We start from the raw sequence: 243,793 nt of genomic DNA on the forward strand, positions 1-243,793 counted from the left end.
CCGTGTGAACATGCCCTGAAGGGATCGCCCAGTTACAGATTGACTTTTTTTAAATTTACAGCCAAAGGGGTTCAGACAGCATGAACCCGATGACAGGTTTCCTTTAAAGCAACCCTCCAGTCCTGGACTAAAGGATGGCTGAACCTCTTCTCTGACTACCTGATGCACATTGATAATAATAATCTTTATTTGTATAGTGCCAACTTATTCCACAGTGTATTTGATGCATTGGGGGCTCAGTCAGGACAGGGAGGGGAGGTATAGGAGGTATGGGGGCAGGGAGTGTACATTTTGGGCGTAATTTGAGGGTGGCGGACTGAAATCAGGGGAGTTGGTATGCTTCTTTGAAGAGGTGGGTCTTTAGGGCACGTCTGAAATTCCATGCATCAGGGATTGTCGGGATGTCTTGGTGTAGAGCATTCCATAGAGTCGGTGCTGCTCTGGTGAAGTCCTGGAGGTGAGCATATTAATGATGTGCATTAGTATGCATCGGTAGTCTAAAGGCCTATTTAGACGGGACGAATGTCGGGCACATGATGCCCAACTCTCGTTCCCGTGGTTCAACACAAACCCACATTGAACAGATCCCTCCAAGATGGTTGGTGCACAGAAAGTCATAGTGTAGTACGCTGTGCAGGGTAGGAAGATAGTGGGCCCATTCTTCATCGAGGGTAATCTAAATATTGCCAAGTATCTACAATTGTTACATGACAGGTGTTCCCATCACCGTGCAACAAAGATGGCACGTACCCAGTGCTCTTTAAGCAGAACACCACCCTGGTCCCCTCCATAAATGTCATACATGTATTGCCTCATATGGATGCAGTGTGCAAAGCTGTCACGGCATTGTCTGTATGTGTGTTGCACAGCTGTGGCATATGACGGGTTAACTATAATAAAAGCATTGCCTGTCTGCTCCGTCTACTGAATGTATCTGTTCTCTTATGTCATGTGGTACAAGTGAAGGGTTAAATGTGAGTGCCTGAAAGCGGGAAAAGAAGTTAAGAGTCAATCTTCAGGAGGAGTCCGTCTTCAGGAGGGGAGAGTGCTAACACAGAGCTGCATGGAATCACCTTTTCCTTCCATGTAGGTGTAGATAGAGGAGGAAGAGCGGCTAACCGTAGTGTCTGGCGAGTAGATATGAGAGGAGTAAATCCCTTCCAGAGAGAGAGCACACTATCCCAGTTTACTAAAACAGGTACCTATTTACAGCATAGGCATTTTTCCTGCGTGGCCATCCATGATTAGGATCACTGCACAGAGGTACTTAATTGTGACACCCATGCGGATGCTGTGCGGGGTGTATCTAGGCTAAGCCGCCTTCTTGAGTAATTTGTCTGCCAGAGTGTTTGTGGAGTTACCCCTACCCCCTTTTCCTTCTCAATCCAAGGCCGGTGACGTACAGATAATGTGGACTATACTATCCTGTGTATCCTCCCTTCCTCTGAGTTATAGCTTGTAACTGCTACAAGTGAATTATACCTGTAATTCTTGTTATACAAGTTTCCTTCAAATAAATGTTATACAGGGCTCTAAGGCCTTAGTCAGACGGGCGTTTTTTCGCGCGATTTGCGGATCGCATGACGGATGCGCATCCGCAAATCGCGTGACCGGTGCGCGCAAATCGCCCGAAAATCTGTTCCTAGCCGCGTTTCATTAGAAACGGGCCGGAGCTGTCCAGCGCATTGCATTCAATGGAGACGGCAATACAGCCGTCTCCATTGAAAGCAATGCGCTGCGGGCGAGCCCGGGATGAATTGTCGGTAAGGGCTTAAATATATAAGCCCTTCCCTGCAAATCATCCTAAAATGTGTAAAAATAAAAAATATCTATGTACTCACCTTCTCCCGGCAGCCGGAGCGGCCGTCCTGCAGTTGGTGTGAAGGGGGTGTGAGTCAGACCTGCCCCCTGATTGGCTCAGCGCTGAGCCAATCAGAGGCATGCCTCACTCACACCCATTCATGAATTCATGAATGGATGTGAGTCAGACCTGCCCCCTGATTGGCTCAGCGCTGAGAGGCAGCAGTCACTAACCCATTCATGAATTCATGAATGGGTGTGTGAGTGTTTTCAGCCTCTGATTGGTCAGGGCTGTGACCAATCAGAGGCAGATCATTCAGCAGGCGGGGATTTTAAAGCCCCGCCGGCTGAATAGTGCCGAGAAGCAGTTCAGGAGAACTGACAGCGGCCGCGGCTGGACTCCGGCTGCAGCGGAAAGGTGAGTATACAAATTTTTTTTATTTTAACACATTTTAGGATGAATTGCAGGGAAGGGTTTATATATTTAACCCCTTCCCGACAATTCACCCCGCGCACGCCGGCAGCCCATTGCTTTCAATGGAGCGGCTGTATTGCCGCTCCATTGAATTCAATGGGCAAACATCGTTCTTCTCTGCCACAGCTGTTACAGCTGTGGCAGAGAAGAAGGATTTGTCTTCTATATGTTCTCAATGGGGTTGGCGCTGCTGCCGCCGGCCCCATTGAGCGCATATAGAGAAGAGAACAGGAATCGCAGATCGCAGATAGGTGCAATCTGAGATTTTTTGTTCTATAATTTATCGGACGAGCGCATAAAAAGCGCTCATGTGTCCGATACCATTGCAAAGCAATGGTTTTTAAAAATCGCGGGACGCATGCGCATGCGCAAATCGCGGCTAAAAACGCCCGTCTGACTAAGGCCTTAACTGTTCCTAGGGACCCGAGGTACTACACACAAGCCTCCGTGTTATTTACTCCGCCGCATTGATTAATGGTGTGTGGGACCGGTGGCGTCACGAGTGATATCGACTACAACCCCTCTCATCCCCTTTACTGGCACTCCCTGACAAAGGAGTGTCGAAGCTTGGCTTCCAATCTATACTGGCCTTGGTTGCGTGTCACCCCTATGGGACCAGAGCTTGGTAAGTGCCACCGTGACCCGTTAGCACTTCACCCTCCCAGCTCTTCAGGTTCGCCAATTCCCCAGGGTCACCCCTCTGGGGTGTTGCAGATGCATAACATTGAAGCACATCCCATTCTCTATCAGATACATACGTCACAGGCACCACTCTCCATTTGAAAATATCGACTTGGTTCCAAGATGACAGCTTTCAAAATGGGCGCCGTGTTAGACACCGCCCCTCTCAGATTTGCCCTCTTCACCTTAGCAACTTAGGAACACACAAGATGATGCTCCAACCACCATTTTCTATTTATTCAGATGTCTGGGGCCGACTTCACACGCGCAAAAGTGTAGTTGTGCAACTTTTTTGCGCTATGAATGAGACTTTTTTGTATTGGCGTATTTTACTGCACTCCTTCAGCCTCTAGGTCTGAAATGGCCAATGAGTCCCAGATGTGTTCTTTTTTCAGTGGAATTACGCAGTGTTTCACGCATCTCCTTGCATATGCATCTGCGCATCCCCGATTGACTTCTATGGGGACCTTTGGAGCATGTTCTAGCTTTTTTTTTTGCGCAACCAAAAATACGCATGCAAGATACGCGCATGTGAACGAACCGATTGAACTCAACGGGTTCTATCCACTGCATATCGTCTATATGAAGACGGCCTTAGGATGCCTTTACATGGCAGGGATGATTTCACAGGACGCTGCAGAATAGTCCACTGCCAAAATTCGCAGGTCTGCATGTGGATTTTGATGCAGAACTGCGGCAGAATTCGACCATTTTATATTCCGCATCAAAATCCGCAGATTTTGGAGCGGATTTTTCTGCACGGAGGAATATTGGCCTTGGTGACACCAACCTAACACAGCCGAGTACATGAGCTGTAACGCCTCTACCAAGGATATGGTGGGGCTTCTGGTTTGCACGAAAGTGAAAGTTGTAGGTTTGGAACTGATAACTTTGGTGCAGCTTTCCTAGTTTCTGGCTGGTGCACCGATACACCGAGATCTTCTGCAAACACTATTGCATGTCTAAATTAAATGTGACACATTTTCCGACACTCGACATTTATTACAACTATTAAGGCTACGCGGCGACCTTGGCCGTGCAACTAAGTATCGGTGCGTATTGCACTACCGTCGAACTCAGTGGAGTCTCGGTGTGAGTCGCAGGTTGCTGGGATGTTGTGGTCACAAAACGCTGGTAGACTTTTTGTGGCCGTGGTCACTGCGGCTCACACTGCATCTCCACTTAATGCGATGTCACAGTGCTTCACAGCAATCTTCGGTTGCACATTGTGGCCAAAGTCATGCAACAGTCCTAACCTAATTCTCCCCCACAAAGTCTAAATCCAGGTGATCTATAAGGAGTAAAATACTGCACCCTCATGTGCAAAGGTCAACATCCCATCTAGCACTTGAGTGTCATGCACTGTAGATGTCAGCGGCTGTAGGTCTGCATTGTGCTGCACCTCATCCCCTCCACCAGCAAAGGACAATATAAGATCTCCTCATTCCATTAAACAGTTCCGCCTGTCCCAGCCAAACACAAAAGTCTGAGGGTCACTGGCATTTTGTAGCATTCCTTTAAGACTGCCACGCTACCTTGACAACTTCTCCTATTGTTACAAGACCTCTCTGGCCTGGATGATGCCGGCTCATTACCACACTAGAGACCGCTTGCTGGAAAGACCTACCGTACCCCCCTCAGAGTGGAATGTGTGTACCAAGATTCACGCATGTAGTAAAGTCTCATTCAGAAGAGCGACCACATAAAGGATCTCCCGCAGTCTTTTGCAACAGATCGATAGCAAAATCTACATGTGGATTTGGGGCAGATTGGTGTGGATTTCATTTGAATGAATGAAATCTGCATTAAAAATCCGCAGTATATATCGGCATGTTGTGGATTTAAAATCTGCCCGCAAGTCAGTATACACTGCGGACTATTTCTGCAGCGTGTGGCTGAGAGTTCTTGTAATTTCCTTGCGTTGTTTGTACTGTAGGATGCTGCAGATTTTCTGCAAACAATTCTTCTGAGGAGAATCTGCAGTTTATGCTACATGTGAGCATACCATAGTATGGAAGGTTGTTAGCACACATTTTGATCAAAACATGTAGGTCCACCCGATACTCCATTCATCCATCTTTCTCAGGTCCTTCAGTGAGAGTATATATCCAGGTATCCAATTTTCACATTCATTTGCAGGCTTTTTGCCCAAAAGAGAGGTGTCTTTAGAGTTAGGAACCCATCCAATAAGAGTCACCTGGCCGTGGCGGATGGGCCCACGGGTTTTGATCAAAGTATGTGCTAAGAACCTTTTATGCGGTTAGTATAAACAACAGTTGTGCACTTTTATTCAGGCATTAAATGTGTATGAGTGTTGAAGCACAGGTTTCTGTTTTGTCCCCTAATAGAGCATGAATGGCCCATAGAAAGTCCCGGTAGATGAGCACCGATCTTGTTGATCATCGCTCGTCTACTGGACCAAATCGCTTCATGTAAAAGGATCCTTACTGAGCGTTCTTGAAAACCAAGAAATTGCATCCAACCCCAATACAATTTAGTCGATTTAGCGCACGTCTGATAGATTTTACATCGTGACAAAATGCTGTTGTCACAAAGACACTATTTCTACATGTTCCCCATTGTGCTCCGAATACACATCCTGAATGGTATTTAATTTGGCTCCCCTAGTCTATTTGTTTAAAGATGTACTGGATCAACATCACAGATCTTTTACCTGGTTTACATAGGCATTAGCACCCTTGTTCACATCAGAGAAAATATAGGAGCAGAAGAAAGTTAAAAACAACCTTAAGTTTCACGAAGCTGAATGGTATTTATACATAATACAGATCTATTGGGATACTGGAGACCAAGAGTTATATTCATGACCCTCCTAGTCAGGGGCATAACTAAAGGCTCAGGGGCCCTGTGAGCTGGGGCCCCCCCTCTATCTGTATCTGTACCCGTACCCATACCTAAACCATGCTGCACAGAGGCATAACTTAAAGCTTCTGGGCCCCAATGCAAAACCTGTAACAGGGCCCCCAACTATAAAGGAAAGGGCCGGAACGTGCCGCGAGGGGCATATACGTGTAGGCCCTGCATGACAGGGTTTGCCGGGAACAAGAAAGTTAGGAAAGGGTTAACTGTAAAGGTGAGGGGAGTGACTGTTAGGAAGGAGTTTAAAGGGATTGGGTAGTGAGTAAAGAGGGGGGGGGAGTTGCAGGGGGGGGGTTAGTTATAAAAAGGGGGCATTTGGGCGGGAGCGCCATCTTTTGAAAGTTTCAGAGCCCACCCACCCTCCCGATTTGGGTTGGATAGGTTGATAAATATATAAAAAAAAAAAAAAAAAAACATTTCTGTTGAATAAGTGAATATATTAACTGGTTTAGGCGGGTAGTATATTTATGAAAAGATATGAGTAAAGCTGTTGATTATATAATTTATAGGTATTTACCACGTCATGGCAGCTGGCTGTGGCAGTCGGGGGGGGGGGGTCCTTGGAGGCAGTTTATATTGGGTGGAAGGAGTTACGGTGGGGACGGCCTCACCTGGAGTGATTATCACCCTAATGGTTTTGGTTGGGTCTGGCGCGGTGGTAGCAGGCCAGGGAAGGGGTCCCGGGTGGCCTACAATTTTATATGTTGATTGCCTCCCAGAGGGGGTTTTTTGGGCATCCGAGCCGGGTGACGGTTGGAGGCCAGGTACAGTTTTGTTTCATGGATTATTATACGCCAGACCCTTATTATTATTATTATTATTATTATTATTATTATTATTATTATTATATTGGATGGGACTCCAAGGGCCTCCTTTCCCGTATAGTTTAATGGATACGGTGTTTAATTTTGTGTATGTTTAATAAAGGCTGCTGTGGCCAAAATATTCCAATTAAGAAGTGGTTCGGAGATTTATTAACAAAAAAGAGGTATGGATTTATTTAATAATGGGTGAGTCGGCCATACCCTGGTCATGCTTTACTCATAGTACTGGGCTCCCTATATGGAGAAGAGAGGCCTTATGGGCCCCCTAAGGCTCCTGGGCCCGGGTGCAACCGCATCCCCTGCACCCTCTATAGTTACGCCCCTGCTCCTAGTCTATAAACTCCCCAATATGCTGCACCATTAAACATATCAACTCCGCTAACCGACTGACTCTCATACCCCCTTACTACATCTCATCGCTCCTATCTGCAGAACTTCTGTGCTTTGCCCATTTCATGGACCTCACCGCCCCAGACCATTAGACCTCATTCACTTGAGGAATCTGTGCGCAAATCTGCAGCAATATTGGCACCATTTCTGCATCCTAAAATCCTTGCCATAGTACATATGCCGTGGATTTTGTAAATCCACATTGCAGAAAAGAGGAACTTAAAGGGGTTGTCCGGACGTAATAAATTCATAGAACACTTCTGTTTGCCCATTACAATGCACTTTGTAATATACATTGTGCACTGTAAATTGGCCAAACAGAAGTTGTATACTTACCTACAGGGGTGCCCCCCACCCCCTTGTGTCGATCCTCCGGTCGTCCTTGGATACGACAAATCTATCTTCTTTTCTTGTCAGGCCGGCTGGCTTGCAGGGGACGCACTGGCGGGCATATTAACTTTTTCTTCCCCACTTCTGCCCTAATCAGCAATTCCAGCAACCTGATTGGTTGTTTGGTGAATCAGTCAACCCAAACAACCAATCAGGTTGCTGGAATTGCTGATTAGGGCAGAAGTAGGGAAGAAAAAGTTACTGCTACTGCTCTGGCGGGAAAGTGTAAGCATGTCAGTTTCACAGAGAGAAAACAAGGAAGATAAAAAGTAGAGATGAGCGAACCTACTCGGCCACGCCCCTTTTTCGCCCGAGCGCCGTGATTTTCGAGTACTTCCGTACTCGGGTGAAAAGATTCGGGGGGCACCGTGGGTGAGTGGGGGGTTGCAGTGGGGAGTGGAGGGGAGAGGGAGAGAGAGAGGGCTCCCCCCTGTTCCCCACTGCTACCCCCCACTCCGCCACGCCTCCCCCCGCCCCCCTGCGCCCCCCGAATCTTTTCACCCAAGTACGGAAGTACTCAAAAATCGCGGTGCTCGATTGAGTAATTACTCGAAACGAGTAGGTTCGCTCATCTCTAATAAAAAGAAAGCTGAATAATGTTTTTATTTCATAATGATGTATGTTCTACCCTGTTTCCCTGAAAATAAGACATACCCTGAAAATAAGACATAGCATGATTTTCCAGAATTTTCGAGGATGCAAAATGATTTTTCAGGCTATTTGAGGATGTTTGAAATATAAGCCCTACTCCAAAATTAAGCCCTGCTAACAGTTAATTAAAAAAGTCAATTTAAATAGTGTCCAGGCAGCTATACGTGTAAAAAAGTTAAGCCTATTTGAACAAAAATTAATATAAGACACTGTCTTATTTTCGGGGAAACACGGTAAGCGCTGCGGAATAAGTTGGCGCTATACAAATAAAGATTATTATTATTATTATTATAATACATTTACTTTACAGGTCATTAGTGGGGAAAAGAAATTAACAATGGGCGGCCGGACAACCCCTTTAACATGTCCATTCTTGGCACATGAATTCCGTGAGCAAAGCACATTGGATGGCCACATGCTGATTTGCCCAAGTGACTGAAACTAAATGCGCATGAAAATCCACGGCAAAACCCCAAGGCTCAGCTTCTGCCACGGGGTAAACTGTCAGATCCACATTGGAAAAAGTGTCAGGTTCCCTACAGATTACAGTTGATTGCTGGAGGTTGCAGCAGGGAGACACTTTGTGATCAACTTACTGTGTCAAATATACTTCTCAACATAGAAATTGCAACACAAAGAAGGAAAAGTTGCAGAATTATAGAAATTGCAGGATTGATAGACATTAGAGATGAGCGAGCATACTCGTCCGAGCTTGATGCTCGTTCGAGTATTAGGATGCTCGAGATGCTCGTTACTCGAGACAAGCACCACGCGGTACTCGTCTCGATTAAACGAGCACTGACCATTGAATTCAATGGAGCCGGCAATACAGCCGGCTCCATTGAATTCAATGGGCTAACATCAGTCTGCCAGGACAAGGTGAGTATATTTTTTTTTTAACTTTTTACACATTTTAGGATGATTTTCAGGTAAGGGCTTATATTTTTAAGCCCTTCCCGAAAATTCATCCCGCGCTCGCCGGCAGCCCATTGCTTTCAATGGAGCCGGCTGTATTGCCGGCTCCATTGAATTCAATGGGCTAACATCGTTCTTCTCTGCCACAGCTGTCACAGCTGTGGCAGAGGAGAACGGTCGTTATGCTGACAGTGCGGGGGGGGGGGGGCTCACTCTTGCCACTATTGTGGCTCAATAGTGAGACCTTGGAGCCTGAAATGCAGCCCTGCATGTTGCTCCTCCATTTCTGTGTTTTTTACATGACTTTGGTGATTTGCCAAGATTTTCACAAATGAAAACCTTAGCGGAGCACCAGTCATATACAAAAATGCTCGAGTCACCCATTGACTTCAATGGGGTTCGTTACTCGAAACGAACTCTCGAGCATCACTGAAAGTTCGACTCGAGTAACGAGCACTCGAGCATTTTGGTGCTCGCTCATCTCTAATAGACATGCTAATAATGGAATCACGAAAAATGGAAACAAAATATTCCAAAATACCTCGATTCGTTCAGTATCAAGTATGGGCGCCACTCATATAAATACACGCACTTACACACCTTGGCATGCTATTAATGAGGTTATTAATGGTCATCTTGGGCATGTTCTGCCATGCTGAACGCACTTGTGCACGCAGATCTTCAAAATGCGCCGCTGACCAATGACGTATCAGATGTGCTGAATGGGAGACAAGTCCGGAGACGCTGCAGGTCATGGTAGCATGTTTAGGCCATACTGGCTGCTCACAGTTGCCTAAGCAACATGCGACCTGGCGTTGCTGCATTGAAAAACTGCTCCTGGGACGCTTCAGAGAAATGTCCGTACCGCTGGTTCCACAACCAAATCAACATCACGTGGAGCTGTTAGTGTACCTGGAATGCATACTAGAGGGGTCCGGCTACCATACATTATACCACCCTACACCAAAACCTTGGGAGTAGGACTGGTGTGATGCTTCCTTGTGAAGGCCTTCTCATGGCATCGCCTTCTGATGGTTTGTGTAGACACTTTCTGATGCCCTAGGCTTGGGATGTAACTTCCGATTTCATTCACAGTACAGAATGGATCTGACGATCCATCCATGAAGAGGTTCCCCAACGCGCTCTCAACCCCTGGGACACACAACGTTGAACAGTGCCGACATCTCGGCCTACATGCGTAGAGATCTACTGGAGTGATAAACCAAGGTCTCTCAGTTCACGAAATCTGTCCCTTTCAGTTTGCAACAAGTGGCGATAACTGGTATGTTGACGAACAGGAGGCATTGAACAGGCATACCACAAAAATGATAAGCTTTTTGAGGTTTTATGTGACTGAAGAAACAACAACTTTCTTTCGATCTTGCTTTGATACAGCTGGAGCCCCTCCCACATGCCATGGGGTTGGAGCCAAGTGCTTAAAAAGTTGCCTATCTCAGCCACACCTTTGCAATTCCATTGTTGAGGAGTTTATTAGGTTCCACCCAATGGAGTAGATTTCGGAATCAGTACCGTTGATCTAATGATTACTTGGGGGGGTCGCCACCAAAATGTATTTGTGCAAAAATATGGTAAATGAAATAGGTTTGATTATGAAACCAAGTGGAGAAGGTGGCAGAGTTGGCCGTGGCAGAACCAACCTTTCTCCTTGGAGTTAGCTTAGGAAATTTTACACTTTCGAGTTTGAATAACCGATTTTTTTTTTAAGTTTGTGCTTTTTTTAAAATAGAAGTTGTAGTTTATTACAAAGCATCAGGAAATGAGAATGGAAGCTGCTGGTGAGTGTTGGACATACAATGATAATAGAACCAGGATGTAGGAAGTTGAATGCAGAGGAAGACTTGAGGAGTCCGGTCTACCAGAAGCAGATTATCTGCAACCATCAATTTCCATTTATTTTTGAGATTTCAATCAGAGAACATGAATTGCACCAAGTCCTCAGCACAGTTAATGGATCTCCGTTCGGGGAAGTGTTGACTAATATCTTCCTTGTGCGGTTCTGTAAATTATCCTTCAAAGATAAAAACTACACAAACAATAAGACACTGGTGAAAGCTAAACAAGGGGTTCCAGCCATTTGGAAACGTTCAAAGGCAAGAACTTCACAGATTCGAGGCTCTCCTATCGTGGCCTTTTGCTTTTGAAGCTTTTGGTTAACACATTTCCGCTGCAAACTTGGAAGCCGGACAATGGTTTATGGAACGGAGGAAAATCGGATGCAAGTTCTGCTTTTATCCCACACAAGCTGTAGAGAAGGAACATTTAAAACAAACATGTAAACGTCTCCGAGCGCCCGAGATCATAGAAGTTGTTTCATGTCTCTGGTTTCTGGTGGAGTAATGTGTAACAATATTTCAATTTTGTGGTTCCGGTTGGACTTGAGGAATATTTGGGGGGAAAAGGAAAACCACATGCAAAAAAAAAAGATTAGACTAAGTCCTGCTTACGGCAGGTTTTGTTATTTTTAACAAGAATCTTATGTACTTTGTAGCCATTTTTTAATTGGCAACATGCAATGAACTCATCAGTCAACACAATTCATTTAATAACAGATAGAATTATTGATGAGCAGTAATTCTGACATTGTAAGTTAATAGGTTCCCCATTTTTCTGGTGAAGTATAGAACTTCTGTAGAGGTATTGGGCACATTCAAGTTCATAAAACCTTAAATGGGTTATCCCACTCTTTGCTTCTTTATTGCAGGAAGCAGACAGCTACGTACATTGCGCAGTGGCCCACGTTGGTATTGCAGGCTGAAGCGCATGTGACAGCAAAACAGCTAAAAGTTGGACAACCTCTTAAAAGAATAACTGCACTTTCTAAAAACTTTTGTCATGTCATAGCGACATGTCAAACGTTTTGACCAATAGGACGTCTGGCGAGGAGATCCTCGCTGATCAATAAAATGAAGGGGATGGAATGCTCACCCAAGTTCTGTGCCCGTTCAGATGTCTCCGCTGCCTGTAGGCTCTTGGTGGTAGCTGAAGATAGACGCACAGACTTCTATTGGCATCTGTGTGTTTGTCTTCAGTTGCCAAGAGGCAAAACAGGCAGCCGACACAGCAGAAGGGGCGCAGTGCTTGGTTGAGCCCTGTAGCCCCTTCCTTTAAGCCACCAGGAGGGTCTCAGCACCCGGACGCAACTGATCAGAATTTTTTACGCCGTTTTGAAATGTTATCAATGGTTTTTAAAAAGTGCAGTTACTCTTTAAGCTTAAAGGGGTTTCTGAGCTATGAAAGGGCATCCTAAGGTGTCCCTAAGGGCTCAGTCAGACGAGCCTTTTATTTTGCACGCGCCTATGTGCGCGCGTCTATTAGAACCATTGGTTTCCTATGTAGTGTTCACATGTTTGTTCCTTCAAAAGATAGGACATGCGTGTGCTGGAAAGGTCCGTGCTGCGCGTAAAGAATCTCTGCGGGGAGTCCCCTCATCACTGAGCATTGTTACAGCTGCTGGCATCAGCCCCATTGAAAGCAATGGGCACGGGGCTACGGTCAGTCGCATTTTGCACATCTGTGCAGAGCATTTTTTGGCGCACATAGGAGCGCAAAAAAAATTTTGTTTGACTTTGCCCTAATGGTTGTAGTCAGCCTGAGTTGTCCCCAAAGAAGCTGCTGCAGCCAATAATGTCACTCTGAATATTGCTGAACGATGTCACTGGCCGCAGCAGCAGGTTTACATGACATCACAGGCGGATTGCAGTCTGCAAACAACACAGCGGAGACCAGAACCAATAGCGGGGTACAAGTGGGGAGAGGTGTGTATCGGATGCTTTGTTATTATTGCACCATGGGGGACCCCTTAGACTGCCCTTTCATAACTTGGACAACCCCTTTAACCGCTTAAGGATCAAGCACAATAAATTTACGGCGCTTGGTTCTGGGTTTTAATCCCGGTCAATAGTAAAAGTACGGCGTGGAATCAAAGCTTCAGCGGAGGACCCAGAGGAGAAGGCAGAAGTGGTTTTTGACCACTTCTGTCTTTTCCTTTACAGGCTGCATAGCGCTAAGGGTGGATTCATTCGAGCGTGTTCATGTGCGCACAAAACCACGCGCCTATTAGAACCATTGGTTCCCTATGGTGTGTTCACATGTCCATGTTTTACAGGCGTGTAAACGCACATACCTGTAAGGGTGCATTCACACGAGTGTGTGCCGTACATAGGTGCACACAAAACCGCGCACCCACGTATGTGCACAAACACGCATGAATGCAGGTCCGTGCAGCATTGCTTTTATTGGGGCCATGGCTGCTGCTGGCGGCCCCATTGAATGCAATAGGATGCCAGCAACCCCTGCAGTGATTTTCAGGGAAGGGCTTGAAATATAAGCCCTTTCCTGAGGATCACCAGTGGTTTGTGCAAAAAAAAAAATTTATATATATATATATATATATATACACAGTATATACATACATACATACACACACACACATATTATATATATATACACACATACATACACACACACATATATATATATATACATACATATTCACATATATACATACATATACACACACAACTCTCCGCCACTGCCATGTAAATATTCCCCGTGGGAAGTCCCCTTGTCACTTAACACTGTCACAGTGTTCAGTGGTTAGTAGGCTCCCCGTGGGGAGTAAAGAATCCCCTGCCACAGTTGTGGCAGAGGATCGTGATGTTCTCCCATTGCTTTCAATGGGACCGACCCTTCTGCAGTCCCATTGAAAGCAATGGGCTGCTGGCAAGCCCTGCAGGGATTTTTGGGGAATGACTTTAAATATAATCTACTCACCTCTCCTCAGCTGCCGGGGCTCAGGCGAGTCCAGCCTGTCTTCTCCCTGCTCTGTTATCCACGAAAATCGCTGTGCAACGCAGCGGTGAACCTACGTGCATAAAATAATTAGTCAGCAGTCAGAATAATAATAATGAAACAAAAATGGGGGAAAACATCTAGAAAAAAATACTTTGTAGTTTATTTTGCACCAAATGCCTCTTCATTTACACCAACTTTTGCAATGTTTTATGGGCGCCAGTTTTTACCGACACTTTCTTGTAGTAACGCTTCCTAAACGTGTTGGAGAAATAGACAGTCGTTTGCCCCGCCCACTTTCAGGGATGTTATAAAATCGGCGATCTTGTTGGATCTTTTTCTTCTTGTTAGCACAAACTATTTGTAAATTAGTCTTTAACTTCGTGCGCCAAAATTCTGGCTCAGTTTTAGACACAAATGGGTTTGAATCACTGCGGGCCATTGTGTGTCTAGCCTCACGGGTTATAATGGCGCCGTGCGCGGTCGATGGAACTACACGCAGCCCCAGCATAAGCTAGTGCGCACCTTGCCTCGGGGTGCGGTCACCTGGCAGAATTCACCACAGACTCTACCATAATCAATTTTACCTCTGAAAACCCTGCGCCCTTTGCTGGGGATGCGCGCGTGGATTCATCCTCGGCACTTCGTGACACGGAAACGCATCCAAATTCCGCTTGCGGCTATTGCCAAATGACAGTGCAACATATGTGTGCGGATCCGCGGCAAAAAATGCAGCGGGAAGACGTGGATTTTGCAGCAGTTTTTAGAGGCGGAATTCATGCAGAAAATTTCCCTGCTAATTTCGCCATGTGACCGGACCGCAGGGCGCTTTCACACGGCGCAATTATTCCACCAGAATGTTGCAAGATTTTTTTGTTTTTGCAGAATATTCAGCTCCAAAATCTGCATTGCTAACGGACCGATTTTGATGCAGAATAAAAATTGCTGAATTCTGGCGCCAATCCTGCACCGCGTATAGACATGTGGATGTTGGTGCGGAATTCTACAGTTCCGTGTGAATGCGCCCCTAGGGTTCCCACAGCTCCAGTCCTGAGATCTTGTCTGACAGTCCCACAGCCCCCGCCTCCTGGACCTCCCTAAAGTCTATTGCCGCCTGCCGCTGCGAGAGCTCATAATGCTGCGCATGCAGCAGTCGGCACGTTTTGTGGTCACATGACTGTATGATGGACACGGTTTTGCGCCCGTATTATGGATTAGTATCCCGGCCTCGGCTTACGGATCCAAACCCACCGCGTCATAGGGATCTGCGAAGCTCCGATTATCACTGTGTAAGAAGTCGTTTTTTTTAATTTTCGTAACAGAAAGTAATTGATTTGTTTCTGTAAAATTGCTGATTCCACTGAATACTAGCGGCACGCCTCGTGGTCAAGTTATTTAACCCCTTAGTGACCAAGCTTTCGAGTTTGTTTTTTTTTAAGATCGTGATTCGTAACTCCTTTATTTATCCATCGCCGTCGCTGTATGAGGGCTTGTTTTTTGCGGGACGAGTTGTAGTTTTCAATGGTGCTATTTAATGTACCTTATAATGTACTGAAAAACTTTTAAAAAGTTATAAGTGGAGTAAAATGAAAAAAAAAAAAGAATTTTTCAGTGCGTCTTGTTTCTACGGCCCACAAACTGCAGCAAACATAACATGATAACTTTATTCTGTGGGTCAGTGCGATTACTGCGATGAGAAACTTCTGTAATGTTTTTTTCGCTGCACTACTTTTATTTTTTTTTCAAAGACATTACATTTTGTAAAAAAAAGTTCTGCTGCCATCTTCTGCGCGCACTTTTTTATTTTTCCATCCACAGTTGTGCGAGGGCTCATTTCTTGCGGGATGTCCTGTAGTTTGCTTTAGTACCATTTTGGAATACATATGACTTTTTGATCACTTTTTATTGCATTTTTTCTTGGAAACGGGGTGACTAAAAAAGCGCATTTCTGGCATTCTTATTTTTTTTTTCGGACGACGTTCACTGTGCGGGGTAAATAATGTGTTACTTTGATAGATCGGACTTTTACGGACGCAGCGATACTAAACATGTATTTTGGTTTTATGATTTTGGTTTTCTTATTCAGTCTAACCAAAGACCTGTGAAAACACAATTCATTAATTACAACTTACTGGTGGATGATCTGCAGTGTTTCTGCCACGTGGAGACATTCCCTATATGTTACATAAACCTACCCTTATAGTGTTCAGTCAGCATGTGGAGACATACCCTGTATCCATGATGGCTGACACGCGGCCGCTGTCGGCCCTTCACCCCGTTGGTGAATACCAGCAGGGGCCGCCGCGGCTCCCCTGCTGGTATTCACTAACCAGCACTGATCCCGGCGCACACTGTGATGTCAGTGTGCAGCCAGGATCCTCCTCCCCCCGTCCCCTGACGTCTCCTACCTGTTGGTTCCGCGGGAGCGTCCGGGGGAGAAGGCGTCCTGCAACACACTGACGTCACAGTGTGCACAGGAGATCGTCGCTGCTGGAGGGCGTGGAGGCCAGCGGAGGAGCGGAGCTTTCAGGACGTGGATGGGGTGAGTACGCGGGTCTCGGGGCCACTGTCACTGCTGGGGGGGTCCGCTGTCGCTGCTGGGGGGGCCGCTATCGCTGCTGGGGGGGGGGGATCTGCTGTCGGGGTCCACTGTGGGGGCAACTATCGCTGCTGGGGGGTCCGCTGATGGGGTCCGCTGTGGGGGCCACTGTCGTTCCTGGGGGGTCCCGCTGTGGGGGCCACTGTTGCTGCTGGGGGGGTCCTCTGTGGGGGCTGCTGTCGCTGCTGGGGGGGGGTCTGCTGTCGCTGCTGGAGGGACCGCTGTGTGGGTCCACTGTCGCTGCTGGGGGGTCCTCTGTGGGGGCTGCTGTCGCTGCTGGGGGGGTCCGCTGTCGCTGCTGGGGGGGCCGCTGTGGGGGTCCACTGTCGCTGCTGGGGGGCCGCTGCTGGGGGGCGCTGTCACCGCTGGGGGCTGCTGTGGGAAGGCACTGTCACTGCTGGGGGTCATCATTACTAAGATGAGTGAGGGGGAGGCTAGGAGAGGCGAGGGCCTGTGCTATGGGTTTTTTAGGTTTACTAAATAGTTATGTATTACAATTATACTTTTTTTGTTATTTAAACTATAAATATCGCGAATTTATGGATTTTTTCACGAAGTGACACACCACCCGAGTCATACTCGGTTTTTTGGTGAAATTTGGCACACCGAGCTCAAAAGGTTGCCCATCACTGCCCTATATGTTACATAAACCTACCCTTATAGTGTTCAGTCAGCGCACGGTGTGTAACAGTGATTGCCAAATCACTTTTGTTATTCTTTTTATTAAGCAGGTTAATGGCGAGTCGACTGGATTAATTGTATCGGCAGATTTCCAAAAAATACAATACAGCGGCAATTGGATTACATTATTCCCCATAACTGGAAAACCTGACGTGGCAGAAAAAACGGATATCATATTTGAATTCAGCGCACTAAAGTTACTGTGAGCCACCTATCTGCTTCTCGGTTACAAAAATTGTGTTGCAGTGTTATGGGTCAGTAAAACCTGCTATCGACCGGGACACCCGTCTGCATTAGGCTAAATTGACAGAGGCGGGCATGATATCAGAAGTCAATCTCGCCCGCATATTGCGCTACCCCATATGAAAGGCCAAAATAGTCTTGCATCACTTCGAAGGATAGCGGAATTGCTCCCATAGTTTTCAATGGGAGACCTCGCAACGCATCGTGTGTACCTAGAATTGTTTCCCATTGGAAACAATAGGCAATGCGGTGCATGAGCACACACAAAGATAGGCCAGCTGCACAGGACCTGGTTGGATTCCGGATGCGGGATCCTGCACTAGAATCCAACCCTGGTCTTTTCTTTTCACGTGCTGCGTATGGTCCGGCCGGCAAGCCGTCGGACATGCGCAGTACGGGGTTTTTTTCTTTAGACCCCTGCTCTTCCCGCGTCAATGCCTATCCACGACCTTTCGGCAATGTTAATTGTGGAAGGGCCATGGGTCGGACGGAAGCCATCCAAGCAGAATGCGCTCAAAAATAGAGCATTTGATTTCTGCTCATGTGCCGGATGAAGCGCTTTTATGCTATGGGCGGTATTTGCTGCGGAACCCGGGGGCGGACGCGCGCTCCAGATTCCACAATGCGAATATGCCTGTGTGCAGACGGCGATTTGTTTCCTGCATCACATTGCGGTGCCACACAGGAAGACATCGCTCATGTGTACGACCCACTCAAAAGAATGGGGTTTATATTTGTCCGTCTCGCTACGCACTAATTACGTGCGTTATTTTCACTCGTGTGCAGCCGGTCTTATAGACATAGAAAAAAGGGATCCCTCACACGGGGCGGAGTTGTCCGTAGAATGCAGCGGAGATGTGGATCCTGTCAATTAATGGGGATTTTGTTGCGTTTTTCACGTGCGTTTTTTTCCGTAGACCTTAAATTACGGAATTGCATCTTCTGTACGTTAGAAATCCGCCACAGCAAATTCCACAAGACGTCATTATTCTGCAGCAGAAAACCCTTCCGCTGCGAAATGTAATCTTACGAAATAAAGACGGCGGATTTTAACAGGTGCGGAACTCAAGCCCCATAGGGATAACATTGTGACGGAGAGATGTCCGCGTGGACTGACTCCACCGGGCGTGGACTGACTGCACCCGGCGTGGACTGACTGCACCCGGCGTGGACTGACTGCACCCGGCGTGGACTGACTCCACCCGGCGTGGACTGACTGCACCCGGCGTGGACTGACTGCATCCGGCGTGGACTGACTCCACCTGGCGTGGACTGACTCCACCTGGCGTGGACTGACTGCATCCGGCGTGGACTGACTGCATCCGGCGTGGACTGACTCCACCTGGCGTGGACTGACTGCATCCGGCGTGGACTGACTGCACCCGGCGTGGACTGACTGCACCCGGCGTGGACTGACTGCACCCGGCGTGGACTGACTGCACCCGGCGTGGACTGACTGCACCCGGCATGGACTGACTCCGCCGGGCAGGGAAGGTCCCCAACAGTCGACCGCCGCACATATACTTAGCCTCCTGGTACCGAAGCCTGTTTTCACCTTAATGATCAACAACATTTTTCCGTTTTTTCCATTCTCGTATTCCAGGATCCGTAGCGCTGTAATTTCTCCGTTGGCCTCGCCGTAGGAGGGCTTGTTTTTTTTTCGGGACAAGATGTATTTTCCAATATCATTTTTGGGTGCGTATAATATACGGAATAACTTGGTGGGATTTTTTTTCCCAAATCAAAATAAAAGTTTACCAATTTGTATTTTTATTTCATTTTTACGGTTTTCAGTACATTTTTTATGTTTTGCTTTTTTATACACAAAAATAATTCACATTTTTTCTTATTTAAGTTTGTGCTTTTGTATTTTCGTTTTCCATCAATGAAGCTCTAAAAGGGTTGTTTTTTGTGGGATGAACTCCAGTCATCATTCATCCCATTTTTTCTATAAGTAAGTTCACCACAGATGAGCGAGCATTGCCCTTAGTGAGTACCTGCCTGCTCGGAAGAAAAGATTTGGCTGCCGGCAGGGGGCGGGGAGCAGCGGGGGAGAGCGGGGGGGAACGGAGGGGAGATATCTCTCTCCCCCCGCTCCCCCCTGCTCACTCCCGCAACTCACTGCTCCCCCGCGCTGGCAGCCGAACCTTCTCTTCCGAGCGGGCAGGTACTCGCTAAGGACAATGCTCGATCGAGTAATTGGCTCGATTATGCCATTTGCAGTACACGCTGACGACTGCATCGATTATATAAAAAGGAAAAAGTTATGGCTGCTGGAATGCAGCGACAGAAAAACTTTTCTTTCCATAAAACGTGCTACTATTGTGGGAAAAGAGTTGAACAAAAAGAAAAAACCTCTGGCCATATTCACCGCCGGGTGTGACACATTGTAAGGGGGCCACATAGACTTGGAGCCAACCCTGATCAGGAGGGACCCCGAGTGCCGGACCTCCACCAATCAAATACTGATGACCTGTCCAAGGATACATTAACCCCAGAAAACCCCGTTAATAATAAAGCAGTAAGTATAAGCTCCCCCTAGTGGTGGTGCAGGCAGACAGAATTTTATTATTTAAAGGGGTTGTCCAGGATTAAAAAACCACACCTGTCCGTGGATGGTTTCTGAGATGGCAGCAAAGTGTCATTGATGTGAACTGAGCTGCAATTCACAACCTATAGGCCGGTGTGGTAATGTTTTTGGTAAAAATAAGTCCGCTACGAACACTTTTTTTTTTCAACACTTCATAAATGTAGGGACTAGAGATGAGCGAACGTGTTCTTAACGAACACTTACGCACCCGGACACCGGCTTTTCCGAGGACTTCCGTGTTCGCGCGTAAGTATTCGGGGGGCGCCGGGGGGCGGGGAGAGGCGCGGCGGCGCGGGCGGCAGCAGCGGGGAACAGGGGGGAGCCCTCTCTCTCTCCCTCTCCCCCCCACTCCCCGCCGCAACCCCCCGCGCTGCCACGGCGACCCCCGAACTTTTTTCGCCCGAACACGGAATTCCTCGCGAAGTTCGGTGTCCGGGCGAAAAGGGGCGGAGCCGAACACGTTCGCTCATCTCTAGTAGGGACCCTTCCCAGGTGATGGAATTATTCTATGTGCACATTTTTGCGTCACGATGTGATACCTGTGGGGCTTGAATTCTACACCTACAATCTGTACATCTTTACTTCAAAACCACAAGATTAAATTCCGCAGCGGTAAAGCTTTCTGCTGCAGAATTAAGGAGATGTTGCGGAATTGTTGTCGCGAATTTCTAACATCCAGCAGATGTAATTCTGTAATTAAAGTCTGTGGGGGGTGGAGGGGGATTAAAAAAAAATTTAAAAAAAATAAAAAAAAAAATAAAAAAAAATAAAAATCACAATATATTCCGCAGAACGCATTTCGCACTTAAAAAGCCATGAAATCCGCACTAATTGACAATTCGGTCCCGTGTGAAAGATCCCTTATAGGTAGAGCTTTATTTTTGTGGGCTCTTTGGTTCTTTCGGACTGCTACTGCGTCCCAGTTAATTGATGGAAGCCTTCTGGGTCTTGTAGTTCCACGTTCCCCGCAGCGGCATGTGGCGCCCAGGTGTTCTCAAGTCTGTATTATTCACGTAATATGAACAAATTTTTAATTGCTTCCTTCAATTGGATTTTGCCCTCCTGGCTTCCTCTCCTCTACCCCTTCCAGTGTGTGATGGGATGCAGAGCTGGCTCGTCTGACCTGGCAGAGCACGCTCCACGATGCAGCCCTGTGATGTCTCATTGGACATCTGGTAAATGGAGATTCTGCTTCCCAGTTTCCAGGGAAATGAAATAATATTTATTCTCAATAAAGGATGAGAAGAACCAAAAACTTCAACCACATCCAGCTCCGATACAATGGAAGGACCACCACCCAGACGGGTTCATTGGTGAAGACAGAGAGGGAACGTGAAGCTCCTTGACCTCAATACAGGATCTGGGCCCCCAACCACCATGTGCCATGTAGAATAATGGGGTCCTCTTATGAGCCTATGCAGCCCCTGAGCCATCAGGGACCTGGTGCTACAATTAGCTCTGCACCCCCTAATCATGATCTCAGTCTCTGGAGTGGAAGCCCATATGGATGCTATTACGATATGATCACACCGGGCGTAAATGCTGCCGAATCTCTGCAGCTGAATTTGCCATGGAAAAGCATTTAGAAGCTATGTGGACGCAGTTTAAAAAAATCTCATCAACGGGGTGCGGAAAAAGTTTTTGGGGAATCCGCGGTGTAATTAAGATAACGTTCAGGCACAATTCTCAGTTATTGTTTCAAGGCTTGTTAAAACGTGTATCATTGACTTGCAGGAATGCTGCCTTCCAATAGGTGGCGCTGTAGATGCATTGTTCCATCCTGCTATTTGCATATTTCCCAGAGGAGCATGGATGGTGTTGTAAGTCACCTTACACCTTCTCGGTGCTCTCTCTAAGCATAAACGATACCCTTCTGACCCATGTCTATAGGCCTCCATGAAGCCAAGCCAGAAACCTACCCCGAAATAGCTGTCTGTGTATAGTCATCTATTCCTTCTGGTTTTGGCTTAGAATTCACAGTTATTGTTACGAACCTTGTTGAAAAGTCTGATATTGACTTGCAGGAATATTGCCTTCCAATAGGTGGTGCTGCAGAGGTATTGTTCTATGCTCCATTTACATATTTCCCAGAGGAGCATGGATGGCCTTGTAAATCTCCTCACCCCTTCTAGATGCTCTCCCTAAGGGGAAACGATACCCTTCCTGCACCAGATTTTAAATCTGCCTGTTGATTTATAGTGCAGATTTTGACAGCAAAGGTTTAAACCCGCCACAAAATCTGCACCATTAGGCCGGTTTCACATGGTTGAGAAAATCGTGAGATTTGTGCATTGTGAGACTCACAGATCTCACATGAATATGAACACAATTTTGAATGGGGTCATACACACAAACGATTGTTTTCCCGCATCGCGACGCGGGAAACATCCTGTCTTTGGGCATGCCATTGCATCACCCATTGTTTTCAATTGGGGCCAGCAGCATGTAGATAGGCTTAGCATCAGGGGTCGCTGGGGTCGCCGTGGCGACCCGGCCCTTCTGCTCAGGGGGCCCGAGGCCAATTATGTACAATTACGACCCAAAATAATATTTTTTTTATGTTTTTCCACTTTTGCACAATAAAAACCTTTTTGAGAAAATGTTTTTTTTCTTGCATCGGTGTAGTCAACGTCCCATAAAACTTTTTCATTTTCACTGGTGGAGCTCGGTGGTGGCTTGTTTTTTGCGTGACGAGCTGTGGTTTTCATTGGTACCATTTTGGGGTAAACACAGCTTTTTTGATCACTTTAACCCCTTAGTGACTCTCCATTGCCTTTTTACATCCTGGCTAAGTGGGCTTGAATCCTCAGCGCCGTAAAAACACACTCCTCTGAGGGTTAAAGCCGCGGGGCCCGTGGACATGACAGCTCCAGGCTGTCAGCTGCCGGAGGTAGCCGAGAGCCTGGAGCTGTCATGGGGGGGCCGGGATATCCGACCCCCGGTCACGCGTTCACCGTTATTCAATGGATACCGATGATCGCATAAAAGTATAAAAAAAGTTAAATAAAGTTAAAGATTCAGCTCCCCTCACGGATTAGATCCATGAGGGGAGCTGGAAGTACTCACCTCCCTTCTCCGTGATGTCTCGTGACGTTCTGGTCCTCCTCCCAGGACCTTACATCACCTTCTGCGCATGCGCGCCAGATGTAAAGGTCTCGCGGCCCAGGAGATTTAAAATCTCTCTGCTCCCGGCTAGCATGTGCAGCCGAGAGCAGAGAGATATCACCGGGGACTGTTGTATGTGGTTCCCAGTCACATGATCGCTGTTATCCAATGGATAACAGCGATCATGTAAAAGTAAAAGAAAAAAACTAAAAAAAGAAAAAAGTTTAAGTTTCATCTACCCTCGCGAATTATATGTGAGTGGAAATGAAATTAGGTACCTAAGGCCCCCGAATTTGTCCACGGATCTTACCCCAGCTTATGCGCACGCACGGTCGCTTTGGGCCCCGTTGTGGATACAGACATACTATTAGGGCCACAATGGGTATTTTTCTGAACACAGGACAAACAGGAGTATCCATTTTGGGGTACAAATCCTCATTTTCACGTGCATTATAGAAAGAAAAAAAAACACTACTGTCTTTAAAATAAAAAATATTTACAAAAATATGAAATTTTACTTTTTCTCCTCTAAATTGCATTAAATCCTGAAGAGAAACCGTCAGGTCAAAATACTCATGACACCCCTCAGTGAATACATTAAGGGGTGTAGTTTTTAAAACGGGGTCATTTGTTGGAGTGTTTATCATTCTGACACCTATGAGCCTTTGCAATCTTGGCTTGGTGCAGGAAAACAAAGTGTTCCCCCGAAATGTTAAATTTGTACTAGAGATGAGCGAACGCGTTCGTCCGAGCTTGATATTCGTGCGAATATTAGGGTGTTCGGGATGTTCGTTATTCGTAACGAACACCATGCGGTGTTCTGGTTACTTTCACTTCCTTCCCTGAGACGTTAGCGCGCTTTTCTGGCCAATTGAAAGACAGGGAAGGCATTACAACTTCCCCCTGCAACGTTTAAGCCCTATACCACCCCCCTGCTGTGAGTGGCTGGCGAGATCAGGTGTTCGCCTAATATAAAAGTCGGCCCCTCCCGCGGCTCGCCTCAGATGCGGTGTGAGTTAGATGAGGGACAGTGCTGTTTATACCGGAGCTGCTGTAGGGAAAGAATTGGTAGTTAGTGTAGGCTTCAAGACCCCCCAAAGGTCCTTATTAGGGCCACTGATAGCTGTGTGTTGGCTGCTGTTAGCAGTGGCATTTTTTTTTTCTCAAAATCGGCTCTGCAGAGCGTTGCACCTGGCATTAGGGACAGAAGTGCTGCATAGGCAGGGAGAGTGTTAGGAGTGAGTGTAGCCTTCAAGAACCTCAACGGTCCTTTCTAGGGCCATATTTATCAGTGTGCAGTACTGTTCAGGCTGCTGTTAGCTGTGCTGCATTTTTTTTGGGCTTCTCAAAATCGCCTCTGCAGAGCATTCCACCCTCCATTGATACTGCAGGGAAAGAATTGTATAGGCAGGGCCACAACACAGTTATTATTCATAGAATATACGCAGTGCTGCCTTTTGGTGGAAAAACAAGTGGAAACAAATCTATTTGTCCAGCCTGTGTCCGTCCTTACGGGCGGTGGACACGTGTGAGCTGCGTGAAAAACATTGCTAAATCATACGCACCCAGCTACGCTTTACTGCTGGCTTCGCCATTTGCTTTCCTTAATTGGGAAAAAAAATACCTGCTCTGCCAGAGTTATAATAACTCTGCTACCCTCACGTTCTGTGACACATAAGCAGGGACACAGCACAGTTATTAAACTTCTCATGTTCATTGAATATACGCAGTGCTGCCTTTTGGTGGGAAAAAACTGAAAACAAATCTATTTGTCCAGCCTCTGTCCGTCCTTACGGGCGGTGGAGACGTGTGAGCTGCGTGAAAAACATTGCTAAATCATACGCACCCAGCTACGCTTTACTGCTGGCTTCGCCATTTGCTTTCCTTAATTGGGAAAAAAAATACCTGCTCTGCCAGAGTTATAATAACTCTGCTACCCTCACGTTCTGTGACACATTAGCAGGGACACAGCACAGTTATTAAACTTAGATTATTCATTCACTAGAGGCAGTGGGGCCTTTCGTTTTCCAAAAAGGGCAAAAATTATATTTGGCCTGCAGTCTTGCGCCAATTTATTTCCTGCCTGTGAAATCAAATCACTGGTAATACAGCATGCTGAGGGGTAGGGGTAGGCCTAGAGGACGTGGACGCGGCCGAGGACGCGGAGGGCCAAGTCAGGGTGTGGGCACAGGCCGAGCTCCTGATCCCGGTGTGTCGCAGCCGACTGCTGCGCGATTAGGAGAGAGGCACGTTTCTGGCGTCCCCACATTCATCGCCCAATTAATGGGTCCACGCGGGAGACGGTTATTAGAAAATGAGCAGTGTGAGCAGGTCCTGTCCTGGATGGCAGAAAGTGCTTCGAGCAACCTATCGTCAACACGCAGTTCTGCGCCGTCCACTGCTGCAAATCCGAATCCTCTGTCTGCTGCTCCTCCTTCCTCCCAGCCTCCTCACTCCACTACAATGACACCTGCTCAGGAGCGGGAACACTCCCAGGAACTGTTCTCGGGCCCCTGCTCAGATTGGGCAGCAGCGGTTCCTCTCCCACCAGAGGAGTTTATAGTCACTGATGCCCAACCATTCGAAAGTTCCCGGGGTCCGGGGGATGAGGCTGGGGACTTCCGCCAACTGTCTCAACAACTTTCTGTGGGTGAGGAGGACGATGACGATCATACACAGTTGTCTTGCAGTGAGGTAGTAGTAAGGGCAGTAAGTCCGAGGGAGCAGCGCACAGAGGATTCGGAGGAAGAGCAGCAGGACGATGAGGTGACTGACCCCACCTGGTGTGCAACGCTTACTCAGGAGGACAGGTCTTCAGAGGGGGAGTCAAGGGCATCAGCAGGGCAGGTTGCAAGAGGCAGTGCGGTGGCCAGGGCCAGGGGTAGAGGCAGGGCCAGACCGAATAATCCACCAAGTGTTTCCCAAAGCGCCCCCTCGCGCCATGCCACCCTGCAGAGGCCGAGGTGCTCTAAGGTCTGGCAGTTTTTCACAGAGACGCCTGACGACCGACGAACAGTGGTGTGCAACCTTTGTTGCGCAAAGCTCAGCCGGGGAGCCAACACCAACAGCCTCACCACCACCACCATGCGCAGGCATATGATGGCCAAGCACCCCACAAGGTGGGACGAAGGCCGTTCACCGCCTCCGGTTTGCACCCCTGCCTCTCCCCCTGTGCCCCAACCTGCCACTGAGATGCAACCCCCCTCTCAGGACACAGGCACGACCGTCTCATGGCCTGCACCCACACCCTCACCTCCGCTGTCCTCGGCCCCATCCACCAATGTCTCGCACCGCACAGTCCAGCCGTCGCTAGCGCAACTGTTGGAGCGCAAGCGCAAGTACGCCGCCACGCACCCGCACGCTCAAACGTTAACCGTCCGCATCGCAAAATTCATCAGCCTTGAGATGCTGCCGTATAGGGTTGTGGAAACGGAGTCCTTCAAAAGTATCATGGAGGCGGCGGCCCCGCGCTACTCAGTTCCCAGTCGCCACTACTTTTCCCGATGTGCCGTCCCAGCCCTGCACGACCACGTCTCCCGCAACATTGTACGCGCCCTCACCAACGCGGTTACTGCCACGGTCCACTTAACTACGGACACGTGGACAAGCACAGGCGGGCAGGGCCACTACATCTCCCTGACGGCACATTGGGTGAATTTAGTGGAGGCTGGGACAGAGTCAGAGCCTGGGACCGCTCACGTCCTACCCACCCCCAGAATTGCGGGCCCCAGCTCGGTGCTGGTATCTGCGGAGGTGTATGCTTCCTCCACTAAAGCACCCTCCTCCTCCTCCTCCTCCTCTGTCTCGCAATCAAGATGTGTTAGCAGCAGCATGTCGCCAGCAGTCGGTGTCGCGCGGTGTGGCAGCACAGCGGTGGGCAAGCGTCAGCAGGCCGTGCTGAAACTACTCAGCTTAGGCGATAAGAGGCACACGGCCCACGAACTGCTGCAGGGTCTGACACAGCAGACCGACCGCTGGCTTGCGCCGCTGAGCCTCCAACCGGGCATGGTCGTGTGTGACAACGGCCGTAACCTGGTGGCGGCTCTGCAGCTCGGCAGCCTCACGCACGTGCCATGCCTGGCCCACGTCTTTAATTTGGTGGTTCAGCGCTTTCTGAAAAGCTACCCACGCTTGTCAGACCTGCTCGTAAAGGCGCGCCGGCTCTGCGCACATTTCCGCAAGTCCCACACGGACGCTGCCACCCTGCGCACCCTGCAACATCACTTTAAGCTGCCAGTGCACCGACTGCTGTGCGACGTGCCCACACGGTGGAACTCTACGCTCCACATGTTGGCCAGGCTCTATGAACAACGGAGAGCTATAGTGGAATACCAACTCCAACATGGGCGGCGCAGTGGGAGTCAGCCTCCTCAATTCCTTTCAGAAGAGTGGGCCTGGTTGGCAGACATCTGCCATGTCCTTGGTAATTTTGAGGAGTCTACCCAGGTGGTGAGCGGCGATGCTACAATCATTAGCGTCACCATTCCTCTGCTATGCATCTTGAGAAGTTCCCTGCAAACCATAAAGGCAGCTGCTTTGCGCTCGGAAACGGGGGCGGGGGAAGACAGTATGCCGCTGGATAGTCAGGGCACCCTCCTGTCTATTTCTCAGCGCGTACAGGAGGAGGAGGAGGAGCATGAGGAGGATGAGGAGGAGGGGGAAGAGACAGCTTGGGCCGCTGCTGACGGTACACCGGCTGATTGCCTGTCATCCTTTCAGCGTGTATGGCCTGAGGAGGAGGAGGAGGAGGAGGAGGAGGAGGATCCTGAAAGTGATCTTCCTAGTGAAGACAGCCATGTGTTGCGTACAGGTACCCTGGCACACATGGCTGACTTCATGTTAGGATGCCTTTCTCGTGACCCTCGCGTTGCACGCATTCTGGCCACGACGGATTACTGGGTGTACACACTGCTCGATCCACGGTATAAGGAGAACCTGCCCACTCTGATTCCCGAAGAGGAAAGGGGTTCGAGAGTGTTGCTATACCACAGGACCCTTGCGGACAAGCTGATGGTAAAATTCCCAGCCGACAGCGCTAGTGGCAGAAGGCGCAGTACCGAGGGCAAGGTAGCAGGGGAGGTGCGGAGATCGAGCAGCATGTACATCCCAGGCAGTGCAACAGTCTTTAAGGGCCTGGCCAGCTTTATGGCTCCCCACCAAGACTATGTCACCGCTCCCCAGTCACGGCTGAGTCGGCGGGAGCACTGTAAAAGGATGGTGAGGGAGTACGTAGCGGATCGCACGACCATCCTTGGTGACGCCTCTGCCCCCTACAACTACTGGGTGTCGAAGCTGGACACGTGGCCTGAACTAGCGCTGTATGCCCTTGAGGTGCTTGCTTGTCCTGCGGCTAGCGTCTTGTCGGAAAGGGTGTTTAGTGCGGCTGGGGGAATCATCACAGATAAGCGTAGCCGCTTGTCAACCGACAGTGCCGACAGGCTAACACTCATCAAGATGAACAAAGGCTGGATTTCCCCAGACTTCTGTTCTCCACCAGCGGACAGCAGCGATACGTAAGCAATACGTAGGCTGCACCCGCGGATGGAAGCTACGTTCTCTCTCACCATCCAAAACGGGGACATTTCTGCTTCATTAATCTGTGTCTAATATTCCTCCTCCTCCTCCTGCTCCTCCTCCTGAAACCTCACGTAATCACGCTGAACGGGCAATTTTTCTTAGGGCCACAAGGCTCACTCAAATAATTTTTCTGAACAATTTTTATAAGTTTCAATGCGCTTAAAAGCATTGGAACTTTAACTTGAACCAATTTTTCCTTACACTGGGCTGCCTCCAGGCCTAGTTAGTTACCACTTAAGCCACATTAACCAAAGCGATTAATGGGTTTCACCTGCCCTCTTGGCTGGCCATGGCCAATTTTTGGGATGTACATTAGTACTGTTGATACAGCAATTTTTGTGGGCCCTCGCCTACAGTGTAATCAAATTAATTTTTAGCCCACCTGCATTACAGCTGACGTTACATCCGCTGTGTTGGGCAATGCAATGGGATATTTTTGTGTACCGCCGGTGGGTTCCAGGGAGCCACCCATGCTGTAGGTGCACAGGGAGTGTAACCTACATGTGTCCACTTGTAAAGAACCCCAGTCAGACTGGGGCATGCAGTGTGGGCCGAAGCCCACCTGTATTACGCACGACATTACTACCTCAGCTGTGTTGGGCAATGCAATGGGATATTCCTATGTACCGCCGGTGGGTTCCAGGGAGCCACCCATGCTGTAGGTGCACACGGAGTTTTTAATACATCTGTACACTTCTAAAGAACCCCAGTCTGACTGGGGCATGCAGTGTGGGCCGAAGCCCACCTGTATTACGCACGACATTACTACCTCAGCTGTGTTGGGCAATGCAATGGGATATTTTTATGTACCGCCGGTGGGTTCCAGGGAGCCACCCATGCTGTCGGTCCACAGGGACTTCACAATAGGGAGTTGTACCTGCCTGTGTCTATGAATTAAAAAACGCGGTCTGACTGGGGCATGCAGACACCTTGACAGAATGAATAGTGTGTGGCACATAGGTTCCCCATTGCTATGCCTACGTGTGCAGCTCCTGATGGCGGTGGCACAGGATTCTATTTCTCATTGCTTCTGTACAGCATTGTGGGCTATCGCCCCGCCCCTTTTAAAGAGGGTCGCTGCCTAGCCGTGCCAACCCTCTGCAGTGTGTGCCTGCGGTTCCTCCTCATGGCAGACGCACTTCTAAATAGACATGAGTGTGGCGTGGCATGAGGGCAGCTGAAGGCTGCGCAGGGACACTTTGGTGTGCGCTGTGGGGGGGGGGAGGGGGGGCGGTTGGTCAGCATGTAACCCAGGAGAAGTGGCAGCGGAGTGTCAGGCAGGCAGTGATTGTGCTTTGTTGTAGCTAGTGTGGTGCTTAGCAAAGGTATGCCATGCTAATGAGGGCTTTTCAGAAGTAAAAGTTGTTGGGAGGGGGGGGGGCCCACTCTTGCCGGTATTGTGGCTTAATAGTGGGACCTGTGAACTTGAGATGCAGCCCAACATGTAGCCCCTCGCCTGCCCTATCCGTTTCTGTGTCATTCCCATCACTTTCTTGAATTGCCCAGATTTTCACACATGAAAACCTTAGCGAGCATCGGCGAAATACAAAAATGCTCTGGTCGCCCATTGACTTCAATGGGGTTCGTTGTTCGAAACGAACCCTCGAACATCGCGGGAAGTTCGTTCCGAATAACGAACACCCGAACATTTTGGTGTTCGCTCATCTCTAATTTGTACGTCTCCTAAATGGTTAAAAAAAAAAACTGAAGTTTTTCCAATGTGCTTCCAGAATAAAGTAAACAGATGGAAAAATATATAGCTTATCAAAAAATTGGTACAGTATATTTGCACATTTGACATATTGCAGTTGAAAGTGAAAAAAAAAATAGCACTTTTTTAAAATTTTCCTAATTTTGGCGCGTTTAATAAATATACACAAGATCTATTGGTCCATTTTTACTAGCTAAATGAAGTACAACACGTGGCAAAAAACAATGTCAAAATCACTTGGATATGCAAAACCTTTACGGAGTTATTCTATGTTAAAGTGACACGTCAGATTTCCAAAATTTGGTTTTGTCACTAAGATGCAAACAGGCCTGGTCACTAATTGTGTTTTATGGGAGATTAAATGAATAAAATAAGCATTTCAGCTCTGTTTTGTATGGTTTGTGCCATGTACGATAGTGTGTTCCATTTATCATAAGGATTGTCATGGATGAGATGATACCAAACAAGGGTTTTGTTTTTACAAACAAAGAGAAACGTTTGCAAAAAAAAGTTGTATTGTGATTTTTTTTGCAATTTTTTTAGTTAGAACTTGAACGTGTGAAGCTATGAAGTACTGCAGAAGTACTGCAATGTATTAACGCTGTTGTTAGCGATCAGAGTCTATGGCAGATCCAGAAGCCATGGTATGGCGTCCGGTTGCTAGCAACCGATAGACTCTCCACGATTACCTTGTGTCGGGCCGATAATGTCACAAAGGGAGCGCCCTCACTGTGTGAACCCTTTACAACATGTATTGTGGCATGTAAGGGCCTAACAGCGGGGATCAGTGTTCTCCCCAATCTCTCCTGTTGTAGCGGGAGATCAACTGTCAGTCACAGCCGGCTTCCAGTGTGGATGGTAAGGGCTTAACTCTTGAGGCTCCACCATCCATAGGACGTAAGTTTATGTCCATTTGCGGAACACCTTCCCAGCAAGGACGTAAACTTACGTTCTGTAGCTGGAAGGGGTTAAGGATAAATAATATTCACACAGGATTAAACAGGTACCATGGTTTTCTATTACAGGGAAAAAAACAATATCCATGTGTATATGGATATATATATATTATACATGGCAGTCTCTTACAAAACCAATACCATACAATAACGACAAGTACTTGTACTGTGCACCCTGGCCAGATGTATCCATATACTCTCAGGCTCCGGTACGCAATGTGTCACTCAGGTTCTTGTCCAGATTCTTCATTGGTCGATTTCCACAGCCGTTGTCAAACTTCAATCAGCTTTGAATGTCAGTCTCTGTATCTCTGGTGATGGGGCGTACTGCCAGAAGATGTGATCTAGACCCACCCAGAGAGCACTAGGTGGCGGTGAAGCCTGTTCCCACCAGCTCTTGTTTACCCTGTGCAGTTCAGAGATGCCGAGTTGATGATCCAAAGGTCTCCAGCTCAAGTCTATAGAAGCTCTGCTGCAGCTCTCACTAGCTTAGCATCTCGCTTTTTCCTGCTTTCTCTGAGGCTGCCGAGTCACCCCATAGCGTGGGAACTGAACCAATCATTATGCAGCTAAGGTGCTATCAGTCCATAGCAACAAAAATCAGAGTGAACAAAGTCAGGTGACCTCCCTCTGAAGGTCCTATCAGAGATAAAAATAAAATACAGCAATAATATTCATTTACATACATATACATGGCCATTTAACCCTTTACATGAACAAACGGCCATCTGTTTAATGCAAGCACAGTTCGGTTCCATCATGAGAAGGACTTTCCCTTTTGCCTCAGTGCAGTCCCACCTTGTTTCTATGATATCCCCAATACATTAGGATGACAATGACGGCCATTTGAAATTCTGGCCTAAGCACAAACATTAGTTTTATATGGGAACTTCTAGTTCTACTATGGTTAGACAGCCATGCACTACATGAGAGTAGAGTCCAGTACGAGGAACAGGATGCAAGAAGGTGACTGAATCCTTATAAGTCAATGATGAAAGGGTCAAAACTTTTGACGTAATTGATATCCTAACCAAATGCAATACATAGTTGACTGAACCTTCATCCACCTTCATGCCAATAGCCTCCGCCAACATTCAAGGTCTAAAAGGCAATTACCCCCCCTCACCCACCCCACTACACACACACATTGTCGGAAGGGAATGAGGTCAGACCTTGACCCCCCAGGTCAGCCTACTTCCTACTAAACAGAAGGGAGCTATTACCTTAGAGACTTGCAGAGTCCTGGGGTCTGGAGATTGCCTATGTCAGACGGACCCCGCCAGCACCTGAACCAGCCATATAAATAAACACGTACGTGCTCTGATACGAGTTACTCAGCAGAGTCGCCCTTACACCTGTCGGGCAGCACATGTATTAATGACAGCAATACAGTCTAAAAAAATGGCTGAAAGATTGGTCCAAAGCTGTTAGAGTTTTCTGGGTTACCAAAGTCCTAACAGGTGAGGGGGGGGATTTATTGCTGTCATCAACCTGCCTCTCTTTAGCGGTTGTGAAACTTCAACACTTCAATTTCTATCAGGTCCTGCCAGCCGGTGACTCTACCAATCTAGAGTTACAGCCTCTGTAGTCCAAAGCTGCATTAACAATTCTGCAAGCTTCAGAGCTGAAATCTCCAAGCAATTGTTGCTTGTTTAGTGTCTATACAGTGCTCTCGCTGGTAATTTACATGCCGTTATGGGGAATTAGGATAGTTTCATTTAACTTTTTGAAGAAAAAAAAATGCCCGGCCCCATGGCTGATCTGTATGTTTCTCATTTAGGCTTCCAGTGCCAATGCCTAGAGTTGCATGCATCATGTTTATGCCAGGGCAAAATACATCAGTTATTAAAAAGAAAAAAAAAAAAAAAAAAAAAAAAAAAAAGGAGAAGGTGGGGGCGGGGGTAATCTGTTTGATTCAAAATGGATGGAAATATATAGTCCTCAGTTTCACTCTGAGCTTTTACAGTAAAACAGAGGGAACTGACTTCAATAAAGAGGAATAGACTGAGCTATAGGCGATTCGGCACGTGTCCATCAACAAGCTTGCTGAGAGTTTCCATTACCAGCTAACAGAATTATGAATGTAGCTCTGGAGTAGAAAAGATAGTACAGACTGTGACTCGGGATCAAACACGGTAGGTAATGTATTTACAGAGTAATTCATACAGACTGATCTATTTACAGGACATTTCCAGATCATTAGTATTTCACTGGATAGCTACTTTCTCCCATTCATCCCCAGTCTACTATCAAGGCTGGAGATGCTTTTTGTTATTTTGCATCCTTTATGGGGAAGGAAGGGGGGAGGGTTATAGGTTAGGGGTTATTTTTTCTTGTACCTTATGCTTTGGTGTACCGAGCCATGGTGGTTGTACCTTCCCCATACACTATTTGAATATCTCGAATGGTTTTCTGGGAGGAATTCAGAATATTCCTTGAAGTTTTCAACCTTTAGGGTCAGTGGTTCATGAGGAGGTTGTGAGATTATAACCGAAACGCGTTGAACCATTACCGTTAGACCCATCAATCGATAATCCTTATAGTCGATGGAAAATTATCTTTGATTTCAAATTGAGAATATTAATGGGATTTTTTTATTCTCTGTTCATCAATCTAATATCCTTTGTTGCATCATTTTAGGGCAGGGGATGGTTATTTAACCTACGATTGATGATATCCTACGTATAAATCCCGACTAAGCCGGTGGGCATCTTTTTGTTGTGTGTATGTGTGTGTGTGTGTGTGTGTGTTTATTTTAGCCTAGGGCTAGTTTAATATACACATTAAAAGTTATATTTTAGGGAGAAAGTAGCTATCCGGTGAAGTACTTTCAGAGTTAGTTTTTCCTGCGGGCATATACTATGACACGCGTGTCAGCAGCGACACGCGGCCGCTGTCGGACGTTCACCCCGTTAGTGGTGAATACCAGCAGGGACCGCGGCTCCCCTGCCGGTATTCACTAAGCAACATTCACTAGCAGCGCTGATCCCGGTGCACACCGTGATGTCAGTGTGCGGCTGGGATCCTCCTCCCCCCGACGTCTCCTACCACGTGGTTCAGCGAGAGCGTCCAGGGAAGGAGGCGTCCGGCAGCACATTGATGTCACAGTGTGTGCCTGAGATCATCGCTGCTGGCGGCGCGCCGGGCAGAGAAGGAGCGGAGCTTCCACTAGGTGGAGGGGGTAAGTATATGGGTTTCAGGGGGCACTCTCACTGCAAAGGGCTGCTGTCATTGCTGGGGGCCACTGTCACTGCTAAGGGCTGCTGTCATTGCTGGGGGGCACTGTCAATGCTGGGGGCTCATCATTACTGAGATTAATGAGGGGGAGGCTGGGAGAGGTGAGGCCTGTGCTATGGGTGTTTTGGGTTTATTAAATACAGTTATATATTACGATTATACATTTTTGTTATTTAAACTATAAATATTGCAAATGTATGGTATTTTTCTCGAAGTGGCACACCACCCGAGTTAGGTTTGTTTTTTTGGCACATTTTGACACACCAAGCTCATAAGGTTGCCCATCACTGGTATATGCCATGGCTTTGTAGTTGGTAGGGTCTGACTTCTAGGACCCTCATCAATCCTGAGCTTGAAGGGGCCACAGTGATGGTTAAGCGGCTAATCCATCTCACTTCAGCTTGACTGGCGCACCACTGTGCAAGAAAAAACAGCGAAAGGGGTGCAGTGCTAAATCAGCGTACATCCCCTTCATTCTCAGGAGCCCAGTAGGGGGCGATGTCCTAGAGTTCAGCCTCCCACCCATCATTGGCCTCCCACAGAGTGTAAAAGGAAGGCATAGCCCAGCGATAGGTCGTGACATGGGGAACAACCGTTTAACATTCTCCAACTGCCAACATGTTTTCAGTTACTCAGTCTGACCTGCGGGAGGAGCTGCTCAGATACCAACAAGTTGCTGAGTGTCCACCTGATCAGCAAGATTAGATACGACTGAAGGCTTTCACAATGTCAGGTTGGAGCATAAAGCTAGTGATATAAAGTAAAGTCTAGTAAAATCTAAAGTCTCAGGGCTCACCTCCACGGGTGTAGTGCATTACAGTTGTGTAAAACAGAATATATGCAACCAAAATATACCTATCCCCGGCGGATTTTGTTTTCTTTGTGCACAAATACGAAGTGATCTCTGATATATTATACATAGTTATTAGGTTGCACCTCGGCCATTTATTCTCTAAGCCTAATTTTGATGAGCTCTCTGGGTATTGTAGTCCGCCCATTCCAATTATTACTTTAGTTGCCCCCTTTGTACCCGCTCCGGCTCTGATGTGTCCTTCTTGAGTACCGGTGCCCAAAACGGTTCACAATATTCCATGTGTGGTCTGACCAGTGACTTGTAAAGAGGTAGAACAATGTTCTCGTCATGCGCCCCTAGACCTCTTCTGATGCACCCATGATCCTATTTGCCTTGGCAGCAGCTGCCTGACACTGGTTGCTCCAGTTAAGTTTAATTAAAATCCCCAAAGGCTGTTTCAGGGCCACATCCTTTTTATATACAGCCAGGCCAATGTAAAAGGTGCTAAAGTAGGTTGGATTTGTACTGTACCTTCTTATCCCTCAAGACTAATGAAGTCAATAATGCCATGCAATTGCCAGAGCAAAAGGGATTCTGCAAATCAGAATTTCCAACATGGCCCCATTTCTTTTGAAGGTACCTTCCTGGACATGCCTGACAATGCCCTCCGGAACAAATCAATGACACAGCCAAAAAGTTGGTTGTAGAAAATCTCCAATGAGCAACAGTGTTTAGGGTTAGGGCTGACCCCCAACAGGTTCATCTTCTGGTATCTCTCATGAACTGTCAGAAGAAAACAAAAAAATGGAACTCCCCTTTTAATCTCCTTGTGGTGTAGCAAACTTACATTTTTGTGGCACTGCGGTTACGTCAGTCTAGATAATTCATATCTCGATGACTTGTGAACTTGTCAGACTCGGATACTCAGGTATTATAATCTATATCCTGCAGGCTTCATACCTAATGTCAATGCAGCCAACATACCAAACCCGAGGCTTATAATGGTACCTATTCGCCATCGTTATAGAGGCCGTCAGCTCAGTGTTGTCCTACAGAGACTGAGGGAAGCTATGCTGGCCCATCCCCACCGACGCCTCGGGGCCTAAACAGTAAGTACAAAAAAAAACACGCTTGGCCCTGGGCTTTAAACCCGGCCGATAGTAAAATTAAAGCTCCTGAAATCTAGCAGGAGCAGGTCAGGTCCTCTGTTGTTAGCCAGCCGAGGACCAGGAGGAGAAGGGATACGCAGTTTTTTTAACTACAAATTTGCAGACTACATAGCACTGGATGAATGCTATGTAGTGAATAGAGAAAGCGGAAGTGATCACACGACCGCCGGGTGTCCCCTTAGCAGACCCAGATCAGCTCTGTTAGTGGCTAGTGTCACTATAAGGGGAAGTTTCCCCTGTAACCGGGCTCCTACGGATGCCCCAACTACAGTGGGCATGTGAAGTTACAATTAAAAAGAAAAAAAAAAAAAATACATAAGAAAATGACCCAGAGCCGACGTCAACCGAAACAGTCGCCATATGCACCCTGTAGTCTGACTACACAAATTATATATCAAATGTCCGAAACAAAATGAGGAATTCATTCCCATACTCCATTTTATTATAAACTAGCGTACCAGTCGCGCGTTGCTGCGAAGACAGACATACATACATACATTTTTATATATCTAGATAACACTAATCACAGCGCAGCTTTCAAGTTACCTCAGCAGTATAATATATAACAACCAATCACAGCACAGCAGCTTTCATGTTACCTCAGCGGTATAATATATAACAACCAATCACAGCACAGCAGCTTTCATGTTACCTCAGCGGTATAATAGATAACAACCAATCACAGCACAGCTTTCAAGTTACCTCAGCAGTATAATATATAACAACCAATCACAGCACAGCAGCTTTCATGTTACCTCAGCGGTATAATATATAACAACCAATCACAGCACAGCAGCTTTCATGTTACCTCAGCGGTATAATAGATAACAACCAATCACAGCACAGCTTTCAAGTTACCTCAGCAGTATAATATATAACAACCAATCACAGCACAGCTTTCATGTTACCTCAGCAGTATAATATAGAACAACCAATCACAGCACAGCTTTCAAGTTACCTCAGCAGTATAATATATAACAACCAATCACAGCGCAGCTTTCATGTTACCTCAGCGGTATAATATATAACAACCAATCACAGCACAGCTTTCATGTTGCCTCAGCAGTATAATATATAACAACCAATCACAGCACAGCTTTCAAGTTACCTCAGCAGTATAATATATAACAACCAATCACAGCGCAGCTTTCATGTTACCTCAGTGGTATAATATATAACAACCAATCACAGCGCAGCTTTCATGTTACCTCAGTGGTATAATATATAACAACCAATCACAGCGCAGCTTTCATGTTACCTCAGCAGTATAATATATAACAACTAGAGATGAGCGAACGTGTTCTTAACGAACACTTACGCACCCGGACACCGGCTTTACCGAGGACTTCAGTGTCCGCGCGTAAAGATTCGGGGGGCGCCGGGGGGCGGGGAGAGGCACGGTGGCGAGGGCGGCAGCAGCGGGGAACAGGGGGGAGCCCTCTCTCTCTCCCTCTCCCCCCCACTCCCCGCCGCACCCCCCCGCGCTGCCACGGCGACCCCCGAACTTTTTTCGCCCGAGCACTGAATTGCTCGCAAAGTTCGGTGTTCGGGCAAAAAGGGGCGGAGCCGAACACGTTCGCTCATCTTTAATAACAACCAATCACAGCACAGCTTTCATTTTACCTCAGCAGTATAATATATAACACCCAATCACAGCACAGCTTTTATTTTACCTCAGCATTCTCAATATCCAGCAATTGTCTTGCGAAACGTTCGGCGGATGCATCATTTTGTAGTTGAACACTCATCCCGTTGCTCGTAATGCCTTTTGCTTTTGTGCTTGAGATGGAAATCAAACGATCTTTGTCTGGGGGGCATATGGTGTAGTAGCGCAAAAAGGACAGACAGACAGACATTCAATTTTATATATATATAGATATGGTAATTTTAAAAACAAACAACTGGAAATTAAAAAAAAAAAAAAAAACTTATTTTTATCCTCCAAAAAACTGAAGACAAATTCAGTGAAAAAAAAGAAATTAAACAAACAAACAAACAAACATCCTATATGTCACAGGGGGAAAATTGAAGATAAAACAATTATGGTAGTTGAAGAAAATAAAATGGGGCCATGAAACCACCACATGGGTAAAATTCCTTTTTAAAAAAAATGTCTGGTCCTTTAAAACCAAAAGCGGGCATGCCACTGAAACCCCCCCCCCCCCCAAAAAAAACAAAACAAAAACAAAACAAAAAAAAAAACGCACTTTGCTGCGGTCATAATTTGCACGTAAAGCGCACTGTCCACTATTTTCCGCTGCAGCTGTGACAGCTGCAGCAGGGGATTCCTTGAATGTGAAACTCCTAGATGCTGTCACATCCAGAGGTTTCACCTTGTGGTCAATGGGACCGGCGGCGGCCCCATTGACATACAGAGAAGATCGCAATCCTCTACCACAGCTGTGGCCAAGGATTTCTTTATCTCCGCGGGGAGTCCCCTCATCACCGAACAGTGTGACAGCACTAACAGTGTTCAGTGACAAGGGGACTCCCCGCGGGGATAAAGAAATCCTCTGTCACAACTGTGGCAGAGGACCGCAATGCTATCCTATTGAATTCAATGGAGCCGGCGCTGCAGCCGGCTCCATTGAAAGCAGCGAGATGCTGGCAGCCCTCGCAGTGATTTTCGTGGAAGGGCTTTAAATATAAGCCCTTCCCTGAAAATCATCTCTAGAATGTGTAAAAAATAAAAACTGTATACTTACCTTTCTTCAGCGCTTCTAGCCGTCTCTTCTCCCTGCACTGCTCTGAAGTGCTTTCAGCAGACGGGGATTTAAAATCCCCAGCTCCTGAAAAGGCTGTATCTGATTGGCTGAGGGCTCAGCCAATCACAGGCATCGCTCAGCTATTCAATGGAATAGCACTGCGATCCTCTGCAACAGCTGTGACAGGATTTCTTCATCTCCGTGGGGAGTCCCCTTGTCACTGGACACTGACAATGCCTGTCAGACTGTTCGGTGATGAGGGGACTCCCCACGGAGATGAAGAAATCCTCGGCCACAGCTGTGGTGGAGGATCGTGACCTTCTCTGTATGTCAATGGGGCCGCCGCTGCTGATGTCGACCCCATTGACCACAAGGTGAAGCCCCTGGATATCACAGCATCCAGGGGTTGCACATCCAAAAAAAACCTGAATGCCGCAGTTAGTTGCGTTTTAAAATCCTATTTTTTTAAAATCCTATGCGGATCGCAAACGCAAAAAACATCCGCAGCAAAAAACGCCCGTCTGACTGACCCCTAAAAGGGTTTTCAAAGATCAAAAGGGGAAAAAAAAAAAAAAAAACAGCCTTCTTCTCCAGAAACAGCGATCTGTCAGTCCGTGGACCGTGTCCAGTATAGCATCTAATCTGCAGTCAAGTGAATGGAGCTGAACTGTAATACCGGACACAGCCACTGGAAAAGAGTGGCACCATTTCTTATAAACAGCGTTTGCTGTGGACGTCGGCACGGTCTACAAGCACCTTTTATGTCATGTGTAATTAATAATGTTTTCGTATATTGATTAACCTATTTCTTATTATTATAGGTCCCTGACGATAGACCTTCTTGGAATCAGTCTTGGACAATCATAATCTCTGGCGCCGTGTATACCATCGTTATGGAAGCCCCGACACCATCCGCCATCTTAGCTGTTCTTTTAACCCATTGTCAATAAAGGACGTCATCAATTACTGCTTTTATTAATTAACTACTTGTATGGAGAGCGCTCGCTACTAACATTCTTTTACTCCACAGCCCAATAGTCCAGCACGAAACCTGCTATTCTTGCACATTGGCACTGGATACAGTACACAGCTCCCATTAAAAGGGTTGTACTAAGATGCACAGCTTGGGCTGAGGCTTGGGCTCATCAGCCGATCACCCCGAGTACCGGACTTGGCACCCTTGGCAAATAGTTGCTTTAGCCAGGTGAAGCCGCAGCCAGCCTGACCCGGAGATCTAGTATTACACAACAGCCATTCATGAATAGCCATCCTGTGATACCAGGATGGCAGGAGGACTGCAGGGCCCGAGCGGTGGACTCCGGTCTATTACGTTCATAGGTCCAAACAGGGCATAGGAACCGGGGATGCCATCTTGGCACAACCCCTTTAAGTTCAGTATCAGCTGTATAAAGCAGTGAGCTCCCCCTAATGGTGGCTGGAAACAACCAGAAATGTATTCTTTATGGTTATGGATGTGTAAAGGGAAGCAGGAGATTTGGATGGATGTACACTTGGCGTAGCTCTTAAGAGATGTGGGACATATTGTGCTGTGGGGGACTAGGATTTCTTTGTACACTTCTAATGTAGGAAGTGTCCCAGTACATTATAAAAGCTCAGATAAGCAGAATTGTGAGTGCAGCTCTGGAGTATAATACAAGATGTAACTCAGGATCAGCACAGGATAAGTAATGTATGTATACAGTGACTCCACCAGCAGAATAGTGAGTGCAGCTCTGGAGTATAATACAGAATGTAACTCAGGATCAGCACAGGATAAGTAATGTATGTATACAGTGACTCCACCAGCAGAATAGTGAGTGCAGCTCTGGAGTATAATACAGGATGTAACTCAGGATCAGTACAGGATAAGTAATGTATGTACACAGTGACTCCACTAGCAGAACAGTGAGTGCAGCTCTGGAGTATAATACAGGATATAACTCAGGAGCAGTACAGGGTAAGTAATGTATGTATACAGTGACTCCACCAGCAGAATAGTGAGTGCAGCTCTGGAGTATAATACAGGAGGTAACTCAGGGTCAGTACAAGATAAGTAATGTATGTACACAGCGACTCCACCAGCAGAATAGCGAGTGCAGCTCTGGAGTATAATACAGGATGTAACTTGGGATCAGTACAGGATAAGTACTGTATGTACACAGTGACTCCACCAGCAGAAGAGTGAGTGCAGCTCTGGAGTATAATACAGGATGTAACTCAGGAGCAGTACAGGATAAGTAATGTATGTACCCAGTGATTCCACCAGCAGAATAGTGAGTGCAGCTCTGGAGTATAATACAGGATGTAATTCAGGATCAGTACAGGATAAGTAATGTATGTACACAGTGACTCCACCAGCAGAATAGTGAGTGCAGCTCTGGAGTATAATACAGGATGTAACTCAGGATCAGTACAGGATAAGTAATGTATGTACACAGTGACTCCACCCGCAGAATAGTGAGTGCAGCTCTGGAGTATAATACAGGATGTAACTCAGGATCAGTCCAGGATAAGTAATGAATGTACACAGCGACTCCACCAGCAGAATAGTGATGGCAGCTCTGGGGTATAATACAGGATGTAACTCAGGAACAGTACAGGGTAAGTAATGTATGTATACAGTGACTCCACCAGCAAAATAGTGAGTGCAGCTCTGGAGTATAATACAGGAGGTAACTCAGGGTCAGTACAAGATAAGTAATGTATGTACACAGCGACTCCACCAGCAGAATAGCGAGTGCAGCTCTGGAGTATAATACAGGATGTAACTTGGGATCAGTACAGGATAAGTAATGTATGTACACAGTGACTCCACCAGCAGAAGAGTGAGTGCAGCTCTGGAGTATAATACAGGATGTAACTCAGGAGCAGTACAGGATAAGTAATGTATGTACCCAGTGATTCCACCAGCAGAATAGTGAGTGCAGCTCTGGAGTATAATACAGGATGTAATTCAGGATCAGTACAGGATTAGTAATGTATGTACACAGTGACTCCACCAGCAGAATAGTGAGTGCTGCTCTGGAGTATAATACAGGAGGTAACTCAGGGTCAGTACAAGATAAGTAATGTATGTACACAGTGACTCCATCAGCAGAATAGTGAGTGCAGCTCTGGAGTATAATACTGGATGTAACTCAGGATCAGTGCAGGATAAGTAATGTATGTACACAGTGACTCCACCAGCAGTATAGTGAGTGCAGCTCTGGAGTATAATACAGCGTGTAACTAAGGATTAGTACAGGACAAGTAATGTATTCTCAACATGCTCAGGTTCAAGCATTCTGTTGTACTGTGGTGATGTGCCATCATTTTCTGCACTTTCTGTACTCATACAGCACAATGCTAGTGAACTTGTAAGACCCCCATCTTTAATATATTCACCTGGCACGATGACCTGCTAGAACTTTTGCTCTTTATCTATAGGATGTGGGAATAGATGTGAAAACATTTTTTACCCCACAGGCATGGCGGGATTTGCTGCCATAAGGATGCATTGCTTTACCAGGATTCAGATTGGCTATTGGAGAATTTATGAGAACAAGCAGCCCAGCGGACCCCGCTATATTCTCTGCAGCTGAGGCCGGTGAATGCATTTGCTCACTACTATATATGAGGATTTAATAAAGTTTGTATTAACAATACTTTTGCTGGTCTTCTGGTTAATTTGTGAAGTTTCTGAACGCATGTTCCAGTGCAGTGTATAGGAAAGATATATAGGCAAACATCATTACAGCAAAATACAAGTCACGGTTCAGTCTACAAATGTAGCAGAGCTCAGTATGTTGTATGTCAAAACTATGTAATGATATTGGGATATGTCTTATCCAAACCTTTACATAGGACTAGAGGGAAACAAGGATAGTTGCCATTTCCCCCAGGTATATAAGAATCCTAATACATCTCACATCTGTACATACACAGATAGCAGATGGTGGGCGGCTCATACACCTTTATGTATACTACCATATTTATATAAATAATGGCCGGACCATTGGACAGAACAAGCACTGCTACCTCTTATGCCCCCCTATTTCCTCATAGACTGTAATCTCTTGTGTCCCCCTATTTCCTCATAGGCTGTAAGCTCTTGTGTCCCCCTATTACCTCATAGACTGTAAGCTCTTGTGTCCCCCCTATTTCCTCATAGACTGTAAGCTCTTGTGTCCCCCTATTTCCTCATAGACTGTAAGCTCTTGTGCCCCCCTATTTCCTCATAGACTGTAATCTCTTGTGTCCCCCTATTTCCTCATAGGCTGTAAGCTCTTGTGTCCCCCTATTTCCTCATAGACTGTAAGCTCTTGTGTCCCCCTATTACCTCATAGACTGTAAGCTCTTGTGTCCCCCTATTTCCTCATAGACTGTAAGCTCTTGTGTCCCCCTATTCCCTCATAGACTGTAAGCTCTTGTGTCCCCCCTATTTCCTCATAGGCTGTAAGCTCTTGTGTCCCCCTATTTCCTCATAGACTGTAAGCTCTTGTGTCCCCCTATTCCTCATAGACTGTAAGCTCTTGTGTCCCTCTATTTCCTCATAGACTGTAAGCTCTTGTGTCCCTCTATTTCCTCATAGACTGTAAGCTCTTGTGTCCCTCTATTTCCTCATAGACTGTAAGCTCGTGTCCCCCTATTTCCTCATAGACTGTAAGCTCTTGTGTCCCCCTATTTCCTCATAGACTGTAAGCTCTTGTGTCCCCCTATTTCCTCATAGACTGTAAGCTCTTGTGTCCCTCCTATTTCCTCATAGACTGTAAGCTCTTGTGTCCCCCTATTTCCTCATAGACTGTAAGCTCTTGTGTCCCCCTATTTCCTATAGACTGTAAGCTCTTGTGTCCCCCTATTTCCTCATAGACTGTAAGCTTGTGTCCCCCTATTTCCTCATAGACTGTTACCTCTTGTGTTCCCCTATTCCGCATATCCTGTAAGCTCTTGCGCCCCCATTATTTCCTCATAGACTGTAAGCAGGACCCTCACTCCTATTGTCTATTGATTTACTACCGCCATGTCTTATTTTGTCTACAGTAGGTTCCCTCTGATTTGTAACGTGCTGCGGAATAGGTTGGCGTTATAGGAGATTATTAACTGTATTTCCCCTTCTAGTGATACATTCTACCTGTGCGGCACAACCTCCTGTAGTTACAGTGTAGCCTGCGGCATTCTCTCTTCTATATCTCTATGTATAATTCTGCATCCATATTCACCCCATACACTTGTGGGATCCAGCGGGGGACGAGTCTTCTCAATGCTGGGATGCATGTGTATCACCCAGGAGGAGAGAACCCGTTATGTAACCAGATACAGTAAGTGATTCAGCTCTGTGGACCGTCGGCGCAGGATACAGAGTGTTTATTACATTATTGTGTAATACAAATCAATACAAAATATACATGAAACTATATAAAGGAAATGCTGCTCCCACAGCGGCGTTAGGGTCAGTTCAGGGTTTCCATCTCTGCTCTGTTTTTGGAGGAGAAAAACTGAAATCAAACCCCCAAAAATGGATCCATTTTTTTCCCCAGTGGATTTCAATGGCTTTCATTCAGTCAAGTTTTAATTTTTTTTGGATGGAGTGTTTAACAGAAAGATTAAAAAAAACAAAAAACTATAAACCTGAAAGAATGTAAACAGGGGAAGGGGTTTCCATTTTTTTTTGAAATTTGAAAAAAATAAAAAAAAATAAAAAAATAAAAGAGAATCCTTTTTTCAGTTTAATTTCAGATTCCCCCCTCCAAAAAACGGAGCAGAGAGAGACAGGGCCCGTAAACCGACCCGAACACAGGTGTGAGAGCAGCCTGACGCACATTGCCATACGGTGAGAGTCTTACCCATTCCATGGACTCCGCACTCCCAGTTTCTGCTCAGTATGTACATTCTTGGCTGTTAGGATTCCATCATGTTCCAGAAGACCCTGACATGTAACGACCATACAGCTCCTGGGACAGAACCCCTGGGATTCAGTAACATTGTATCCAAGTGTATCCAACCCATCTAATACTGCAGAGACTATTTAATGTATTTTCTGAAATTGTAAAGGAAAACCTCCAAGGGCGATGACCGACATATTATGGGGAAAAAATATATAAAATCTTATAAAGTTACAATAAAAAAAAAAAAAATTATATATTAAATAGTTTGATATGTATTGATATAACTACATATTACACTACTACTGTAACACTTTCATAAAACAAACAATTCTGCATTTATTTTAACATTAAATTTAAAAAAAGTAGAAAAAAAATTTACAAAATATGTGTTTCCAAAAAAAAATAAAATCACATTAAAGCAAAAAAACATTTAGTTAATGTCGTAAACTCCTGAGGTTGTCCTGGGTTGCCACATTTCGGGCAGTGCTTAGCTCCATAGATTCCTACTCAGTAGTGTGACACTTCACCCCCTCTAATCCTCTGTGCCCTCCCAGTTATTGCCCGCGCCCCAGACCCTCTCCTAATAACCGGTGTTTACTCGGTGTGCTCCGCTTGTGCCGGCCCGGACTTATCTCCCAGAGTCATAATTTACTAATTCACATTTATTTCATTAAAATATCAAGTTTCAATGGAGGCAGATAGGGCAGAGCCAGTGCCAGGGGATGAAGGGGACCTGTCAATGGAGCCTGCAGAGTATAAGGAAGGGCAAAGTATAGGGATTGCGCCTGTTTTGGGGGTAGATCTGTCAATATGTTGCTTTCAGGTTATTAGGAGATTATACATATTACGGCTCGGTGAATGATCATTGATTTAACTAAAATCTCTATATTATATACACTGGGGGCAACAAGGAGCTGGCAATGCATGGGCCAGGATGCCCACTCAGCAGAGGGCATTCTTCTTATTCAGCCTGTTCTTTAACAATCAGCACTGATGGCTACTTGTAGCATATATTACATACAATGTAACATAGTCTTACTATTAAATATGTACAATTGTAACCCACGGAAGGCCAATACAAGACATTGGGCAGTCAGCTATGGGACAGCTGATACAGTGTGTACTGCTAGGTATGGCAGGTTAGTTACATGTCATGCAGGGGGTTTATCTGCAGTCCTATGTAAAAGAAAAAGAAAAAACAAAACATAAGAAGATATGCTTAGCAACATCTGCCACACATGCGGGACCTGGCAATACCTAGTAGGTTTAAGGCTGTGTGCACACGGGTGGGGGTTTTTCGGTTCTGGAAAAAAAAAAAAAAGGCTTGATTTTTGGTGCTTTTCATGAGTGATTCACATGGGTCTTGAATCCGTTTTTCACACATCAGCAGCCAGTGCAGGCTCTGCAATTCTTGGTTCCCGTTGTTTTTTTATGCTCCTGATGGTTACAAGCGTTAAAACGGATCCCAGTTGCATTATGGGATTTCAATCTAATTTTTCCAAGCTATCCAATGGGGATTTGTGTGAGGAAAAAAAAAAAAAAAAAATCATGCAAAAAATAGGAGATGCTAAATATATATCACACATACACTAACTGCTTGTCTAATAAAAGGGGTGTGTGTGTATATATTATATATATATATATATATATACATACACACACATACATACACTAACTGTTCGTCTAATAAAAGCTGTGTATAATATATATATACACACATACATACATACACACACACATCCTCTTCTGTAGTGTAGATATTTCTAAGAGAAAAAAAAAAAAAAGAAGAAAGTGGCGAATAGAAGTCGCAAAACACAGCAGATATATAAAACCACGTGTGGTTCTCGCCACAGAACGTTGATATACGTACACCGGTCATGGGGCAGTTTAAGGAAGATGAACGTGACTCTTAGGACTAGTGAGGTGCAGCAGAATTGTCAACACATCAGGCGCCATTTTAGTAAACGTTCTTGTCGTGTACATGGGGTGTGCAGTACTGATCAGCTCAGCTCTGCTACATGCTCACATAGCAGAGAGGAGTCTGTTACAGTGTGGGGTTTCTGCGCAGTGGTTTTCTGTTGCACTTTTGGGGTATGATCGGACGCGCAGTTTTTGTGGCGGCTTCTAATGTTTTTGAGCCAAAAGCCACAAGTGGATTCCTAAGGAAAGGGAAATCAATCTACGGTGCGTTCACTTCGGGATCTGGCTCAGATCTGCATGTGTGTTAGCAGCGTTAGAGCGCTCTCACGCAAGCGTACTGCAACACATCTGTCATACGGAGAGGAGGTCATCTGTATCTCATCGGTGTTTGCAGGCATTGCTTTTATTTTCTACTGGGCGAATACGGATGCGTAATACAGATGATAACCGTATCTGCATATCTGCCACCATATTTACAGATGACATGTGGAGGCCGCACTGATACATCCATATTATAAACCACTCGCATTAAGCTAGAATATTTTCCGTGCGAGCTGAACATAAAGTATCGCACGCAGCAATCTTAAAGCGCGACCTTGAAAAATACAGCCAAGTATATAGATACGGGGATTTACATTAGTTCTGCAAAATACAGATCAGATATGGACTAAATGTGCACGTCTCATAGAGGCTGTATTTATGTAAGCGACCTTCTTGTGAGACGCAGAAAGGTAGAACCAATGACGACTATTTACACGGGCGCTACAAGATAGAAAAAGCGCGTCCTACTTTTCTGCAATTCCGCATGCACGTGCGTTTTAAGGGAGTGCGATGAGATTTTTACATCGAAGCAGCATACGATTTTCACGTGCGTACAAATTGCGTGCACAGAGATACGTTTTTCCTCACAGAATGCATCACACTTGCAGGCCCAAAAAAAAAAATTTCATTTTAAAGAGTGCGATATTAGTCCAAATTTCTAAGACCAATATATCGCACTCGCCCGTGTAAATATGGCCTCAGATTGGTTATTATGTAAATTTTAAGAAAAACATTGTGTTTCTCGCAGCGCTTCTCCTGGCATTTTTTCCCCATTGCTTTGTGGTGCAAAAATACAGCAGCCAAACGTGAATAAGAAGGTCTACTACCATGTTTCCCCGAAAATAAGACAGTGTCTTATATTAATTTTTGTTCAAAAAGGTTTAACTTTTTTACATGTATAGCTGCCTGGACACTATTTAAATGGACTTTTTTAATTAACTGTTAGCAGTGCTTAATTTTGGAGTAGGGCTTATATTTCAGGCATCCTCAAAAATTCTGGAAAATCATGCTATGTCTTATTTTCAGGGTAGGTCTTCTTTTCAGGGAAACAGTGTTCAGGTTTTTATGTGGCATATTCCACACTTTGATGCATTTTTTGAGGATCCATGGTCATTTTTTAAAGACACGGAAGGCGCCAGGCTGGAGTTTTTGTCCAGGCATTTTTCTATAGACTTTTTTTATGCAATAGATTTTATTTTTTTTTTAATGTGCGCGTTAAAAATAAGCTAAAATAATACACAAAATTCAGGGTCTTTTTTACCTGCCATTAAACCTTTGTGAAGGAAGCCGGATGGATTTACAGGCAGGTCTGACTGTGCGGTTAAAGATCTATAAAAAAACTGTCTCAGGATCCGCACACGGATTTAACGCGATTGCCGCCGTTCTTCTGTTGTGGAATCGATATGTTTTATTTATTCACCGATCTCACCTGTTAAAAACTCTACAAGAAACAATCACATCGCAAAATCGTGGCGATCCCCATAAAACCACCGCCGTTCTGGACGCGGCTCCGATACATTTTTCGTTGCACGAAAACTTTGTGTAAATGTCCCAGTTGTAGTATTTACACCAAAATACTTCCTGCCCTTCACCAGCATGTAAGTCAATAGAAAATGCATCTAAAAGGCATCCGTGCGGCGGCGACACCGCGGCGACACAAAGTCGCTCAACAGCTGGTGGCAAAATGGTTTCCTATGCGAAGCCCTGGAGCAACCATCACGAAAATCTGCAGCATTGCAGGAATCTTACATTAAGGAACAAGTGACGTCACATCGTAACCTCCAGCCGCACGTGACGTGGCGTCACCACGGAGGACCAGATGGAAAGACATTCGTTTTTACATTTTCTTCATTCATCTTTTCCTTCGGAGAAGCTTGTGGTAGAAATACGAGGAAGGACACCTAGTCAGCGCACATCGCGTTTACGAAAAAAAAAGAGCTGCTGACCCCAAAAATGCCACAAAAACACCAAGAAACGAAACGCTGTGGATATTTTCAATGTTTTACTGTAGACGGTAAAGTAACATTGTGGCCGCAGCTTTATAAGTGAGAAAGAACAAAATGAAAGACGTGAATGAAGACGCCAAACTGAATGAAACTGTATGAATGCAGCCTAAAATGCAGCAGGACGCAGGGGTTTCCTCAAAATAATGTCAGCTGGTGAAAAAAAAACCCAGTAAGCAGCGGTCAGCAAAAAGAATATTCTGCGCAATTTTTGCCATTTTTTTCTCTTTTTAGAAAAAGAAGGGATAGTAAAAATTTTTTACTGTAGTTAAAAAGAAATGCTGAAAAATCTTTGAAGAGTCACATCAAAAATAGTGAGAATCCAGTCTGTGTTATTACATGGGACTGCGAGCCGCGGCATTGTGCGCAAAAGACAGACATGAACCTAAGGGCTTATTCACATGGCCCATAGTCACACAGACAGACTCAGATCCATATTTCACATGTGTGGACTATTTCTGCCAGACGCCCGCGGGGATATATTCGCACAAACAAATTTATTTTGCTTACCAAATTACAGACCAGAAAAAAAAAAAAAAATCAGTCTGAAATCGGCGCATTCACTTGAACGGGGGTTTAACACGTCTTATTTTGGTGAGGATTTCAGACACAAATCGCCCATGTAAGTCTATGGCAGCATTTAAAACATTGGACTGCACTCACACGATGCTAGTGCGATCCAACTATAACACAGTAAGGGCGCCTTCGCGATTGCGATATCGCTGCGTTTTTCAACACGGATGTCAATAGGACTTCCTAATGAATAAACACGCATCACACAAACAACGCACATTTGTGCTTTTTGTGTGATGCGTTTTTTTTAACATTAGAAAGTCCTATTGACATTTAAGTAAAAAAAATAAATAAACGCAGCGATATCGCGATCGCAAGTGTGAGGGCCCCTCGATCACGTTTACCATACCTAAAAACAAAGAACTAAGAGGTCATTTTTATTTTTTGTTTTTATACATGCGTGAAAAATACACCGAATAAAAAAAAAATTTTTTTTAAATCATGTGGGGAAAAGTCGCTACTAGTGCGCACAAGAATCGCAGGAAAGTCATTGCAGAAATATTCCATCAGGGGGTTTAAATTGGTCCAATTTTGCAAGTCGCACCTGAAAGCGCAGCTAGAGATGCAGCTTAATCTGCTGCTGCGATTCTTGCTCTACGTGTGGATTTGGGGGCAGAAATTTCTGCATCTTTTAGGTGAATAATATGGTGAAAATATTCCGCGGACCGTAAAAAAATTCACAGCATGTCCTAATCAGGTCCGACCTCTCCGATGACAGGCACCCATCATGCCAATAAGAGCGCCGGAAAAAAAAATAATGAAGGCGAGTGCACGGGGGAGATTTGTGTGCGCTGATTTAGTTGCGGATCATTGCTAAAAACAAAAAATAATCCTTGCGCCTCCTTCCGTTTTTTTGCACAGGAGAAAAATTAAAAAAAAAATAAAAATAAAAAAAAAAAAATCAGATGACAAAAAGGAAGTAAAAGCGACTATTCACACGTGCGCCAGTTCATTCACAGGCATAGTTATGCAGCGTAATATGCAGTGCTGAACCCCGTTGATTTGCGTTGGGTCATTCAGACCTGCATACTTACGCATGAATGTCCCATTTTGGTCCGTATTACAGGCTGAAATAGCCCATTGATGTCAATGAGACTGCATGACTGCGCAGTGAATACAGGATACATACATATTGAAACAGGAAGGAGAAATCTACTGGACCAACACGCATTTTTTTTTCTGTGCGGAATCACTGCGTATTTATGCACACACAAAAAAAATTATTAAAAATATAATTCAAGAATGTCGCAATCCGCATTATTTTGATCCGTAAACATGCAGCGCATTCACTGACAGAAGCAGGATCCGTCCATGTGAATGAGCCCTTAGGGCAGCAGAGTCGTGCAGGTTTTGTGCGCTGCGAAATGTACAAAATGCGCACGAAAATATAAACCATTATTTGCAATGGATGCATTTACATAGAGCATGCTGCGAGACAAAAAACACCTATTTTTCTGCGAGTCCGCAGAAATCTCACCTGTAATGCCAATGGGGGTGGGGGAGGGGGGGGGGGGGGGAAGACTTTTTACACCCCCCTCATTTGTACGTGTGAGAATTTTAATTTCTCCTTTTGAAAAGACATAAGATGCGATTTTCTTACAAATCCCATCGCACTCAGAACAATTTACAAGCGCGATTTCGGTCCGATTTTCTCGTACCTATATTGTGATTCTCTATGTAAATATGGCCTCAGTCTACTGCAGTAGATTTCTGCGTCTTGAAATGCGTCTTGTAGAAATATTCCACACGTGTGAAAGGTCCCACAAAGCAGACACAAACAATGCATGCGGATGAAACATGGGTTCAAATCAGCCCATTTGTCACAGACCAAAATCGGATACACTTGTCTGAATAAGCCCTTAGGGACCAGTGACCAATGGAAGACCAAGGTCCTAAGCTAAACAATGGAATACACAGAGATCTCAATGACAAGGTCAGCTCTGCTACATCTAGAAATGCACATAAATACTGTCCAAATGCCAAACCTCATGTCCTCCTCCGGAGCTGAACTCCTATGTCTTGAAAAATGCAGCTATCTCCTAGGATAAAGACAAGTTATGAGAAGTAATGATCCCCCAAGATTCAGGAAGAAGAAGAAGTTGATGATGAGGGTGACTCTTCAGCCTCAGCTCTCCTTGCAGACAGTTCTCAGCTCTGCAGCTCAGTGATTTGGGTTTTGTGTCAGGCTGGATGTAATTAGCAGCACTCTGCTTGGGGTAGGCTTGATTTTTGCTAGTTCTTCACATATGATTTGGGGTCACTCACATGTTGTGCTTTATCCTAATGAGAAAGATTTCATCATAAGGACCTGGAGAAGTGGCAGAGGGAGAGAAGAGCCCGGAGAGGTGGCTGCTGGGGGTCTCTGGAGGGTTTCAGCAAGCAGATGGGGGGGAGATGGCATCAGCCTTGGTGGAGCAGGAGCTGAGCAGTTTGGTCAGTTCTGGGTTGTATAGGGAGGCTACTGATCTCAGCATTCTGGAGAGGGGAGGACTTGTAGTTCTGGACTAGTCTGTGCTAAGTATCAGGTGGACTACAAGTTGCAGCATGCTCTATTCCTCATGAAACGAAATGTTTTTGCTCAGCTGGGTGATGGTTGGGGAACTACAGATCCCAACAAGTCAGATTAGAGAATACAAGGATGCGTAGAGCTCTTTCTGCCTAATTGCATACTGCGACTTGTAGTTCCCGATCAGTCTGATGGACGACTAAATATCTTTGGACTGGTTTAGAACTTGTAGATTCTTGTTCTCCATCATACTGAAGACTGTAAATGTCTACCTGGCTCTGTAGGGCTCCTGAATGGTGAACTACAAGTCGCAGCTATCTTAGGCGTATCTAGATGCCTGTGGTTTACCCCCAGGTGTTGGTGAGTACAGGAGGTACTACAAGTCGCAGCTTGCTTTTTAAGATTATACAGGGACTTGCAGTTCAGGACCAGACTGATTGAGCATGCTTTGACCTGTAGCTCTCCAACAAAAACTAGTTCTCTACCATATGTCGGAGTACAGGAGGAACTAGAAGTCGCAGCTTGCTTTTTAAGATTCCATAGGGACTTGTAGTTCAGCACCAGACTGATGGAGAACTACTAGTCAAAGCCTGCTCTAAGAATAACTAGGTCTCTACCAGGTGTTGGTGAGGGTCTACAGGTGATGGTAGATTGAGGCTCCTCTATGAATAGTGGAGTGGGAACTACAACTCCTAACATGTTCAAGAGGTAAACTGGGCCATAGAGAGATCCCAATGGAGCTTTGTAGAGAACTGCAAAACTGAGTAAAAGAACTACAGGTTCCAGCATGTCGGGTTTTTTAATGTATATAAGGGGCTGGAATTCTCTGAATGGTGGAGAACTAGAAGTGACAGCATGTTCTAAATATACTGAGACTTGTAGTTCTTTACCAGTCTAATAAAATAATGCTTTGTGCTGTTTCTCTTCAGCCCTGGTGACACTGGTGTCCTGGTGAAGACCCCCAGCAGCAAGATGGGAGGGGGCTCAAGCTCTGGAGGTGCGGCCATGCAGCTGTCGAAACGTTGTGTTGTGCTCTCTGGTTCCTCCCACTTGCAAACAAAAACTTTTCATCTGGGAGGGCAGCAGCAGTGGCAGCGGCTGTCAGGGAGAGAGGTGCTGGGGGGCGACTGAGGACCCCTGGATCTGCCTCTGGAGCTGTGGACCCTGTGCAGTTGGAATGTAAGACCCCGGCCTGGCAGTGCCATGTATTGGAAGAGTGAGCAGATGTTCCTATGTAAGTTGGAAGACAAGGATATCCCTGCGGTGCCAGCTGATAAGGTGAGGGCAGTGCCAGCCGACACCGAGCAGGGCTGTAGGTGCTGTCAGACTGATGGGCATACTGTTTGTGTATGATATCTACTTATATTACATACTGTGTTTAATTATTGCACACCATCGGTATACCTGGCGAGAATGTTGTGCGGGGTTCAATGATTTCAGATTTGCAATATAATTATAGTAATGTACTGTATATATTGTACATAATCTATATATTAATATGCACTATATAGTCTACGTATGTGTTGTGTGCATAACGTATATATACTGTACATAAATGGACCATATCCTTATCGCATGCAGTACTGTGTAAAAATGCGGCAAAGGTAAGAATTCCTTCAAAAATGGTTTTAATAGTTTATTTTTTTCCAATTAACAAAACACAAAGTGACTGAACAAGAGAGGAATGTAAATCCCATCAGTATTCGGTGTGACGCCCTTTACCTTCACACCAGCATCAGATCTTCCAGGGACACTTGCACGCAGTTTTTGAAGGAACTCGTCAGGGAGGTTGTTCCAGACATCTTGGAGAACTAAGCACAGATCTTTTGTGGATGTCGGCTCGCTTCAGTCTTTCTGTCTCCATGTAATCTCAGACATACTGGATGATGCGAGATCAGGGCTCTGTGGGGCCAAATCATCACTTCCAGGACTCCCTGTTCTTCTTACACTGCAGACTGTTCTAATGACGTTGGCTGGATGTTGGGGGTTGTTGTCCTGCTGCAGAATAAATCTAAAGTCAATCAGGCAGCTTTTGTTTTTAATAAGTCTACTTTGCAGCATGTTTTCCAGACCTGCCTAAAATAATATTTTTAAAAAATTATATATATTTTTTCTAGATTTCTATTGTATAGTTTTATGTATTCATCTTTGTATTTTGCACATGGCATGGAAACTATGCTGTATTGTAATACTTATGTTCTCTTCGAAAGCTCTCATGCTAACAATTGGACTTATATAATGCCTTGAATTAACCTGCAGTCTTTTTACTAAAAACTATCAATTTGTCTCTGCAAGACTTCTGTTACTTATCCCATATCTATCTTGTTTGTATCTACCGTTATATACTACATGGCACTTCACAATATCTGGAACCAAAACTAGAGTAGCCCTTCACAGAAAATGTTGTGTTTTTTTTTCTGTGACGGGTATAAATATATATAGTTTCCCCCAAAATAAGACAGTGTCTTATATTAATTTTTTTGTTCAAAAAAGGTATAACTTTTTTACATGTATAGCTGCCTGGACACTATTTAAATTATCTGTTAGCAGGGCTTAATTTTGGAGTAGGGCTTATATTTCAAGCATCCTCAAAATGCCTGAAAAATCATCTTGCATCCTCAAATTCTGGAAAATCATGCTATATCTTATTTTCAGGGAAACTGGGTATATATAAATTAGACTTTTTCTCCCACTTTCCAAAACTAGAGTAGAAGCTACAGAGAAAGCAGAGCGGAGAGATCTGCACCTCCTGGTTTGGGAGCAGAATATTCCATAATGTCCTGATGCCGCAGATCTTCCTGTAAACTTTTCCCAGAAAGGGACAAGCCTAGAAATGTCATAAATTGTATAAAGATGCAGATATAAACCTGCATATTATTCCATACTGATGGGTAAGCAAGAAGTCGTTTCCTCATAAATATCCGCTGCAAAGCTTAGAATATCGGAGGATAAAATGTGTAACAGAACAGCAAACAATTCCGTAAACTCCGTATCTGCACGGGCCGGGAGGGTGACAAGCCTAGCCTGATATATAATATAATTATATCATATCTATGTTTGCATCGCTATAGAGGAGGTTTATATGTATACACAGAACTGTGTATGCATGTATTTACAGTTGCCATATCCCCTCAGCACCGGGATTATTGCCCCTGTTCTCCGGGTGTGTAAATCTGCAGGACAATAACGATTGTTGGGGTGTAAAGTAATCGTGTGCAGGAGGTGATTGCACGGTGTGAAGGTTCTGCTTCGTGGGCAGATGTAGCAGAGCCGAATTATCACTAATTGGTGTATACACTTCCTGCAGTCCTATGCAAGAACAGTAGTGTTCAATGATAAACTCATCACTGCTACAACTCTAGTGGCATCGCTGGTCTTGCACAGGACTGCAGAGGTTACACATCGGTGCGATGTGTCGGCTGTCTTGCTGCATCCCCTAGTTTATATACTGTGTATATATTACACCCTGTTTATATTGTACTTTCTCTGATATCTCCCGTTAATAGCCGTATATACGGTGGTGAGGGGTCACCGATGACAAATACTACAGGATGTTCTTGGCCCTTGTTTATAGCCCCACATAGGCAGTGAATGGTTCCTCCCCAGGTGCATTGCGCGGCGCAATAAGCGGCAGGTGGAGCGGCGCGTTTTATCACGAGGGGGGAGAGATTCGGGTTAATTTGCTCCATTTTCATTCAAATCGTGCACCGGCGACTCCTCAGACCCGACAATTATCCTCAAGTGTCCGATTATAACCCCCTCCACCCTCCGGGGTCTCCCATAGCGCTGTGCTGGGCAGCTGCACCGGCCGCCGCAGGGTGTGATGCAGCGCACATGGGGTTAAATAGCGTGTAAGAGCGCGCGCGGGGCGCAGTGACACCCACGTGCGGGCGGCGGGCGCTGGAGATGCGCGGCCGGGATCTCACTGTCGGCACTTTCCTTGCAGTTCGCGTCCCTTATGTCGGAGGAGGGCGGCGGGGGAGCGCGGAGCGGTGGCGGCAGCCTGGTGAGTGCCGGTGCAGCGGGGGGAATACTAGACATCGGCGGAGAACTGTCTGCTTTACGAAACTTTACTGTGAAGCTTCTTGGTGAGGAGTCTGCAGGCTGCACTGGGAGTGATAGAACATGGATATATATACTGTATATAATAACCGCTGTATCGCTCCTGGTGAGGATCCTGCTAGCTGCACTGAGTAATAGAGGGGTTATATAATGTAGATATATACTGTATATAATCTCTATCACACCTGGTGAGGATCCTGCTGGCTGCACTGGGAGTAATATAACATAGATATTTGTGCTGGATGTAGATATATACTGTATATAATAACCTCTGTATCGCACCTGGTAAGGAGCCTGCTAGCTGCACAGAGTAATAGAGGGGTTATATAACATAGATATATACTGTATATAATAACCTCTATCACACCTGGTGAGGATACTGCTAGCTGCACTGAGGGTAATATAGGGGTTATATAATGTAGATATATACTGTATATAATAACCTCTATCAAACCTGGTGAGGATCCTGCTGCCTGCACTGGGAGTAATATAACATAGATATCTGTGCTGGATGTGGATACATACTGTATATAACAACCTCTGTATCGCACCAGGTGAGGATCCTGCTAGCTGCACTGGGAGTAATAGAAGGGTTATATAACATTGATATCTGTGCTGAATGTAGATATATACTGTATATAATAACCTTTATATCACACCTGGTGAGGATCCTGCAGGCTGCACCAAGAAGCTCGGAGGACAGAATTGCACTTTACAAAAGACAAAGTGCAATGAGGATTCATTCCCCTCCGCTACGTCTGTATTGTGTGATATTATATAGTGTGCATACTATAAATATGTATGATACACAGATATCATTTTATCATCACTCATATACACAGGACAAGGTTATTATAAATGGTCTTCTTGATGTGAGACCCTCACAACTCATTTTAATGACACTCAGGAATTTGATATAAATGGAAACCAACTCAAATCTATCGTCAGTAAGAAGACATCTTTGTTGCCCCCAGCAGCCAATCACAGCGCAACTATCGTTTCTCAAGCTGCTGAGGTAGAATGAATGCTGCGCTGTGATTGGTTGCTATGGGCAACAAGGATGTCTTGCTATCAGAGGGCTTTGCTAAATGAGGCCCAAAAAGTTTTATTCTGCTGTAGTTGTTGCTTAGGGGGATATGAGACAAATGGTTGCCTCTGTAAGCGAAAAGCGCAGAAACAGCGGAGCGTCCGTACAAGCTTCACACTAAGTTCTTAGAAGTCCACCATTAGAGTGAACAGAGAATTGGACGTCATGCCGACTGAGAGATTCTGCGCAAATGCTTATCTCCCTACTGATTACAATTGTTACCGGCCCTGAAACCGGACGACAAAGCGAAGCAACGTTCTTTCTGCGAGAGAACTAATGAGGCGATGGTTTCATGGAGTCTCTAGTGATGAAGCCGCCGTCCACCTGTCTACGCCACGTAGATGGCGACTCCCCCGCGGTGAATGTGTTTTGCACTATAACATGTAGGAAAGGCCTCATGGAGTAAGAAGGGGCCGGACAAACAATCCCGGGGATTTCGTACCTGGACGCTACAGTTATGGCTTCTGCTGGAACAGGAAATCCCAGGTTCACTGGCGTAACTATAGGGGCTGCGGTTGCACCCGGGCCCAGGAGCCTTAGGGGGTCCATAAGGCCTCTCTTCTCCATATAGGGAGCCCAGTACTATGAAGAATGCATTATAGTTGGGGGCCCTGTTACAGGTTTTGCATCGGGGCCCGGGAGCTACAAGTTATGCCTCTGCCCAGGTTCCATCTTCTAATGAAGTCAGAAGTCGGGCCGTGCAGGTGGTGACTACAGTGAGTGTCTTCCTTGGCCTCCATGTTCCTTGGACCTCACGTCTTGTGATTTCCTTCCCTGTGGAGTGTTACCACCCACCATCAGTCAGTCATGATCCGCTACAACACGGATGGCAGGAACTTGACTCCAGGCTCTGTGTGTCCAGTGACAAAGGGGGCCACACCGACACCTCTGAGGGGGAAATATTCTTGATGTTGTGTGACAACACTTTGAGTTTGTTTCTATTGATATTAAATTTATGTATCTGAGTGTCACTAACAGGAGTTCTGAGGGTTCCACTTTAGGAAGATCATTTCTAATAACCCTGTAGTGTATGTTATATACTGTTTATATAATATGTATCATACATAGATACACAAAATATAATATCATACAATACAGATGTAGCAGAGGGGAATGAACCGTGATTGAACCTTCTTTTGTAAAGTGTGGTCCTGTTCTCTGAGGATCCTGCAGGCTATAATATACATTGCATGCCCCCCCCCCCCCCCCCCATATCTGACACACATGTAAAATGTGACACTAGTATAAATACATATGATGCTAGCAGCACACTCCAGAACACTTTATAGAAGTTGGGCAACTGTTGTATAGTCACCTGGAGCCAGAATCCACAGATTTAGTCTAGCGTAATAGAAGGAAGATGTGACGGCATTCATAGTGCAAAGTTTATGTATTTATCGCTCTGACATAACAGCAGCAACATTTTGACCAAAATGTCTGTCAAGGCAGAATATTTGGTTGACACATTGCTGGAGTTTTACATTTTTGTAAGCATGTAAAATGTGAGTCGTAGGGGGAAAGTGACAATGTCGCAGTTGGTTTTTTTTTTTTTTTTTTTTTTACTTTTAACCCTGTCAAATCCAGCATTTGAACATGCCTGTACTCCGAAGGTTCTTGGTGGGGGTTCTACTGGCTGCAGTAGGAATAAAATAGACATTATATAAACTGTATATAGATCTAGTAATTGTATCATTGTAACTCCTAGTGCAGCCAGCCAAAGCCTCAGAGCATATCTACTTCACAAAAGACAAATGTTAAGACTTTCGTCCTTATTCTACTGTGTAATATATTCACAACTACAAATATGTAGAATACACAACTAAGAACGTTATACATTTGTATCATACATATTATATGAGCAATATATATCAAGCAATACAAAAGGCACTCTCCCCTTCTGTATCTGTAAAGTGTAATTCTTTTCTCCCAGCCTCTTGCTGGTGATTCTGCTGGTAGGAGTAATATGGAAGTTATGAACTGCATATTATGTGCTAGATATACAGTACTGTATAAGCTCTATATTACCCCTTACTACTGTCAACAGAATACTTGCCAAGAACCCTTAAAGCGAAGTTACACTTCACAAAAGACCAAGTTCAATGATTTCCTCTGCTGACTCTATACCTTATGAGATATTATATAATGGCATGTTATATATAAATGTGTGATACACACGACAAAATATTTTTAAAAGCGTTATATTGTGTACCCTGTATTGTGAGTGATAGATATATATAATTCTATATACACTGTAACTGACATGTCAAGATATTTTACTATTATGTATATAATACACACTTCTGTAGTGTATAGAATATTGTCAGTTATATACATAATATATCTCATGCAAAATGGATGCAGGAGAGGTGAATTATTAAACTTTCTTTTGTAAACTAATTCTGTTTCCCAAGGCTCTTGGTGAGGATTCAGATGCACTAAAAGTAATGGAGGTTATATATGGTGTACTGCCTGTATAGAGCACATACTGTATCCAAGTGCAGGCAGATATACAGTTTATACAACCTCTCTTACTTCTAGTGCAGCCAGCAGAATCCTCACCGAGAAGCTTGAAAGCAGAGTTATTGTACTTGTTAGAGTAAACAGCGCAGTGATGGTTTCTCCACCCCCCCCCCCCCCCCCCGACACCATTGTATCTGTAGAACAGATATTAGACATGCAATTTTTACTATATAAAAAAATATATATAATTTTTATAACTGCAGTCAAAGCTAAAGCCCCGGTCACTCTTGCTCAATGACAATTTCATGGATGGACATTTTGTCTATTTTCAGCCTTGCATACTATGTTCTCTCTGCTGTGTCTAGTGAGTGGAGATATCTGGGTGGGAAGGTCTGCAGTCCTATGTAAAAACCACATTAAGCCAGGGGACAGTTGTGTGCTTCATCTGTTTGTTGTGCAGATGTGGAGTGAGAGCTAGCTGGAAATATTATAGTGTAGTGCTATTACAGGGGCTCATGGGTTAAAAAAAAACCAAAACCCTGCAATCCTTCAAGTTGAACCCCTTTGTTCCGTTACACATCGTTATCTGTTAGATTAATTATAACCCTGAATGCCGTTAGTTATTATATAGGCCTCTCGCACGGCTGGCCTCGTCCTCGCTATCTCCGATGAGATTCCTTCCAACTATATGGGGGAATATTGAGCAGTCAGTTATATCATTGGCGTTCACTATGAGGCGCTGCCTGCTCTCTAGAGGGGCGATCAGATATATTGCCGACTCAGCACTGACTGTGAGCTGTATCCGTGTCAGACACGTTATACCGACTTTTCCACCTTACACTTTTACCTTCTGTAAAAATTCTACAGACTTTCTCCCCTGCAGGAGGCGCCAAGACCAGACAGGACTTATTTAATTTTTTTTAACCCTTTAATGAGTATATTGAGCAGTGCTGTGGTCAGTAATGTGTTAATAGACTCCTCAGTTGGACTGTCCTAAAAGGAACCGTGGCCAGGCAAGCTCCAACTTTGCATTTGTTAGGCCTCATTCACATGGGGGTATCTTTGGTTTCTAATATATGTATGTAATACGGACTGCATAACCCCCATTGATCAGCATTGATTTATACAGATAGGAGTCTTGCACGTGTTTATTGTATCAAGTATTGTGAAAATTGCAGAGTAGATAATCCAGAGATGATCAAGAAGGACCCATCTGGGGGGATTATGTTTATTTTAATATCTGAGTGGTTTGCATCTTGTGATTCTGCAATGTGCAAGACTACAACTCCCAGTATGTCAGGAATTGTGGTCTCGCAACAATATCCAGTGTCCTCGCCGCAGCCTCTAGTCCTGAAGGTTTGGCCTCCAGTACTTGATGCTCCCAGGAGGGTCTGAGCGGATCATCACTAGGTCTTTAGGACCCTTCCGGCCCCTCCCCCATGTAATATTACTCGTATACTTGGTCAAATCTCTTCCTGAAAACTTTGGCCCATATTCCCAGAGAATTGTAACAGTCGTATCATATAAAACTGTTGAGCAGTCACTTTGTAGAAGGTGTGTGTGTGTGTGTGTGTGTGTGTGTGTGTGTGTGTGTGATAAATATACATATGTAACTTAGTCATGTATACTTATCTTCACATACTGTATGTAGCGGGATATAATAAACGGCAAAATGTAACTTAAACCATTTAATGTCTGACTTGTCGCTCCTCTCAGCTTCAGGGAAGCCCTGGGGCGGCTCTGGACGAGGATTCTTGTTCGTCGGCTCCTCTGTCTCCAGTGTCGTCGTCTTCTCCTCGTTCCATGCCTTCTTCAGGCCTCACACAAGGGAAGAGTATCTGCAGCAGCTGCGGGATGGAGATCGTAGATAAATACCTGCTGAAGGTAAGGCCGGCTCCACGGGAAGGCTTTTCTTGCATCTTCCTGATTTAATGCTTCCATACTTGAGTTCTGGGACTTTGAAGAGTTTTGCTTCATTATCAGATTGACAGCAGTATATGTAACATTAATGGTGGGGTGGGGGGGGGGCTAGAAAAACATGGCTGCTTTCTTCCATACTCGGCGCCACCCTTGTCCGTGGGGGTGGGGTTCAGACTAATTTGCAATCCAACGTAAATTATGGTATGCCTTTACTAAAAGGTGTTATCGGTGTGCATTGAAAAGGGGTATTTAAAAACCCAATATCCTCTATATGCCGCTCTAACAGATATCGGCCATATTCTAGATTTCCTAAATGTGTATACAAAGGAGATATCCCATCTACTGTATACTAGCAGCAATTGCCAAAATTACTGCAATTAAACAGCAATAACCCCCCCCCCCCCCCAACATGTTTCACCACTTCAGGGGTCTGGGGCTAAATGGCTGTAGTATTACAGCTCAGCTCCATTGATGTGAACAGGGGTTAAGTTGCAATACCAGACACCACCCATGGATAAGGGTGCTGTTGTGCTTTGAAGAAAGCGACCATGTTTTTCTAACCCTGGACAACCCCTTTAATGCCACTAGATTGTCCATCTTGGTATAAGGAGTTCCAGCCCTTCTGTTCCATCCTTGCATGTTATGGTGCTCTATACAAATCTAAGCGCTGCGGAATATGTTGGCGCTATACAAATAAAGATTATTATTATTATTATTACTCACCCAATGGGACCTAGAACTGCTCTCTAGTACATATTTGCACCCTTGGGTGGTGGAATATACCTGCGTCCCTCCGGCTGTTGGAAAACTACAACTCCTATCATGTCCTGATGGCGCACACCTCCTTGAGTTCTGATTGGTTCCTGTCGGCAGCATTTCGTAGCTGAGGCCCAGTTATGGTGCTGATTATCTTTTGGCTGTAACCTGTTATTTTAGTGATCCTGCATTAGGCAGGAAGGGGGGGGGGGGTGGACCCGATGTCCCTGGATGTCCCTTCCAACTCTACCATTCTATATATTGCTGGCGGTGATAAGGGGAGGTTCATACATTCATTTGGTGGTCTCCAGCTTGTGGTTTTTGCCTGGGACACTGGTTGGTGCAATAACCTTTATGATGGCCTTGGCATCTGGAAACCGAAGAGCCTATAAAGGCAAAACCTGCAGAATTCGGACTGAGCACCGAAGACAGCAGCGACTGCCAGGAGGCTTCTGTCAGCCCATAATTAATGTATCTGTTGGACAGTTAACCTATTGCACTCTGGGATCAGCCAGGCATTGACATAAAAGAACATTAGTCTGCTTCTCCCCTGCCTGAAACGGCTGATACCAGAGAGTAATGGGTTAAATGACAACTTTAAGGGATGCATTCACACGGGCTAGTGCAATGTGGGTCTGAGGAAGCTGTACCTGATTCGCACTATTTAATGACCACTCCTCCGATTGCAATTACATAAAAAAAAAAAAAAACAACCCACATTTGCTTCAAATAGTCAAACTTTATTTTTTTGTTTCCATAGAAAAATCACAGCATGCTCTATTTTTGGGTGATTCTTTCCTCTTCATGCGGTGTCGCTACAAGAGAACGGTCACCCATGTAAATGGACTTATTGCAAATAATGAGTTCTACTCATGCATCTCGTAAAACACCACTCGTCCGCGTGACTGCGCCCGTAGGCGGGATCTACTGCACCATTTCTGCTAGAAAAATTTACTGTAGAAAATCCCCAACCTTTACCGTTCGAGCCGCATGGAGGAAACGTGAGAAATCGCCGTCGGGTCGTGCGGAGGCTTTCTGGGACGAGCCTGGTGTGTTTGACCATAGCAATTCTGCCATGTGAGAAAGCAGAGGAAGCATTAGTAGGTAGACTCATATCTGCAGAGGGGCTTCTCCGCCTTAAAACAGCAACTGCGCGCAGCCGCCATCCGTTATCCGTAACCTGGCTTTCATTTAAGGAAGATAAAAAGGTCTAAAGAGAAAATTGCATTGTGGGAAATCTCTTCAGTCCGCAGTTTAGACTGGTCTGCTGACGTTCTGAACCTGTGTGTGAATGTTAGGGTAACTGTAGGCCTCCTGCACACGGGCGGATGTTTGCGCGGAATCCACGGTCGGTTCCTATGGAAATCCGCTGCTTCCTAAACCTGTTGGGATTTCCACTCGCGGAGGAAAAAAATCACAGCATGCTCCATTTTCACGCGGGATCAGAACAGACGGCTTCTATTGAAGTCAATGGAAGCTATGCAGCCTGTCTGATTTAACGTTGTGGGTAGGTTCCAGATTCCGTGTTGTCGCGTAGCGACTTCTCATTGGGGGGGGGGGGGACGGACACATTTTGGGAAAATCTGTAATTTGCATGAGTGACAGCGAGCCACCGGGTCTATCTGCAGTACAAAAAACACAGCGACTGAACAGGTAAGCGCGGACAGTGCTACCACTGAATTCCGCTTGTGGAATCCAGCTGTGCCGCGGGCCTTCCAAGCTTGAAAAAGACTCCGTTGAAGTTGAAACGTTGCCGCCCCATTTTATATGGATTAAATAAAACCGCATATTTTGGAGTACTGGTGGTGCCGCTCCTTGTCTCTACGTTTGTCAGAATGGAGGCAAAGCGCGCCAAAGATCTACTCCAGCCGCCCGTCCCCACAGGCAATCGCTTAAAGATTGGATGAGAAGTCACTCGGTAGTTGTTGCACGTCGGTGAGCTGAGACCGAACGACTTGCGACTTCTCACCCGGTTCCATGTAGACACGGGCAAACAGTTGCCCATCACTGCTCGTTTGATCGATTATTCGGGTGACTGTAAAGGTACTTCTAGCAGAATCCTCTTCCATTACGGTCAACAGATTTTTTTTTTTTTTTTCTTTTTTATTTTTTTTTGCGCTACAGGTATTGGTTATTGAATATTGGGCTTTCAAAGTTATTTCCTTCTACATAATAACTGATGTTGCGCCATTTGGCAGCGGTTAAACATTTTAGGCGCTGTCATTGGCACATCAACCTCAGGCGCCATGATCTTCAGTAATATTTCTTTTAGCTGAAATGTTCGTTAATGTCACTAGTTGCTACATAAGTGCCACCAGCGGACATTGCTGTGCGAGACTTTGTGACTAGCGATCCTGGAATATACAAAGCGGACACAAAAATGAGGCGAGCGCCGCACTGTCATGGAAGCTGTCCGAAAGATCTGTGGTCCCATGGCAACCAATCACGGTGCAGCTTTCATTTTACCTCAGCAGGTTAAGAAATGAAAGCTGATCGCTCAGATCCGTCATTCAGCGCCAGTCTGAAGATTATTGCTCAGTGTAAATACAAGTACCGCCTGACGGATGATAATTCATCTGCTTCTCATTCATTGCCCGTGTGAGGAGGCAGTTATCACTTATGAACTGCCTGTTCACTGTGGACAGAGGCGGGATGGAATGACCCCCGGCCGCTCCCCCTCCATTCATTAGCGCTTGTTCCCATGTGGAAGCACAGGAACTATTATCGCTGGCACAACTAGTTGCACGGTTTCCACCCGACAGATCGTCCCGTGTAAAAGGGCCCTTCATTCAGGGCGATCTGCGACCAGTCTGTTAACTTTGTATGAATTGGCATGGTCTTGACTTGTCTGTCATTTCTCCGTTTGTTTTGGGGTTTGTTCACACTTGGTGGATCTTGTGTCACTGAGTGCCTCACCATTTTGGTGCCGTGACGTCGCCCCCTTCAGGTGACAATTTACTGAAAATCCATATGAAAATCTACCACACAAACGCGCCTTACACTCCAAGGCCTGGATGCTCGGGGCAGGTATATCCTGTATCGCACCTGCGCAACCGCTGCCATGTCAGACGTGCATGCTGCACCGACACCCCAACCAGCCGCTCCCGACCGCACGGCCTTCCACCTTGTACATCTGCCATGTTGTTTTCTCTATACTTTGAAAATACCAGTGTACCATAGACAGCAAATAGGAGATTATAGCATTTGACATTTTAAGTGGCCCTCGGCAAAGATACACTACCGATGCGTACTATACATCAGGTAGTCCAAGACCCTACATGGTGCTCTGACTGGTCGGCACCGCTCATGTGGACAGCACTGGCCAATCATGGCCGGTGGAGAGTCTTATAGTAGGGTACAAAGAAGCGGATGCGGCCATCTTTAAGGTACTGAGTGCCTCTATGTAAAATCCCAGATGATGCACGTCCTCAATATATCTGAGCTCGCACCACTTCACCTGCTGTCTATAGAATTCCCACAATTCTCTAGTTTAGATTACCCATTTTCAAGTACCCCTAGACTTTAGGCGGAGGGACTCTCCATTTGGAACCTGTAATACAAAGTGTGTCTCTGGAGGACCTGGAGTGTCTTGTTACAAAGGCACCCATTGATTATAATGGGAACTGTGTAATACTTCACTTCTCCTGTGGTGGCGCTGCAGAGGAAAAGAACAGTAAGGCCCCCTCTCCACGGCTGAGGTGGAATATCGCTAGCGATATGCTGCTGCAGGGGAGGAGGGGGTAGCACGGCAATTGCAGCATACCGCGATTTAAATCCTGCGAGCGGAAAATCTCTGATTCTCCACTCGTGGATGCCAGCGCTGCCCTTTCCATAGCAACCCTATGGAAAGCGTGATCCACGGGCGCTTTTATCACCAGTGGATCATCGCCCGTGGACATGCAGCCTAAGGCCTCCTGCGCACTGCAGAGCTGGATTCAGCATGCGTGGAGGAAGAATCTATTTCCCAATGCATGCTATGGGCACTACTTGCCGCTCATCGTGTTGTGGACGCCCGGCACCGATTCTGCGGTATATATCTGCCCGTGGGCTGGAGGCCTTAGTGTCTGTCCCCCTCACAGCTGATTGCTGGGTGCCCCCCTGCTGGGAACTCCAATCAACTTGGTTTTTAGTAGACCTCTATCAAAAAGCAATTGTGCGCAGATGTTGGCCCTCAGCAGATGTTGGCCCTCAGCAGATGTTGGCCCTCAGCAGATGTTGGCCCTCAGCAGATGTTGGCCCTCAGCAGATGTTGGCCCTCAGCAGATGTTGGCCCTCAGCAGATGTTGGCCCTCAGCAGATGTTGGCCCTCAGCAGATGTTGGCCCTCAGCAGATGTTGGCCCTCAGCAGATGTTGGCCCTCAGCAGATGTTGGCCCTCAGCAGATGTTGGCCCTCAGCAGATGTTGGCCCTCAGCAGATGTTGGCCCTCAGCAGATGTTGGCCCTCAGCAGATGTTGGCCCTCAGCAGATGTTGGCCCTCGGCCTTCATGCATCACCACTCCTCCTCATCCGCTAATAACTACATTGAACGTAATTCCAAATCTGTACCTTCTGGCGTCTTAACGGCCGCATACGGTCACACGTGTAGTAATAATGTGAAAGGAATAAAAGTAGAAAAAAGCTCCGCTCTGGGGCTAGGAGTAATACTAGGACCTATTGGTCTAAGGGTTAAATAACCGTCTTATTATAGTTACATATGCCACGCGTTTCGGCGCACCTCTGCGCCTTTCTCAAGCATAAAAAAGACTGCATCATGTACATTTATACAGGTACGTTCTCTGTGGGAACTTGCAATCATAGTTCCTGCTCCGGACGCCGAGATGGTCATCGTGACGTCACCTCAATGGGTTGGATTTTCGTCGTGCGTGTGTTGAGTCACATGATCAACTTGCGTGGAACACTACATGCGTTCCATTCTGCATTTTCATTCACCAATAGTATATTTCATTGTGCCTGTAATCTAGGTCACATGGCTAGTTTACCAAGAACGCTGTGAGTGTTCTATTCTCCGTTCTCGTGTTTGTGTGTGTCATTCATAGTTTCCTAATAAGAATTTTTTTTGCTTGCCTCTTCTCTGACCATATCGGGTCCGTAGGGGATTGGTAACACTATTTAACATAGCATTTTTAGCGTGTCCACAGTGAGAAAAGAGCGGATTCTTGCACACTGTTGCCCTCATCTGTTCTCTGATTACTGCAACTCGTTGCTGATCAGCCTCCCCCGCACCAGACTCTACCCTCTCCAATCCATCCTGAATGCGGCAGCAGGGCTCATCTTCCTGTCCAGCCGCTACTCGGACGCCTCTGCCCTGTGCCGGTCACTGCACTGGCTGCCCGTTAAATACAGAATTCAATTTAAACTCGCTACCTTCATCCACAAAGCCCTCCACAGCGCAGCGCCCCCCTATATTGCCTCCCTCATCTCAATCCATCACCCAGCCCGGGCGCTCCGCTCTGCTAACGAAACCAGACTGAGCGCCCCTTTAATTCGAACTTCTCATTCCCGCCTCCAAGACTTCTCCAGAGCAGCACCGGTCCTCTGGAACGCACTACCAAAGGCTACCCGAGCAATCCAGGACTCGCAGAACTTCAGGCGTGCTCTAAAAACGCACCTCTTCAGGGAGGCATACCGAATTCCCTAAACAAACCCCTCTGTACTCCGCCTGATAACATGCTCCCTGACCTACTGACTGCAATCCCTGCTAGCCATCATAAATCGCTCCTGCAGTCATACCGATTCTGCTGTCACACAGCTAAATGTCTGACCATTGTCTATGTGTATAGCATCCCTCACTCTCCACCTCACCATACCGGGCACATCTCCAGCCCCTTTACCTTCTGTATCACCCCACTATTTGTAGTATGTAAGCTCCTTGGAGCAGGACCCTCACCCCTATTGTTTCCATCAACTGATTACTATGTAACCGTGGTTCTGTAATGTTTGTATTTTGTCTTTCTGTATCCCCCCTGTCTATGTAAGCGCTGCGGAATATGTTGGCGGTATACAAATAAAGTTTATTATATTTAATATTGGTATTCTATCATAAAAACATAGATGTGTTAATTAAAAAAGATAACTTGATTTTGTACATATAAATACAAGAATCAATTATAAAACTTATTTTAGAAACCTTCTATAAAACCAGTCCATATCTCATAGGATATAAACCTCAATATATTAAATAGATCTATGTGAGGAAGAAGAGAAGGGGGAAAATACTTGCTTATAAAAGGAATAAATGATATAAACGGATTTCCCTTTATAATGATGTATACCTTACTATCTCTGTTAGTAAGGTATACGTTGTATAGGGAAAGCCGTTTATCATTTATTCCTTTAAATTTTTTGGTTTTTTTTTGTTTTTTAACATGGCAGCCAATGGGGGGGGGGGGAGAAAGTGCCGCCATGTTACCATACGACGCTTTTTGTGATTGGGGGTGGGGAATGTGTTTGGGCTACAAAACGCTAGCAAAAAAAAAAGTTTACAATTGAGGGGGGAGGGGGTGAAATAAAAACATATCACACATCCGATTTTTAAAAATGTGAACATATGCTTTAAAAAAAAAAGTTGTATAAATGACCCCTCCACGGCCGCCCTCGGACCCCGGGCTATACACAGTACAGCATTGCCAGTTGGCACGACTCGTGATGTTGCAACGGGTTCGACGTGTATTTGTGAACAGCTGGCTTGTTCAGCAGGATGGCCGTCTCCAGCCCAGTTCACACGTCAGAATGGCTGTCCGGGGACTTGTTGGCGAACGTCTGAACTCGTAAACTTTAAAGTGTTGTGGAAAACTGTCCAAGATCTGAGTTTCTCTGCTGCTGAGTGATCTCTGGATGCTCTGGACAGAAGAGGGCAAAAATGTCTGACTATTACATGAGCTCATTGGGGGGGGGGCTTGGTGTTCTGGAGAAGAGAAACTCCTCACACTTTCTGCAATTTTTATGTATGGGTCTAGATTTGGGGTGCAACAGTATGTGAACATACGGTTACGTGTGATGGAGGTTGCTGCAACCTCCTGTTCACACCCCAATATAGTGTGCTGTTGTACAATGTGCTGATGCAATATGGTGCCCAAATACCCGTACCATGCTTTGGCCAAGTGGTTGTCCTAATAAGAGTGCTGTGTCGCTACTGCCACCCTATGCTGCAAAATAGACCTCACATCAGGCCACCATTACAGGGATGATAATAAAATGGTGACAGCTCTATACATAAAGTAACCATGCTAAACAAGATCTAGATTCATGATGATCACAAGCCTCGGGTGCCAGGACCTCAGTGGTGCCTCCCTCTGCTACAACAACTAGTAAGTTCCCTGTGGATATTGCACATCCATAAGGCTAGCGTTAAAGGGATTATCCAATTGTAAACTGGTAATGGCCTATGTTCACGATGGGTCCTCAGTAGTAGATTGGTAGGGGTCTATGACTAAAAAATGCTCGGTGAACAGCTGAGCGGTAGGGGTCCTGGGCGGTGAACCCTGATACTCCTACCGACTGGCTGCTCCTGAGGATGGACATCACTCTACAACTGGACAAATCCATATAAGATGGTTCTGTTGGATGTCTTGTATTCATATACATAAGTCTTGGCTAACGAAGGACTTTTGTCTTCCTGCAGGTAAACGATCTGTGCTGGCACGTCCGCTGTCTGTCTTGTAGCGTGTGCCGGACGTCCCTGGGGAGGCACACCAGCTGCTACATCAAAGATAAAGACATATTCTGCAAACTTGATTATTTTAGGTACTATTCATGTATGTATTCATTACACCCGTGTGACTGTCCGTTATTCACTGTTCGTACTTCTGCAATCGCTGCTTGTTCACATTCTGATGCCATAATATGGAGATTTATCAAATCTGGTGCAGAATTGTCGCCCAACCGTCTTAGTTGCTGCCGGCAGCTTCTACAATATGTACTCGTTTTGATAAATCTCCAGTGGATTTTGCAATGTTAGAGAATATCCTACCAACTTGTAGGATCCCAACATGCCTCTTGGTTCTAGCTTGTCTGTTTGTGGTAGAAAGTGGGGCAATGCTGCAGCTGATAAAGGATTCTGTATTGTTTGTTTTTTATATTTGAAAGGCCCCATCATATTTGGCTAGCTTTATGAGGTCCACTGTGATTTTGCTACACCCTACTCTGCCAGGGAACCCAATTAGCAAGTCTTCATTTTCTCTACAGTGCCCCCAAAGGGGAGGTGATGCATTACAGTGCTGGGTCCTCCAAAATGACTTATTGCTCTACTTGGAGTAATTCCCCACCCCATATTCATCTGAATGCCCTAATATTTGAGGATGTCTTGGTGACCTAACATGTATCAACATAAGAAAATTTCATACGAATTATCTTGGTTTGTTCTTAACATGCACATATGGCTTCTTTCTGCTACCTTTCCATCTAGGCGATATGGAACGCGGTGTTCACGCTGTGGCAGACACATCCACTCCACAGACTGGGTGAGACGAGCGAAGGGTAACGTCTACCACTTGGCCTGCTTTGCCTGCTACTCCTGCAAGAGACAACTTTCCACGGGGGAAGAGTTTGCTCTGGTGGAAGAGAAGGTGCTCTGCCGCGTCCATTACGACTGCATGCTGGATAACCTGAAGCGAGCGGTGGAAAACGGTGCGTGCCTCCGCCGCTGCAGGACTGGATATTGTGTAACAAAACACAACTGTAAATTAGATTCTTCTTCTTCCCAGGGAGTCGGGTCAGCGTGGAAGGGGCTTTGTTGACAGAGCAGGATATTAATCAACCGAAACCAGCTAAGAGGGCTCGGACAAGTTTCACTGCAGACCAACTCCAAGTAAGTTACTTGTGAGCCTCGAGTATGTGAAGGCAGGTGAATACTGTAACTCAGATGTGGGAAAACCAGACTTGCCAGGAAGTGTTGTCATGGTAGCAACTGCATATATACATTGACTTTTGTATAGCACCATACAGCTCACTGATCAAATCTAAGGTGTGTGTGTCTGCATTCAAACAGGTGAGGGCGGTATCGCACTTTAAACCTGTGTCTTGTGTTTTGTTTTGTTTTTTTCTACACTAATCGTGAGATACGATTTATGAGAATCACCTCTTGATAGTAAAACTTTTTAAAGTTTGAACTCACAAGGCGGAGGGTAACCGTGGACACGTCCAAGGGGTGTAAGCAGCCTGTATCAAATAGGGAAACCCACTGGTGGATTACCTTAGTCGTTTTTGTCACGGGTGACGCCACCGTTCCTTCCTCCGCAGTGATCTTTCCAGGAAGCAAATAAGAGTACGCACATACGGGGTAGAATTTCAAAGCCCAAACCGGTAACTGTCTGAGAAGCCGTTTACTGTAAACCAGCTTGTAACAGTTCCAACAATTACAGTCCACTTTACATCCACCGGCAGGACAGTAGTGCAGAGGAACAGGTGATGCGGCAGGGAGAACAGTGACTTCCACAGTCCTAGTTATCTGTGGTTCTCTGGTCCCTGACTGTCTCCTGAACAACTCCACCAACACTCTGCGGGTCCACTCACAGGATTTTGTAGTATTGCACGTCACACTGCCCGGAGGAACACTCGCACTTATTGCGGCACTCTTCATATACTCCTCTACACATGGGGAAAGAAGGGGCTCACGGCATTAGCAGTCTATCTGCTCAGCCTCTTCCATCTCTTCTTGTAATCAGACTGAAGATGTCGGTGTACCGGCCCACCATAGTCCTGACTCGCTCTCCAACTCTCACTAACTACTCGCTCCTCTCCTCAAACTAAACTCAACAAATGCACCTTACATCCACATATATAAAACAAGATCACATGACCAAGAGATACATTTCCAGACATCTCCCAGACAGTAACCCATTCTATGCTGCAAAGGTGCAACACATCATATTCATATAATCTTCAGAAACTTCCAGAACATATGCACAACAACTTCTGTACATCGGGATGCACTTTGTCTGCATAGAGAATTGTTTATTTATATATATGCAGCCAGTGCTTATTTTAGGGACAAACAGTAGAACTTCATACTGCAAGGCCTCATGTCCATGGGGAAATTAAAGGGGTTGTCTCGCGGCAGCAAGTGGGGTTATACACTTCTGTATGGCCATATTAATGCACTTTGTAATATACATCGTGCATTAAATATGAGCCATACAGAAGTTATTCACTTACCTGCTCCGTTGCTAGTGTCCCCGTCGCCATGGATCCGTCTAATTCTGATGTCTTCTGGCATTTTTAGACGTGCTTGCGCTGTGCGGTCTTCTGCCTGGTGAATGGGGCCGCTCGTGCCGGAGAGCTGGTCACCGCGTCATCGTAGCTCCGCCCCATCACATGTGCGGATTCCAGCCAATCAGGAGGCTGGAATCGGCAATGGACCGCACAGAGCCCATGGTGCACCATGGGAGAAGACCCGCGGTGCACCATGGGAGAAAACCGCAGTGCATCCCTGGGAAAGGACCGGCGGCCATCTTTGGGAGAAGATTTTTATAACATATTTCGTCAGATCGATGAGTAGCAAGCGGTTTAAAAACGGCTTTAAATTGCTATTTTATGCCAGGGGGGGTGACGGGGAATGGGGTAAGGTAAAATTTTGATATTTGCCGCGAGGCAACCCCTTTAAGAATTAAAATCTGGAGTGTTTTTCCCGCACGCGGATCCGCACCCAATAGGGATGCATTAGATACCCGCAGGTAGTTAAATACCTGCGGATGTCATTTTTTTTTTCCTGCAGGCGCTGGTCCCACGTGCAGGAAAAAATCCGGACATGCTCCATTTTAGTGCGGATCTCCAGCGGGCTTCTATGGAAGCCGTCCGGATCCGCGGGAGACCCGCGCCTGAATTAACTCCTTCCCGCTCCTGGACGTACCTGGTACGTCATGGCAGCCTGGTACTTCCCGCAACATGACGTACCTGGTACGTCCTGGAGATGGCACGGGATCACATGTGATCCCGCGCTATCCCGCAGCGGGAGCCGGCTGTCAGTCACAGCCGGCGTCCCGCTCCAACAGCGGGGGGACATCGGAGATGCGCCCGCCGCTGTTAAGTAGATCGCGGCAGGGAAAGAGTTCACAGAGGGATCGCGATCCCTGTGTCTCCGGCCGGAACTCGCGATGTTATCGCGAGAGCCCGGCCTGTCACCATGGCAACAGGACGCCAGACACTGGCGTCCTGTATTGCCTGTGCCTATAATCGCTGTACAAGCGATAAGGCATGGCAGAGCAGTAGCTCTGCCATGCCTTATGACAGCGATCATAGGCACAGTGATGTAAGTCCCTCAGAGGGACTCAAATAGTATTAAAAAAAAAGAAAATAAGTGTAAAAAAAAGAAAAATGTAAAAAACCCCTTTTTTATGCTTTTTCTAATATTAGCATAAAAAAAGGGAAAAAAAACTAAAACCCCACATATTGGGTATTGACGCGTCCGTAACGACGTGTACAAAAAGTTGAACACGCTTTTTATTTTGTACGACAAAAAGCGTAAAAAAAAAAACAGAGGCAAAATGCTAATTTTTAGCATTTTGCCTCACAAAAAATGCAATAAAAGTGATCAAAAAAGCCGTACATTTCCCAAAATGGTACCAATAAAAACTACAGCTCGTCTCGCAAAAAATAAGCCCTCAAAGAGCTCCGTACATAGAAAAATAAAAAAGTTACAGGACTTTGAATGCAGCTATAGAGAAAAAAAAAAAGATTTCCAAAAAAAGGGGGTTTTATTGCAAAAAAGTGTAAAAACCTAAAAAAAACAATTTTGGTATCGTTGTTACCGTACCGACCCGCAGAAAAATTTTAGTGTGTCATTTATGCTGCATGATTAACGCTGTAAAAGAAAAAAAAAAAAATCTGGCAGAATTGATGCGTTTTCTCTCCCTGTTATCATTAAAAAAAAAAAAAAAAAAAAAAAATTTACGATATTGTCTATATACCCAAAAGTGGCACCGATAAAAACTACAGATCGCCACGCAAAAAACAAGCCCTTACACGGCCGCGTCCACGGAAAAATAAAAAAGTTATGGCTTTTGAAAAATGGAGATGGAAAAATACCAAAAAATCGCTTGGTCCTCAACGTCAAAATAGGCCATGTCATTAAGGGGTTAAACTCACCTGCTCTGGACAGCACAGGTCTTCTTCTTCGCGGCCTGATCTATCTTCGGCCCGGTGGATGTGCTCAGCGCGCAGCTGGCAGGCCGAGCATATCTGCCGGGCCAAAGAAAGAAGATCCGGCCGCGAAGAAGGGGAAGACCCGCACCGTCCGCAGCAGGTGAGTAATTCTTTTCAGCCCTCATGTCCGCAGGGCAGGAGGGACCCGCTATGGATTCTCCATGGAGAATCCGTAGCGGGCCTGATTTTTTTTTTTTTTTTTTTTTTTTTTTTTCCCCGTGGACATGAGGCCTTAAAGTCGCATCGCACGAAAACCGCGTTTTTGTTTGCAACGCAAAGTGGGTTACAAAACCTAGCAAATGGCAGCTGTATAGAGCATGCTGTGTGTTTTTGTTTTTTTTTGTTTTTTTTGTTCCCCCCCCCCCCCCCCCCCCCCCCCCTCGCAATGTAGCAGGCAAAAACATCACTAATGTGCAGGAAGGCGTGGGCTGCACATACATGCGTTTTTGTAGTGCTGTTTATGAGTGATAACATGAACTCTTTTTCTTAACAGGTTATGCAAGCGCAATTTGCTCAAGATAACAATCCTGATGCACAAACGCTACAAAAGTTGTCGGAAAGGACGGGACTTAGCAGGCGCGTAATACAGGTAATAAGCGGTTTGTACTCGCTGACGCGGGCGTATTGGGCTTTATGACTACCACTAATTTCAATGAGTTCACATTTGCCTCTTGTCTTTCATATGATGTTCGATCACCTGAGACAATAATTGCAATATACGTACATAACTTCATTCGCGTGTCCAATTTTGGTGCATATTAAGCACCGCAACAAGCCGCTGAAGTGAGTGCGCCAGTGCAGATAGGTGACGTCCCTTCTGCTTGCTGCCTCTGGGTGCACAAACATGCGGTGCAGTTACACAAAAGCCCACAGCGACGTCTGATATACGCGGCAAATGGGGCTTTTAGTCGCATAAATGCTCCGCCTATTTATGTAACCAAAACCTGTGTGAGCGAGCCCTGAAGGTGCGCGGAGCATAATGCCCCACATTGTGGCGATTTGTCGTGCCGCTGCGGTCTGCAGGGGTTTACTAGATCAGTAATGGTGTGAGGTATAATCTACAACAGACGTCTCGGTCGCACCTTGTAGCAGGTAAGTCAGCTGGACACCGTGACCTACAGACCGGACTGCAGTCGTTGATAAAGGGCCTTGAGATTACATGTTGCGCACATGCTATGAACACGTGGGACGGATTTGCTGCAGAATGTCAACAGTGGCCGGTCTGCAGCTTACAGTCAGCATCAATAGCCGCACAATTTGATGTGGAATTTGCCTTTCATTTAGACACAATGACTAGTGCTCAAAATTCGTTAAAAGCCGTCTTTTGAGCTATTCTTGTGTCTAACTGCACTGACATGGTGCAGTTTTTCGTTAAGCCGTTGCTCATCATTGTCCTTCAGCGTGCTGAAAAATGACGATAAGCCTTATCAGGAGTTCACAGCGGGATACAGCTGATACTATTTCAGCTGTATCCCGCTCTCTGAACACAGGTGGGGTATGAAGAACAGAGCGGTCCAGCTGTGTTCTGCATACCCCACTCGGAGCGCTCGGCTGTATAACAGCCGGGCGCTCCGTGCAGAGAACAGCTGGATGCAGCTGCATCCCCCGCTCAGAGCGCAAGGGAATTGCTCAACATTTGAGTGATCACCTTGCGTTGTAAAGGCACACAATGATTATCAAAAGAGGTCCTTTAAGCGATAATCGGCCTGTCTAAATGGGCCTTTAGGCTACCTGCACATGGGTGGCTCTGTTTCCGCATGCGAAATCCAACCCTGCGTCTGGCGAATGACAGTAGATTATGCAAAATGATAGTTCAAAACTAAATGGCTACTTAGTAAATTATTTGCTTCATTTGCCTGCAAATGAGCCTCCCTTTGCTTTAAGCAGATAACAGCTGGAGGTCTGTTATCTGCTTACAGCTCTTTTGTTCTACAGTGGAACAGTAGGTGAAACAATATCCACGCTACCCAGGAAGACCACAGCGTGGGGTCCCTTCTATCGAGGACAACAGATGTTTTTGCTGGCTTGAAGTCAGTGATTAACGAAGGGCGCAGATTTACATGCAAAGATCGCTCAAAAGTCGTTGTGACGAATTTTGAGCAATAATCGTTGCGTGTAAATCGGCATTTACATCCAGTATTATACTCCAGAGCTGCACTCACTATTCTGCTGATGGGGTCACTGTGTACATACATTACTTATCTTGTATCGACTTTAATACAGTAAAGTAAAATATGTACACAGTGACACCACCAGTAGAATGAGTGCAGCTCTGGAGTATAATATAGCATGTAACTCAGGATCAGTACAGAGTAAGTAATATATGTACATGGTGACTCCACCAGCAGAATAGTGAGTGCAGCTCTGGGGTATAATACAGCATGTAACTCAGGATCAGACCAGGATAAGTAATGTATGTACACAGTGACTCCACCAGCAGAATAGTGAGTGCAGCTCTGGAGTATAATACAGGATGTAACTCAGGAGCAGTACAGGATAAGTAATGTATGTACACAGTGACTCCACCAGCAGAATAGTGAGTGCAGCTCTGGGGTATAATACAGCATGTAACTCAGGAACAGTACAGGATAAGTAATGTATGTGCACAGTGACTCCACCAGCAGAATAGTGAGTGCAGCTCTGGAGTATAATACAGGATGTAACTCAGGAGCAGTACAGGATAAGTAATGTATGTACACAGTGACTCCACCAGCAGAATAGTGAGTGCAGCTCTGGGGTATAATACAGCATGTAACTCAGGAACAGTACAGGATAAGTAATGTATGTGCACAGTGACTCCACCAGCAGAATAGTGAGTGCAGCTCTGGAGTATAATACAGGATGTAACTCAGGAGCAGTACAGGATAAGTAATGTATGTACACAGTGACTCCACCAGCAGAATAGTGAGTGAAGTCCTGGTTTCTGTATTTTTTTATTTTTTTTTGCAACGTTTGTTAAGCTTTCAGTGGAAAAACCTACATATACACTAAATGGCGTATACAGCAGTAAGAAGGAAAGTGTTACAAAGAATACGCTACCCACTCAGTCTATTCTAGACCCCTATGCTGCCCCATATAAATCCACACGACTCTTGGCTGGTACATCAAGCTGTATCTTCCCATTCAGGCAGGATGCACAAGATGTCGGTGATTGGTAGATGATGCCCTACAATCTGCAGTGGAGACTCGTACTAAATGAGCGGACCTGAAGCTTCATTGAATACATCCTGATGGGTTGCTAAAACGCTCTAGTGGTTCCGCTGGTGTATGCTTGGCCATTGTAGAAATTCAGAAAAGTCAACACTTGCGTGGTCGCTACTTTACCTCCTGTATGTGCATTCGTGTTCTTCATACCTTGTACTGTCCTCCGCTACATCTCCATTTACCATAATGTTCTGTCTCCCAGGTCTGGTTTCAAAACTGTAGAGCTCGTCACAAGAAGCACGTCAGTCCTACTCATTCCTCAACTGCACCAGTTACAGCCATTCAGTCCTCAAGGCTTTCTCCACCAATGATGGATGAAATGACCTACTCTGCATACGTACCTCAAGACGGGTCCATGCTAACTGCCCTGCACAGTTACATGGATGGTGAGTTGTCTAGAATTTGCTGTATAAAATGTCACCATGCAAAACCTGTAGCTTCTAATCACTTTAAAGGCCTGCAGAGACTGGTGTACGTGTCCTCAAAGAGTAGGACCTTATGTGCACCAATCTTGGTTATAGAGCAACAATGTCACCTGAAATGCTCCTCTTCTGGAGAGCTGCATGACCAACTTCATGTCTAGCAGTTTGGGGTTGTGTAATATTACAACCCAATGCAATGGCAGGTTGGCTCTTCTGTTTGGCATGTCTTAAGATGCTGATTGTTGCGTGAGGAACATGGAGTCGTATCTTGCATCTGCCCATAGATTGCTTTACAGGATCTGATGCGGGGCCAGCCTTAGATTAGGTGTTAGCCTGTCCATCTGAAGAACAAAGTTCCCCTCTGACCAACCTTTAAGATGTTGCTCTTTATGTATATGTAGGGAATTCTTTATATGGAAAGCATACCTACTAAGATTATAAATTATTCCCTATCTGGAGAACCCTAATGGGTTCTTGTCACTGAGACTCCTGACTATCTTGAATGGGACTCCCGTATCCCGCTCTGCCTCTCCCTGCGGCGGCTGCTCTTCCTCCTCGCAGTGACATCAGAATGAATGGAGTGTTGATGTGCTTTCACAACCAGCGCACCATTCAATCTCAATGCAATGGGTGCAATAACCTTGCAGCGAGGAAAGATTGGTGGGCTTGGCAATGGGACTCAATTTACTTGCTGTAGGTGGGTTATAACTCAGTTGATGCCAAAACTCAACTAGGCTTGAAGTTCTATTGGCATAATGTGTAGCTAGCTGGTGGTCATGGATCGGAAAGTAAGTGAAGTACCCAATAATTCCCCAAAACAATCATGTGAAACTCTAAGTTTGAAAATTTATGTATTCCAGTTGCTAAAATGATTAGCATGGCCAATATTGGGCTCTGTTCCTACTGGCCTCATGGGCCTATTTTTACAGATCATCGATGGATCGATTTTGGAAAAGATCCCACCGGGCCTTTCAGGTCAAAGGAAACCTGATAGAGCAGTATTGGGTCATTCCAGCAGAGGCTTGAAGATTATTTAAAAGGGAGACCTAGTCAAACAATGTTCTCAGAGGTCCTAGATGCTGGTGAGATGGTCCCATTGGTGAATTCTGACTTGGCAAGAATTGTAGACTTCTACCAGCTACATCACTAGTGATCTAAGATATAATGCTTCTGGAATATCTAAAGTGGTTTAACCAGCTTTTAAAAATTGATGGCCTAACCTCCATAGAGGCCATCAGTATCTGCATGGCTGGATGCACAGACTTTCACAGCTGGCACCTGATATTTGACTTTTTGTATAACTAAGCAGTCCTTGCCACAGCTAGACATATCCCAGCATTACCGAGGGAGATTTAATCACCTAATAATACCTTAGCTTTTTTAATTTATTTTTTTGGAAGTTTGCGCCATGTACCGGCCACCACTTGCCTTTTAAATGTCCTAGCGCCATTATACTTTGTTATTCAGCCTGTTTAAAAAATTTTAAAAAAGTCTCTAGCCTTGTTATAGACCCAAATTAATGGTGGCCTGCCCATTGAAGTGTAAGGATGGGTGCCCACCAATAAAATCTTTAAGGTCCATCTTGAGGGTGAGTCATCAATTCTTAAAGCCTGAATAACCCCTTAACTTTTTTGAAGGGGGGGGAGGGGGGCTGTTTAAAGGGGTTGGGGTTACTTAATTTTATTTTGACAGGCCTTCAATATCTGGTGACTGTCAGTTCTAAGCACACTGCAGCCATATCCCCTTCACTCTAATGGGTAGACCACCACTGATTTTTAGATATTGATGGCCCATAATAAGACTAGGTGAGATTCCCCCCCCCCCCCCCTTCCCCCCCAATCATAGTCTTGGTATGGGCCATCAATATCTAATCAGTGGTGGTCTCCTGGTCTACCCATACAAGTCTGACCTTGTCAATGGAAACTTCTGTATCTATGATCTATTTTGAGGGTAAATCCGTACAAAGTAGATAGATATTATAATATTTCTTTCACACTAGGTGGTTTTGTAGTCCAGAGTCTCCCGTAGTATTTACAGTATAGCAGCAAAGGGAGTAAGAGTTACTGCAGGAAAAAAAATCTGCACACGATCTGTGCAGAGATCACCCGGCGGAGCAATCTGCTTATGGCATCGGATTTATGATGCAGATACCACCTCCAAGTCCGGGTGAATTCAGCAGAATGTAGTGAAGAATTTGTGCCATGGAATAGCTGTGGACATCTCCCAGCCGTGTGAATAATCTAACCCCCGTCCTTTCTGTCTCCTCAGCTCACTCTCCAACTCCTATCGGTCTTCAGTCACTCCTGCCTCACTCCATGGCACAGCTACCTATAAGTCACGCATAAACGTCACATCTGTTTTTGTTTTGTTTGGGTTTTTTTCCCCTCCAAGAATGTAAGTGTTTCGGTAAAAAATACGGAGTCCTCTATTGTGTATAAAATAGTTACTTTTTAGCACTCCTCTCTACGCCGGAGTCTACGGCCCGCAGCTCGTGTTCCTCCATACCGGAGCTGCCACCACATGCACACGTCGGAGCAATGACCATGTCACTGCCCTCTCCGTTCTATGAGTATTATTGCACCACTACGTTCCTGACTTTTTTTTTTTTGTTTTTGGGTTTTTGTACTGTCTGGAATTAGTCCAAACTTAGTTGTATTTGTTTATTTATTTGTCATCGAAAGAGCACTTTGCCAAAAAAAGGGGATAAAGGACTGACAAGTGTGCAAAATAAAGTTTACAATTTTTTGTGAAATTGTATTTTTCATTCGTATGTATCTGTAAATTATTACAAAAGTGCATATATGTATTTTTTTGATTTGCTTTAACAGTTTTGAATATATTTTATTTCCATCTGTGAACTGAGAAATTCAGGTGGAATTTTTTTTTTTGTGTATATTTTTTTTTTTTTTAATTTCTTTTCAAGCAAGCTGAATAAAGCTTTGATTTACATCCTGCCAAAGTCTGTTTTGTGCAATTTGGGATTGTTGCATTAAATTTGGTTGCACTCTTTGCGAAAAACCAGGCCCCAAAAAAGCTTCTGATTACCTAGTCCCAGGATGGGCCATCCATAGTTGGGCGCCTGCTGACAGCGCTGCAAAGACATGTAGGTCGGAAACTGAGCTGCCGCTCCGATCCCAGTGAAGTGGCCGGTGCTTTGATTCCAAGGGAACGGCCTCTCCACAGGTTAGAGCCATGGCTACCACTTCGACCCCCGTGTGTATTTCCAACACTGTTAATGCGCAGTGGCTCCAGTTGATCAACTACTGACGACCTAATCTTCGGATGCAGCATCAATGTGTTTGGTAATAAAAATGGGTTTTCCAGGAATATAAAAAAAGTCTGCAAGTAATGTAAAAAAGTAACCCTTTTTGCTGTTGGGATTTCCCAGCAGTCTGCTGTCAACTGAAAGTAAGTGTTTAATTTTCCTGCAGTGCCTGGTTTCCCCTGTGGGGGCACAACAGTTGGTGTACCACTCTCACTGGGTCCTCCAGCAGGATTATGACGTGGGTTTTCGGCTATGTTGGTGCTCGTGGTTACATGCCCTCGCATCACAGAGCTGTTGTGGAAATTTCAGACCCTTCAGAATCCTGGGTCACTTTATTTAGTATTTATTGTAAATCTATTCATGTGATGTCTACAAAATCAGAGGGAACGCTGACAAGTCGAGTGCAAAGCAACAACATATCTTACAGCAAAGTTTTATTCAAGGAGTTGTAGCAACAACTGTTCATATGCCTCTTTATAAGGCTGTATGAACCTACAGTGGGGGGCATCTGGGCACCCACCCCTGACCCTGAACAGGGCCGCTATACATGAGCAGCTCTCGTTCTCACAGAATTTGTGCAGTCCTGGTATTGCAGGATGGCATTCCCATCATGTAATATTATATTTGCACCCGCTGCAGGGCAAACGTGTAGCTAGATGTTTTTTTTTTCCCTTACAGCAAAATTGCCTGACATGTAAGCCGATCACTCTGGGTCCTGTTCTCGGCTGTCTGCCTCACCCCCTAAATTCTGGGAGGAGTTGTTCATCTTGGAACCACCCCTGTAATGCAAGACATGTTAAGGGCCGATTCGTAAGCGTCTGTCTATATGGTAAGGAGGTGTCGTATCTCCTTAAGAAGAGCACCCAAAAAGTGTGTGGAGACACCTAGGGGGTGAGTGGTTCAGGGGATGGTATAGTCTCTCCCCAAGGAGAGCACCCAGAAGGGGTGTGGGGGACACCTAGAAGGTGAGCGAGGTAAATAACCTAGTTTGAAGTTCACACTGCTGCCTGCAAACGTTTGTGTAGCCATCTGCATTGTTAGAAAGACCTTCATATAATATACATTAAGGTTTTGTAAAGTGTGATATAATGCCATAAACATAAGTGCGTATATATAGTGTCTTATATGTAAACCCATAGCAGAACATCTTGTCTTTAATAGGTTTTTTTAAATTGGGTAAGCAAAATGCAAAGGCACAGTGTGAAAAACGAAGTATATCCTTATTGCTTTAATGGAAGTTAACCCTTTCCAAACCAATTTGTATCCTGGTTTTCCTAGGGGGCTTACTCTTTCTCTGCCACTATACAATGGCGCTATCTGCTGGCTAAAGCCAGTGATGCATGAGGTGACGCGTTAGATAGGCTCCGACAGCAGAGGCTGGTAATATACAGTAAGAGAACCCCGACGGATGCCTTCCAACATCGGAGCTTTACAGCCTTAAATCATAATGTCTTTAACCGTCAGACAGTGGATTAGAAAGGGTTAAGCTAGTAAGAAGCAGCTAAGTGTTGCATTTGAATGCCCTTAACTGATACTTGGGGGATGTTACCTCCTATTTTATGGAGACCTTTTAGCATTTTGCTGTTCTGGAGCATTCAGGCATGTTTTACCACAATGCTAAGGAGGAAAGACATCAGCAAGCGGTGTTCAATCTCCCTAGATTGAACGGGAAAACCATTTTGAGTCCATCATTCTACAGTAGGAAAGATTATTCACAAGTAGAAAACGTTCAAGAAAGCTGCCAGTCTACCTAGGAGTGAATGTCTCATAGAATCGTAGTGTTAGAAAGGGACCTCCAGAGTCGTCATGTTCAACACCCTGTTTAATGAAGGATTCATGACTTTATCCTGACCAGGCTGAATAGACATCAATGTTTGAAGACTTGCATTGGAGAATTCACCACCTCCTATGTTCCACTCATTGATCACCCTCACTGTCAAACTTTTTTCTTGTTTGTTAAAGGAGCATGGCAGCACGGCTAAAAATTGAAAAGTTGTATCTGCACAAACAAACCAAAATTTCTGGAACAACGTCCTTTGGCCAGATGAGATCGAAGTGGAGATGTTTAGTTATAATGCTGGAACACCTCATACTAACTGCCAAACATGGAGAGGGATGGGGGTGGGGTGTATTTGGGCTTGTTTTGCAGCCCCAAGAGCTGGACACCTTGCAGTCATTAAGTTGACCATGAACCCCTTTGTACAGCAATCTATCCAAAAGCTAAAGCTTGACTGAAATTGGGTTATATAACAGGACAACAATACCAAGTACAAAGGAAATCTACAGCAGCATGGTGGAAAAAGACAAGACTCAAGGTGCTGTGGTGGGACCTTAAGAGAACCAGGTGTAAACAAATACCAAGAAACCGCAATGAACTGAAGCAACATGGCGAAGGGATGGGGTAAAGTTCCTCCAGAGTGATGTGAAGAGACTGATAGTCATACGGAAAACCATTACTTCAAGTTTTTACTGCTAAAGGTGGTTCTACGTACTATCATTAAGTATGTCTACTGACATACTCCATTTTTCTTATGACTGTGTGTATATGTACTTCATGTAAAAAAAAACAAAAAACCCTAGGAGGAAGGCTTTTGCTGCAAAACTTGTCCTCCGGTTCCATCACAGGCAGATCTGTAAATGATGAGAGTTGTGGTGATTAGATGAACAGTTGTCACCGGAGGCCCTAAATGTGGTTCCCCTTGGCCTTTAAAAGGCTCCCGGAGGCTCCTTGTATGTAGTGACCGCTTCTTTCGCTTGTGTAGAGCTTGTTGACCACTAGACGCCTCTACGATGCAGAGAAGAGATTTCACCCCGTTACCAGTCTGAGAGGGGCGCATTATTGGGATGTAAGAAGCTGGACGGTTGTATTGACGAATTGTCCCCCACCAGGCCGATCTAACCAGACTGTTGGGTGTCCTGAGCCCAGTCACCTTGTGTGCCCTCATCAACTGGTCCCGACAGATCCCCAGTAAAGAAGAGCAGCTGACCAGACTGTTAGGAGGTGTTGGGACCAGTGGATGGGGGGCACACAAGGTGACCGGGCTCAGGACACCCCCTACAGACCACCAGTAGAGAGGAGCATCTGACCAGACTGTTAGGGGGTGTTGGGGCCAGTGGATGTGTGAGGGCACACAAGGCGACCTGGCTCAGGACACCCCCTACAGATCACCAGTAGAGAGGAGCGTCAGACCAGTGGATGGGGGCACACAAGGTGACTGGGTTCAGGACGCCCCATACAGACCACCAGTAGAGAGGAGCATTCGACAAACACGAGCAGCTACAAGAGTTTAGTTGTGCCACCTGTATTTGGATGGGGACATTTGTTCTAGGCCTCCGTCTCTGTCGGAACCAGTTCTAAGCCCTTGGCTGAAGGACATTTGGTCTTATGGCGCCCATTGCGTCTATGGCCTTTGACACCCATCGACTGCCGCCTCTGTTTGCAGTGATGTCGAGATCAACTGAACTAGACTTCTACGGAGTGGAACAAGTTCGTCTGCAGAATTCCAGTAATTTCCTACCAAGAATAGCACAGTAGACTACAAGTCGTGAGTCTGACCAAAAGTTTGCTGCTTCAGTGTTTTCAGCTTCTTTAAGGGCTCCCACACACTTGCGATTTTAATGTGATTGTCAATGGGACTTTCTAATGTTTAAGACACATTGCGATTTTCGTGCGATGTGTTTTTTAACATTAGAAAGTCTCATTGACATTCGCGTAAAAAAAAACAAAACAAGTGTGTGGGAGCCCTTAGTCAGATGATTCTATGGTCACTGAACTACAATTATAAGCATTTCATACCTTTTCAGCCTTTTATTGACAGATACATAAAGTTTAGGCAATTCTACAATTTGCCCTAGCTTCTGGGCCAAATCCTGACTGATGACAACCCCTTCTTGTCTAATCAGTGCTTGGTAGAGATGAGCGAGCACCAAAATGCTCGGGTGCTCGTTACTCGGGACGAACTTTTCGCGATGCTCGAGGGTTCGTTTCGAGTAACGAACCCCATTGAAGTCCATGGGCGACCCGAGCATTTTTGTATTTCGCCGATGCTCGCTAAGGTTTCCTTGTGTGAAAATCTGGGCAATTCAAGAAAGTGATGGGAACGACACAGAAACGGATAGGGCAGGCGAGGGGCTACATGTTGGGCTGCATCTCAAGTTCACAGGTCCCACTATTAAGCCACAATAGCGGCAAGAGTGGGCCCCCCCCTCCCAACAACTTTTACTTCTGAAAAGCCCTCATTAGCATGGCATACCTTAGCTAAGCACCACACTACCTCCAACAAAGCACAATCACTGCCTGCATGACACTCCACTGCCACTTCTCCTGGGTTACATGCTGCCCAACCGCCCCCCCTCCCCCCCACAGCGCACACCAAAGTGTCCCTGCGCAGCCTTCAGCTGCCCTAATGCCTCACCACCCTCATGTCTATTTAGAAGTGCGTCTGCCATGAGGAGGAACCGCAGGCACACACTGCAGAGGTTGGCACGGCTAGGCAGCGACCCTCTTTAAAAGTGGCGGAGCGATAGCCCACAATGCTGTACAGAAGCAATGAGAAATAGAATCCTGTGCCACCACCATCAGGAGCTGCACACGTGGGCATAGCAATGGGGAACCTATGTGTCACACACTATTCATTCTGTCAAGGTGTCTGCATGCCCCAGTCAGACTGGTAATATGCACCTTAACAGTAACCGCGTTGGTGGTAATGTGGTGGTGACTGCGAACCTAGTAGCACGGTTGTATTTTGTTGGTTTTCGGAATGTGGCCAGGATTAAGTGGGCCATGGCGGGGGGATGGTGTGGGGGCTCTCTTGTTGTGTCGGTAAAGGTGAAATTCTTGGACTGCCACCAGACGAACCAATGCAAAGGCATTTGCCAAGAATGTTTTCCCTGTTGGAGGAGGAGGGGGATGTTTTTGAGGCACTACGTGTCCTCTCCACGTGTCCGTGGTTATATGCACCTTTACAGTAACCGCGTTGGTGGGAAATGGCCTCGCCGCCATCATGTCTTTGGGAAGCCTCTGTTTCCACACCCCAGAGACATACCATTAGCAGCGGTATAGGCAGAGCCCAGAATTCGTAACATTTCAGCCGTAGCATTAGGACAGGCCCCACTAACATATCACTAGCAGCATTATAGCGGGAGCGCAGTCTTCGTTCCATGTCAGCAATAGTAGCACTCAAGACAGGCCCCAGTAACAATTCCGAAGCAGCAGTATAGTGGGAGCGCAGTCTTCGTTCCATTTCAGCAATAGTAGCACTCAAGACAGGCCCCAGTAACAATTCCGAAGCAGCAGTATAGTGGGAGCGCAGTCTTCGTTCCATTTCAGTAGCTGCAGTATAGCCAAGGCCCAAGTTACATTTATGTAGCTAAAGTGTAGGCCAACCCCACACACACTTCTGTACCATGAGTGCAGGTGAAGAACATACAAATTGCTATGATTACACTGTAGGTGAGGGCCCCAAAAAATTGGTGTACCAACAGTACTAATGTACCTCAGTAAAAATTGGCCATGCCCAACCAAGATGGCAGGTGAAACCCATTAATCGCTTTGGTTAATGTGGCTTAAGTGGTAACTAGGCCTGGAGGCAGCCCAGTTTAACGAAAAATTGGTTCAAGTTAAAGTTTCAACGCTTTCAAGAGCATTGAAACATATAAAAATTGTTTCTAAAAATTAGATGAGTGAGCCTTGTGGCCCTAAGAAAAATTGCCCGTTCAGCGTGATTACGTGAGGTTTCATGAGGAGGAGCAGGAGGAGGAGGAGGAGGAATATTATACACAGATTGATGAAGCAGAAATGTCCCCGTTTTGGATGGTGAGAGAGAACGTAGCTTCCATCCGCGGGTGCAGCCTACGTATTGCTTAGGTATCGCTGCTGTCCTCTGGTGGAGAAGAGAAGTCTGGGTAAATCCAGGCTTTGTTCATCTTGATGAGTGTTAGCCTGTCGGCACTGTCGGTTGACAGGCGGGTACGCTTATCTGTGATGATTCCCCCAGCCGCACTAAACACCCTCTCCGACAAGACGCTAGCCGCAGGACAAGCAAGCACCTCCAGGGCATACAGCGCTAGTTCAGGCCACGTGTCCAGCTTCGACACCCAGTAGTTGTAGGGGGCAGAGGCGTCACCGAGGATGGTCGTGCGATCGGCTACGTACTCCCTCACCATCCTTTTACAGTGCTCCCGCCGACTCAGCCTTGACTGGGGAGCGGTGACACAGTCTTGCTGGGGAGCCATAAAGCTGGCCAGGCCCTTAAAGACTGTTGCACTGTCTGCGCTGTACATGCTGCCTGATCTCCGCACCTCCCCTGCTACATGGCCCTCGGAACTGCGCCTTCTGCCACTAGCGCTGTCGGATGGGAATTTTACCATCAGCTTGTCCGCCAGGGTCCTGTGGTATAGCAACACTCTCGAACCCCTTTCCTCTTCGGGAATGAGACTGGGAAGGTTCTCCTTATAGCGTGGGTCGAGCAGTGTGTACACCCAGTAATCCGTAGTGGCCAGAATGCGTTGAATGCGAGGGTCACGAGAAAGGCATCCTAACATGAAGTCAGCCATGTGTGCCAGGGTACCTGTACGCAACACATGGCTGTCCGCACTAGGAAGATCACTTTCAGGATCCTCCTCCTCCTCCTCCTCCTCAGGCCATACACGCTGAAATGATGACAGGCAAGCAGCATGGGTACCGTCAGCAGTGGGCCAAGCTGTCTCTTCCCCCTCCTCCTAATCCTCCTCATCCTCCTCCTCCTCCTCCTGAACGCGCTGAGATATAGACAGGAGGGTGCTCTGACTATCCAGCGACATACTGTCTTCCCCCGCCCCCGTTTCCGAGCGCAAAGCAGCTGCCTTTATGGTTTGCAGGGAACTTCTCAAGATGCATAGCAGAGGAATGGTGACGCTAATGATTGCAGCATCGTCGCTCACCACCTGGGTAGACTGATCAAAGTTTCGAAGGACCTGGCAGATGTCTGCCAACCAGGCCCACTCTTCTGAAAAGAATTGAGGAGGCTGACTCCCACTGCGCCGCCCATGTTGGAGTTGGTATTCCACTATAGCTCTACGCTGCTCATAGAGCCTAGCCAACATGTGGAGCGTAGAGTTCCACCGTGTGGGCACGTCGCACAGCAGTCGGTGCACTGGCAGATTAAAGCGATGTTGCAGGGTGCGCAGGGTGGCAGCGTCCGTGTGGGACTTGCGGAAATGTGCGCAGAGCCGGCGCACCTTTACGAGCAGGTCTGACAAGCGTGGGTAGCTTTTCAAAAAGCGCTGAACCACCAAATTAAAGACGTGGGCCAGGCATGGCACGTGCGTGAGGCTGCCGAGCTGCAGAGCCGCCACCAGGTTACGGCCGTTGTCACACACGACCATGCCCGGTTGGAGGCTCAGCGGCGCAAGCCAACGGTCCGTCTGCTCTGTCAGACCCTGCAGCAATTCGTGGGCCGTGTGCCTCCTATCTCCTAAGCTGAGTAGTTTCAGCACGGCCTGCTGACGCTTGCCCACCGCTGTGCTGCCACGCCGCGCGACACCGACTGCTGGCGACGTCCTGCTGCTGCTGACACATCTAGATTGCGAGACAGAGGTTGAGGAGGAGGAGGAGGAGGAGGGTGCTTTAGTGGAAGAAGCATACACCGCCGCAGATACCACCACCGAGCTGTGGCCCGCAATTCTGGGGGTGGGTAGGACGTGAGCGGTCCTAGGCTTTGACTCTGTCCCAGCCACCACTAAATTCACCCAATGTGCCGTCAGGGAGATGTAGTGGCCCTGCCCGCCTGTGCTTGTCCACGTGTCCGTAGTTAAGTGGACCTTGCCACTAACCGCATTGGTGAGGGCGCGTACAATGTTGCGGGAGACGTGGTCGTGCAGGGCTGGGACGGCACATCGGGAAAAGTAGTGGCGACTGGGAACTGAGTAGCGCGGGGCCGCCGCCGCCATCATAGCTTTGAAGGACTCCGTTTCCACAACCCTATACGGCAGCATCTCAAGGCTGATAAATTTGGCTATGTGGACGGTTAACGATTGAGCGTGCGGGTGCATGGTGGCGTACTTGCGCTTGCGCTCCAACACTTGCGCTAGCGACGGCTGGACTGTGCGGTGCGAGACATTGCTGGATGGGGCCGAGGACAGCGGAGGTGAGGGTGTGGGTGCAGGCCATGAGACGGTTGTGCCTGTGTCCTGAGAGGGAGGTTGGATCTCAGTGGCAGGTTGGGGCACAGGGGGAGAGGCAGCGGTGCAAACCGGAGGCGGTGAACGGCCTTCGTCCCACCTTGTGGGGTGCTTGGCCATCATATGTCTGCGCATGCTGGTGGTGGTGAGGCTGTTGGTGGTGGCTCCCCGGCTGATCTTGGCGCGACAAAGGTTGCACACCACTGTTCGTCGGTCGTCTCTGTGAAAAACTGCCAGACCTTAGAGCACCTCGGCCTCTGCAGGGTGGCATGGCGCGAGGGTGTGCTTTGGGAAACACTTGGTGGATTATTCGGTCTGGCCCTGCCTCTACCCCTGGCCACCGCACTGCCTCTTGCAACCTGCCCTGCTGATGCCCTTGCCTCCCCCTCTGAAGACCTGTCCTGAGTAGGCGTTGCACACCAGGTGGGGTCAGTCACCTCATCGTCCTGCTGCTCTTCCTCCGAATCCTCTGTGCGCTGCTCCCTTGGACTTACTGCCCTTACTACTACCTCACTGCAAGACAACTGTGTCTCATCGTCATCGTCCTCCTCACCCACAGAAAGTTCTTGAGACAGTTGGCGGAAGTCCCCAGCCTCATCCCCCAGACCCCGGGAACTTTCGAATGGTTGGGCATCAGTGACGATAAACTCCTCTGGTGGGAGAGGAACCACTCCTGCCCAATCTAAGCAGGGGCCCGAGAACAGTTCCTGGGAGTGTTCCCGCTCCTGAGCATGTGTCATTGTAGTGGAGTGAGGAGGCTGGGAGGAAGGAGGAGCAGCAGCCAGAGGATTCGGATTTGCAGCAGTGGACGGCGCAGAACTGTGGCTGGACGATAGGTTGCTCGAAGCACTTTCTGCCATCCAGGACAGGACCTGCTCACACTGCTCATTTTCTAATAAAGGTCTCCCGCGTGGACCCATTAATTGGGCGATGAATGTGGGGACGCCAGAAACGTGCCTATCTCCTAATCGCGCAGCAGTCGGCTGCGACACACCTGGATCAGGAGCTCGGCCTGTGCCCACACCCTCACTTGGGCCTACGCGTCCTCGGCCACGTCCACGTCCACGTCCTCTAGGCTTACCCCTACCCCTCAGCATGCTGTATTACCAGTGATTTGATTTCCCAGGCAGGAAATAAATTGGCGCAAGCCTGCAGGCCAAATATAATTTCTTTTCCTTTTTAGCAAAGGGAAGACCCCACTGCGTATATTCAATGAACAAGAAGTTTAATATCTGTGGTGTGACCCTCAAAAAGTGTCACACAACTATAGTGTAGCAGAGTTATTAACTCTAGCAGAGCAGGTATTTGCCAGTCAGGAAAGACAATGGCGCTAGGCTGCAGTAAAGCGTAGCTGGTTGCGTCTGATTTTTGTACGTTGTACACGCAGCACACACGTACACGGAGACCTTAGGACTGACACAGGCAGGCCAAATATAATTTCTTTTCCTTTTTTGCAAAGGGAAGCACCCACTGCGTATATTCAATGAACAAGAAGTTTAATATCTGTGGTGTGGCCCTCAAAAAGTGTCACACAACTATAGTGTAGCAGAGTTATTAACTCTAGCAGAGCAGGTATTTGCCAGTCAGGAAAGACAATGGCGCTAGGCTGCAGTAAACCGTAGCTGGTTGCGTCTGATTTTTGTACGTTCTCCACGCAGCACACACGTACACGGAGACCTTAGGACTGACACAGGCTGGCCAAATATAATTTTTTGTCCTTTTTAGCAAAGGGAAGGACCCACTGCGTATATTCAATGAACAATAACTGTGTTGTGGCCCTGCCTACACAATTCTGTCCCTGTAGTATCAATGGAGGGTGCAATGCTCTGCACAGACGATTTTTAGAAGAAAAAAAAAATGCAGCACAGCTAACAGCAGCCAGCACAGTACTGCACACGGTTAAATTTGGCCCTAGAAAGGACTGTTGAGGTTCTTGAAGGCTACACTCACTCCTAACACTCTCCCTGCCTATACACCACTTCTGTCCCTAATGCCGGGTGCAATGCTCTGCACTGCCGATTTTGAGAAAAAAAAAAAAAAAACACTGCTAGCAGCAGCCTGCACACAGGTAGATGTGGCCCTGAGAAGGACCGTTGGGGTTCTTGAAGCCTACACTGACTCCTAACGCTCTCCCTACAGCAGCACCAGCACGATACCACTGTCCCTCAGCTAACTCACAAGGCATGTGTGGCGAGCCGCGGGAGGGGCCGATTTTTATACTCGGGTGACATCTGATCGCCCCAGCCACTCACAGCAGGGGGGTGGTATAGGGCTTGAACGTCACAGGGGGAAGTTGTAATGCCTTCCCTGTCTTTCAATTGGCCAGAAAAGCGCGCTAACGTCTCAGAGAGGAAACTGAAAGTAACCGGAACACCGCGTGGTGCTCGTTACGAGTAACGAGCATCCCGAACACCCTAATATTCGCACGAATATCAAGCTCGGACGAGTACGTTCGCTCATCTCTAGTGCTTGGCATTTATCACAATTTCTGCATTTTTGTTTGTCCACCTTCTTTTTGAGGATTGACCGCAGGTTCTCGATGGGATTGAGATCTGGGGAATTTCCAAAAATTTCAATGTTTTTTTTTCCACCAACCCACCTCATTATCACTTTTGCCTTGTGACATGGAGCTCCATCACACCAGGAAAAGCATTGTTCATCACCAAATTTCTCCTAGATGGTTGGGAAAAGTTGCTCTTGGAAGAAGTTTAGATACCCTCACATAAATGGTCTCAGAATGTGTTACCGCACTGTAAAGTCTGCCTGCTGACGTTTGTTGTACCGTGTTTCAAAAGTCACTAGTAAAGTTTTAATGGGCCTCAACCGTTGCTGAGGACCCGAGGTACTATACACTTGTCCAGTGTTATTTATCCGCCATGTGTGGAACTGTGGTGTCACGAACTGTCAACTACTACCCTCCTCATCCTGAGGACTACTGGTCCTATCCTCTGCTGCAGTAACTTCTAATGGGACTAGGAGTTGGTAAGTGTCACCGTGACAGGTCCATGCACTACACCCTCCCAACTCCAAACGTATGCTCGGATAGAGAGCCATATCCTTTCCTTCGGGAACGCAACAATCCTTGGGAGTCACTCACAGTAATATATACTTGTGTCTGCCCGTTACAGCACCCGCTCAGGTATTTCAGACAGCCCCATTGAAATGAATGGAGCAGCGACCGCACATGTGCAGCCAGCGCTACATTTCGAGTGACGTCACAGGGACAGGAGAGTGGAACACGGGAGTCCTATTCTCAAGATCGTCAGTGGTCTCACGGTGAGATCCCCGCTGATCAAGTTATTCCCTATCCTGTGGATAGGGAAGAACTTGAAAGTCTGATACAACCCCTTTTAATACCTGAATAAAATTGCACAACTGTTTAAATTAACTGCATAACAATGCAAGACCCTTAGCATGGCATTTTGATCAAAGCATGTGGGCCCATCTGCCACGTCCAGGCGAACCTTATTGAATGGCTACCTAACTGTAAAAGACATCTTTTTGGCCCTAAGGCCTCCAATGGACTCAGAGGTTTATATTTAGAGATAGGTACCTGCCTGGATGTGGCAGATGAGCCCACATGCTTTGATCAAAATATGTGCTACGAACCTTGCATGTTTTTAATGTGATTAGAATAAACCCTTGTACAATTTTATTCAGATATTTAAATGTGTATGAGAGGGGAGGCATGTGTCTCTGTTACTGTCTAACAAGGGGTGTCTCTTAAGAGTTAGAAAAAAGGGCATCCTACACCCCGTCGAGAAGCGGCACGGCTACTCTTGTCTATTCACTTGCATTAGATGAGCTGTAATAGCAGGCATAGACCATATTGCAATTTTTAGAAACAAAGACACTTTTCAAATTGTAGGCCAACCCCTGAGGAACTTTAGGTAAGGCAAAGAAATAAATATAATTACCAGAATCGGTGGGTAGATTTATTGTAGATTCAATCATATTGACATATAAAACCTGCAGGTTATCGGCTACTGCTGCGAAGGCACTTGAATTCCTGGATGACCCCTATAATACAAACAAAAAGGCCACCGTCGGTGCAGTCTGTGTCTTAGGGCGGACACCCACTGGCGTTTTTTTCTCCACTGCGCTGCAAGAGTAAGTGAAAACTCTCGCAGCGCAGTGCGAGAAAAAAAACAGGATCACGCCGGGAATGAATGAATAGCTAAGCGCTATTCGTAATTGGCTAAGCGCTCAGCCAATAGCTAAGCACTGTCGGGGACCCAGCCGGAGGATGCGTCTGAGCGGCGGAGAGGTGAGTAATTTTTTTTTTTACCACTTACTCATGCTTTTCAGGGAAGGGCTTATATTTCAAGCCCTTCCCCGAAAAATCATACTGCAGGGTTTGCTACAAACCACTGCTTTCAATGGGACCGGCGGCAGCACCGATCCCATTGAAAGAAATGGGATAGCATGCTGCACTTTTGCCACAGCTGGGGCAGCTGTGACAGAAGTCCGCAGCATTCGCCATATCTTTTCAATGGGGCTAGTGCTGCTGCCGCTGGCCCCATTGAAAAGACTTGCGATATCCCGGCGTGATCCCCTTTTTTTTCCTCGCACTGTGCTGCGAGATTTTTCACTTATTCTCGCAGCGCACTGGAGAAAAAAACGCCAGTGGGTGTCCGCCCTTAGAATGGGTTGAATGCATCTCTAGATGGGAGGAGGCGCGAGGGGAGCAGAAAAGTGGTTGTCTGGTGAAATTCACTTTAAATTTAGAGCAAATCACTTTAAACAATAAAGCAAATGGTTCTCCCCCCCCCCACAGTGACCCAGAGCTGCAGCCCCGCGATTCACCTGGTTTCTGCTACCAGCAGAAATCAGGTGAACGCTACCTGCCAATCAGAGGTTGTAGCGTCACCGCCCGTTCTCCTGGCATCAGCGCTCACAGACTGGGCGCCATGATGCCAGTAGTTCAGAATGGTGAAACTGCTGCCTCTGATTGGCAGGCAGCAGCCACCTACAGAGACTGGTGAATTGGGGGATGCACCGCCGTGGCTGAGGAGGGTCAGCACCTCTCTGTTTTAAGGGATTTAGCTCTAAATTTCAAAAGCAAGTTTCTGACCGGACAAACCCCTTTTATGCATCACACTGCTTGTTCCGGTCAGGATTGCCATTCAGTCTAACAGATCAAACAGTGCGTTTTTAGGCTCCGCCCTTGCCCGTGGACACACCCCCTTCCCTCTCTAGAGATGCATTCCTAGGGTGGGCTTCCACGGACTGGACAGATGAAAGCCATTTCAAAAGGGCTTGCATTGGATCACAAAAATACCACACCAGTCCACAGTTGGTGCATAGTACGGTAACTCCGCACAATTCACCTTAATAGAGCTGAGATGCAATACCAAGGACAACCCATGGACAGGCGTGGCACTGTTTCTGGAAGAAAGCAGCCATGTTTTTCTAACCTTATACAAAACAATGAGCCTACTTGACCCTTTGCAAGAAAAATGATTCTGTACATGAACTTAAAGCATAACCCTGTAACAGCACTTTATATACAGAATTTATTTACAACAATCAAGGTAAAATAGATTATTTTTTGACCTCCACGATTAAATAAGACTAGGTTATGGTGGTAGATTATCATAGTCACCAAACCTTATACTAGATTAACCCCTTCAGTGGCAGGTTTCTTATTATTATGGCAGGGAAATCTCTGGGGCTTGCTGCACTGAGTATGCAGTAAAAACCCTGGAAGATTTCAGATGACAGCTCAGTGCTCTGCACATTTCAGCACTAGAGCTGTCCATGGAAATCTTCCAGGGTTTAACTGCATAGTCAGTGCAGCAAGCCCTGGAGATTTTCCAGGCGTGCCACTAAAGCAGTTAAAGGGCTTTTCCCTCTAATGATATTTATCCCCCTTTCCACAGAAGAGAGGTTAAATGCTTGATTGTGGCAGGTCCATCATCTCTGCACCTTAATACCCCACGTGAATGGAGTGTCGTTTGATCACTGCTCCATTCACCCCTATGGCACAGTGGAAGATGGCCAAGCTCATCGATCTTCCTCCATGCCATAGATGTAAATAGAGCGGTGTTCAATCCTGTTCAACTCCACTCCATTCACAGCAGGGCGAATGGAGTGGAGTTGCACAGTGCAGTTGAAGTCCCAACCACCCCATGTGAATACAGTAGTGGTGTGCATGCTTGACTGTGGGACGGAGGTAGGTAGCTGAACACATCGATCCCTGCCTGTTCCATAAAAGTAAATGGAGCAGTAGTTGAGCATGCACACTGCGACTCCATCAATGGCATTCAGGTCTACCGGTCTTAAGATCACTGGTGGTCACAGCAATTGAGCTCTGAGCAGACTATAGGGAATAAATATCTATAGTAGGAAACCCTTTAAATCTAGCCTCAGTGCTCATAGCAACTAATCAGAACTCAGCTTTCATTTCTTAAACTGCTGTGGAAAAATGAAAGTTGCATTGCGATTGGGTGCCATGGGCTACAAGGCCACCGTTTGAACAATAAGGCCCATTGCATCGGTTTCGTCCAGAGCGTCCTCTTAACACTTGATATTTTACATCTTCCAGCACCATTTATTGTATAAAAGCCTTTGGTATATAATATGGATACAGACTGGGGGTCATCACTGCGGTTTGGCCGGTACATTGTGTTTGTTCAAGATCTTCATCAAGGATTTACTCATAAAGAAGGGCTTTTCAGCGGAGCCGTCGTGTCGCTCTATATCTTCCACTAGGAGTAAAGATTAATAAACAATAAGATTTGATGACACAAGAAATATAATCGAGATGGATACCTCAAATTCTAAGATTTATGGGCGGTGGGGACAGGCAGACCTTTTCTTTTGCCCTTGGAGTGAACATTCACCTTTGGACCCTGTTTTGTATTATGTGATCTAGAGGCTTTTTCACATTGGCATTAATTAGTTCCATTGTTTAGCTCTATACTTAAAGCCAAACAATGGTAAAACTGAAAGAGGTGTTAGATTTGGCGCATGCCAAACCAGAGCTGTACTGGATAAGCCTCCATTGTCTAAAATGGGGTCTGTCAAGATTCCGTTGTGCCCTTCAGAATTTTCTAGAACAAAATACCATTCCTGGATTTTAACGGAAACTCTGACACAGATGGGAACAAGCCTTTCATTCTGTAACGATTAGCAATATTTCTTTACTGTGGTTGGAGCTCCATATCCCCTATATGAGCTTAGAGCTCTGGTGAGATGCAGAATAAAGGACGATGTGTTACTTTACCAACTATTGTGCTGTTTGCCTTTTAGCACGGACATTTCAGTACCTTAAAGGGGTACTTCCATCTTGGCAAGGTATTGCCTTTCCACAGGATAGAGGATAACTAACCAACTGGTGGGGTCTGACCTCTTGGACCCCCACTGATCCAGAGAGCTCACCCCAGCAGTTTTACAGCAGTGGTCACACATGTCCACCACCCACTTCAATGGGAACTGCCAGACAAACCCAAGTTCAAGTGTTTGTCAACCTCTGACGAACCCATTCACTTTAATGGGCCTGCCGGAGATTGCCAAACACTTGAACTCTGCTATTTCCGGCAGTCCCATTGAATTAAATGGCACGGTGGTACACATGTGCAACCACCACTGTCAAAATTTCAGGACACACCACAGCCAATATCTCTGGATCAGTTGGAGTCGTCAACAGTCGGACGCCACTGCTTGGCTAGTTATTTGCTATACTGTGCAGAGGGGATAATTTGCCGAGGCGGGCATACCGCATTAATAGATGTTGAATTGACTTTAATGGGATTTTCTAAGAAAAAAGGTTCTGTTCTACAGCGCCATTCCTGCCCTGGTGCTGTGTCTGGTACTGCACCTCATTCTTAGTCACTTAATGAAGTTATTGGTGCGTCCATGAAATCAATGTAGAATGGCATTACCGTCACAAATACCAAAGATTAATTTATTTCAAAAACTTCGATCCGACCTCTAACCTTTAAAAACTAAAGACATACAATAAACAGACATATGGCAAGACATGTAATGCTATAAAAATGGTTGTATTTATTCTATTTTTACTGTATAAAACCTTTAAATCAACAGGGCCGAGAAATTCCTGGCCTAAATTTTTGAATACATTTCAATCCAACCTGCCGCCAAGTTACACAGGATTTGGCGCAGCAAAAAGGTTCGTCTTAAATATCATAGATTACAAATACATTCTCGACATTGATAGGCTTCTATTCTAAACAGTTCATACAATGGAATTAAATTTCAGAAAATTTGAAACATTAAATCAATCCGGTATTTTATTCAATAATTATTTACATTGTAACGTAGAAAATAGCCAATAATTTAATTTTTTTTCTTTTTTTTTAAACCACAAGTTATAAAAATTTACTCATTATTATGAAAATGTGAGACTTGAAGCTTGCATAAAAATTGGTTTGGCAGAACTGCATTCCTACAAACGACCACCATATATATTTTTTTCTTCCATAGAACTTTACATTTTTGTTACTTGAAACATCTTACAATTTCTGAATAATACTTTTTTCCCCCGTTTCCTAAGTGCACTTATCATGTCAGAATAGAGTTGCTAAAAGAGAATCATGTTTCGATACATAGAATGGTCAAGCTTGCATAAAAAAAATATATATATTGGAAACCTCTGGCCCTTAAGATTGGTCAACATTGGCAAATTTAGAAATTTTAACCATAAAATGACAAAACAAAAAAATGCAGCTTTCGGAATTTTTTCTTTATGCTACAAAATTTATTGCATTTTTTTCATTTTGCTATTGAAAAATTGGAAAATAAATACCGTATATGGCTAGATCTTCCTTTTTAAAGAGTTTCTTTAAAAAGGAAAAAATAAAAAAAGTTGTATTTAAATTTTCTTTAAAAAAAAATGTAAAAAGTTAGAAGGTTTTTATTAAATCTATCAATGGGCCAGTAATATCATATTGCCAATTATCAGCTCCTGTGGAGCCATAAACAGCAGATATGTCATACTGTATGTTTTTGAAACCAAAAATTCACAAAAAAAAAGCGTTTCAGGTTCCAGAAGAAAGAAAGATTAACATCCCAACAAGAGTAAAAAGTGTCACTGCATCTAGAGGGCAGAGCGTGCGAGCCCCTTGTATCACACCGCATCAGCAATGAAGTAGGAGAATTCTATAAACGCGGCAGAAAAATAAAAAGATGACGTTAATAAAGTTTTTCACCAAAATCTTTCTGTGTAGCTATCGGAATCTTGTTTGTGTCAGAATGAACGTCATGAAGATTGTTCATTGTGCAAAATGAGCTTTTCAAGAATAAAATATTTATTATATAGTGTAAAATGAAATATTTTTGAACTTGGCAATCATTTTGAGTTAAAAGGGCCTTTAAAAAAAATATATATATATATATATCTATTAAAGGGATTGTTCAGGATTTAAACAAAATGGCCGCAGTTTGTGATACCCGTAAGAAACCTGTCCTAGGACAGGTGAATGCATCTCTAAACCAGAGCGGGAAGGGGCAAGGCCATGGGTGGAGTCTGGCACCACACCAGTCCTGAAAAAAGAACCAGCTGATAGGGTCACGTCTCCCCGAATATGGACAGATATAATGCCAGACTCGCACCGAATGCAAGTTTTACTTTTATCAACAAAACAGAAGGGACATAAAACTATGCGGCTCAACCCAGGAACAGGGTCTTCCTCTGGCAGTGCCCATATCAGCTGGTTGTTTTCTGGAACACTACACCCAGTTTTGAGCTGTGAGAAAGGTTTATGTCGCTCTCCATGTTAGACCCATCGGGTCGGCTACATCCTATTTTTAAGCACTTCTGTGTAGTTGTGTGAACTCTTGCCCAATTGTTAAATTGACTTTAACAGCCGTTCCTCTCATCGGACAGCTAAAAAGTGTGACATTGGACTCCTCGCTCCCACAGTCCCACCCCTGCCCCTCCTAGCTAGAGATGCATTCTCCTGTCCAAGGATGGGTTGCTCACAGGCTACATGAATGGCGGCCATTTTGAACAATTCTTGGAAGCCCCTTTAAAGGCGCCTTTATAAAATATGTAGAGGAATTGCCTCTTCAAGACTACCCCCATTCTATATATTTCTTCTATTTCTACATACCCCCAGTCTATATACCTATTTAAGTAATATGGATATTATAGAACGGGCTCTTCTCCTTAGGACCTCTCTATATACTGGGTGGACATTTTTTTTTGGAAATATAATTTTGCACAATTGTAATGTCATGACTCCAATAAATGAACTGTGTTATAAATCACTCTACACGGACAGACCCTTCCTCTAGTGTAAGACCTAAAAGAAAAATAAATATGTGATTGCAACTTTTTGGATTTGTACCTGTCTGTCATGTACAGCAGCGGCAGCCATTTTGAAAGTTGGTGCATTATGCTTAATTCTATCAATCAATCTTCAACATCGCAGACTTGCAGTATAAAAAAAATGTTGAGGAGACGGCGCTTACCCAGAAGGTTTGGTTGAAAATTGCAAATATACAGCCAATGTGTTTCCTCCAATAGTAGTAGACCAAATATAAAAAAGGGGGAAAGTGTTGAGTCCATTAATGTACCTATAAGCATTGTCTGCATGAGATCACGGCTAGAGATGGCCCATAGCCACCTGGTCAGTTGGAGCACTCAAAGGGTAAGATCAGAGTTTCCAAAAAGTACATTTTCTTAACCCAAATCCAGTGTACTGTGGCTATTGTTGTTGGCAATGGGGTCCAAGATCTTTAATTACCCAAAGGCCAAGATCACTCTCGATTTGCCCCTTACCCCCCATAATATTGCTGATTTGAGTTAAAGCTGGTGTTAAAGTTGAGTCTATCTGGTATTAAACTGGGGTAGAAAGCATTCATTTAAACACAATCCCTATTTGTTACAAAGGTCCCTTGACAATATACTGATCACAAAGTCTCCTGCTAGGACCGACAGCTGTAATCTGTAGGGAAAACTGGCAGTAAGTGCTCAATTTTCCTGCAGCGCCACCACAGGGGAAATTAAAGGGTTGTCCAATTATTGATGGCCTATCCTCAAGATAAGTCATCAATAGCAGATTGGTGGGGGTCTGCTGCTTGGGACTCTCACCGATCAGGTCTTTGCCAGGCTGGCGTACTTATGAACTGAGCTGGTTTCTGCAGGAAGCAGACAGCTCTGCTCCCACTGCAGTGGCCAAGCTTTGTATTGCAAACAAAGTTCTCATTCATTTCAATGGGAACTTGGACTGCAATACCAAGCCTGGCCAGAACAGTAAGAACGGAGCTGTCTGCTTCCTGCAGAAATCAGTTCAGTGCACAAGTGCATCGGGCCAGAAAACAGCTGATCAGCGCAGGGCCTGGGCAGTTGACCGCTGCCAATCTACTAGTAAAGGGGTTGTCCAGTTGTATACTATCTTCAGGATAAATCATTGAGTACTACACAGTGCCAACTCACATCAATAGGCTGTCTGTGTAATGCAGGACAAAACAGGAGACACTCGTTGTAACCACTTTCTAAACTAGCCAAGAGATTGGGATCTTTTAGATCGCCTCTATTAATTCCCTAACAGAGATATGAAAATGGGTTTTCTAAACTGGACAACACCCCCACCCCCTCTTCAATAGTAAAACCCAGAAACCTCAATGGGAAGTGATAGACTCATCGATGATCAAGTTCTTAGAAAATTTATAGGCTGCAACGTCATTGGTTGAACATGCAAAATGGCTGCCTTAACTGTCCAGACACAACAAGAACAGTTCAGAGAAGCCCTCGGTTAATGTAGCACATGTCGTACAGTTACCCACACGGCAGATTCTCTTACTTCTCATTCCCAAGCGGAGAACATGAAATCACAGTTTACATGGTTGTTCTGTGAAGTGCAAATATTACTTAGCACCAAATGTTCGGAGAAAAGTCAAGTTTGCGTAGCCAAATCTTTCATTCGAAAAAAAGCAAGAAATCGAAACAACGAAAATACGAAGGAAAACCAGATATGGCTAATTCTATCAATGTACCATTTATATCAAGTATTTTTGCCTCCCTCTATGAAAAGTGAAAGGTTATATTTATAAAAAGTGCCGGCCTTTTATACAGACGCCGGTTCTATAAAAATATTAAAACCCTAAAAGCAATTTTAGGAAAAGCTATAATATTGACATTTTTCCTGTTCATAGGCACTAAAATGTAATACTGTTCCTCATGATTTACATCAAGGACCCTCTTAGTATGTCTCAATTGGTGGAGATGGACTTCTTCCACCAGAAGGGTCGTACTCTTGGAAGGTCCTGGATCAAGACCTTCCAAACCAGGAGGTCTCTAAGTCAAGGTCACCCTAAAAAGAAAGTCCTTAACACCAGATTCACTTCCCGAAGTGTTCCTCATCCAAGGTCACCCTTGATGGAAGGTCCTTCCTGAATCAATCTCCCAAAATGATTCCAGCTAAACTGCCTCAACAGAAGATCCTCACTCATCGAATCTCCCTCACCAGTTGCTGCAAACTCAAAAAACTTGGCCACCAGATGGGTATTCCTTGCTTCCCTCACCAGTAGGTCCTCATCTCTTTTCCCCCAAGCAAACCATCACCTCTAAGATCTCACAGACTTCTCTGGACCTCACATGGAAAAGTATCTTCTTTCTTCCGTAAGGTACCTCTTCAATGCTTAGTTATTGTGTTAGAAGGAGCATTTTTGTTAGCGAAAGCAACTGCAATAAGTTAACGCTTTGCCTTCTTAGAGCCAAGTTCCTTTTTTCGCAGAATCCTATGGAGCTCCGGAGACATGTAGTAAGGTTTGGATGCAGACCCATTATTCCTCTCAAGATCTTCACCTGAAGGTCGCCAGAAGCAAAGTGACAGGGCAGAGAAGGGGGGAAAAGAAAGGAAGAAAATGAGTAGCAGATTTCCAGACAATCTGCAGATGGAATCACAATGTAGCATAGAAGACTTGGCGAATTGTCAGCCATCACGTTCTTAGATATAAGAATTTGAACTATAGGCTGCGAAATGCGTCAGTTTCTATGACAGTTTACTTTTAAGAGCTCATGTAGTAGCAGAGGAAACAGATGCAGAAACAGTACACTGATTGACAACACGCAATTAGATACCTTCCCTCTCTGCCTTGAACTAGACAGATAAAAGCTAATTGGTTATTCTGATTTCTTAAAAGGGTTGTCTGAACTTTTACTTTGATGACCTATCCTCAGGATAAAGCCCCATTTACACGCAACGATTATCACTCAAAAACCGTCGCTTGTGCGATAATCATTGTGCGTAAATGCTCCCATCTTTCACTCTTCGGCTGAACAATGATTTTTAGGTTAGCATAAAATCCATCGTTTGGACGGAGAGCTGATAGCAGAGACTGCATGCTATGTTCTCCACGGAGCACTGATTACATTGTATTCAGCATTCTGCACTATGGACTGCATTATCTGCTTCTAGTGCTGTCCACACTGACAGCGGCGCTGGGAATCAACTGAATGCGGGAATCCCGAGTGGCGTTATTGATAACATATTCAAAAGTCAGGATGCTTGTTTAAGTGCAAGTTTTGTGTTTAAAGGGGTTGTCCAGGGAGGCAGGATCCTTACCTGGACCTGTGTTGGAACCATGGCCAAAGTGCAGTTTCCAACACTGGGTCACGGTGTATGGGCTCTCTCTGTGCCAGTCATGTCATTGAGGGGGCTGCTCATTTTAATAACTAAGCCAGCCACCTCCTTTCTTATAGCCAAGGCAGAGAAGAGAGATGGCTTAGTTAGAAAGATGAGCGGAACAGCTAGCCTCCTGCAATGATGTGACGGACAGCGAGAGGGTCCATATTGCATGACCCGGTGTCAGAACTGGACTGGAAGCAGAGGTTCTGCCATCGCAGGTCCGGATGAGGCTTCTGCCGCCCTGGACAGCCCCTTTAACCATTACCATAGACCGGTGTCTCATTGACTGATTGATGAAGCATCTGCCCTTTCTAGCAGTCCATCCGTGGACCTGGCAAAGCTGTGGGCATGGACCTCGTCTGTAGGCACAGGTTTCTGCATTACAGACTGAAAGAGAATTCACGTGCCGCCATATGGTGCCACTGCAATCTCCCTTAACGGCAATGCTTCCAGGGAAGACTCCCTCTGCGATACGATGGAATAGGTCATGATTTCTGCCTACCTATAAAATCGAAGGTACAGTATAGCCCCAGTATGGGCCTCTGATCCAGATTACATATGCATTGGGCCCTAACACCAACCCAGGTCCAATTACCGTATCAGGCCAGCTCTAGCGTTGTGTTAGTAAATCAGCCACAGTGTCTGCAGACAATTTCATTTAATGAGAATGAAGCCAAGTAAGCAGATCGCTGCCCGCGCCAAAGGAAAGCTGAGCGCAGCAGTGGAAAATTAGCAAAATGCGACAGTCCGATGCAGCAAACTCCAGAGTAGGTCATGTGATGCATTTTCTTTCATGTCTTATATAATAAAAAACCTTTATTTTTCAACAATAACATTTTACCTTTCTTATATACCATTTTCAAAATCTCTGCTTGCTGTCAGTGAGTAGGGATATTTACCGTTTACATTCAGATGCCTAAAACCTGTCTTAAAGGGCAGCTCTGTGAGGCCATCTTCAGCCGCCGGAAGGAGCCAAAAACCAGTGACGATGGCTGAAAGGGTACAGCCCTCGAGTGAGTGCTGCGGCCCCCTCGTTTTAGCGATCAGCAGGGGTCTCCGCAGCAGCACCCCCGCTGAACAAAACTTTTGACATTTCTGTCTGACATGTCAAAAGTTTCATAAAAGTGCAGTTACTCTCTAAATCCGCACAGAGTGTCAATCACTGCACAGATTGGTTACGGTTTCCTTCCCTCTGATGCTACCGCAATACGCTGCGCATTTTCTGTCCCATGCGTTTAGATCTTGCAGGAGCATTTTACATTATCAGATATTTATCCGCTGTTCTGTAAGGTATAAATGTCTTTAGTGATGCGACTACTCTGCCGATACTAATATCAGTTCTGGCAATAACTGCTCCTTACATGATTTCGGCGTCCGTCTCACAAGATGGCGACATTTACAGCGAACACATCCAGTTTGTGATCAGGAAGAATATCCGGGACATAAAATACTGCAGCGTTAACACACTTGCCATAGACCCCCATATGTAATACTTACAGAAACACAGGAAGAGGGTATCAACACACATTGCGTAGACACTGAAGAATCCATGTGCGATGAGATAAGAGCCGATGATGACCGTCTGTGGGGAACAAGAAGAAAGTCATTAAAGTAATCATTAAACACGACAAAAAAGTTACTTTCTATCTAAATAATTCCAAACTGTGCGCTCTACCTCCCAGTCACACGGCACCAAATCTCCACAGAGTCAAAGGCTGCGCACACTATGGGGGGCAATTTTTTCTTTTATTTCAATGCATGTATTTTGGGTTGTCAATCATTCTTGCAATAGGATTTAACTAAAAATTGAGCACTGTTTGTCTTCTGCAGCTTCTACATATCACTGTATATAGAAACTGCAGTCTTAGGGCCCTTTTACAAGGAATGATTATAGATTCCTGCTGGATCGTGCCAATCTGAAGTACAATGGTTCTGTGTAAATGCTGCCAGCGACTGAACACTTATTGTGCGGCATTCAGTTTGCGCAGGCCTAAAAGTCAAAGGATGATCGCCTCTGTAAACAGGCAGTTGCTCATCTATGAATGACTGCCTGTTTACTGTGAATAGAGGTGGGCCAGCCGGAATAATCTGTGAATAGACGTGGGCCGGACGGAATGATCTGTAAATACAGGTGGGCCGGCCGGAATGATCTGTGAATAGTGGTGGGCCGGCCGGAATGATCTGTGAATACAGGTGGGCCGGACGGAATGATCTGTAAATACAGGTGGGCCGGCCGGAATGATCTGTGAATACAGGTGGGCCGGCCGGAATGATCTGTGAATACAGGTGGGCCGGCCGGAATGATCTGTGAATACAGCTGGGCCGGACGGAATGATCTGTGAATACAGCTGGGCCGGCCGGAATGATCTGTGAATACAGGTGGGCCGGCCGGAATGATCTGTGAATACAGGTGGGCCGGCCGGAATGATCTGTGAATACAGGTGGGCCGGCCGGAATGATCTGTGAATACAGGTGGGCCGGCCGGAATGATCTGTGAATACAGGTGGGCCAGCCGGAATGATCTGTGAATACAGGTGGGCCGGCCGGAATGATCTGTGAATACAGCTGGACCGAACGGAATGATCTGTGAATACAGTTGGGCCGGACAGAATGATCTGTGAATACAGGTGGGCCGGCCGGAATGATCTGTGAATACAGGTGGGCCGGACGGAATGATCTGTGAATACAGGTGGGCCGGACGGAATGATCTGTGAATACAGGTGGGCCGGCCGGAATAATCTGAGAATAGAGGTGGGCCGAACGGAATGATCTGAGAATAGAGGTGGGCCGAACGGAATGATCTGTGAATACAGGTGGGCCAGCCGGAATGATCTGAGAATAGAGGTGGGCTGAACGGAATGATCTGTGAATACAGGTGGGCCGGCCGGAATGATCTGTGAATAGTGGTGGGCCGGCCGGAATGATCTGTGAATACAGGTGGGCCGGCCGGAATGATCTGAGAATAGAGGTGGGCCGAACGGAATGATCTGTAAATACAGGTGGGCCAGCCGGAATGATCTGTGAATACAGGTGGGCCAGCCGGAATGATCTGTGAATACAGGTAGGCCGAACGGAATGATCTGAGAATAGAGATGGGCCGAACGGAATGATCTGTGAATACAGGTGGGCCGGCCGGAATGATCTGAGAATAGAGGTGGGCCGAGCGCAATGATCTGTGAATACAGGTGGGCCGGCCGGAATGATCTGTGAATAGTGGTGGGCCGGCCGGAATGATCTGTGAATACAGGTGGGCCGGCCGGAATGATCTGAGAATAGAGGTGGGCCGAACAGAATGATCTGTAAATACAGGTGGGCCGGCCGGAATGATCTGTGAATAGTGGTGGGCCGGTCAGAATGATCTGTGAATAGAGGTGGGCCGGCCGGAATGATCTGTAAATACAGGTGGGCCGGCCGGAATGATCTGTGAATAGTGGTGGGCCGGTCGGAATGATCTGTGAATAGAGGTGGGCCGGCCGGAATGATCTGTGAATACAGGTGGGCCGGCCGGAATGATCTGTGAATAGTGGTGGGCCGGTCGGAATGATCTGTGAATAGAGGTGGGCCGGCCGGAATGATCTGTAAATACAGGTGGGCCGGCCGGAATGATCTGTGAATAGTGGTGGGCCGGTCGGAATGATCTGTGAATAGAGGTGGGCCGGTCGGAATGATCTGTGAATACAGGTGGGCCGGCCGGAATGATCTGTGAATACAGGTGGGCCGGACGGAATTATCTGTGAATAGTGGTGGGCCGGCTGGAATAATCTGTCAATACAGGTGGGCCGGACAGAATGGTCTGTGAATACAGGTGGGCCGGACGGAATGATCTGTGAATACAGGTGGGCCTGCCAGAATGATCTGTGAATACAGCTGGGCCGGCCGGAATGATCTGGGAATAGAGGTGGGCCGGACAGAATGGTCTGTCAATACAGGTGGGCCGGACAGAATGGTCTGTCAATACAGGTGGGCCGGACGGAATGATCTGTGAATACAGGTGGGCCGGACGGAATGATCTGTGAATACAGGTGGGCCGGACGGAATGATCTGTGAATACAGCTGGGCCGGACGGAATGATCTGTGAATAGTGGTGGGCCGGACGGAATAATCTGTGAATAGTGGTGGGCTGGTCCTCTCCGCCTCCGTTCACTGAGCGATTCACTCCTGTGTGGAAGCTCCGGAGCGATCATCACGTGGACGACTCTCAGGCACTAATGCACCTGACAGCTGTACTGTCTAAAAAGAACCCTAATACAGGGCTCTTATTGCCCAAATAATCGCAGAAAACAGCGAGCTCAGGCGATGGTCGCCCCACGTACATGCAGCTTCCAACAGGACACGGAGTGAGAAATCTGTCGGAGTTAAAAACCAAGCAGCTATCGGTCTATGTAAACAGGCCGTTCATCCATGAGCGACTTCCCGTTGCAGTGAATGGAGGTCGGTGGCCAGAGATCTCCAGCCCAATCCACCTCCACTCTCTGAAAAACTATCATTTCTGTGCGAGAGCACAAGAGAAATAGTCTGCGGGACGACTGTCCTGCACTTATGCTTATGTGCCCAACAGTCATCCCATGTAAAAGGAACCTCAAGTCTTACTAGGATATCTATCAGTGAGGCTGGACTGATGCTTAGTTCCCCTCCGCTCTCTCCTCTCCTGCACCTTCCCATCAGCTAATTTATGAGCACAATATAGTTTACCTTTGCTGTGCTCATAAATTTGCTGATAAGATGATGCAGGAGAGAAGAGATATTGACTGAAAACCAAACCATCAGTCCAGACTCACTGATGGATCTCCTACTGAGACTTAGACTGCAGCTTCCATGTACAGTGATATGTAGAAGCTGCAGAAGACAAAGGGTGCAACATTTTTAATCAAACCCTATAGCAAAAATGATTGTCAGCCCAAAATGCATGCATTTAACCCTTTCCAATCCACTGTCTGACGTCTAAAGACATCCTGATTAAAGCCTGTACAGCTCCGATGTCGGAAGACGTATTCTTACTGTAGATTACTGGCCGCTGTGTTGTCAGGGGCCTCTCGTGCATATCACATACTGCAGTACTGGCTCTAGCCAGCAGATGGCGCCATTGTATAATGGCAGAAAGAGAAAGCCCCCTAGGAAACCCTGAATTCAAAATTGGATTGCAAAGGGTTAAAGGGAACTTGACATCAACTATAAGCACCATCTAAGTTCTGTTGCTTATAGTTCAGGTGATGGTGAATCCAGGGAGCCTCTTTTCATACCCACCCGGTTTCCTGCGATTTGCCTTGTCAAAGTCAGCATGCACACAGCAAGTTTCACTCTTTTCAGAAGGCTGTGCACATGCATTACAAGTCATCTCTGTAGAAGAGCAGGTACAGCCTTCTGAAAAGAGTGAAGCTGGCTCTAAACGCATACTGACTTCGCCAACAGACACCACATGAATAGGTATAAGGACACAGCTCCCCAAACTTCCTGTCACCAAAGCTATAGGCACCATAGCTTAGTTCATAGCGCTTATAGTTGCTGACAAGTTCCCTTTAAGTGAAGAAAAAAGAAATGGTCCTTAAAAGTGTCCGTAGCGTTTAAAGTGGGTTTTCTGAGCAAAAACTATTGAGGACTTATTCTCTATAGTTAACCACCAGGAACCCGCAGCTTAGGATCTCCAGAGATGAGCTGATTGCCCGGCCCGCCGTCTGTGCAGCAAAGCCGGACATTGTCATAGGGGATGTCAGCGGAAGTGCCATCACTGGCTCCAGTCCTATAGAAATCAATGGGAGCTGAAGCTGGCTATTACACTTCCGCCTCCAACACTAGGGTTTGATGTGAAAGTGTAATAGCTGCTTCAGCTCCTGAGGATAGGTCATCCATAGTTTTTGCTTGGAAAACTCCTTTAAATAGTAAATTCAGCCTGCATGCAGGGAGCTTAGGTGCTTACTGTTTACTGTATACAGTGAGCTCCCCCTAGTGGAGGCTGCAGGAAGCCAGAATATTATCATGTAACAATATCTATAGAGGGATTTTGGAGCTTTGTATCAAAAAAGCCAGTTCTGCCAGAGTAAAGGAATTTTATATCTATATAACATCATGTCATTTTAGAATAGAAATGTAATTTACCAGGAGCGGCACCCAGTAGTAGTTCAGCGAGGGAGCTTCATCAGTAATGATAGGGATTTTTCTTGTGAAGAAGAAGAAAGCCAGGACACCTGAACAGGATACATACAGAACACAGTGAGGTGGAGCGAGTTTGTCCAATTATAGTAAGATACTCCAAAAGGTTCACATACCCCATAAAACATGCACACTGTGTGTAGGAAAAGGGTTTGGAGCGATGGATGACTTACCAACAGAACCCGCAACAAGAATCTTCCCAAGAAAAAGCAGGAAATCTGTAACTTTGTCCAGAACAGCAACCCTGTGGAAGCAGAAGTGACACGAGTGGTCAGGACAGCCACTATCAGACATATTGAATGCAACTCCGCAATTATCGGCTTTGAGGGTGGAGAATCTGCCCTGGGCGACTGGGGCTCCGGCTGAACTCAGAAACCAAGCGGGGCCTGCTACAGGTCTATGATGACACCCCAGCTGGATATGGATGCTCAGGCAGGTGGATCATCAGATCACCCAGTCGGACTATATTCTGGCAAGTTTTAACTTGTGGTGCTGAAGATGGCAGCAGTTAAACCCAGAGTGTGTCCTGATTCCTTGGTTACACGGCAACAAAACTGGCACAGAGGAAACAAGATGGTCAGAGTTGGATTGTAAGATGGGTAAGTAAGCCCTCTGGGCTTCCTCCACTCAATAGCCACCATGTGATCATCAAGGGATCAAGATGAGAGCGGACGAGGATATGCCTTACTCCGCGGTGTGGCAACCTTGGTTTACGTTCAGGGCATCCCCTAGATTAGGGAATTGGTTGTCCTTGGGGACGGTCACAGATTAGGGACCACTCCTTACTCTTTCCAGCCCATTTGATTGTTAGATATTCTATTTTCTGTTCTTTCCCTTTTCTTTTTTTTACTTATCCACCAAGGGCGGCTCATTCTCTCTACAACCCCGCGACCCAGCCTCTTCCCCTGCCTTACCTCCCCTCACGCTCCACCCGAGGTTTTAGTTTCCATCCTGTTTATAAGTATTCTATATTTAGTGGAAAACTGCTGATAGAGGTGTCCTTCAAAATGATCACAGTAAGGCTACCTGTCCACAGGCGTTGGGGTATCTTGCAGCGGATCTCAGCCGTGGGAGCAGATAGGCTGACCATGGAGAATCGCGGCAATTTGCAGCATGCTGCGTTTTGCCGGTTGTGAGTGGAGAATCGCTATGATTCTCCACTCGTCGACAGGGGAAGGCTGCGCTCTCCATAGCAATGCTATGGAAAGTGTAAATTGCGTTCCCCGCGGCCGGATTATCGCTACGGGGAACGCAATCCAGAACAGGCAACCTAAGTTCCCCCAGCAGAAGTCCTATTCTGCTGATACATTTTCTGGTTTATAACCGCCATGTTGTATGATAGTCTATTGATGTCATTTACACATTTTTCAAGAAAGTGGTAATAAGCGATTTTCTTCTGTAGGTAAAGAGAAAAAAAAAGGTGCCCCCCCCCACCCCCCCTTCCTTCACCTACTTAGACCCGCAGAGCTATAAGTTTGTTGGTTCTTTGGTGAACACTTTTTTCACCTTCACTTCTAAGGTTTGGTTCACACCGGTGTTTTGGGTTCCATTTTCCATTTATTGGAGCCCTCTGGTCCAATGGATCCGTCTCATGAAGAAACTGAAAGACCCCGTTGACTATAGTGGGGTCGGTCCATATTGCCATCCTGGATGTTACAGGACAAAACAGCGTGGCATACAGTGGCAGAAGCAGTAATATGGGGTGTCAGAGTTCTGCATACAGCAGCACAGATCTCAGCTTACTGGATTCCATTGATATTTTGGGGAGGGGGGCTGCATTTAATAGCAATAATACAATAATTAGGCTCAGATTGGAAGGCCACGTACCGCACAACATTCCGCATTAATAGGAAGAACGCATCCTTCGCTGATGTACAGAAGTTTTTTCCATAGATGGCGATCTGCAATACAAAGTCATTGTCAGTTCCGTGTAATCAGGACTGCAGAACAGGAGGGGATTTCATATTTTTGTATATTTGAAGGGGTAATGGCACCGTGTTTTTGCAGCCCTCATTGAGAGCACCATAAGATAGTGCCGGTCACACTGATTGCAGAGATATGTCTGCTGTATGTATCTGTGCAGTAGTTTGGGAGAAACTTAGATTTTATTAGTAGCAGACAAACACAGAACTAATCCTGCATATTCATGAGCTGCAGCTAGCCACACCCACCCTGCCCTCCAGCCAATGACTGGCAGCTCCCTCTGTACCGTAATAAGCAGAGAGCTGTCAATCAATGACTGGAGGGTGGCGTGGGTGTGGCTAGCTGCATTTCATGAATATCCAGGACTACTTTAGGTAGTCCTCTATGCATGTGCTACTACTGGTAAAATGTAAGTTTCTCCAAAACTCCTGCACAGATCCACACAGCAGACATATCACTGCAATCAGCGTGACGGGCGCTACCTCCTGCTGCCCTCAGAGAGAGGTGCTAAAAGATGGTGGCAGAGTCTCCATAAATCAGATCAGCGCTGAATAGGCAATGGGGGAGATTTCTGAAACTGTCTAAAAGAAAAGCTGTCTTACACCGCACCCCGCCACTTTTCCAAAAAGTGGGTGGAGTCTGGATGAATTCAGCCCATCACATTTATTAGAAGCTATGCCAGAAGCGGGCATAGATTATAACAAAAATGTACAACCATCTCCTAGCTGGCATAGGTTTTCATCCGATGCACAAAGGTGCCGCCAGATGAAACAACTGAAACACATTTATTGCTTGCAGCCGGGTACAGGGTTTTCAGAGACGGTCTTGTGTCTGAAGTCACCATTAGTCACCAACCAGTGCTAAGTAAGCTCAGGAACTCCCCCTAGTGGCGACAATGGGCAGCCTGGATTTTCATAATTTTCCGCTGTGTCCATGCAGGGGACTTGGAGCAGAGAATTATGGACCCAAACACATGATGATAAACAGTGGAAATTCATTGTAAATCTGGGGCTGCACAGTAACAGGTGGACACAGGAGTCTTACAGCAACAGGACCTTCACTATGGAAAAACCGTTGTAACCATTGTAGAGCACAGGGGGATATTCGGTGTTAGTCGAAGGTTGCCTACACGGTCACGGCAGTCAGAGGTAATGGGGAGGAATCTGAATGGCCCCCGACTTGTAACAAGTAATTCCAGTATTGGGGAAGGGCATATAAATGAGTGATTGTATACAGTCCCACCCACAGACTCACCATGATATAAGCATTCCGGTTTATAAACTTTATGAACTTTTCCAGGCACCAAAAGCAGCATTTCAGGCAGCACAATAAGAACTTAGCGAAGGAATTCTGGGACGCTGCAGGGAAGAGATAAAAGGACATCACAATCAGACATGACGCATTTCAGTGTCTGCACTGCACGGTTATACCACTAATGTTTCATCACTCTGGACCACCAGGGATATAACCATTAACCCCTTTACAACCCTGGATCCAGGGGGCGACGGAGTAGGTGTGAACAGATTCTTTAGGGGTGGGATTCCAGCTGCTAGTAAGCTAAAGGAGGTTGAAAAAACATTAGCCAAGAAAAAAAAAACATCGATCAACTTATCTCTCTCCACAAAATTGGCGCAGACATTCCAGTGTTCCCCACTGATCTTTGCTGATTTTCCTGCAGCAGTGACCAGCCTCACACCCAAGTGACCACTGAAGCCAGTCTATGGGAATCAGAGGTCTAATGCTGTACATAGAATCATAGAATGGTAGCAATGGAAAGGACCTCCAGGGTCATCTGGTCTGACTCCCTACTCAGTGCAGGATTCACTAAATCATCCCAGTCAGATATTTGTCCAACCTTTTTTTGAATACTTCCATTGAAGGAAAACTCACCACCTCCTGTGGCAACCTGTTCCACTCATTGATCACCCTCAGTGTCTAATACCTAATCTGTGTCTCCTCCCTTTCAGTTTCATCTCATTGGTTCTAGTCTTTTCCTGGTACAAATGAGAATAGGGCAGATCCCTCTGCACTGTGACAGCCCTTCAGATATTTGTAGACAGCTATTAAGTCTCCTCTCAGCCTAAACATTCCCAGATCCTTTAACCGTTCCTCATAGGACATGATTTGCAGACCGCTCACCATCTTGGTAACTTTTCTCTGAACTTGCTCCAGTTTGTCTATGTATTTTGTAAATTGGGTGCCCAGAACTGGACCCAGTATTCTAGATGAGGTCTGACTAAAGAAGAGTAGAGGGGAATAATGACCTCACGTGATCTAGACTCTGTGCTTCTCTTAATACATCCCAGAATTGTGTTTGCCTTTTTGGCTGCTGCATCACATTGTTGACTCATGTTCAGCCTATGATCTACTAGTATACTCAAGTCTTTTTCACATGTGCTGCCTCTTAGCTCAATTCCTCCCCTTCTGTATGTGCTTTCTTCGTTTTTTTTCCCCAGATGTAGGGCTTTGCATTTCTCCTTATTAAATACCATTTTGTTAGTCGCCGCCCACTGTGCAAGCTTCTCTAGATCTTTTTGAATCCTTTCTCTGTCTTCTATACTGTCAGCTATCCCTCCTAGCTTTGTGTCGTTGGAAAATTTGATCAGCATCATTGCTGAGGGTGTAAGGCTGGTTGGTCACTGCTGCAGGAAAATCTGCAAAGTGAAGACCAATGAGAACTGCCAGCAGGAGATTCATTGGGTGAGTAATGTTTTCCAAGCACACAGTACAAGCCATGGACAGGATTGGAAGACTCGTGCATCAAGCTGATGGATAGGGTGTCAGTGGAGGGGCAGGAAATGAAAGAGACCCTGGTCACATGACGGTTGGTGGGCGACACTTATTAGTGCAGAAAGGGTACTGAAAATAGTGAGAAAAGTTAGAATGCTGCCTGCTGAATGAATGGGGTTAAAAAGTGCCAGACTTGTCCTTTAAGGCTAACTTCACACGGGTGAGTGCGATATTGAGTGAATCATGGACCGATATCGCACTCGCCAACATGCGATTTTCCTGTGGCTGCGAGGAGTTTTTATGCCCAAACCACCTCGCATTACTTCGGGGAAGTAGCGATCCTCCATTGCGGCTGTCAGCAGCGACGGCGGATCACAGAGTTTCTCCCATTATTTTCAATGGGTAAACCTCGCATCGCACCGCGTGCCCCTAAACTGGGGTCCGCTGCTGCCACCAGCCCCACTGAAGACAATGGGCGATGAGAGGGCACGCCCAGAGATAGGAGAATGGGGTTCATATTCATGAGAGATTTGTAAGTCATGCAACGCACAAATCTCACGCAATTTTCTCATCCATGTGAAGCTGGCCTAAGGGTTTGTTCACGCATAGCGGATTTTGATGCAGATCAGCGCGAAAATCCATCTCAAAATCTGTGATGTTTGGTGCTGATTTTGGCAGACTTTTCATGAGGATCTGCAGTAAATTTCACTCTTTCAATTTAAGGGATGAAGTCTGCGCGCCAATGGTGCAGATTTAGGGGTCTTTTTAATGCAGAATTTGACACGGATTTTGGTGCAGATTTTCCCACTGAGGAAAGTCCACACCGATTCCGTTTGGAGTGAACATACCCTAAAGGGGCATCCCAAAACAGACTTTTATAGAGTAACAGACTCTCCATAGAAGAGGTCATGAGAGTCTCACCGCTGGGACTCCCCACAATCCTAAGAACGGGGGTCCTGTGTCCTCCACATCACTGCATCCCTGTAGTGAGGAGGAGATTGAATCGGGCGGTGGTCACATATGCGCAGCGCTGTTCCGTTCATTTTAGTAGGTCTGATGAAAATAGCTAACAATCAGCGCTCTTCTATCTCCACCAGTCCTAGTGACAATGAGTGGAGTTGCTCCATTGAATCTCCTCCTGACTACAGGGGGTGCAGTGAGCTCGCAATGAGGAGGATGGGGGACACGGGACCCCTGTCCTCAGGATCTTACAGATGAGACCCCTTCCAGTTAGACTTATCACCGATCCCACGGATCAGTGATAAAAGTTAATTTGGGGATGTTTTTGTTGTTATTAGCCGTTTAGTCGTTCACGACCCTCGGCGACCCTAAAGGCTCTCTACCTCCATGTTTTTCGGTTTTGCTTCTTTCAGTTGTGTGATATCCATGCCAGTCTCAGCTTTGACAGTATGAAGCTTGGGGATAAGCGCTTTAATTCTTCGCTAAGCACAACCTACACTATCATGTTCTGGTTCAAGTAAATATGGCAGGCGTGGCGCAGTGCGACAGAGAAGAGCTATTGGGAAGGGACAGAACAGCTAGGTGTCATGTACGGTATGCAATGAGATGCCATTGTGTGTGGCACTGCAGCAGTCACTATTTTCTACCAATATACAATGGATAATATAGCTACATACTGTATACAACATAGGCCAACAGTGAATTCATAAACCGAACACGTACCTTTAAGTTTATGGTCTAAATATTCTAATATAACTCGGATGAACTGTACAAGAGCCAAGATGAGGGAGCCGAACGCCAGCGATCCAGTGTGATACCTGAGAGGAAGAAGGCAGTGACACATAATTGTCATTTCCCTAAAGGGCAATCAATATCTACATTATCATTTGTATGTATAAAGTATACACATTTATATACACTGAACCATCACTGCATGAGGAGCACCTACCTACTCAATGTTGGGTTGGTCCACCTTTTTGGGGGATCACGGCTTTCAAACGTCAGCGAACAGATTCCACAATCTGGCGAACATCCTCCATACCCATCTCGCCCCGTGCCCGCTGCAGCAGTTCCATCGGTGCACATTTTGTGGATAAGTGGAACAGATCTCACAGGCCTTCCCAGCAGATCCCAGACATGTTCCATGGGGTTACAGTCCGGTAAGTTTGCGGCAGTGCGGAGAATTCATTGTTGTGTTCCTCCAACGCCTCTCCGAGCTCGATGGCACGAAACCCTGCCTGTTGAAAGATGGCACTGTGGTCGGGGAAGACTTCCTGAAGATACGGGTGCAGATAGTTAGCTAACAGGTCCCTGTAGTGTTCACCATGTAAGGATTGTTGAAGGATCACCAACGATCATAGGCCGTGCTAGGAATGCTTCCCAGACCATGACACTGCCACCACCGATCTGTTGAACCCCAACGGTGCACCCAAGGGATACGACCATGTTTCAGCAGGAATAGGACTCCTCACTCCAGGTGACCCTCCGCCGTGTGTCCAAGATCCATTGACGTCCTTCCTGGGCCCATGCGAGGTGTTGTTGGCGATGATGCAGGGTCACCCTTATTGATCTTAGGCTATTGAACCCCAGTCCACACATGGTATGCCACATGGTCATTGTAGAATTTTATCTAACCTCCTCACTGTTGCCCAGTGTGGCACGTCATCGCTGAGATTCCAGATGTACCACCCAATACTTGCCTCTAGGATCAACCACACGTGGCCCGCTGCTGTGTGATCTTCTGTTGGACATTTGGTCATGGTTCAACCAATCTTGGTACATACTTGATATCTTGGTTCAGGAACAGCCAACAAGTGCGACTATTTCAGAAATACTAGTATCTCGCGTAATGGCCCCAACAATCTGCCAGCGGTCAAAGTCACACATGTCACAACGTTTACCCAGGACAGTGAAATGTTCTCAGCCCATTAGCTGAGAGCAGATCGTGACAAGCCCATCACGAGGTTCTGCGTTACTGATCACATGATGTCCCATGTCAGCTGTTGCTAATGCAGTGATCGTTCAGTGTATAGTAGTTACATATCATCAAGAGATTTGAAAGGCTTTTAAAAAAATAATTACTCATATATTGTTACATTCAGACGATGCAAGAAAAATGTGCAGTAGCTCTATCCGCCACTTGCTGGTATAAATGCACTGACATAGCTAAATTGGACAGGACCCCAGCACTGCAGGGCAAGAGAGCTAAGTACTGAGCCACCGTGCTGCCCGATTATATAGAAAGGTAATTCCGTTAAAAAATACATTACATTCCTTATGTTATACCAATCCTGTAGATCTTTTATTATAAAAGTATGAAACATAACAATAAAAGCAAACTGTAACAATACTAAATAATAATAATACAACCGTATACAGAGATAAGGCCCTTCACCCAGAGTCCATGGTCCACAAACAAAAGAAACCCCATGTCTGGACTCCCCTCCCCCCTGCCGCACACTCGCACACACACTCAAAACAAAACACAATATACCTAAAAGAAGAGCATCCAGCTATCCAGAAGATAAAACTAAAACTAAAGCTACAGGTCCAGCCGTACCGCACTGAAACCCCATCATAAACAAAATTAGGCAATAACGTAAACATAACATATATATATATACCAATAATTAACTAAATATGAAAATAAAGACCAAGCCAACCGGCATACAAAAATAACTAAAGAAATAGTTTTTCAAAAATTTTTTTTTTTTTTTTTTTTTTTTGGGTCCCCAGTGCAGCTCGGGGGCCATGCCTGCTCCATCAGTCCGTGCCCAGAGTTCTAAAGTTCAGGACGTGCCAAGCCACACCAGGGTTTTTTTGTTTTTTTTTAATATATATAAACTGTACAACACTCTGCCTGCCGCAGCCTGGGGGCCATGCCCGCTCCACCAGTCCGTGCCCAGAGTTCAATGTTCGGGACGTGCCAGGCTACGGCTCAAGGCGTGAAACCACTCCCCCCCAACCCCCCACCCAACCTAACTACCACCCAGAACGTGAATATATACATATAAAACATACAATAACCAATATACATGACATACACAATATATTAACATAACCCGAAAGCCTAAGGTCGGCTCACCTGCAGCCCTACTTCACTCCATTTTGCCCAAATCAAAACAAAAAGCTTTATGATGCACTCACAGCCCGCCACCGGGATTGGAGGTGATAAGCCGGGCACAGACATCACAATGTACTATCCCTTGCATTTTCTCCCTATTCTTTCCCTAATTTGCCCTAGACTGTCCTTAGTCTGCCCCTCAGTCTGACCCTTCATGGAAACCTGTCCCTGCCCTATCCCTCCTCTCTCCCTATCCTGTCCCTATTCTCTCCCTACTCTGCCCCTAGAAAATTAAGAAAAACAAACTGTCCCTAACGAAATACAAGCCCTCTCCATAGGAGAGAAGCTTTAGATGTGCCCAGCCTCTCATACTCCAAAGAACGTACCTTCACCGGGTAACCCAGGATGTTCCTACAGACCGTATCCATGGGGAGGACTTTCAGCTCCGTCGAGATTAAACACCGTGCACTCCAGATGTGGAACCTGACCACTAGGCTAACTAGAAATAAAGTGCAGCGGTCCCTGCCACCAAGGCCTCTGAATGCTCCATAAGCCCACTCCGCATAGGAGAGGTGTGCCAGCTGAGGCCAGCCTATGGAGACCCCTACCCGTTGGTATACCTCTGTATTAAAGGGGCACTGAAGCAGGAAATGCTCCATGCTTTCCAGCACGTCGCTGCACTCCTGACGGGGGCAACCCCTGTCAATCAGAGGCCTGCTCTTCAAGTTACCCCTTACATACAGTCTCCCGTGAAAGCAGCGCCAAGCCAAGTCCCAAAACTTCAAGGGGACCCGGGTTGAATTCAGTAAAAGTAACCCTCCCTCCAGGTCCCGACTTGGGCAGTCCTTGAGCGCCAGGGGCTTCTGGAAATGGGTCAACAGGACTCTTTCGTCGAGGAGCCTCCTCGTCAGAGTCCTGATCTCCCACATCCCCAGACCCCACCGGCGTATCACCTTCAGAACCAAGGTAGCGTAAGCCGGGAGATGTCCGTGCTGCGTGCGAAGGTCCTTCACTCGCCCTCCTGTCTCCCATTCCTGGAAGAAGGGCCGAAACCATCCCCTGCAGGAGTAGACCCACGGAGGAGCCCTCTCTTGCCAGAGGTTGCCTATGTTGATCTTAAAAAAAGTGTTTACAAGAAACACCACGGGGTTGACCATAGACAACCCCCCTAGTCTCCTCGTGCGGTATGTAACATCTCTCCTGATCAGGTTCAACCTATTCCCCCACAACATTAGGAAGAACAGGTTGTAGACCCGAGTCCAGAGAGGTTCTGGCAAAATGCATACGCTGCCCAGGTAGATGAATAACGGGAGCAGGTATGGTTTGATCAGGCTAATTCTTTCCCGAAGGGTCAAAGACCAACCCTTCCACTGATTTACCTTGTGAGTTGCACCATCCAGCCTGTCCACCCAATTTTGCATGGGGTAATCCCCCTGGCCGAATTTGATGCCAAGTACTTTTGCTGAAGTTTGGGGCACCGGAAGGGTGTCCGGGAGATCAAACGTAGGATCCCCCCTTCCTAACCAGAGACTTTCACACTTATCCCAGTTGACCATAGACCCGGAAGCTTCCGAGTAGCGGTCCACCTCCGACACCACAAACTCCGCCTCCTCTCTCGAGGACACGAAGAGCGTGACATCATCGGCGTATGCCACTGCCCTCAGGGTAGCCTCCGGCACCGCCCGGTCCATCCCGACCCCTGCTATAGGTCCACAATCAACCCTCCTAAGGAAGGGATCTATTGCAAACGCATACAACAGGGGGCTTAGAGGACAGCCCTGACGGACGCCGGACCCCACCTCAAAAGGGCGGCCGGGCCAACCGTTCACCAGCGGGAAAGTCTCAGCCCCTGCATACAATGTTCGCAGCCAATCAACAAACCCCACTGGCAGGCCGTATCTCAGAAGGACGGACCAGAGGTACTCGTGATTAACCCGATCAAACGCTTTGGCCTGATCCAAGGACAGCAGGTACCCCTCCCAGTGACCAGCCCTACCCTGCTCCACTGCCTCCCGGACACCGAGAACAGCGCTAAAGGTGCTACGGCCTGGAACAGAGCAATGCTGCGCCCCCGAGAGGAGCCGGGGTGCAAACTTGACCAGCCGATTAAACAGCACTTTTGCCAGAACCTTCCTGTCCGTATTGAGAAGCGCTATGGGACGCCAGTTCTCAATACGGCTCGAGTCTTTACCTTTTGACAGAATGATCAAGGCCGACCTCCTCATTGACTTTGGCAGAGTGCCCAAGGAAAGACACTCATTTAATACCTCCGTCAAGAGGGGACTCAAGAGGTCCCTGAAGGTCTTATAATACTCGGATGTTAATCCATCCGGACCTGGCGACTTTTTGGGCCGGAGCCCATCAATCGCCAGTCTAACTTCCTCTTCTCTGATCTCTTCTGTCAAAACGCCAAGAGAGGTGTCTACCCCTGGCCCAGGGACAGCTTCAGCCAGGAAAGCCGACATCACTTCCGAATCTAGATCCCTCTTTCCCAAGAGTTGCGAGTAGTAGGATCTGACGACCTCCAGAATCCCTGATCTGGATCGATTCAGGGACCCCGTACTGTCAATCAGTCCAGTGACCACTTTACTATTCACTGACATCCTACAGTTTCTGTAAGGGTCGGGCGAGCGGTACTTCCCGAAATCCCTCTCAAAAACCAAGGATGCGTGTCTGTCATACTGGCACGTCTTGAGTAAAGATTTCACTCTGGAGATCTCCTCGCGGCTACCTCCAGTCGAAACGAGATGTTCGAGTTTCCTCCTCAGGCCGTTGTACAGGCGGTACCTGTCCAGGCATCTGAGGTTGGAGAGCTCACGGAAGAACCTCGCCGCCCTCCTCTTGAACATCTCCCACCACTCTGACTTACTGCTACAGAGATCCAGTAATGGTACCTGGCTCTGCAGAAAATCCTCAAAGGACTGTCTTATCTCTGCTTCCTCCAGGAGTGATGAATTCAGTCTCCACAAACCTCTACCCATCCGGGGGGTCTCTGCAACATTCAGAGAAAACAATATTAGACAGTGATCGGAGAATTCCACCTCAACAACGGACACTGGTGAAGAGATGGCTTCCTCCTTCAAATAAAACCTGTCTATTCTAGACCTGCTCTGACCCCTATAAAAGGTGAATCCCTCGTGGCCTGGGGTGTGCCGGATGTGGACATCCACCAGGCGAGCCTCGCTAGCTATGCTATTAAGTGCGACGCTGTCAAAAGTCAACCGCCTGTCTCCAGAGCCTCCCCTATCGCGGGCTCTTGTGACTGCATTAAAGTCACCTCCAAAGACAACTTGGCGGCTGGTAAAAAGGTAGGGCTTGATCCTCATAAAGAGACTCTTCCTGTCCTTTTTTGACTGGGGACCGTAGATGTTTACAAGTCTCAATTCTTGTCCCTTCATGAGGACATCTAAGATCAGGCACCTTCCCATTTCTAATTCAATAACTCGTCGGCATTCGACCGCTGCGGTAAAAAGGACCGCCACTCCGCTATACGGCTCGGCCGCAAGAGACCAGTAGGAAGGGCCTGACCTCCACTCCCTTTTTGCCTTATGTATGGCTGCCAAATCGGACAGCCTGGTCTCCTGCAAGAATAAAATGTCGGCTTCAACGCGGCCGAGAAAATCAAAGGCCGCAAATCTAGCCGTATCCGACTTAATGCTGGCAACGTTAATTGATGCCAGAGTCAGCGGAGTGGGTGCCGCCATCATGAGTGATTAAATTAGATGGCTTTCTTCCTCACACCCGCTTCTTCGGGGTCAGAGGAAAGCCCCTTGCTTCTTTTTTTGGACACAGATGTGTCCATAGCAGGGGATCCCCCGACCCCATCATCCTTGTTTCCAGGCTCCAGAGTAGCCCCCTCCCCGGAAGGAACTATGCCTCCACGAGTAGGAGACTCAGCGCCCCCTGTTGACCCTTTCTTTGCCCCAGGCACCTTGCCCTTCGCTTCCCCCTCAGAGGAGGAAGAGATGTCTTGAAGGGCCCGGTACCTGTTGGAGAGTCCAACTGGAGGCGAGCTGGCTTCTCCTTCCAGTACTTTGCCAGGGGTGGGAGAAGATCTTGAATCCCCCCTTTGCTTTCTCCTAGTGGCACCTAGCTTACGCCGTTTCTCTAACCACCTCTTTCCTTCCTCATCCACACTCTCATAGTGGGAGGAATCTGAAGAGTTGGTATTTCTCTCCTCCCTCTGGATCCTCCTGTCCTCTTCATCCACTTCGCTGTCCCTCAAGGCCTCAGTCGCACAATTTGCTTCAGGAACAGGGGCCACCATTGACCCACCTGCTGTGGGCGCTCCTGTCAGCTCCCTGCTCCGTCTGCGTTTGTCCTGACGCCTCTGCTCAGCAGGCGTCTTTTGCCGGTTCTTCCCTGGCTCCTGAGCTCCTCCACCTCTGCTAGTCCCCTCACCCCCGGAGGCCGCACCATGGCCCCCATCCGTAGGGGCTGACACCGCATTGGCAAAGGAGCGTGGACAGCGACTGAATGGGTGACCGAGATCACCACACAGGTTACACCTAATCTCCGCACAGGAGGCGGCTAGATGACCCAGACCCCCACACAGAGCGCACTTCAAGGTCTTACAAGCGGCGCTCAAGTGTGAGGGGTCGCCGCACCTGTGGCAGAGCTTCGGCTGCCCCTGGTAAAAGGCCAGGATACGATCCCTGCCGAGGAAGGCTGCAGATGGAATGTGTGCCACTGAGTTACCTGAACGCTTCAGCTTGACCATAAACGTCCAGGCCCCGGACCAGATGCCGTGCTCATCCCTGTTCTTTCTGGGCATGTCTGTCACCTCTCCGTATCGACCGAGCCACGTCATTATATCAAAACAAGAAAGTGACTCGTTACGAGTCAAAACGGTCACCTTCTTGACTTCGTTCTGGCGAGACACCACCTGGATGGCAAAGTCTCGCCAGCCGGGCTCGCTTTTCATCAGCTCGTAATTCCCCCAGAAGAGTTCTAGACCCTCTGGGCGAACGAAGCTGATGTCAAACTCAGACGTGCCGAAGGGATGGATTAGGGCAAAGATGTCAACCGCCCTAAAGCCCATCTTCAGTAGAAGCTCCACTACCCTCGCCCTCGGGGGGCATGTATCATTGCCCCTCCAACGAAGACGGACCACATTCCTACGACCTGCGTCCTGCCCGGGTGTTGGTAGGGACCATACGGTCTCCCCCCTTTGCTCTCGGAAGGCTCCTAAGCCGTGTCTCTCTGTCCAAAGAGATAGGTTCACCTCTCTTCCTCCAACTGTGATTGAACTCTCCCCCTTCCGTAGAGCCCCCAGGAGGCGCTGTTGCAATACGCCCTCTCTAGAGCCTGGAGACAAGGAGGACCCTTCCCCTCCAGCGGCGACACTGGCATAACTCCTACCAGCTGTCGTCGCCGCCGGAGGGGCGACTGGAACCTGTGATGTACCCTGACTATCCCCAGAACCTGTGCCTATATTTACAGTAGGTTCCCCTGTGCTGAGAACAGTAGCTTCAGCCCGTACCTCCGAGTGCGTCGGAGCATCAGACTCGCGGGCTGCACCAGACACATCCACACCTTTCATACCAAGACCTTTCATTCCAAGACCCTCTGGACCGGACTTGGGGTTAGAAGCAGCTTTTTTATTTTGGGCCTTGGTAGACCTGGGGGGTGGCACTGCTGCCCCATCTTGCGCAGCTGCAACCACCGTAATGACCCCCCCATGGTCAGCACTCTGCATTCCGGCAGTATTAACATTTTTATTTTTGCTTTTTCCTTTACATTTGCCAGCAGCCTCCACATCACTGGGTGCCTGGGACCTAGGCTGGGACCTAGACTGAGGGACCCCTGTAGACCGACCTGTCGCACGGGGGACCCCCGATCCCGCAGCACCCTCCGCATCACTGGCCTTACTGGCGCTGGCAGTTCCGCCACTGCCAAACTCTTTTGCCACCTTGCCTTGTCCTGTGCTGGCCGCCCTGCTGGCTGTTTCTGTCACTGCACTAACTGAAACAGGGACAGGGGACCTGGCCAGTTTAACTCCTTTATCCCTGTTCCCATGTTCAAAACCCACTGCAGAGTCAGAAACCGGGGTTCTCAGGGTGGGGGTGCCCTGATCCGACTTTGCAGCCAAACCAGCGCCCCCCGTCACAAACACAAATTTCTCCTGCACCAAATTCTTTTTTTTTCCTTTTTTCGCCTTGATTTTCACTTCCTCCTCTGGTAAATCATCACCAAACTTAAGGCTGCTCATATTAGGGGGGATTCCAACAGCCTTATCTGCTGCATTATTAAAGCGCCCCCATCGCTTTTATCTTTCTCTGGATCTGAATCCCCGGAGGTTAGAGGCAGCGCAACCTGCTCCGGCCGGAGGCTGCTGGTGGTTGTAGTGCCACTCTGGGTCTGCTCTCCTGAGCAGACAGGCTGCTCCCTCAGACTGTCCTGGTAGGTGTCCTCCTCAGAACAGTCACCACTGCTGTCTCCATCGCTGGAGTGATCAGCCTCCTTGTGACCGCTGTGTCCTGACGCCATCTTGGAGAACCTATCACTGTTTATTAATTTTTCCCTAAAGGGACCACTTTGCTCAAGAATCCTGTCCCTCTCTTCCTTGCACCTTTGTATGCAGTCTTTACAGTCCTGTATGGACTTGCTGATTGCATCTCTTTTTCCTTTAGCGGCGGTCTGGTCCTTCAATGACCTGGCCGACCGCAGCTTCTCCTTCTGCAGGAGGATTTCTCTCCCCGCTCGCTCATAATCCGCCATGCTGGTGGCCAGACGGGAGGCAAGCTCTACCACAGACTCCCCTTTCCGACGATCACTCCACTGTGGCTTACCTTCTTTGCTGAGCGTTTGGCTGCGAGTCTGACTGCGGGTCATCATCTCGCTTCCGGCGCTGTCAGATGCGGCTGCACCAACCTGCTGGGCCATGTCACTGCGCCTGCGACCCGGACCCTCTCTCTTCGCAGCTTTACTAGCTGCTCCGGCTTTCCTGGTTGTTGCTGCTGAAACCACGTATGCCGCCAGCGCCGCTGATGGTGTTGTCGCTGCCTTCTCAGCACTCCCCCCCCTCCGGCCGAAGCCGGGTGGGGGGGAATTGCGTGACTCCATAGAACAAGAAGCCCAGCTACGTGCTCTGATCCTGGGCTCCAAAACAGGCTTACAGCTGGGACTGCAACCACACCCTGGTTCTCTGAGGAGCTCCAACAAACCACACCTTACTCCAGAGCTGCACTCACTATTCTGCTGGTGGAGTCACTGTGTACATACATTACTTATCCTGTACTGATCCCGAGTTACATCCTGTATTATCCTCCAGAGCTGCACTCACTATTCTGCTGGTGGAGTCACTGTGTACATACATTACTTATCCTGTACTGTTCCTGAGTTACATCCTGTATTATACTGCAGAGCTGGACTCACTATTCTGCTGGTGGAGTCACTGTGTACATACATTACTTATCCTGTACTGATCCCGAGTTACATCCTTATACTGCAGAGCTGTACTCACTATTCTGCTGGTAGAGTCACTGTGTACATACATTACTTATCCTGTACTGATCCTGAGTTACATTCTGTATTATACTGCAGAGCTGGACTCACTATTCTGCTGGTGGAGTCACTGTGTACATACATTACTTATCCTGTACTGCTCCTGAGTTACATCCTGTATTATACTCCAGTGCTGCACTCACTATTCTGCTGGTGGAGTCACTGTGTATATACATTACTTATCCTGTACTGAACCTGAGTTATATCCTGTATTATACTCAGGAGCTGCACTCACTATTCTGCTGGTAGAGTCACTGTGTACATACATTACTTATCCTGTGCTGATCCCGAGTTACATCCTGGATTGTACTCCACAGCTGTACACAGTGACTCCACCAGCAGACTAGTGATTGCAGCTCTGGAGTAATGTATGTACACAGTGACTATATGAACAGAATAGTGAGTGCAGCTCTGGAGTATTATACAGGATGTAACTAGGATCAGTACAGGATAGGTAATGTATGTTCACAGTGACTCCACCAGCAGAATAGCGAGTGCAGCTCTGGAGGATAATACAGGATGTAATTCAGGACTACTTCTAAGCTGTAAAATAATGTATTATACCCAATACTAAATCCTCTTGGTTGGACTTGCGCGAGTAAAGACAGATAAAGAACAATTCTTGCTACACGGCATCCCTGTCCTGTACCTTACCGTATTGCTCGCCCAAAGGATGAAAAGAGTGGACACGTTGGGATATCAGCAGGTTTCTTAAAAGCCCAGTAGTAGGAGGCGAAGGCCCCGGCCAGCGTGCATTGCCCCAGCGCAATGGAGAAGTTCACCAACCACAGGAACACAAAGATGTTGGCGAGCTGAAAGATCAGGATGTACTGATAGTAGAAGCTCTCCCCCCCATAGAAGGCGAACGTGCACTGAGACCCCGGACACAGCTTGGTCACATTGGTTGTATTGAAGGTCTAGAAAATAATGGAGACAAATAGAGATGAGGAACAAGAATGTGGTGCAGTGAGCGCCATGAGAGAGAGGGGGCGCATGCCTGCAAACCAGATGGGGAAATGCTGCTGTATTTCTGGACATATGCCCCACATCTTAATATACAGACTAAAGGCTTGTGGTATGCCCAAACACGCTGGAATGTCAATATTGTACATTAACTGCCACATAACCCAAGATAAAAGGCTGACCCAAGACTTCAGCAGCGCCTGCCGTCACCCAGACAGCCAGACCGCATCGTCCGCCCGCACCCCGACAGCCAGACCGTATCGTCCGCCCGCACCCCGACAGCCAGACCGCATCGTCCGCCCGCACCCCGACAGCCAGACCGCATCGTCCGCCCGCACCCCGACAGCCAGACCGTATCGTCCGCCCGCACCCCGATAGCCAGACCGCATCGTCCGCCCGTACCCTGACACCCAGACCGCATCGTCCGCCCGCACCCCGACAGCCAGACTGCATCGTCCGCCCGCACCCCGACAGCCAGACCGGATCGTCCGCCCGCACCCCGACAGCCAGACCGCATCATCCGCCCGCACCCTGACAGCCAAACTAAATCGTCCACCAGCATACCCATAGTCAGCCCGCATCGTCCGCCCGCACCCTGACAGCCAAACTAAATCGTCCACCAGCATACCCACAGCCAGACCGCATTGTCCGCCCGCACCCCGACAGCAAGACCGCATCGTCCGCCCACACCCCGACAGCAAGACCGCATCGTCCGCCTGCACCCCGACAGCCAAACTAAATCGTCCACCCGCACACCCACAGTCAGACCGCATCATCCGCCCGCAACCCGACAGCCAGACCGCATCGTCCGCCCGCACCCCGACAGCCAGACTGCATCGTCCACCCGCACCCCGATAGCCAAACTAAATCGTCCACCAGCACACCCACATTCAGACCGCATCATCCGCCCGCAACCCGACAGCGAGACTGTATCATCCACCCGCACCCCGACAGCCAGACCGCATCGTCCGCCCGCACCCCGACAGCCGGACCGCATCGTCCGCCCACACCCTGACAGCCAGACCGTATCGTCCGCCCGCACCCCGACAGCCAGACCGCATCGTCTGCCCGCACCCCGACAGGCAGACCGCATCGTCCGCCCGCACCCCGACAGGCAGACCGCATCGTCCGCCCGCACCCCGACAGCCAGACCGCATCATTCGCCCGCACCCCAACAGCCAGACCGTATAGTCCACCCGCACCACGACAGCCAGACCGCATCGTCCGCCCGCACCCCGACAGCCAGACCGTATCGTCCGCCCACACCCCGACAGCCAGACCGCATCGTCCGCCCACACCCCGAAAACCAGACCGCATCGTCCGCCCGCACCCTGACAGCCAGACTGCATCGTACGCCCGCACCCCGACAGCCAGAACGCATCGTCCGCCCGCCCCCCGACAGCCAGGCCGCATCGTCCGCCTGCACCCCGACAGCCAAACTAAATCGTCCACCAGCATACCCACAGTCAAACCGCATCGTCCGCCCGCACCCCGACAGCCAGACCGTATCGTCCGCCTGCACCCCGACAGCCAGACCGCATCGTCCGCCCGCACCCCGACAACCAGACCGCATCGTCCGCCCGCACCCCGACAGCCAGACCGCATCGTACGCCCGCACCCCGACAGCCAAACTAAATCGTCCACCAGCATACCCACAGTCAAACCGCATCGTCCGCCCGCACCCCGACAGCCAGACTGCATTGTCCGCCCGCACCCCGACAGCCAGACCGCATCGTCCGCCCGCACCCCGACAGCCAGACCGCATCGTCCGCCCGCACCCCGACAGCCAGACCGCATCGTCCGCCCGCACCCCGACAGCCAGACCGCATCGTCCGCCCGCACCCCGACAGCCAGAACGCATCGTCCGCCTGCACCCCGACAGCCAGACCGCATCGTCCGCCCGCACCCCGACAGCCAAACTAAATCGTCCACCAGCATACCCACAGTCAGACCGCATCGTCCGCCTGCACCCCGACAGCCAGGCCACATCCTTTGCCCGCACCCCGACAGCCAGACCGTATCGTCCGCCCGCACCCCGACAGCCAGGCCGCAGCGTCCGCCCGCACCCCGACAGCCAGGCCGCATCCTTTGCCCGCACCCCGACAGCCAGGCCGCAGCGTCCGCCCGCACCCCGACAGCCAGGCCGCATCCTTTGCCCGCACCCCGACAGCCAGACTGCATCGTCTGCCCGCACCCCGACAGCCAGACTGCATCGTCTGCCCGCACCCCGACAGCCAAACTAAATCGTCCACCCACATACCCACAGTCAGACTGCATCGTCTGCCCGCACCCCGACAGCCAGAACATATTATTCAGACCCCAACACTCAGTCCATAGAATTCATATCTTAACACGCACACAACATTATCCACACCTTAGAACAAATTTATGAGAACTGAGATCTCAGCCACTAAACTGCAGCACCGAGACCCCAACACCAAGACGTCACCCAGACCCCAACATCGGACCACATTGTCCACATCCCAGACCACAACACACAAGCCGGTTAACATCAGAAGCGCCTCCACTGACTGCTCACACTACAGCCTTGCCCCATACAGAAGATCCCATCTAGGGGTTTGTTCACATGTGGGGGATTCGCCAAAGACTTTCTACAGTGGAAAAATTTTGCAGCAAAAATTCACATAAAATCTGCACTAAATGGTGCGAGTCCTGATCCGCTCCAAAATATCAGCAGCCAGCCCACCACATGTGAACGCGCCCTCAGAGGGATGATCCCCTATCCTCAGGATAGATCATCCGTATCCGACTCTAGGGATCTCCATTGATCATTTGATTGAAGTGACCGTGGTGCAGTTCCAATCGCAGTTCCACAGATTTTGTAGCCAAAGGTAAAACCGGAAGAGCTGGGAAAATGGCGCAACTCTACGAGCAAATCAAGGCTCTAGAGACCTCCGGCATTCAGCTATACTCTGCATCCACCAAGCCATTCTGAGGAAGGGGCTGCTATATAGGTCTTCAATGCTTTTGTCCTGGGTGTATGAGACCCTCACTTCATTAGCGGGAAGCTGAGATATGACGCGCTGTTGAACAATGACTTACTTCAGGTGCGCAGACTGTGCCGGCATACTGGCAGTAGGTTTTATTGGCCATCACTTTATATACGGCCTCTCCGGACGTGGCCAGGAACCTTGTCCCCAGAGTTAAGGACAAACACTTCATCAGACCCGGTGAGAAGTGCCGCATGTTTTACCACCGACTACCAGGCCTGGATTGTGAAAGGTACGGTATACCGAGGCAATAAAAAGGATACACAGCGGTGACGGCCCAGTACGAGATGCAGATGGCGATCAGGATGAAAGTGATGATTGGATAAAACAGGGTTGACATGATGTAGCCGATAGCCCTGTAGAATAAAGCGTTACAAGTTACGTATCCGCCGAGGCGACTCTACCATACAAACATCACCGGGCAGAGTTACCATTGAAAATTGGGTAGCCTTCTGGTGCATATTGCGCCAGAAAACAGTCAAACGAAAAAATGTTGGCACCGCGTCGCCAGTAGAGCAAAGTGTGATTGTTCCCAGCAAGAGAAACCAAGTGATCTTGTAGATATGATAGCTTTTACTGGCTAACAAAAATACATGATGTTATAGCGAGCTTTCCAACCTCTCAGGTCCTTCCTCAGGCCGTCCTCAGCTCTGCATATGCCTGAGGAAGAGCCCTGCGTAGGTTGGAAAGCTCGCTGTAACATCATGTATTTTTGTTCTCCGTTAAATAGTATCATATCTACAAGAAAATCATCAAACATGCTTTGTACCACATTTACTGCGTGTTTCATTAAAAAAAAGGGGTTGTGACTAGAGATGAGCAACATACTCGTTAAGGACAAATACTTGAGTGAGTATCGTCCTTTTCAAGTATCTGCCTGCTCGTGCGCAAGAATTCGGGTGCTGGCGGGGGGTGGCGGGGGAAGAGTCCGCCTGCTCACTCCCGCAACCCACTGCTCACCCCAGCCGACACCCAAATCTTTGCGGATGAGCAGGCAGATACTCGAAAAGGACGATACTCGCTCGAGTATTTGTCCTTAACGAGTATGCTCTCTCATCTCTAGTTGTGACCTAAATTGTGTCAAAAATTGAGGCAAGCTTCGCCACAATTTTGGCACAATTTCTGGCATAAAAGGTGATCCAAACTTGAACTAGACAGTCTTACAATTCAACATATTTATCATTCAGCAGAGCCACTATCTAACTTTTAGACGATATTAGTAATTAAGCCTCAATATTGCAAAATTTACCTTTCTATGACCCATCTAATAATCCAAAATCAGATAATGCCACCCCTATCCTGTCGCACTATATCTATCTGGTCATTTTCAAATAAGCAGAAAATCCTGTACATAACTAAACGGCGCCCTCATCTGGTGACAGTTGGTCTAATGCTATAGACCAAATGCGTCAAACTCAAGGCCTGCGGGCTGAATCCGGTCCGCCACATAACTCTGTGGTCCGCAACGAGGTCTGGACGCAGAATGACGGACTCTAGACTTTTCCCGGAAGACGCAGCCAGCGCTTGGCAGAGGGGGCAGTGCCAGCACATGGAGTGGGTGCCATCTTAGATTCTGAGCTCCAGCACACCTCTCTGTTGAGCAGCTCACAGGTGGCAGCACAGTTCCGACCCCCAACCCAGCGCCCCGGCCACCCGCCATGGTAGGAAGCTTCGTGCTAGAGAGGTGGAAGGGAGGAACCCATCATAGTGCAGAGAGCACCAGAGCCATGTAAGGAGTAGTTACATTTAGGGTCATTCACACGGGCAGATGCAGATTCTGTTCATAAAATGCGCAGCGTCCTCGCAGACCCAAATTGTGAATCTTCATGCGTAAATAAGCAGCGAATACTCACGTATAATGCGTATTTACCGCATATTTACGTGATCCCGTTGGCTTTAATGGGCAATAGGACACGCTGAGGATTTTTTCCCACTTGTAAAATACACGCGTGAAAAACTCATCTCCGAATACCCAAAATCAATGGTGTTTAAGCGGTCGGTATTACACGTAACACGGGGCGCAAAATACGCCCGTGTGAATGAGCCCTTATAAACGGCCCTTGGAAGTCAATGATAAGGCTGATGTGGCCCTCGGTGAAAAGGCGTTTGACCCCCCTGCTGTAAACTATAAATGCAGCGACTACTTTATAGCCTGACTTTTGAGAAAAGGAAGAGAAGGGAGGTAGAGTGACCTCTAGTGGCCGCTGGCAGTCTTCACTCCGGCTCACTATCTCCTACACATGCAGCTCCCCAGATTTTTCTCCCCTCTGGCATTGTAGTATACAAATAAATGCTGGAGGGACACTAATCCTATAGGTACCTAAGGGACACGTTGGGACATCCGGTACAGCGGTGTCATTGTCAGATGTCTCCCTGCATTGGACAGATAAAAGTTGCAAGCTGCATTTTCCTGTCTTACTGTGGATGCTGGACTAGTAAATAGCATCAGTTGTATCGGGGTAAGAGATAAAATCACAGGCAGAACATATACATCATCCTACCAAAAGTAACTGGACATCTGAGCAAGAATTAAAAATAGTATTTCCCTATATTTATACTTTGAGGCCTCCTAAAACCAACGTAAATCAGTGTTGAACGTGTGACACGGCGCATTGTCGGGCTGGAAGTATGGCCGACCATTCCCTCAGAGTGTTGCCACACTGTCAAGAACACATTATTGTGTTCATGGTTCTTGTCATTACAACCAACGGAGCGAGACCATGCCACGTAAAGCACCCCACAGACCATAACGGGACATTGGCCATACTTACCTGTTGGCACCACACACTCGGGCAAAAGGCGTTCCCCAAGAGCCTCCGCAACCAGGTACTGCCATCTGATGTGAAGATGGGGTAGCGTGATTCGTCACTCCATAGAACGTTCTTCCATTGCTCAACTGTCCAATGACGACGCTCCTTGTAGCATTGTAGACGTGTTCATGGACGGTTTCTGTGCAGCGGCGCAACCCGTATATTCAAAAGTGTGAAGTTCCCATCACAAACTATGGCTGACACCCCCAAGGGTCTTATGTAGCATGGCTTAGGGTATATGGCATACTAATAAGACACAATCCATTCTACTGATAGGGGGGTCCTAATACTTTTGGTAGGATAGTGTATAAGGGCACCAGCCTCAGACCCAAGTTATACAAATCCTAGCACCCGTAGGACCCTATAGGCCCATACTGGACCTTCATGTGCTTCCAAAACTGTGGCACATTGAAACTGATGGAGTGATGCAAAGGTATGTTTCTAGGGAGCGATATGGCACTTCCAAGACACCATAAGGCGGCACTCCATGTGCCTACAGCTCTGTAATCCATATGCCTTATGCACCAGACTGCGTGTATACTGATCCATACGGTGCACAATATGGAGCCACATGTGGGACGCGGCACTGATTAGTCCCCTATAGCATCCAATGATATAAGCTGCCATTGTTTCTGCCCACTAACACATCTCTGTCCTCCGCTGTACTGTTAACCAGTGTCTTACCACCATGAAGGGAATATATCCCACACGGTTCCCCGGTAAGGATTGGCGCACTTGGCCTTATCGGACGGCGCAGCATTATGTTGGATGGCGGTAGCGGTTATATTACCTGCTTCCCTCCTGTAAGAGCGCGATGGCGATTCTGATTCGGTTTCTTAAGAAGATCAGCATGAGGATGATGATAACTTCTACAATGCAGAGGATAATCACTGGGGAGGAAGAGCGACAAGCAGTTGGTGACGGAACATCGCTACATTCTTACAAGAAATTAACAATTTAAAGACGTCTTTAGCTTTTTTGTATTGCTGGCCTGTCCTCAGGCTCAGGGCTCATTTACACGGATGGATGCGGTTTCGGTCCGTGAAATACACAACTTTGTGACGGATTGAAACTCTGCATATTCGCTGGTGTGGCGTTTATTTGTGCGCATATTTATTCTGTTTTGCATAGAAGTAAAGAAAATCCCATTGATTTTAATACGGACCAAATTAGGACAAATATGTGCATGAAAAACACATGTCTGAATATCACAATGCAAATCAATGGGGTTTCAGTCCTGCCTACTAATACATCCGTGTGAATAAGACCTTAGTCCTCAATAAAATAAATTGGCATGGGTCTGACACCCGGCACCCTCTCTGATCCACTGTCCCCTGGAGCTATGGGAGTAATACCAGCAATACCATTCTGTGACTCAGCATAGCAGATTGACTTGTGCTAGTCCAGAGCCGCACTCACTATTCTGCTGGTGGAGTCACTGTGTGCATACTTTACTTATCCTGTACTGCTCCTGAGTTACATCATGTATTATACTCCAGAGCTGCACTCACTATTCTGCTGGTGGAGTCACTGTGTGCATACTTTACTTATCCTGTACTGCTCCTGAGTTACATCATGTATTATACTCCAGAGCTGCACTCACTATTCTGCTGGTGGAGTCACTGTATACATATATTACTTATCCTGTACTGATCCTCAGTTACATCCAGTATTATACTCCAGAGCTGCACTCACTATTCTGCTGGTGGAGTCACTGTGTACATACATTACTTATCCTGTACTGATCCTGCGTTACATCCCGTATTATACTCCAGAGCTGCACTCACTATTCTGCTGGTGGAGTCACTGTATACATACATTACTTATCCTGTACTCATCCTGAGATACATCCTGTATTATACTCCAGAGCTGTACTTACTATCCAGCTGGTGGAGTCACTGTGTACATACATTACTTATCCTGTACTGATCCTGCGTTACATCTTGTATTATACTCCAGAGCTGCACTCACTATTCTGCTGGTGGAGTCACTGTATACATACATTACTTATCCTGTACTGATCCTCAGTTACATCCAGTATTATACTCCAGAGCTGCACTCACTATTCTGCTGGTGGAGTCACTGTATACATACATTACTTATCCTGTACTGATCCTCAGTTACATCCAGTATTATACTCCAGAGCTGCACTCACTATTCTGCTGGTGGAGTCACTGTATACATACATTACTTATCCTGTACTGATCCTGAGATACACCCTGTATTATACTCCAGAGCTGTACTTACTATCCAGCTGGTGGAGTCACTGTGTACATACATTACTTATCGTGTACTGATCCTGCGTTACATCTTGTATTATACTCCAGAGCTGCACTCACTATTCTGCTGGTGGAGTCACTGTGTTCATACATTACTTATCCTGTACTGATCCTGCGTTACATCCCGTATTATACTCCAGAGCTGCACTCACTATTCTGCTGGTGGAGTCACTGTATACATACATTACTTATCCTGTACTGATCCTGAGATACATCCTGTATTATACTCCAGAGCTGTACTTACTATCCAGCTGGTGGAGTCACTGTGTACATACATTACTTATCCTGTACTGATCCTCAGTTACATCCAGTATTATACTCCAGAGCTGCACTCACTATTCTGCTGGTGGAGTCACTGTGTACATACATTACTTATCCTGTACTGATCCTCAGTTACATCCAGTATTATACTCCAGAGCTGCACTCACTATTCTGCTGGTGGAGTCACTGTATACATACATTACTTATCCTGTACTGATCCTGAGATACATCCTGTATTATACTCCAGAGCTGCACTCACTATTCTGCTGGTGGAGTCACTGTATACATACATTACTTATCCTGTACTGATCCTGAGATACATCCTGTATTATACTCCAGAGCTGCACTCACTATTCTGCTGGTGGAGTCACTGTGTACATACATTACTTATCCTGTACTGATCCTGCGTTACATCCCGTATTATACTCCAGAGCTGCACTCACTATTCTGCTGGTGGAGTCACTGTGTACATACATTACTTATCCTGTACTGATGCTGAGTTACTCTAGAGCTGCACTCACTATTCACCTGTGGACCAGTCAATAGGCTGTTCCATGCAGTTAGTTCTATCTCCTTCACACTGATGTATGGCGGATGGTAACAAGATAAAGCTTCCTAGAATATAAATCACACTGAACAAACCAAGACTGCAGGTACATTTAACCTCTGAAGCATAAGAAGTGCAGCTCTGGAATATAATCAGGCTGTAAATCAGGGACATGCTGTGATACATTCCCATCTGCCCTCACAATGTACGGAGATACTTACTAAACGCCAGCCACGTGTCCCTCAGCTGTAAGTAGACCCTGAAGTCCGTCTGCAGCCCGATGTCATAGATGGTCAGGTCGGATCCGGGGACGCCCTTCAAGTTGTTATATTCCCAAAAACAATGCCATATGCCTGCAGAAGAGAGAGGGACGGTCCAATCACCTTACAGACCTCAGCGCTCCCCCCATAGGGGGTATCAGTAGAGAGACAGACTGCCCGTCTACAGAGGGGAGACCTCTCGCTTGGCCTGGAGATGGGATCTAGACACCATTAATGCCCATCCCGTTTCCATGACCCTGTGCCCAAACCGGAGGCGACTATAATACAGCAAATCCAGCCTGAACGTTTCATGGAGTGTTTTTTAAAGGGTAACAGACCTGTTTTCAGTGCTACTCTCTATAATGTGGAGGGTCTGAAAAGCGTTGGAGGCGCAAAGGAGAAGATGGCCAGCAGTCCCCAGCAACGAGGACGAAGCCTAAAGTCAATATTTTACCCTCTTGCTGAAGTGCCCAGAACTACGTGACCCATATATGTTACTGCCGCCCAATCATGTACTGAGGTATCGCTCATAGGTTATTGAAACAACAGCAAACGTGTTAACGGGCGGGAGCAAAACCCAGAATCCCTTGTAAAGTACCGCAACGCGCTGCATGCCGCCCTCCGCAGAACCTCATGCCGCTTCCCACGTGGTGAACTCGCTTCGTACATTCTGCAGCCGACTAGCCGCAGCAATTACATTGTAAACCCGCCGCTACCCAAATTACCACCATATAGGTGAGGATTCGGCCGTGTTTTTAATTGCAGGTCTGCTGCGGTTTAACCCTTGTATTTCCGGGGTTGAATTCCACAGTAGAATTCCGCAGCATAAAAAAAACATGCGGCCGATTTATCTGCGGAGCTTTAAAAAAATGTGCAGATTGGTTAACAGTATTTTAGGCTGAAAAATGTAAGATGTCCATCCAGTTCAGCCTATTTCCTCTCCCCTCCCCCCCCCCAATGTTGATCCAGAGGAAGGCAAAAAACCCCAATGAGGCAGAGGCCAATTTTCCCCATTTAAGGGCTCCTGCACACTAGCGGGGGCAATATCGCCCTCGCAGTCCTTCTGAAACCCCCTGGATGGGAGGCCTTTTTGTGCAAGAAAACAGCCTTGCATCCCCGTCGATCCCATTGAAAGTATGTGGAACAGGACTGAAGGAATCCCCTGCCGCAGCTGTCACAGCTGCAGCAGAAAATCGCACAGTTCTCCACTGTTTTTAATAGGGCCCGTGGCAGCAGCACCGGCCCATAGAAATCAATGGGAGATCGCTGAAGGAATCCCCTGCCGCAGCTGTCACAGCCGCAGCAGGGGAAAGTGATGTTCTCATTGCTTTCAACAATATTGGCCGATATCGCCAAAAGATAGAACATACTGCGATTTGTTTTCTGCATCGCAACGCGGTTCTATGCAGGAAAACATCGCAGAATGGGTTTCATATTTGTCCGTCTCGCAGCGCGCAAATCTCGCACGATTTTATCGCCAGGGTGAAGGTACCCTAAGGGAAGAAGATACCTTCCTGACTCCAATCTGGCAATCGGAATAATCCCCGAAAAAAACGCGCTAGAAAATCGCAAGCAGCAGCCATGTTTTTGCAAGAAAAAAAGCAGCGTTGACACTCAAAAATCGTGTGAACAAAGACGCGATTTTACCGTGATTTTCTCGTGGCGATATCGCAATAGTCCGCGAGAAACTACCCTAACAGCCGATAAAATCATGCAAGATTTCCTTCGTATCGCCCATTGTCTTCAATGGGGCCGGCGGCTAGGTTCAATGCGATGCGATGCAGGATCTCCTATTGAGGAACACTCTGCGATCCTCCGCCGCAGCTTTCTGCCACTCTAGAGGATCTCTACTTCCCCGAAGTGATGAGACATTTTTGCTACAAAAACATCTCGTATCCGCGGGGAAATCGCACGTTGGAGGGAGAGCGAGGCGCTCAGCAATCTGTCTCCATCCCATTGAAGTACATGAAGCTGTGGTCACGCCTGCACATGTGGGTGCGCAGATGTTGGCATCATTGGCGGTCCTATTGGTCGGACCCCAATCAGACATGTATCCTCATTCCTACATTATGGGATAAAGGTCACTGATGGGGAAACCCTTTAACCCTTTCCAATCCACTGTCTGACATCTTTCTACACTCGGAATGAAGCTTGTACAGCTCCAATGTCATAAGACGTCCGACAGGGTATTCTTACCGTCTATTGCCAGCCACTCCGCTGTCGGAGCCTCTCTGGCACGCAAACACTGATGGCACTGTTGTATAACAGCAAAAAGGGAGAGCCTTTTAGGAAACCCTGAATCCAAAATTGGATTGGAAAGGGTTAAAAGCTGTTTTTGTTTTTTTTGTAAATAAATGACCCCCATAATTTCGGCATGAGTGAAACCCGTCAGACTTACCGTACCCCACGACTCCGATGACACCGAATATAAAAATCCAGAAAAATACCCCGGCAGTGAATCTTAGAAGAATGAGGAAGAGGAGGCTGATGACCATCGCAATAAAGAGGGCTCTACGAGGGAAGCACATGGAACAGATAAAAAAAGGTTAGATTTTATTTCTTTTTTTTGCATCGCCAATTCAGAAAATGGTATGTTTGTTTAGAATTAGGACCCTCGGAGGGAGCGAGACCCCCGGCACCTGAGAGATTCCTTATCACTTGTCAGTAAATTAGATTATTTGCTCTTTGCCAAGTTGACATAATAAAAGCTGCAGATAGGAGATCAAAAACAGCATCCAGGAACCTTCCAGATGGAAGTCATTAAGAGGGTCCCATCTATTAACTCTTCAAGAACTCATTCACAGAGGGGGGGATCCAGTCATAGATACAAGGTGGAGGCCGATCTGGGACTAAACGCTGATCATCAGTGGAGACGGCTGTACAGAGAGAAATCCCTGATGGCAGGATGGTTGCCCGACCCGACCTGACCGTATACCGGACCTGACCATATACCGGACCTGACCATATACTGGACCTGACCGTATACCGGACCTAACCGTATACCGGACCTGACCATATACCGGACCCGACCATATACCGGACCCGACCATATACCGGACCCGACCATATACCGGACCTGACCATATACCGGACCTGACCATATACCGGACCTGACCATATACCGGACCCTACCCGACTGTATACCGGACCCAATCCAACCATATACTGGACCCAACCGTATACCGGGCCCAACCATATACCGGACCTGACCATATACCGGACCCTACCCGACTGTATACCGGACCCAACCATATACTGGACCCAACCGTATACCGGGCCCAACCATATACCAGACCCAACCCAACCACATACCAGACCCGACCCGATTGTATACCGAACCCAACCGTATAAAGTTCGACCAACTTTCTTCTTATCTATACGGCCAGCTTTAAAGGGCTGTTCCGTTAGCATCTAATGAAAGTTGTTACAATTGTCCAGCATACTTTCTGTAACAGCTCCTTGCAGTTATCAAGATCTCTGCTTGCTGTCATTCAGTAGTAACCTTGTACGGTTTGCTCCTAAACAGAAATAACCAATCTGTCCAGGTCATGTGATGGGCATCGGTTGGCCAACTCGTTACAGTAGAGTTAGCAGAGTTGTATCCTATAAGGGTATATTCAAACGGCAGTAATGTGTCGCGGAATGCACGCCAATTCTGCATTAAATCCGTATCAGCAAAGTGTCCTCTTGCTGTCAATGGGAATCGGCGCTAAACTTTATACAGGGAGGTTTTTTTCTGCACACAAATTTGAAAGCTGTGTACAGAAGAAAAAAGTAGCGGCAAGTAACTTCTCGATGGCGATTGCAGGCCGAGCAGAAGAGGGCCAAACCCATGTGCAGCTCCATGTCCAAACATAGGGAAGAAATCTTGAATCCTGAATGGATGACTTTTCTGCGCTGAAGTCCCGAGCTGTATCAGTGTTGAAACAATGCTGATGAGCAACAGAAAAAAATGTGCTGCTGTTCGGGAGTTTGGGGGCGAGAGAGAGAGAGAGATCGCAGTAGCAGCCCGAAGTCCATCCGAATGGCACTTTTTAAATGTCCCGCCGGGGGTTCCCTTCATCGCAGGGATGAGGGGACTCCCGGGGCTTCCCTTTGTCTCAGCGCTGCCGGAGTTCCCTTGCAGGGGAGAAGAAGGAATTCCCCTGTAGCTGGGCTGCCGCAGTTCCCCTGCAGGGGAGATTGAGGCATTCCCTAGCAGTGAGGGAATCCATCAATCTGCCCTGCAGGGGAATCCCAGCTGTCCCACTATGGAGAATTCCTCCTTCTCTCCTGCTGGGGAACCCTGGCAGTCCAGCTACGGGGAGCCCTCGGTGATGGAGGGGGTTACCCTTCATCGCTCTCTCTCTGCAGTGAAGGGAAGCTCCACGGAAAAGAAGAGGATTTCCCCGGGGTCCCTTCATCCCTCTCTCTCTCTCCCCACTGCAGGGAAATCCCTTCAACTCTCTTTGCCAGCTGCCTCGCATAGTCTATGGAGGCTTCTGCACCAAATATAGCTCAGGACCTATCCTTTTGCACAGCATGAAATTTCAGTTGCTGAATTTCCGTCGCTCATGTCCTCTTTTTAGGTGTGACTTTTCATTTTGCGCGCGACTAAAATTGCTTTGTCTGAATGCTTCCCTAGGAAACCATTAGTTCTAATAGTCACAGTTTTTTTGCGCATGCAAGTTAGCTGCGCAAATTCCCTTGTTCGAATGAGTCCTGATACAAAAAGTTTGTGCAGGGGCGAGCGTATTGTGAAACACGCTCATCTGTCCAAGCCCTCATCTGCAGATATCTACCACGGCTTTGGAAACGGAAGTCTCTTGGAAAAATCAGCCTGTGTGAACGTGAGCATACCCCGAGATCTTGGTCACACGGAGTGACTTTCCCACGAATTTACGGTACGGAAAAATCTGCACTACATCAGTGACCTGCGGTGCACAATTTACATCATCAGCCTGTCAGTTACAGCAGTGGATTTGCTGCAGAAATTGTACAATTTCTGTGAAAGACTTTAACCCTTTCCCATACAATTTGTATTCTGGTTTTCCTAGGGGGCTTACTCTTTTTCTGCTGTTATACAACGGCGCTATCTGCTGGCTAAAGCCAGTACTGCATGAGGTGACACGTTGGATAGGCTCCGACAGCAGAGAGGCTGGCAATATGCAGTAAGAGAACGCCAACGGACGCCTTCTACTATCCGAGCTGTACAGCCTTAAATCATAATGTCTTTAGACGTCAGACAGTGGATTGGAAAGGGTTAATAGAGAAGCTGAAAGCTGCACCAAATTGGCAACAGTAGCTGCGGATTTGGAGAGCAGATTTCCGCAGCAAAATCCGCAAAAAAAAATCCACAACCGCCGTGGCAGATTTTTTTTTACCCATGAAAACATTGCAGATATTCCGTGTGAAAAATATGCAGTGTTTTTGTGGGTAAGGAAAAGCTGCGGCAAATTGGTCCATTTTGTGAATACGGCCGAAGGGTTAACATATCCGCACCAAATCATGTGGATTTGCTGTTCCGGAGCTTTTATCAAATTATGCATAAAACAAAAAAAATGCTTTTGGAATCCACATTTGCGGATTTCACGGCCAATCTGAGGCGGATTCACAGCAAAGGAGGATTGTTTTGCAGATGTTCTGCTCCTTCACACTGCATGCCCCATGACATGGTGCTCCGTCATGTTGGTGGAGACATGGAACTGCACCAAAGTATTACCGCTGGGTAGGTGATGCCACATTGTCCGGGAGGTGTCTGTACCCATTGGCTTGAGGTTGGACTTCACTAGAACCGACAGTCCTCGTCCTTCCCAGCAGAAACGCAACTCACTTCCCCCCACCATAACCACACTTCCTCCAAACCTCACTGTTGGGATGATGCAGTCATGTAGAAACCGCTCACCAGGCAACCCCCACACCCAAGTGCCGCCATCCGATCGGAAGATGATTACTGTGATTCATCTGCCCACAACACTTGCTTCTGCTCACTTACAGTCCGACACTGCGAGCCCCATCGAAGGCGCCATTGTGCATTCACTGCTGTGATGTTGTATGCAGCCGCTCGTCCATGGTAACCCTTCACATGCCATTCCCTATGGATGCTTTTGGTACTAATGGATGCTCCAATGGTCTAAGAGACCCCCCCTGAGCGAGAGCAGACTATTTGTGTGATGTCTTCACAGCTCATACAAGGCTTTGTTGTCCACGTTCTGTCAGTTTACGAGGTATCTCTGAGCATGGCTGCACCGCACACACCGGATGGCCTCCATGCCCCAATAACGTGGCCAACAGTGGACTCTGGAAGCTCCAGAAGCTGCAATGTCCGTACTGATTGCTTGGTGACATCCCACCACCAAATCCCGGTGTCAGCTCTACACCTGGTGACATCCCCCCACCAGACCCGGTTGTCAGCTCTACACCCGGTGACATCTCCCTAACAGACCCTGTTGTCAGCTCTACACCCGGTGACATCTCCCTACCAGACCCCATTGTCAGCTCTACACCTGGTGACATCCCACCACCAGACCCTGTTGTCAGCTCTACACCCGGTGACATCTCCCTACCAGACCCCATTGTCAGCTCTACACCTGGTGACATCCCACCACCGGACCCTGTTGTCAGCTCTACACCCGGTGACATCTCCCTACCAGACCCCATTGTCAGCTCTACACCTGGTGACATCCCCCCCCCCCCACCAGACCCTGTTGTCAGCTCTACACCCGGTGACATCTCCCTACCAGACCCCGTTGTCAGCTCTATACCTGGTGACATCCCACTACCACACCCCGTTGTCAGCTCTACACCTGGTGACATCCCCCTACCAGACCCTGTTGTCAGCTCTACACCTGGTGACATCTCCCCACCAGACCCCGCTGTCAGCTCTACACCTGGTGACATCCCCCCACCAGACCCTGTTGTCAGCTCTACACCTGGTGACATCTCCCCACCAGACCCCGCTGTCAGCTCTACACCTCGTGACATCCCCCCACCAGACCCTGTTGTCAGCTCTACACCTGGTGACATCCCCCCACCAGACCCTGTTGTCAGCTCTACACCTGGTGACATCTGATGGTTTCTCTACTGGGATATGATGTGTGATCTTCTCCTTTATACCTAATGCTCACATATCACCTGACAGGATGATGGGGGGATAATACTTTTGCCACCATAGTATATAAGTACACATTACACTTACATTAAGATCCAGTACCAGGAGCTCGCATAGTCTTCAAAGATCCTCATCCCAACAGATCGGGCATCAAGAACGGCATTTATCCCGCTGGTGAGTAAAAGGAAATAAAGAAAAAAATATTACCACAAAATGTATTATATCACAAAAATAAGCAGACTTCTGCGCAGAGACCGGGTTATATTGTAAATTAGTATGTTCTAGAACAGCCATGTTATATCTGTGCAAGACGTGTTACATGGAGAACGATATGAGGGTTATTGGAGGCAAATGTTAGGAATATGAAGAAGACGAATTCTGAGGGCCATAATCAATCCAGAGCTCAGTAATATGATGGGTCGGATATCTCATATACGCTATATACTGTGAAGTATTAGAGCAAGACTCCTGCTTTTGCTTTTGTCTTATATATCTTTATACTGGATCCTTATCCTGTCCTCTACTCAAGCTTCCGGCTGGGAGGGACTTCTAGCAAGTCTGTACAGCCTGGAGGCAGTCTATTATATAGCGGAGCTTCCTGTGACCACTTTAATCCCTTAAGGGCTCAGTCACACGGGCGCCGATCCGCCTGTGTTTCTGCACGATAAAACGGCCGCACAGCGTGCGGACAACTCTCTGCATGACCGGCTCCATTGCCAGCCATGTGTTCTTTCTTCCGGCGGTGCGGAGAGTCGTCCGCACCTGCAGTGCAGCGGTCTTATTGTGCAGAAACACAAGAGGATCGGCACCCGCGTGACTGAGCCCTAAGGATGCGGCCTCCCCCCCCCCCCCTATTTTCAGTTTTTCCTCCCCACTTTCAAAAAATCATGAGTGTTTTATCTATCCATCACCGTCGCTGTATGAGGGCTTGTTTTTTATGGAAGTTGTATTTTTCAATGGTGCTATTTAATGTACCATATAATGGACTGAAAAAATCTTTAAAAAAATTCTAAGTGGAATGAAATGGAAAAAAAAATGGAATTCTACCACCTTTGGGGGTGGGGGTGGGTTCTTGTTTATACGGTGTACATACTGCCTCAAAAAGGACATAAGTTTATTCTGTGGGCCGATGCAATTACTACAATACCACATTTATATAGTTTTTTTTGCTGAACTACTGTTAAAATATCTTTGGAAAAAAATTTAATTATTTCCTGCCATAGATTTTTTTATTTTTCCGTCAACATAGTTGTGCGCAGGCTCGTTCTTTGTGGGACATCATGTGGTTTCTATTGGGACTATTTTGGAGCCCATATGCCTTTTTGATCGCTTTTTATTACATATTTTCTTGAAGATGGGGTAAAAAAAAGCGCAATTCTGACGTTTATTTATTTTTCTTCTGATAACGTTCACCGTGCGCGGTAAATAATGTGTGGTTTTGATAGATCAGACTTTTACGGACGCCGCGATACCAAATATGATACCAAAATAATTACTAAAACTTTTTTAAACTGATTTTTATATATATTTTTTAGTTGCTATAGGAGACAAGAGCTTCGGGACCCCTGAACATCAAAACAGCTGCCACCCACATTGTATGGAGCGGGATTGACCCCCGATCGCCCTCCATACAAACCTCGAACCTCCATGAAGAGGTTAAGGCTGGATTCACATGGGCGAGTGTGATGTTGGTTCCGAGAAACACGGACGGATATCGCACTCTCAAACCTGTGATTTTTCAGTGAATGTAATGCTTTTTTTTTTTAAGAAAAATCATATCGCATTACTGTACATTTTTAACAAGAGTTAAAAAAAAAATAGCTCATGTTATTCCTACAGCTAAAATAGAAAAAAGTGCATCGCCCGCAAGACAAGATATGGATGCAATAGGCAGATGTTGGAAAGGACTTAAGGTTCCTTAAACGGGACGACTGTCAGGCACAGCCATCCCACAGACTATCCTGCGCTCTCACACAGGAGCGATAGTCGTTGAGAGACGAGAGGCGAAGTTTTCTGGGAACACACCAGCCATCCACCTCCATTCAATGCAAACAGGCATAGATGAATGACTGCCCGTTCAAACAGGCTAACAGACACAATCACTCTTTTAAGCAATTACTCGGGCGGCTATCAGCCTGTGTAATGCCAACCTTAGGCTGGCCGCGCACATTGTAGAAAGGCTGAACCCGCCAATTTCAGCAGTTTCATCCAATATACAGTATATGGGGGCTCCCAACTGTTCCCCAGTGGCAGATATTGGTGGAGATAAGTTTCAGACAGTTGAATTTTGACAGCCCAATCCTTTTCCTCTAGGGAGATAAGCTGCCACCAGAGGTGTCCGTCAGCGGATTTCTACACTCAGAACACATGCTCGCTTATTCAAACCCTGTGTACTTCTGTATAAGAGAGTCATTCAGCAGCCAGCTATCTCATGTGTAAGACCACCCTTAGAATTAATGCACTAGACTACCATACAATTAGTCTTTTATACTTAGGCTAGGATTACCCCCATTGGCATCCATTGTTTTAGACTGCCCATTGCTATGGAATCATGCCAGCAATGTAAACCCCTGGTGTCAATGAGACAACTGCCCGCTTATAGCTGGTAGGAAAGTAGCCTGTGCTCTCATGTAGACATTTGCCCCACTACTAATAGTGGTACAGCCATGGGGTCTGCGAACACCCCTGGTGCCTAAGGATGTCTAAACCCCACCACCACCTAATGAAATAGGAGTATAACTTGAAGCCCCTTGGCCCCAGTGCAAAATCTGTAACAGGGACCCTCACCTACCATGTGCCATTTACAAGACTGGTGTCTCTTTTGTGGCGGAGGGGTCTTTCAGCCTAGGGTATGACAGCTATCTCAGTGCCGCATTAACTTCAATCTTCAGCTTCGGTCTACACTACAAACTAAAGGGCTTTATACATTATTAAAAAGTCCATCATTGATTAGGGCCCTTGGCATGGCATATATCCATCACACGCTTAGAAAGGAGATATTTTATAGGCTATGACGGTAGTCAGCCTATAAAATGTTTGGTCATGACAGCTGCACCCCAACATGCCCAACACTATCAAATGCTCGCCTGAAAAATAATGGGATTAAACCATGTCATGCGTAAAAGCAGCAGCAGAGATGCCCGGTGTTACCCCCAGCAACATTACATGTGACTCCTTGGGGGTGGTCACCACAGCATAGTCTTTATTAATGGGTTAATATCAGATGACATGTCATAATAATGTGTTCAGTGCTGGCTTCCATGCGCCATCCATGTATTCAGCTTTAGAACATAGCAATATCTGTTCAAGGCCAGATTTATAATGAGAAACCACTGGCCTGTACCTATGAGGCAAAGCTTGAGAGGCGGCTTCTTCCCTATATATGCCATAATGATACTATAATCATAGTCCTATAGCCTGCTCTAGATACTTCAATCCTGCATACGGCAATCCAGAAAGTTTTCAAGAGATGGGGTAGGGCTTCGTAATCTCAAAGGTGGAGTGCTGATAGGCTCTAGCAGTGTCCGCCTGGCCCTGCTTCCTCTATTCGAGAGCCAGTCATCCCTTATGTAAAGTTAACATTGAGTAGATGCTCAATAATTACTTCCTGTACCTTGCAAAAGGGCACAATTTGGACCAAAAAAAACTTTACAAAGTGGGCCTACCCCATTTCTAGCTTCTGGGGCATCATTCCATTATAGTGATGGACCGCTTTAATAGTAGGTGTCCCATTTCTAGCAGATTATTGGCAGTCTCACTGCTGAGACCCCCGCTGATCTCAAGAACAGGACTCCAGTGTCCCCGTCCTCCTCACTGTGGGGTTACTGCAACTCCCGAAGTGAGGAGGAGACTAAATGGAACGTTAGCTGTGCAAGTGCGTTGATGCTCCATTAACTTTAAATGGGACTGCAGAGATACCCATGAATGGAGCGTCGACCGTGCGTGCTCGACCAGCGCTCCACTCATTCAGATGTCACTGCATGTGAGAAGCGACTCCCACAGTGACAGGCAGATAGGGGCACGAGACCCCTGTTCTTGAGATCGGTGGGGGTCTCAGCAGTGAGATCCCCCCAATCAGCAAATTATCTCCTCTCCTGTGGATAGGGGTAACTTGTAATCTCGATACAACCCTTTAAGTCCAGGACACAATAGCATAGCATTGAGAACTATTTCATCTGTGAAAATGCCGGAGGGCATAACGGAACTCGGACAGACTCCATTAAAGTCAATGGGATCTGCTCAGCACCATTCAGTTCCGTGATGGCAGATCCGTTCCAGCCAAGGACTCCATTTTTCTGCTTTCATGACGAAACAGGAAAACCGAATCCATAAATGCCAATCTGCATGAGCCCCTAGGCTTACTATGTAAATTGTAGAGACCCCTACCAGTTGTGACCATCGGTTTAGACAATAAGACTACGCTCCCACAATCCCAAGGATTACTCCATACATTCCTAGCAATGATTAACCATCTTAATGAAGTATTCCCATCTCTGGAGTCCTATGTCAATGTGTTCAAAATCGTAAAACAATGCGCTCACTCATACGATGTCTATTTCCAAAATGCTCCGTTCTCCAGACATTGCAGATATTGATTCCTCCGGTTGTTTGCTGCTCAAATCACCTGTTCTACAGAAAGAAATAGCAGAGCACATGGTAGCTGGCGGCCGGGTGAAAGCTAGTATGCATGCACTACTGAGATCCTGGCCACCACATTTAGATGGCAGATGTGTTCAAGCACCGGCCTCCTCCCTGTGTGTCTGGAGAACGGAGCAATTCGGAAAAAGACACCTTATAGGTGAGCACATTGATTTACAATTTCAAACACATTGAAATAGGATTCCCAAGATGGTAATATCCCTTTAATATCCCAACTTGACTTTTTTGGGCTTATACTGAGTATGACTTGGTGGCGTATGAATCGTAAGTGTCAATATTGCTTTGTTCTAGCTGAGCATGTACAAGCCATACACAACATGTTAGGAAATGTAATTGGTAACCTTGGATTTCCATGTTGAATGGTAGTTACATGGCTATAAAACAAAATAAAAGTTGTTATGAGGATGAAATAAATTGTAATTAGACGTCTGACAGATCCTGCAATTACACAACATTGAGGATGATGAGCCATGGTGTGGTTAATACCATGCAGGACCCCACTATAGGTTACCAGTAGACCATAAAATACTACAATGCTCAAAAAAATGTTTAGGAAGATGTAGACATTCCAGTATAACATCAAGTCACTTCCACTTCAGAGATGTCCATCTGTCAAGTCAGGAAGCAGAAGTGATTGTGAATCCATTTTACCTGCTTTGGTGCAAATGAAAGTGTCAACAGGAGCACCGGAGAGGTGACAGCAAGACCCCCCAAAAAGGGACAGGGGACAATCCCTCTCTCCTTCCTGACTGATTCTTCTCCAGTTCGGTGTTTTGCTGGGGTCCTTGTCACTACTAGTACATGAGGGCTATCTGCAGCCCAACCAGGCTGTACCGATAGTCCTGCTCCTCCAGGATGGCACATCCATATGTGCCGGAGCAAGAAGGTTTGCTGTGTCTCCCGACACAGTCTCAAGGGTATGGAGCAGATAGCAGGACACAAGCCGTTATATGAGGAGAGCCAGACAGAAGGGCATCAACCTGGCATCAAGACCGGAGGTACAGGAGAAGCCAGAGCCCTACAAAATGACCCCCAGTGGACTATTGACCAAACTGTCATACACAGACTCCATGAGGGTAGCATGAGGGCACGATGTCCTATATTGAGACCTATGCTTACAGCCCAGCACTGGGCAGCTCAATTGGAATTCGACAGACAACACTAGAATTGGCAGATCCTTCATTGGTACCCCGTTCTCTTCATAGATGAGAGCAGGTTCATACTTAGCACATATGACAGATGTGAAAGAGTCTGGAAATGATGGAGATCTTTGAGATCTGATGTCCAATTTAAGTGTTCCCTTTATATTTTGAGACGTGTATTACAGTGACCAGTCACTTGGACAGGTCTGGAGTCTGGAGTTTTATCATGGAGACCCTTGTAGTGTCCTGTATCCTCCACAACCAACATGTCTATTGTGGGGACCCATACAATGTGCGTTGGACTCTGATATGGGGACTTGGCATAGTTGACTGTTCGAGCTGTGCAAGGTATATTCATTATTGGCTCTAATTATACTTTGTGCTGAACTCCAATCTTGGGACTTCTAAACCATGGACAGCTCTATTATAGAGACTAATACTGGGTGCGGGCCTCCTAAACCGTGAAGAGATCCATCATGGAGATGACAACACTTTTCAGAGTTTTGTTCTGGACTTCTAAACTGTGCTCAACTCAGCCCTGGAGATTTGTATGGAGCATGGGTGCACAAGGTATGGCGCCCATCCATCTGGTCACAGACATGATAAGTAGTATTAATGCACTGTGTGGCCATATTTGGTACCCCTGTATCAGCAGAATGAGGGGCTCGCGATGCCTCTGTGGCACTCCAGAAATAAGTAAATGAAGTGAAGAGGCGGCTCTCTATGTGTCCGGCTATCTTTGTTGTAGTTTTATGGAAACAGTGAAACACTTGTCTATTTCAGCAACCCATGTAAACTGTGATGGAGAGAGACGGATGCATGGATGGTCATTTTCTTTCTGGAGTGCGAGTGGAGAAGAAGGGGAACCCATTCTCCAAATAGGTGCCTGCTCCACTTCAAGGACTTCCATCTATGACACATTTATGGGATATACTGTTTTACATGCAACTTCTCAGACGGTAAAACCCCTTTAAGTTTTACTTAAGCCCTTGCTATTGGTTCAGTCTGACAATGTGGCCTCCGGGCCAGAAAAGGTTGTGCACTCCTGATCTAGAGCCTTCAGAACTGCATTATGGAGCCTTCCACATTGTAAGAGCCTCCGAGGAAAGTAAATAAACCTTCCACAGCTCCATTCTGGCGGCTACTGGGGACTCCATGAGACATCTGCAAATGTTCTGAGCTGCGGGATCCAGTAGTATCAATGTTACTGAAATGTCAGTATCTCATTGTTCTAGAACCCCAATTATCAGTCTTCTAAGCGACACATTATTCCAACAGGTAGAATGAAGCCACACTACCAAATACGTACTATACACTAAATATGGGGCTGCTTCTCCGGACAACTTTGCATTGCAAATGTATGACAATTCCTTGACTCCAAAAGTTGGAGAGTCTAAAAGAATATTCGGCATACCTAACATTCAAGATCAAGGAGCCCCGTACAGAACATTCAACCCAAAGACTGCAAGAGACCCAAGAATATGTGAGAACGCACTCTAGAGGAATGAATTATGGTCCTTACTTAGCCGCTTCTCTCAGATCAGTTACGTTCCTCACATGGCCACTTCCGTCTTTAAATATCGTCTTATTAGCAACAGTCAGAATGCCGTTCCTGGTGGAGAAGTCTGGGAAGCATCTCTGCAGGACTACAGAGGAATAAATGTTGTTATTTGTACAGTGCCAACTTATTCCGCAGCGATTTCAAGAAATTCATTACCCCCCACCAAGCTCATTTAACCAACCTCGGAAGGATGCAAAGCTGAGACAACCTTAAGCCAGCTAACTGAACCGAGTGGGGATTGAACTCACAACCTTCAGGTCATGAGTGAGAGCTTAGGACTGCATTTCTGCTGCCTTAGCACTCTGCACCACAAGGATAATATACATTTGACCTTTGCAACCAATTTTTTTAATGTTCCAATCAATCTAAGATTAAAAATAAAGAAACTAAGCCATACGTCAATTTCTATCGTTGTGTTTCTACAGCTCCTCTGCAGACTATGTATCTCCATGGTAACAGACAGCAAACAAATCCTGCACTCTCCTCCTTCCCTGCATTTGTCCCCTACTTTGTGCGAATGTACATTTGTTAAGATAGCCGGAAAGAGAAGCCTGATGTGAATATGACTGCAGGATCAGACTACACAGGGTTTGTTTGTTGTCTGTTACCATGGAGATGCATAAACTGTATAAGAGCTGTATGCACAAAACTATAGGAAATTTCTAAACACCTATTGCAAAAGTTATTGATTTTTTGATTTTTACACATTGAGACTAAACATTGTTTGCAAAGGCATACATAACCTTTTACTGTACCAACACGAAATACCGTGATACTGCGGTCTAGCAGCAAGACTACGGACCTGAAGATGCAGCCAATTTCTTACTCCAGTGACTTTTAAAAATTAATTTATAGTTATTTTCAAATAAATGACATTCTTTATTCTAAAGTACAGATGTGATGTAACTTGGGAAAGCTGGGTAAATATAAAGCTGGCCTTACATTTTAGATAGCTGTCAGATGGACACTCCTTCCGTCAACTGATACACCTTCGGGCCGCCCTCTATATACATGCACAACCTGATGTATGTGCATGTGTTTTCAATAGGGAGAGTATGCTATAGGCCTCTCACTAGCCAAGCCAGAAACCTACTGCACACCGATGAGGGGCAAACACCCCGAAACAGCTGTCTGTACATGGTTAGCTTTTCCTTCTTCAGAAGACTCTGGCTTTAGCTTATACTCCCAGTCATTGTTACAAGGCTTGTTAAAAGGTCTGAAATGGACTTGCAGGAATGCTGCCTTCCAATAGGTGGCGCTGTAGAAGCATTTTTCTATCTCTCATTTGCATATTTCCCAGATGAGCACCAAGTGCTCTCCCTAAGGAGAAATGATACTCTTTCTGACCCAATAGGGAGAAGGGAACAGGCTACTGCCATGGTGGCTCATCACCCTTTGACATCCTTCTTTCTTCCAACTTCTACCATCAGAGGAGAGTCAGGACACCCCTTATAAACATTAGATGGTCAACAGGTCCCACTGAAAATTGGTGGATTTGTATGACATTTGTCTAAAGTGTATGGCCACCTGAAGACACATACAGATGAACAGATGATAAGCAAGGTATAGTAAACTAATATATTGGCGCCTGGGATATCACTTACACGGCCTGCTGGGAGTGATCATAGCGGGGCAGTCTTCATCCCGTAGAACTTCTGTAATAGACTGAGATAATCACAGATCAGGTAAAACATCTTCATGCGTGGACCTTACATATGACCAGGAAACTTCTCTTGGTTACAGCGTAGGCCTCACCTCCCCACCCCGCCAAGGGTAACACTCCCGGGGGCTTTGGTAGTTCCAAAAACTCTGGTTACGACAACAGTGATAGTGACTTTCTTACTAAAGGATGAAGCAGTGCTAGCCAGGGCAACGGACCGGTCCTGACCAACAGTGATGCAAAGCTCAGAAGTTACACATGGTCCTGGAGTAGCAACAAAGAATATAGTGAAATGAATGAGATACTCTGAGTGAAGTGGAGATCTGTGGAAAGCTGATCTGGCATGTTAGATTTACTGTTCTAACTTATGGCACTGGGACGGGCTGTCCATCTGAAATTACTAATGTACATCCAGATCTAGAGTGTGCGGTACAGGACCATTATATAGTAGGGTGCAGTGTAGGGCTATTAATGAGTACAGGTCAGTGTAGCATTACTATAGTAAAGATAATTATTGAGTAGAGTGCAATGCAGTATAAGGCCATTAGGAAGTGCAGTGTATGACCAGGAGTGAGTAAAGTGCAGTGCAGTGCAAGTCCATGACAGACTGGAATGCAGTGCAAGGCCATGAGAGACTGCAGTGCAGTGCAGTGCAAGGCCATGAGAGACTGGAATGCAGTGCAAGGCCGTGAGAGACTAGAATGCAGTGCAAGGCCGTGAGAGACTGGAATGCAGTGCTGGCCAGGGCCACGAGAGACTAGAATGCAGTGTAAGGCCATGAGAGACTGGAATGCAGTGCAGTGCAAGGCCATGAGAGACTGGAATGCAGTGCAGTGCAAGGCCATGAGAGACTGGAATGCAGTGCAGTGCACAGCCATGAGAGACTGGAATGCAGTGCAGTGCACAGCCATGAGAGACTAGAATGCAGTGCAGTGCACAGCCATGAGAGACTGGAATGCAGTGCAGTGCAAGGCCATGAGAGACTGGAATGCAGTGCAGTGCAAGGCCACGAGAGACTGGAATGCAGTGCAGTGCAAGGCCACGAGAGACTAGAATGTAGTGCAGTGCAAGGCCGTGAGAGACTGGAGTGCAGTGCAGTGCAAGGCCATGAGAGACTAGAATGCAGTGCAGTGCAAGGCCGTGAGAGACTAGAATGCAGTGCAGTGCAAGGCCGTGAGAGACTAGAGTGCAGTGCAGTGCAAGGCAGTGAGAGACTAGAGTGCAGTGCAATGCAAGGCCGTGAAAGACTAGAGTGCAGTGTAGTGCATGGCCGTGAGAGACTAGAGTGCAGTACAAGTCTATGAGTGACTAGAGTGCAGTGAATGGCTATGAGTGAGTAGAGTGCAGTGCAATGGATAGCCTTGAGTGAGTAGAGTGCAGTGCAGTGCAGTGTAAGGTCACAATTGAATATGTAAAGTGCAGTGCAGTGTATAGCCATGAGTGAGTAGAAAGTATTGCAGTGTAGGGCCTTCAGCGAGTAGAGTGCAATGCAGCCCAAGGCCATGAGTGAGGAGAGTGCAGTGCAGAGTGCAGTATATAGCTATTAGAGAGTGCAGTGTAAGGCCATGAGTGAGTACAGTGCAGTGTAAAGCTACAAATGAGTAATTGAATGTGCAGTGTATGGCCAAGAGTGAGTGTAGTGCAGTGCAGCGTACCTATGACTAATTGGAGTGTGGTGCAGTGTAGCGTACCTATGACTAATTGGAGTGCAGTGTAGCACATGCTGATTAGATAGTGCAGTGTAAGATCATTAGTGATTAGAGTGCAGTGTATGACCATTATAAAGTGTGTGATCAGAAGGCTACACACATAGCAACTGCTGTGCTACAAGAAGTGCCATATGCAACATTAACAGTCCACTGGGAGACATCGATCGGCTGTCGGGAGATTCGTATGCGTTTGTCGAATAGTAAAATATCGATACCAGCAACAGGGAGTAACATGTAAATCTGCACGCAGTCTGCATAGAAGTAAATGTCCGTGTGCAGCGTTCTAGAGCGGAGATCAGGGCAGGACGGTTACAGGTGCATTATGGGACAGCAGTACAATGGTGACCGGGGCTGGACACATTACTATTGGAACATGTGAGATATCTCCCGTGTGTCACTGCATGATACGTAGCATTCTAGTACTGTGATCAATATGAGGCGGTGCACAGGTCACAGCCGAGCCTTCTGCATTGTGCAGGTCTCATCCTATACAGTATTCTGCTCCCTCCCACGGGCGTAAGCGCTTTTGTATGTTGTTCAGTGCAACGTATTTGCACAACGGATGAATCTTTTTTGGCGCACGTGTCTGCTACATTTTTTTTCCGTACTCATGAAATGCGCACATAAAATACGGAAATGTGTACAACTCCATTGAAATCAATGGGTTGTATTCTCTACGTCTTGCGCATGCACATACACCCGTGTGAAGGACCCTAAATCTGATGTCCCCCATAACATTATTTCTATCCACTCACCTTTCTGGGGTTATTAAACCCCGGTTTACAGAACTGTTTGTAATATTCCCAGTAGCTGCTGTTCCCCCAGTTGCCCTGCATGTCCAGGTACGTGGCAAATCTATCCGGGCATTTGGAAACACAAAGCTGGAAACAAAAGAAATATATTAGAATAGGAACATAAAGCACACATGACACATTAAAGAGGACCGCTTCCTGACATAGAAAATAAGAATTCTGAAGCATCTTTGTGCTGTCCCTCTATTATTCCTCCTGGAAATGTATGAATAAATTGACAACTAGGATGACAATCCTGCTGGCCAATGGGATGTCCCCCGTAAACAATTGGTCATTGTTCAATTAGTGTTGGCAATGTCCAGTTATGAATGGGTAATGTCCTGTCTTCAATGTATGCATACATTTCCAAGAGTAATAACAGAGGAACAAGACATGTTTTAAGTAAACTGTCATTTTTTAACTGGTTCAAAGAAAATGCCAGTATATATAGTTCAGAGCTCACCTGGGTCGTAGGGCACTGCAGGTTTATAAGCACCACCGGACTTGCACATTTCAGAATATTAAAATACATTAAGACGGTCTTGTTCCTAGAAGTAATAAGAAAGCCAAAGGGTTAAAAGGCCGGGGGCCATAAACATTCCCCTAATTATGTGTACCATGGGGGACGGTGCATACAACAAATGCTTATATATAAACCGTACAGCATTATATATCCCCCTCTTCAGAGAAGCTCCACCTTATTTGCTATAACATACTCTCTAAATCCCTCTCTAATCCCATATTGTCTACACAACCTCCCCTAAGCCGCGCCTGCAGTATAGCATTGTCAGGTTTTCTGTTTATTTTACCAGTTTTTTATAGCATGTGGTCTGCTGGAGGCCAAATTAGTGGCAGTATTTTCAAACTGTGTATAAAGCAGCTCTCTCTCCCCCTCTCACAGCAGCAAGTCACAGCACAATCTCTAGGTAGCTGAGTTACATCCAGTTAATCGCTTTCATGTAACAGAATCTTTGTCTATTTCTATCTCTGATTGCAGATAATGCTAGGCATGAGCTCCCACAAACTACAGTATGCTAATAATGAACAGGGATGACGCAGGAATGGAAGGAACCATGAAATACAACAAAGCAGGCAGCACTTACTCATTTGCAGTCCCCTTCTGTCCACAGAACTGCCCGTAGCTGTCCGTTGCATACACAATCTTCCGGGGGTCACCATGAATCCAGGCTGAAAGGAGAAATAAAAGAAGACACATTGAGGGATGCTTGCTGCATAGTAAGTGTAGTACAATATGCCGGTGCGCACTCAAAAAAGGGTTGTTCTTTCCGCAAAAACGCAGCGCTGGGGCGCGAACAAATGTGCATCCGCTCGTGTGAAGCAGCCCTAATACTCCTAAAGACGTACTCAGATCAAGATGAGAATTCTCTGTAGAGTAAATTACCAGCGGCCCCGAATAATCGTCCCCCGCCACATTCATCGTTCTGGAGAAGTTCACTCCAGACAGAAGACTATGTAAATATCTCGGAGAAGTGACAGATGCCGAACGCGGAGACATTTACTGCGCTCCAAGTAATGAAATAACATCTATCTGTTCTCCGTGAATCACGGTTATGTGACAACCTGTAAGGCTTTGCTAGATGGATGTGTCATATCTGCTGCTTTGTACGAGGGGGCTCGGCTGGTGGGTTCGGTTACTAAACGGCACCGTGGATCCTCGCTCTGAGACTATGGGAAATCTGTACATCAGGGGATACCGGATAGTCGTGGAAATGTATTTAGGCGTTCTGGGGAATCTATCTGGGGACGGTACTAACTGGTGGGTCTCAGGTATAAAACTGCCCAGCAGTAAGACTGACCATAGCAACCAATCAGAGCTCAGCTTTCATTTTACAAGAACAGGGTAGGAAATAAAGCTGTGCTATGACTGGTTGCTATGGGCAACAAGGATACATTATGATGCCAAAAGTATTGCCTCCCCCCCATCGATCCTGTGCGGTCAGGTGATGCGTGAGCAATAGGTATAAAGGAAAGTATCACACAGGAGATCCCAGTACAGAAAACATCAGATGCCCCTGGGTGTAGAGCTGACAACGGGGTCCTGTGGGGGGATGTTACCAGGTGTAGAGCTGACAATGGGGTCTGGTGGGGGGATGTCACCGGGTGTAGAGCTGACAACGGGGTCTGGTGGTGGGATGACACCGGGTGTAGAGCTGACAATGGGGTCTGGTAGGTAGATGTCACCAGATGTAGAGATGACAACGGGGTCCTGTGGGGGGATGTTACCAGGTGTAGACCTGATAACAGGGTCTGGTGGGAGAATGTCACCAGGTGTAGAGCTGACAATGGGGTCTTGTGGGGGGATGTTACGAGGTGTAGAGCTGACAATGGGGTCTGGTGGTGGGATGTCACCTGGTGTGGAGCTGACAATGGGGTCTGGTGGGGGATGTCACCAGGTGTAGGGATGACAACTGGGTCTGGTGGTGGGATGTCACCTGGTGTAGAGCTGACAATGGGGTCTGGTGGGAGGATTTCCCCAGGTGTAGAGCTTGACAACGGGGTCTGGTAGGGGGATGTCACCAGGTGTAGAGCTGACAACGGGGTCTGGTGGTGGGATGTCACCAGGTGTAGAGCTGACAACGGGGTCTGGTGGTGGGATGTCACCAGGTGTAGAGCTGACAACGGGGTCTGGTGGGGGAAGGTTACCAGGTGTAGAGCTGACAACGGGGTCTGGTGTTGGGATGTCATGAGGTGTAGAGCTGACAATGGGGTCTGGTGGTGGGATGTCACCAGGTGTAGAGCTGACAATGAGGTCTGGTGGTGGGATGTCACCAAGTGTAGAGCTGACAATGAGGTCTGGTGGTGGGATGTCACGAGGTGTAGAGCTGACAATGGGGTCTGGTGGTGGGATCTCACCAGGTGTAGAGCTGACAACTGGGTCTGGTGGTGAGATGTCACCAGGTGTAAAGCTGACAATGGGGTCTGGTGGTGGGATGTCACCAGGTGTAGAGCTGACAACTGGGTCTGGTGGTGAGATGTCACCAGGTGTAGAGCTGACAATGGGGTCTGGCGGTGGAATGTCACCAGGTGTAGAGCTGACAACAGGGTCTGGTGAAGGGACATCGCTAGGTGTAGAGCTCACAATGGGGTCTGGTAGGTGGATTTCACCAGGTGTAGAGCTTACAACGGGGTCTGGTAGAGGGATTTTACCAGGTTTAGAGCTGACAACCGGGTCTGGCGGTGGGATGTCATAGAGCTGACAACGGGGTCTGGCAGGGGGGTGTCACCAGGTGTAGAGCTGACAATGGGGTCTGGTGTTGGGATGTCACCAGGCGTAGAGCTGACAACGGGGTCTGGTGTTGGGATGTCACCAGGCGTAGAGCTGACAACGGGGTCTGGCGGGGGGATGTCACCAGGTGTAAAGCTGACAATGGGGGCTGGTGGTGGGATGTCTTCAGGTGTAGAGCTAACAACGGGGTCTGGTAGGAAGATGTCATGAGGTGTAGAGCTGACAATGGGGTCTGGTGGGGGGATGTCCCCTGTTGTAGAGCTGACAATAGGGTCTGGCAGGGAGATGTCACCAGGTATAGAGCTGACAATGGGGTCTGGTGGTGGGAGGTCACCAGGTGTAGAGCTGACAACTGGGTCTTGTGGTGGGATGTCACCAGGTGTAAAGTTGACAACGGGGTCTGGTTGGGGGATGTCACCAACCAATCAGTACGGGACATCGTAGCTTATGGACCTTCCAGACTCCACTGTTGTATCTGGCAACATCTCAGTACGCCAGGTGAGAACTGACGCTAAATGTGACAGAACCCAGGCAGCCCTGCCTCTTGATGCTAGGCCACACCCACTTAAAAATTGCAGGGCTCGACTAAAACAGCAAAATGTCACAATTTTGGAGTGTGTGCTAAAACCGCACCTTTTTTATGTCAGAAAACTGAAAAAAAATTTAATCAAAACACAATAAAGGAATGATGACACTGGGAGTATTATAATAGTGAAAGAATGATGAGGGTGGGAGTATTACAATACTCCCACCCTCATCATTCTCTCACTATTATAATACTCACACTATAATACTTCTCTTACTAATATAATACTCCCGCCTTCATCATTCTTTTACTATTATAATACTCCCACCCTCATCATTCTCTCACTATTATAATACTTCCACCCATATCATTCCCTGATTGTGTTATTGAAGTGGCCTAAAGTGCATATAGCTGGCCCCTCCATAATTGTTTATAACTGCTGTAAATGTCATGCCTCACTGTGGATGCATTGTGCAAATTGTCTTGTCACTAGTTATGCGTATTGCACAGCTGCAGCGTGTAAGAGGTTAATGTTTGTCAATGTCTGGGATATGTCTGGAAAATGTAACAATTTGTGTTGTCACGTTAGCATGCAAGATATATGTGAGTGCAAGGTGCAAGTAAAGAGAGTTCCATTCTAGTCAGTCAGAGAGTGAGTGCCAGCCACATGGGGGTACCTTCAACCCTCATGTGGTTAAGAATGGAAGCAGAGGAGAGGTACCCCGGAGGTTCATGCCCAGGACCCCTACCCTGAAAAGAGAGAGTGTGTGTGTCGAGAAGAGAAGAAGATTGAGTCCGCCATGCATTGTTTAGAAGCTTCCCAAAAGTGAGTGTCAGTGGAGTGTTCTTGTCCTCTTCCAGTGTGTGTGTCCAGGAGTGGAGTCATACAGATAACTAGGACTGTAGACCCAGTGTCATCCTGTTTCCTGGAGTGTGTGTGTCCTAGAGAGGACTCATACAGATAACTAGGACTATAGGCCCGGTGTCATCCTGTGTCCTTGAGTGTGTGTGTCCAGGAGCGGAGTCATACAGATAACCTAGACTGTAGGCTCATTGTCATCCTGTGTCCTGGAGTGTGCGTGTCCAGGAGAAGAGTCATACAGATAACTAGGCTGTAGGCCCGGTGCCATCCGTGTCCCAGAGTGTGTGTGTCCAGGATGGGAGTCATACAGATAACTTTGACTGTAGGCCCAGTGTCATCCTGTGTCTCGGAGTGTGTATGTCCAGGAGCAGAGTCATACAGATAACTTGGACTGTAGGCCCGGTGTCATCCTATGTCCCAGAGTGTGTGTGTCCAGGAGCGGAGTCATGCAGATAACTTAGACTGTAGGCCCAGTGTCATCCTGTGTCCAGGAGCGGAGTCATACAGATAACCTAGACTGTAGGCTCATTGTCATCCTGTGTCCTAGAGTGTGTGTCTAGGAACTGAGTCATACAGATAACTAGGACTGTAGGCCCGGTATCATCCTGTGTTTCCTCCCTGACCTCCGTCCTTATCTTTCCTGCACTGGTGTGTGTAACTTCCCACAGAAAATTGTGAGCCTGTATCAAGCTATTCATCTTCAAGTAAAGTTCCGGTTTCTGCCCGTTCCCAGCAACTGAGTTTATCAAGTTAACTGTGTGTTACCTTTCCTATTTCCCGCTGGATATCCCGCGGAGCAAGGAACGGTGGTGTCACCCATGACAGAATACTTCAGGTCTACTAAACCACCTATTCAGGTAACCGCTGCACCAGCGTTGCCTGGAGAAGCCTGTCAGGGCCTTGGCCAAGGATCGCACGTGTCCCTCAGGGAAGGAGTTGGCAGTACCACCATGACATCCCTGACAACTACTCCACCATGTCCCCAGTGGTGCGCCTTGTGCCTCGGTCGCTGCATTATAATACTCTCACCCTCATCATTTCTTCATTGTGTTATAACATTCCCACTCTTATCATTCTCTTACTATAACAGAATGAGGAGGGTGGAAGTATTATAATAGTGATAGAATGCTGAGCGTATTGTAACACGGTGGAGGATGATGAGAGTAGGAGTACTATGATAACCGTGAAGGAGATGCTGGGAGTATTGTACGTAGTTCTAGGAAGCCAGCAATGTTATAAATGGTGCATGGTAGGGGGGCGGTTACAGAATTTGCATTGGGGCCCAGTGACGCCTCTGCAGTGACGATGCTAGGAGAGAATGACGAGTACTGAGAGTAATATAATCGGGAATGCTGAAATGCTGTTGTATAATATAGTAAGGGGATCATGCCTGGTGCAGCGGGGGTTAATGGCGACTACAGAAGGCTCATCATCATTGTCTTTCTTATCTTAACAGGGACATCTTGGCGGTCCGTCCAGACTGCAGCCCTCCGCTGCCAAACCACGGCCTGTCTGCAAATTAATAAAGCACATTAGCGGGAGCGCAGCAGCTGGCCACCGGCCCCGTAATGACGGCGCTCAGCCTGGAGAGCGCCACCTGCTCCACATTACATTATTAGCGTTAAATATGATCGCTTTATAAAGCATTATGTTATAATTAACCACTCGTGGCAAAGCTTCAAGGCTACTACATGTCCGGGATGTGGCCCAACTGCAGAGGGCGCTAGTGCTACCAGAATGTTACCTATGTCAACACTTTACAGCAGCGTATTATATAGCATCACACATACATTATATTACAGGCAGGACATTATATGCAACCTTACTGAACGGCCACTTTATTAGAGACCCCTCATCTACTAGCACATCGGCCTTCAGAACCGCAGCAATTCATTGTGGTGTAGATCCCACTCGCTGATGGCATCGCTCTGCAGGAATATTCGGCCCCTGCGGACAGGAAGCTTCCTGTAGTTGCTGCAGATTAGATCGCGGTGCTGACATTTCTGACGAGCTGACAGGAAGGGGTCATCGATTCATGCTGCTTGCGCCAAATTCTGACCTCCCATCAGCACGGGGCAACAGAAACCTGGATCCATCTGACTAGGAGATGTTTTTCCTGTGATACAATTTTTGCGCTCTTTTGCCCGCTGGAGTCTCGTCTTTCTGTTTCTCTTAGACACAATGGCGCTGGAACGGGTCGTCTTCTGTTATAGCCCGTCTGTGGTAAGAAGCGGCGAGTTGTGCGTTCAGACACATCAGTTGTAGCACCAGCGTTGTATATGGCTGCAATTTCTTTGACTGAGCAGCGTCTGTTCATTAGAATGATTCCTGACATCCTCCTCTGACCCCTTTGAGTTTTTCTCTTTCACATGACCCTATTTTGCTGGATGTTCTTCCTTGATCGCGCCATTCTCTCCACACCATTACACAAGAAAACCCCACACAGTTGGCAGTAAAATCCCGTCCCCGGCTAGTCTAGCCCCGATGACCGGCCTCATTGGAAGTCACTCCGATCGCTGGATTTTCCCATCTAATGTGAATTCGCACTGAAACTGATCCACAGAAAACTTGTCATGTGATTTTATGCTGCACTCCGGGGTCACGGGGAGACTTTCCATACAAGGTAGCGCCAATCATGAGAGGGGCGGGGTCTAATAAAGGGGTCATTCAGTGTATATTTATTCATATCAGCCACTTACCAACAATGCCTAGCGCAATGTAACCTAGAATGACCACCACAAAAATGATGCAGCAAAGGACGTCCGTACACTGTCTGAAAGAGAAGGTAAAGTGAAGATTAGTATTAGAGGAAGGCATTTAAAGGGAACAATATTGTGAATTTTAAGCAATTTTTTGCACTTTTAAAGATTTCTCAAAATGAAAAAGGTAAACTGTTCAGTAGCTTTGGCTTTTGAGACCTGCAGAGGGAGCTCTACTCAAGTTATTCTGAATTAGGTGTTACATACAGTATTGTGGGGAGGCGCTATTGCATTGAAGTCTATGGAGAGTATAATGGTAAAAAAAGGTACTGCAAGCAGAAGTCATCATTTATACAATTTAAAGGAACTGTACTGTATGTGAGAAATGGCAGGCCCATCATGTTAGATAGTAGTCCATGGAGGCTATAACGATTCAAAGTAAATAAATAATCATCCTGTCAAATAATTCTGTCTTGCATGACCAATGATACTCACTTCATAAAGTTTCAGCAGTCACCCTGCTGCTCCCCAAAAGTCACTCAGAATCTACCCCTGCGTTAGTCATAGGTTAGCACTGAGTCTTACAACCACAGATAGGAACCGCTAATTTTAAGATTTTGACAAAAGAGTAAGACTTTGGAACATACACAGCTACAAGAAAAAGTAAGTGAACCCTTTGGCATCACCTGGATTTCTGCATTGATACTAATAAAATGTAACCTGATTGTTATCTAAATCACAATTATAGGCAAACTCTATGTAATTAATAGAATCACTTGTAGGGCAGTTGTACCTTTCATGTTTTTTATTGAGCTCATTGACTAATCATGCACAGTGCAGGGAGAAAAAAGTAAGTGAACCTCAGTTTTAAAGGGGTTGTACCAAAATTTCAGGTTATCCCCTGTTCACAGGATATCCAGAGGATAGGGAATACGTTGCTGATCGGTTGAGATCCCCACAGATCTCATGAACAGGGGTCCCATGTTCTCCTGACCTCCTCACTGTGGGTTTACTGCACCCCCCGCAGTGAGGAAGAGATTGAATGAAGCGCTCATCATGCAATCGCACCAGCACTCCAATCACTTTCAATGGGAACGCCGGGACACCTGAGCGGGTGCTCAGGTATTTCCGTCAGCCCCAGTTGAAATGAATTGACTTCTGATCGTGCATGTGCAGCCAGCGCTCCATAAAGAATAACATCACTGCGGAGGGAAAAGCAACCCATGCAACTACAGGAAAGCGGGACTTGGGAGTTACGTCCTCAACATTGGCAGGGGTCTCCGTAGCGAATACCCACCTATTAGTACGTTATCTTTTATCCTGTTGACAGGGAATAACTTGAAATTCTAGTACAACCCCTTTAATGACTTCTCCAAGAGCTAACTAGTAAAAGGTGTTTCAGTTAAGGAGATGGAATTGGAAAAGACGCTTTTACAGGTGCTTTGCCACTTAAATACAGGCACGCAAAGCCTGGTTACTGACAAATCTGTTAAAGGAAGATTGGTTAGTGAGAACCACATTTGAATGCAAACAACTCTCAAGAGACCTGAGAAGAAATGTTATAGAGATGCATGAAGCTGTAAAAGGCTACAAAAGCTCCACTAAAGACCAGGGTGCGCATCAATCAACGGTGAGACAAAAGTAGCAGGACCTACTTGCTTACAGGGCCCCTGCATATATAGTATATCTGCTTTGTATTAAAGGGTAACTAAACCTTTTAAAACTTCTGACATGAAATAGTGACATGTCAGACAGTTTGATCAGTGGGGGTCTGGCTGCTGAGACCCTCACCGATCACTATAATGGATGGGTAGAACCGCTCATCTGAACGCTTGTGCCCTTTCGGGCGTTTCCATCATTGCCTAGAGTTGTTTACAGGCCCAAGTCTATGGAGTCCGTAGACGGCTTACAATGACCGCCGATGGGCAAACCACTTACCATTCCCTCGCTGTCCATCCGGAAACCCAACGTTCAGTCCATTGAGCGGGCACCTCCTCTATACTGCATGCACACTCTGTTCTCACATTATGGACAGCAAGGGAAACTGAAGGCAAAGGAGCATGTAAGTCACATCCCGGACTCCATGGCCTCTGCCCTAACCACCCATAACCTCAAAGGGGTTGTGCCAAGGGGATAACTTTATAATTAGTGGGGGTTTGACTACTGGAAACCCCACCAATCCTGAACATGGCGGTCCGGTCAGTCCCCAAGCGAATGGACTAGATGTCGTGCAACAGCGCCATTCGCTTCAACGACAGCGCCGAAGATTAATGAAGTGTTTCAACTCTGTAATCTCCAATGTGGCCAGTAAACTGAATGTGCCTGTGTGACTGGCACTCCATTCATTCGCCACCAACCGTGCCCCGTGGGGGTTGGACCTATCCTGTGGCTAACTTTATAACTTGGCGCAAACCCTTTATTGGACGGTGTTGCCAGGTTCCCTTTAAGGGTGCGTTGCACCGCCGTACCGCTTCAACCTGACACGTACACTTTACCGACTGCCAAAGCGAAGGTTGTCAAAAAAAATTAAAATTTGTAATGTCAAACGCGCTAGCTTCAAGAAAAGACGAGACGCTTAACATTTCTGCTGCCGCCGTTTTCCGTGATATTCAAGGCTGTGTCACAGCAGAGATTTTAATAAAACCTCCGCCTTCCTCCGCTCGCTCCTTGACAACTCGTCTCCGCGGCCTTCGCTGTGCATATTCCCCAACTTTAATTCCCAGCTTCCCCTTAATTAGCCTCCGGCATAGAAATACAGTGTCACAAGAAACGCAGCAGTCCCGAATATTGAAATTGCGCTTGGCACCCGCAGTGAAAACAAGTGTGAAATGCGGAACTGTCAGGCGGAGCTCTGATTGCGTCTGGAGCCCGCCGGAACACGGAGTGAGGTGATTAGATTTTATCACAAGGTGAAAGCGCCGTTTGCCAATCCTAAATTATTCCTGACATTTCACTTTAGACATAAAGCTCGGCTTCCCCTTGAAAAGCTTTTGCCTGATAAGCAGATTTAAGTCAACACAACAGGAAAAAAGAAACAAGACGCGTTCATCGCTTTACTGACTTTCAGATAAAGTGAACCCGTCCGCAGAAAAGGAGAAAAAAAATGACTCCTTAAAGGGGTTATACCAAAATGATAAGTTATCCCCCATCCACAGGATGGGGGGTAACTTTCTGATCGGTGGGGGTCTCACTACTGAGACCACCACTGATCTCAAGAACGAGACTCCTGCGTCCTGCTCTCCTGTCTCTGCGGGGGTCGCTTTTTCCGCCGCAGTAATGATACTGTGAATGGACCGCTGCCCGAGCATGCGCAGATGGCGCTCCATTCATCTCAATGTGGCTGGCGGAAATACCTGAGCAGGTGCCGCTCGGCTATCTCCCCCACCACATTAAAAGGGAATGGAGCTCTGGTGTGACCAGCACTCCATTCAGTCTTCTCTTCATTGTGGGCGGAGCAGAAACCCAACAGTGAGGAGCAGGGTCGTAACTAAAGGCTCAGGGGCCCTGATGCAAAACGTGAGCTGGGGCCCCCCCCCTCTATCTGTATCTGTACCCGTACCCATACCTAAACCATGCTGCACAGAGACATAACTTGAAGCTTCTGGGCCCCAATGCAAAACCTGTAACAGATCCCCCAACTATAATGCTTTATTCATAGTACTGGGCTCCCTATATGGAGAAGAGAGGCCTTATGGGCCCCCTAAGGCTCCTGGGCCCAGGTGCAACCGCATCCCCTGCACCCTCTATAGTTACGCCCCTGGTGAGGAGGACGGAGACAAGGGACCCCCTTTATTGAAAGCTTGCCCACATGAACGGCCTCATAGGTTATAATGGGTCTGTGTGCTGTCTGTGAATTATATGTATAGCACGCAGATAGGAAATATGACCATCTGAACAAGGTCCTTTTACACGGGACGATCGTTGGGCACTTAAGAGTCCAATGGTCGTCCCATCAATAATTGCTTCAGTGCTTTCACACAAGAGCGATGATCTCGCTCAGTGAATGGAGGTGGAGCGGCATGGACATCACTTCCGGCTGCCCATCTCCATTCTCAGTAAACAGGCAGTCGTTCATGGGTGATCAACTGCCTGTTCACTCCTGCCGATTGTCATTTGATTTTTATGCCTGCTGAAACTGAGTGACGAACAATAAGAAAGAGGGCTCCAGGGTGGTGTCAGGGCCCTCAGGTTCCAGGATAAGGGTCTTACCTCGGCCGTGTCTTTCCTGGAGACGGGTGACGTGTCATATATGCGCTATTATGCTGCTGAACACTTTATTTAAATGAAACTAATAAACAGCTTCCGAGTTTCAATTCTCTGAACTTTACAAAGTCCTATTATATTCAGAATTATCTCACTAACCCTTGTTGACAAGAAGGGTAAAGTCCCGGTTTCTTCTGGAGACACAAAGGCCACATTTGAATCTCGTCAGAGTCCTTAGTATACTTATTATAACCTCTTAGTGATGGCCAATACACCTTTTTACTGACCTCACTAATGGGCTTTGAACCTGCACATACATCTTTTTAAGGCGGTGGCTTGGCTGACTACTGACGGCCAGGCTCCTGCTCTAACCACCAGTAGTGGAGAAACCTCAGATGCTGGCAGTTACCCGCTTACATGCCACAATCAATAGCAACTGCAGCATGTAAGCAGATGACAGGGGTAGGAGGCTCTTTCTGTCATCCACTGGAACCCCACAGTGTGATTGCAAGATACCAATGTGTTCCCAGGCAGTCAGATGACTGACAAAGACCTTGTTATGGGAATAAATCATATTCCAGAAGATTTCACTGGCTTGCTCCAGATTGGTTATAATGAGAAGCTTCATGCATGAATATATGTAGTTGAACTCACGGATGCTCTCCGTCAGCCCCCATACCCTTCTGGTTTATTGAAAAGAAGTACAATACAGGTATACTGAATATGACGCACCAATTACATGAATGCCCCTCCCAACATCATAACAACTCATGAGTGGCCTGGTATGTAATGACGCTAATGATTAACATATGTGGTAACTTAGGTGTATGTCGCTACGTGAACATGTAATTCCTATATACCAAAGTAGCATAGACTTCATTAAATTCCAATCTGGACCAAGGGAGGAGATAAGCAGCAGCGCCCCTAACCTGCTCATGGTTGGCGGATTAGTGAGTAGGCGGGTTAGGGGGCGTGGGAGAGAGAAGACGAGATGTAGTTTGGAAGAGAGGACGTGTGTAGGAGGCTCAGGCTCCGACGCCATCATGGTCCGGAGAGAGCCAAAAGAAAATCCATCCTCTGCCTATCCACAGAAGCGTGCGATGGGTACGGCTGCATGTCTGCTGATCATAGTAGAAGTCGAGAGTGAGTGTATTGAGTACTCGTTAGATTCGAGATGAGAGAAACTAAAAACAGAGAGACTGTCCGTCTATTTTCCCTGCCGTGCTGGCAACACTCGTTCAGGCAATCCACCATCAGATAACTGAGACTGATGGCAAGTGCTTCTTTGGCCCGGAGTGTTAGAAAATGGTTGGCAACTGTCATGAAGATGGTTCAGAGCTGTTGTTACTTAAGACTGTTACCATATGCACTGAAGAGACCCATGTTACAAATGTTAAGTAAACCGTGTGCCGCCGGTTTAATCAACAATTGGATTATTGACTTTTTACTTAATTCGTCAGTTTCATTACTTTAAAAGGGGCACTGGCGTCACGTGAACATTTTTAACCTAGACTGTTATCATCCTGCTATCATTTTTTTTACAACTGTGCGCTGCCGGACTGCGCCATGTCAGAGTGCTCTAGGGAGGAACAGTAGAGCTGCCGTTGACAACATTTTTATCCCTGCTGTCTCTTCCCAAACGCCTGCACTCAGCTGCCACACATGTATGGGGCTAAGCTCCGTCTCCAGGCCCAGACTATCAGGAGACCTTTTGGCATGCAGCCAGGCGTCCTATATCAGGTTTAAGAGCTGCATCACAGAGGTGAGATGACAAGGCTACAAGGGAGAGAGCAGCCAACCAGCGGCACAGGAGGGATATCACAGCCCTGACCTGTAAGAGCCAGAACTCAAGACAACGGGTGTTGAGAAAGACCCGGTCAGCACTGTCCTAAAGCTGGAGAACAGTGGAGGCAACTACAAAATGACCCTCATGACCAGGGAGGCCAAAGCTGAAGGACTGAGAGGGCCTCATAACAAGCGCCAAATACAGAGACGGCAAAAGGGCCCTGATGACTGGGGGTCGAATAGATTGCAAAAGCGCCATGATAAGCTGGGGTGGAGGGCAAATGTACACGGCGAAAGGGCCCTGACGACTGGGGGCCAAAGTTGTAAGGAACTGCACTGTAGAGGGACTAATTCCTTAGCTGCAAGTATATATGTATTTTACATCAGTTTTCAATGCGTTTTTGTGTTTTTAATATGCGAGTGTCATGCAAGAAAAATATATTTTTTCACACGCATAAAAAAAAAAAAACACAGAAGGTGCCTATTTGATGTCATTTAAAATGCCCGTGAAAAAAACAGAGTACATATGCATGCCATGCGAGTGCACTATGTTTTTTCTCAGTTAACCATTGACTCTGAAGTGTGATTTTGAGCGAAAATACAACAAAACCAAAATAGGATTTTTTAACATGGACCACTGGTCTGTGAAAAAAAAAAATAGCCCCCTTGTAAATGTTGCATTTGCTTTAACGGGTCCGAGGTTTGTCCGTTACAAACTGGGAAGGAGTGCAGACGTTAAGCTCACCCGTGTGAACAGACCCTTAGATATATGCATTACGGAGGAGATGGAGTCTGAATGTAGACCTTGTTTGGGAGTATTTAGTTCCTCTCTAAATACTCAGCATGGACATCGAGCAGATCATTGCTTCTCTGCGGTAAATGTAATGGCCACCATTTGGCCGCCCGCGCCGCTCTGAAGTGCATTGGCAAAACAGAAGATGAGGCTACTCTGTATTCATGAGGCCGGCGAGTCTACGGCGCAGCGCATGGAGATGGCACTTTCCCCGTACGGAATGAATCGATGTTGTTGTCAGGCTTGTGGGGGCATCCGTGGTGATGCTCAGAGATACATTTCTGGAATTCTTCCGGATTCTTTTCAGCGATGGCATCTGTCGGATCCGCACAATCCTCACACGTTGGCAAAGACAAGTCAGACAGCTTGATAGCTGTTTATGATGAGAGCGCGGTGTGCGAGGTGGTCAGGGCGGATGCGTTAGTCACAAAGGCTGCTTCTGCTGCCAAATAACAGGCTTTTTCAGTGCCCGGTACTAAGTGACGAGAAGTGGTTTCTATTAATTAGCTCGATTTTGATATTCTGTAAAACGCAAAAGACCAAATGGTCAAAAGCAGAGTGACAAGACGATGTGCTTCATGTCTCTGAGACGTCTCCGCTGGCACCGACACAACTCAAGACTGGCTGATCCCAGGGACAATTATATGCAAGGGACTGGACCATAATTGCCAACTCTCCTGGGGTGTCCAGTAGACCCTCAGAAAAAGGGGAGACCCCCCCTAAAGGTAAAATGACCCAGATGTCCCATGTCCTCTTTATATACTCGTCTCTCCTCATTCTTGCAGTCGTCTTCACTCCCGCTGGATAATTAGTGGCAGGAAAGAGAAGAAGTGAGGATCTGTAGAGTCTGGTCTGGGATCTGTATTAGGGGATCTAACCTAGATCTGGGTTTATTTAGGGGGTTTTGTTGTTCAGGTCAGTATTGAGAAGGGTCTAGCCTGGGGTCTGTATTAGGGGGAGGATTTATTTAAGGGGTCTGCATTTATTTAGGGGCTTTATTGTTAAGGCCAGTACTGAGGGGTCTGGCCTGGGGTCTGTATTAGGGGGACCAACATAGATCTGGGTTTATTTAAGGGGTCTGCATTTATTTAGGGGCTTTGTTGCTAAGGTCAGTATTGAGAAGGGTCTAGCCTGGGGTCTGTATTAGGGGGAGGGTTTATTTAAGGGGTCTGCATTTATTTAGGGGCTTTATTGTTAAGGCCAGTATTGAGGGGGTCTGGCCTGGGGTCTGTATTAGGGGGACCAACCTAGATCTGGGTTTATTTAAGGGGTCTGCATTTATTTAGGGGCTTTGTTGCTAAGGTCAGTATTGATGGGGTCTGCATTTAATTTGGGCCCTCTTTCAGTTAAGGTGGTTTGCGGTCTTTGTTTCAGGGGTCTGTATTTGAGGTTTGGTCTGGGGCCTTTATACGTTTAGTGGGCTGGTCTGAGGTCTATACTGTATTTGCTTAGGGGATTTGGTTTGAGATCTGTATTCATTAAAGGGGGTTGTACCAAATTCAACTTTTATCACCTATTCTTAGGATAGGTGATAAAGGCGTGATCAGTGGGGTGGTCTCACTGCTGTGGCACCCACCGATTCCGAGAATGTAGGTCCTTTGTCCTCCTCTTCTCAGTACTGTTGGTTTGCAGCACCCACCTGCACTGATGTGGAGAGTGAACGGAATGGCGGTCGTGCATTCACAGTACAGCTCCATTCATTTCAATGGGGCGCATGGAAATAGCTGAGTAGAAGCGCTCTGCTATCTCTGGCAATTGCATTGAAAATTAATGGAGCAGCACTGCGCAATGCACACATACACTCTCCTTCTCACTGTGAGCTCGTTGCACCCCTGCAAGGTGCAAGAAGGGGGACATGGGACCAGATGATATGGATTTTGACACTGATCTCCACCAAAACCTTATAAATTTTATTTATTTCTAGATAGACGAAACAATTAACCCTACACTACAGTATCACCTATACTAACTAAATATAAATATATTAACCCTTTCCAACCCACTGTCTGACATATGAAGACATTCTGATTGAAGGCTGTACAGCTCCAATGTCGGAAGACGTCCGGCAGGGTAATCTTACTGTAGATTACTGGTCGCTCTGTTGTTGGGGGCCTCTCCAGCATGTCCCATACCGCAGTACTGGCTCTAGCCAGCAGATGGCGCCATTGTATAATGGCAGAAAGAGAAAGCCCCCTAGGAATCCCTGAATCCAAAATTGGATTGCAAAGGGTTAATAGGAGAAAGGTAATGTGGGGGTAATGCGCGATTCACAATACTTTAAGCTTATTTCTGCTCCAATCTCACGCTGAGATGAGAGTTCAGGATTGGGGGGCTTTTACAGAGATTAAATGCCGGGAAAGTTTGTTACTATAGCAAACTTTCCTTGCAGGCAATTTGAGGAGCTGTCAGTTCTATCACATCATTGGGACCTGAACCACGGGCCGTTAATAACAGCCTGTTTTGGGTGTTTCAGGGGAACATGATCACCGACGCAGTGCAGAATGTAAATTTACATTGCTGCTGCACAAAACTCGGCAAGCAATGCCGCAAATTTACCATTGGTGGTGGCAGAGTGGTTAATGGTGCGCCGGTTATTCCGAATCCTCAAATGGACGAATCATAATGTAAAAACAAAAATGGCAAATATCGCTTCTCACAATCTTGCTGATGTTCATGCTCAGTTGACAACTATACGTTCCTGATTACAGCGCCAAATCCAAACGGGTTTAACAGAACATGAAAAAAAAGTTTTACAAACTGTAAAAGAAGAAAAAGTTTATACTCCCCTGTCCTGGCGGCTCTTCATCTAGCGCTGCAACCCAGAACCTGGAAAAGTGTCAGGCGCAGGGGCATAACTATAGAGGATGCAGGGGATGCGGTTGCACCCGGGCCCAGGAGCCTTAAGGGGCCCATAAGGCCTCTCTTCTCCATATAGGGAACCCAGTACTATAAGTAAAGCATTATAGTTGGGGGCCCTGTTACAAGTTTTGCATAGGGGCCGGGAGCTTCAAGTTACGCCTCTGGTCAGGCGGTCACATGCCGTATATTGTGCACATGACCGCTTAGCCACTCACAGGCTTCAGTGGGAAATCTATGGCCGCTGAAGCCTGGCTGAGTGGTCACGTGCACAATGAACAGTATGTGACCACCACGTCTTCTTCCAGGTAGCGGGTCCTGGGGCTGCAGCATTGGATGGGGAGCCACTGGGATAGGGGAGTATTCAATTTTCTTTGTTTTAAGCCTGTAAACCTTTTTTTCATGTCCTGAAAAACCCTTTTAAAGAGTAACTGCACTTTTAAAAAAGTTTGACTTGTTGGAGTGACATGTCAAAAGCTGTGATCAGTGGGAGTCTGGGTACTGAGACCCCGCTGATTGCTGTAATGAATGGAGCTGCAGCGCTCAGCTGTGCCCCTTGAGTGGGCACTGTAGCTTGTCAGCTATGCATCCGTCTTCTCAGCACCCACTGAGCAAAACCTTTGACATGTCGCTCTGATAGGTCATTGTTTTTTAAAGTGCACTTATTTTTTAATACATTAGAGAACCACAACTAAAATCCATTGAGTCCATCATCTAATGGTCCAGATATTCTGCAGGCAACAAAAATATACAGTACTCATACAAAATTGGTGGGCAGTGACTTGGCAACACAAGGGGCAGCACTGGTGGGTCTGCTGTGTAGACTTAAGAGTTTGCCGACAAATCAAAAACAATTGGAAAAGTTATTATATCTGCTGTAACATGACAATCTATATAAAAACCTCAGCCACAGAGCAAAAGTAATGACACGATACAACTGGGACGCCAGATGCTAAATAGAAAGTTATATAGCATTTTTAGCGGGGACAGACATACCTGTTTCCAATGGGCCCTTTAAACTTTGGATCAAACTTCCTTGGTTCACCTACAACAGAGGAAAAAAAAGTTGTTATAATGGCCGACCATTATCCACAGTTGTAGAAAATACTTATATTGCACAGAAAACAGCAATTCTGGAGCATCGCTTCCACCTTGTGCCATCCCTCTGTTACTCCTCTTGGCTCATGCTCAATTTTTCCAACAAATTAGAATCTGCTTAGATTTTGGCCATATCATACTGCAGTGTGCAACCTCAGCCTCACACACATACATACATGCCAAGATGGAGCACATTATTTAGCCTAATCTGTGTAGAATAACCATTTAGCTGCATTCCTTTAATCTGGCAAACGTGTTGAAGAAAGAAGTTGAAAATTGAGCAAATCTGTCATAAATATTTAAGTGTCTCCCTTTTGGGTCAAAATTCTGTGGCTGGACCGGAGGGGCATATCTTACCTGCAGCTGCTCTCTGCTGTCCTTCTGATCCACCAGTTCCAAGTCCTGTTTTTGGTTTGACCTTCCAAACATTGGTAGTATTAGACACCATACCCACTCTCTGATTGGTCCATGCTGATCACATGATCAGCACTGCCCAATCGGAGAAAAGTGCACAGTGTGTAGTTAAGGAGTTAGACAATTGCATAAGACATTAAGAATGGCCGAAAACAGAGCCTGAAAACTGCGGAGTAGAGGTGCAGCAGAGAAGAACAATAGCAGGAACAGTATTTTACCACCTCCTCCTGTAAAGGAACAGAATTTTGTCTGGACACTGGATGGTTGCTTTAAGTTAATCTTCTGGTGCATTGTGCCCCAATGTCTTTCTAACATAATCCATATCAGGTACACTATGTTGACATAAGTATTGGAACGCACATACAAGGTGATGAAATTCAATTTTATTCACATTTTTCAGCCCACTGTTGGACCATCTTTGACCTTAATGACTGCTTTAACCCTCCTCGGCCACTTTCCCCCAAATTCCCATAGATGTGTGGAGGGATTTGCCTCCATTCCTGGATGAGAGCGTTAGTGAAATGAATATGACTCCATTTTTCCTTGACTGCCTTATAGTATGCTCCTTCCATTTTGTATGATATAGTCTGTGTCAATGTTTTGTACTTTTCCTTTAACAAGATTTGCTCAAAGGTATTGAGGAATAAAAAGGGACCCCGATGATTAGAATATTCCAAGGCTCTAGATTGAAAGTCTCGGGTCATTGCGTCCTGTTCTCCAATTACTCTCTAAACAGTTTACAGTTTATACTTACTGTACTTTTGTATTCTAAGAAGGTAATCACATATGATTGTTTCGGTGCCTGTGTTGCATTTGCCTGGCATCTTAGATGTTAAATTCCTTATCTTGCATATTCACATCATGCTTATGTTTCTTTGACCAATGGTAATAAATGAATTATAGTAGCTTTGAAATATTGTAATTGAAGCATGTGCCCCTATAAAAACTGCTGCCTGTCAATCAATAAGCAGATAACTTTGATCACATTTCTAACAGTGTGGTTTGATGTTAATCTCCTGAGCTCAGCTTATCCTCTAAGAATTTGGACTAAAGCATATCATATAGCAAATATTATTGCTTGCACTAACAAGAGCTTCAGATAGTGATGTGGGGAATGATGGGCGTGTTGGGCGTGCACAGATACGGCGTTCTAGTTTGTTCCAAAGATGCTTGATGGGATTGATGTCCGGACTTTGGCCAGTGAAGTTTGTAGAAATTCTGCTCCTCAAACCAAGCCTCAACACTGTGTGTTGTATGACATGGGGCTCGGTCATGTTGGTAGAGACACAGAGCTGTACCAAAGTATTAAAACAGGGTAGGTGATGCCACATTGATACAGGCGGGCATGGAGGCACTAGTACCCTGTTAGGCCACCTCTAGCTTGCATACAAGATGTGATACAGGGGGCATGGAGGCTCTAGTACCCTGTTGTACCACCTCTAGCTTGGATACAAGATGTGATATAGCTGGGCATGGGGGCTCTAGTATCCTGTTTTACCTCCTCTAACTTGGATATAAGATATGATTCGGGCATGGAGGCTCTAGTACACTGTTGTACCACCTCTTGCTTGGATACAAGATGTAATACAGGCAGCCATGGAGGCTCTAGTTCCCCATTGGGCTGCGGCTAGCTTGGATACAAGATGTGGTATGGGTGGGCATGTAGACTCTAGTACCCTGTTGTACCACCTATAGCTTGGATACAAGGTATGATACGGGTGGGTATGGAGGCGTACAGGGTTTGTATGGTTTCCTGCGGCATATTGCTCCACATTTGCCGTAACTGATCATATAGATCATGCAAACTTGTAGGCTGTTGAAGTTGGCGTCCCAGATGGTCCCATACATGTCCTATTGGTGATGAATCTGGTGACCGGGCAGCCACAGAAGTGTGACAATGTTGTGGGGACATTCCTGTGACCCCCCCTTGTGTGTGTGGCCGAGCATTATCCTGCTGGGAGCTTCTTGGAAGCCGCCATGAGAGGAACACATGGGGCTGCAGGATGTCCTGAACATATCGCTGAGCTGTTATGGTTCCTCGTACCACTACTAGGGGTGACCGACTGTCGTATACGATGGCCCCCATCACCAAAAGGGGGTAGTGTGCTGCTCCACAGCAAAGGCAGGATTAAAGCGCTCACCCCGAGGTCTCCAGACACAAACACGTTCATCGTCAGCCCCCAAATGAAACCTGAATTCATCAATGAAGACAACCTGGTTCCACTCCATAGCGTTAACGTTCGTCGTTCACAAAACCACTGCAAACGGAGGCAATGGTCGGTGGGTGTCAAAGGCTGTACATGTAATGGGTGCCATGAGACTAAATGACCTTCAACTGAGCGTCTGGAAATGATTCTGATACACACAGGGGTGTAACACTGTCTCTGGATGGCAGACAAGGAAACAGTTAAAGCTGGTCATGCTTGTCGGACGTTAAAACCATCCTCTCTACTGGTGGTCTGTAGGGTGGCGTCCTGAGCCCAGTTACCTTGTGTGCCCTCACACATCCACTGGTCCCAACACCTCCTAACAGTCTGGTCAGACGCTCCTCTCTACTGGTGGTCTCTTGGGGGTCCTGAGCCCGGTCACCTTGTGTGCCCCCATCCACTGGCCCCAACACCTCCTAACAGTCTGGTCAGACGCTCCTCTCTACTGGTGGTCTGTCGGGGGTCCTGAGTCCAGTCACCTTGTGTGCCCTCACACATCCACTGGTCCCAACACCTCCTAACAGTCTAGTCAGAACAGCCTGTTGGGGGACAATTCATGGATACAACCATCAAGCTTCTCATATCCCAATAAAGCGCCCCTCTCAGACTCTGGTAACGGGGTGAAATCACCTCTCTGCGTCGTAGAGGCGTCTAGTGGTCAACAAGCTCTACACAAGCGGAGGAAGTGGTCACTACACACAAGGAGCCTTTGAGAGCCTTTTATAGGCCATGGGGGGGAACCACTTTTAAGGCCTCAGGTGACAAGACTGTTCATCTAATCACCACAACTCTCATAATTTACATATCTGCTGAGATGGAACCGTATGTTGTGTTTTGCAACAACACGGTAACTCCTTTGGGGCTTGGTGGCCTTGGCAGTGAAGGGGTCATGATAAAATCTCTAGTGGTCCAGTGAACCAAGTTTATATATAGGATTATACTCTTGGGTTGCTCCTGGAAGTCAAGTCTTTGGGTCCCCCTTGGAAACCGATGCCGTGAGTAAAACAGGCCATCAATAGGATTAATATTGTTCCCTATGGGCAGCTCAGATGTGATCTCCACTATTGTTGTATCAATCACAACCTATATTCGCACTTCAGCCGGTTTAGGAACATTGCATTGAATCTGTTATCACAAGGGTAGGTGTTGTCACGAAATTCTTACCTCCCGTGTTGAGTGCCATTCTATAAATATACATTTGCAAAGAAAGTGATATATTTCATATGTGCACCTTCTTCCATGTACAAGACAATCAGCCCGGCCTTAAGCTTTAACATCTACCATATATTCACCAGATTGGATATCTCTATACAGCAAACTATGGCGCATGAATAGAATGTAAAGTTGTTAAATAGCATTATGGTCTTCTCTCAGTGCGATCGTATTGTGATATTGTGGGGTACAACGTGTAGACTCACACTTAGGACACATGGCACTCATTAGCATATGAGCACACATGAAACATGGACACTGGGGTTCAACTAGTCGGGGCTAAGAACTCTAAAAGAGGGGTGTATACTATACCTGGCATAGAGCTGCATCATATGTCCAAAAGCACTGGGCTGCAATACCTGCAATACCAGACTCCGTCCACAGATTTGAGTGGCGCTGTGTCTGGTAAAGGTCCTTTATTAAAGGTCTCAGTGGTGTGACCATCACTGATTGCACATTAATATCACATATTTGTGCTTTAATTGGACACAACTTCTGCTCATCTAACAGAGTATGTCTGTATCATCAGTCTTATAATATACTTGCATTAAAATATTTTGGGTTTTACCACTGAAAATCGAGTTTGAAGTGACCACCACTAGGGGTCTCCCTTCCTGCATCTTTGCAATCCACTGCCTGTCATTAGACATTTTGCTTCTCTAGTATGGTTGTATTCGCTTAGGTGATTGTACTATGCGAGTTTTGTGAAATTTTGTCAGATGGACAGAACTGACACAAGAAAAGTACCCATTCGAATGGGTTAATTCACAGAAGCGATTTTTCTCAGGGACTGATGGTTTGAGAAATCGAGAATGCAAGAAAGTGGATCACAAATCGTATGCCTTGTGATTTGCATGGGAGTGTGATGCGTTTTTAACATGTTACTATAGTGATATGAAAAAAACTAAGAGTGCAGAGTGGTGAGTAATGCGCGTCAAAAATGGATGTAAAATAAATGCAAATTGTGCGGGGCAGAGGGGCAGGTATTCAGTTGGTGCTTGCATCTGACTGGAGCAGGGCTACACAAAGCAGCATGGGAAGTGTGGGAGATTAGGTCCCAGCCAGTAGAGTACATTGCTGAGACTCACCGATCCCAAGAACTGTGTCCTCTGCTGGTTCGCTGCACCACTTGCAGTGCCATGGGAATTGAATGAAGGGGCGGTTGCGCATGTGCGGCTCATCTCCATTCAGTTTAATGGGACTGACGGAAATAGCCGAATACAAACTCTCGGCAATTTCTGGCAGTTGCATTGGCACATGCATTCAATCTCCTCCTCACTCTGAGCTTGTTACATCCCCTGCAGTGAAGAGTAGGACCTATACTATGGATAGGTGATAAAAGTCAGTTTTGGTAAACGCGTTTAAAAAAAGGGTCAGCTAAAACACATTTTTCCATCCCTGCTCCCTCACCTGATTGTCTCTCACACTCTGGAGGTCCCCTCTGTGTATTGCAGTCACTTCCCTGCAGTGCACACCCCTGTCTAATGCTTATCAGGCACCATATTGATGCTGAGATTTTTAACCTTCAGTTTCACATCAATCCCATGATACATCAGTACAGCAATAGCTGAGGCTATACTATTCTGTCTGCTGGGGGAATGGTTTAATTATTATTATCTTCTATATTCAACTAAATAAGCTGCAGACCATAAGTATACAGGCAGGCGGATGAGCTGTGATCTCCTCTATTATACCGGTGAGACAAGAGCTGTGTGATCATTACCAGTAAGTGTAATAGAAGTGTCTGTGTCCCCCTTTAGGCAGTTTCTGTGGTAGATCCATGTAACAGCATCACACAGACTGAGAAGCTGACTAGCAGATGAACACATAACCCCAAGTAGATCTGAGATGACATGACCATCAGAGGAGGAAGAGGCCGGGAGTCTCAGCTAAAAAGAAATAACTACCCAAGGTAACACTAGCCCACTTATATATACTGGTGGTTAGCTACAAAATGAATGAATTAAAAAAAAATTGCCGGAGTGGCCCTTTAATAGCAGCTATGGAGGTATCACTTGGTCACGGAGTCCCCCAGGTTTCTTAGAAATGTGTTTGCTATCTCCTGCTACGTGTTGCAGCCTGACCTATGGCAGCCTGAGGGTGGAAAGGTATAGCAATCAGGTAAAACAGGTGTTTTTACAATTTAGTACCATATGTCGTCCTGTGCCAATAACTGGAGATCTAGCTTATCCATAAGGGCCACGTTCAATATATATATGTGGCAGGTATATTCTCTATCTGCTGGGTAATGCACAGGTTTGAAATGTCTAACTAATTAACCGCAGGACTTTGCACCTCATTGTTGTATTAGAGATCCCTTATCAGTCGCGCTGGAAGCCTGCAGGGGGCATTTCTAAATCGGCAGTGGATAAAGGAAATATGTGTTTCCGTCGGCTCGCTCACACAGGCGCACGCAATTTAAGGGCTTATTCAGACGACTGTATATCGGCCGGGTTTTCACGCCCAGCCGATATACGCTGTCCCTCTCTGACCCGTCCCGCCCCTCCGATTGCAAACAGTGGCGAGGGGCAGAGAGTGGGCGGAGCTCAGTGCACTGCTCCCGGCCCGCCTCCTCCCCCTGCAGAAAGGGGCACCGTATATCGTCCGGGCGTTATAACCCGGCCGATATACGGACATGTGAGTAAGCCCTCAGTCTGTGAAAAACAGACCCGTGTCACTTTCGGCATAAGTGCATGTTGCATACATGTTTGCTGCCTACGCCCTTTTCCTAACATCCGTGTGCCATCTGTTTTTTTACACATGCAAACAAAAGAATACTCAAGAAGCCCCAACTGATGTCCCTTTTTTCCCTGTCTTCTGGCAACACATGGGCAGAAAATGTGCCCGTGTGAAGGGGCCCTCAGGCTCTGCTCGCACCTCCATTAAACTTTCCGTTTCGTCATGGAAACAGAAAATCAAAGTGAATGTGGCGCCGTGTGTCATACAACGGGCAGCAGCGCCCAATGGCCGAAAAAAGATGCAATGATAAAAAAAATTACCTTTTGTATAAATCAGATTTTCACATTTTTCTTAACAGTTTTTGGTGATTTCATTCGTTTTTATATCATGAATGACACTTCTGCTCTCGTAGAGGCAAATTCTTAGTGGTCATCTAATTATTATCACAGGCAGGATTACACTGAATGATAATATCTACGGTATATATGGATAATATACGATCCAGAATTCACAACAGGTGATGTCACAGCTCCCCTCCTCCCCTTCCCTGCACAGATAACAGAGCATGCCCACAACACTCTCCCATAGAAGTCGATGGGTCCCTCCCTAGCCATTGTGCCTAAGGCTATGAGGCTGCTGTAAAGCATATCTAAATACTGTTAACTCCTTCCTGTTGCGGCTCTTTTCCGTTGTCTCATTTTCTTTTTCTCCCTCCATATATTAAAAACCTCATAACTTTTTATTTTTTGCACTCCCCCCCCCCCCCCCCCCAAGTGGGGCGAAAAAATCAGGGTGCCTTATAAAGCAAACGTGCCGAAATTCGGACCTAGACAGCAGCTGTGTCCTTATCACACAGCTGCCAGCCGGTCCCCTCCATGGCAGCGGAAGAGAGCAGTTCTCTTTCTTCTCTTCACTGCCTCCCGTAAGTACTGCTGATTGGTGGTGAGCACCGGCGGGAACTGCTGCGCCTCCCCCCCCCCCCCACCAATCAGCTGACTCCCTTCCTCCTACCATACCACGAGCGTCGCTATTACAGAGAGTGCCACTGTTACAGAGCTCCGCTAGTGGCCGTCGCCCTGTACTATCCCCCGCACTGTCACTTAAAGTCCCTGGGGGAGTTCAAAATACTTTTCATCTTCTAAAACCTAGATGGGTCTTATAGAGCGAAAAATACATTAACTTTAAAAAAAAATTTGCTGCCGCTGTCTTTTGACGCCCTTAACATTTTTAATTTTTGCTTCGATCGGGTGGAATGAGGGCTTGTTTTTTGTTGTTTTTTTTGCGTGGTGACCAGTAGTTTTTATTAATACCATATGACTTTTGCATCACTTTTTATTCAATTTTTTCTTGACTACGGTCAATAAAAAAAGCACAGTTCTGGCATTGCGTATATTTTTATTCTGATGGTGTTCACTGTGCGGGATTAATAATGGGATATTTTAATAATCTGGACTTTTGTGGATGCAGTGATACCAATTTTTTTTATTTTGTGATATACATAGTAACATAGTATGTTAGGCTGAATGAAGACAATGTCCATGTAGTTCAGCCTGTTTCAACCCCTAGTTGATCCAGGGGAAGGCAAAAACCCCAAGAGGCCAAATAGCCCATTGGGGGAAAATTCCTTCTCGACTCCATAATGGCAATCAGAATAATCCCTGGATCAACCTTGTTAGTTCCTACCTGAATATAAGACCTGGAACAACAACCCGCTGGTCACATATTGTCTATATCCTGTAATATGATATAGCTCGAGAAAGACATCTAGTCCCCTTTTAAACTCCTCTATGGATTTTGCCATCACTACCTCCTCAGGCAGAGAGTTCCACAGTCTCACTGCTCTTACAGTAAAGAACCCCCTTCTGTGTTGGTGTTGAAACCTGCTTTCTTCTAGACGTAGTGAATGCCCTCTTGTTACCAACGCAGTCCTGGGTGACGAGATGATTGGGAAGAGATATATATATTTTTTTACTTTTACTGCCTTTTATTTTCTTCTAATACTTAATAAACCATTTTTACACTCTTTTTTTTAGTCCCCGTAGAGGACTTGAATTTGCGTTCACTTGATTGCTCATACAGTATAATGCAATACCATAGTATTGCATCATACTGCGTACTGACAGGCAGTCAATTAAGGCACGCCTCAATAGGCAATCATTCATGACAGCCGTGCGGGTCTTCACAAGGCCTTAGGCTACCATGATAATTGAATGGCAACCCTGATCGCACTGCAGAGGACCGTTCAGGACCCCTGAATGCTGATCGGGGCATTTAAATGCACCTGTATGATTTGAAAGCAGCACTTAAAGTGTTCACAGCCACGAGCAGTGTGAATGCTGATTGTGGCTGTTGCCAGCGGGTGTCTGCTGTCAAACATGGTGGACACCCTCTGTGTATGTAGTGCGTTTGGGTACCAGGCTCGCTATACACACACACACAGTGTGTACCTTACATGTACAGCACACACCGGGAAGGGGTTAAAGGGATTGTGCCAAATTACAACGTTTTCTATCCACTCGTTAAAACCAAATAGTGGAACATTTTCCATTTTTATCTGTTTTTATTATCTGTTCGTAGATTTTTCCTAAATTCAGTTTTCTGTATATAATTATGGGGGTGACCATCTTGCCCGAACTGCAGTTGAAGGTGTTGTGCCAAGTTACAAAGTTATTCCCCATCCTGTGGACATGTCACATCCAATCAGGACGCGCTGGAACCAAAAACCTGAAAGACTCTGTGAACAAACAGACCATAAGTGCACACAAAATAGTGGTGAACAATAAAGAAAACCATAAACCAGGGAAACAATGTCCCTATAAACCCTTTACCCAGGATAGGAACCTGCCTATAAGAAGATAACCCGCCCTAACAAGGGCAAACCTAACAACACGTAACTAGGCCACTAGCAGACCCTACGGGGGAGAAGAGAAAACCACAGAGAACAAGATATCAACAAAAGTAACCTCAGTACCTAGCTTTGTGAAGAATTAGGAAAACAGGAGATCCAGAACCAAACTGACTTCAACCACAGTCAGAGGGAGACTGAAGTAAACAGCAAAGAGCTAAGTACAAGGCCAGGCTAAATAGTCCTCCCAAATTACTCCCAGGAGAGACTAAGCAAGTTTCACTTAAAACCGCTCCCACCAGATCAGAAGATGAAGAGAACCAAATACAAGACTTACCACATTACTAGAAAGGAACAAATCCCAGAACTGCCACAACAGGACAACTTTATGACTGATAGGATTCCGAGCACTGGGACCCCCACTGTTCCTGAGAATAGGAGGCACGAATTTCCCCACATGCACGCTCACCACCCCTATTCTGAGCATCCACATTTGCTGAGTAAAAATGCTCGTCAAATGCTCCCATTTAAATAAATAGGTGGGGACCTTTGGAACACTTGCTCTTCTGATCAGTGGGGGTCCCAGTGGTTCATATCCCACCAATCATAAAGTTATCCCCTTTAACAACAGTTCAGGCAAGATGGCCGTCCCCTCAGTCACATTCAGAAAATTTAATTTTAAAAAATCTACAATCAGATAATAAAAAGCGATAAAGTGTTCCAAACTTCTGGTTTTAATTAGTAAAAAAAAAAAAGTACATTCCCTTTAAGGTCTGTTTACATGAAGCATCTGCAGAACAGCGATGTTCGTTAAGACGACTAATAACTAACAAGCAAAACAATGAATGTCAGCGTGTGAATGAGGGATTGTGCTAATCTCAGGAACAATCAATTTGAGGAACAACGTTTCTATAGTTTATTGTTTTCATTTCATTTACACTGAGTAATTATCGCTAACGAATGTTCTTAATTGTTCAGATCTGAATGGTAATGACTTTGTGTAAACAGATCCTTAAAGGGGCTCTTTGGATGGGACAATCTAAACGTTTTGTTAGAGTAATGCACAGCTGCTGGGACCCTCAACAATCAGCAAAACTAAGCTGTCGGGAAACCTGGCAGCAAGTGCTAGCTTTCCCTGCAGCACCTCCACAGGGGAAATAAAGTATTACACAATTTTCATTAAAATGAATGGCCTGTCCATGTAATACATGGAGGTGCCGAGTCCCTAACAGCGAGTGGCTCTCAATGTGGGTTAAAGAGGTTTTCCAGACAATTGTTATTGATAAGCTATCCTCTGGATAGGGCTTCACACGATGGAAGAGGCTGAGCGATGGCCTGATGTGTGCCCTGGGCCCTACTCACTCAGGTCTTGCTGCTGTTAACCTGGAGGACTAAGAGAGGGAAAGTGCAACAACCAAGACATAAGGCACACCACTGAGGAGATGGCGGGGGTAGTTGTTAGGGATGTCACAGTGGCACTACCAACTCCTCTCCCCTGAGGGACGCATGCAGCCTTGGCCAAGGCGCCGCCAAGCCTCTTCCAGGCAACGCTGAGGCAGCGGTTACCTGAATAGGTGGTGTAGTGGACTTGAAGAAATATGTCACAAGTGAAGTCACCGTTCCTTACTCCATAGGATGTCCGACGGGAAAAGTAAGAGAGTCCACACAGGAGTAACTTGACAACTTCAGTCATTGGAAATGGTCAGTGACTGGACTTTACTTGCAGGATAAACAAATGCTCACACCAGTGCAGGAAGGACAAATTATCGAGGTCAGGGAGGAACAACACAGGATGACACCAGGCCTACAGTCCAAGTTATCTGTATGACTCCGCTCCTGGATACACACACCGGAGGAGGATGAATCACTCCACTGACATTCAATTTTGGACGGCTTTCTGAACACTGCTCTTTCTCTCTCTCCAAGGATAGGGGTCCTGGAACTAGGGCATCAGGGTACCTCTCTTCGTCTTCCATTCTTCACCACATGTGGGTTGAAGGTACCCCCATATGGCTAGCACTCTCCCTCCGCACTCGACCGTTGAAGCAAAATGGAGCCTCTTTCTTACCTGTCATTCACATATATATCTTGCATACTCACGTGACAACATAACTCGTTACAATTTCCAGACATATCCCAGACATTCAAAGACATTAATCTCTTACATGCTGCAGCTGTGCAATTCACATAACTAGTGACCAGACAGTTTGCACAGAGCATCTACACTGAAGACATGTCATCTATGACTATTATGGAGGGGTCAGATATATGTGCTTCGGGCCACTACAAAAGGAACCGCAATGCAGTGCTGAGTGCCCTTCTTTAAACGTGACTGCTGACTGGTAGAGAGCTGAAGAGAGAGAGAGAGAGAAGGAAAGTAGCCGGGAACAGAACCCCACAGATAACTAGGACTGTGGACTCGTCTGTTATCCTGTGAATCCTCCCTGTCACACCACTTTTGTGGCCTGCACCACTTTTTCTGCTGGCTTGTGTAAATTTGAACTGTAAATAGTTCTGCAAGTAAACGAGCTTAACGGACTGATCCTGGTTCTGCTTTGGGAAGTTATCCATGTGTGTGGACTCTTTATTTAAACATTTGGATTCACCGCAGAGGACGGAATGGTGGCGTCACGAGTGACAAAAGGACGTTAAGGCAAACCATCCCTTGGGTACCCCGTGAAACTCCCCTAGCGGTAACTTGGATGGAGTGGTAACTTGGATGAGTCCTGTGCTACCCCAGGGGAGGAGATGGTAGAGTCCCGTGACAAGGCCACAATCTACCCCGCTATCTCCTCGGCTGTGGGCCCGCTCCTCGGACGCTGCATCTGGATACCCCAATGCAAATTAATGGGGTTTCGGCAGCACGCAGCTGCACCTGAATGAGGGGAATCCCTTCCCCATTGCCAACAAGTCAGGGGCTGCCCGATCTCCATCGCACGTGGTTTAACTACAGGGCAGGTACTATCTCTTCACGGGTGAGAAAAGAGGTGGTGAAAATGAAACCACTGAAGTCCCGTTGAGATCAGTGGTTTCGTTTTATCCCGTTATACTCTGGCGCGGAGTTTGAATTGCCGGCAAAGGGATTCCCCTCATTCAGATGCAGCTACTCTCCGTTCCGGCGAGTGTTGTTGCGCCTACGACTCTGTGAATAAGCCCTTAAAGTGATCAAAAAAGCATTTGTGCCCCAAAATGTTACAAATAAAAAACACAGCAAGTTACGCAAAAAAAATAAACGGCCACACAGCTCTGTCCATGGAAACATAAACGAAAAGTTCCGGGTCTTGGAATATAGCGAAGCCAAAATACGTTACTTTTTAAAACAGGGTTTTTATTGTGCTCCCCCCCCCCCCCCCCAAAAAAAGTATAATTTTGCTATCATTATAATCCTACCAAACCGCTGAGCGAAAATGATCACGTCATTTATACCCCACGGCGGACGGCGTGCAAAAAACACAGAACTGAGGTGTTCTTTCACTTCACCCTCCAAAAATATTAATACGAGTCGTAAAATATATAATTTGTATCCTAAAATAACCAATATAAACTGCAGCCGGCCACACGACAAACAAACCCTCCTGCAGCGAGGTCAACGGAAAAATATAAAAAAGTTACGGATTCTGAAAAAAAAAAAAAAAAAAGGTGAAAATCCCCTAAAAATCATTCCGTCCTTCTTTGCTAACTAGGTCTCGTCCGTGAAAGGGTTAATACAGCCCGTCGGTGGTGTCAGTAGAGCGGAGCATTCTTGGTGAATAGCTCCTCTGTTAGTCATCTCTCTGCTGTATACAGGTGAGACGGAGATTTACAGGCTGAACTTTTCCCGTGAGCTGACAGATCTATCAGAGGGGATGTTTTACCGTGTTTCCCGTAGTAGTTCTCCTCGCCGCTGTCATTGGCCATGTTCCTGCTGCGTCTGCTGGGCTCCAGACTATTTATGCGCAGCGTTTCCAGCACACCAGCGGCGCACAAAACACTCTTTGACGAGGTTAAAAATAAACCTGTTGGGAGGCTCGGTCTGCTGTAGGAAGAGGCATGGACTGTGGGAAGCAGGCCGGCCGGCCGGCCCACAGGCTGATCACACCTTCCACTCACCGCTCACGTATGCGGCCGGCCTGATATCAGCTGCACCTAACCTGGGAATGTATGTCACCGCTGAGCGCTGTAGATCATCCCGTCCCGCCACCTGCGCCGCTCCGTTCACAGTAAACAGGCAGTCGTTTATAGCTGAACATCTACCTGTTTACACGGGCCGATCCGACGATCAGTTTCTGCGTGCAGAACGGATTCTCGCTTGCCGTTTAGTCGGGGGAATTTACACTGAACGATAATCATTCAGATTCCAGCTGGATGCGGATTCAACGGCCCGTAGAAAAGGGCCCTAATCTACAATGTATTTATACAAGTTATAGAGTCCAGAGCAGTATTCACAATTGTTTAGTGATGGAAACCGTCAGCAAGCATGCCGAGGCACCTATCCTTCGTTATCACCACAGAGCATAGGACGGAGCAACCTGAATGTACCAATTTACCCCTTCAATGTCTTACACCAACATGAAATTAACCCCTTCACTTCTTTAGACCACCAGGGTATTTACAAAGAACCTTTTCACTATTAATTATGAGGGCTTCTACTTCTCATGTTACCCAGGGCTTCATTTTTTTGTAAAACTGACCATACCCATAATACAAATCATCAAACCAAGCTCCGTGCAGACACTGAATAAATTGGGAATTCAGCTCTGAATTCCTCAGAATAGTGAGTGCAGCTCTGGAGTATAAAACAGGATGTAACTCAGGATCAGTACAGGATAAATAATGTATGTACATAGTGACTCCACCAGCAGAATAGTGAGTGCAGCTCTGGAGTATAATACAGGATGTAACTCAGGATCAGTACAGGATAAGTAATGTATGTACACAGTGACTCCACCAGCAGAATAGCGAGTGCAGCTCTGGAGTATAATACTAGATGTAACTCAGGATCAGTACAGGATAAGTAATGTATGTACACAGTGACTCCACCAGCAGAATAGTGAGTGCAGCTCTGGAGTATAATACAGTAATGTAAAGTATGAGAATATATGTAATATTCCCAAGACAACTTGAATCTATCCATCAGCATTACACTGTATAACTGACATTTTATTGGTGGGGTCTTCAAGGAAGGACCCAGCAGCATTTTACCAGGTGTCATGCGCCAATTGACATCAGTTGTTCCTGGAGAAACGTGGTATTACTAAAAAGTAATAGAATAGCATAATTAAGACAGCTGCCCTCCCAGATGCTTCACAGCGGCGCTCAGCGACCAGTCTGCAGGATTATCCTTGAGGTAACACAAAACACACTGACCTATATCCCACCAAATAGTAGGAAGTATATACTAGCAGATAGAACCATCTGTGTGTTTATCCCCTAATCCCAGGAGCTCGGCAGTCGCTGACTAGCAGGGCTTGTTATCATGCAGCAGATAAGTTCTGCAGTCTGTGCTTGTTTTCTTACCACTCACGCTCCTCATGCGTCATCATCTCACTTACATTATATACAGTATCGTTCGTGTGGTCAACCAACTAACACATATTGGGTTAACAGACCCACAGGGATTCTCCAAGACTACAAATTAACGTCCTGCTTTATCAGATCGATGGGGGACCAACTCAGAGCCACCACCGAACCGCTCGCACCCACTGGCGTTTTTATTTCTTGCGCTGCAAGAGCGAGTGAAAACACTTGCATTGCAAAAAAAAACCACTGCAATATCGCCAGTGTTTTCAAAGGGGCCAGCGGCAGCAGCGGACTTCTGCCACAGCTGTGGCAGGAGTTTTCTTCATCCCCGCTGGGACTGCAGGGATGAAGGAATCCTCTGTCACAGCTGTGGCAGAAGTCCAGGATGCTATCCCATTGCTTTCAATGGGGTTGGCGCTGCGGCCGGCCCCATTGAAAGCAGTGGTTTTGTGGCAACCCCCGCAGCATGATTTTCGGGGAAGGGCTTGAAATATAAGCCCTTCCCTGAAAATCATCCCAAGCTGGTTAAAAAAACTAAAAAAAGAAACTTTACTCACCTCTCCACCGCTCTCCAGGCGCGTCCTCCGGCTGGTTCCCCTGTACTGCTGTCCAGCACTTTCAGCAGGCGGGGATTTAAAAATCCCCGCCTCCTGAAAGGGCTGTGCTGATTAACTAAGCGCTCATTGATGAATAGCTAAGCACTGCCTGTAATTGGCTGAGCGCTCAGCCAATCAGCACAGCCGTTTCAGGAGGCAGGGATTTTTAAATCCCCGCCTGCTGAAAGTGCTGGACAGCAGTGCAGGGGAGCCAGTCGGAAGATGCGTCTGAGCGGCGGAGAGGTGAGTAAACTATTTTTTTTATCCAGCTTGGGATGATTTTCAGGGAAGGGCTTATATTTCAAGCTTTCTGTAGCAGCGCCGAACCCCATTGAAAGCAATGGGATAGCATCCTGGACTTCTGCCACAGCTGTCACAGGGGTCCCATCAAGGTGTTAGTTTAAAATCCCCAAAACGGCACCACTGGGCAGAACTTATCTTGGCCATTACACACTATCCTACAAAAGTAATTAGACACCTGGACAAGAATCTCTAGTAGTCATTATTTCCATATGTTAATACTTAGGGCCAAAGGAGCCCCACTGATGACATCAGTACTCTCTGTGGTATAGCTTCTACTAACATCTGATACACTTCAGCTGGTATTTCCCTCCAATCATCCTGTAAATAAATGCCTGGTGAGTTTTCTCAAAGAAGATGAATGATATTCCTATTTCCTGACCCGACGTTCCAGTTTGTCCCAAAGATGTTCAGTAGGTTCAGGTCGGGACTCTATGCAGCCAGTCCAATCATAGAACATCCAAATCCTCAAACCAACGTAACACAGCGTTGGATTTGTGATAAGGTGCATTGTCTTGTTGGAAATATGGCCGACCATTCCCAGAGTATTGTCACATTGTCAGCAGCACATTATTGTCTAGAATGTCAGGGTTCACCTTCGTGTTCATGGGTCTTGTCACTACAACCATTAGACAGAGACCATGCCATGCAAAACATCTCAGAACCATAACGGGACCTCCACCATACGTCACTGTTGGCACAACACACTCAGGCAGGGGGCGTTCCCCAGGATCCTCCTCACTCAGGTACCGCCATCTAATGTGAAGATGGAGTAGTGTGATTCGTCCCTCCATTGCTCAATTCAATAACCCAATGTTGAAGCTCCTTGCACCATGGTAGACCGGCCGATGCATTGCACTTCATGATGGACGGTTTCTGTGCAGCAGCATAACTCGTATATCCAAAAGCATGAAGTTCCCATCACAAACTATGGCCGACACCTCTAAGAGTCTGCATCTTATGTAGCATGGCTTAGAATATGTGACATGTTAATAAGATACAAACCATTCTACTGATAAGGTTGATTTTGGGCAGAAAATGCCGGGAAAGAGGCATCCAGTGGTGCTGTTTTGGGGATTTCAGACCCACTAACATGCCCCTGGATGGAGCAAAAACCAAGATCTGAATGGAGCCACAGAGGTATCGAAGCAATGGGGCTCTCTTTTTAAGCACAGCGGCGCCCACATATGTCTGTGGAGTGCTAATGTGTCACCATGGCAGCTGCAGCCTAACGAAGGCTCCTAGGTCTGCCATTTATGTACTCGTTGTACACCCAAGGCAGGTCCTAGTAGGTGGTGTGTATGTTGTAAAATGAACTACATAAATACTGCAGTGTATTATAAAGCAGATCAATTATTTGCACGGTCAAGTCCCTTTGCAGGACCTAAAAAACATAAATAAGAAAAAATCCCACATTTAAAAAAAAAAAAAAAAATGATAATTTAAAGATTGTTTGTTTCTTTTTCCGATAAAAAGTAACAAAACAAAAAAATCTCATCTGACCAGATTCCTTCAGCCCCGCAGTGATGTGTGATTGAGAGGATGGTACCGGGCCGTGAAACGCGGACCAATATCGCCCATGCCAGTGGGAAGCCGGCCGTAGAATAAGTAGCGGTTTTCAAAACGCTGCAGATTTGTTGCACTTTTTTTCTGCAGGGTGTGAAGGATATTTCTGGGATGCCCTTCACATGGATTGTACTTGGATTGTACTGTAAACACTGCGGAATCTTCACAACTAGGCAAAGTTCCCAAAATGGTACCAATGAAAACTAAAAGGGTCGAGTAAAAAACTGTTTCTCACAAAGTTCCAAGTATGGAAAAATAGAATATTACAGAACTCGGTCCTGGAAGGCGGCGACGGGAAGACAAATCACGTTTATTAAAAAAGTTAAACTTTCATTGTGCAACAAATCTACTATAAATAAGCCTCCATGCTTTTTCTTGCCTCACACTTTGCCCCCTTTGCTGTAAGTTCGGTGGATGATGTTGGGGTCATTAGATGACACACAGGCTCACCGGTGCCGGAATATCATCACATGTGAGTGTAATACATTCAGGTACTGTCAGGCGGGCTGAAAGTTACAATGTTAAGTCTATGGGTGGCGCTGCGGTGCTTCAGGCATGCAATGGAATGAGTGAAGTGTTGCTAAGCAACACAGTATACACTGCAAAGCTGCACCATACACTGCCCAACCAAAAGCGATAGAGAGACAGAGAGAGAGAGCGATAGAGAGACAAAGTGTGAGAGCGATAGAGAGTGATAGAGAGACAGTGAGAGAAGGAGGGATAGAGAGACAGAGAGTGAGGCAGCGATAGAGAGAGAGAGCAATAGAGAGACAGTGAGAGAAAGAGCAATAGAGAAACAGCAATAGAGAGAAAGACAACGATAGAGAGACAGTCACAGCGAGAGAGAACAATAGAGAGACAGAGTGAGAGAGCAATAAAGACAGAGAGAGCGACAGAGACAGAGCAATAGAGAGACGGTGAAAGAGAAATAGAAACAGAGAGAAAGTGATAGACAGAGGGAGAGCGATAGATAGAAAGAGAAAGATAGTGAGACAGGCAGAGAGCAATAGAGAGACAGACAGAGAGAGTGATAGACAGACAGACAGAGAGAGCAATAGAGAGACAGACAGAGAGTGATAGAGAAACAGAGAGAGACAATAGACAGACAGACAGACAGAGAGAACCATAGAGAGACAGAGATAGCGATAGAGAGACAGAGAAACACAGAGAGAGAGAGCAATAGAGACAAATAGAGAGATAACAATAGAGAGACAGAGAGAAAGACAAAGAAAGTGATAGACAGACAGAGAGCGCAATAGACAGAGAGAGCAATAGAAAGACAGAGAGAGAGAGCGATAGAGAGACCCAGAGAAAGAGATAGAGAGATAGAGAGCATAAGCAATAGAGACAGAAAGAGAAAGCAATAGAGAGAGAGAGAGAGAGACAGACAGAAAGACAGAGCGAGACAGAGAGGCAGACAGAGAGAGAGACAAGCAGACAGACAGAGTGAGAGACAAACAGAGAGAAAGACAGACAAACAGAGAAAGACCTGTAGGCTTTTTTATACTAGATATCTGCTCCAAATACAAAGTGACCCTCTAAATAATAATACCAACGGAAACTACAGGACGTACCGCACAAAGTGAGCCCTCACACAACTATGTCAACGGGAAAATAAAAAAGGTATTGTGCGCAGAAGATGGCGGCAGAAAATATGTGAAAAATATGAAATATTTTTGAAAGACAAACAAAAGTACTACAACAAAAAAAAACTATATGTTTGATATCGTAGTAATCGTACTGACCCATAGAATAAAGTTATGACATCAGTTTTGTTGCAGTTTGTGCGCCGTAGAACCAAGACGCACCAAAAGATGGGGGAATTTCAGTACATTATTAGGTACATTAAATGACACCATTGAAAAATACAGCTCATCCCGCAAAAAACAAGCCCTCATACAGCGACGCCGATGGATAAATAAAGGAGTTATGATTTTTTTAAAAGGGGGGAGGAAAAAACGAATATGGCCAAAATATGAATTCGGGTTTCCATCTGGAAGATCTGCCCATATACTCAGCCAGCCCATTGATGATGTAAGAAAGGAGGTTGGTGGAGTTGTGGCTCAAAGAGGTTTTAAAAGAAAGGGAGATCCCCTCCCCAAATTGTCCGACCCAGGAGTGGCTTCCAAATGCCAGCCTGCCCCCCGGTCTGCATGCTCCTCCCCCAGAATTATGGGAATCAACTTCATAGGCTGGAGATTTCGGTTTGATTCCTTCTTGTTTTCGTGCTGTTTTGTGTGTATTTGTAGCTCCTCCCCTTCTGTAAATACCTCCTTTTGTATATTTGTACCTGAACACTTCTGATCCTTTTTAGAATAAAGCTTTAAACTTTATTAGCCGTCCTTGAACGCTTTAAGCGATCCATAACCCTGAAGATTGTTAACTGTGTGTTGGCTGGTGGACACCGAGGTGGCTGACCTACCTGTTAGAAATGGTCTGTGGTGGCAGTGAAGTGTGTTGGGATGCGCTCGGCCATGCAAAGTGCGGTTCAGGCTCTGTCTTGTACAAGTTCAGGATCCGGGGAGCTGGAAATAAGGTGGCGCTGCAGTCTGCCCCTGGGTGCTGTACATCGCAGATTGGTGACTGTTGGACCAGTAAGCCTCGTCATTCGTGACAATTCTTAGACTATGGATGCATACTAATGCACAGAGTTTGCATCAGATAGTCAGAGAGGCAAATCGGTTATCTTTGTTGGTCTAGGTCTGGAGAGATGCCTTAAAGTACAAGGGTAGAGCTGCAAAATGGCATTTGACAGCCGTACTTCCTGGCACGTAGAACCTGGTGCTCATGGCCCGTTGGTCTCCGCAATTAGACCCTGCTTCCACCCATGAAACGCGAAAGATTGATTGGTTAACAGATCAATGGGTCACTTTTAAACTTTCCCCACCAAGTCCCACAGGTTGTCACCCAAGTATAGGTTCCATTCATTGAAGCCTCAATGGTCCTGGTGGAACACAGCTCCCGACATTTGCAGAATAAGGATTCTTTTACACAGGCGGTGAGCGACGACTAATTAAGAATGTCAACCGGTGCTCGTTTACACTAGTTTTGGGACGAACAATCATTACTACAATTGTTATTCACACGGGAAGATGTACAGCGGACCAGCTGAAAAGCAACCATCACACAATAAATGCACCTTCAATCATTCGTCAGCTGATCGTTGTCCCTTTTGCATGGCCTGGCAATCTGGTGAATAAATGTTCATGCCCGATAATCAGGACATATAAAAGGGCCTTAAAGCACCATTCAGATGGTTATAATCCTGGTCCATGTGGCAAGCAACCATATGCAATATTTAGTGCCAAGCATAAGATCGAATCCATCAGGACAATGTGCAGTTTGCGAGCAGTTTTAGACATTCGCAACCACAACTTATGAATCAATTTATGTTCGCGTAGCGACATCGGGTCAATCTAGTATGTATAAATTTGCTGTCGCCGCAACCACATCAACCCGGAGAATACATTTATCAATTTATTTATAATGCACCCTGTATTTATTCCCCCCCCCCCCGTCCCCCCGAGATGTTAATAAAAGTTGGACAATAATAAAATGGTGGCAGTTAATTGACGACTTGTCTTGCAAAAGTCAAGCCCTCATTCAGCGATATTGATAAGAAAAGAGAAAAAAGTTATAAAGAAATGAATATAAATTGTTTGGTCATTAAGGCCTACAATGGGCCGTTCACCAGGAGGTTAGACTACAGAGTTGTGTGGCTTCAGGGTCCATAACAATTGATACCGGGAAAGTCAGAAAATTCACAACAATGAACCTGGGTTTCAATCTCTTCAGCAGTAATGTGCCTTTTATATGAATTTACTAGAATTTAGCACTTCTAAATATATTCATCTTATTTCCCCTGAAACAGCGAGCTCCACATACCGAGCGCGAAGCATCATTAAATGGAATAATTTTCAGATGAGTGATAGTGAAAATTAAATCAGATTTTACCTCATCCTCAGATCTGAAATCATTACTTCATTTTCCTTTAAAAAAAGATGTGTACAATTATTCAAATATATGAAAATGTATGACTGATCTCTCCCCACAGACCTGATCAGCTTAACGTATCACTGGTAAAGTTATAGAGAGCGGCGACTCCGCGTCCCTATAGGAATAGAACATTAATATTAACCATCGTAATGCCACTTCTATTCTGCTACACAGTATATTCTGTACCATTTGTTAATGCTTCCTGTCATGAACAATATAATAACTACTATAACACTGCCCCCTATGTACAAGAATATAACTACTATAATACTGCCCCCTATGTACAAGAATATAACTACTATAATACTGCCCCCTATGTACAAGAATATAACTACTATAATACTGCCCCCTATGTACAAGAATATAACTACTATAATACTGCCTCCTATGTACAAGAATATAACTACTATAATACTGCCCCCTATGTACAAGAATATAACTACTATAATACTGTCTCCTATGTACAAGAATATAACTACTATAATACTGCCCCCTATGTACAAGAATATAACTACTATAATACTGCCCCCTATGTACAAGAATATAACTACTATAATACTGCCTCCTATGTACAAGAATATAACTACTATAATACTGCCTCCTATGTACAAGCATATAACTACTATAATACTGTCCCCTATGTACAAGAATATAACTACTATAATAGTGCCCCTGTGTACAAGAATATAACTACTATAATACTGCCCCCTATGTAGAAGAATATAACTACTATAATACTGCCCCCTATGTACAAGAATATAACTACTATAATACTGCTCCCTATGTACAAGAATATAACTACTATAATACTGCCCCCTATGTACAAGAATATAACTACTATAATACTGCCCCCTATATACAGGAATATAACTACTATAATACTGCTCCCTATGTACAAGAATATAACTACTATAATACTGCCCCCTATGTACAAGAATATAACTACTATAATACTGCCCCCTATGTACAGGAATATAACTACTATAATACTGCCCCCTATATACAAGAATATAACTACTATAATACTGCCCCTATGTACAAGAATATAACTACTATAATACTGCTCCCTATGTACAAGAATATGACTACTATAATACTGCCCCCTATGTACAAGAATATATCTACTATAATACTGCCCCCTATGTACAAGAATATGACTAATATAACTACTGTCATACTAGGAGCTATGCCTTGTTTTACACTTCCAGCTAATAGAAGGCATAGTGGATAGAGCTGTCAACATTCAATGATTGCGGGGGCTGAGGTCAGCTGATCACCAGGGGTCCCGAACAGCAAACACCCTCCAATTAACTATTGATGACCTATCATGAGGGTAGGTCATCAATAGTACAAAATTTAAAGGGCATCGTGGAATACCCCATAAGAATGTGGAAATTGCCAAATAAATGCATTGTAGACATGAAGGCCACTTAGTTGTTAAAGAAACTGCAATATGACACATCTTCACATGCTGAATGACAGATTTATTGCTCTGCTTTGCCTGGAGTCCGGCACAATAACACGTGTCCAGCATATAATTGCTATAGAAGTTGGGTGAGGGCGATCATTTCATCCGAAGTGTCTAAGAAAACTGCAAGACGCTGCTTGAAACGCGTGATGTATCTTCCATGCATTTGATTCCATGGCTTTATGCACCACATCAGCCATGTAGAAGCTGTTGATAATTAGATGTAGCTAATTAACACTTACGAAATTAGTAATTCAGAAAGCTCAGGACACAAATAATCCAGATCCTGCGAGGGAGCCGATTCGCTGAGCCTAAACTGATTTCTGGATTACGGGATAAATCATAATCTGTGTTCCTGTGTAATCTGGTGCCTCATGCAGCCATCCTAAACTGCCAACTTCACTTTTGGACAACTTCTGCTCAAAATGTTAAGGAACAAGAATTGACACGTTTTGTGAGATACTTTCCTGCTGTCAGCCCCTTTGGGTCATGTCGAAACATAGAAATGTTGTATCCAGGGGGATAGTAAAATGTGTAGCGCGGCGCGGTGCTGTCAAGTTCTAAGGTCGCCTCATTTTTTTTTCATAGGGAACAGGCGCAGATAGAAACATGGGACACATTGTAGAAGACGCGGACATTCTTCGGGGATGAGTAAGACAGATGGCAGCATTGTCCGATCAGAACCCACGTGACCGGAGATAGAAGAGTTTTCAATACTTAAAATGGTGACGTTCCCATTCCAAGAACAGCGGGTAATCATCCGTCTCCCTCACTGGCGCAGAATAACACCCATCGGCATTCATCGTCAGTTGAGTGAGACGTGAAGGTGTTCTGGATGTGAAAAATGTGCGCTTATGGGTGCGACAGCTCAAAGTAGGCCAAACATCATGTGAGAACAAATCAAAGAAGCCTCGCCAACACTCCAGTCAGTTCGACTGGCTTGTGTGAATGGAGCAAGAGGTTATGGAGGACCACTGGTTGATTGTGGAAGAGATTGTCTAAAAAGGCATAATTTCCCTAAGATCAGTGAACACTGTCCTCTGTGAAGAACTGAAGATGCAGAAAGTTTCCTCCAGGTAGTTGCCGTGGATGTTGACTAAGAATCACAAGGGTGTACGCATGGAGATCTTGACATGTGATGGTGGTATGAGCGGTGCCTTTATTCTATCTACTTTGTATCCAAGCTAGCAGTGGTACAACAGGGTACTAGAACCTCCATGCCTGGCTGTATCACATTGTATCCAAGCTAGGGGAGCTACAACAGAGTACTAGAGTCTCTATGCCTGCCCTTATCACATCTTGTATCCGAGGTAGAGGAAGTACGACACGGTGCTAGAGGCTCCATGTCCGCCTGTATCACATCTTGTATCCAAGCTAGAGGCGGTACAACAGGGTACTAGAGCCTCCATGCCTGCCAGTATCACATCCTGTATCCGAGCTAGAGGCGGTACAACAGGGTACTAGAGCCTCCATGCCCACCCGTATCACATCTTGTATCCAAGCTAGAGGTGGTACAACAGGGTACTAGAGCCTCCCTACCAGGGGTCAGTTCCCCATAATTAATGAACCTTTTGCTGATATTGTAATCAATTACTTACATCAACATAACAATCACACGTTTCATTCTATTCTGACAACTTCTCGGGGAGGGATTGTGTTTTTGACAGCGAGGCCCTCGGAGCTCAGAGGATCATCAGCAGTATATTCACATTATTATTACTGTCTTGAACACAAGCCTTTATCCTTCAATCTTCATCAATTGGTCTTTTGTTTCCAGGCCTTGAGCCAAACAGTTGTGAAAACCTGCGAGCACAGCCAAACTGGTGCATTCTGGGATATCTGAACCGCCATACCTGCTACAATGGATGACATCAGTCTAATCACATAATGCAATGACTTCATCTGGAAGGGCTGAATTATCTGCATTATGTCGTTCTTATAACATGACGGTCCAGTCGAAGGGCCTACATCATGATGTCTAGATATTACCTCATCGCACTACAAGTCTAGAGTCTGTTTCCTACGGGTTATGGCCATAACAGGTTGGGTTCACCCGTTGTTCAGCTCTGTCGTCGGGGCCATATATATATATATATATATATATGCCACACTGGATGGCACTGAAGAACCCCATTGACTATAATAGAGTTCTATCATGCAGAGAGACATTTTCCTGGAGAACATAGCGCAGCATGTTGCAGTATTTTATGCCAGATCTGCTCCGGAGGCTCGGAATAATACTAATACTGTTATTAGTCAAAGGAGTAATTAACTCCTTAGTGACGGCCCTGTAGTGGTGTTGCAGGACGTGTATGCAGGGAGATCGCGCTGCCATCTCGCTCCATACATTGCGGGCATGGCTATTTATTTCAGCTGACACCCGCGAGTAACAGCCTCTAAAAGGCCCCAGGGCTGTCATGGCACAATGCCTATTGGGTGGCCTGATAGCCTGCCTGTCAGATTGCAGTATGATGTAATGCTACGGCATTACATCATACTGCAGGAACGATCAAAGCATCGCATGTTGCGGTTCCCTGTGGGAAAGTAAAAATAAGATTAATAAAGTTTTACTAATTTTTTTTTTTTTTTTAAATAATAAAAGTAAAAAACAAATCCCTTTTGCCATATTTATAATAAAAGAATCTAAATAATAAATCAAAAACACATATTTGGTATCGCCGCTTCTGTAAAAGTTTGATCTATCAGAGTAATGCATTATTTATCGCGAACGGCGTCTGAAAAAAAACAAAAACAAAGAATACCAGAAATGTGCATTTTTGGTCACCCTGTCTTCAAGAAAAATTACAATAAAAAGCAATCGAAAAGTTGTATGTATCCCATAATAATACCAACGGAAACTACAAGACGTACCGCACAAAGTGAGCCCTCACACAACTATGTCAACGGGAAAATAAAAAAGTGATTGCGCTCAGAAGATGGCGGTAGAAAATAATTGAAAAAAAATGAAATATTTTTGAAAGAAAAACAAAAGTACTACAGCAAAAAAAAATATATATATATATAAGTTTGATATCATAGTAATCGTACTGACCCATAGAATAAAGTTATCACATCAGCTTTGTTGCAGTTCGTGCGCCGTAGAACCAGGATGCACCAAAAGATGGCGGAATTTAGTTTTTTTCCTCATTTTTTGCACTTAGAATTTTTAAAAAAGTTTTTCAGTACATTATAAGGTACGTTAAATAGCACCATTGGAAAATACAACTCGTCCCGCAAAGAAGAAGCCCTCATACAGCGACGTCGAGGGATAAATAAAGGAGTTATGATTTTTTATAAGTGGGGGGGGGGGGGGAAACGAATATGGCCAAAATATGAATTCAGGTTTCAGTCTGGATGATCTGCCCATATACTCAGCCAGCCCATTGATGATGTAAAAAAGGAGGTCGGTGGAGTTGTGGCTCAAAGAGGTTTTAAAAGAAAGGGAGATCCCCTCCCCAAATTGTCCGACCCAGGAGTGGCTTCCAAATGCCAGCCTGCCCCCCGTTCTGCATGCTCCTCCCCCAGAATTATGTGAATCAACTTCATAGGCTGGAGATTTCGGTTTGATTCCTTCTTGTTTTCGTGCTGTTTTGTGTGTATTTGTAGCTCCTCCCCTTCTGTAAATACCTCCTTTTGTATATTTGTACCTGAACACTTCTGATCCTTTTTAGAATAAAGCTTTAAACTTTATTAGCCGTCCTTGAACGCTTTAAGCGATCCATAACCCTGAAGATTGTAAACTGTGTGTTGGCTGGGGGACCCCGAGGTGGCTGACCTACCTGTTAGAAATGGTCTGTGGTGGCAGTGAAGTGTGTTGGGATGCGCTCGGCCATGCAAAGTGCAGTTCGGGCTCTGTCCTGCACAAGTGCAGGATGCGGGGAGCTGGAAATAAGGTGGCACTGGAGTCTGCCCCTGGGTGCTGTACATCGCAGGTTGGTGACTGTTGGACCAGTAAGCCTCGTCATTAGTGACAATTCTTAGACTATGGATGCATACTAATGCACAGAGTTTGCATCAGATAGTCAGAGAGGCAAATCGGTTATCTTTGTTGGTCTAGGTCAGGAGAGATGCCTTAAAGTACAAGGGTAGAGCTGCAAAATGGCATTTGACAGCCGAACTTCCTGGCACGTAGAACCTGGTGCTCATGGCCCGTTGGTCTCTGCAATTAGACCCTGCTTCCACCCATGAAACGCGAAAGATTGATTGGTTAACAGATCAATGGGTCACTTTTAAACTTTCCCCACCAAGTCCCACAGGTTGTCACCCAAGTATAGGTTCCATTCATTGAAGCCTCAATGGTCCTGGTGGAACACAGCTCCCGACATTTGCAGAATAAGGGTTCTTTTACTCAGGTGGTGAACGACGACTAATTAAGAATGTCAATCGGTGCTCGTTTACACTAGTTTTGGGACGAACAATCATTACTACAATTGTTATTCACACGGGAAGATGTACAGCGGATCAGCTCAAAACCAACCATCAAACAACAAATGCACCTTCAATCATTCGTCAGCTGATCGTTGTCCCTTTTGCATGGCCTGGCAATCTGGTGAATAAATGTTCATGCCCGATAAACAGGACATATAAAAGGGCCTTAAAGCACCATTCAGATGGTTATAATCCTGGTCCATGTGGCAAGCAACCATATGCAATATTTAGTGCCAAGCATAAGATCGAATCCATCAGGACAATGTGCAGTTTGCGAGGAGCAGGCCCTCAGCCACGGAGACAGCGGGGTAGAGAGATAACCTTGTCATGGGACCCTACCGTTTCCTCCCTTGGGGGTAGCTCGGGAAAGGACCTAGTTACCGACAGGGGAGATCACAAAGGGGGTGACAGTGGTTACCTGAAGTCCTGTTTGTGACTCGTGACACCAACGTTCCACCCTCTGCGGTGAATCTTAGTAGATGGAGTAAAGTAGTCCACGCACACAGAGTGTCTTTTCTGAACGACAACCGGGAACGTTTGCTCCTGTCCATTTACTTAAACACGAATAACAAATAACACTACAACAGTTCTTACCATGGTGAAGCGGGGAGGATGCACGGGGTATTTGTACATCCACAGTCTTAGTTATCTGCGGGAACTCAATCCCCCAGTAACACTCTCTCCTGTCAGTCACTCACTGTTTTTCTCGCTCTCTGGTGGTTCCTCTATTTCTCCGGACACACACGGTTCTTATGTGGCTTTTCCTGGGTCCAGGCTCAAGCACTACTGGTAGCTAGTTATTGTGGAGAGTTTCCTTGGAAAGGATAGGCCCAAACGGGAACAGTAGACCACCTCCCATGTCTCCCAACTAAGGCCCCCTGCACACGGGCGGAAATTCCGTGGCGGGATTCCCCGCAGAATTTCCGCCCGTGCCCACCTGCATAGGATTGCATTACAAAACGCAATCCTATGCAGACGTCCGTGATTTGTCCGCGTGAAAACACACGGAGAGGCCTGCGCAGAAATGTCAGTAGTGATGGGCCGGTTCCGCCCTGCGCATGCGCCGACGTATAGCAGGAGACAAAAGACACCGGGAACGGGTGAACCGCAGGTCTCTGCAGCGGCACGGGTCCGCATTCCGCAGCAAAACTTTTCGCAGCGGGATCCGACCTAGCCGTCTGCAGGCGGCCTACCTCTCCTTTTTCTGCTCAACTGACTCTCTGCTAACCCTTCTCTCTCTCACTCCCCTTGACATAGACATGCAACCCCTGTTTTATTGGCACACAGGACAAAACGATACATTTTCCAGACATTAACCCATTCATGCCTGCAGACATTCAATACACATAAGCCTGATGCATTCTACATACAAGACAATACACAAGACCAACATAAAACATGTATTCTGAGGTGCTGAAGGGGACCACAATCTCTGGGCAACTACAAATGTAGGAGGCCTTCCGCAAAGGTTTGGTCCGGTTTATGCTGATGGGATCTGATAGTGTTCTTGGCACTGAATACTTGCAGTCTTCATACAGAGGTGGGTTTTGGAAGGCTCAATGAGGATTAGAGGGGTCTTCCTAGACCAAACATTGATGGCCTATCGAGACAAAACTGTATCCGTGGGGGATTGACCACTGAACAAACGCAGTTTTTCAACGCACAGCAGCATGTACAGCCAAGCTGATGTTACTGGACTTCGCTGCCATGCTACAGAAGTAGGGTAAGGGCAGCATGGAGTGTAGGTTGCTCGTCCTGCTCCTGGGTCCCATATCATATCTCCACCCTCAGTATACAGTTTAATTTCTAGTGCATTTTCTGACATAATTGGAGCGGCCGAGGATTGTGCAAAAAAGAATTTCTCTAGTTTCCGAGGTTTGAGAAGTGTGTATTAAAAATTCATATCCGTACCCTATCTCTATATAGAATTTCTAAAATAGAACATGGAATAGCAAATGTGGAGAAAGCAGGGAGAATATTCCATCACACAGCATACAGCATAACATCCACATATAACCTGCTAAACCAAGATGTCAGATGCCGGCAGTTCTCTACAGTTCACTGTCTACTTCATCTGCAGTGACAAGCTACGTGTGAATGACAATATATACAGTATATATGTTACTGTGTTACATTTGGTGGCAAAAAGACTGACTTTCACCTGTATCCACTAATGTGTACCTTAGTAAAGTACCTTATTGACCTTAGTAAAGTATCTCATACCATACTTATTGAAAAAATGACCAAATATGGGATTGACGAGGCAACTGTTAGGTGGATTCACAACTGGCTGAGTGATCGTACTCAAAGAGTGGTCATAAATGGATGCACATCCAAGAGGAAGAATGTATCAAGTGGGGTACCACAAGGTTCTGTCCTAGGCCCAGTGATGGTCAACATTTATATAAATGATCTGGAAGAGGGAATTGAAGGGAAACTGATCAAATTTGCAGACGACACGAAGCTAGGAGGGATAGTTAACACTATGGGAGAGAGAGGATTCAAAAAGATCTAGAAAAGCTTGGACAGTGGACGGCGACTAACAGAATGGTATTTAGCAAGAAGGAAAGCAAAGTCCTACATCTGGGCAAGAAAAATGAAGAAAGCGCATACAGAATGGGATGAATTGAGCTAAGCAGCAGCACATGTGAAAAAGACTTGGGTATACTAATAGATCATAGACTGAACATGAGTCAACAATGTGATGCAGCAGCAAAAAAGGCAAACACAATTCTGGGATGTATTAAGAGAAGCATAGAGTCTAGATCACGTGAGGTCATTATCCCCCTCTACTCTTCCTAAGACAGACCTCATCTGGAATACTGTGTCCAGCTGTGGGAACCCCACTTTTAAAAAAACATAGACAAGCTGGGGCAAGTTCAGAGAAGAGTTACCAAGATGGTGAGACGTCTACAAATTACCATGGGAGGTGGTGAGTTCTCCTTCAATGGAAGTCTTCAAACAAAGGCTGGACAAATATCTGTCTGGGATGATTTAGTGATCCTGCACTGAGCAGGGGGTTGGACCCGATGACCCTGGAGGTCCCTTCTAACTCTACCATTCTAGGATTCTATGTATTGTAAGAAGACATCTATCATCCCTTGTTAAAGTGAGTGTCTCATAAAAACAACAGCCTTTCATATGTTCTATGAGGACTCGCTATCCGAACCTTTATTTGCCCGGCAGAAAGAATCTAACAATGAAGAGGTCCCGCTATGGTTGACCCGGCCGTTGGACACACATCATATTGTTAGTAATTTATTTGACAGTGCGCCATGTAATACTGCATTTCACCTGTAGTGGCTGCTTCGGGGGAAAATTGTGTCCAATAGAAATAACAGCTGATCGCCAGGGGTTTCTGATCTCAGACCAACAGCAATCAGATGATTGCTCAGATAGTGTCAAGTCAAAAAGCTTCATACTGCAGATTTTGGCATAGAATCCTTGCCAAAATCTGCATACAATATGTGCCCCATTCATTTGAATGGGATGCCGCGTTGCTGACTTTATGACGTGGATTTCAAATCCGCATTTCAGGAAAAAAAAATGCTGTGTCACAACACGGATCTGCAGCGGAAATTATGTATGCAGGGCTTGCCCATAGACTACAGCTAAATCCATGTGTGGAGCTGCAGCAGAAGTATACAGTCTAGCTGCGACACTGTAAGGGAGATAGAGATTGATGGTAAAGTGTGCCAAAAATTGCACCAAGATTACCGCTTGCGCAAAAATTTGTGCCAAATTTTGGCACATCTGAACTGAGCATGCTCAAGGGATGCTTATTAATTGGATGAGGCTCTCACATAAAACATAAAATTTTAGTTGCATAACAAAGGAGCGCAGGGACTAGAGTGAGGAGGCAGGAGCTGCTGACCGTGTGGAAAAGGGCTGCAGAACTGATATTGAGAAGGCTGAGAACAGCAAGGCTTGTGACAAGTGATGAGAAGTCCCTTCATGGACCCTGAGTGAGAGAAGTACTGTGATGATTACCCACACCAATGAGAATCTGGACAGAGGAGCAGAGAGCAGCACTCCCAACCATGGGCAACAGTGTAGAATCACTGGGGTTGGCAGAAGCAAACTGTAAGTGAGGCTGGCCTAAACACCGATACGGACACCAACAGTTTGTCAACAGACCTGTTGCAGAAGACAGGAAAGATACTGAGGAAACTGGACTGTTGAGCCAAATGCTGTTGTTTGCAATGTCGTTGACAAACTGAGATATTATTACAATGTCATAGAGCTCTGTTCACATGTTGGAATTTTCACGTGGATTTTAGCACATATTCTGCTACGAAATCCATATGAGAAATGCATGAATCCTGCCTCTCATTTAAAAATTGGAATATGTATGAAATCGACCTTGCAGAAAAAAGTAAGTGACCTGTTACTTATTGAAGCAGTTTTTGCATGGAAATTGGGGCAGGTAGCCACGTATGGATCGGCCCCATTTAATGCATCTGGTCTGCATGAAAAATGCACCGCAGAACAAACTGCAAATCCTTGGCAGAAATCCATGGGTTGGCCTCAGATTTTAACTGTATAGTATACTGCAGATACATAAGGCCGGGCCCACACGGGCGGACCAGATTCCGCATGCGGGAGGCCTTCAGCGGATTCTGGCTGTGAGCCCAGCTGGCGACCCTGCGTACCTGATTTTTTTTATTGTATTGCGGATGACCGTGGCAGCTCGCTGTCGGTCATGCACAGTACAGATTTTTTTGTTTTGAAGGTTTGTACCTGCGACCCATACTCAATGTTAATTCCGTATGACTTACAGGTCAGACTGCCTCCATTGACTGCCGCACGGAATCTGTGGCAAAATAGAGCATGCTGTGACTTTTCCTCTGCTCGCGGAATACGCATCTGCAAGTGTGAACAAAAAAGCGATTTTACATGCTTTTCAATGCCCGCATTTTGCGGCGGATTGCCTGTGTGAGGCTGGCCTCAGTCGTCTCGGATGCTCCCATCATCTTCCGATGGGTCTCTATTAGAGATGAGCGAACGTGCTCGGCCACGCCCCTTTTTCGCTCAAATACCGCGATTTCCGAGTACTTCCGTACTCGGGCGAAAAAATTCGGGGGGCGCCGTGGCGGCACGGGGGGTAGCAGTGGGGAGTGGGGGGGAGAGGGAGAGAGAGAGGGCTCCCCCCTGTTCCCCGCTGCTACCCCCCGCACCGCCACGCCTCTCCCCGCCCCCCGGCGCCCCCCGGCGCCCCCCGAATCTTTTCACCCGAGTACTGAAGTACTCGAAAATGGCGGTACTCGGGTGCGTAAGTACTCGAAACGAGTACGTTCGCTCATCTCTAGTCTCTATTTACTTCCTAGAAGCACAGTCACATGATCTGATCACATAACTGCTGCGGTCGATCAGTAGTGTCACATGTGGCCGGATGGTGACTGGAACAGTATTGTACACTTTTATTTTACTACATTAGGCCAGCGAAAGAGGACAATATTACTTTAGGGCCACATTAGTGGGAACGGAAATACTACAGAGCCATGTAGGGGGACTAAGTTACTGTGAGGTCACAAAAGAGGGCTAAAATTACTGTGGAGTCACATTAGGGGGATAAAATTACTGTGGGGCCACAAAGGGAGTAACTAATTACCGGGGAGCCAAAGGGGGCAACATTATTTAGTGCTGGAAACTGTTACTGGATAGATGGCACTGATAGGGGCACCAGTGAAATTCTCCCAGTACTAGCTATGGCCGGAAGTAGTCGTCATGGTGGTCTGGGCAAGGACAGGAAAGAAAAGAACATAATTACAGGAGGCACAGTGTATTATAATTTAATTTCTGCATCACAGTGAATAGCGTTATTTTCAGGTAACATAGTGTGTAAGGCTGAAAAAAGACACATATCCATCTAGTTCAGCTTATTATCCCCCAATGTTTATCCCGAGGATGGCAAAAAAACCTATATGAGGTAGAAGTCAATTTTCCTCATTTAAGGGGAAAAAAATTCTGCAACATTATTTTTCCATTAAAAAAACGGAAACTTGACGGAATAGAAGCAAACAGAAGCCTTTCAGTTTCCTTTCCGTTTTTGAAACCCCATTCAAATCAATGAGTACGAAAATCAATCCATTTTTTTCTATTTTAGTGTCTCTCCTCCAAAAATAGAGCAGAGAGACGGAAACCCTGAACTGACCCTAACGCAGACGTGAAAGCAGCCATAATACATCAGCCTGTAGCCCCCACCACAAAAGGAATGTTCACATAGTGCAGAAATGCTGAGGATATATATGTGCTTGCAAGGTGTATGAGAGGGAGTCTCTGATATTCTTTGGAGAGAGAAGAACTTCTAGTGGAGAGAAGAACTTCTAGTGAGTAGGAGAAACCGTGTCTTGTGTTAGGAGGACCCCAAGATGGTGGAGTCTGAGCGATGGCATACTACTTGCCCTGGGCACAGGTCATCTAGGCCTTCTCGGTGCTAATTTGGAGTACTGAGAGAGAGAGTGAGAGGAGCCGCCAGGCAACACTGAGTGCAACTTGACCGTGAGTGTGAACCGATAGAGAGAAAGCAAGTGAGAGAGAGAATTGAGTAACCGGGAACAGAACCCCACCGATAACTGGGACTGTGGCTTCATCTGACACCCCAAGAATCCTCCCTGTCACACCACTGTTTTCTTGTTGCATTAATGTTTGCTGGCTGATGTAAAGTTGTTGGACTGTTCAGAGATTTATTTAAGTAAAAGAGCTCTACCGACCGTTCCTGATTTTGCTCAGAAAGTTACCCGTGTGTGGACTGTTTATTACAACTTCAGGATTAAATGCAAAGGATGGAACGGTGACGTCACGAGTAACAAAGAACTTCAAGGTAACTGCTAGTTGCCATTTCCCTGTGACCTCCCCCAGCAGTAACTTGGTCAGGTCTCAAGCCACCCCCCAGGGAAGGAAATGGTATAGCCCCATGACAAGGCCTTCATCTACCCCACCCTCTCCTCGGCTGTGGGCCCGCTCCTCAGATGCTGCACATGTCAATGCACTGGGGTCCTTCTGCCATCCGATGCAGATTGTACCGTCCGATGCGAATTGCGCCTGGACCTCTCGGGCGCAGCTTTCATTCACGGCTAGTCTGCGCCTAGCTTATACTGAGCTGAGGATTTTACCTCTTCAAATGAGGGGTGAAACCTGCGGCAACACCAGCACCAAAATCTGTTTAATTACCTGTGGATTTTGTCACGAATTTTGACACACTAATCTGCACTAAAATCCACAGCAGATTCTCTGTCGTCAACGTGTGGCCATATAGCAGGCAGTCCAACATACATCACAGTCTTTGCACAGGTCATGTTTGATTCATGGTCTATGCGACATGATACGTCTTTCTGCAGTTTCTCCGAATCTACTGTACGCAGAGTGACTTTATCTCACGAGACCAATATCAGACGCGGACGAGTGACCAATAAGATGAATGCAATGACTGCTGCTTATATCTGCCCGCAGTTACATTCCGCTGTTTATGGACCGTGACAAATGAGCATTATGTTGTGACCGAGAAGAAAACAATTGTTTTTATTTCCAAACAGTGATCACTTGTAGGAGGAAATCTCCTTCACTGCAGAGAGAAAAGGATTCCTAAGCAGAAGGAAGGCGCTGCAAGCATTTATAGGACAAGAACAGAAAAGGGCGAGAAACAGAAGGGCAAATAACTACTAAGGGAAAACTTTTTACAAGGGTCATGTATGATTAACATTGTCCAGGGGTATTAGAAAGGGACTGCCTTTTTATCTGGAAACAGCACGACTCTTGTACAAGAATATAACTACTATAATACTGCCCCCTATGTAAAAGAATATAACTACTATAATACTGCCCTCTATGTACAAGAATATAACTACTGTAATACTGTCCCCTATGTACAAGAATATAACTAGTATAATACTGCCCCCTATGTACAAGAATATAACTACTATAATACTGCCCCCTATGTACAAGAATATAACTGCTATAATACTGCTCCCTATGTACAAGAATATAACTACTATAATACTGCCCCCTATGTATAAGAATATAACTACTGTAATACTGTCCCCTATGTACAAGAATATAGCTACTATAATACTGCCTCCTATGTACAAGAATATAAGTACTATAATACTGCCCCCTATGTACAAGAATATAACTACTATAATACTGCCTCCTGTGTATAAGAATATAACTACTATAATACTGCCCTCTATGTACAAGAATATAACTACTATAATACTGCCCTCTATGTACAAGAATATAACTACTATAATACTGCTCCCTATGTACAAGAATACAACTACTATAATACTGCCTCCTATGTACAAGAATATAAGTACTATAATACTGCCCCCTATGTACAAGAATATAACTACTATAATACTGCCCCCTATGTACAAGAATACAACTACTATAATACTGCCCCCTATGTACAAGAATATAACTACTATAATACTGCCCCCTATGTACAAGAATATAACTACTATAATACTGCTCCCTATGTACAAGAATACAACTACTATAATACTGCCTCCTATGTACAAGAATATAGCTACTATAATACTGCCCCCTATGTACAAGAATATAACTACTATAATACTGCCCCCTATGTACAAGAATATAACTACTATAATACTGCCCCCCATGTACAAGAATATAACTACTATAATACTGCCTGCTATGTACAAGAATATAACTACTATAATACTGCCTCCTATGTACAAGAATATAACTACTATAATACTGCCCCCTATGTACAAGAATATAACCACTATAATACTGCCTGCTATGTACAAGAATATAACTACTATAATACTGCCCCCTATGTACAAGAATATAACTACTATAATACTGCCCCCCCCCATGTACAAGAATATAACTACTATAATACTGCCTGCTATGTACAAGAATATAACTACTATAATACTGCCCCCTATGTACAAGAATATAACCACTATAATACTGTCCCCTATGTACAAGAATATAACTACTATAATACTGCCTCCTATGTACACGAATATAACTACTATAATACTGCCCCCTATGTACAAGAATATAACTACTATAATACCGCCCCTATGTACAAGAATATAACTACTATAATACTGCCTCCTATGTACAAGAATATAACTACTATAATACTGCACCCTATGTACAAGAATATAACTACTATAATACTGCCCCCTATGTACAAGAATATAACTACTATAATACTGCCCCCTATGTACAAGAATATAACTACTATAATACTGCTCCTACGTACAAGAATATAATTACTATAATACTGCCCCCTATGTACAAGACTATAACTACTATAATACTGCTCCCTATGTACAAGAATATATCTACTATAATACTGCCTCCTATGTACAAGAATACAACTACTATAATACTGCCTCCTATGTACAAGAATATAGCTACTATAATACTGCCCCCTATGTACAAGAATATAACTACTATAATACTGCCCCCTATGTACAAGAATATAACTACTATAATACTGCCCCCCATGTACAAGAATATAACTACTATAATACTGCCTGCTATGTACAAGAATATAACTACTATAATACTGCCTCCTATGTACAAGAATATAACTACTATAATACTGCCCCCTATGTACAAGAATATAACCACTATAATACTGCCTGCTATGTACAAGAATATAACTACTATAATACTGCCCCCTATGTACAAGAATATAACTACTATAATACTGCCCCCCCCATGTACAAGAATATAACTACTATAATACTGCCTGCTATGTACAAGAATATAACTACTATAATACTGCCCCCTATGTACAAGAATATAACTACTATAATACTGTCCCCTATGTACAAGAATATAACTACTATAATACTGCCTCCTATGTACAAGAATATAAGTACTATAATACTGCCCCCTATGTACAAGAATATAACTACTATAATACTGCCCCCTATGTACAAGAATTCAACTACTATAATACTGCCCCCTATGTACAAGAATATAACTACTATAATACTGCCCCCTATGTACAAGAATATAACTACTATAATACTGCCCCCTATGTACAAGAATATAACTACTATAATACTGCTCCCTATGTACAAGAATATAACTACTATAATACTGCCTCCTATGTACAAGAATATAACTACTATAATACTGCCCCCCCATGTACAAGAATATAACTACTATAATACTGCCTGCTATGTACAAGAATATAACTACTATAATACTGCCCCCTATGTACAAGAATATAACCACTATAATACTGCCCCTATGTACAAGAATATAACTACTATAATACTGCCCCCTATGTACAAGAATATAACTACTATAATACTGCCTCCTATGTACAAGAATATAACCACTATAATACTGCCTCCTATGTACAAGAATATAACTACTATAATACTGCTCCTATGTACACGAATATAACTACTATAATACTGCCCCCTATGTACAAGAATATAACTACTATAATACCGCCCCTATGTACAAGAATATAACTACTATAATACTGCCTCCTATGTACAAGAATATAACTACTATAATACTGCACCCTATGTACAAGAATATAACTACTATAATACTGCCCCCTATGTACAAGAATATAACTACTATAATACTGCCCCCTATGTACAAGAATATAACTACTATAATACTGCTCCTACGTACAAGAATATAATTACTATAATACTGCCCCCTATGTACAAGACTATAACTACTATAATACTGCTCCCTATGTACAAGAATATATCTACTATAATACTGCCTCCTATGTACAAGAATATAACTACTATAATACTGCCCCCTATGTACAAGAATATAACTACTATAATACTGCCCCCTATGTACAAGACTATAACTACTATAATACTGCTCCCTATGTACAAGAATATATCTACTATAATACTGCCTCCTATGTACAAGAATATAACTACTATAATACTGCCCCCTATGTACAAGAATATAACCACTATAATACTGCCTGCTATGTACAAGAATATAACTACTATAATACTGCCCCCTATGTACAAGAATATAACTACTATAATACTGCCCCCCCCATGTACAAGAATATAACTACTATAATACTGCCTGCTATGTACAAGAATATAACTACTATAATACTGCCCCCTATGTACAAGAATATAACCACTATAATACTGTCCCCTATGTACAAGAATATAACTACTATAATACTGCCTCCTATGTACAAGAATATAAGTACTATAATACTGCCCCCTATGTACAAGAATATAACTACTATAATACTGCCCCCTATGTACAAGAATTCAACTACTATAATACTGCCCCCTATGTACAAGAATATAACTACTATAATACTGCCCCCTATGTACAAGAATATAACTACTATAATACTGCCCCCTATGTACAAGAATATAACTACTATAATACTGCTCCCTATGTACAAGAATATAACTACTATAATACTGCCTCCTATGTACAAGAATATAACTACTATAATACTGCCCCCCCATGTACAAGAATATAACTACTATAATACTGCCTGCTATGTACAAGAATATAACTACTATAATACTGCCCCCTATGTACAAGAATATAACCACTATAATACTGCCCCTATGTACAAGAATATAACTACTATAATACTGCCCCCTATGTACAAGAATATAACTACTATAATACTGCCTCCTATGTACAAGAATATAACCACTATAATACTGCCTCCTATGTACAAGAATATAACTACTATAATACTGCTCCTATGTACACGAATATAACTACTATAATACTGCCCCCTATGTACAAGAATATAACTACTATAATACCGCCCCTATGTACAAGAATATAACTACTATAATACTGCCTCCTATGTACAAGAATATAACTACTATAATACTGCACCCTATGTACAAGAATATAACTACTATAATACTGCCCCCTATGTACAAGAATATAACTACTATAATACTGCCCCCTATGTACAAGAATATAACTACTATAATACTGCTCCTACGTACAAGAATATAATTACTATAATACTGCCCCCTATGTACAAGACTATAACTACTATAATACTGCTCCCTATGTACAAGAATATATCTACTATAATACTGCCTCCTATGTACAAGAATATAACTACTATAATACTGCCCCCTATGTACAAGAATATAACTACTATAATACTGCCCCCTATGTACAAGACTATAACTACTATAATACTGCTCCCTATGTACAAGAATATATCTACTATAATACTGCCTCCTATGTACAAGAATATAACTACTATAATACTGCCCCCTATGTACAAGAATATAACTACCATAATACTGCCCCCCCCCCATGTACAAGAATATAACTACTATAATACTGCCTCCTATGTACAAGAATATAACTACTATAATACTGCCCCCTATGTACAAGAATATAACTACTATAATACTGCCCCCTATGTACAAGAATATAACTACTATAATACTGCCCCCTATGTACAAGAATATAACTACTATAATACTGCCCCCCCATGTACAAGAATATAACTACTATAATACTGCCTGCTATGTACAAGAATATAACTACTATAATACTGCCCCCTATGTACAAGAATATAACTACTATAATACTGCCTCCTATGTACAAGAATATAACTACTATAATACTGCCCCCTATGTACAAGAATATAACTACTATAATACTGCCCCCTATGTACAAGAATATAACTACTATAATACTGCTCCTATGTACAAGAACATAACTACTATAATACTGCTCCTATGTACAAGAATATAACTACTATAATACTGCCCCTATGCACAAGAATATAACTACTATAATACTGCCTCCTATGTACAAGAATATAACTACTATAATACTGCCCTCTGTGTACAAGAATATAACTACTATAATACTGCCCCCTATGTACAAGAATATAACTACTATAATACTGTCCCCTATGTACAAGAATATAACTACTATAATACTGCCTCCTATGTACAAGAATATAACTACTATAATACTGCCCCCTATGTACAAGAATATAACTACTATAATACTGCCCCCTATGTACAAGAATATAACTACTATAATACTGTCCCCTATGTACAAGAATCTAACTACTATAATACTGCCCCCCCATGTACAAGAATATAACTACTATAATACTGCCCCCTATGTACAAGAATATAACTACTAAAATACTACCCCTATGTACAAGAATATAACTACTATAATACCGCCCCCTATGTACAAGAATATAACCACTATAATACTGCCCCCTATGCACAAGAATATAACTACTATAATACTGCCCCCTATGTACAAGAATATAACTACTATAATACTGCCCCCTATGTACAAGAATATAACTACTATAATACTACCCCTATGTACAAGAATATAACTACTATAATACCGCCCCCTATGTACAAGAATATAACTACTATAATACTACCCCTATGTACAAGAATATAACTACTATAATACCGCCCCCTATGTACAAGAATATAACTACTATAATACTACCCCTATGTACAAGAATATAACTACTATAATACTGCCCCCTATGTACAAGAATATAACTACTATAATACCGCCCCCTATGTACAAGAATATAACTACTATAATACTGCCCCCTAGGTCCATTTCTGTAACCAGATTTCAGTTTACTGGCTGTTTTATCATTTCTCATTGTTCTCCCACCCTCTCTTGCAATGAGCATTCTTACAGCTTCTGCACAACATAAACCTGCGGCTTTAGATCTGTATTGTGTGACTTTTATTCAACATTATTGTGCGAACACGTATTTTAAATGACTTTAGTGATGTGTGTTTTCCTGGTGGAGCGAGGACTTGTCTGATTGAAAGAGCAGCGATATGATCAGCGCAGACAAGCGTCCCTGTAAATTGAGGTAGGAGCCGCACGGAATACCAAGTATCACATCTTGCAGTCAGGCCGCTCTGCCCTCTCCTGGGATTACACCTATATCCACTGGAGCTTCCTGTCTTTATAGGAGTCACTGAAAAGAATCTATAGAAGTTCTGACGTTTTTCTAAAAGTTCCCGACAATTCTGCGCAGTCCTATTATTACAGCCACCTTTGGCCTGAGAGTCTGCGAATCCTGATATTAAATATATCCACCTGCTGCAAGTGACAGATTACACTTACCCACGCTCTAGACATACATTAAAACGTTTCAGCCATCCAGTGCTTTACAATGCTAACACTGCTAATGGCTACGATTTCCCCTAACACCATGAAAAGCCACAGAGATCCTAATAAAGAGCGAGTTACATCATGTAAGAGGCTTCTCAAACCATAGAGAACTGTATCAAAGAAGTTATATTCTTGTACATTAGAGGCAGTATTATAGTAGTTATATTCGTGTACATAGGGGGCAGTATTATAGTAGTTATATTCGTGTACATAGGAGGCAGTATTATAGTAGTTATATTCTTGTACATAGGAGCAGTATTATAGTAGTTATATTCCTGTACATAGGGGGCAGTATTATAGTAGTTATATTCTTGTACATAGGGGGCAGTATTATAGTAGTTATATTCTTGTACATAGGAGCAGTATTATAGTAGTTATATTCTTGTACATAGGAGGCAGTATTATAGTAGTTATATTCTTGTACATAGGAGGCAGTATTATAGTAGTTATATTCTTGTACATAGGGGGCAGTATTATAGTAGTTATATTCGTGTACATAGGGGGCAGTATAATAGTAGTTATATTCTTGTACATAGGAGCAGTATTATAGTAGTTATATTCCTGTACATAGGGGGCAGTATTATAGTAGTTATATTCCTGTACATAGGGGGCAGTATTATAGTAGTTATATTCTTGTACATAGGAGCAGTATTATAGTAGTTATATTCTTGTACATAGGAGGCAGTATTATAGTAGATATATTCTTGTACATAGGAGCAGTATTATAGTAGTTATATTCTTGTACATAGGAGGCAGTATTATAGTAGTTATATTCTTGTACATAGGGGGCAGTATTATAGTAGTTATATTCTTGTACATAGGACCAGTATTATAGTAGTTATATTCTTGTACATAGGGACAGTATTATAGTAGTTATATTCTTGTACATAGGAGGCAGTATTATAGTAGTTATATTCTTGTACATAGGAGGCAGTATTATATTAGTTATATTCTTATACATAGGGGGCAGTATTAGAGTAGTTATATTCTTGTACGTAGGGGGCAGTATTATAGTAGTTATATTCTTGTACATAGGAGCAGTATTATAGTAGTTATATTCTCGTACATAGGGGGCAGTATTATAGTAGTTATATTCTTGTACATACGGGGGCAGTATTATAGTAGTTATATTCTTGTACATAGGGGGCAGTATTATAGTAGTTATATTCTTGTACATAGGGGGCAGTATTATAGTAGTTATATTCTTGTACATAGGAGGCAGTATTATAGGAGTTATATTCTTGTACATAGGGGCAGTATTATAGTAGTTATATTCTTGTACATAGGGGGCAGTATTATAGTAGTTATATTCTTATACATAGGAGCAGTATTATAGTAGTTATATTCTTTTACATAGGGGGCAGTATTATAGTAGTTATGTTCTTGTACATAGGGGGCAGTATTATAGTTGTTATATTCTTGTAAATAGGGGGCAGTATTATACCGTATTTCCCCGAAAATAAGACAGTGTCTTATATTATTTTTTGTTCAAAAAGGTTTAACTTTTTTACATGTATAGCTGCCTGGACACTATTTAAATTGACTTTTTAAATTAACTGTTAGCAAAGCTTAATTTTGGAGTAGGGTTTATATTTCAAGCATCCTCAAAAAGCCTGAAAAATCATTTAGCATCCTCAAAAATTCTGGAAAATCATGCTATGTCTTATTTTCAGGGTATGTCTTATTTTCAGGGAAACAGGGTAGTAGTTCTATTCCTGTACTTAGGAGACAGTATTAAAACACTTTATTGATAAACCACTATGGACACAGAGATTTACCTGAACATTTGTGCCTATAAAAGCATGGGTTTAGTACTTATTCCTAGATTTGTTATTCCTTGCGTTCCTACTTTGCGCTCGGTGTCCCTATTTGAACTCTGTCGAAAACGTTCAATGATTTTATGATGAACAGCTAATAATATAATACACCTGCATGATATCCTCAAAATGGCTAGATCTCTGTGTAATGAGTCGGCTCTCCAGAATCATGTCGTCACCGGTGATGTTTCTTGTTCCTGATTTATCCAGCATTTGTGTAATCACTTAAAACAGCTGAATTCTATGAAAGTTTCCCCTCAAAGCAAATTCATTCAGGAAACTCATCTCCAAAAGGCTTTTATCGCAAATCAATATCCACTCAGATATCAAGTCTCTTATTTCCTTGTACAATACATCTCATTTTGTAACAATCACAATTCTTCTTCAAGGGAAGGGCAAAAGAAAAATCCCATTGACGATGATCACAGGACCCGGCTGTTTAACAAGAAGCAGCGAAAAGCCGTCAGTTAACGCTCCTTGTCATCTACCGGGTACTTCTTGGTGAGCGCCATTACAGCGTGAGACCGCAACAGCCGCAGGCTACCTTATATATATATATGTTGCTGCCTTAATGCTCCACACAAGCACAGTGTTGCATGGAGCCATAATATAGCACCCATTGAAGTCTATGACCTCTGCATCATGTTGTATTAGGGACGTCTCTGCATAGCTTCTACGGAATTCTATAGGCGCCATAAAGCAGATAGAGTGCCTAGGACTGTTTAGTGTAGGACTATATGACGATGGCCAGACTCAACTACATTCAGGGCGCCTACCACCAGCTTGCAGAGGGGACACAAGGCGGATGTAAGCTGGGGGTGATCTCCCCCTTTAGGCTCACCCTACCAAATGATCTTGCTCCTTCGTGCCGCAGCACCTTATGGAGCTACAGAAATGATCCTCCTCCAGGCTCTTTCTCTTCTGCTTGGATGTTCTGATTTGCCGCTTTCAGTGCATTGCTGCCCATACAACAGAATTGCTTAGTTCTGTTACTGTATTTATGTTATAAGCTTGGTTCTGATATTTTATCTATGTACTGAGATTGGTTTGTGTTGTATTTATCTCATGGGCTTGGTGCTGGTATTGTACCTATGCACTAAGTGGTTCTGGCGCTGTATTTATATATTGAAGTTTGTTCTGGTGTTGTATTTATGTACTGAGCTGGTTTCTGGTACAGTATTTATTCACTTAGCTGTTTGTATGCAGCTATCTTGCTACTTTCTGCACAAGAAGAATAAAGGTAGACTGTCTATTAGAGTAATATACAGTATAGTGGGACATTTTTTTAATAAAATGAGGGAAGAGTACACCAAGAAAAATTCCATGTAGGGTGCCATCCTAACTCAGTTGCAACCATGCATCATATGCCCACCCACTCATTTGAAGAGGCGCCATGTAATAACACATTTCTCCTCCAGTGGCCGCTATAGGAGTAATGTGCAGCCGCTAGCAAAATTCCTGCAGATCACCTAGAGCTTTAATTAGAGGAGCTGCAGTGATCAGCTGATCACCAGCAGGTCTTCAATTAAAGTTGGTCTACAGTATTGCAGGAATGCTGCCTACTCAGTGCTCTCCTTAAGCAGAAATTACACCCTCCCTGACCCAGATCTATAGACCTCTCACTAGCCAAGCCAGAAACCTACTGCAGACTGATGAGGGGCAATCACTCCAAAACAGCTGTCTGTGTATGGTTATTCTGCATTTCACTCACAATTCCCAGTCATTGTTATAAGGCTTGTTTAAAAAGTCTGACATTGACTTGTAGGAATGCTGCCTTCCAATAGGTGGCGCTGCAGAGTTATTATTTCATCTTCCCCATAGGCACGATATGGCATGTCGATCGATGCTTAGTACTGCCATTTACATGCAACAAGGCGATTGTTCGTCCCCCGTCGCTAGTATTGGGAATGAACAATCGGTAATACGATCGTTCCTCTCTATACGGATTGCGTTCGGCGGCAGCACATCCTATTGTTTATGCAGAGGTGATGTCCTGCAAAAGTGAGCATTTTTATGCCCGCCAAACAAAGATCAGATCAGCCGACAAACGAGCGTTTGCTGTATGACATCACGCGTTTCATGGCAGTGACGTCACTTTCCTTCAGTCGCGCAGGGACTTTGCAGCAAACACTCTACAGTTCTCCGCGTCGCAGTATAGAATACTCGCAGACTTTGGCTGTTTGTGTGAGCCGCGCGCAGGACTGCGGTGGAGGCGGCAGACAGTAATAGTGCTGCCTCAGGAACTCCGTACCGCTCATCCATTACACATTCATAAAAGGTCAGAGTGTAAATATTAATACACGTAAATAGCAGTTAAGTCTGAATGTTTATACGTTGACAGTCGCCGCAAAGACGTGCGCATAGGCCGAAATTTCCATCTAATTAATGTACCGTCAGCCTTTAATATGGAATTATGCAACTCGTTTAAAGTAAAACCTAGTTAGGAGAAATACATTTACACCGCTTCTCCATTCACACGGGGCATTCGTGTGCGCCAGTCATGAGATCGCTGGGTGGTCCAATGGTTGTCTTTAATGGGAGAACCCCTTTAAGATCAAGATAAGTTATGCATGTACACAGTGACTCCACCAGCAGAATAGTGAGTGCAGCTCCGGAGTATAATACAGGATGTAACTCAGGATCAGTACAGGATAAGTAATGTATGTACACAGTGACTCCACCCGCAGTATAGTGAGTGCAGCTCTGGAGTATAATACAAGATGTAGCTCAGTAGCAATACAGGATGTAGTGGCCCAGAAGGTATATTCCTGGCCCCCCCATACATATCATGTCTTTTGTAGATGCGCTGTACAAAGTTGTCTATTCATCTTGTTATGTGTATTGCACAGCAGCAGCAAATGAGAGGTTAATGTTTGCATGAGACTGGGAGATGCCTGCAAATGTATCAATTTTTTGTTCTGTCATGTGGTATGTGAGAGATTATAACAGGGGCGTAACTATAGAGGATGCAGGGGATGCGGTTGCACCCGGGCCCGGGAGCCTTAGAGGGCCCATAAGGCCTCTCTTCTCCATATAGGGAGCCCAGTACTATGAATAAAGCATTATAGTTGGGGGGCCCTTTTACAGGTTTTGCATTGGGGTCCAGGAGCTTCAAGTTATGTCTCTGTGCAGCATGGTTTAGATATGGGTACGGGTACAGATACAGATAGAGGGGGGGCCCAGCTCACCTTTTGCATCAGGGCCCCTGAGCCTTTACTTACGCCACTGGATTATAAGTATGAGTGTCTGAGAGCGGGAGGAGAGTTCTTCTTCAGGTTCTATTCTTCTGCGTTCCAGAGAGAAAGTGGAAGCCACACGGGGGTACCTTCAACCCTCATGTGGTGAAGAATGGAAGAAGAAGAGAGGTTTCCTGAGTACCCCGATGCCAGGAGCCAACAGTGAGTGAGGACAAAAGGAAGAGACAGATTGAGACTGAGAGTGAACGTGCCCAGAAAAGGCTGAGATCCCTGTGCAGTTACTGTACTGCAAGAGTGTCTGTGGAGTAACCCTACCCCTATCCTCCTCTGGGGAGTTCCCCGTCCAGGAGCGGTTCCTGTCAGATAACTGAGACTGCAGGACCGGTGTCATCCTGAGTTTCCTCCCTGACCTCAAATCTGCTGTTTTGCCGACACGGCCATCTTTTGCTTGTGTGCCTTGTATCACGTTTATTAAGTAAAGTTTTGCCAGGCCCAGACCGTTCCCAGGGACCTGAGGTACGTTACACAGTTTGCGGCTCCTTTATTTACCACTGAGGCTCATACTGGTGGGTAACGGAACGGTAGCATCACCCGTGACAACCTTATCTCCTGTTCTTATCTTTATTGGCCATCTTCCCTCTCCTAGGGGTGTCAGGAAGAGGCCCAGCGCTGCTCTGGCCAAGTCTATGTGTGTCCCTCCATGAGTGATCCTGGTAAGTGCCACCGTGACAAGTGACCACTCTACCCTCCCAGCTCCTCAACGTATGCCCTGTGTCCGGGGTCACCCTATGGGACGCTGCACAGGTTAATTCATGTATGTACACAGTAATTCCACCAGCAGAATAGTGAGTGCAGCTCTGGAGTATAATGCAGGCTAAAACTCAGGATCAGTACAGGATAAGTAATGTAAGTACACAGTGACTCCAGTAGCAGAATAGTGAGTGCAGCTCTGGAGTTTAATACAGGATGTAACTCAGGATCAGTACAGGATAAGTAATGTATGTACACAGTGACTCCACCAGCAGAATAGTGAGTACAGCTGTGGAGTATAATACAAAATGTAACTCAGGATCAGTACAGGATAAGTAAAGGTGCATTTAGACTGAAAGATAATCGCTCAAAAATCACTCAAAGGGCAGTGTGAGTGACTGTTTTGAGCGATCATTTTTGAATAACTCTTAAGTGGCTAATTAGCTACTTAAGAGTTAATGCTGGCTCCAAGAATAAAGCAGCTGTTTTGTATATGCAGACAGCTGCTTTGTTCTCAGAGTTATCAGCGATGTCCCGCTGAGCTGATAGCTCCAAGAAACAGCAGGAGCGCTGACAGCTCCTTTGTTCTCGGAGCTTTCAGCTGGTATCCCGCTGGAAATCGCAGCAGGATATCAGCTGATAGAATGCTATCAGTGCTGCCCGCTGAGAAATCAACGTACAGCGCTGATAAGTCTTTGGTGATTTCTAGCTTGCGAACAATGCACGATGGCAGCACATTTAAAGATGGCTTTTGAGCGATAACCGTTGTGTCTAAATCGGCCTTAATGTATGTACACAGTGACTCCACCAGCAGAATAGTGAAATATGATGTAACTCAGGATCAGTACAGGTTATGTAATGTATGTAGGCAGTGATTAATTATATTCCACATACACACTAAAATCCTATTTGTTGACCCTGTTGCGTTTGGCAGGTTCCACTAATAAAAATGGATAGGCTAACAACTGATAATATTTCAGCAGCATTTAGTTTTTAGGTCCAGAATTATAGTGTTGGGATCGCAGATTTTCCACAGCTCTCACTAAACGCAATCTGTATGCAGTAAGCTCCCCCTAGTGGCGGCTGTAGGCAGACAGAAGTTTATCATTTCACTGTATGCCTATGTGAAGAGAAGGGATCTGGTGCTCAGCATCAGAGCTTTGACCCCTATACAGATATAGCTGGTGAAGGTTCCAGTCGATCTCAATGCAGACCGTTTGCAAAGCGAAAAGGCTGGATGTGGTTTAAAGACTGGCACCTTCTTAGAATGTGATCACTGGTGCCATCCTGTAGACAATGTAGCTGGTGGTGTCCAGTTGTAGAGACAGAGGCAATGATGGTGATCATTTAAAAACTGGACTTTTAGTGTATTTTCTGATTCATTTACCCATTTCATGCATTTTGATGATATGATTCTATGCCAGTCTGTGCCACAAGTATGAGAAATCCTATCCTGACAAAAAACGCGAAGGGTTCTTGAGAGATGGAGCGTTCTTGAAGTCATTTGTCATATTGAAATTGGTAATTATTTCACATAATTGGGCTATTGTTCCTCCACATGGGTTCAGATTGTTAAATAGAGCTCCTTTGTGTTCCCATACACAGCTGTAGTGTCCCTGGAAGAAATGTCACTGCGTTCCTGTCATCTCACATCTAAGGATATGTTTGTGGGTAAACAGGGCGACGCGTGAGACGGAGAAAGCATCGCCATCAGTAAGGAGATTAGGATGAATAGGCGGCTCTAATCCCGCGTTCTTCATACTGTATGTGTGTGTAATATGAGTCGGTTTATATGATATCTACCCTAGTACAGATATCCCTGTTATAGTGAACCTAAACTAGAATATGGCAGGGAACGGCCTAAAGGGGAAAGGCTGGAGACCAGCAGAGTCTTCCAGTATACTTAGAGGTGTATTTTATCTTGGCCAATCATGGCTGAGATGGGAATACCCGTCTTTATGCCGCAGCCAGTGATGGATGGAGTTACAGAAACAGCTGAGCGGTTTTTGAAACCCTCTATCAATTCTATGGAAATTACGGAAACGGTGTAAAAGAGTTATTGTTTCTGTAATTCCGACCACCTCTGACCACGGCGGACAGATGACCATTAATGGCAGGGATGAAAATACCCGTTAATGGGCAGCGCTGTTGCCCAAGTTCCAATATGACCAGGGGCAACTTCTGCACATACTTGCCAACTTTCCTGAAATGTCCGAGAAGCTCCTGGAGAAAGTGAAGGCTTCACAGACTACGGGAAAGTTGGCAGGTCTATTGGGCACCACAGAACCCAATGATAAAACATTTTCTGTGTCATGCTGAGATGCTGCTTCCCTTACTTCAAGCCCTTGCTACAGGTGCCTCTACAGTGTTCCTGTACCAATTATCCGCCCCCTCCCTTTTAGTGCCATTGCTTTATCTGCACCCCCCGAGTACTACTGCTTTAGGTGTCCTGCCTTTCTTCATGCCCTTGTCCAGGTTCCCCTCTAGTGGCCCTGCTCTAGATACCCACCTCCCTTTTAGTGCACTTGCTTCAGGTGCCCTTTACCAGTGCTCCTGCTTCAGGTGCCCTCACTTCAGGTGCCTCTACACTAATCCTCCAGTCTTTCCCATTATCTTTAGTGCCTTTGACCCAGGGGGTGTAAAAAGGGGCACCACCTATGTGAAAAAAAATGTCACTTATATTTGTTAAAGGGGTATTCCTATCCTAAACATTTAGGGCATATCCACAGGATAAGCCATAAATGCCTGATAGATTAGGGTCCATTTCTGAAATGCTCACCATTGAGAAAATGGACTTCCTGAGTCCACAGTCTGCTATGGTAGTTATCAGTGTCTGCTGTACCAATAGAATTCAATGGAGAGGTGTCCACACTTGGATAGGCCACATTTAGGATGGAACTACCCCTTTTATAAAAAGCATGTATTCAGATAGAGGTCCCACCTGTGGAAAAAAAATTTCCACCCAAATCTAGTCAAACGAGGCTCTTCCTAATAGGGATTTGTGTGGCCACCGCTTACAGGACCTGAGTTGGTGTTGGGCACGTTAACCTAGGGAGTAAAATGTGATTGTTCTCAGTAAGAGAAACCAAGTAATCTTGTAGATATGATACTTTTTACTGGCTAACAAAAATACATGATGTTACAGCGAGCTTCCGAACCAACGCAGGGTTTTTCTTCAAGCTTCAATTAAATAGATCCGAAGAGGTATATATATATATATATATATATATATATATACATACACACATACTTATGACAAGGCACAGACATGGATGTGATTGATTTGCACTAAAAGGAATACTGCAACAGAAACAGAAACATTTTTAACTAGACACTTATGTTTCTGTTGCAGTATTCCTTTAAGTGCAAACCAATCACATGCATGTCTGTGCCTTGTCATAAGTATGTATATATATTCATGCCTCTTCGGATCTATTTCATTTCAGCCTGAGGGCTTAGTCAGACGGGCGTTTTTTGCCGCGATTTGCGCATGCGCATGCGTCCGGCGATTTTTTAAAACCATTGCTTCGCAATGGTATCGGACACATGAGCGCTTTTTATGCGCTCGTCCGAAAAATTATAGAACAAAAAATCGCAGATCGCACCTATCTGCGATCTGCGATTCCTGTTCGCTTCTGTATATGCGCTCAATGGGGCCGGCGGCAGCAGCGCCGACCCCATTGAGAACATATAGAAGACAAATCATTCTTCTCTGCCACAGCTGTAACAGCTGTGGCAGAGAAGAACGATGTTTGCCCATTGAATTCAATGGAGCGGCAATACAGCCGCTCCATTGAAAGCAATGGGCTGCCGGCGTGCGCGGGGTTAATTGTCGGGAAGGGGTTAAATATATAAACCCTTCCCTGCAATTCATGCTAAAATGTGTTAAAATAAAAAAAAAATTGTATACTCACCCTTCCGCTGCAGCCAGAGTCCAGCCGCGGCCGCTGTCAGTTCTCCTGAACTGCTTCTCGGCACTATTCAGCCGGCGGGGCTTTAAAATCCCCGCCTGCTGAATGATCTGCTCTGATTGGTCACAGAGGCCGGTTTCACTCACACACCCATTCATGAATTCATGAATGGGTGAGTGACTGCTGCCTCTCAGCGCTGAGCCAATCAGGGGCAGGTCTGACTCACATCCATTCATGAATTCATGAATGGGTGTGAGTGAGGCATGCCTCTGATTGGCTCAGCGCTGAGCCAATCAGGGGGCAGGTCTGACTCACACCCCCTTCACACCCACTGCAGGACGGCTGCCCGGAGCTTCGGCTGCCGGCAGAAGGTGAGAATGCAATTTTTTTTTTATTTTAACACATTTTAGGATGGATTGCAGGTAAGGGCTTATATATTTAAGCCCTTACCGACAATTCATCCCGGGCTCGCCCGCAGCGCATTGCTTTCAATGGAGACGGCTGTATTGCCGTCTCCATTGAATGCAATGCGCTGGACAGCTCCGGCCTGTTTCTAATGAAACGCGGCTAGGAGCAGATTTTCAGGCGATTTGCGGGCGACTTGCGCGCACCGGTCACGCGATTTGCGGATGCGCATCCGTCATGCGATCCGCAAATCGCAGCAAAAAACGCCCGTCTGACTAAGGCCTGAAGAAGAACCCTGCGTTGGTTCGGAAGCTCGCTGTAGCATCATGTATTTTTGTTAGCCATTGTGACCCCTGGATCCACATTATCACCAGAAGGGAACTTGGCGCTCCAGCACTTCACTGCGCTACACCTCACTTTACTGCACTAGGGCTGCACTGTAGCACCACTTGCTGCTGCATTGCAGTACTCACTGGATAGCCAAAGAGCCTTCATTCTGCTGACTGGTGGGATCCTCGGGGTTAGACCACCACCGATCACGTCTTGTTGTCTTTGTAATCTCTATGCCACACGTGTCAATCTCAAGACTCGCAGGCCGAATCCGGCTCGCCACTTCATTCTATGCCGCCTGTAACCAGGTCTGGATGCAAAAGGACCGGCTCTCCAATTTCCCCGGAGGGCTCAGCTGGCATTCTGCAGAAGGGATGGCGTCAGCAGAGGGGGAAGGGGCCATCTTGGATTCTGAGCTCCGGCGGGCCTCTACAGCGCTCTGTTCAGCAGCTCACAGGTGGTGGCTCAGCTCCGACCCCCCACCTGGCACCCCGGCCACCCGCCAAGGTAGGAAGCTCCGTGCTAGAGAGGTGGAAGGGAGGAACCCATCATAGTGCAGAGAGCACCATAGTCATGTAGCTACATTTAGGGCTCATTCGCACGGGCCAATGCAATTTCAGTCCGTGATTTATGCCGCCACTTCTAGGCGTATTCACTGCAGATTTGAACCTTCTTGTGGTTTTTTTGCACACGTATTCACTGGTGCAAAACAGGTGCAAAAAAAAAACAAAACGCAAGAAGGTCCCATAGATTTTTCCTTCCTTCATGCAGTGAATATTCACGTATCATGAGTATTCACTGCGTACTTACTCCATCCCATTTACTATAATGGACAATTTTGGAACAAATATAGACATTGCTGTGATTTTTAGTTTTTCATGCACGTGAAAAACGCACGTCTGAATACCCCAATGCAAATCAAAGTGCAGATACACCCATGTGAATGAGCCATTATAAACGGCCCTTGGAAGGCAACCATACTGCTGATGTGGCCCTCGGTGAAAAGGCGTTTGACACCCCTGCTCTATTTTTGACACCCCTGCTCTATTTCAAAACATGTCATACTGATCACAAACAGCAGATGTCAGAATTGAGAACATTTCCACTAGACTGTAACAGCGACATCTACAGGTAGAAGGGAGTACTGCATCAATACAGAATAGAAACCCTCAGCCTGAGGAAGATGACAATGCTTAAATGGCGTCTTTGGAATCATTGGCTGAGCAAGCAGGCCATTTCCGCACTGCAGATCTGCGCTGCGCATTTACTTACTTGAAAGTTTGATAATGATCCCACCATTCGCCTCTTCCCTTCTTTCCTATGGAAGATTCCATTGTATTCAAACTCCATTACATTCTGCATTGCCCTGTGCCCAATCCAAGGGGTTCGCCTATTCACTACTAGTGTCATTGTTCGAGTCATTGATCAGGGACGGCTTCAGTAATACAGCACAGATCTGATCTGAAACGCCGTGCGCTTAAAGGGGTTGTGCCAAGATATAAAGTTATGCCCTAACCACAGCATAGGGGATAACTTTAAGATCTGTTTGGTTCCGACTGTTGGGAACCTAACGAATCTCAAGAAGTCCCAAAGGCGCCCAGATGAATTGGCACAACCACTTCATTCATTTCGATGACAGCACTAAATCTTGCTGACTAAGCACATGGCCATCTCCAGCGCTCCCATTGAAATAAGAGGAGCAGAGGCATGCGGGTGCGACCACCGCCTCTGGGACCCCTGCTTTCAGGACTGGTGGGATTCTCAGTGGTTGGACCCCCGCTGATCATAGAGGTATACCCTATCCTGTGTATAGGGGCTAACTTTATGTCTTGGCACAACCCCTTTAAGGTAGCGGGTGACGTGAAGACTATGTGGAGGTGTGATGCGTGTGAAAGGAATTAGTTGACACTGATGAGCGCATTAGAAAATAAACTTAAAAGCTTAAAAGCAAAAAACTCCTCATCTCACCCATTAGCTGGCAGAATGTGCCCACTCTGTGCGGTCCTGAAGTTCTCGCCCATACACTGAGTGGGTGAAGGAGATGATAGAATTTAAAGTTAGTGAATTCAATCACTAAGCAGAAGTTCTGCAACGCTTCTAATTATTCTCAAGCAATCTTAAAGTGGCTAAACATGTAATAGAGCAGTTCTCCAAGCATGGGGCAAACCGTCCATACTGTGGAGTAAGTCTGCAAATGCATTATATAACTTACCTTGTACTGATGCAGAATGACTATCTATTATACTCCAGAGCTGCACTCACTGTTCTGCTAGTGGAGTCACTGTGTAAATACATTACTTATCCTGTACTGCTCCTGAGTTACATCCTGTATTATACTCAGGAGCTGCACTCACTATTCTGCTGGTGGAGTCACTGTGTACATACATTACTTATCCTGTACTGATCCTGAGTTACATTATGTATTATACTCCAGAGCTGCACTCACTATTCTGCTGGTGAAGTCACTGTGTACATACATTACTTATCCTGTACTGATCCTGAGTTACATTATGTATTATACTCCAGAGCTGCACTCACTATTCTGCTGGTGGAGTCACTGTGTATATACATTACTTATCCTGTACTGCTCCTGAGTTACATCCTGTATTATACTCCAGAGCTGCACTCACTATTCTGCTGGTGGAGTCACTGTGTACATACATTACTTATCTTGTACTGATCCGGAGTTACATTATGTATTATACTCCAGAGCTGCACTCACTATTCTGCTGGTGGAGTCACTGTGTACATACATTACTTATCCTGTACTGATCCTGAGTTACATCCTGTATTGTACCCCAGAGCTGCACTCACTCTTCTGCTGGTGGAGTCACTGTGTACATACATTACTTATCCTGTACTGATCCTGAGTTACATCCTGTATTATACCCCAGAGCTGCACTCACTATTCTGCTGGGGGAGTCACTGTGTACATACATTACTTATCTTGTACTGATCCGGAGTTACATTATGTATTATACTCCAGAGCTGCACTCACTATTCTGCTGGTGGAGTCACTGTGTACATACATTACTTATCCTGTACTGATCCTGAGTTACATCCTGTATTATACTCCAGAGCTGCACTCACCATTTTCAATAAAGCCGGGGTGCATAGATTTTCATTACAGAAAGGATAAAGTTCTTATTAAGCACAGATCATTAAAAGGTCTGTAAGGGCTCATACAGGCATATGTATCTCGCTTATTAGCACACGTGTAACATATGTAGTACACAGCATATACACGTGTATGTTAAATCCCCATAGCCTATATTGGTGCAGTAATATGCGTCAAAATATGACATGCTGCTGCTTTTTTTCATGTGCATAATGCGTGTGTTAAAATAAGGCAGATGTGAGGGTCCCAGGAGGAATTAATGGGCTTTTATACAGGTCTGTAGAACAATGCTTGGGAATTGAAAACCAAGCCAGGATCGATACACAGACAGCTGTTTCGGGATGTTTTCCCTTCATCAGTGTGCAGTAGGATCCTGGCTTGACTGGTGACAGGCCTGTGACGTGGGTTGGGAATTCCCAATCATTGTTCTAAAGACCTGTCTAAAAGGTCAGGCATTGATTTGAAGGAATGCTGCCATCCAATAGGTGGCGCTGCAGAGGTATTGTTCCATCTCCCTTATTTGCATATTACCCAAAGGAGCATGCATGGCCTTATAAGTCTCCTCACTCACCTTCTAGGTGCTCTCCCTAAGGAGAGATGTTACCCCTCCCGACCCACATCACAGGCCTCTCGCTAGCCAAGCCAGGATCCTACTGCACACTGATGAGGGGCAAACACCCCGAAACAGCTGTCTGTGTATGGATTCTGGCTTGGTTTTCAATTCCCAATCATTGCTCTAAAGACCTGTCTAAAGGGTCAGGCATTGATTTGAAGGAATGCTGCCATCCAATAGGTGGCGCTGCAGAGGTATTGTTCCATCTCCCTTATTTGCAATGCAATAGTTCTACACAGTATGCAGGAGGAGGTTGTGTAGTTTAGGATGAACTCATGAAAAGGGTATAAGAACAGTGAAAAGTATTTTTGCAGCACTGCAGACAGACGCCGATTCTGCTGACCTGCAAATTTTACTTCCAGTAATGAAAATATTTTAGGAAAAAACAGGAGATAACATATTTGAGATTCACTTCTGGCAGCTGACCCGAGACGGCTACATGGGCCGGTAGGACTATCGACAAACCGGCTACCAGTGTATTTTGCAGCATAGCCATAAAGCGATTGCATTTTAACAGACAATCACTGAAGTGCGGGCAGAGAAGGGCACATATGCACACCGCCACTACGTTCACTTCAATGGGACCGCCTGAGATAGGTATGACCCCTTAAAACAGCCACTGTACTTGCACAAAACTGCATCAATGTATAGTAAAGTGAATAGGGAACTGTAAAATATCTTTATATTGTCTCTTTCCCCACTTCTCGGCCTCCTGGACTGATCATTCACTCAAAATTCACTGTTAAAATGTATCTTGAGAGACAAGATGAATTGTCAGCTTACTGAGGGATCAGTGCCCATGCTGCCCACAGAAGTCTATGGCCGCCTGCAGACGGCCGGGTCGGATCCCCTGCAATCATTCTCACCTGCTCCCGCATCTCCGTCTCTGTGATGTGCCGGCTGCTGCCCAGCCCGCGCGTCGGGAGTGACATTTCTGTGCCGGCATCTGCGAGACCCTCACAGAAATAGAGCATGCCGCGATTTGTTGTCCGCGTGTATTTCCACGTGCACAAATCGCGGCCGTCCTATGCAGGCGGGGACGGGCGGAAATCCTGCAGCGGAATTTCCGCCCGTGTGCAGGGGGCCTATACCTTTTACATTTTGTGCCATTCACCTTGCAGTATAAATAATGTTACTTTTATTCTATTTGTCAATACAATTACACCAATACCAAACATGCCGGATCTTAATGCTTTAGGCTGGATTCAGATGACCGTATATTGGCTCGGTTTTCACGCCGAGCCGATATACGATGTCCTCACCTGCAGGGGGGGGGGGTATGGAAGAGCCAGGAGCTGGAACTGAGCTCCCGCCCCCTGTCTGCCTCCTCTCCACCCCCTCTGCACTATTTGCAATGAAAAGATGGGATGGGGGTGGGGCAAAGCTCTGATAATTAGCCCCGCCCCCGTCCCGCCCCACCTCTCCCCATTGCAAATAGTGCAGAGGGGCGGAGAGGAGGCAGAGAGGGGGCGGGAGCTCAGAGCACTGCTCCTGGCTCTTCCATCTTCCCCCCTGCAGGGGAGGACACCGTATATCGGCCGGGCGTGAAAACCGAGCCGATATACGTTCGTCTGAATCCAGCCTCACGCTGGTTTAACATCTGCGATGGGATCTCTGCTCGGAGGTTCTGTAACAGATCCAGCTGAAAATACCGCATACAGCCGGGCAGAAAGCGGACGGACCCCATTATACTCAATGGTGTCCGTCCGGTGCTGGTCGGTTCTGTCCAGAGAAGAAGCAGTTCGGCCGCAGGGATTCCCCTTTACTGCTCCCTGAACGGAGCCGAACCCCCAGTGCAGATGTGATACTTTGTACAACAAAACACTGAATATTTGTTTTATGTACGGCAACATTGTGAGAGCGGCAGATGTTTCTGTGGCTTCGCTTTTTAGATACAATGTATCATTCTTGAATCGAAACATCTTGGACTTTAGATAAACATTGACTTGATTTTTGTCTTCATTCATTTTATTCAGTTTATTTAGTTCTTTTTAAGTCCCCCCATGTGACCTCTGATACAATGCTTTGGCTAAAACACCCGACGGGCACCTGCTAAAGCCGTGGCCTAATAGTCATAGCAGACGGGGGCTTTCTAACACCCCAATACAGGAGAAATGTGTATAATAGGACCTTCTACATGATACGCAATATTCTGATGATTTACGGCCCAACGAGATTACAAGACCTTTTTGGTTGGGAAATCCTTCCTGGCGTTACAAAACAGATGCAAGTGTCCAGGTTGGCGGAAATTACTAAATGATTGAAGTAGTTAATGAGGAAGTTTGGGGTTAACTATTTCATGCCTGCAATGCCTTTGTGTCCATTACTCAACATTTTACTCTTACCCATAACTCCCTAACCCTGCACCTATCTCCAAAACGTGAGCCAGCTGACCCCCATTCGCCTAGTGATCTGGTCACCGCATCACATGCTGCACCATTTTATTTTTATGCCATGCGCGCACTTGGCGTAAACTTCTTGGGGTGGCGGTATGAGCCGCGGGCAGCGGATGTCTCCTGTGAATGTGCTTCTTACACTGACTAGGAAGGTGGCGCCATATATTAGTACACCGTGTAGATCTATCTCCCCTGGCATCTTTGATGTCCTGTCATCAGCTTCTGGGACACCAAGCGGATATGCCCATCGGCAGAGGCTGCCATCATTCAGAAATATAGCATAGGGTCCCGAGAGAGGGCTGTCCGTATGCATAGAAGTTCTACCTATAGCCTTCATGTCTTCTTGACAAATGACTTCCTAAACCTGGCAACAATATTATCAAGTGCAATAAAGGACACATAAGTAAGCTAGCGTTCAGTCTCCCTGCAGTGCCTCCGCAGGAGAAGTGAAGCATTACACATTTCCTACTGAAACCAATAGGCTGCTCAAGAAACAGAGAGAGGATGTTGGTCCTCCAGTGTAAGAGGGGCTCTTTGTAGTCACCTTCCTCTCTAGCTGACAGATGAGGAAACTGACGGGACTTGTTTTATGGGGTGGCAATCCCAAGCAGATGCCCAGGACCCCAAGGACTGGATGCCCAGGAGGAATCTGAGTGAAGCATGTAGCCGCTAACTGTCCTGAATCGTATGGCAGTATTATTTGGGCACTGAATGGTGGTATCATGTAGAAAATATATGGCAGAATTTTGTAAGCACCGTTTAGTAGTATTATCTGGGCATCATATGGAGGTACCACGCGGGCAATTTATGAAAGTATTATTTGGACACAAAATGGCAAATGTATTTAGACAACTGTGTGGGAAACATGCCAGAGTTTTGTGGGCACCGCATGGTGGTATTATCTGGAGACTATATGGACACTGAATGGCAGTAATGTGTAGGAAACATATGGCAGTGTTGTGTGGGTAGTGCATTGTCTTATCTTGACACTGTATACATATGTTATGTAGGCATTACATATGGTGGTATTATGTGGGCAGTGTAGGGCTGTATAGTATAAGAAAAATATGGCAGTGTTGTGTAGGCAACGTATAGCAGTATAATCTGCAGACTGTATGGAAGTATTATGTAGGCAATGTATGGCTGTATTATTTGGGCACTGAATGGTGCTACTATGTACAAAGCATGGCAGAATTTTGTAAGCACTGTTTAGTAGTATTATCTGGACACTGTACGGAGGTACTACGTGGGCAATTCATGGAAGTATTATTTGGACACCAAATGGCAATCGTATTTAGACGAATGGCGGTATTGTGTAGGAAACATGCCAGAGTTTTGTGAGCACTGCATAGTGGTATAATCTAAAGACTGTAACTAGGTATTATGTAGGGAAAGTATGGAGGTCTTATTTGGACACTGAATGGCAGTAATATGTGGGAAACATATGGCAATGTTTTGTTAGCACTGCATAGTCGTATCTTGACGCTGTATAGTATAGGAAACATATGGCAGTGTTGTGCGGGCAACATATAGTAGTATTAATCTGAAGACTGTAGGGAAGGATTATATAGGCAATGTCTGGCGGTATTATTTGGGCACTGAATGGCTGTATTGTGTAAAAAACATACAACAGTATTTTGTGGGCACTGCTGTAGAGTAGTATTATTTGGCCACTGAATGGCTATATTATGTAGGCAACGTATGACAGTATTAGTTGGACATGGTGTTGTTCAGGAAACATATGGCAGTGCTTTGAGGCTTCTGTTTCGTAGTATTACCTGGGCACTGGAGGTACCATGTAGGCAATGTATGGTGGTATTATTTGGGCACTAAATGATACTATTGTGTAGGTAACACATGGCAGTGTATGGAGAGCCCTGTCTAGTAGCATTATCTGGACATTGGAGGCATTATGTAGGCACTGTATGGCGGTAGTATTTGGTCACTCTTGTGCGGATGCTGTATAAAAATATTTTTTGGTACTATATGGCAGTAAACGTACATAAACATTATGGTAATGAGTGCAGATGGGGGAGGAGGAGCACGTCTGTTTGTTGCCCAGACTAAAAGACCCTCCCCTATTACCTCAAAGTTCCTAATAGAGTATGCTCCAAGCCAGACAACAGATATGAGAAAACGGTAAATCACGCGGGAGCGCCATCAATAGAACTATCACTGGAAGGCATCTCTTTTCATTACACGCCATCTGCTATTCGGAAGAACACAATCCGACACCCAATGAATGCTGAAACTTGTAGTCCCACCACCACTGCTTTCTGCCCTTTATATTGCAAAAAACCCAAACTGCCGCATTTCCAATCCTTCGATGCGAGGTGCAATAATCAAGTTACTTTTCCACACACGAATGATGAAATTATCTCATTGACCGCTCTTCACACGATTGCTAGCTCTTCAGTCCAGTATGGCGGCGCTACTTCTCGGTGCCAGCGGATACATATCTGAAATACTCTGTGCCAAGCGATAGTGTTTGACAAGGCTTCGAATAAAGCCGTCCCCCTCATGTGACCTCAGATTGCCTCGCTGCACCTGACAATGGGATCCTTCTTGGAATAATAATAGTATCCTTCATGGAATGCTTAAAAACAAGCAGGCCGGTGCCAGCTCCTCCAGCCGGGAGGCTGCCCAGTGACAGCCGACAGCCTCTTTGTTGTGGTACTGGGAACTTTCACATCTCAGTCTGGCATCACAATGTATTGTCCTCATTAAATGAGCTATGCACTGATGTACGGGGGGACCCAGCAAGTGATGCGCCCAGGATAGTTCTGCTATAGGGATGGCATCTGATGTGGGCATAGGCCCAGCTATAGTGCGGTACCCCCCCTCCTCCCAACCTATGCATTGGATGCAAAGAGCCCCCCATCAGGACCCCAAATCCATCCCAGGCACACAATGCACCAGAGCGATGAGTGACAGCCGCTTCCCCGATGCAGATACAACTGTTACAATGTAGCGACTGATAGACCCCCGACCCAGGCTGAGCCCCCGTACACAGAATGGACCGCACCACAAGCTGCAATGTATAGTGCAAAAAGGACTTACCGAATGGAGAGGTGTGGGCGCCCCCCCTCCTGCCCATCTTCCCCCGGCTGGAGGAGGTGGTCTCCTGGCTGACTCAGGGGGCTCTTTGTTGCCACTGTAATGGCATGTGAGGGTCCCTGCCTGTGTGACACTTACTGTGTACTGAGCAAGGATGAAGCTGCTGGGGCTGGAGATGGGAGGGAGGACCATGATGGAGGGGAGGAGAGAAGCCAGAACAGCAGTGTGATTGTGTACAGCATGGGGTGTGTGTAGAGGAGAGCGGTGTATAGTGTACAGCATGGGGTGTGTGTAGAGGAGAGCGGTGTATAGTGTACAGCATGGGGTGTGTGTAGAGGAGAGCAGTGTATAGTGTACAGCATGGGGTGTGTATAGAGGACAGCAGTGTGATTGTGTACAGCATGGGGTGTGTGTAGAGGAGAGCGGTGTATAGTGTACAGCATGGGGTGTGTGTAGAGGAGAGCGGTGTATAGTGTACAGCATGGGGTGTGTGTAGAGGAGAGCGGTGTATAGTGTACAGCATGGGGTGTGTGTAGAGGAGAGCGGTGTATAGTGTACAGCATGGGGTGTGTGTAGAGGAGAGCGGTGTATAGTGTACAGCATGGGGTGTGTGTAGAGGAGAGCGGTGTATAGTGTACAGCATGGGGTGTGTGTAGAGGAGAGCGGTGTATAGTGTACAGCATGGGGTGTGTGTAGAGGAGAGCGGTGTATAGTGTACAGCATGGGGTGTGTGTAGAGGAGAGCAGTGTATAGTGTACAGCATGGGGTGTGTGTAGAGGAGAGCGGTGTATAGTGTACAGCATGGGGTGTGTGTAGAGGAGAGCGGTGTATAGTGTACAGCATGGGGTGTGTGTAGAGGACAGCACTGTATTGTGTACAGCATGGGGTGTGCGCAGAGGAGAGCGGTGTATAGTGTACAGCATGGGGTGTGTGTAGAGGAGAGCAGTGTATAGTGTACAGCATGGGGTGTGTGTAGAGGAGAGCGGTGTATAGTGTACAGCATGGGGTGTGTGTAGAGGAGAGCGGTGTATAGTGTACAGCATGGGGTGTGTGTAGAGGAGAGCGGTGTATAGTGTACAGCATGGGGTGTGTGGGGTGTGTGTAGAGGAGAGCGGTGTATAGTGTACAGCATGGGGTGTGTGTAGAGGAGAGCAGTGTATAGTGTACAGCATGGGGTGTGTATAGAGGAGAGCAGTGTATAGTGTACAGCATGGGGTGTGTGTAGAGGACAGCAGTGTATAGTGTACAGCATGGGGTGTGTATAGAGGAGAGCAGTGTATAGTGTACAGCATGGGGTGTGTGCAGAGGAGAGCAGTGTATTGTGTACAGCATGGGGTGTGTATAGAGGACAGCAGTGTATTGTGTACAGCATGGGGTGTGTATAGAGGACAGCACTGTATTGTGTACAGCATGGGGTGTGTGTAGAGGAGAGCAGTGTATAGTGTACAGCATGGGGTGTGTATAGAGGAGAGCAGTGTATAGTGTACAGCATGGGGTGTGTATAGAGGAGAGCAGTGTATAGTGTACAGCATGGGGTGTGTATGGAGGACAGCAGTGTATTGTGTACAGCATGGGGTGTGTATAGAGGACAGCAGTGTATTGTGTACAGCATGGGGTGTGTAGAGGAGAGCGGTGTATTGTGTACAGCATGGGGTGTGTATAGAGGAGAGCGGTGTATTGTGTACAGCCAGGGGTGTGTGTAGAGGAGAGCGGCGTATTGTGTACAGCATGGGGTGTGCATAGAGGAGAGCGGTGTATTGTGTACAGCATGGGGTGTGTATAGAGAATGGTGGTGTATTGTGTACAGCATGGGGTGTGTATAGAGGACTGTGGTGTATTGTGTACCGCATGGGGTGTGTATAGAGGACAGCAGTGTATTGTGTACAGCATGGGGTGTGTATAGAGGACAGCAGGGTTTTGTGTACAGCATGGGGTGTGTGTAGAGGAAAGCAGTATATTATGTACAGCATGGTGTGTGTGTAGAGGAGAGCAGTGTATAGTGTACATTATGTACAGCATGGGCTCTGTGTAGAGGAGAGCAGTGTATTGTGTACAGCATGGGGTGTGTATAGAGGATGGTGGTGTATTGTGTACAGCATGGGGTGTGTATAGAGGATGGTGGTGTATTGTGTACAGCATGGGGTGTGTATAGAGGACAGCAGTGTATAGTGTACAGCATGGGGTGTGTATAGAGGACAGTGGTGTATTGTGTACAGCTTGTGGTGTGTATAGAGGACAGTGGTGTATTGTGTACAGATTGTGGTGTGTATGGAGGACAGCGGTGTATTGTGTACAGCTTGTGGTGTGTATAGAGCAGAGCGGTGTATTGTGTACCGCATGGGGTGTGTATAGAGGACAGCAGTGTGATTGTGTACAGCATGGGGTGTGTATAGAGGACAGCAGGGTTTTGTGTACAGCATGGGGTGTGTGTAGAGGAAAGCAGTATTTTATGTACAGCATGGTGTGTGTGTAGAGGAGAGCAGTGTATAGTGTACAGCATGGGGTGTGTGTAGAGGAGAGCGGTGTATAGTGTACAGCATGGGGTGTGTATGGAGGACAGCAGTGTATTGTGTACAGCTTCTGGTGTGTATAGAGGACAGTGGTGTATTGTGTACAGCATGAGGTGTGTATAGAGGAGGGCTGTGTATTGTGTACAGTATTGGGTGTGTATAGAGGAGAGCAATGTATTGTGCACAGCTTGGGGTGTGTATAGAGGACAGCAGTGTATTGTGCACAGCGAACAGCGGTGTATTGTGTACAGCTTGGGGTGTGTGTAGAAGACAGCGGTGTATTATGTACAGCTTGCGGTGTATGTAGAGGACAGCAGTGTGTTGTGTACAGCATGGGGTGTGTGTAGAGGAGAGCAGTGTATTGTGTACAGCTTGGGGTGTGTATAGCGGACAGCAGATTATTGTGTACAGCTTGGGGTGTGTATAGAGGATAGCAGTGTATTGTGTACAGCTTGGGGTGTTATATAGAGGAGAGAGGTGTATTGTGTACAGCTTGGGGTGTGTATAGAGGACAGCAGTGTATTGTGTACAGCATGTGGTGTGTATAGAGTAGAGCGGTGTATTGTGTACAGCATGGGGTGTGTGTAGAGGAGAGCAGTGTATGGTGTACAGCATGGGGTGTGTATAGAGGACAGCAGTGTATTGTGTACAGCATGGGGTGTGTATAGAGTAGAGCGGTGTATTGTGTACAGCATGGGGTGTGTGTAGAGGAGAGCAGTGTATGGTGTACAGCATGGGGTGTGTATAGAGGACAGCAGTGTATTGTGTACAGCATGGGGTGTGTATAGAGCACGGTGGTGTATTGTGTACAGCATGGGGTGTGTATAAAGGACAGCAGTGTGTTGTGTACAGCATGTGGTGTGTATAGAGTAGAGCGGTGTATTGTGTACAGCATGGGGTGTGTGTAGAGGAGAGCAGTGTATGGTGTACAGCATGGGGTGTGTATAGAGCACGGTGGTGTATTGTGTACAGCTTGGGGTGTGTATAGAGGACAGCAGTGTATTGTGTACAGCATGTGGTGTGTATAGAGTAGAGCGGTGTATTGTGTACAGCATGGGGTGTGTGTAGAGGAGAGCAGTGTATGGTGTACAGCATGGGGTGTGTATAGAGGACAGCAGTGTATTGTGTACAGCATGGGGTGTGTATAGAGCACGGTGGTGTATTGTGTACAGCATGGGGTGTGTATAAAGGACAGCAGTGTGTTGTGTACAGCATACGTCCGTTCCTAACCACGGACACGCTAAAGACGCTCGTGGTTGCGCTCATCCACTCCCGGCTTGACTACTGCAACTCGCTACTCATTGGCCTCCCCCGCACTAGACTCGCTCCGCTCCAATCCATACTAAATGCAGCAGCTAGACTCATTTTTCTATCCAGTCGTTATTCAGACGCCTCTGTATTATGCCAGTCGCTGCATTGGCCGCCCATCCACCGCAGAAGTAAATTTAAACTCCTCTACCTCACTCACAAAGCTCTGCATGGCGCTGCGCCACCGTACATCGCCTCCCTACTGTCAGTACACCACCCAGCCCGCTCACTCCGATTGGCTAACACACTCAGACTAAACACCCCTGTAATACGAACCTCTCATGCTCGCCTACAGGACTTCACTAGAGCAGCACCCATCCTCTGGAACGCTCTACCCCAAGGCATCCGGACAATTCCCGATGCACGAAATTTCAGACGTGCCTTAAAAACGCACCTCTTCAGGGAAGCATACCAAATCTCCTGACCTAGTCCCTCGCCCCTCCCTATGGCGCCCCACCCTGTTTGCCTTCTAATAAATGATCTGTACATAATATTTCCTATTGCCTGTGTTCCCCACCTCTGTGTATAGAGGAGAGCAGTGTATAGTGTACAGCATGGGGTGTGTGTAGAGGAGAGCAGTGTATAGTGTACAGCATGGGGTGTGTATAGAGGACAGCAGGGTTTTGTGTACAGCATGGGGTGTGTGTAGAGGAGAGCAGTGTATAGTGTACAGCATGGGGTGTGTGTAGAGGAGAGCAGTGTATTGTGTACAGCATGGTGTGTGTGTAGAGGAGAGCAGTGTATAGTGTACAGCATGGGGTGTGTATGGAGGAGAGCGGTGTACTGTGTACAGCGTGGGGTGTGTATAGAGGATAGCGGGGTTTTTAGTACAGCTTGGGGTGTGTATAGAGGACAGCAGTGTATTGTGTACAGCATGGGGTGTGCATAGAGGACAGTGGTGTATTGTGTACAGCATAGGGTGTGTATAGAGGAGAGTGGTGTATTGTGTACAGCATGGGGTGTGTATAGAGGACAGCAGTGTATTTTGTACAGCTTGTGGTGTGTATAGAGGAGAGCAGTGTATTGTGTACAGTATTGGGTGTGTGTAGAGGAGAGCAGTGTATTGTGTACAGCTTGGGGTGTGCATAGAGGACAGTGGTGTATTGTGCACAGCATGGGGTGTGTATAGAGCACAGCAGTATATAGTGTACAGCTTGGGGTGTGTATAGAGGAGAGTGGTGTATTGTGTACAGCATGGGGTGTGTATAGAGGACAGCAGTGTATTTTGTACAGCTTGTGGTGTGTATAGAGGACAGTGGTGTATTGTGTACAACATGAGGTGTGTATAGAGGAGAGCAGTGTATTGTGTACAGCTTGGGGTGTGTATAGAGGACAGTGGTGTATTGTGCACAGCATGGGGTGTGTATAGAGCACAGCAGTATATAGTGTACAGCTTGGGGTGTGTATAGAGGACAGTGGTGTATTGTGCACAGCATGGGGTGTGTATAGAGGATAGCACTGTATAGCGTACAGCTTGGGGTGTGTATAACATGGTTTGTGCCCCATCTAGTTTAACAAGGTACCAGTGGACAACTTGCAGCAGACCTTGCCACCTTGGGCTGACAGAACCCCTGACCTCTATGACTATAGGGCTCAGTCTGGTGTACCCCGCTTCTACGAGTGCCACTTGTGTAGGCATGTAATGGCTGGCACTGGTTATGGGGGGACTTATAGTCAAACACCATACGGACCCATATCAATAAATCTTGCCGTACACTACTGAGGTTTTTTTGACGCCATTCTGATCCGTCTTATGAACGAGATCGGCCGACTCAAGTCATCGGGAGAGAAAAAAAATGGACGGCACCCGTATGTCCTGTTTGTGCTGTCCAAATGTATTATTTTTTTTCTTAAAGGGGTATTCCAGCGATGGGGAATTTTTTTCAGTTTTTCCAGTTTTTCCAATTCAGCGGACGGTGGAAAAGTGATCTATCGGTCGGAACCCGACAGCAAGTGTGACTAGCGACTCCATTCCCCACTACGCTACGGAAATGGCACCAAGGATTTTGAACTGTAAAATAGGGGGGCACGGGTCCCCCATTCTCAGGATCGGTGGGGGTCTCAGCAGTTGGATCCCCACCAATCTATCAGCTTCCATCCATCCAGTGGAAAAAAATCCCCCATCATGTCTATTTTTTGCGGACGTAAAACGGACAGTTTTCCCCACAGAGGTGCCTAACTCAGATGCATCGGGTCGGATTCACATCAGCATTTACGTATTTGCGGTGTGTTTTTGCATATTTGCACACACAACTGCATTTTTTACTGTAATAGTTTCACATATAAGTTGTGCGCATGCAAAAAATACTCGCATCAATGCTCTCAGCCATTAAAACGGTCAATTCGTTTTATGAGTTCAAGATGTGTTCTTTTGCTGCGCAAATGTGCATTAACATCAAACTCAATGGCTTCTATCCTCTGTGCATTGCAAGCCCAGTTTCTCTGCGCACAGACACGTTCCCGGACCCCGAGGTCACCAGTTACCCCGAGTTACTATCCTCGCTACTTGTGTTATTGGCTCTGTTAAATTGCCCATTAAAGCCAATGGGATTGCGTAAATACGAGTGAATACCCCCGATACGTCCATATTCACTGCATGGGGCCTTCCTGGGGGGTTTTTTGCGCACATGAAAAACACAGTGAATTAGTGAACAAAAAATGTAACAAGGTCCAAATATGCACAGAATACACACAATTTTGGTCCTTCTGCGCCCGGACCTCGTCGTGGGCCACATGAAGTGACGTGGCGGGCCTTGACCTTCACATGCGCTCTATCACAATGGGCTGGTGTTTATGGTGAAGCAGGGATGCCCCAGCACCTCACTACAAGAGTGTATACCGGACCTGCGCAGGCCTTGTATATACCTCCCCGACTCAAAGAAATTTAGTTTCCTGATGATGATGATTATCCATTCGGTCACCCTATGGCTCAGCGTTCTCCATGCTTTCTTATCCTTAGCCGCTTCTTTCAGTTCTTCCATGTGCGTGTTTCTTACCGCCGTGATTGCGTCCTTTTCTTCGTGACCTACTAACTGTTCTCAGCATCAATGATATGTCCAAAGTCTGAGCCGCTGTTTGGTGATTTTGCCCTCTAGCGATATTTTTGCTTTCCGTTGTCGTCCGCGGTATACGCAGAGTTCTTCTCCAGCACCAGAGTTTGAAAGCACCAATTTTCCTTCTATCTGCCTTCCTGAGTGTCCCACTTTCGCATGCGTATTTGGAGATCAGGAACGCGATTGCATTTAGCATTCGGATCTCTGTAGCAATGCTAATATCTTTGCTCCTCCATATCCTTACAATTCCTTGCATTGCGCTGCGGCCAACTGCGATTCTTCGTTTGACAGCAATGGAGAATCAGAACCAGAAATCAATCTTGGATCAGAGGAAGAGAAAATCTTTAACCGCTTCAATTTCCTCATTGGCAATTTTTACGTGGACTCTACCATTAGGTGGACTGTACCATTACTTGGCATCGTTCTTACCTTTGGTTTCTATATGTTGAGGTACAGCCCCATGCGCTCACTTTCTTCATAAACCCTTCAGATCAGATATTCCAGATCCTTTCCAATAGCAACTTTGTATCATTGGCATATGGAAGGTTGTTGATGTTCAATGCAGTCGAAAGCTTTGCTGCGGTCTATGAAGTCCAAGTCCACGTCCTTCTGATATTCGCGCATCTTCTCCATGATCCAACGCAGGTTTGCAATTTGATCTCTGGCTCCATGTCCGCTGCCAAATCCTGCTTGGACGTCAAGGAGCTCCTTCTCGATAAATGAGTTGATGAGTTTTTGAATAATCTTGAGCAGGATATTGCGATGGTCCATTAGTTGCAGCATCCTTGCGTATTGTCTTTTTTTTGAGTGGGACAAAGACTGATCGTGTCCGGTCTTTGGGCCATGATTTGGTCTTCCAGAACTATTGACAAAGCATTGTTAACATTGGGATTGGCACTGGTTTGAGTAACTCAGCTGGTATGGGTTCAACGCCCAAGGCTTTCCAGTTCGGAAGTTGTTCCATAGCCCAGGCTACCTCCTCCTCCAGAAGATCTGGCTCTTGCTCCGTTGGAACCTCCTGATTGGTTGATCGACTTGGTCCATCGCCTGCGAATAGCTTTTCTTGTATATTCTTGCCACCTTCGTTTAGTTTGATCTTCACTCTGAAGTACTTTGCCATTTTGATCTTTGACGGTTGCTGTTTTGTGGGGCGTACATGGTACCCGTGCCCGTTTCACGTGGGTGAAGAGCTCATGCAAATCTTCAAAAAGCAATCAATCTCGGCCAAAGAAATTATCTTTATTATGGGGACTCCAACACAAAAGTAGGAATGGGAGAAGAACCAGCAGTCGTAGGCAAGTTGGATCAGGAGAACAGAATGAGACTGGTGATCGCTTGATTCAAGAAAATCGTTTATTGATTGCAAACACATGGCTTGGGCAGCCAAACGCCGTTTATACATGTGGACGACATTGCAAGCAGATTGACTATCATCTGCCAACAGCATTGGAAGAGCTTAGTACAAGCACTCAAAATGCTCCCCGGTGCTGATTGTGGTACCGACCACCAGCTGCTCGTTGCGAAAGTCAAACTCCGTTGCAACAACACGAAAGGATCACCTGCAAGGAACGCTTTGACACCAGCAACTTCTTAGCAGAATATGCGGTAAAAAACAGATTAGAGTCATTCAGCACAACTGGAGAACTCCAGATGAATTATGGGAAGACATGAAATTTACCCTAACGGACACAACGGAACAATTCATCCCATACAGAAAACCAACTAAATGGCCAAAATGACTCTCAGATGCAACGATCGAAATCGCCAACAAGAGACGAACAGCCAAAGCCGCCGGCAACAGCATTGATTTCAGATAGCTAAATGCTGGATTTCAGAGAGAAGCGAGACGAGAGATAAGGAGCGTTACTGGAAGGAGCCGCTTCCTGTTACATCACCTCTACTGGCCTTGTTATGGGTTCATGTCCGAAAGATATTGTCATCTTTATTAAATGGGAAGTCTATATATATAAAGGTGAAAGCCCTCACTGACTTGCCACTAATTCTCTAACTTCCTGATGTCGTACAAACATGAAATTTGGCAGGAGCATTCTTTAGGTCCTAAATAGGAAAATTAAAGGGGTCACAACTCAAAACCCTGGAGGTCCCTTCCAACTCTACCATTCTATGATCCTATCAAAATTCAATTGCAAAAGTATTTGCATCCCTATATAATGTACCTAATCTAATTCATTAACTTTCCGGTGTCGTACAAACATGAAATTTGGCATGACTATTGTTTAGGTCCTAAATAGGAAAGGAAAAGGGTCACAACTTGATTATTCAATGCTAAGTGCAAAGGTATTGGCACCCCTATGTAATGTAACTTCCTGGTGTCGTACAAGCGTGAAATTTGGCGGGAGGAGAGTGAGAGGGGTGGCACATTCTGCAGAGGGCAATGGGTACATGCAGTCTGAGAAGAATCTAATGCTCCTCTATGTGTATACATATTTTATTCCCTGGTTACTCTAAAGTTACCTTGACTTTAAAATTCACATTTTGTCTGGTTTTCTGTGAAAATTGACCTGGACAAATATTATGGACGAGAGTTATGAAAACTTTGTAAAAGAAAACCTGTCTGTTGCCCCTAGCAACCAATCACAGCGCAGCTTTCACTTTACCACAGCACTAAGGGTTTTTTTCCCACGAAAGAGAATCTTACGCAAGTTTTGTGCGTTGTGAGATGCATGAATATGAACGCCATTCTTCTGAATGGACTTATTCACATGAGCAATTTTTGACCGCACAGCGATGCTGCGAGAATAAAAATCGCATATTCTATTTTTGGTGTTCAGTAGGAACGCATCGCCCATTGTTTTCAATTCGACCTTTAAAGATATCGCATGCTGTGCGCCGTGCTTGTGAGTGTGATGGGAGACACCTCTGCGATGAGATCCTCTGACGGACGTGAAAAACACGCCTGAGGATCGCAATTTAACAGAAGTGATATGAGGTGTCTTTGCATGAAGAATGCCTCGCATCCGTATTAAAAATGGATGCTGACAAGCGCGATATCGAGCCGAGTTTGTAGCTTAAGGCTAATTTCATACGGGCAAAGGCGATATCTGGACGTGAAACTCGGCGCAATATCGCATTCACCAACATGTGATGTCCCCACAAATGCGAGGCGGTTTTATATTGAAAACATCGCTCCAGGGAAGTACTGATCACGGAGTGTATCCCATTGTTTTCAAAGGGAAACCTCGCATCGCATTGCACTTGCGTGTACCTTGTACGCCGTGCGATACTTTGCCCGCTGCATTGAAAACATCAGTCGATGCGAGGCGTTCCGAGGGAATGCAGAAAGATAGGTCATGCCACGATTTTTTTTCCGCGCCGTGATCCAGGAAAAGAATTCTCACGGGTATGAT

General features: G+C 46.0%; 2 protein-coding genes across 6 annotated transcripts; one reads left to right on the forward strand and one right to left on the reverse strand.

Moving 5' to 3' along the window:
• Positions 1-53,514: 53,514 nt before the first annotated feature.
• Positions 53,515-81,117, forward strand: LHX8 (LIM homeobox 8). The gene is made up of 8 exons (XM_066594787.1): positions 53,515-53,649; positions 61,697-61,864; positions 70,280-70,401; positions 71,063-71,283; positions 71,361-71,464; positions 75,290-75,385; positions 78,203-78,386; positions 80,691-81,117. The coding sequence occupies exons 1-8, from the start codon at positions 53,575-53,577 to the stop codon at positions 80,765-80,767; spliced, it is 1,047 nt and encodes a 348-aa protein (XP_066450884.1). The 5' UTR covers positions 53,515-53,574; the 3' UTR covers positions 80,768-81,117.
• A 12,643-nt stretch (positions 81,118-93,760) lies between these two features.
• On the reverse strand, positions 93,761-233,694 carry SLC44A5 (solute carrier family 44 member 5). 5 transcript variants are annotated; one of them, XM_066597796.1, is made up of 23 exons: positions 185,799-185,968; positions 172,486-172,534; positions 161,853-161,926; positions 155,622-155,706; positions 154,982-155,066; positions 154,483-154,608; positions 151,963-152,023; positions 150,320-150,443; positions 147,997-148,029; positions 143,084-143,167; positions 138,305-138,417; positions 135,868-135,999; positions 133,350-133,449; positions 130,013-130,105; positions 129,802-129,889; positions 126,430-126,692; positions 115,929-116,023; positions 112,770-112,873; positions 111,420-111,493; positions 109,766-109,836; positions 109,539-109,627; positions 104,943-105,027; positions 93,761-96,557 (listed from the first exon to the last, which is right to left on the reverse strand). In XM_066597796.1, the coding sequence occupies exons 1-23, from the start codon at positions 185,839-185,841 to the stop codon at positions 96,451-96,453; spliced, it is 2,178 nt and encodes a 725-aa protein (XP_066453893.1). In that variant the 5' UTR covers positions 185,842-185,968; the 3' UTR covers positions 93,761-96,450. The 5 variants fall into 5 exon arrangements, with proteins under 5 accessions (XP_066453893.1, XP_066453897.1, XP_066453894.1 ...); XM_066597797.1 differs by lacking the exons at positions 93,761-96,557; positions 185,799-185,968 and adding exons at positions 101,115-102,622; positions 233,558-233,694; XM_066597795.1 differs by lacking the exon at positions 93,761-96,557 and adding an exon at positions 101,115-102,622.
• Positions 233,695-243,793: the final 10,099 nt, after the last annotated feature.

Source organism: Eleutherodactylus coqui, chromosome 3 (genome assembly GCF_035609145.1).
Source record: "Eleutherodactylus coqui strain aEleCoq1 chromosome 3, aEleCoq1.hap1, whole genome shotgun sequence".
Lineage (NCBI taxonomy): Eukaryota > Metazoa > Chordata > Amphibia > Anura > Eleutherodactylidae > Eleutherodactylus > Eleutherodactylus coqui.

Coding starts and splice junctions, on each gene's coding strand:
- LHX8 (XM_066594787.1), top strand. CDS start 53,575: ATGTATTGGAAGAGTGAGCAGATGTTCCTATGTAAGTTGGAAGACAAG. Junction 53,650..61,696: donor CTGCGGTGCCAGCTGATAAG/GTGAGGGCAGTG, acceptor CGCTCCTCTCAG/CTTCAGGGAAGCCCTGGGGC. Junction 78,387..80,690: donor CCTGCACAGTTACATGGATG/GTGAGTTGTCTA, acceptor CTGTCTCCTCAG/CTCACTCTCCAACTCCTATC.
- SLC44A5 (XM_066597795.1), bottom strand. CDS start 185,841: ATGGCCAATGACAGCGGCGAGGAGAACTACTACGGGAAACACG. Junction 136,000..138,304: donor CATCGGAGTCGTGGGGTACG/GTAAGTCTGACG, acceptor TCTCTTCTGCAG/GCATATGGCATTGTTTTTGG. Junction 112,874..115,928: donor TTTAGACCATAAACTTAAAG/GTACGTGTTCGG, acceptor TCTTCCCTGCAG/CGTCCCAGAATTCCTTCGCT.